Below are 288,358 nucleotides of genomic sequence, written 5' to 3' on the forward strand. Positions count from 1 at the left end.
TAGAGGACTGTGTAAATCACTACAGTAGAGTCTCACTTATCCAACGTTCTGGATTATCCAATGCATTTTTGTAGTCAATGTTTTGCAATACATCGTGATATTTTGGTGCTAAATTCGTAAATACAGTAATTACTACATAGCATTACTGCCTATTGAACTACTTTTTCTGTCAAATTTGTTGTATAACATGATGTTTTGGTGCTTAATTTGTAAAATCATAACCTAATTTGATGTTTAATAGGCTTTTCCTTAATCTCTCCTTATTATCCAACATATTCGCTTATCCAACATTCTGCCAGCCCGTTTATGTTGGATAAATGAGATTCTACTGTAATTGTAAACCCAAACCTATATGTCCAAGTTAGTAAATCCAATGTTTTAAACAATCCAAGGTTTGTCACCATCCACGACCGGTTTCGACTGTTTCGTCTTCCTCAGGTAGTTTATGAAGGTACGGAAAACCTAGAATAGTCAATTTTCCAATGTAGCATGTTCTTCGAGTAAATAAATTCAATGTATGAGTATCGACGATGGAGTGGACCGACAGGGAATACATATGAGTGGCTAGAAACACTTGTACTGGATAAAAATTACAAAGTATAGTAAAAACATTAAAGACAGGAGACATCAGGGAGGGTTTGGGTATCATATTCCACAATGTAGATGCATTCATAGAAAGTACCATATTTACTTGATTCTAATGCTCACCTTTTTTGGACTAAATTACCTTCCCCAAAATTAGGGTGTGCATTAGATCCATATAATATGGTAAATACTTTTAGGATTTCCAGGTCTTGGAAACTGAGGTGTGCATTAGATTTGATGACACATTAGACTCGAGTAAATACGGTAGTTGGTAGCAGATGTGTTCTGTTGACTTAAGTCTACGTCACCAGCAGTGCGCTAATTTCCGCTATCCACGGGAGGTCTTTTTCTTTAATAAGATACTCCCTGTAGCTTCCTGATTCTACCCAAGTAGTTGCTCTCAGTACTATGAGATGTAGCTTCGGTAGCCAGGTATGTTTAGCCAGGAGAAGGGAAACCTGAGAGGAGACATGGTAGCCAATGCAATGGTGAAATATTGGAAAGTATGTCATGTTGAGAAGGGAACAAGCTTGCTTTCTGCTGCTCCAGAGACTAGGACATGGAGCAATGGATTTGAACTATATGGAAGGAAATTCCCCTTAAACGTTAGAAAGAACAGCCTGCTGGTAAGTGCTGTTTGGTGTTGGAATCTGCTGCCTTGGAGTGCGATCGAGTTCTCCTTCTCTGGAAGCTTTAAAGCGGAGGCTGGATGGCCATCTGTCAAGAGAGATTAGATTCTGTCTCCCTGCCTGGCAGAAAAGGACTGGATGGCCTTTGGGGTCCCTTCCAACATTAGGACCCTATGCTTCTCTAAGAAAGGGATTGCATGTTGCAGATTCTATTTGGAGAGGCATTTCCAGCATTTGCACAAACGAATTTACAGCTAAGCTCTTAATCTCCTCAAACTTGTCGGCTCCCTGTTTGTCGCTGGCTACCTCCATGGCGAGCCGTTCCTTGATGCCATTTGGCTCCGCAACGGTGGGCAGCTGTGTCAGGTCCAAGGACCAATTTTCTGCTCTGTCCAAATAAAAAGGAGAAGTATGAAACTGGAAGGAGTTGACAGTCTTGCATTTTATTTGGAAAAAATATAGATGTGTTTTGATGCAGTGTTTCTCTGTCAGCGTGGGGGTCAGGGTGCGTGCTTGGTGGGTTTCTTTAAACTCCATCAATCATCTTCTCCAGCACCCTGATGAATTGGTTGCAATCGTCTGCCACACCAATTCCTCTGCTCAATGTCAGACTCAAACACATCCGTAGTCTGAAGTCCAAACATTTATTCAATATCTACAAACATATTCACAAAGCATAGCAAAAGCCATCGCTCTGAGCTGGCATTCTCTTTTGCCTCTTCGCACGGCAAGCACCAGCTCAACACACACAGAGATAAGAAAACACATTCCTCAGTCTGCAGGAAGTCCCCGACCTCCAAGGCCAGAAATCATGCTTGATAGGTCATAGCAGGCTGTCAGTCAAAACTAGCCTGCTGTTAACTGTTTCATTACTGAAACACACACCCTTGCGTAACAGCAGAAAACACTTTATTTACATTTCATACACATACAACCATAATCCAACATTCTCAACCTGGGGGTTGCAAGGAGGTGTCAGAGGGGTCCCCAAAGACCCCTCTGACAAATGACAAAAGCATCCCTTCCAACCCCACCAGTATTCAAGTTTGGGCATATCAGGTATTTGTGCCAAATTTGGTCCAGATCCATAGTCATTTGGGTTCACAGTGCTCTCTAGAGGTAGGTGAACTACATCTCCCCTAAATCACTGTCAGTTCCTCCCAAACCCTTCCAGTGTTTTCTGTTGGTCATGAAGGTTCTGTGTGGGAAGTTTGGCCCAATTCTATCATTGGTGGGTTCAATGTAAATCCAATGTAAATCCCAACAACTACAATTCCCACATGTCAGGGTCTATTTTCCCCAAACTCCACCAGTGTTCACATTTGGGCATATTGAGTATTCGTGCCAAGTTTGGTCCAGATCCATCATTGTTTGAGTCCATAGTGCTCTCTGGGTGTAGGTGAACTACAACTCTAAAACACAAGGTCAATGTCCACCAAACCCTTCCAGTATTTTCTGTTGGTCATGGGAGTTCTGTGTGACAAGTTTGGTTCAATTCCATCAGTGGTGGAGTTCAGAATGCTCTGATTGTAGGTTAACTATAAATCCCAGCATCTACAACTTCCAAAATCAATCCCCTCCAACCCCACTAATATTCAAATTTGGGCATATTGGGTATTGGTACCAAATGTGGTCTAGTGAATGAAAACACATCCTGCATATCAGATTTTAACATTATGATTCATAACAGAGAGAATCGCTGAGAATCGCTGCCAAACAAATGGCTGATTAGGTCTGCTTCCCTTGGGAAATTCTAAGGAGTCATGCATCTGGACAGAGTTGGGTTTCGCTTCTCGTTCTCTAGGGAAAGAGTTCTGTTGGCGGGAAAACGAGACCCAATATAGGTGTTTGGCGCGAGGGATTCTTTGCGGAGTCAATTGATCAGCTTGAGGAGAGAGATCGTGTGTGGACTTCGTAATCCCAGTTCCTTGCTTCGCGGATCAAGCTTCAAGCCTTGCCCTGTCTCACGGTTTTACCACGGACTCTGTTCATGCTTCATGTTCGTCTTGTCTCCAGTCACGGATCTAGCCAAGAATCAAGTTTATTTCCAGCCTTGTTGTCAAGCTTCATTGGACTCTAAGACTCTGTTATTTCCCCACACTATTGCTTGGCAAAGTGTGTGTTTCGATCAAGTGGATTAAAACTTTGAACTCTAATATCTTATATTGGACAATACATTTCTGGACTATATTTGACCTCATCTGAAAGGTCTACTTCTGAACTATATTCTTCACTTGTTTTTATTGATTTTATATATTTCTTTAATAAAGATATTAGATAGAGACCGGCCTCTGTGTAAGGTTATTGGTGCTCTGCAGCCAGGGTCCTGACACCTGGTATGGCAACATCAATGATCCAAACCTTTTTCTTTTCCACAACTGTGATGTCTGGTGTGTTGTGTTCCAGAACTTTGTCAGTCTGGATTCGGAAGTCCCACAGTATCTTTGCATGCTCATTTTCCAATATTTTTGCAGGTTTGTGATCCCACCAGTTCTTTGCTGCTGGGAGGTGGTACTTGAGGCATAAGTTCCAATGAATCATTTGGGCCACGTAGTTGTGCCTCTGTTTGTAGTCTGTCTGTGCGATTTTCTTACTTTATTGTTATTATTATTATTATTATTGTTATTATTGGGTTGGGAGGCCAATAGCTTGGTAAACAAGCCTCTTGGTTTCCCTATTAATATCCCGATACTCAAAAACTCTCCTGTTTCATTCAAAAAAATGCTGAACTCGCAGAGCTCAGGCAGTGTTGTATTTCAGCATCAATATCAACTTCTCTGGAGAGGTGGCTGCCAAGGTAGTTGAAATTGCTAACATTTTCTAGCATTACACCATTGAGCTGTATTTCTGGCATTGCAGAGGGATTGGCTGGTGCCTTTTGCTGAAACAGCACTTTGGTTTTCTCAATGTTGAGAAGTTAGAAGGAGGCCTTGAATTGGATGTTCCTGCATGGCAAGGGTTAGATTGGATGACCTTCGTTTATTTATTAATTTATTTATTTACAGCAGGGGTCCCCAAACTAAGGCCCGGGGGCTGGATGCGGCCCTCCAAGGTCATTTACCTGGCCCCCGCCCTGTTTTATAATATAATATTTTAATATCTTTTTAAATAATATAATATATTGTATATACATATAATATTGATAATAATATTATAATGTTATACAATATAATACTAATAATACCATATAATAATATTAATTATATGATATATATTACATATAATATTACAGTATAATGGTATAGTTCAATATAGTAATATATAATGCTAATATTGTGCTATGCTAATAATAAAATATATTGTATGTACATACAGCTGCTCTGAGTCCCCTTCGGCTTGAGAAGGGCGGGATATAAATGTAATAAATAAATGTAGTAAATGAATAAATAAATAATTTTAGACTTAGGCTCGCCAAAGTCAGAAATGACTTGAAGGCTCACAACAATAACAATCCTAATTAACTTGATTATCTCATTGGCCAGAAGCAGGCCCACACTTCCCATTGAAATCCTGATAGGTTTATGTTGGTTACAATTGTTTTCATTTTTAAAAAATGTATTGGTCTTTCATTGTTATTGTTGTTGTTTTGCACTACAAATAAGATATGTGCAGTGTGCATAGGAATTTGTTCGGGTTTTTTTTTTCAAATGATAATTCGGCCCCTCAACAGTCTGAAGGATTGTGGACTGACCCTCTGCTTTAAAAGTTTGAGGACCCCTGATTTACAGTATTTATATTCCGCCCTTCTCACCCCAAAGGGGACTCAGGGCGGATCACATTATATACATATAGGGTAAACATTCAATGCCCACATACACATCCAACCGAGACAGAGACAGACAGACGCAGATGCAATTTAACCTTCTCCTGAGGGGATGTTTGATTCTGGCCACAGGGGGGAGCAGCTGCTTCATCATCCACTCTGACGGCACTTCCTCATTCCAATGTCTTAAATTAGTTCAACTTGCCTCCCCACTTTTATAAGTGGTACCTTATTTCCTACTTGATAGACGCAACTATCTTTCGGGTTGCTAGGTCAGCAACGAGCAGGGGCTATATTTTATTTTTAATTGATGGGTGCTCACCCCGCCACGGGCTGGCCTCGAACTCATGACCTCATGGTCAGAGTGATTTATTGCAGCAGGCTGCTCACCAGCCTGCACCACAGCCCGGCCCCAATTGGAATTGGGGAAGGGACCCTTGTGATCCCTTCCAATTCTAAGATTCCATGCAGACAATTTCAGATCCTGCCAATGGAAGAGCAGCAAGGAGAGGGGCATTTTCGTCTTTCCATGTGCTTCTGTGCCTCCAAGTCACCATTCAGCTTATGAATTTCACAAGGTTTTCTTAGGCAAGGAGTTCTCAGAGGTGGTTTTCCCAAGTTCCTTCCTCTGAAACATAGCCTACAGCATCAGGGACTCCTTGGTGGTCCCCCATCCGAGTCCCAGCTAGGGCCGGACCCTCTTTAGCTTCCAAGATCAAATGAGATCTGGCACCTGTCGGTTATTCAGCCCTGCTTTGTTCCCAGTCATGTCAGGACCAGGTATTTGGCATCACTGCAAAATTCTGCAACTCAGCTGGGATCAGAGAGGCAGCTCTTGATGCTGGCAGCCTGCCGTTATCAACTGGGCAGAAATGCTCTTTTTAAAAGCCTCCTGTTGCTGCGGTAACAGGTAGTGCGCTAAGCCGGCAGCGTCTCGCGGGGAGAGACAAAACTGTGAAAAGCTGTCAGGTTCCGTAGTGTGAATCTGTGCGTGCGAGAGTGCGTCTGTTCCCACCTCAAGGCGTGATCCGCTAAGAGCTGCCTAAAGGGTTTTGAAATGATCCAGTGTTTGTTCCCTTATTAACAGAACTCAGTATCAGAATCCTAGAATTCGAAAGGACCCCCAGGGGCATCCAGAGCAATCCCATTCTGCCATGCAAGAATACACAACCCAAACCCTCCTGACAGATGGCCATCCAGCTTCTGTTTAAACCCTCCTGACAGATGACCATCCAGCCTCCACTGGACTCCATTATTAAACCATTTTCATGGCCAGAATCACTGCGTTGCTGTGAGTTTTTCGGGCTGTGTGGCTATGTCCCAGTAGCATTCTCTCCTGAAGTTTCACCTGCATGTGTGGTTGCCCCCCCCCCCCCCGGCTTTGGAACTCGCTCCCTAGAGAGATCAGGCAGTCCCCTACCCTCCTCTCCTTCCAAAAGGCTCTTCCAAAAGGCCTTTGATGATTAATTGTTGTGGGTTTGATTTATCTGTCCATTCTACAATAGCTCCATCGTTGATGCTTTGCCATTATTACATTGCACTTTATTGTCCATTTTAGCTGTAAAACTACCTCTCCCCATTTTGGAATATTCTGCACTTTGGCCTAGATCTGTGTATTAGTCTCTTGTTTTAAACATTTTATGCTGTATGTTGATTTTAATGACTGTTTTATTGATGCTGATGTTTTTATTGTTGGGATATTTGTTTTATTGTTTTGTTGTTGTTATTATATTGTTGTATCGGGCAAGGCCCTATGTAAGCCGCCCCGAGTCCCTTCGGGGAGATGGGGCGGGGTATAAAAATAAATTCATTATTATTATTATTATTATTATTATTATTATTATTATTATTATTATTGGCATCTTCAGAGGTTCTGTTGGCAATATTTTTCATTTTTGTTCATTTTCATGGTTTCCTCCTTTCTGTTGAAATTGTCCACATGCTTGTGGATTTCAGTGGCTTCTCTGTGTAGTTTGACATGGTGGTTATGAAAGTGATCTATAATTTCTGTATTGACCAGAATCAGAATCAAAAACATCAGAATCAAGACAGGAAATAATGAAATAATACTGAACTTCAGACAGCAAACAATTAAGGGCCAGTTAACACCTCCCAAAAAAGGATGCCTCCAAGCAACAAAGCCCAAGCCACCTCTTTGCAGAGAGACCCACACTGATTGACTTTGCAGCTTCCTGGCTACTCAGTGCTATTCAAGCTTGCCAATTGCAACACTCACAATTTCTTCAAACAGATAAGGGTCCTCTCTCCCACTATGGACATTCCATAGATAGATGGGTGGGTGGATAGATAGATAGATAGATAGATAGATAGATAGATAGATAGATAGATAGATAGACGCCACTTGCTTCATTGCCAACAGAACCTCTGAAGATGCCAGCCACAGATGCAGGCAAAACATCAGGAGAGGATGCTACTGGAACATGGCCATACAGCAAGAAAAACTCACAGCAACACCACTATCATGTTCCCTCTGTACCATCTCCTTAAGCTGCTCCTCGTAGTCTTGGCCTCCAAATCACCCTTCTCTGGACACCTTCTAGCTTAGAGTCAGTACATCCTTCTTTAATTGTGGTGCTCAGAATTATTACAGGTGATGTCTGATCAAAGCAGAATATATTCCTTAGTATTCCTTTTAGTATATATTTATTGTGGTACAGTACATGAAAAAAACATACTCTTAGGGAATCTGTTAAACTCAGAATAACCCTCAGTTGGGGTGATTCCAACATAATGTCATGTTTTGTCTTTCAAGAACTACCTTAAAACACTGTGGTAAGTAAATGAAAACTGCTTTACTTCAGCAAAACATAAAGTCCAGCACACTCGGTGGAATAATGCAAAAGGAAGCAAGGAAGTCATAGGGCAAGCACAGTTCTTAGTCTCTGATAAACTCCCAAATCAAATAGCAGTCTTACTTCAGACAAAGAAACAGCAATACATCCAGATGCAGACTCGGAGCAGGCACCAGGGGAGCAAAGGCATTAGAGTGAGTTTGTCACCAGCAAGAGCTGGCTGCACTTGCTTCTGCTTTATAGCCCTGAGTCCCCTCACAGCTGCTAGGGCAGTTCCCAATTATTCAGCTGCATTTCTGGCAGCTATTCTAGCTGAACGATGTCTCTGCTCTGTTTCCTTTTGTTGTAGATGAAGGGAGAGATAACAAGAGAGATCCTTCTGAGAGGCCAAAAACGTCCTATTTATTATATTCAGCTGAAGACTCTGGAAGTGGAATCTCTTCCGAAAGAAAAACCAGAGTACCCGATCAAGGCATTGACTTGCCTTATATACATTTTCAGACAAAGAGCATGCTTCTACATACATCTCATCATTAGTATGTCACTTCACATGCTTACATACATGGGCATAAATATGCACAATCAGCATTTTCCTATCTTAAGCACTCTAAAAGCTTGTAGCAAGTCACAGACACCAAAAGAGAGATCCATCAAGAGGCCACTCTTGACCTGTCAAAAGTCTGCTCTCCCTCTAAATGGAATGTATAGATAACTGCCCCCCCCCCCTTCTCCCAGCTTGTACATTTACACAGAGCCTTTGCACTTCCTGTGCCTGGTACAGAGAGAGCATGATTTTTCTACATTTCACTGCTTCTAATGTGCATACAATATATGTCTAAAAATCCATATTTTTCAGATCCTCATCAATTTCGCCTCTCCTGAAATGTGGGTACTTGCAAAGTCTCCTCCTCAGATTCCAAGTCACCCTCAGATTCATGAACACTTTCTTGCTCCCCTTGCTCTTCTGACGAAGAGGAAACCCTAACACATAAATACACCAGAGTACCAAAAGTAAACTTCATAACCAGCAGAAACATATGTGTGGTGAAACTAGGATAAGCTTCCATTTTGGGATAAGCTTCTAGGGATGAAACCCAACATGTACAATCTTCAAAGTTCAACAATCAAGATACAGTAGAGTCTCGCTTATCCAACGTAAACAGGCCGGCAGAACGTTGGATAAGCGAATATGTTGGATAATAAGGAGAGATTAAGGAAAAGCCTATTAAACATTAAATTAGGTTAAGATTTTACAAATTAAGCACCAAAACATCATGTTATACAACAAATTTGACAGAAAAAAGTAGTTCATTACACATTAATGCTATGTAGTAATTATTGCGCCAAAATGCTAATATGTATGTGTGTGTAAAAGAAATCCCTTGAAAGATTCTTGCAAAGAAAGAGCTCTGCAAAAAGGGAGCTGAATTTTGCAGAGGCAAGCCACGCCTCAAACAATGTATCGGTTTGCTGGCAGATGGCTTGGTTTGTCAGTTGGGAATCTGAGCTTGTAGAGAGAGCACAGAAAAGACAGGCTCTCTAGCTACGGTCAAGTAGCAGTTTTAAATATGCTATGCTGTGTATATTGAATGCTGATTGATTAGTTATTGATCCTATGCAACTACAAGGACATTGTACGATTGCTGAACTGTTTATTTAACTTCAACTCAACAAGTAAAGTTCCTTTGTTCTTTCAATTCCTCTGCCTGGTCTGAGTCTTTTGCACATGGTGTTAACTGGACGCTGCTGGTTCCGCTATATGCTATGTAGTAATTACTGTATTTACGAATTTAGCACCAAAATATCACAATGCATTGAAAACATTGACTACAAAAATGGCTTGGATAATCCAGAACGTTGGATAAGTGAGTACTGTATATGTATTATGTCTCCAGTCCGGCCACCTCCGTATTCCCACCTGTGAACCACCACCGGTGACGTCTGACACCACGCCAAATGGAACTAGTATTTAACAAAACTCCATCCTTATTATTCCATTAATAAATTCCTTGTACGGCTATTTCATAATTATTTTCGTCTTCATTTTCAAATACCCTAAGGCAAGTCTCCATTTTCTTACAAACTCTTCATTGTTTCCTTCCCTTAAGCGATTGGAGAGCTTGGCCATTTGGATATACTCAACGTATTTTCTCCTTCTAAGATTTTGCTATTGTAATTCTCACAGCCACTTCTCTCAATCTCAGGCTTGGGCAAACTTGGGCCCTCCAGGTGTTTTTGGACTTCAACTCCCACAATTCCTAACAGCCTACCGGCTGTTAGGAATTGTGGGAGTTGAAGTCCAAAAACACCTGGAGGGCCCAAGTTTGCCCATGCCTGCTACACTCACAATAAAACCTAGATTCACCAAAATTTGACTTGTAGCTGTCCCCATATGTCTCAGTTTCCATTAAGTATTGAGTTAAACTATCTTATTGCTGTCTTAGTAAAAGTTGGGGAATGCTCAGGAGTTTGCCTGAAATTCCAGAATATCTCTGCAAGTTTGGAACAATGTGGACATCAGGATTGGGTCCAATTTTTCCCCATCGACCGGACATTGATGCTCATCAGTGCAAAGAAAAGGGGACGGATCACGCCCACTGTTAGACCTCAGTAGGATATCAGCAGATTGATTTCTTCAAAAAGCACAGATACACAGTAAACATCTATTTTTGTTTGGCTCCTTCAAGCCTCGTGAGCATCATGCATGAGCATCAATCACTTCTGGGCCATGAACTGCTGCCTTCCGGGCATTTTAATTGTTGTCTGCCCAATAAAAATCATAAAAATATATTCTTTGCATGAGTACTGGCAAAGCTTTCAGTTACTCTTTGCTTATGAAAACCCTACAAAATTAATATGGTTGCCACAAGTGGACAAATGATTTAAAGGCTCATGCACAGACACAACGTCAAAGCAGCCTTTTTTAACCGGGTGCCAAAAATGGGCAGATGCAAAGCATGATGTTCCATTTTTGCCTCTATGAGAGGATCAAGCAATTAAGAAGCTCATCTTTTCTCGGTATATATTTTGCCAAAGGCACCGTGCTGCATTTGATTAGTTAACCTATTCTGTCTTGTAGTGGTTTCATTTGGAAAGCTCACGTTCGGGTGAAAGGTATGAGGGTTGAATGAAAAGTAATGCCTCCACCTTCGTAACTCCTCAACAGATGGCAGCCCTGGTCTGCGGCAGGTCCTGGCTTGTTCAGTAGACTCTCCTCTACAATTCCATTTGGTGGGAAGCCTTAGCATTGAACGGTTGTGTTGTTAAAGTGCGAAGTATGGAACCCTGCGCAGATGTCAGTCAATGCGACTTAAGCAACGTGCAGTCATGGAATTATTGACAGCAAAGGAGATTCATCAGAGAATGCAAGCTGTTTATGGGGATTGTGTTGATGTGAGTACTGTGCGTCGTTGGGTGAATAAGTTTAAAGATGTCGAGGTAGGAACATCTGACTTGCGTGACAAACAAAGAGTTGGACGTCCTGTGACAGCAACCCCCGAGTTTCACAAGCAAAAGGTGGACAGATTGATTCAGGACGATCATCGTATCACTCAGAGAGAAATTTCAAGCATAATTGACATTTCACAAGAATGTGCTTGGCATGGCTTTTGGAAGATCTTTGCACAATGGGTCCTGTGAAACGCTGGTTGCGGAAACAGAGTGTCGACTTCTTCTGTGACGGCTTCAGAAAACTTGTTCATCGTTGGCAGAAATGTATCCGATTGTCTGGTGATGATGTGGGAAAGTGAATAGTGTTAGTTAAAGAGCACATTCTAAGGATTATTTCTGCATTTGATTTATTAAAATATTCCCATCCAAACTCAGGTAACGAAGGTGGAGGCATTACTTTTCATTCAACCCTCGTAGTGGGAATTGGGGAGGAATGGGCTTTAGTTAAGGCACAACAACACTCGTGCATGCATCTCATCTGACAAATCAGGGGAGGCACGCTCCACTAAAATGCTTCCAAGAGAGCTCTTCCTTTATTGTTACACATGGCTTGCTTCCAGCTGTATACTTCGCTTTTTCAACACGTTGCTGGATTTCTCCAGATGTGAGCGCAGCAAGGCTAATATGATGACTATTCAGGATGGAAATTCCATCTGAACTGGGGGCTCAAGGTGTGCAAAAGTTTTTTTTTTATATAAGGAGCTATGTAAAAAAGTAATACAGCCTCGGAACTGGAAGAGACCCCCGTGGCCATCCAGTCCAACCTGCCACACAGGAATACACAATCCAAACCCTCCTTACAGATGGCCATCCAGCCTATACAGAGACAGAGATTCCACCAGACTCCCAGGCAGCATCTTTCACAGCTCTTACCATCTGAAGATTATTTCTAATAGTCACCTAGAATACTATATCCTGCTTTGGGCACCAAAATTCAGAAGGCCATGGATAAGCTGGAATATTTGGATGGGCAACCAAAATGATGCAAGGTCTGGACACCATGACTTCCTATGTGGAGCAGTTGATTATGATGATGATGATGATAATGCTTAATGTGTTGTCAGAGGTTTCTTGGATGGAATCACTGGGTTACTGTGAGTTTTCCGGGCTGTATGGCTATTTTCCAGCAGCATTCTTTCTTGATGTTTTGCCTGCTTTGACCTTGCAGCTGCAAGGCTTCTCAATACTACTCAAGCTACCTAATTGCAACATTCACACTTGCTTTAAACAGACAAGGGTTCTTTCTGCCATCCTGGACATTTTTCACTATATATATATATATATATATATATATATATATATATATATATATATATATGAGTGTGAGTATATATACTAGGCTTGATCGATCCATGAAAAATTTGATTCTAAACTCGTTTCAAAACTAGAGGGGGCAGTTTTTCGTTTTTGTTGCTAATAACGAATTTGGCCCCCAAAATTTTTCGAAATTAACGAAAATTCGTTATTTTCGAAATTAATTCGTTAATGGCGGACGCGCATGCGCGGTGGCCCGAAAACAGCCCGAAGGGGGGGGGGGACTTAGGGGGCTCTCCCGCCCTCATTTTTTGAGTGATCTTCTTCAAACTTGGTACAGTGGTAGAACACATTTAACACTGATAGCTCACCAAAATGTGGAACGTTTCCCTTATCCTCTGATTTTTGGCAAATTTTCATAGCTTTTATAATAAACCATTTTTTAATAATTGCAGAAATCTGTTCCTGGTTTGAAAGTCTTATTTCCTGTTAAATTGGGTTGTCTTTACTGTGAAAGTCATTGCTCTACTTTAGAAACTTTGTTTTTGTGGCTGAAACTTTGTTAAATTGGTGTAGTCCCTGCATATGTGTGTGTGTAAAGGTATCCCTTGACGTTAAGTTCAGTCATGTCTGACTCTGGGGGTTGTGCTCACCTCCATTTCTAAGCCCAAGAGCCAGTGTTGTCCATAGACACCTCCAAGGTCATGTGGTCGGCATGACTACATGGAGTGCCATTACCTTCCCGCCACAGCGGTACCTATTCATCTACTCACATTGGCATGTTTTCAAGCTGCTAGGTTGGCAGAAGCTGGAGCTAACAGCGGGCGCTCACTCTGCTCCCGGGATTTGAACCTGGGACCTTTCAGTCTGCAAGTTCAGCAGCTCAATGGTCTTTGCCTTGGCTGCCTTCCAGATCAGGCTTATAACCAGCCTATTATGGGCCACAAATTAAAGAAAATTCAATCCCATTTAAGCACAACATGAACAGTTTTGATGCCAAAACCATAAACTCTGTTTATTAAACTCTACGATCCAAACTTTAGATCAACTTGCAAACAATTGAAGGTTAGACCACAGTAATAATAACCAATTCTATTCCTTTCCAAAATTTAAACATAAAATAGTATCTTTCTTTCCAATAGCATATAAACTTTTCCTTTCTTTACAAAACAAAATTCTAGACAGTAGCCATTTAGAAGATATTTCTATATTTTCCCTGCAAAGGATAGGGCTGCATCCCTCTGGAGACACACATGATAACCCGGACATGATATAAGGCACTTATATACGTTAAATAAACATGATGTCATTGCATATATAAAAGAAGCATGATATTAGGCAATTATAGTTGCAAATAATATAATTAAACATGTAAAAATTATACATCCATACATAAAAGAAACATGTAAAGTAACTGCATATATAAAACACAATATAAAATATGATATAAGGCAATTACAGATGTCAAAGGAACGTGATATTACATATGTAAAAAACATGATTATATGTATAAAAAAGCATGATACAAGGTGTCAGGATCTAGGCTGCTGGGCACCAATAACCATACACTGAGGCCAGATTCTATCTAATATCTTTATTAAAGGAATATATAAAGTCAATAAAAACAAGTGTAGAATAAAGTTCAGAAGCAGACCTTTCAAATGAGGCCAAATATAGTCCAGCAGATTATTGTCCAATATGAAATATTAGAGTCCAAAGATTATAATCCAATAACCGCAACACACGCTTTGCCAAGCAAAGCGTTGGGAAAACAGAAAAAGTCTTGAATCCAATGAAGCTTGACACAAGGCTGAAAGTTACTTGGAACGTGGCTGGAGCTGTGGCTAAAGGCAAAGCAACTTGAAGCATGGAACAAGATCTGTGGTAAATCCGTGAGACGAGGACAAGGCTTGGAACTAGATTCAGGAGGCAAGGAACAGGATTCGAAGTCCACACACACATGACCTCTCTCCAGGAGCTGACGAATTGACTCCGCAATTTCCCTATATTGGGTCTCGTTTCCCCAAACAACAATCACTTTCCCTAGAGAACAGGGAGCGAAGGAAACCAGCTTGCAGGTGCAAGACTCCCCGTATTTTCTCAGGGGAAATACCTCTAATCAGTCGCATATTTGGCAGCAAGGCGAGCACTACTTCTAAATTTTTCTCTCGATCCTCTATCAGTCGTGTAAGCCTGTTTTCTCCCATAAGGGGGAGAGTTCCCACCAAGGTCAGGTTTAATTGGTTCTTGGACTAGAACTTCAGGCAGCTGCCAAGGCTCTGACTCCGACCGGAAATCTGGGGAAAACTCCATATTTTCCTCCTCATCTGCCACAATACTGTCAGGAATAGGACTGCAGGGCCCATGAGTCATCACACTAGGCAACTGACACATCTAAAAGAAACACAATATAATTAACCTAGGTACAACAAATGTGAAAGAAGGCAACAATATACATAAAAAAACATTTCTGGACTCACAAATGTAGTCTAAGAGAATTGGGCTTCCATTCTCCAAACCTGAAACAAAGTGGGAGGAAATGTAAAGAGTGTTAATGATGCTCGAAATCAAATGTTGTTCTTTTACAAAGTCAAACTAAAACTAAGAATAAATGCTTCGGTCTTCTCCTGATCTTCTTATCTCCTCACCTTGCGTCCAGCCGAGTTACGTCCGCACTTGCGATACAGCGACCTCTTCCCTTGGCTCAGTGGGCAGTATTTTAAAGTATGGGCCTTTTCGCCCGTGGCACCGCAGAGCGGACAGGTGTATTTGCGCAAGATGGGGCACTCCACGGTGCCGTCCATCCCCTTCAGCCGGTGGGACGAATAGACCTGCTTGGATTCCCCGTTGTGTTTGCAGAAATTGCAAATCTCCTTGTTTTGGGAAGCCTGGCCATTGGCACTACCTTTGGAGCTCTTGCTGCTGGAACTGCTTCCATTAACCCATTGTGATGCTGTTTCAAAGTTGTCCTCGTTGAGGACTAGCTGCATGTCGTACTCCATTGTGTCCCAACTCTGAGATGGAAATGGGACCTTCTTGCGTTCCGCGATGATCTCCGTAACCACTTTCGCAAGGCTCAGATAGCCCTTCCATCTGTCAAACTCCCTGAACATGGAAGGGCCATAATGTGGCACGTGCATGGCTGATCTGGAGAGCATGGTGCCAATTCTACCCTGGTGTGGACACACACTGAATGCCACATATTGGAGGCGGAGTCTTTGTTTTATATATAAGGGGAGGGGTTCCAAACCTTTCACATTGGACCCTCCCATCTATTTTTACCCTCCTTTGCCCTAGATTTAACCCCCACATGTCTAGACAATCACAGCTTTTCAAGGAAGAGTTTGGTTTTTCCAATTTTTTCACTTCGGAGGTAATGCCACAGTTTCTCCCTTGAGGCAGTGGTTCTCGACTTGTGGGTCCCCAGATGTTTTGGCCTTCAACTCCCAGAAATCCTAACAGCTGGTAAAATGGCTGGGATTTCTGGGACTTGTAGGTAAAAACACCTGGAGATCCACAGGTTGAGAAACACTGCCTTAAGGGAACGTTAGCAGTTGTGGTTCTGTTTGTCCATCCAAGAATGAGTTGAATTTCTGCCTTGGATGAAATAGCAACATTGCACATCCAACGTTTGCAAAAGTCCTGAAGGACGGATCCAGTAATGATGAAGCCTGCAAGAGTGTTATATTGCTTTTGCATGGTAGAATAGCATTGGACTGGATGGTCTCTTCTACCTTTATGTTTCTATGATGTTTGGCGCCATGACTCTATGATTCTATCATTTTAGGATTCTAGGACTTTTGGGATGATTCTGTTACTTGGTTCTTTGAGTCTATGACTTTAGGGACCATGTTTCTATTATTCCATGACTTCTGTGACCATATTTCTATGACTTTTGTGACCATTCATGGGCCATCTGGCTAGTATTCCGGGACGGTAAATGATATATCGGTTACAGCACCAGATATTTCTGGATACAGTAGAGTCTCGCTTATCCAACATTAACGGGCCAGCAGAACGTTGGATAAGCAAATATGTTGGATGATAAGGAGACATTAAGGAAAAGCCTTTTGAACAGCAAATTAGGTTATTTTACAAATTAAGCCCCAAAAAATCTTGTTTAACAGCAAATTAGACAGAAAAGGTAGTTCAATACGCAGTAATATTACGTAGTAATTACGAATTTAGCAACAAAATATCACAATATATTGAAAACATTGACTACAAAAATAAGTTGGATAATCCAGAACATTGGATAAGCGAGTGTTGGATGAGTGAGACTCTACTGTATATTGTTTTTGCATGGCAGAATGGCGTTGGACTGGATGGTCTCTTCTAGCTTTATGATTATATGATGTTTGGTGCCATGTTTCTATGATTCTATCATTATGTTGTCGAGCAATTTAGAACAGTATAGGATACCGCTAACTGTTTCTTTGAGTGGTGTTCTGTGGAAACACAACCCGCCCATCCTCCCCCGCTGATTTCATGAAAATAAAAGAAAAGAAAGAATAAGCCACATCCGGCAAGGCCCACACACTGAAATACTAGGCCGGCCATCGTTGGCCGGCAAGCTTCCCTGACTGGAAGAAATAGAGGCCGCCGCCCCAAAGAAGGGTTCTGTGCAAGATTGCACCAAGGGGTAAAGAACGACAGCCGCGAGAGAAGACAGAGGCGGTGCATCGTGGGAAACACGTCGACCACGTAGGACGACAAGGCCCACACGTTGAAATACTAGGCGTGCCACCGTTGGCCGGCACGCTTCCCTGTGAGGAAGAAAGAGGGGCCGCCGCCCCAAAGGAGGCTTCTGTGCAAAATCGCATAAAGGGGTAAAGAACGACAGCCGGCGAGAGAAGAGAGAGGCGGTACATCGGGGAAACTCGGCCACGTAGGCCGAGAGGCAGCAAAGACCAAAGAAAAGACAGAAAAAGCCACCGCCAAAAAGGCCCACACTATAAAATACTAGGCCGGCCACCGTTGGCCGGCACGATTCCCAGACAGGAAGAAAGAGGGGCCGTCGCCCCAAAGGAGGCTTCGGTGCAAACTCGCATAAAGGGGTAAAGAACGACAGCCGAGAGAGAAGAGAGAGGCGGTGCATCGGGGGAAACTCGGCCACGTAGGCCGAGAGGCAGCAAAGACCAAAGAAAAGACAGAAAAAGCCACCGCCAAAAAGGCCCACACTATAAAATACTAGGCCGGCCACCGTTGGCCGGCACGATTCCCAGACAGGAAGAAAGAGGGGCCGCCGGCCCAAAGGAGGCTTCGGTGCAAACTCGCACAAAGGGGTAAAGAACGACAGCCGAGAGAGAAGAGAGAGGCGGTGCATCTGGGGAAACTCGGCCACGTAGGCCGAGAGGCAGCAAAAAGAAAAGAAAAGAAAAGAAAAGAAAGAAAAAAGCCACAGGCGACAAGGCCCATACATTAAGCCGGGCCGGCCACTGTTTGCCGGCACGCATCCCTGAGAGAGAGAGAGAGAGAGAAAAAAAACCAGAGGACACCGCCCCAAAGGAGGCTTCTGTGCAAAATAGCATAAAGGGCTAAAGAACGACAGCCGGCGAGAGAAGAGAGAGGCGGTGCATCGGGGGAAACTCGGCCACGTAGGCCGAGAGGCAGCAAAGACCAAAGAAAAGACAGAAAAAGCCACCGCCAAAAAGGCCCACACTATAAAATACTAGGCCGGCCACCGTTGGCCGGCACGATTCCCAGACAGGAAGAAAGAGGGGCCGCCGGCCCAAAGGAGGCTTCGGTGCAAACTCGCACAAAGGGGTAAAGAACGACAGCCGAGAGAGAAGAGAGAGGCGGTGCATCTGGGGAAACTCGGCCACGTAGGCCGAGAGGCAGCAAAGACCAAAGAAAAGACAGAAAAAGCCACCGCCAAAAAGGCCCACACTTTAAAATACTAGGCCGGCCACCGTTGGCCGGCACCCTTCCCAGAGAAAGAGAGAGAAGACCAAAAAAAAGGAAATGTGGGCCCAAGCCCCTCAGACCCGGGGGGCCGGCCACCGTTGGCCGGCCCCACGCCCACACGCCGCAACCCACGGGGAAGGGCAGGCTTTCTTCACGTCTGCTTGCAAAATGTGGGCCCAAGCCCCTCAGACCCGGGGGGCCGGCCACCGTTGGCCGGCCCCACGCCCACACGCCGCAACCCACGGGGAAGGGCAGGCTTTCTTCACGTCTGCTTGCAAAATGTGGGCCCAAGCCCATCAGACCCGGGGGGCCGGCCACCGTTGGCCGGCCCCACGCCCACACGCCGCAACCCACGGGGAAGGGCAGGCTTTCTTCACGTCTGCTTGCAAAATGTGGGCCCAAGCCCATCAGACCCGGGGGGCCGGCCACCGTTGGCCGGCCCCACGCCCACACGCCGCAACCCACGGGGAAGGGCAGGCTTTCTTCACGTCTGATTGCAAAATGTGGGCCCAAGCCCCTCAGACCCGGGGGGCCGACCACCGTTGGCCGGCCCCACGCCCACACGCCGCAACCCACGGGGAAGGGCAGGCTTTCTTCACGTCTGATTGCAAAATGTGGGCCCAAGCCCCTCAGACCCGGGGGGCCGGCCACCGTTGGCCGGCCCCACGCCCACACCGCTGGACCCACAGGGGGAAGGGCATGCTTTCTTCACGTCTGCTTGCAAAATGTGGGCCCAAGCCCCTCAGACCCGGGGGGCCGGCCACCGTTGGCCGGCCCCACGCCCACACCGCTGAACCCAGAGGGGGAAGGGCATGCTTTCTTCACGTCTGCTTTCAAAACGTGGGCCCAAGCCCATCAGACCCGGGGGGCCGGCCACCGTTGGCCGGCCCCACGCCCACACCGCTGAACCCAGAGGGGGAAGGGCATGCTTTCTTCACGTCTGCTTTCAAAATGTGGGCCCAAGCCCATCAGACCCGGGGGGCCGGCCACCGTTGGCCGGCCCCACGCCCACACACCACAACCCATGACACAAAGATACACTCCATAACAGCAAACCGTCTAGCCTCTGGAAAAATCTAGCCATTTCTGTAGTCAATGATTCCATTATATTGTGATATTTTGAAGCTAAATTCATAAAGTAAGCAATAGCAACATATCATTTCAGCATATAGAACGACTTCTTATGTCTCCTTGGTTGTATAACATGCATTTATGGTGCTTTATTTGGATAATAATAACCTGATATGATGTGTTATATGCTTTTCTTCAACAAGTCCAATCCAAGAAATCTGCTTATTTCAGCAGTGGTAGGCCCGTTTGGCTTTGATCAGTGAGACTCTTCTGTGTTCATGTTGGGTCAATAAGACATAAGATATAACTGAAGTCACAGTCAGCATACAGCATTACCAGCTTAAAAAACAGTGGTGTAAAAACACGGCTCGAGTCCGAGGACTGAAGAGGAGGTAGTTTGACAGTTAAAAAACTATACAGTGCGAAATACTATTGGCCTGTCAAGCTATTCTTAAATAGGCTACAAACGACCACACAGACCTATAATGCTTTTTGGAGGGGGAAGGTTTTAAGGCTCTGATGTTAGGCACATGTTTCCATGCAGTTCCACTGCAGGTAAGACTAGTGTGTTCTTCAGGGGTTATTAAAGTTCTCCTGCAGATGACCTGGATAGAGGGAAATGACTTCAGTTGGTTGGTATACATACAGTTTAAGTAAACTTGAGGAAGTACAATTATGAAAGATATAGTGTGTAATGTAGTAGAAAGTAATTCAAAGTAGAAACAAAGCAGAAATGTGGATTCCAAAGGAAACATGAAGGCATTATTAAGTAATTGTTTTTAATAGCATAAGAGATTCTGAGTGGATTGATTCTCTACTTCTTACTCTGCGTAAGATTATCATCACATGCTCTCGACTACACCCGCACAAGGCAATGGTACAGTAAAAGAAGACAATTTTGAGAAGTGGTAAAGGCCAAGGTGTCCCACTTCTTTCAGTGATTCCGCGTGCGCGGCCAGAGGGCGAGGGGAACAGCAAGAAACAGTTTCCACGAGACGGAACTTGCGCCCACTCCTTGAAAGCAGCCGCAAAGGCACACGCCCTGACGGGCAATCGGCAACGTCCGTGTGCGCGGACAGTGGGCAAGGGGAACCAAAGGCGGCCGTTCTGCCGCCACATCGTTGAGTACACTTCCTTTTAAGGTGAATGGGACACTGTCCCACAGTCTGTGATCACTCCACCCTCGTTATTACCAACAGACCAGCAAGAAACAGTTTCCACGAGACGGAACTTGCGCCCACTCCTTGAAAGCAGCCGCAAAGGCACACGCCCTGACGGGCAATCGGCAACGTCCGTGTGCGCGGACAGTGGGCAAGGGGAACCAAAGGCGGCCTTTCCGCAGCAACAGCGTCAATCACAACCTCTCAGGGTGATGGGAGACTGTAACACTGTCTTTGATCATTCCACCCTCTTCTATTGTTTTACCCACAGGCCAGCAAAAAACATTTACCACTCGGCGAAACGTTCTGCCAACACCTTGAAAGCAGCCGCAAAGGCACACGCCCTGACGGGCAATCGGCAACGTCCGTGTGCGCGGACAGTGGGCAAGGGGAACCAAAGGCGGCCGTTCCGCAGCAATAGCGTCAATCACAGCCTCTCAGGGTGATGGGAGACTGTAACACTGTCTTTGATCATTCCACCCTCTTCTATCGTTTTACCCAAAGGCCAGCAAAAGGCAGTTCCCATTCTGGGTAACCTGCGCCCACACATTGCAAGCAGCCGCAAAGGAACACGCCCTGAAGGGGGAATTGCATATACCTCTAGAGTCTGGCGTCACGTAGTCCGAGAGGCAGCAAAAAGAAAAGAAAAGTAAGGGAAAAAAACAAAGGGCAGCAAAGACCCCACCCTGTGCCAGCCGGCCACAGTTGGCCGGCATGCATCCCGGAGAATTCGGCAAGGCCCTCCCACAAAGTTTTTTTTTTTCCGACTTAAGCCTCTACCCACAGCAACACTCCACCACCCCAGGGGAAGGCCGTGTACCTCTTCTATCGTCCTGCCAACAAGCCAGCAAAAGGCAGTTCCCACTCTGGGTAACCTGCGCCCACACATTGCAAGCAGCCGCAAAGGAACACGCCCTGAAGGGGGAAGGGCATATACCTCTAGAGTCTGGCGTCACGTAGTCCGAGAGGCAGCAAAAATAAAAGAAAAGTAAGGGAAAAAAACAAAGGGCAGCAAAGACCCCACCCTGAGCCAGCCGGCCACAGTTGACCGGCATGCATCCCGGAGAATTCGGCACGGCCCTCCCACAAAGTTTTTTGTTTTTGTGACTTAAACCTCTACCCACAGCAACACTCCACCACCCCAGGGGAAGGCCGTGTACCTCTTCTATCGTCCTGCCAACAAGCCAGCAAAAGGCAGTTCCCACTCTGGGTAACCTGCGCCCACACATTGCAAGCAGCCGCAAAGGAACACGCCCTGAAGGGGGAAGGGCATATACCTCTAGAGTCTGGCGTCACGTAGTCCGAGAGGCAGCAAAAATAAAAGAAAAGTAAGGGAAAAAAACAAAGGGCAGCAAAGACCCCACCCTGAGCCAGCCGGCCACAGTTGACCGGCATGCATCCCGGAGAATTCGGCACGGCCCTCCCACAAAGTTTTTTGTTTTTGTGACTTAAACCTCTACCCACAGCAACACTCCACCACCCCAGGGGAAGGCCGTGTACCTCTTCTATCGTCCTGCCAACAAGCCAGCAAAAGGCAGTTCCCACTCTGGGTAACCTGCGCCCACACATTGCAAGCAGCCGCAAAGGAACACGCCCTGAAGGGGGAAGGGCATATACCTCTAGAGTCTGGCGTCACGTAGTCCGAGAGGCAGCAAAAAGAAAAGAAAAGTAAGGGGAAAAAACAAAGGGCAGCAAAGACCCCACCCTGAGCCAGCCGGCCACAGTTGGCCGGCATGCATCCCGGAGAATTCGGCACGGCCCTCCCACAAAGTTTTTTGTTTTTGCGATTTAAGCCTCTACCCACAGCAACACTCCACCACCCCAGGGGAAGGCCGTGTACCTCTTCTATCGTCCTGCCAACAAGCCAGCAAAAGGCTGTTCCCACTCTGGGTAACCTGCGCCCACACATTGCAAGCAGCCGCAAAGGAACACGCCCTGAAGGGGGAAGGGCATATACCTCTAGAGTCTGGCGTCACGTAGTCCGAGAGGCAGCAAAAAGAAAAGAAAAGTAAGGGGAAAAAACAAAGGGCAGCAAAGACCCCACCCTGAGCCAGCCGGCCACAGTTGGCCGGCATGCATCCCGGAGAATTCGGCACGGCCCTCCCACAAAGTTTTTTGTTTTTGCGATTTAAGCCTCTACCCACAGCAACACCCCACCACCCAAGGGGAAGGCCGTGTACCTCTTCTATCGTTTTCCCAACAAGCCAGCAAAAGGCAATTCCCACTCGGCGTAACCTGCGCCCAAACTTCTAAAGCAGCCGCAAGGCACACGTCCTGAAGGGGGAACGGCACCCTCTGCGTGCCAGGTCAAAGGGGGAGGGGACCCAAAAGCGGCCGTTTAACGACCACAGCGTAGACCACGGCATATAAAGGAGAAGGGACACTAGACAACCATTTGGAGAAATGCTGGCAAAGGCGGAGGAGTACCACTGTCTTTGATGATTCCCCCCTCCGAGTTATAAAGGCACCCTCCGCGTAAGCGGGCAGAGGGCTAGGGGACCCAAAGGCGGCCGTCCCATGACCACTGCGGCAACCACACCCGCTCTAGACAATGGGACACTGAAAGATGACAATTTAGAGAAGTTCTGTCCCAAGTCGAGGTGTATTAATTCCAGTGGATAAAGACATCCTCAAAGGTTCAGATGGACAGATAGTATACCTCTGTAAAGTGAGAGTCTGGCGTATTCCTACACCTGAAATGATTATCTGAAGTATCCACATCAAATATAACAGTGCTCTTTCTGTACAGGAGCTGCGAGGATCTGTAGAAGACCAAACAGTCATGGCTCGTGATGGTAATATTTCCCCCCCCCCCCCCAAATAAAAAGGGAATTGAATGAAATCCGAACAGAACACAAAGAGGAAGCATTATCTACCTTGGCTTTTATGGTCTAATTTTCCACAGAATATCCTTCAACCTCTACAGAGCCAGTATTACATGAGAGAAAACGTTTTGTAACTTCCGAATACAGAGATGGGCCAAAAGTATATTAAGTTCAACAGGGACAAATGAAAGATAGTACTTCTCTCCGCGATGGTTGTTCGGGAGTGGAACTGTCTCCCCCGGACTGTGTTGTAGGCCCCTTCTTTTGAAGCTTTTAAGCATAGGCTCGATGGCCATCTGTCGGGGATGCTTTGAATGATACTTCCTGCGTCTTTCTTGGGGGAGAACTCGATGGCCCATGAGTTCTATTCCAACTCTACTTTTCTATGATTCCATGATTACATGATTCGTGAAACGGCCCCTTGAGATGGATGAACCCAAAAACGTCAGTGGGGCAACGTCGAGTGATGAAAAAGAGGAGAAAGGAAGGGAAAAGAGAGAGGAAAGCATTGTAGGATAGAGGAGAGAGTTGTTGGACAGAGTCCAAAGGGGCCACCCCCCCGCCCGGACGCCCAAAAAAATTGGCCAAAGTTACTCTGAAGCAGAGTTGGTTAAAGGACGAGAACTGTTGCTCTAGGAGCAGTCGGTCTCAAAATCCAAATCTGGGAAATTCAACACAGGAAGGTTGGCCTTCAGGAAAACAAGTTTCTCAACTGTTTGAGGGTCCAGCAAGCTGCGGTGGGGCGTGACTACATCTCCCGCTATGCTGAAGACCCTTTCGCTCTGGACGCTGGTGGGAGGACAGCTGAGGAACTGGCGGGCTACGTGCGACAGATCCGGCCACATGTGTTCGCGTGAAGCCCAATAGGACAATGGATCACAAGAAATTATCTCCGGAGGCTCCTCAAAGTACCTGTTGACCGAGCATTCGGCCGAGTCTACCTTTTGAGCAGAAGCCAGCAAAGAGGATTCTTCAGAGCAGGCAAGTATGGCCACCGTCTCTGCAAAGAAAACGTTTCCTGTTCGCGGCTGGAGATCCGTATCCCTACGGCAACCCCCTACCGGCTCCGCGGGACTTTCCGTCTCGCCACTAGCGCTAGTGCTTGGGGTGACAGGCAGTTCTGGAAGAGGGGCCGCTGTGCCCGTTTCCTCCACCCTGGCAGCAAAGACCTCCCTCACAAGGTCAACAAGTTGGGCCTTCCACATGGTAAAGTCTTTTGGGCAGACGTTGTACTTTAGCCGTGGATCACACAAGGCCGCCAGCATATGGACCTTGCTGGAAAGAAGTGGCTCTAGCCGTTTCCGTACAGCAAAGGACAACCTCCTCACCACCTCCAGGACCGGCGGTGTCAGCGGTCCAGCCAGGGAGTCAATTGTTCGACCGGCACCAAGCCTTTCTAGGTGCCTCCTTAGCCTCAAGACCATGGGCACTGCCTGGCTCAGAAGAGCTTTTGATTCCGAAAGTGTCTCAGTGGCATGTTTGAATGGCTTTAGTACGTCTACTAGCTGGGAGATGGTGTCCCACTCTTGCTTAGTTGGAACAAGCTTGCTAACAGGCGCAACCAAAGTGAGGGAGATGCCGTGTACCGCCTTCTGCTGCTCGACCATGCGTTCGAGCATTTTTAAGGTTGAATTCCACCGAGTCGAGACGTCCTGGAGCAGCTTGTGCTGCGGGAGGCCTTCAAGGCTCTGCCTGTCTCTCAGCTGCCGGGCTGCCTTGATGCTCCGGTGGAAGTAGCCCGCGATCTTTCTACAGCGCTCGATCAGCAGGGAGATGTTTGTGTTGCTGCCCGACTGCTCTTCCTGGCTCTTTAAACCTTCCTTGACGGTATTGTGAAGCAAGTGGGCCATGCAGGACACATTCTGAAACCCGGCACTTTCAACCGCTTTGATCATATTTTTCCCTGCGTCCGTCACCATAAAGCCCCTCCTCATTTCTTCCGGCCTACACTGCATCCATTCCCCCATCATGTTTTCCAGATAGTTGCAGATGGTCTCTGCCTTGTGATCACGATCAACTACCTCCAATGCGAGGAGTGCCCAACGATGGGATGTATCCATAGTGCCTTCCTTCTCCCACCAATGTGCCGTGAGAGAGAGGTAGGAGTGGCCTCCTCCCAAGCTTGACCAAATATCAGAGGTAAAATGGATGTGTCCTCCCATGGCGCTACGCAACATCTGGATAATGCGTTCCTTACAGCCCTCGTACAAGCCGGGAATTACTTTTCTGGAAAAGGTGTGACGGGAGGGGATTTTGTAGCGGGGGCACAGTCGTTTCATAAGGCGTACAAAGCCTTCTTGTTCTACCAGGCGGAAGGGATGGTGATCTAGGGCAATCATCTCTCCCACAGTTTGGGTTATCTGCTGGGGTGTGAGCAATGTTTCCCCCGTTTTCTTTCTGGGTAATGGAATGGCCCAATCCTCCATGGTGGACTGTGTCCGCCTTCCACTATCTTCACCTGGTGAACTTTGCGTGCTAAGGCTGCCACTGGAAGGGCTTGCAGTTCCCCCTCCCAGCGAAATGGAGGGATGGTGTCGCTTCATGTGAGAGCTCAACCCCGAGGTCGCAAGATGTCTCGTGTCTCTGCCTCTGCTGATATTTGCCCCACAGTGTCTACAAACTGCCAAAGTAGAACTCTGAGAGTGGACATGGAAATGGTCCCAAATAAATGACCTTGGCCTCCCCACAGCCACTGTGGCGACGCCCTCAGAGATGGGAGTCGTGGGCACCCTTTCAGCAGCATGAGGAAGTCTACGTTTTGATGGTAGTACCTCCTCTACCTCCTCCTCACTGTCAGTAGCGGGTGGAGGGGTGGGGTTATCTATATCCTCACTATCCACCACCTGTAGTTCCAGGACGGCAACACCTGTATGTTCCAATGATCGTCCAGTTGTCTCAGCTCCATGCGACAGCCGGCTCCGGGTGGATGCCTGTGAACTGTCTGCATTAGAACAGCCTGGTTCTTCATCAAGTCCACCCACTCCCATAGTTCGTCGTTCCAGACGTATGGGACCCACCTTAACTTTTTTGGCCCCCCACAGTGTCCTGGCCGTGGCTTGACCACTACTAGGACTTGCTCCCCCAGACCCGCGTACAGCTGAGCGCTTCATGTCAAGGGGAGTGTTTTAAGGTAACAGAAGGGATGATGGTTAGGTGTTGTGTTACTGGTGGGAAATATTTGTTGAATCTTGATTGGCAACGTGTTATATTCTGGCCAATGTACTGTTGCAAAAGCGTAGTCTATAACATTTAGTTAGTTTTATTTATTTACAAGGGGATACCTGTACTTTCCAGTTCTACAGGAAAGTATGGGATATGCAACTCTTTCCCAAAGTTGTCTTGGGAAAATCAGGAAGCGTCCCTGGCAGACACACACACAAGGCAAGGCAGAAAGGCAAGGTTTTCTTTCCCCAAAAGGAGTTGTATTTTGAACTGGATGGGATATGCAACTCTTTTTCAAAGCGTCCCTGCAGACACACACACAAGGCAAGGCAGAAAGGCAGGCTTTCCTTTCCCCAAAAGGAGTTGTATTTTGAACTGGATGGGATATGCAACTCTTTCCCAGAGCGTCCCTGCAGACACACACACAAGGCAAGGCAGAAAGGCAGGCTTTCCTTTCCCCAAAAGGAGTTGTATTTTGAACTGGATGGGATATGCAACTCTTTTTCAAAGCGTCCCTGCAGACACACACACAAGGCAAGCCACAAAGGCAGGCTTTCCTTTCCCCAAAAGGAGTTGTATTTTGAACAGGATGGGATATGCAACTCTTTTTCAAAGCGTCCCTGCAGACACACACACAAGGCAAGGCAGAAAGGCAGGCTTTCCTTTCCCCAAAAGGAGTTGTATTTTGAACTGGATGGGATATGCAACTCTTTTTCAAAGCGTCCCTGCAGACACACACACAAGGCAAGGCAGAAAGGCAGGCTTTCCTTTCCCCAAAAGGAGTTGTATTTTGAACTGGATGGGATATGCAACTCTTTTTCAAAGCGTCCCTGCAGACACACACACAAGGCAAGGCAGAAAGGCAGGCTTTCCTTTCCCCAAAAGGAGTTGTATTTTGAACTGGATGGGATATGCAACTCTTTTTCAAAGCGTCCCTGCAGACACACACACAAGGCAAGGCAGAAAGGCAGGCTTTCCTTTCCCCAAAAGGAGTTGTATTTTGAACAGGATGGGATATGCAACTCTTTTTCAAAGCGTCCCTGCAGACACACACACAAGGCAAGGCAGAAAGGCAGGCTTTCCTTTCCCCAAAAGGAGTTGTATTTTGAACAGGATGGGATATGCAACTCTTTTTCAAAGCGTCCCTGCAGACACACACACAAGGCAAGGCAGAAAGGCAGGCTTTCCTTTCCCCAAAAGGAGTTGTATTTTGAACTGGATGGGATATGCAACTCTTTTTCAAAGCGTCCCTGCAGACACACACACAAGGCAAGGCAGAAAGGCAGGCTTTCCTTTCCCCAAAAGGAGTTGTATTTTGAACAGGATGGGATATGCAACTCTTTTTCAAAGCGTCCCTGCAGACACACACACAAGGCAAGCCACAAAGGCAGGCTTTCCTTTCCCCAAAAGGAGTTGTATTTTGAACAGGATGGGATATGCAACTCTTTTTCAAAGCGTCCCTGCAGACACACACACAAGGCAAGGCAGAAAGGCAGGCTTTCCTTTCCCCAAAAGGAGTTGTATTTTGAACTGGATGGGATATGCAACTCTTTTTCAAAGCGTCCCTGCAGACACACACACAAGGCAAGGCAGAAAGGCAGGCTTTCCTTTCCCCAAAAGGAGTTGTATTTTGAACTGGATGGGATATGCAACTCTTTTTCAAAGCGTCCCTGCAGACACACACACAAGGCAAGGCAGAAAGGCAGGCTTTCCTTTCCCCAAAAGGAGTTGTATTTTGAACTGGATGGGATATGCAACTCTTTTTCAAAGCGTCCCTGCAGACACACACACAAGGCAAGGCAGAAAGGCAGGCTTTCCTTTCCCCAAAAGGAGTTGTATTTTGAACTGGATGGGATATGCAACTCTTTTTCAAAGCGTCCCTGCAGACACACACACAAGGCAAGGCAGAAAGGCAGGCTTTCCTTTCCCCAAAAGGAGTTGTATTTTGAACTGGATGGGATATGCAACTCTTTTTCAAAGCGTCCCTGCAGACACACACACAAGGCAAGGCAGAAAGGCAGGCTTTCCTTTCCCCAAAAGGAGTTGTATTTTGAACTGGATGGGATATGCAACTCTTTTTCAAAGCGTCCCTGCAGACACACACACAAGGCAAGGCAGAAAGGCAGGCTTTCCTTTCCCCAAAAGGAGTTGTATTTTGAACAGGATGGGATATGCAACTCTTTTTCAAAGCGTCCCTGCAGACACACACACAAGGCAAGGCAGAAAGGCAGGCTTTCCTTTCCCCAAAAGGAGTTGTATTTTGAACTGGATGGGATATGCAACTCTTTTTCAAAGCGTCCCTGCAGACACACACACAAGGCAAGGCAGAAAGGCAGGCTTTCCTTTCCCCAAAAGGAGTTGTATTTTGAACTGGATGGGATATGCAACTCTTTTTCAAAGCGTCCCTGCAGACACACACACAAGGCAAGGCAGAAAGGCAGGCTTTCCTTTCCCCAAAAGGAGTTGTATTTTGAACTGGATGGGATATGCAACTCTTTTTCAAAGCGTCCCTGCAGACACACACACAAGGCAAGGCAGAAAGGCAGGCTTTCCTTTCCCCAAAAGGAGTTGTATTTTGAACTGGATGGGATATGCAACTCTTTCCCAGAGCGTCCCTGCAGACACACACACAAGGCAAGGCAGAAAGGCAGGCTTTCCTTTCCCCAAAAGGAGTTGTATTTTGAACAGGATGGGATATGCAACTCTTTTTCAAAGCGTCCCTGCAGACACACACACAAGGCAAGGCAGAAAGGCAGGCTTTCCTTTCCCCAAAAGGAGTTGTATTTTGAACTGGATGGGATATGCAACTCTTTTTCAAAGCGTCCCTGCAGACACACACACAAGGCAAGGCAGAAAGGCAGGCTTTCCTTTCCCCAAAAGGAGTTGTATTTTGAACTGGATGGGATATGCAACTCTTTTTCAAAGCGTCCCTGCAGACACACACACAAGGCAAGGCAGAAAGGCAGGCTTTCCTTTCCCCAAAAGGAGTTGTATTTTGAACTGGATGGGATATGCAACTCTTTTTCAAAGCGTCCCTGCAGACACACACACAAGGCAAGGCAGAAAGGCAGGCTTTCCTTTCCCCAAAAGGAGTTGTATTTTGAACTGGATGGGATATGCAACTCTTTTTCAAAGCGTCCCTGCAGACACACACACAAGGCAAGGCAGAAAGGCAGGCTTTCCTTTCCCCAAAAGGAGTTGTATTTTGAACAGGATGGGATATGCAACTCTTTTTCAAAGCGTCCCTGCAGACACACACACAAGGCAAGGCAGAAAGGCAGGCTTTCCTTTCCCCAAAAGGAGTTGTATTTTGAACTGGATGGGATATGCAACTCTTTTTCAAAGCGTCCCTGCAGACACACACACAAGGCAAGGCAGAAAGGCAGGCTTTCCTTTCCCCAAAAGGAGTTGTATTTTGAACTGGATGGGATATGCAACTCTTTCCCAGAGCGTCCCTGCAGACACACACACAAGGCAAGGCAGAAAGGCAGGCTTTCCTTTCCCCAAAAGGAGTTGTATTTTGAACAGGATGGGATATGCAACTCTTTTTCAAAGCGTCCCTGCAGACACACACACAAGGCAAGGCAGAAAGGCAGGCTTTCCTTTCCCCAAAAGGAGTTGTATTTTGAACTGGATGGGATATGCAACTCTTTTTCAAAGCGTCCCTGCAGACACACACACAAGGCAAGGCAGAAAGGCAGGCTTTCCTTTCCCCAAAAGGAGTTGTATTTTGAACTGGATGGGATATGCAACTCTTTCCCAGAGCGTCCCTGCAGACACACACACAAGGCAAGCCACAAAGGCAGGCTTTCCTTTCCCCAAAAGGAGTTGTATTTTGAACAGGATGGGATATGCAACTCTTTTTCAAAGCGTCCCTGCAGACACACACACAAGGCAAGGCAGAAAGGCAGGCTTTCCTTTCCCCAAAAGGAGTTGTATTTTGAACTGGATGGGATATGCAACTCTTTCCCAGAGCGTCCCTGCAGACACACACACAAGGCAAGGCAGAAAGGCAGGCTTTCCTTTCCCCAAAAGGAGTTGTATTTTGAACAGGATGGGATATGCAACTCTTTTTCAAAGCGTCCCTGCAGACACACACACAAGGCAAGGCAGAAAGGCAGGCTTTTCTTTCACCAAAAGGAGTTGTATTTTGAACTGGATGGGATATGCAACTCTTTCCCAGAGCGTCCCTGCAGACACACACACAAGGCAAGGCAGAAAGGCAGGCTTTCCTTTCCCCAAAAGGAGTTGTATTTTGAACAGGATGGGATATGCAACTCTTTTTCAAAGCGTCCCTGCAGACACACACACAAGGCAAGGCAGAAAGGCAGGCTTTCCTTTCCCCAAAAGGAGTTGTATTTTGAACTGGATGGGATATGCAACTCTTTTTCAAAGCGTCCCTGCAGACACACACACAAGGCAAGGCAGAAAGGCAGGCTTTTCTTTCCCCAAAAGGAGTTGTATTTTGAACAGGATGGGATATGCAACTCTTTTTCAAAGCGTCCCTGGCAGACACACACACAAAGAAGGCAAGGCACAAAGGCAAGCTTTTCTTTCCCCAAAAGGAGTTGTATTTTGAACAGGAAAAACACCCACAGGACAGCCCTTTGCAAGTTTGCAACAACAAAAGAAATAGAAAGACCTAAGACCCACACCACCAAACTCAGCCACAGACCACCCCACCTTTTCTCCTGTCCTGGTCTTCACACAGCCATGCTGTGACGCAGCAATGTTTCCTGCCTGCCTACACCAATGAATCTCTACCCTTCCACCCTCTCCAAAAGTCCCAGTGCGACTGAGCCACGAGGCGTGTGCACGCTGTTTTCATTAAGCACGTCCTACCAGCCCCTCCCCCTGGTTAAACGTGCTCTCTGATTGGCTACAAGGGGCAAACAACACACTAGATTGCCCCAGTGGACTTAAAAAAGTTTGGATGATTTGACAAAGCATTTTTTAAAAACGAAAAAAAAGGCGCCATTACGGAAAACGGCCAATCGCGGTTCGAAACCGCGATATCCAGGCGTGTGGACAGCCAAGATTCAATATTGCTTCAAAAAATCCGAAAAAAACGAATCAATAACGGTAAACGGGGAAAACGAATTATTTGAGCAAGCCTAATATATACACACACTCACACTCCACTTGCCTCATTTCCAACAGACCTCTAAGGATGCCCAGTAGCCACAGATGCAGGTGAAACATTAGGAGAGAATGCTTCTGAAACATAGCCATGCAGCCTGAAAAACTCACAGCAATCCAATGATAATGTTTGTTTATACCCCACTTTTCTCTCTCTACAACAGACTCAAAGCAACTTACAATAAAATCAATGCATTACAATTAACAACTTTAAAATACACAAACATTAACATTTGTGGAGTGTCCAGGGAGGGAGAAAGAACTTTTGTCTGTTGGAGGCAAGTCAATGCTGCAGTTTGCCAGCTTGATTAGCATTGAATAACCTTGCAGCTTCAAAGCCTGGCTGCTTCCTGCCTGGGGGAATCCTTTGTTGGGAGGTGTTAGCTGGAATTCTCCTGTTTGCTCAAGAGAGAATGCTTCTGGAACATGGCCATACAGCCTGGAAAACTCACAGCAACCCATAGATTAGGTTGCTGAGTATGTTTCTCTTGGAGAAGAGAAGGTTGAAAGAGGACATAAGAGCCATGTTTGAAGGAATGTCATGTTCAAGAGGGGGCAAGCTTGTTTTCTGCTGCTCTGGAAACTGGGATACAAAGGAGCAATGGATTCAAATTGCTGTTGCAGTGGAGTCCAGTGGAGTCTCCTTCTCTGGAGGATTTTAAGCAGAGGCTGGGTGGCCATCTTTTTGTAGTGCTGTCCAGTTTTGTCTTTCAAGAACAGCCTTAACACACTGTGGTAAGTAAATGAAAACTGCTTTACTTCACAAAGCATAGCACATTCAATGGAATAATGCAAAAAGAAACAAGGAAGTCATAGGGAAAACACAGTCTCTTGGTGAACTCCCAAATCAAACAGTAGTCTTACTTCAAACAAAGAAACAGCAATAAATCCAGATGCAGACTTGAAGCAGGCACAAGGGGAGCGAAGGCTTAGGCATTAGAGTCAGTTTGTTACCAGCAAAAGCTGACTGCACCTGCTTCTGATTTATAGCCTGAGTTCCCCCACAACTGTTAGGGTGGTTCCTAATTACTCAGCTGCATTTCTGCCAGCTATTCTAGCTGAAAGACGTCCCTGCTCTGTTTTCTTTCACCTCTCCTGAAATGTGGGTACTTGCAAAGTCTCCTCCTCAGATTCCAACTCACCCTCTGATTCATGAACACTTTCCTGTTCCCCTTCCTCTTCTAAAGAAGAGGAATCCCTGACAAGTGCTTTGATTGTGTTTTCCTTCGTGGCAGAAGAGGGCTGGACCAAATGCCCGTGGGGGTCTCTTCTCCCTCTGTGGTTCTATGAGTCTATATTTGCATCACGCACCTTGGTCCTCCAGAGGTCTAAGAGGATGATCTAATTGTTACGAGTCTGTGCATTGGGAATATACTTTATTACTTTGCCAGTCTTTCCCTGCAGTTGTTCCAACATGATTATTAAGGGGCTACAAAGATGCATGGAAAATATAATTATGAGAGCAAGGGTTGCCAAATTGATGCAACTGATGTGTGTATGTGTGTGTATCTCCATCTACTATCAGTGATAATACGACTCTAGTGGGATAATGAGTTCATTTGATAAACAAACCTAAAGTTGGAATCACATTTTCAGATTCATATGTGACTAACAGAATGCCACGTCTTAGGGTGTTTCTGTGCCGTATATCCAGTGCACACGAGAAGTCATTACGTACCTTGCACGGAATGGAAGTCAGTGGGCGTTACGGTGGCATACCTAACACTGTGCCCATATGGCTGTGAAAAGATGGAAGATTCATGTCACGCTTTTTTTTTTCCTGGAATGCTATTAGTATTTAGATTTAAAATTGAAATACCTTAACCCTTTACTGTTCATATTGGAGTTGCTAGCCTTTTAAGAAATCAGCAGGAATGTAATTACCGTATATATTCGAGTATAAGCCGACCCGAATATAAGCTGAGGCACCTAATTTTACCACAAAAAACTGGGATAACTTATTGACCCGAGTATAAGCTGAGGGTGGAAAATAAAGCAGCTACTGGTAAATTTCAAAATAAAAATAGATACCAATAAAATTACATTAATTGAGGAATCAGTAGGTTAAATAATGTATATATATATGGATACAGATGTACAGGTACATGGATCTATATGTATATAGGACTTACTTACTTAGGCGATCCCTCGTAATTCGAGGATGATGGTCCTCCATTTCTGTTATCTTGGGGATGGATCCGTAGATGGCTGAAGAGACCTATTCTTGATCTGCATGTTCTCCCGCAGTGAGGACATCGGTTTCCAGACGGAAGGCGGTCTCGGTCAGGATTGGCTTGACGAGCCTTCCTCTTGGCACGTTTCTTCCTTAAGCCCTCCATTCGTGCCTCTACAAACTCCGCAGCACTGCTGGTCACAGCTGACCTCCAATTAGAGCGCTCAAGGGAAAGGGCTTCCCAGTTCTCAGTGTCTATGCCACAGTTTTGAATATTGGCTTTAAGCCCATCTTTAAATCTCTTTTTCTGCCCACCAACATTATGTTTCCCGTTCTTGAGTTCGGAGTAGAGCAACTGCTTTGGGAGACGGTGATCGGGCATTCGGACAACGTGGCCAGTCCAGCGGAGTTGATGGCGTAGGAGCATCACTTCAATGCTGGTGGTCTTTGCTTCCTCAAGCATGCTGACATTTGTCCGCCTGTCTTCCCAAGAGATTTGCAGGATCTTCCTGAGGCAACGCTGATGGAAATGCTCCAGGAGTTGAGTGTGACGTCTGTACACAGCCCACGTTTCGCAGGCGTAGAGCAGGGTTGGGAGGGGAATGGCTTTGTAAACAAGCACCTTGGTATCTCTCCGCATGTCCTGGTCATCAAACACTCTCTGCTTCATTCGGAAAAATGCTGCACTCGCAGAGCTCAGGTGGTGTTGTATTTCAGTGTCGATGTTGACTTTTGTGGAGAGGTGGCTGCCAAGGGAGCGGAAATGGTCAACGTTTTCTAATGTTACACCATTAAGCTGTATTCTTGGCATTGCAGAGGGATTAGCTGGTGCCTGTTGGAAGAGCACTTTGGTTTTCTTGATGTTCAGTGAGAGGCCGAGCTTTTAGTATGCTTCTATGAAGGTGTTTAGAGTGGCTTGTCGGTCTTCTTCTGAATGCGCACAGACTACGTTGTCATCGGCATATTGGAGTTCTATAACAGATGTTGTGGTGACCTTGGTTTTGGCTTTCAGTCTGCTGAGGTTAAATAGCTTGCCATCTGTCCGATAGATGATTTCCACTCCGGTGGGAAGCTTCCTATCAACAAGGTGAAGTATCATAGCGATGAAGATGGAAAATAAGGTGGGGGCAATAACACATCCCTGCTTGACTCCCGATTCCACCTTAAATGGGTCAGTTTGGGAGCCGTTGCTGTCCAAGACTGTTGCCATCATGTCATCATGGAGGAGCCGCAGGATGTTCACAAATTTGTCAGGGCACCCGATTGTTTGGAGGATGGTCCAGAGAGCGTTGCGATTCACTGTGTCGAATGCCTTTGCAAGGTCAATGAATGCCATGAACAGAGGTTGGTTTTATTTATTTATTTACAGTATTTATATTCCGCCCTTCTCACCCCGAAGGGGACTCAGGGCGGATCACATTATACACACATAGGGCAAACATTCAATGCCCATAAACATATCAAACAGAGACCGAGACAGACAGACGCAGAGGCAATTTAACCTTCTGAGGGGATGTTCGATTCTGGCCACAGGGGGGAGCAGCTGCTTCATCATCGACTTTGACGGCACTTCCTCATTCCAGGTCGTAAATTAGTTAACCTTGCCTCCCCACTTTTTTATAAGTGGTACCTTATTTCCTACTTGATAGATGCAACTATCTTTCGGGTTGCAAGGTCAGCAACAAGCAGGGGCTATTTTTTATTTTTTAATTGACGGGTGCTCACCCTGCCACGGGCTGGCCTCGAACTCATGACCTCATGGTCAGAGTGATTTATTGCAGCTGCTCAACCCGTTTTGGTCAGACATGTGTCCAAGCAATTCAAGAAGGATGTTGACAGGCAGGAAGGTGCCCAGAGGATTTTGGTCCCTGCATTTTTCTTGGAGCTGTCATGCAGTGAAGATCATGTCCACTGTTCCTCTGGAGGGACGGAAGCCATTCTGGGATTCTGGAAGGGTGTCTTCTGAGACAGGGAGAAGGCAGTTAGGACTTGCAAAGACCTGCAAACATATGAGGAGAAAATTCATATATAAAATTATGTAGATAGATAAATAGATAGATAGATAGATAGAAGTACATAGGAATTGCAAATGCTTGCAGGGGGTTAATGCCTATATATCTGTAGGAGAGTTTAACAAATATTTCGGGGGGAAATGCTTCTATAAGATTAATGGATATATATATATTTCATCTTCCTGACTTGCAAAGGTGTCTTTCCCTTTTCAAAACATTCCCTTGGTTAAGAGCGAGGGAAGCTTTGGAAAACACACTGATAAGGGAGGGTAAGAGAGGAATATATCATATATTGCAAGCCATGGCCTCCAGGTTCTGTTGCCCAGCCTTCAATTCCAACAGGTTTAGCTTTGGGTTGCTGCACTGGCAAGGCTTTGGTCTAGATGACCTCTAGAGTCCCTTCCCAGTCCAGGATTTCATGGTTTGCTCTGATTCCAATTCAGTTGGTTTCCCTCCCAGATCTGCTTGGTCTTTCCCTTCCTTTGGCAAAAATTGCTCCATCTCCAGACGCTGCTTCCCGTCCTGTATTGACGTTTTTATTTTTAGTCGGCACCAAACAAAGGCAAAGCCGTTGGGATTTGTCCCCGTGATGATGTCAGCGATGACAAAAGAGTTGGCCGGGAATCGAGGTCCCCTGAGCACCAGGCCCCTCGGACTGCCTTAATTAGGTATCCGTCCAGGAGATGAATTAAGTTAATTAGCAAACAGCACCTGGGGCACCGTATTCGCAAGGGCCCCGTGCAGAACTTCAAATACAGCAAACGGGGCACACAGCTTGTCACAAGTCCCTCACATAACACACACACACACACTGCAGTGTCTTCCACGTCTCTCTGGATTTTAGTGTGAACTGGAAAGGTTTTTTGGGAGGACAGGGATCAGTATTTGGACAGCAGCCGTAAAGATCTGACGAAAACACATAGCTTTTCTCTATCACAGGCATGGGCAAACTTGGCCCCTCCAGGTGTTTTGGACTTCAACTCCCACAATTCCTAACCGCCTACCGGCGACCGACAACACAACAAAACTACAAGCCCCCCAACCTCGAAATTTGACAACACAACCCATCATCCACGCCTCTAGGTTGATACAACAAAAAGAAAAAGAAAATAAAGTCCTAATTAGAGGGAAAGGAATAATTGTTTTTATCCAATTGCTGCCATTTAGAAGGCTAAGCTCTGCCCACTTGGTCTCCTAGCAACCTACTCAGCCCAGGGGAGAGGCACAGTTAGGCCTCTTCCACACTACCTATAAAATACAGATTATCAGATTTTATTATATGGCAGTGTAGACTCAAAGCCCTTCCACAGAGCTATATAACCCATTTATAATCTTATATTATCTACTTTGAACTGGATTATATTGACTCCACACTGCCATATAATCCACTTCAGTGTGCATTTTATCCAGCTGGGTAGAAGGAGCCTAATATAATTCAGTTCTAAGCAGATAATATAAGATTATAAATATACAGTACAGTCTCACTTATCCAACATAAACAGGCTGGCAGAATATTGGATAAGTGAATATGTTGGATAATAAGAAGGGATTCAGGAAAAGCCGATTAAACATCAAATTAGGTAATCAAGACCTCTTGGTCAGAGTGATTTGTTACAGCTGGCTGCAGCTGGCTGCTCAACAGCCAGCACCACAGCCCGGGCCAAACAGCTCTTACTGTCAAGAAGTTCCTTCTAATGTTCAATCTTTCACCAGAAACTTTGTCAGAACTTTTTCTTCTTAAAACACTCCGAGAAGTCTCTTCTAATTCTGTGCCTGTATGGGGTGCATGGCCCACATAATGTCAATTAAATGGAATCAAATTATACTTCTGTTGCCTCTGGCTCTTCGTTATTCTAAAAACTGAAACTATCTCCAAAAAAAAGGAGAGGAAATGACATACATCCAGGTCATGCTTGTAGCTTCTCCACCTGGGCCCGTTGAGATTCAATTAAAAGGAAGCGGGGAAGGGAAGTCTTGCTGAAGCCGAACCTCAAACGGGGACAGGAAGAAGCACAAGTTGGGAAGCACAGATCCGGATCCAGGCCACAATGGAAACCGCCCCAGCCTTCTCTGTCAAAGGCCCCATCTACACTGCCATTTAATCCAGTTTCTGAATCCATATTATCTTCTTTGAACTGGATTATATGGTAGTATAGATCCAGCCAAAGAGTGGTGGAGCTTCACCATGCCACCCTCATGATTCCATCTCGTTGAGCCATGGCAGTAAAGGTGGGGTAAAACTGCATTAATTCTACAGTGTAGATCAGGGGTCCTCAAACTTCTTAAGCCAAGGGCCGGTCCACAATCCTTCAGACTGTTGAGGGGCCGGATTATCATTTGAAAAAAAAATACAAACAAATTCCGATGCACACTGCACATGTCTTATTTGTAGTGCAAAAACAACAAGAAGAAGAACAATGAAAGAACAATACAATATTTAAAAATAAAAATTTTAACCAACATACATTTATCAGGATTTCAATGGGAAATGTAGTCCTGCTTCTCGCCAATGAGATAGTCAAGTTAATTAGGGTTGTTGTTGTTGTTGTTGTGTGCCTTCAAGTCATTTCAGACTTTGGGCGAGCCTAAGTCTAAAATTTATTTATTTATTATTTATTTATTTACTGCTTTTATTTACTACATTTGTATCACACCCTTTTCACCCCAAATTGGACTCAGAGTGGCTTACAAATTATATGTACATACAATATATATATTATATTATTAGCATAGCACAATATTAGCATTATATATTACTATATTGAACTATACCACTATACTGTAATATTATTAGTAATATTATATGTAATATAGAATATATAATTAATATTATTATATGGTATTATTATGCTAGCCTTGTCTTTCTGATAACACAGTTGGGTTCTTTGCAGCTTAATGAGGGAGCTGCTGTTCTTCAAACAGGTTCTTCTGCACCGAATACAAAGGAGAAGCAGAAGGAAACAACAGGGAGAGACAGGCATCCATCTGTTCACGGGATGTCTTTGAAAGTTTAGAGCCTCAGTTTCACTCCAGCAGCTGTGGGTGGATGCTGGGTGTTTATCCTGCTACATACATTTGTGGTTTTCATTTTTGCAATTTGATTATTCCCAGATTTGGTTTAAAATGTTGTTTCTAAGAATCTCAAGGCCTTCCAGTCTAACTCTGGGTGGATCTACACTGTCAAATTAATGCAGTTTGGCACCACTTGGGAATTGTGGTTTTAATAATAATAATAATAATAATAATAATAATAATAATAATAGCCATCAGAACAAATGCAATTAAGGCCAAGATCAAAAAATCAACTGATGACCCAAAATGCAGACTGTGCAAGGAAACCGACGAAACCATTGATCATCTCCTCAGCTGCTGTAAGAAAATTGCACAGACAGACTACAAACAGAGGCACAACTACGTGGCCCAAATGATTCATTGGAACTTATGCCTCAAGTACCACCTCCCAGAAGCAAAGAACTGGTGGGATCACAAACCTGCAAAAGTATTGAAAAATGAACACGCAAAGATACTGTGGGACTTCCGAATCCAGACTGACAAAGTTCTGGAACACAACACACCAGACATCACAGTTGTGGAAAAGAACAAGGTTTGGATAATTGATGTTGCCATCCCAGGTGACAGTCGCATTGATGAAAAACAACAGGAAAAACTCAGCCGCTATCAGGACCTCAAGATTGAACTTCAAAGACTCTGGCAGAAACCAGTGCAGGTGGTCCCAGTGGTGATGGGCACACTGGGTGCCGTGCCAAAAGATCTCAGCCGGCATTTGGAAACAATAGACATTGACAAAATTACGATCTGCCAACTGCAAAAGGCCACCCTACTGGGATCTGCACGCATCATCCGAAAATACATCACACAGTCCTAGATACTTGGGAAGTGTTCGACTTGTGATTTTGTGATACGAAATCCAGCATATCTATCTTGTTTGCTGTGTCAGACTATGTCTTTGTGTCAATAATAATAATAATAATAATAATAATAATAATAATAATAATAAATACCCCACCACCATCTCCCCACGGGGACTCGGGGTGGCTTACATGGGGCAAAAGCCCGAACAACATAATAGAACAAAATAAATAACATAAACACAATTCACAGTATAATAGAACATAGAAATGGTAATTCAATGTAAAACGAGAATATTATAACAGTTAATAATATCAGTCAACACCAGGCAGTTATATCATCTCCATAGATGGAGAAACTGAAGTAGCAATGTAAGAATAAAATGGTGAATTAAAGTGCATAGATGAGAAGGACCTAATAAAATTCAGGATAGATTATAATACCCTCTGGGGCTGATTATCTAATGATAATGATAATGATCTAGGTTTTACAAGGTCTTTAGCTTTCTCTGCCAAGGATTGCTGGGGTCTTGTCCAACTACAACTCCCAAAATTCCATAGCGCTGAGCCATGGCATTTATACTGGTATCAAACTGAATTAATTCTACAATGTTGATGCACCTCTTAAAGGCAGATGTGAACCATTGTGTTCTTTCTTGCTATTTTCTTCCCCTTTCTTGCTTTGCAGGGGCATCTCTTAAGACTGGTAGCCAAATAGCGTCAAATCTAGCCATGCCTTAAAAGGCTCCTTTAAAGTATTTTTTGGAAGCTTCCTGCCGCACCCAAAAAAGCCATTTTTCTCTTGCCGTCTGTAACGTAGCTGCATTACATGCTCCTCAATACCTTGGTCTTCGAAGTTACGCTGCAATCAAGTAATAAACATGGGAAATAATAATCATCATCATCATCATCATCTGCCTAGAAGATCTGGTGGCAGAGGACTCTTACAAGTCAAACAAGCAGTCAAAGAAGAAGAACATGCTCTGGCAGAAGATGTAAAGCAAAGTGAAGAACATGCTTTGATTGAAGTCGAAAATCAGAAACTCCTCAAAGCACAGCAGACAAAAAACCAGTACAAGAAAACCGCACTACAAACTAGAGCTGACAGCTGGCACAACAAAACATTGCATGGAAAGTTCCTTGACAAAATTGAAGGAAAAGCTGATAAGGAGAAGATCTGGCTATGTGTACATCACACAGTCCTGTGTGTACATCACACAGTCCTAAATGCTTGGGAAGTGTACGACTTATGATTTTGTGATACGAAATCCAGCATATCTATCTTGTTTGCTGTGTCATAATAAAATAATAATAATAATCTGCCTAGAAGATCTGGTGGCAGAGGACTCTTACAAGTAAAACAAGCAGTCAAAGAAGAAGAATATTCCCTGGCAGAATATGTAAAGCAAAGTGAAGGACCTGCTTTGATTGAAGTCGAAAATCAGAAACTCCTCAAAGCACAGCAGACAAAAAACCAGTACAAGAACAACGCACTACAAACTAGAGCTGACAGCTGGCACAACAAAACATTGCATGGAAAGTTCCTTGACAAAATTGAAGGAAAAGCTGATAAGGAGAAGATCTGGCTATGTGTACATCACACAGTCCTAAATGCTTGGGAAGTGTTCGACTTATGATTTTGTGATACGAAATCCAGCATATCTATCTTGTTTGCTGTGTCAGACTATGTCTTTGTGTCAATAATAATAATAATAATAATAATAATAATAATAATAATAATAATAATAATAATAATAATGCCAATCTGGTGCTCTCCAGATTCCATGAACTACAACTCTAGTGCGATGTAGTAGTTTGAGTGTTGGGCTATATCCCTGGAGTCCTGGCTTCAAATCCCATTCCCAATCATTTCCCTGTTTCTGGGCATGCATTATTCCTGGCACAATATCTTTGTTGGCACTGCCATTCCCAACCAAACGCCGCACGGCTGTTGCAAACTGTTGTGCCTGTCGAATCCCCACTCCTTGCTAACATTGAAGGGAGAAGTCTGCAAATGCCAGAAAATACACGTAAATGTCATCTGCCTGCGTCCCAGAACGGGGGCATCTTGCTTGCTATCCATGAGCCAGGCGCCCAGATCTTGTTTAACTAGAAGCTGGTTGCCATCCGTTGCAAAATTATGTCGTGCCAAGCTGTGCCAGCTCCACAATCCAGAAACCTTTTCCAAACTTTCCAGTATTTCAATAAACATTCCATTCTTTTCAAAACGATTCACTCCCCTACATTGCACACACACACACACACACAAACATTACTATTTTTAAAAAGTAGGAAATCAGTGTTTCTGGGCTAGGAAGTAATTCATAATAAGATGGAATTTTATCTAGAATATGCTATGTTTTAATTATACCCGTGGCATGACAATTGAATTCTAATTGTAAAGCTTGGAATCTAAGCAGGATCAGTCCTGGTTTGTATTTGGATGGGAGGTCACCAACAAATAGCACAAACAAGAAGCAATAATTCCAGGGGAACGAACTTGCAAAAGCACCTCTGAGGATTCCTTGCCTAAGAAAATAGAAAAGGAAAACTTGATGAAATGTATACAGTCACCATAGTTGACAGGTGTTTTGAAAGCATCTTGACATTAATGTATGGTGAGTTATAAAAGGTCATGTTTAATTTTTATTTCAAAAATGTTTTTTTCATGGATTCTGAGTCCACTTTCTTTTCCTTAGGGCAGAAGTATATAAATGTATTATTGTTATATGCCTTTCACTTGACTAATGGAGCCGCAGAGTGCAATGGGTTAAACCCTTGTGCCACCTGGACTGCTGACCTGAAGGTTGGGTTGCTGACCTGAAGGTTGCTGGATCAAATCCGCAAGACGGGGTGAGCTCCCATCTGTCAGCTCTATCTTGCAGGGACATGAGAAAAGCTTCCCACAAGATCCGGACGTCCCCTGGGCAACGTCTCTCTAGATGGCCAATTCTCTCACACCAGAAGCAACTTGCAGCATGTTCTCAAGTTGCTTCTGACATGATAAAAAAAACTTGACTCATGGCAACCCTTTCATTTACTTTTCTTGGCAAGATGTGTTCAGAGGAGGTTTGCCTTTGCCTTCCTCTGAGGCTGAGATGGTGAGACTTGCCCAGTTGGTCTCCATAGCCAAACAGGGATTCAACTACTGGTTTCCTAGTCATATGCACAGGCCAACATGCCAGTTTCCCAAGGTTTTCCTGGCAAAATTCCTTCATAGGAGGTTTGTCATTGCCCTTTTCTCAGGCGGAAAGAGAGCAACTTGCCCATTTAGTGGGTTTCCATATTGTTATATGCCTTCTGTCTGACTTGATGTAGCTCTGTCCTAACAACTTTCTAGACAAGGTTTATTCAGAGGTGTGTCATTGGTGAATCATGGCTGGCTAAGGATTTGAACTCAAGTCTTCCAAAGACTTAGGCAATGGAACCAACTGTTTGGAGAAGATGGATCTCTTCTCTGGATCTCTTCATAAAGAAGCTAGCAAATCCCCTGCTTGGGATGTTTTGCTGGAAAGTCTGCATTGATCAGAAGGTTGGACTAGATGCCTCATGAGCTTCCCTCTGAGCCTATGAATCATCATACTATCCAGGCTGGTTCTCCCTTTTTCTCTTCCATTCCCTATATGCATATACATAAAAAATAATATGTAGGTAACATTATGACCTTCTCACATTTAACACATTTCCAGATTTCAAAGTTAACAAATGACGTCAAATGAGTTCTTAACCCATGAGCCCTGGAACGTTTCCAGAGCTTGGTCCCTGCACTATTGTTCAATAGCTGTTTTCGCTTATGGCATTTGCAGAATGAGTAATTAATTCATTAAAAGCTGCCATTGTAACTTTCTGTGCACTATATAGGTACAGCAAGTGTGGTGCGCCATTATGATGGCAAGTCTAACAAAAACTCTGAGCACCTTATAGTTGGCCACCTCAGCGTTGAGCCCTGGCCACAATAGCTTGGTTCGTTGATGGAGTTTTTTGTCATTGGTTTTAAGTCCTTGTTAACTGATTGTATTGGGTGGCCTTTTGCAGTTGGCAGATCGTAATTTTGTCAATGTCTATTGTTTCCAAATGCCGGCTGAGATCTTTTGGCACGGCACCCAATGAGCCCATCACCACCGGGACCACCTGCACTGGTTTCTGCCAGAGTCTTTGAAGTTCAATCTTGAGGTCCTGATAGCGGCTGAGTTTTCCTGTTGTTTTTTGTCAATGCGACTGTCACCTGGGATGGCAACATCAATGATCCAAACCTTTTTCTTTTCCACAACTGTGATGTCTGGTGTGTTGTGATCCAGAACTTTGTCAGTCTCGATTTGGAAGTCCCACAGTATCTTTGCGTGCTCATTTTCCAATACTTTTGCAGGTTTGTGATCCCACCAGTTCTTTACTGCTGGAAGGTGGTACTTGAGACATAAATTCCAATGAATCATTTGGGCCACATAGTTGTGCCTCTGTTTGTAGTCTGTCTGTGCGATTTTCTTACAGCAGCTGAGGATATGATCAATGGTTTCGTCGGTTTCCTTGCACAGTCTGCATTTTGGGTCATCAGCTGATTTTTCGATCTTGGCCTGAATGGCCTTTGTCCTGATGGCTTGCTCCTGGGCTGCAAGGATCAGGCCTTCTGTCTCCTTCTTCAGTGTCCCATTTGTGAGCCAGAGCCAGGTCTTCTCCTTATCAGCTTTTCCTTCAATTTTGTCAAGGAACTTTCCATGCAATGTTTTGTTGTTCCAGCTGTCAGCTCTAGTTTGTAGTGCGGTTTTCTTGTACTGGTTTTTTGTCTGCTGTGCTTTGAGGAGTTTCTGATTTTTGACTTCAATCAAAGCAGGTTCTTCACTTTGCTTTACATCTTCTGCCAGGGCATGTTCTTCTTCTTTGACTGCTTGTTTGACTTGTAAGAGTCCTCTGCCACCAGATCTTCTAGGCAGATATATCCAGTCAACATCACTGCGGGGGTGCAGAGAATGATGAATGGTCATGAGTTTTCTTGTTTTTTTGTCCAAATTGTCCAGTTCTGCCTGTGTCCAGTTTATAATACCAGCAATATATCTTATGACAGGTATGGCCCAGGTGTTTATGGCCTTGATGGTGTTGCCTCCGTTGAGCTTGCTTTTGAGAATTTTTCTGACCCTTTGTGTGTATTCTTTACTGACCACAGTCTTCACATGTTCATGCTTGATGTTGTCCAGCTGTAATATGCCCAGATATTTATAGGCCTCTGGCTGGTGACACTTTATTGTTTGGCCATTGGGCATATTTATGCCCTCACTTTCAATTATTTTTCCCTTCTTCAATGCCACTGTTGAACATTTGTCCAAACAAATATTATTATTATTATTATTATCATTATCATTATCATTATCATCATTATTATTATTATTATTATTATGAAAGATGGCCATCTGTCAAGAGGGCTTTGATGGTATGTTTCTGCATAGCAAATTGGGGCTGGGCTGAGTGATTCTTGGAGCATCGTCCAGTCCTACAATTCTGTGATTCATCTCTTTTTGAGCAAGGATATGAAAACGTCAATCTCTGGAACGAAGATCTGGGGTTTCTCTTAGAAGCAAGTGGATTTGCAGCAAGAAGTAGATTTCTCTCTCTGTCTCCAAACAAATGCCATCTTCTAGGGGGTGGGGTGGCCTGACCGATGATGTGCGGCTGAGATTTTGAAAAGCCAGCGAGGCCGGGTGCTGCAAGCGAGTGGTAATGAGCCAGTTTCCATGGAGATGGTTTCATTAGCATCCCATGACGTTGGGCTCGGCATCATCATCAGCAGAGATGGCAAGTGGGCACAGAGACCCTCCTATGGCTCCCCCTTTCTTTCTGGCACCAATGAGGAAGGGGTTGCAAGGGCTGGTCCTGGCAGACAAGGCTCACGACATTGTAGAACCACAACTCCCTGGGGCATTTTGACAGTTTCCAGGCTTGGGAAGGGATGGAGAAAGGGAGGAAAGGCCCAAAGAGAGAGATGGAGGGAGAGAGAAAGAGAAAGGCAATGAAGACATGGAGAAAGAGGGGCTCCTTTGGAGCTCACCAGCAGGAAGGTCTGAGAGAGTGTGTGCAGAAGCATCACTATTATTATTATTATTATTATTATTATTATTATTATTATTATTATTATTTTATTGTATGACACAGCAAACAAGATAGACATGCTGGATTTCGTATCACAAAACCACAAGTCGAACACTTCCCAAGTGTCTAGGACTGTGTGATGTATTTTCGGATGATGCGCGCAGATCCCAGCAGAGTGGCCTTTTGCAGTTGGCAGATCATGATTTTGTCAATGTCTGTTGTTTCCAAATGCCGGCTGAGATCTTTTGGCACGGCTCCCAATGTGCCGATCACCACCGGGACCACCTGCACTGGTTTCTGCCAGAGTCTTTGAAGTTCAGTCTTGAGGTCCTGATAGCAGCTGAGTTTTTCCTGTTGTTTTTCGTCAATGCGACTGTCACCTGGGATGGCGACATCAATGATCCAAACCTTTTTCTTTTCCGCAACTGTGATGTCTGGTGTGTTGTGTTCCAGAACTTTGTCAGTCTGGATTCGGAAGTCCCACAGTATCTTTGTGTGCTCATTTTCCAATACTTTTGCAGGTTTGTGATCCCACCAGTTCTTTGCTGCTGGGAGGTGGTACTTGAGGCATAAGTTCCAATGAATCATTTGGGCCACATAGTTGTGCCTCTGTTTGTAGTCTGTCTGTGCGATATTCTTACAGCAGCTGAGGATATGATCAATGGTTTCGTTGGTTTCCTTGCACAGTCTGCATTTTGGGTCATCAGCTGATTTTTCGATCTTGGCCTTGATTACATTTGTTCTGATGGCTTGCTCCTGGGTTGCAAGGATCAGGCCTTCTGTCTCCTTCTTCAGGGTCCCATTCGTGAGCCAGAGCCAGGTCTTCTCCTTATCAGCTTTTCCTTCAATTTTGTCAAGGAACTTTCCATGCAATGTTTTGTTGTGCCAGCTGTCAGCTCTAGTTTGTAGTGTGGCTGCTGTGCTTTGAGGAGTTTCTGATTTTTGACTTCAATCAAAGCAGGTTCTTCACTTTGCTTTACATATTCTGCCAGGTCATGTTCTTTGACTGCTTGTTTTACTTGTTTATTATTATTATTAAGCACTCTATATCCATATCCATATGCACATCCACATATCCCACCATTCATGGGTGGAGAAAGGAAGGAATGGCTAAAAGAGAGACTTGGAGAGCGAGATAGAGAGAGAAAGGCAATGATGAAATAGAGGGAAAGATGCTCCTTTAGATATCGTCTGCAGGAAGGTCTGAGTGCATGCAGACAGCGTCATCACAATGTGTTGTTGTTACTGTTGTTGTTATTTTCTGCATCCATGGCTCCTGCATTCATGGATTGCACCATCCAGGATTTGAAAGTATTTTTTAAATGGCATGGCACCAAAAAGGAAACCTTAGTGTTGCCATTTTATATAAGGAGCACCATGAGACTTGAGCATCGTCAGATTTGAGGATCTAGGGCAATATTTCTCAACCTGGGGGTTAGGACCCCTGAGGGGGTCACAAAGGGGGTCCTGAAGGGGGTCAGAGGGGTCGCCAAAGACCAGTATTTTCTGTTGGTCACAGGGGTTCTTTGTGGGAAGTTTGGCACAATTCTATCAGTGGGGTTCAATTGGTTCTTTGATTGTAGGTGAACTACAAATCCCAACTACAACTCCGAAATGTCAGGGTCTATTTTCTCCAAACTCCACCAGTGTTCACATTTGGGCATATTGAGTATTCGTGCCAAGTCTGGTCCAGATCCATCATTGTTTGAGTCCACAGTGCTTTCTGGATGTAGGTGAACTACAACTCCAAAACTCAAGATCAATGCTCACCAAACCCTTCCAGTATTTCCTTTTGGTCATGGGAGTTCTGTCTGCCAAGTTTGGTTCAGTTCCATCGTTGGTGGGGTTCAGAATGCTCTCTGATTGTAGATGAATCCCAGCAACTACAACTCCCAAATGACAAAATAATCCCCCCCCCCCCAATAAACCTCACCAGTATTCTATTTTGGGCATATTGGATATTTGAGCCAAATTTGGTATAGTGAATGAAAATACATCCTGCATATCCGATCATTACATTACAATTCATACCGCAACAGTAGCAAAATTACAGTTATGAAGTAGCAATGAAAATAATTTTATGGTTGGGGGGTCAGCACCACATGAGGAACTAGATTAAGGGGTTTCGGCATTAGGAAGGTTGAGAATCACTGATCTATGAGGTACCACAGGCCCACTGTATAGTTGTTGTTGCTCCTGGTGCTGGTGCTGCTGCTGTGATGATGATGATGATGGTGGTGGTGGTGGTGGTGGTGAGATCTGGGGGAAGCAAACATTGTGCTGGATTTTACAGTCTTCCCTGCTATCAACAAGGACTTAGTGTTAGCTTTTTGTAGGTTGCTTTTTCTGCTTTCACCATTTCTTAATATCATCTAGAGTTCGGTTTACTGGTATCATATCGTGTGACCAGCACTGAGAGACCCCTTTTCTAGAAACAGAAAATGGGCTATACGATTCCTTAAACAACTATTTAAAAAATCCCTTAAGTCAAAATTACGAGGGTTGAATGAAAAGTAATGCCTCCACCTTCGTAACTCCTCAACAGATTGCAGTCCTGGTCTGTGGCAAGTACTGGCTTGTTCAGAAGACTCTCCTCTACCGTTCCATTTGGCGGGAAGCCTTAGCATTGAACGGTTGTGTTGTTAAAGCGCAAAGTATGGAACCCTGCGCAGACGGTCGGTCAAGGCGACTTAAGCAACGTGCAGTCACTGAATTCTTGACAGCAGAAGATGTCACCCCAAAGGAGATTCATCAGAGAATGCAAGCTGTTTATGGGGATTGTGTTGATGTGAGTCCTGTGCATTGTTCAGGAGTAAGTTTAAAGATGTTGATGTGGGAACATCTGACTTGTGTGACAAATAAAAGAGTTGGACGTCCCGTGACAGCAATCGCCGGGTTTTGCAAGCAAAAGGTTGACAGATTGATTCAGGACGATCGTCGTATCACTCAGAGAGAAATTTCAAGCATTATCGGCATTTCACAAGAACGTGTGGGTCACATTATTGCTTTGCTTGGCTATCGGAAGATCTGTGCACGATGGGTATTGTGAGATGCTGGTTGCGGAAACAGAGTGTTGACTTCTTCCGTGACGGCTTTTTTGGCAGAAATGTATCCAATTGTCTGGTGATGATGTGGAAAAGTGAATAGTGGTAGTTAAAGAGCACATTCTAAGGATTATTTCTGCGTTTGATTTATTAAAATATTCCCATCCAAACCCAAGTAACGAAGGTGGAGGCATTACTTTTCATTCAACCCTCGTACTTTGCCATCATTGTTATGTGCCTTCAAGTCCTTTCCAACAGATGCTGACCTCAAGGCAAACCAATCACAAGGTCTTCTTTGCAGCATTTTGCCTTTGCCTTCCTCTGAGGCTGAGAGAGTGTGACTTGCCCAGAGCTGCACAGTGGGTTCCCAAAGCTGAGCAGGAATTCAAACCCTGGTCTCCAAAGCCATCGTCCAACGTTCAAATTGCTATGCCATAGGACCTTGATGTGCCACTCAAGTTTCCTGTGTGGGAGATCCAAAGTGATCCTACCTTGACAGTATAAGTGTGCTATTTTGGGAGATGGGGAGAATGTTATTCACCTTATATAGCAGGATTTAAAAAGATAATAAATTTGCCATTAGTAGAAAGCTTATTGAAAGCAGCAATGTCGTGATGGCTCATCATGCCTGTCCTAAGTTTGAATTGCTGTGGCTCCATACTGTGGGATCCTGGGATGTGTAGTTCGCTGTTAGGAATGGTGGGAGTTGGAGTCCAAAACACCCGGAGGGCCGAGGTTTGCTCATGCCTGGTGTAGATGCATCCATAGAAATTACCGTAAATCAGAGTCGATATGAAAGGCAACAACAATCTAGATATAGTTCTCCAGGGTACCTTGGGCTCTTCTAGTTTACTCGCAGCAGAGTCCACGTGAAAGGTGATACCGTATATACTCGAGTATAAGCCGAGTTTTTCAGCCCTTTTTTAGGACTGAAAAAGCCCCCCCTCCCCTCGGCGTATACTCGGGTGAGGGTCCTGGTTGGCATATATTCGGGTCGACTTATACTCGAGTATATATGGTACATTTATTATTTTTCTCTATTATTATTGGTATTATTACATTTATCATTTTAGTCTATTATTTCTGTATTTATTATTTTTATTATTAATAATAATATTTTATTATTTATATACTCGAGTATAAGCCGACCCGAATATAAGCTGAGGCACCTAATTTTACCACAAAAAAACTGGGAAAACATTGACTCCAGTATAAGCCGAAAGTGGTAAATTTCAGAAATAAAAACAGATACCAATAAAATTACATTAATTGAGGCATCAGAAGGGTAAATGTTTTTGAATATTTACATAAAGCTCAAATTTAAGATAAGATTGTCCAACTCTGATTAAATCATTATTCTCATGTTCTTCAATGTAAATGTGCTTATGTATTCTTTTAATAATAATAGAGTAAAATAATACATGTAATAATAATAATAATAACAACAATAAATACAGGAAAATAATACATGTAGTAAAAATAGAGTAAAATAATAAATATAATAAGATCAGAGTGAAATAATAAATGTACTACTACTACTAATAATAAAAATAGAGTAAAATATATGTAATAGTAGCAATAATAATAGAGAAAAATAATAAATGTAATAATACCAATAATAATAGAGAAAAATAATAAATGTACCATAAATTCTCGAGTATAAGCTGACCCAAATATAAGCCAACCAGGACCCTCACCCAAATATAAGCCGAGGGGGGCTTTTTCAGTCTTAAAAAAAGGGCTGAAAAACTAGGCTTATATACAGTATTTCACTCTGATATTATTGTTGTTATTACAACTATTATTTTGTTCTATATATTATGACATTTATTGTTTTACTTTATTTATTATGAAATTGTTATTTTACTCTATTTGTTATTAGTATTATTACATTTATTATATAACTCTATTTATTATTAGTATTATGGCATTTTTTATTTTACTCCATTACTATTAAAAGGATACATAAGCACATTTACATTGTAGAAGATGAGAACAATGATTCAATCAGAGTTGGGCAGTCTTCTCTTAAATTACAGTTTTATGCAAATATTCAAAAGCATTGAATCTACCGATGCCTCAATTAATGTAATCTTATTGGTATTTATTTTTATTTCTGAAATTTACTGCTCTTGGCTTATACTTGAGTCAATGTTTTCCCAGTTTTTTGTGGTAAAATTAGGTTCCTCGGCTTATATTTGGGTCGGCTGATACTAGAATATATACAGTACTTTGTCTTTGTTATTCTCATGGGAAGATTTAACAACATCCTTTGCATTTCTCTATTTGTGAAACTGAAAGGCTGCCTTTGGGAGGCAGGCTGTTTATGGGACCTGCACGAATTTAATTAAGACTCCAGGTAGAATGGGTGCATCATATTTTCTTTTATTTTGCAGGTTTATCTTGGAGTGAACAACCCCTGAGTGTCGACTCTGTGCTCAAGATCCAACCACTGACTTTGAGATCTGCAATAGGTGAGTTCTTTGCAAACAGGTAAAAGCACATAATATTATCCTTCAGGTCTACATCATAGAATGAATGCAGTTGGACACTTTAACTACCATGGCTCCTAGCTATGGAATCCAGGAGTTGTAGTTTTACAAGGACTTGACGTGCTGGTGCTTCACCAAATTATAACTTGCCAAATTATAGCAAACTATAACTTGCCAAGATTGAAAACTATAACTTGCCAAGTGATGCTGCTGCTTCACCAAACTATAACTCCCAGGATGAGGATGATGATGATAATAATAATAACTCCCAGGATTCCCTAGTATTGAGCCATGCCAGTTCAAGTGGTATCAAACTGCATTCATTCTACAGTCTAGATGCGCCCTAAGAGAGTTCCATGTTGATGCATTGTACACTTGTCATCTTTTCTGTTTCGTTTTTAGAGCAAAGACATTAATGAAACAGATTTCCAAAATCCAGTGGTGTGGCAGAAGTGTTAAAACATAACCCAGAGCTGTGTTGTCGAAGGCTTTCATGGCTGGAATCACAGGGTTGTTGTGTGTTTTTCGGGCTGTATATATACCTCACAACCTCTGAGGATGCCTGCCATAGATGTGGGCGAAACGTCAGGAGAGAATACAGCCAGGAAAACACACAATAACCCAGGGCTTTTTGCTTATGTGGATTTTGGTGCGGTCAGTCCCACATGCAAAGTATGGGAAGCTGCCCATTTTATACAGCTGAGTCAGAAATAATCTTCCCTAACTCAGTAGGAAAGCAGCATAAACAGACGTGGGTTTGTGCAATCATGGAAGAACTCACATCTCATGTTCAGCCTTCTTTCCCGTCTGGTTTCCTCTTCATCAACACTGTGGTTACATACATCATCTCTCCACATGTGCATCTGATAAAGGAGACTTCTTTCCGCGAAAGGGGCTGCTCCCAACTTAGAAGTAATAGAGCTTCATTGGCTTTTTTTGGTCACTCCACTCTTGATTCGTTTTAGCTTGGGTCTTATGTTGTTCATCAAACGTTATTTTAAAAGCAAAAGAGGAGACATGCTTGTGGTTAACTACCAACAAGTCCTATGAACTGAGAGACCTTCAAGTTCCCCTATCTTCAACTGCTCAGGTCTTGCACACACAGAGCAACCATGGCTTCCTTATTGAGTATGTCCAAATCATAATCATCACCATAACCCTAGGTAACAAAATTTGAAAAAGGTTCTGTTCCTGTTTTGAAAGTGTTATTTCCTGCTTAATTGTGCGGCACCTACTTTGAAAATAGTTGCTGTACTCCAGAAACTTCGTTTTTGTGGCACAAACTATGTTTGAATTGGTTGAGACTCGATGATGAGATACTCACTGAAAAAAAAGAGCAACATGTGCTGCAGGATGTCCCTCCCACACAAAGGGACTTTTTCCATGTTTTTATGATAGAACCAATTTGGAAATTACATTTATAACGCAGGAACAAAACTCATGTTACTGTACATAGTGTAATCATAATCATGATAATTTTATTTCTTACCCGCCTCTCCTTGTGGCTCAAGGAAGGTTACAACATAGTTAAAACACATTGTAATCATTGTAAACATTTTATAAAATACACATATTAAAACATTTTTATACAACCTTCTATAAGTCCTGGAAGAGTTATTATCATGGGCTGAAGCTTTCTCTCCAGTCCTTATTTCCACAACAAGCCACAAAATCCAATAATCATAGGAACAGAATGTGAGATGAAATCTTCTGAACAAGGGCACATGAAGTTACATTTAACAAATACAGTAGAGTCTCACTTATCCAACATAACTGGGCCAGCAGAATGTTGGATAAGCGAATACATTGGATAATAAGGAGGGATTAAGGAAAAGCCTATGAAACATTGAATTAGGTTATGATTTTACAAATTAAACACCAAAACATCATGTTATACAACAAATTTGACAGGAAAAGTAGTTCAATACGCAGTAATGCTATGTAGTAATTATTGTATTTACGAATTTAGCACCAAAATATCACGATGTATTGAAAACATTGACTACAAAAATGCGTTGGATAATCCAGAACGTTGGATAAGTGAGTGATGGATAAGTGAGACTCTACTGTATACTTGTTCCGTCAATAAAGGTTTTTCCCTGACGTTAAGTCTAGTCGTGTCCAACTCTGAGGGTTGGTGCTCATCTCCATTTCTAAGCCGAAGAGCCCACATTGTCCGTAGACACCTCCTAGGTCATGTGGCCACTGGCATGACTGCTTGGAGCACCGTTACCTTCCCGCTGGAGCAGTACCTAATGATCTACTCACATTTGCACATTTTTGAACTGCTAGGTTGGCAGAAGCTGGGTCTAATGGTGGGGAGCTCTCCCCACTCCCCGGATTTGAACCACCGCACTGACCTTTCGGTCAGCAAGCTCAGCGGTTTAACCCGCTGTGCCACTGGGGGCTCCTACCTGTTCCGACTTACATACAAATGCATCTTAAGAACAAATCTACAGAACCTCTCTTGTTCGTAACTTGTGGACTGCCTATATAGGCTAGTCATCTATAAAGCACAGATTTTCATCTCAAATTCTTCGGTGTGCTCCTTTAGCCAATGTATGTTTTCAATATGAACCCTAGTGACTCTTCCTTTCTTGAACCCATCTTGGACATCTAGCCCTTCTGACTCCTTTTCTGGTAAAAGTCTTTACTGTAGAATTTTGAACATCATTTTGCTTGCATGGGAATATAAGGAATACTCATTTATTAGGTAAAGGTTTCCCCTGACGTTAAGTCCAGTCATGTCTGACTCTGGGGGTTGGTGCTCATCTCCATTTCTAAGCCGAAGAGCCGGCGTTGTCCGTAGACACCTCCAAGGTCATGTGGCCGGCATGATTGCATGGAGCGCCATTACCTTCCCGCCGGAGCAGTACCTATTGATCTACTCACGTTGGCATGTTTTCAAACTGCTAGGTTGGCAGAAGCTGGGGCTAACAGCAGGCGCTAACTCCGCTCCCAGGATTTGAACCTGGGACCTTTTGGTCTGCAAGTTCAGCAGCTCAGCGCTTTAACACACCGAGCCACTGGAGGCTCCACTCATTTATTAGATTTTCTTTAAAATGTCTGGACCAATTGAGACACTGCTGGAAAAAAAAATAGTCATCCACTAAGAGATTTTTCCTTTTGCAGGAGCAAAACACCAAACACTTCTTAAAAATTGCTGTGGCTGACAAAATGGATTGTGTACAACCCCCAATATTATAAAAAAAATCTTTACAATTTTTGCGACAATCTTTCCAAAATGAGAAAATAAAAACCACACAAAGACTTGTTTATGGGGCAAAAAACACAGGGTTTTGGTTGTTTTTTTTTTGCATGGAACATACCAAAATATATATCCTTGTTCTGCACTATCTAAGATGTCTTTTTTAAAAGAACATGAGAAGTTAGTCTTGGGATGGCATTGCCAGTAAAATCAAACCAGAGTTGTTTTTAGCATGATTAGTAATCACTATTTCCTTAATTAGGTTCCACATCCCCATAGATTGGTTTGCAAGCCTGGCAGTTTATTGGTTCCCTGATGGCTTGCCTTCATTCAGTCTCTTGTCTTTCACAGAGCATTTGAAGAAGAAGAAGAAAAAGAAGAAAAAGAAGCAAGTGCATAGAGACGAAGACGGCTCCGATGGCCAGCAACAACACCACCAGCATAGCCCAAGCCAGGAAACTGGTAGAACAGCTCAAAATGGAGGCCAACATCGACAGAATAAAGGTAAAACCCAACTGGGTCATTCTTCGCTCATGCCATCCGTGGCAACTGGGCCAGGTTCTGAGCTAAGCCTCAGAGTTCATTCTGAAGCACACGAAGGGTTCCTTCATGAGAAGATCCATACTGAATGAAACCTCAAGTTCTCAGTCTTTTTGGTTAGTCCTAACTAGAGTAGGCCCATTGAATGAATAACTGGTGAAGTCAACACATAGCCAAATCTCCTTAATGCATGGACACATCAGCTGAATCCTCAATCTACAATAGAGTGCCCATAATTAACACCCGTGATTTCACTTGCTTGTGTCCAAAAAGACATAGCAGGGCACTTGATGAACCAACCTGGACACTGTGTATTATTTGAGAACACAGAAATGCTTGACCACTCCAACAACTATCATGTCAGACTACACAGAGAAGCCATTGAAATCCACAAGCATGTGGACAACTTCAACAGAAGGAGGAAACCATGAAAATGAACAAAATCTGGCTACCAGTACAGTAGAGTCTCACTTATCCAACATAAACGGGCCGGCAGAATGTTGGATAAGTGAATATGTTGGATAATAAGGAGAGATTAAGAAAAAGCCTATTAAACATCAAAATAGGTTATGATTTTACAAATTAAGCACCAAAACATCATGTTATACAACAAATTTGACAGAAAAAGTAGTTCATTACACATTAATGCTATGTAGTAATTACTGTATTTACGAATTTAGCACCAAAATATCATGATATATTGAAAACATTGACTACAAAAATGTGTTGGATAATCCAGAACGTTGGATAAGTGAGTGTTGGATAAGTGAGACTCTACTGTATTTAAAAACTCAGGACAGTAAATAAAGAACAACACTTTGAAAACAAGAGAATTCCAGACAGGAAACAATCAGGGCCAGCAAACACCTCCCAACAAAGGATTCCTCCAGGCAGGCTTTGAAGCTGTAAGGCCATTCAGTGCTAATCAAGGTGGCCAATTGGCACATTCACACTTGCCTCAGGCAGACAGAAGTTCTTTCTCCCACCCTGGACATCCTCCGCAGATAGGAGCCCCAGGTGGCGCAGTGGGTTAAAGCCTTGTGACTTGAAGGTTGGGTTGCTGACTTGAAGGCTGCCAGGTTCGAATCTAATCTGGGGAGAGCACAGATGAGCTCCCTCTATCAGCTTCAGCTCCATGTGGGGATATGAGAGAAGCCTCCCACAAGGATGGTGAAAACATCAAAACATCCGGACGTCCCCTTGGCAACGTCCTTGCAGATGGCCAATTCTCTCACACCAGAAGCAACTTCCAGTTTCTCAAGTCACTTCTGACTCAAAAAAAAAATTCCAGATATATAAACCTCACTTGCCTAGTTTCCAACAGACCTCACAACCTCTGAGGATGCCTGACGTAGATGTGGGCGAAACATCAGGAGAGAATGCTTCTGGAACATGGCTGTGCAGCCCGGAAAACTCACAGCAACCCAGCTTGGTGATTGTTAGGAATTGTGAGAGTTAGTCCTAAACACCTGGAGGAGGTCCACAGTTTGCCCATGCCTGATCTAGATAGTAAACTTCTATTGATGCAGCCAAGAAATTGACCTTAAAGTCACTCTGGAGGAACTAGAGCAGGGGTCCCCAAACTAAGGCCCGGGGGCCGGATGCGGCCCTCCAAGGTCATTTACCTGGCCCCTGCCCTCAGTTTTATAATATATTTTATATCAGTTTTAATAATACAATATTGTATATAATATAATATTGATATAAATATTCTAATGTAATACAATGTACAGTAGAGTCTCACTTATCCAAGCTAAACGGGCCAGAAGAAGCTTGGATAAGTGAATATCTTGGATAATAAGGAGGGATGAAGGAAAAGCCTATTAAACATCAAATTAGGTTATGATTTTACAAATTAAGCACCAAAACATCATGTTTTACAACAAATTTGGCAGAAAAAGCAGTTCAATCCGCTATAATGTTATGTTGTAATTACTGTATTTACGAATTTAGCACCAAAATATCATGATATATTGAAAACATTGACTACAAAAATGGCTTGGATAATCCAGAAACTTGGATAAGCGAGGCTTGGATAAGTGAGACTCTACTGTAATACTAATAATAATACCATATAATAATATTAATTATATATTATATATTACATGTAATATTACTAATAATATTATAATATAGTGGTATAATTCAATATAGTAATATATAATGCTAATATTGTTCTATGTTAATAATATAATATATTGTATATAGATATAAATTGTAAGCCGCTCTGAGTCCCCTTCGGGGTGAGAAGTACAGGATATAAATGTAGTAAATAAATAAATAAATAATAAATAAATTTTTGACTTAGGCTCGCCCAAAATCTGAAATGACTTGAAGTCACACAACAACAACAATCCTAATTCACTTGACTATCTTGTTGACCAGAAGCAGGTCCACACTTCCCATTGAAATCCTGATCGGTTTGAGTTGGTTAAAATTGTTTTTATTTTTAAATATTGTATTTTTCTTTCATTGTTATTGTTGTTTTTGCACTACAAATAAGACATATGCAGTGTGCATAGGAATTTGTTCATTTTTTTCTTCAAATGATAATTCGGCCCCTCAACAGCCTGAAGGATTGTGGACCGGCCCTCTGCTTTAAAAGTTTGAGGACCCCTGAACTAGAGAGTACATTTTTATCAAATCCGCCAATCTGGATGGCCATGTATGATTTCCTTGTGATGGCATTCCTCTTCTTGCCTTCCTCCTTGCAGGTGTCCAAAGCAGCCGCAGACTTGATGGCCTACTGCGAAGCCCATGCCAAGGAGGACCCGTTATTGACTCCGGTCCCGGCTTCAGAAAACCCGTTTAGAGAGAAGAAGTTCTTCTGCGCCATCCTGTAAGCCTCATGGAGGCCTGGCTCCCACTTGGGCTACCCTGGACACTGATGTAGAGATTTTTCAGCACTGTGGACGTGTTTCCAGAGTCCACTCAATTGAAAACAAAACAAAAAAACAAAAAAGTAATCCAACAGCCTGGAAGTTTACAGGGAAAGTTAGTGCATGATCCAAAAGCGAATTGTCTGCCTTCTTTGGAGAAGGCGTTGATGATGATGATGATGATGTTGACCGACGTCATCGCGAGGCGAAAGATCTTGACATCTTGCAGAGTTGCCTGGAGCGGGAGGGGGAAAATGTGTAACACAGTCGGTTTCATGTCCCCTTTGCTCTTGCCAAACCAACCCTTTATGTCTCCCTCTTTTTTTTTCCAAAAAGAAAGTATTAAAATAAAAAAAATTAAAAAGAGGGGGCGCAGAGCAAAGCTGCAAATGATGCAAACGTGAGTGTGTGTGTGTGTGTGTTTGTAGCCGTATGAATTTTCTACCCTCTTGCTTTTCCCTACATGTCACTTTTATTTATGTTGAATTGTAAAATAATCATTGCAATGGGTTAGATTTATTAAGGCGTTTCTTAATGTGGGGGTCTTCTCTGTGTATTTAGCATTTTAGAGGGCAGGGAGTGTGGGGTGGGGTGGGGGGAATCTGCAGCCACGGCAGCCTCATAAGCAACCCTTTGGGAGGGCAGATTTAGCTGAGAATGCGCCCTAACTTTGAACGGCCCTGGGGAGGCCAACTTGTACGTTCCTAGTATACTTCGTACCTCTGTTTTCTAACATTTGTATTCAGTAACTTTTGTTCTGCAAGTAAACTGTGCGTTGTGATGGGTATCGTGACTCGTTTTCTTTATTGCCTCATTCTTCAGGATTTGGGACTCTAAGGTGGTACTTCTCAGGGTGGCGGTCCATAATCCAATGACCATCCCATTGGCTGTCCACCTTCGAAAAGAACAAATGGTCAGATACAAGCACTCTTCAGGTGTATCTCCACTGTAGAATTAATGCAGTTTGAACCCACTTTAACTGCCATGGCTCAGTACTATGGAATTCTGGCAGCTGTAGTTTGACAGAGCACCATTATTCTTCGGCAGAGAAAGCTGAAAATCTTGCAGAATGAAGAAAGTTTGTTTATACCCCACTCCATCTCCCAAAGGACTCGGGGCAGCTTATACTGGGACAAGCCCAAAACAGTATTACATCAATAAAAACAGCAACACAATAAAATCACAATATAATAACACATCTTGCAAAAGTTAACATAACTTAAAACATAGACAGTAATCCCAATCTGTGGTCAGGCACCATAGGCCATGGACCATTTTAAGGGGAATGGAAATCTGAAACTGCATATTCTTCAGTGACTAGGGGTGGGAATGACTAAAGGTAATAAATTGCATGGAATGGCCAAGGCCTAGGTAAAGCACATGGACAATCAATTATCAGTTATGAGAAAGCACCTGTGAACATCCAAGTTTTCAGATTCTTCCGGAAGGTTTATATAACTATAAAGTAACTTTGACAATTGTGGGAGCTGTAGTTTTGCAAGATCTTTAACCTTCTCTGCTAGAGAGTACTGGTACCTGGGGCCGGGCTGTGGCGCAGCCTGCTGCAATAAATCACTCTGAGTTCGAGGTCAGCCCTTGGCGGGGTGAGCACCCGTCAATTAAAAATAAAAAATAGCCCCTGCTCGTTGCTGACCTAGCAACCCGAAAGATAGTTGCATCTATCAAGTAGCAAATAAGGTACCACTTATAAAAGTGGGGAGCAAGTTTAACTAATTTATGACATTGGAATGAGGAAGTGCCGTCAGAGTGGATGATGAAGCAGCTGCTCCCCCCTGTGGCCAGAATCGAACATCCCCTCAGGAAAAGGTTAAATTGCCTCTGCGTCTGTCTGTCTGTCTGTCTGTCTGTCTGTCTCGGTTCGATGTGTTTATGGGCATTGAATGTTTGCCCTATATGTATATAATGGGATCCGCCCTGAGTCCCCTTCGGGGTGAGAAGGGCGGAATATAAATGCTGTAAATAAATAAAAATAATAATACCTTATCAAACTACAAATCCCACAATTCTATAGCCTCACTAAACTACAGCAAGTGCCTCACCAAACTACAACCTCCAAGATTCCATAGCATGGCAGTTAAAGTGGGGTCAAACTGTTGTGGTTAGACTCAATTTAACCCTCTGTGGAGGACATTCCACCAAAAATGTAGCAGAGTAGCAAAAATAAACTTTCAAATGCAGCAGTTACTTAGACACGGTGAGCAAAGAGAAGCCTTTGTCTATTTAGGATGGCAATGGAGTGCAGAGTCTCAGTAAAAGTTCAAAAAGCATTTATTCAGGTAAAAAGAATTCCATTTGTAGATAGAAAGGTTTGGAGCTGTCTAGTCTACTCTAGACTGGTTTTTAAGGAAAAATAAGAAAGGAAAAATAACAAACATCTAAATAGTTACATCTTGCCTGGAGGAGCAGCAAGGTGTTGTTGTTAGCTAGAAGAACAAAGGGAGAAGAGAGAACCAAAATGGTTCCAACCTCATGGTCCAGTTTATTGGGGCCATAAAAGACATTCTGACCAATGAGAAGTTAGTGTCCCAGAAGATTCATATTCCTGCTAACTTAAGTAAGAGATGTGACGTAAATAGGATTGAGGGAAACACAGTAAAGCTTATCTAGGCATGCTTTGAAACAGGGAAAGGATTCCCTCAATCTAATTCTATCATCTATCTGACTATATTTAGACTTGAGTAGTCCAGGGTGATTCCCAACACAAACTGCATTCATTCTACAGTGTAGACACAGCCAATATTTCTCTGCCAGATTCAAGAGCTGCCTTTGTGAAACTTTCCCTACAATTATTAAAACAATGATAAGCTATAAACCGACTGATTAGAAAACAAATTATGCCAAACCTATAGAATCAACAGGCCTCAAAATTAACCAGTACGATTCAACAAATCGATGAATGTATTTATTTTGGTTGGCCAAATTAGAAATTACTAGAAATGTCAGAAATTACTAGATTTTACTTCTAATCTGCCCCCTGAAAAGGAGCAAAAGGAACGAGGGTTTTCCATTAATAAAAAAACCACCATTTTCGGAACATCTGGAGATGTGTCCTTACACTATATGATTATTGCAGTTTAATACCTCTTCAACTGACCAATTACCTCTTTAATATATCTACTAAACACAGTAACATTTTCTATACGAGTTGAGAATGTCAAGAGACCAGCAATCCCACCTAATTTCTGGAAGAAGAAAAAGAAGAATGCTTTGAAGATATCAAAGCAAAAGCACCTTATATAAATGATACCTGGGCATGATGGGAGCTGCAGTCCAGCAGGAGATCAGGTAAGGGAAGCCTTATTCCCTTTACATTTCAGTCTTATCCAGCTTAAATCACTGGAAAAAGGAGGTCATTGGCCTTCTGAACAGCCCACAGAAATAACCGTAACTTAATCTTCATCCCTTTCCGGTCCAGCTGTACAAACTTTGGCTGCTTCTCCATCCATTCCCAACAAGATCTGATCCAGTTTTAAGGTTTGGCACACTGTGCTCCGCAACACAGAGAAACTATTGTCCGCAAGGGGCAAAGATGCAAATTCCTGGATTAGAGAGTGGATTTGGAGTGGCAGCTAGGCTTTTTTTATGTTTTGTTTCAGCATTTGGACAGCCTCCAGCCAACCCCGGCAGGTTATCAGGGTGGCTTAGGGTTAGAATAAAATGTCCAAAATGCAAAAGGATAAGGAATGGATGAATTCTACAACATCCGGGGAGTGGCGTGGGTACATGTTAGTTACCTTCCAGAAGCGGTTGGGCATTCTTATTTGATGCAGAAACTCTTTCACTAGAATCATGTATCTCGTGGTTGTTGACTCATTCATTTCTATAGAATTTGAAATCACTAATGTATCATGTATTGGGAATCATCCTGGACTACTCAAGTCTAAATGTAGTCAGATAGATGATAGAGTTAGATTGAGGGAATCCTTTCCCTGTTTCCAAAGCATGCCTAGACAGGCTTTACTGTGTTTCACTCTATCCTGTGTACGTCACATCCCTTACTTTGAAGTTAGTGGAAATGTGAATCTTTAGGGACACTAACTTCTCATTGGTCAGAATGTCTTTTATGGCCCCAATAAACTGGACCATGCAGTTGGAACCTTTTTTTGGTTTTCTCTTCTCCCTTTGTTCTAGCTAACAAGAAGCATCTTGCTGTCTCTCCTGGCAAGATGTAACTATTTAGATGTTTGTTATTTTTCCTTTCTTATTTTTCCTTAGAAACCAGTCTAGAGTAGACTAGACAGCTCCCAAGGCTTTCTATCTACAATGGAGTTCTTTTTACCTGAATAAATACTTTTTGAACTTTTACTGAGTCTCTGCAGTCCATTGCAATCCTAAATGGTCAAAGGCTTCTCTTGCTCGCCCCGTGTAAGTAACTGCTGCATTTGAAAGCTTTGCTTTTGCTACTCTGCTGATTTTTGGTGGAATCTCCCCCAGAGATTACCACAACATCATGTACAGTATGGACCCTATACCCACGGAAGATAGGTTTCCAGACTTTGCAAACTGCATTGAAATGATGGACTTCAAGTTCAAGAATGTCACAGACTTGTATTGGAGGACATAGAAAATACTTGCAGAGGGCATATTTTGTCAGACATGGACAAATTAAACTGTAGATACCAGATCTGTAGGTAAGGGGGTCATACTGTAACTCCATAGGAAATTCCATACATTCTCTATCCTTGATACCATCCATGCTAAGTTTTGGAGATGATTCAGCCAGGAGGAGAAAACTTTGCTTCGGTTGCTTTCTCTTGAGTTGCAGATATTTCCAAATTCTTTCCCCTGTTGTCCCATAATCCTCATAATAATAATAATAATAATAAAACTTTATTTATACCCCGCCACCATCTCCCCAAGCTCCATCAAGATTCTAGTTGCCCCAGTTTGCCAATTGATGGTCCCGTGATTATACTTCCACATATATTTAGGCAGAATCTCTTTTCCTGTAGTTTGAATTGATTGTTCAATTGTGCCCTGGTCTCCGGGACAGCAGGAAAAAAGTTTGCTACCTCCTCAATGGGACCTCCTTTTGAATATTTCAACATGGCTCTCATGTCTACTTCTCAACCTTCTCTTCTCCAAGCTAAACATCCCCAAATCTCTAAGCCAGCGGTCAGAGGGATTCATAGTTTCCAGACCTTGGACCATTTCGGTCTCCCTTCTCTGGACACATTCAAGTTTGTCCATTTTCTTGAATTGTGAGGCCCAGAACTGGGCACCATATTATTCCAGGTGAGTCTGCTGAAGACTCCGATGAATCTTTGAAAGTTTGCATGATATAGTTTGTGCATTTTTGTTTACCAATAAAGGCATTTTGCTTTAGTGTATTTAGTTGCACTACTACATTGCTAACAGGATGCCAACCACACTGGGCAATAAAAGGGCACAATGTGGGCAGGTCCTGGACCAGCAGAACCTCAGAAGGAAAAGTCAATGAGATCCTTTAGCATGGAGTCCAAATCATGGAGCAAAATGTGGTTTTCAGATTTTAAAACAAGCAACTATCATTTTGCATTTAGCAAAAGAAGGGTGCCAAGGGCCTGAAGAAGGCAAAATCTCATAAACAATGATGATGAAGAAGATGAGAACCAAGAATCGAGCTTACAATAGGTTTACAATGTTAATTGCATTTATATCCCACTAGTATGGGATCCAAGGGGAGAACCTCATGCATGCTAGACACATCTTTCCTATAAGGTGAAAACACGTGGAAAGAAAACAAAAGGAACAAAGGGAATGGCTAGGCATAGCGGAGCTGTTTCATTTGTTTCAAATCTCTTTGCAACTGAGACATGCATCTCCCACAAAGTCGATGCTTCTTTCCCAGCATCAGGAATGCCCAAATGGAATGGATCCCGTTGAATAACTATCCTCACTACTTGATTCAAGTTCCTCTGTAATTATGGAAGGATCTTATTTGCACCAGTGGCTGATTTCAGTTGCATTTGCCGATCCGTGCTCCCTGGGTGGCATCGGCTTCTGTGCTGACCCACAAGGGCAGAGCATGCTCCATTTGACCCCGCTGACTGTCCCATGCGATTTGTGTCATTGCTGCCTGTCCTTCATGCTCCACTGCACAAGGCACATCTCAAGCCTGGTAAGTCTCTCCAAAGAAAAACACACACACCATAGAAATGATGCTACATTGCCCTTTCCTTTCGAAACTGGTCATGTGGAATTTCTTTTCCTGCCATTTGAATCCATTGCTCCGTGCCCTAGTCTTCAGAGCAGCAGAAAACAAGCTTGCTCTCTCCTAATATGACATCCTTTCAAATATGTAAACATGGCTCTTATGTCCCCTTCTCTCAGCCTTCTTTTCTCTGAGCTAAACATCCCCAGCGCCCTGAGCCGTTACTCACTGGGATTTATGGTTTCCAAATGCGTGATGATTTCCGTTGCCCTTCTCTGGACACGTTCCAGCTTGTCAATATCCTCCTTCAATTCTGGTGCCCAGAACTGGACGCAGGATTATTTCTGGTCAGATCCAACCAAAACAAAATAGAGTGGTACTATGACTTCCCTCGACTGAGACATTAGGAATTCATGCAGCCAAGGATCACATTGGCCTTTTCAGCTGTTACGTGACACTATCAACTCACTGGTGTCTTCATCAGGCAAAGGTGTGGAGCGGGAAGGAAATAGACAAGGTTACAGTTAATGGGCTTAGAAGGTTATTTTCAGCCTTTTATCGCCATTTGTTTCTCGGCCCCATACAGCCAAAAAGGAAAGTGGTTGCACTGAAATCTCCCCAGTCCATCTTAAGTGACAGCCAAAAAAAGATAAAACATAGGCCTTGTTTTTGGCTGATTATAAAGCTGCTGGAGAACCAAAAGCTTCCATGATGAATGGTGTGCTTTTCAATTGTCATTTTTTCTATGTGGCCAAAACTGTGTACATCTACACTATAGAATTAATGCAGTTTGTGTTGGGAATCATCCTGGACTACTCAAGTCTAGATGTAGTTAGATAGATGATAGAGTTAGATTGAGGGAATCCTTTCCCTGTTTCCAAAGCATGCCTAGACAGGCTTTACTGTGTTTCACTCTATACTGTTCACGTCACGTCCCTTACTTTGAAGTTAGTAGAAATGTGAATCTCCAGGGACACTAACTTTTCATTGGTCAGAATGTCTTTTATGGCCCCAATAAACTGGACCATGAGGTTGGAACCATTTTGGTTCTCTCTTCTCCCCTTGTTCTTCAAGCTAACAACACGTCCTGCCATCTCTCCTGGCAAGATGTAACTATTTAGATGTTTGTTATTTTTCCTTTCTTATTTTTCCTTAGAAACCAGTCTAGAGTAGACTAGACTGCTCCCAAGCCTTTCTATCTACAATGGAGTTCTTTTTACCTGAATAAATACTTTTGAACTTTTATTGAGACTCTGCAGTCCATTGCAATCCTAAATAGTCAAAGGCTTCTCTTCGCTCGCCCCGTGTAAGTAACTGTTGCATTTGAAAGCTTTTGCTTTTGCTACTCTGCTGATTTTTGGTGGAATCTCCCCCACAGAGGGTTAAATTGAGTCTAACAGCTCAGAGATTACCACAACAGTTTGACATCACTTTAACTGTTATGGCTCAAAGCTATGGACATATGGGAGCTGTAGATTTACAAGGTTTTAAGCCTTCTCTCCAAAGTAGTCTGATGGCTCACCAAACTCTCAGGATTCCATAACATGGAACCATGGCAGTTCAAGTGGTGTCAAACTGCATTAATTCTATAGGATAGATCAGGCATGGTCAAACTTGGGCCCTCCAGGTGTTTTGGACTTCCACAATTCTTAACAGCCTACCGGCTGTTACGGACATAAGAGAAACCACAGGCCTTCATGACGTGAAAATGATTTCAGCCAATTTGGGGAAATTGATGCCTTTCACTTGTGACTCAGCCCCAGTTGGGTCACTGGTGCATCATGTGCTGAATTAAGCACATGCTGTCACCAAGCGCCTCTTGCTTCCTCTTCGAAAGATGGCTGCAGTCTGCCTCCTCGCTCTACTAACGCTTTGCAGTGATCCTCTTATCGTGCATTTGCTCCTACAATTGGCCGGATGTTTTGCCTAATTAAGAGAAACTTGCCAGGGATAGCCAGAGGGTCATCATGCCTTCGTCCAATTAGAGCAAAGTCAGACCAGCAATAAAGGAGTGAAGACATCATGGTGCCATTATGTTGTCGAAGGCTTTCATGGCCAGGATCACAGGATTGTGTGTTTTCAAGGCTGTATGACCATGTTCCAGAAGTATTCTCTCCTGACGTTTCCCCCACACCTATGGCAGGCATCCTCAGAGGTTGTGAGGTGTGGAGAAACTAAGCAAGGAAGGTTTATATATCTGTGGAAGTTCTTGGGTGGGGGGAAGAACTCTTGTCTGTTGGAGGCCAGTGTGAATGTTGTCATTAATCACCTTTGTTAGCATTAAATGGCCTTCCCAGCCTCACATCCTGGCCTGGGGGAATCTTTTGTTCAGAGTCATTAGCTGCCCCAGGTTGAATTGTTGTATCATGCCTGGTTTTGCCTTTATGCTGTAAATGTAGTTGGATTGATTGGTTATTTATAGCTGTCAATCAGTGTTGTTTGCACCAGTTATATTGCTCCCTCAGCTCAATTGTTTGACTCCACCCTTTCCTGGAGTGGGTCAGTGTTTCCTTTTTCATTCCACCATCAAGCTTTCTATCAGATGGACGTGAGAGACTTGGCTCTAAAAGCCCTTGATTAAGCTACCTCTCAGCACCAATTCTGAGGTTCTTACCCTTGAGACTTATGCTTCATGTTCAGACCAACCTGGACGTTAAGGAGTCTCAAGCGCCTTCAAATCAGTTCTTTGGCACCAGAGGAAGGCAGTGTCTTCAAACATAGGCCATTTGGACTGAGGCTAAGGATTGCTCCGGCATTCACAGCCATTGAGAAAGAGGGACCTGGAAAAGCTTCTCAGCTGCAGAGCTCCTTGGACTCAAGACAACCGATGACTGTAATGTATATTTTCCTTTACCCCTTTGAAACTTCCAGCTTATTGCCTTAAAGGGATAACCCTTTGAAACAATAAAACCAGTTTTGAGTTATCTACAGTGTTTTGATCCTTGGGAGTTCCAGCTTCCCTAAAGGAGGGCAAGAAGCAATCCCCTGGGGAAAGATGTCACGTCCATGCCTCTTGCTAAGAGTTATAGCCACAGGCGCGACGGCACACACCTGGAAGGCCAAAGTTGGTCCATGCCTGATCTACCTTATAGAATTAATGCAGTTTGACACCAGTTGAACTGTCATGATGGCTCCATGTTATGGAATCTTGAATCTAATTAAAAACTTCAGTCTGCCTCCATAAAGTATAACAACTTCCAGTTTTCATAGAACTATAAAGCTGAAAGAGACCCCAAGGACCATCTAGTCCAACTCATCAAGCCATGCAGGAAAATACATTCAAAGCCCTCCTGACGGATGGCCATACAGCCTCTGCTTCAAAACCTCCAGAGAAGGAGATGTCAGGGGTTCTTATGCAGTCATAAAATTCCTATTCTTGTGGAACTGACTCTGTTAGTTCCAGCTAATGAACCAAGTAATGAACCAGCTAATGAACCAAGACAATTGCCGTCTCCTCGAACAACAAAACACACATAGACATTTGTTCTTTCCCAAATAAGCAGAAAGGCTTTTCTTTCTCATTTGTTGCAGCAGTATACAAAGTACAGAAGAGTCTCACTTATCCAACGTTCGCTTATCCAACATTCTGGATTATCCAACGCATTTTTGTAGTCAATGTTTTCAATACATTGTGATATTTTGGTGCTAAATTCGTAAATACAGTAATTATTACATAGCATTACTGCGTATTGAACTACTTTTTCTGTCAAATTTGTTGTATAACATGATGTTTTGGTGCTTAATTTGTAAAATTATAACCTAATTTAATGTTTAATAGATTTTTCCTTAATCTCTCCTTATTATCCAACATATTCGCTTATCCAACATTCTGCCGGCCCGTTTATGTTGGATAAGTGAGACTCTACTGTATATACAAAATATACAGACTTTACAGGTTCTTCTTCCTCACTACTCATAGCAGCAGTTCTCCAACACACTCTCCAAACCATCATCCATCCCTCAACGACTTTCATCAAACTTAGTAGAACTACAACCTATATACTACTCCCATTGCATTCACCACCACACCCTAATTACAGTGGCCTAACTTTTTTTACAGGTGGTTAATCCACAGGTATAGAATAGAATAACTTTGTCATTATACAACAAAATTAAATATCTTCCCAGCACACACCACAAAACAACACCCCATTCGTCCACATTCCCAGCACCACCGCACAGCCCCCAATGCCACATCAGTGTGAATACTACTACTACTACTAATACTAATAATAATCATAATCATAATCATAATAAAATAGAGTCTCACTTATCCAAGCCTTGCTTATCCAAGCTTCTGGATTATCCAAGCCATTTTTGTGGTCAATGTTTGCAATATATTGTGATATTTGGGTGCTAAATTCATAAATATAGTAATTACAACATAACATTACTGCGTATTGAACTACTTTTTCTGTCAAATTTGTTGTATAACATGATGTTTTGGTGCTTAATTTGTAAAATTATAACCTAATTTAATGTTTAATAGATTTTTCCTTAATCTCTCCTTATTATCCAACATATTTGCTTATCCAACGTTCTGCCGGCCCGTTTATGTTAGATAAGTGAGACTCTACTGTATATACAAAATAGGATAAACAAATTAAAAAAACAACAACTACAGTATACATTCCAGTTCATGAGGCATCATATCCAGACATATATTTCACTCTACTCCAGGCCATCATATATGATATTCCTGTCATTCCTGATTAATTTTCTCAATGCCTGTATAAACAGGAAGGTTTTGAGTTGGTTCTTGAAAAAACATACAGTTCCATACAGTTGCAAATCTAGGACAGGAGCTGTCTAGGTCTGTTTGTCCTTGTCTTTGTCACCCTGTACCGCCTGCCAGATGATAATAATTCACCAAAAAAAATATTCTGAGAGAGATGGATCCCCAAGAATGGCCTGAACTTTCTTAAGGTAAGGCTGTGGGAATTATAAAGTTCTTCCAAAGAGGGGAGAAAGTAGTAAATAAATGTAGTAAATAAATAAAATAAATCAAGTCACCCAGTTGTTGGTCCCTTAGAAGTCTCAGACAGTCTAGTCTCTGTGCTTACTCTGTACCCAGTCTCTTGTTTTAATTTCTGTATTGGTTTCTATGGAAACCCTTAACTTCCGCCCAGGAAAAAGGGGGGAAACTTCTGAGAAACAGCCCATCCTCCCATTTCAATTCGCCATTCTATCTGTCAGTCAACCACTCCGGACCGCCTCCCTCTTTTCCTCCCGGGTTTAAGCTCCGCCCATGATATCCAATTCGAGCGCCCATTGGTCGCTTCACTTGACATTCTCCCACGCTCCCCCGCAACGTCCCGCCTCCTTCGCGCTTCCAACCTAAAACCTGCCTCGCCGAGTTCCTATTATGGGCTCCTATTCGACTCTGGGCCTGTCTATCATTCCGGCGTCCCACCTACTGCTCTCTTTCTAGTCTTCCAAACGTGAGCGCCCATTGGTTACGAAAACTGACACTCTCGACACGACGCCCCGCCTTCTTCGTCTCCCATCCAACCGAAGCGCCTATGAGTTCTCAACTCGAGCGCCTATTGGATGCGGCCCTTGGCAATCTCATATGGGTGTCCCGCCTTCCAGGCTGCGTTGCGCGTGCGTGTCTTGCCCCGCGCCGTCTCTTTCGTGGCTGAGGCGCGGCGGCGGCGTCGATCAGGCCGAGCGGAGCGCCCTGCGGAGTACGGCCCCGCCACCGCCGTCATGTTCCGACGGAAGCTGTCGGCGCTGGACTACCACAATCCGGCTGGGTTTAACTGTCGAGGTGAGGCCTAGAAGAGCGGGCAGTGCGTTTAGGCCATGGCCTGACTGTTGGTTCAGCATTGCGCATGCGCCAACTCTTAGCCATGCCCCCGGCTCATTCCCTCCTCCCCCTAACTATCAGAAGGAAAGTGTTACAGATTTTGTGCGTTGTGAAGGCTTTCATTACCAGAATCAGTGAGTTGCTGTAAGTTTTCCGGGCTGCCTGGCCACGTTCCAGAAGCATTCTCTCCTGACGTTTCGCCTACATCTATGGCAGGCATCCCCAGAGGTTGTGAGGTCTGTTGGAAACTAGGCAAGTGCGGTTTATGCATGGAAAGTCCAGGGTGGAAGAAAGAACTCTTGTCTGCTTGAGTCAGGCGCGAATTTTGCAGTTAGCCAGCTTGATTAGCATTGAATATCCTTACAACTTCAAAGCTTGGCTGCTTCCTGCCTGGGGGAATCCTTTGTTGGAAGGTGTTAGCTGGCCCTGATTGTTTCCTGTCTGAAATTCCCGGGGTTTTTTCAATGTTCTTTATTTACTGATTCTATAGTTGTTTAATGCTGGGGGGCAGATTTTGTTCATTTTCACAATTTCCTCCTTTCTGTTGAAATTGTCCACATTCTCGTGGATCAACCAGGGAAGTCAGCCATAGCAGAGCACCTGATGAACCAACCTGGACACAGCATATTATATGAAAACACAGAAATGTTTTCCAACAACCACCATGTCAGACTACACAGAGAAGCCATTGAAATCCACAAATTTCCATCAGAATACAACTCAAACAGCATTTCAAGAGACATAAGGGTTATTCTGTCATTTCACTCACAGTTTCGTTGATGCAGTGTTACTGTGCAAAGAAAACAGAGAGTTTCCTTTCACTAAACCCGTTGAAATGTGTGCAATCACCTTTCAATGTTGGATATGTTCATTATTACAATCAATTACAATCCACTGTTTCTTGTATTATTAAAAAAATAAGATAAAGGAGAAAAAAGAAAGACTTTTTGTAAACAAACTAACTTTAAAAAAAGGTCACAATGTGTAAAAACCAGAGAGAACCGACCCAGATGTAAATCAATTATAGTTGGCCCTCTGTATCCACAGATTCTCTGTATGTGGATTCAACTGCCCTTTAAAGGTTATAAACCTGATGAGTTCGATAGCCCTGCATTAAGGTTAGCTATTATCCATTCAAAATCCAGAAACATCTTCTGTGAATCAGGGGTCTTACTGTAATTTGATATTGTGAATAATAGGGTTGTTGTTTTGTGTGTGTGTGTGTGTGTTGTTTTTTTTTTTTTTTGCATGATTCAGGAGAATGTTTATTAGTGGGTTGATTTTACTTAGCTGTCCCATAACCTTAGATTTATTTAATAGACTTTGACAGCTTCTTTGTGACATTTATTCTTTTTCCTCCTTTTCTTTACAGATGAAACAGAATTCCGGAATTTTATTGTGTGGCTTGAAGATCAGAAAATCCGACACTACAAAATCGAAGACAGAGGGAATTTAAGAAACATTCACAATGCCACAGAATGGACAAAATCTTTTGAAAAGGTAGCATTATTTGAAACCTAATGTACTCCTAGCAGGATGATGTCAAAATTTTTCAAATTATCAGTGTTGTATAACTGAGGAAAACTGTATTTCGATTATGATACTCTATTTGTTAGATTCTAAGATTCTGAGACAATGCATGGTTGAAGGCTTTCAGGACTGGAATCACTGGGTTTCTGTGAGTTTTCTGGTCTGTATGTCCATGTTCCAGAAGCATTCTCTCCTAACGTTTCACCCATATCTATGACAGACTTCGTCAGAGGTTGTGAGGTCTGTTAGAAAACCTACCAACAAAGGATTCCTCCAGGCAGGAAACAGCCAGGCTTTGAAGCTGCAAGGCCATTCAGTGCTAATCAAGGTGGTCAACCACAACATTCACACTTGCCTCAAACAGACAAGAGTTCTCTCTCTCACTCTGGATATTCCACAGAAACTCCACTTGCCTAGTTTCCAACAGGCCTCACAGCCTCTGAGGATGCCTGACATAGATATGGGTGAAATGTCAGGAGAGAATGGATCTGGAAAATGGTCAAACAGCCCAGAAAACTCACAGCAACCCAAATCCTGAGACACATTCCATTTTTAGAGATGTTTATATGAAGAAAAAGGAGCATCCTAAGCCCCTCCTACACTGAGATATAAAACACAAATTATCTGCTTTGAACTGGATTATATGGCAGTGTAGATTCATATAATCCAGTTCAAAACAGATAATGCAGATTATCTGATCTGATAATCTGGATTATAGGGCAGTGTAGAAGGGGCCTTAGAATCAAACAAATACAGCATTGTTTTGTGTGTGTGTCAAATGCTGCTATTGCCTGCTTGCACTCATTCGATTCAGGGCATCAGTGACAAATATTTCATTTACTGCAATATTTCATTCAGGTGAGAATCATAGAGTTGGAAGAAATCCCAAGAGACATTCAGTCCAACCCCATCCTGTTAGGCAGGAGAACAATCAAAGCCCCCCAATTGTTGTCCACTCAGCCTCTATTAGAAAACCTCCAGAGAATGGTACTCCAGTGGATTCTCAGGCTGCCAAACAGCTCTTACTGTAAGGATGTTTTCCTAATATTTGGGCGTGGCATCTCTTTTCCTATAATTTTAATCTATTACTCCATGACTTTGTTTCTTGAAAAGCAGAAAAAAATCTTGCACCCTGGTCAATACGACATCACATCAATGCAAAAGGAACTCGCCCGTGCACATTTTGTGGTTTTTACATGCCTCATAATGTACTGAATCTCACAGGATAATGAACATTAACCCCAATGTTTAATGATTAAGGTGTGCTTGCCATGAAAAGCATTGGACCAGATATGACAACAGTCAGTTTGATTTCTGTTTCTTCTTGAGCCCAGATTTCGAAAATTTTCTAGTGCTAGTCTACACATCAAATGCCATTTGCTTTCTCTTATGCAAAATCTCTACCCTATGCTAATTTCATATTTGTCCTTCCATATTCTTGATTTATTTTTAACAGTACCTTAAAGATGTGAATTGTCCCTTTACTGTACAAGAACGGCAGGAAACCATTGATTGGCTTCTGGGATTAGCGGTCCGGCTTGAGTATGGAGACAATGGTAGGTTTTCCCTACTCTCTCATCTTAAAAGGAGATTGATTGCTTCATTAGATCTAAGTTTTATTTTCAAACTGAAATAAAAACTAGTCATAATGCAATCGTTAACATTATATTTTAATTTAATTATTCTATTATCATTATTGTATCCCACTTTTCTTCCAAAATTGGGGCTTGAGGAGGCTTACAATTTAAAAATGTGTACACATAGCCAGACTTTTAGTGCAGCCTCACAGTTTTTGCAACGGCCACGTAGAATGTAAAAAACATGTATTTTGAATTAAAACACATGATGCAGTTATTTATTTTCCAGACAGTTTCAGTAATATCAGGGATGGGATCTTGATCAGGCTGATTAGTAAGCCAGTCACTGAAGGAAGTGAGTTTTAGGGATTTTAATTCAAGGTTTTACCCACAAATTGCTGCAAACTGGCCTAGCACTCAGTCATTATTTGAACTACTTAGGCATCCAGATCTGGGAACCGACTATAGTGTCAGCTGCTATTTCAGCCTAATTATTATTATTAGTGATTCACAAGCATCCACAATGAAGTCTCTGGACAATTTGGGCAGCTGCTTCAGTTTTGTGTGTGTACACACTGTTCCCATGGATGAGGATAATGGCTTGGTGCTTGTTCCCTTTGTCGCCCTGTAGCTTTCTTTCATTTTCAGTCCATTCTTTATTCTCTGGCCTGTTCTGTTCATAGACTGAAATGGTTTTTGTTTCAACAGCTGACAAATATAAGGACTCCACGCCTGAAGGGAATAAAAATGCAGACAATGCAGCCAAGAATGCAGAACCTCTGATAAACCTGGATGGTGAGTAATGACCTGGGTTTCTTTTTTCTCGCTCTAGAGCAGAGGTTGGGAGCCTTGGGCCCACTGTGAATGTTTTGGAGTACAACTCCAGCAATATGTCATTGTCTGCCACATTGTCTGGACCTCCTGGGAACTGATGCCTCAAACACCGTAGAAGGCCAGGTGTTGTCCAGTCATTCTATGAAACGGAGGCATCTGGTTTAAGTGAGCATGATGAGAAGTTCAGGCTGCTCCCCTTGGAATCAATGTGCTGATGTTCTTTTTTGCAGTGAACAACCCTGACTTTAAAGCAGGCGTCATGGCTCTGGCGAACCTCCTTCAGATCCAGCGTCATGATGACTATTTGGTGATGCTCAAGGTGAGCTTATTATTGACCATTCTACTTTCTTTAAAAAATGCTTGCTGTGCTAATTTTAAAAAGCTTTTTTTAGGAAGCATGGAACTAGACTTCTGAAAGCTAGCTTTCAATTGTGGAAGTTCAAAACACCTGGAGGGCCAAGGTTTGCCTATGCCAGATCTACACTGTCGAATGAATGCAAGTTGACACTACTTTACTGCTGTGACTCAATGCTATGTCTAACTGGAATCTGTAGTTTGGAGAGGCACCAGCACATTTTGTCAGAGAAGGCTAAAGAACTTTAAAACTGCAGCTCCCATGGTTCCATATCTTTGAGGCACAGCAGTTAAAGTGGAATCAAACTGCATTAATTTTACAGTATAGAGGCATCCCTAGGTTTTTATAAAGTCATTGACTTCCCATCATCCTGTGTTGCTACTAGTACAGTACTTGTACGTTCCTTCATGTATTTAGAAGTTCATCATGTTCGAACACTTCCTTAATTTTTGGCGATCTTTCCATGCATTGCACTGAACCATACCATTGAATGCAAGATTGGTGTTATTCCACCGCTATACTGTGTTTGCCGTTTATACTCACGTATTAGTTGACTTCATATATGAGTTGAGGGCAAGTTTTGAGGCCAAAAGGATAGATTTTGATATGACCTGTGGCTAAGTTGAAGATTGTTCTACTGAAAGGAAAAAGCACCAGTGCCATTTTCCCAAATAGGCATTCAAAAAGAGCTTTCACCATTCTACTCAGAGAAGTGGGTGGCTCCTTTTTATATAAAAGATAACTAACAATACTGGTTGTCTCCAGGTTATGAACAAGATAGGTTCTGTGGGGGTTTTTTTCTTGAGTTGAATTTGTATGCAAGTCAGAACAGGTATATTTTTAAGTGTAATTCCAGCCAAAAATATGTGGGTTTTTAAAGCTTTGGGTGGCATAAGGAAAGGTTCACACCCCTGTGGTATTTGTTTTGTTGTCCGTGACCCTGTTCAGAAGATTTCACCTCACTTTCTGTCCATGAGATAATTGGATATTGGAAAATTTGGCTTGTTGTGGAAACAAGGATTAGTGATAAAGCTTCAGTGGAGACCCTTTTCCCCATGATAATAACTCGTTCAGGAATAAATTTCTCTTCCTAGAGGTAGATTTCTCTCATTTCCTGTTGTCTCGCCCCCTTTTGTAACTATGAGTCGTGTGTAAGTCAGATGTTTGTCACTTGGGGGATGCCTGTATTCTTATGAAAAAAATGGAATAATTCCTTTTTCTGAGTAGCGAAAGACAAGAGTCTAGTCTGTTTTGGACTTTAACTCCCACAATTCCTAACAGCTGGTAGGAATTGTATGAATTGAAGTCAAAACACCTGGGGGGCCCAAGTTTGCCCAAGTTTTGGTCAGAGTTTATTTGGAATAACCCTGTCTTGAGTTCCTGGCAAAACAATTCAAGAATGAGTTGGACAAGATGGACTGTGCCCTGAGAAGGGCCACCAAAATGATCAAAAGTTTGGAAGCCAAGACTTATGAGAAACTGCAGAATATTATCTTGGAGAAAAGACAGCTGAGTGGGGATATGATAGCCAGGCTTAAATATTTGAAAGGGTGTCCCATTTAAGAAGGAAGCCAGCTTGTTTTCTGCTGCTCTGGAGAATAGGATACAATCATGCAATCAATCCAAGTGGTAGGGAAAAAAGATTTCACCTAAACTTTAGGAAGAACGTCTTGACAATAAGAGCTTCTTTGACAGTGGGATAATCCTGCCGAAGATTTTTCAGTAGAGGCTCTTTGGCCATCTATCAGAGGGCTTTGATTGTGTCTTCCTGCATGGCAGGGAATTGGGTTGGATAGCCCTTATGGTCTCTTTCAACGCTATGATTCTGTGATTCTAGTAACTGTTCTATGGTCATGAAAGGTGGAGCTGTGTCTAGCAAAGAACTTTTCAAACAGAGCCAAGCCTCTGAGTTCTGGAAATTGGGGCCAGCTTCTGAGCTGTGGCTCAGACATGCACATCAAGGATGTGCCCAGACTTCTTTTGATTATCTCTCCCATTATTATGATGCCTTGTGTTGATATCACAAGATAGCCCAAGGAAGTACAGCACACAAACTGTGTGTCTTTTCAGTTCTAATAACTGGCAGAAAACATCTGAGAGAGATATTGCAGCTGGCACATCATCTTTTCTTTCCTGCTGCTTTTTTCTCATCTTGAATTCTACAAGCCAGAGCCGGATGCCTATGGGAAAAAATAAGGTGAGAAAGGGGCAGAACATTCCAGGGCTTTATCACTCAATAACCCATTTTTACCTTTCCATGAATGAATCCGCCACTGGGATTTAAAAACAGGGATTTGTTGGCAGCATCTTATTTGGCCTTGAGAGAAACTTGTAGCTCTGTAGTGAGGATTTAAACCTTGAACATTAGCAGTTTGATTCCTCTTTCACAATTGAAATTGAAAAAGGAGTACTGGCAAACTTGTGCAGAAGTACATAAGATGACGCCTTGAAGTTGACTGGCGAATGAAATCTGTTTCTCAGAAGGAAAAAAGTAATCTGTGTTCAAGTACTGGGTTGGCTGCAATAAAGCAAAAGTGGTCACTGCTCAGAAAGTTAGAGTCTTGTTAGATATAATGGAAACCAAAGTCAGTTACATCCCTAACCTTGAATCCCCACATTTTTGTTGTGTATCCATGGTGCTTTCTCTATGTAGTAGGCTTTATCTTTTGGGGGTTTTGGCTTTTGTCATTTCCATGGCTTCTCTTACAAGTGTCTTGATGCTACAAGACAAAAGATTCTTGATGCAAGTCTGAAGTTAGCATAGACTTAATGTCTAAATACAGACCAGTCCAAATTGTGGAATTTGTATCATGGACATTAGATTGTTGACAGACAATCTGCCTCTTTTTCCTATACAGTACATCTGCTGGCAACACTGCCTAATTTGTCACTGAATGTCGCACCAGTTCCTGAAAGGGTTTGTGTCTTGTTTCACCCAAAATAAGCTGTCATTTCTTTTTCCTTCCTAGGCAATTCGTATTTTGGTTCAAGAGCGCCTGAGTCAGGATGCTGTTGCAAAGGCAAATCAGTCCAAAGAGGTAGGTGAATGGTTTATTCCCTTGGATAAAACCTTTGGCTTTCATGTTATATGGTTAAGTTATAACCATATAACAAATAAGAGCCTTATTTTATATTTATTGGTTTGTATTTTGACTACGATGTGGTGTATGTTGAATGGCATCAATTGGCTGCTGTATGTTAGCCGCTCTTGAATCCCTCAACGAGGGAGAGGGCGGGATATAAAACGAAGTAAATAAATAAGTTGTTTAAATAGACATTTGTCTGCAGGAATGACACCAGAAGTTAAAATCAGCAGCAAAGATGGAATCATAGGGTCGGAAGGGACCACAGGGACCATCCAGTCCAACCCCCTTCTGCCAGTCCAAGCCCTCCCAACAGATGCCCATCCAACCTCTCCTTTAAACAGTCCAGAGAAGAAGAGAAAGTTGAGCGTGAAGTGCTGTTGTGCATAGAATAATAAAGGGAACCCAAAGGCTATCCAGTCCAACCCCTCTTCTGCTATGCAGGAAGTCACAGTAAAAGCTCTCGTAATAGATGGCCATCCAGCCTCTGTTTAAAATCCTCCAGAAATGGCAGCTTCACTGGACTCCCAGGCAGCAGCATATTCCTCTGTCAAACAATTCTTTCTTTCAGCAAGTTCTTCCTCATGTGTATGTGGAATCTTTATTTTCCAGTTGTTTGAATCCAGTACTCCATTGTGTCCTAGTGTGCATCTACACTGTTTAATGCCATTTGTAATTTGTTGAGGCGCCAGCATTATATGACAGAGAAGGCTAAAGACCATGGGGAAACTACAAATCCCATGATTCCATAGCATTGAACCGTGGCAGTTCAAGTGGTGTCAAACTGCAATCATTCTATAGTATAGATGCACCCCTAGTTTCTGGAGCAGAAGAAGACAAGCCTGCTCCATCATCAATATGACATCCTTTCAAATACATAAACATGGCTCTCATGCCCCCTTCTTTAAGCCTAAACATAGCCAGCTCTCTAGGGTACAAAACAAAAGTCTTCTTTCAGATGCAGTGACAGTTGTGAACAGTTGATGTGAATGTGAAGAGACCAGAAGTATCCTTAGCTTTGGAGGAAACAGTGTCAATCTGTTTCCTGACGTGCTCCACAAATCTGATTGTTTACAGTTATTTCAGTGAGCATATGAATCACATAACCTCCTGTATCCTTGGAAAATAGTAAAGCAGAAGGAGCAGCTTTGTGCATTCAGTGGAAGACAAGAATATCCCCAAGCATAGAATCATGTAGTCGGAAGAGATCGCAAAGGCCATTCAGCCCAGTCCCTTCTGCCACACATATAAATGCATTTAATACAATCTAAACAGATAGCCATCCAGCCTCTGCTTAAAAGCCTCCATCATGAGGCTCCATCACGATCCAAGGCAGCATATTCCACTGCAAAACAACACGTACCCCATGAAGTTCTGCCTATTGTTGAGGTGGTATCTCTTTCCCTGCAATTGGAATCAGTTGCTTAGTGGGCAATCCAAAGTGGGTCACATGCAGAAAGCATGTTCTGTTTCTTTAACATCTTGTACTCCTGGTATTGTAATTTTCTCTCCGGCACCTTCGAGGCAAAAAAGAGTAGAGAGAGCTGAGCAGCTGCTATGCCTTGAGTTCACGTTGCCCATTAATCCTTCTTGTCGGTTTCCCTTGTGGCAGCTTGTATACTGTGCAAGAATAGCTACCAAGCACCACTCTTGTCATCTGCTTGAACCCAGTAGGCGGATGAGCTGGTGTATCAGCCCACAAAACCTTCCAACTTTAACCAGTAGTGGGGAATTATGTGAATGAAAGGCACTTTGACGCACTTTCGTCTGCAAATAAGGATGACCTTTCTAACAGCAGATAGATCTCCGATCCTGTTTGCCTGCTCAATGGGGGAAAGTGTTCTTCCTCTCACAAGAGACTGACAGCAGCCAGTGACAGGTTCCTCTTAGTTTGCTCTGTTTTGATAACACTGAAACATAATAGAGTTTGCTTCACTGGAGTTTTTAAAATAGAGGCTGAATGGCCGTCTATCAAGAGTATTGGGGACTGGATATCCTTGGGAGTCTCTTTTAACTCTGATCTATATATAAAAGAGTGATGACATCAGGGCAGCGGATAAAACAACAAAACTACAGGCCGCCCAACCTCGAAATTTGACAACACAACCCATCATTCACGGCTCTAGGTTGATACAACAAAAAGGAAAAGAAAAATAAAGTCCTAATTACAGGGAGAGGAATAATAGTTTTTATCCAATTGCTGCCAGTTTGAAGGCTAAGCTCCACCCACTTGGTCTCCTAGCAACCTACTCAGCCCAGGGGACAGGCACAGTTAGGCCTCACTTAGGCCTCTTCCACAGATTATCAGATTTTAACTGGATTATATGGCAATGTAGACTCAAGGCCCTTCCACACAGCTATATAACCTATTTAGAATCTTATATTATCTGCTTTGAACTGGATTATCTTGACTCCACACTGCCATATAATCCACTTCAGTGTGCATACTAAACATGAAGACAACCATACAACAGACATTCAATACCACCACTACCTCAACAATTTCTCACCAACACCACCAGACAACGCCACAGCAACGTGTGGCCGGGCACAGCTAGTATTATATATATTCTCTGACTTTCTGTCTCTGCCTTCATAAAAGCGAAGCAACCCTCCCATCTTTGTGCTAGAGGCATTGAAAAAACTCAAGATTTCCAGAAGTGAGAAAAGGGACAGAAAGAGTAGCAGAAAAGCCTTCAGTTTTGCCCATCTCCAAATCATAGAGTTGAAAGCAATCACAAAGACTATCCAATCCAACCCCCTTCTCCTAGACAGGAACACACAATCAAACCACTCCCAACAGTTTGCCATCCAGCCTAAAATCATTTAAAGAAGGAAACTCCCAACAGACTCCCAGGCAACAGCATATTCCACTGCCAAACAGCTCTTACGATCAGGACGTTCTTCCTAAGGCTGAGGTAGAGTCTCTTTTTCTGCAGCTTGAGTCCATTGTTCTGTGTCCTAGTCCCCAGAACAGCAGAAAACAAGTTTCCTTCTTTCTCAGTGTGACATACTTTCAGATATTTAAACATGGCTCTTATCTCATGGAATCATAGAATTGGAAGGCCACATGGGGCATCAACCCCTGCCATACAGGAAAAGCACAATCTGAGTAATATAATAATAAAAACTTTATTTATGCCCCACCCTATCTTCCCCTGGCGACTCAACAGATGGCAATCCAGCCTGTTTAAATGATTCCAAGGAGGAAGCTTCCACCAGACTCCCGAGTCAGAGAGTTTCAGTGTTGAACAGTTCTTCTTACAATCGGGAAGTTCTTCCTAATGTTCAGATGGAATCTCCTTTCCTGGGATTTGAACCCATGACTCCATTGGGTCCTAGTCTCCAGGGCAGCAGAAAACATGCTCCCTCTTCCTTATGACATCCTTTCAGATCTTTATACATGGCTATCATGTCTCCTCTCAACCTTCTCTTCTGCAACTAAGCATCCCCAGCTCCTTCATAGGGTGGCCCTTCTCTGGACACATTCTAGCTTGTCAGTATCCTCCTTGAATGGTAGTGCCCAGAACTGGACACACATGTTTTCAACCTGTGGGTCAGCAGATGTTTTGGCCTTCAAGTCCCAGAAATCCTAACAGCTGGTAAACTGGCTGGGATTTCTGGGAGCTGTAGGCCAAAACACCAGGCTGAGAACCATTGTTCTAGAAGAAATCTAACCAAAGCAGAATAGAGTGGGACTCATGAGTTCCCTCAGGCTAGACACTATATTCCTATTGATATGGCCTAGAATCACATTGGCTTTGTAAGCTGCTGCATCACACTGTTGACTCATGTTCAGCTTGTGGACTCCTAGATCCCTTTCAGGTGGGCTGTTTTCAAGCCAGAGGTCACCCATCCTAACCGATCTGCGAGTCTTTGGCAGTGAAGGGAGGCATCCACATTCCCATGGAAATCTGGACCTTCTATCAGGCCCTACTATTTGGGTGCCTTTGCCTCCCACATAACCTTTGTCGGATGGCAAATGCCCAAGAAGAGATTAGATTAAATGCCCAACTGCTGTAGGACAAAGGAAGGCACTTCATTTCCATGTGGGCAGCCTGCAAAGTTCTGCCAAGGATAACTATCAACCATTGCAGAAAATGATCACATAATGAGCCAATTATTGTTGTTCCTTTTCCTGGAGGATTTGCAGAACTGGCAGAGGCTCCTCATGAGTTATAGGGAGCTTTGGACATCTGGCGAACATCTTGCCAGCTTTTCCTGGTCTCCTGCAGAACAGAAAAGTCCTTCCAGCTCTCTCAACATCACCATTGCCCTAAAACAGCTCTAGTAACCTCCTCAAAGAGATCTCACCGGTTTTTTTCCTTGCACCAAGATTCGCTTACATAAGAAAAGAAACAGCAGGCGTTTCTCTTTCTGCTTCATGTCTTAGCCTCCTTTTGCGTCAACAAGGATCTGTCACTCTCCCTAGCTGTGTGTGCTCCCCAAGGGCTTGGAAGAGAGGGCGAGTCCTTTTCACTCTGACAATATTTTGAGCAAGGTACTTTTAAAAAAACAAGAGAGTGACTGCTTTCGATTCCTTTACACCACAATGCAAAATAAAGACAGCCCAGCCTTGCCAGTAAAGTGAGAGAATTGGGGTGAAGACAAGCCAAGTCGGTCAAGTGGATATTCAATCCCAAAATTCATATAAAATCCTACTTATATTTTGTTTAAGTGCAAGTTTTTACAGACTGAGGATGTAGCCGAGTGATCAGTGGCATATTTTTGAACTCCCAGGTTCAATCATCATTGTCTTTAATTACCTGTAATAAGACCAGTTCCTAAATTTTTACAAAACCACTTTTTTTTTCAATCCATTCTCAGGGGCATAGTCTGAAGTCTGAAGATTTGCTCAGGCTCAGCTTTGCTGGGAATCTATTTGGGAGCAAAGTCTCTATAGTACTAGATGAGGATGTGAACAGGCATTTAGGGAAGGAAAGGGCTTTGGGAAGGTTCAGTGGTATTGGGGGAATATGAGATTTAAAGGCCATTTAATTGTATTTATTGTATTTTAATTCTGTTTTTACCACATTGCTACTATTTAATTGTTTTTTAACTTTTGTATTGCACCTTATAACTTACCTAATGTGGAGTGTTAGCTGCCTTGAATGTAAATATATGATGATGATGATGATAATGATGTGTATTCAGTAACATTTTTGCTCCCTATTTATTCATGATATTTATGTGCAGCTGAATAAATAGGTTTCAATGTACATAGACATGGTATATAATATTTCTTTTTAAAATACAAAATTACAATTAAAAATAAATGTAAGTCAGTAAATTCAAAAGAGACTGTTCCTTAACAGTGACTTTGCGATGATGTGATGCATCTCCTTGCTTTTAGGGCTTGCCGGTCTCTTTAGACAAGCACATTCTTGGCTTTGACACAGGAGGTAAGAATCTCCCCTGCTTTATTGCACGCTCAGTGTGTCTTGTAAATTCTTCCTCCTTTGTGTACAATCCCCTCAACTTTCTTACAAGGTTGTGATGTGTATTAAGAGAAGTTGGGGCTTGTGTGGCTGGGGGAAACCCTGCAAATTTGGCTGGGAGAATGCCATGCTAACTTTAAATAAGGTGTTCTTCTGTTCCTGTGTATGGCTTCTCACAGTGAAGTCCCTGTCAGTGGTATTTGTAGCAGGCCTTCTTCTGCCATGAGTACCTGTGGATGGGATCTGTCTTCTTTCCCTTCCCCTTCCCAGAATATAATCCCGGGCTGTGGCGCAAGCTGGAGAGCAGCCAGCTGAGACCAATCACTCTGACCAAGAGGTCATGAGTTCGAGGACAGCTCAGAGCCTGCATTTGTCTTGTCTTTGTTCTATGTCAAGGCATTGAATGTTTGCCTTATATGTGTAATGTGATCTGCCCTGAGTCCCCTTCGGGGTGAGAAGGGTGGAATATAAATGCTGTAAATAAATAAATAAATTGCTTCAAGCCAGCATAGCCTGTAGCTTTCTCAGCATTCTTTATCATTCGCTGTGCAGTCCAATAACACTTGTGTTACTGGTTTAAAATTAATACTGGTTAATGCTCCAAAAATAACCTTAGAGGTGGCTGAGAGAGCAACGTTTTGTTTCTGATAGTTCAGTGTACACAAACTTTTATTTGTGAACAAAATTCTTAAAGAATGCTACATAAAATTACTTTCAGGCTATGTGTATATGGTGTATATGAAACATAAATTTATGTTGTGGTTAGACTTGCATCCCATCTCCAAGATAACTAAATGCAAATGCAGGTATTCCAAAATATCAGTCTTGAATTCAAAACATGTATGGTCCCAAACGTTTTGGATAAGGGGTACCCAACCTGTAGCTCTATATCAGGCACAGGCAAACTTCAGCCCCTCCAAATGGAGGGCCTAAGTTTGCCCATACCTCTATAGTGTTTTGAGCTGGAAGGTGGTAGAAGATAAACCCAAAAAAGATTCTGCTGGTGATGAAAGGTAGAAAGGCCAGTGTAGCCTTTCTTCCACCTTCTCAAACTTTGATTTAATTTCATGTGGTGCTTTGCTTGAGCTTGATATAGGGAAATAGCTAAACTCACTGGTGTATAAAAGCTTTCCAGATAAGCTGGGTTTCTCCAAAAACACCGAGCTTAGTCGCTTACCACAGAAATCTGCCCTATTCTTCACATAGAGTTGTGAATTAAATTTGAACTTGGTTTCTTCTCCTCTCCCAAACTTCTTCCTGCCAAGACGCTGTCCTCAACGAAGCTGCTCAGATCCTTCGCCTGCTGCATATAGAGGAGCTCCGCGAGCTGCAGACGAAGATCAACGAGGCCATTGTGGCAGTTCAGGCCATTATTGCCGACCCAAAAACTGATCACAGACTGGGCAAAGTTGGCAGATGAAGGAGGAAAGGCGCATTCCGGCTCTTCCGTTGCTGGCACGCAACGTGGGGACTCCTCTCCGAACCTAGCATGCGATTCAGAAAAGTGGCAGCTCCCATGTTTGGAAAGAAAACAAGGGCAGCTCCCGGCACATCCACTGAATATCATTTCCCTTTGCATAAATAAAGCTCGGATTAAGCAGATCCAAACTGTTGTTCTTTCAGCCAGAGGTTGCCAAGTATAATAGCAGTTCTCCATTCTGAGTCCATGTGTTCAAAGAGCTTCTTGTAAATCTATAAAAGCAGAGATTCCTGATGTTTTCCTAATGCAAACTTCCCTCCCCCAGGTTTACCTTAACCTCATCCATTTCGGATTTTAGGCCTAGAAACATCTCCGGTGGGCTGGCAAAAACAAAGCTCAAAGCAGCCTAACAAAAAACAAGTCCAATTTGTGTTTATTTAATTCATGAAATAGCTTAGAAAATAGGAAATGATACAGGTGGGTATTGACAGTTGCGCTCTCTTAATGCAATCCCTGAAGGCCAAGGCAAGGGGATAAATTTGAACCAATTTGTTCCAGCATATTTTTATATATATAAATACTAAAAAAAGGCAGAAGCAACAGGAGGCGGGTACAGCATTGAGTTTCCAAAAATAATCCTTCATAACTTTGCGTGGCTCCTAACACAAAGTATTTTAAATACTCATGTATAATACTAGACATTTTAGTTGGAAAATAGATGACAAAAACAAGAGTAATCTTATTTGTGGGTCAAAGTAAGTATTGTACCATAGCTCTTATCAAAAAAGGGTCCATTCGCTTCTCTAAGGAAAGTGGCAAAAGGCAAGAGCTGAGTCCTTCGAGGGAGAACCCAAAAGAAGCACCAATCTCCCTCTATCTACTCTTAACATCACTTCTGGCCTTTTTTGAATGCCACCACTTTTCCCTCTCCACAGAATGGCCTTCGGCTTATCCACAGATTGCATCTAAATCCATAAATTGAGCCCCAAAACCTGCCCTTGACTTATACATGAGTACATATGGCACATCCTTCTACAGCCACAGTGTTTACGCTGATCAGTTAAGGCACTGCTGCAAGAAGCCCGTCCTAAAAGGCATCCTTATTGACTTAAGGCAGGTTCCTCCTTCCTTCCTCCATTTCAAAGTGTATCGTGTCTCTTTCCAATAAAATAACCCTGGAGTAAGACTATGCTTATATGGTCATATATTTTTTCCTTAAATTGCTCCTGTCATCCATAGCACCATTTCTTCTTGGCAAATAGATTTTTAAAAAGTTCTTTTTTGTAAAAAATAAAAATACAGTAGTACAGATCTGAGGTATAACTTTACAAAAAAAAAATACTGGATAATTTGGCTTTAAGCTTAAACGACTTAATTCCCTTTGGTAACAGATGGCTGTTGGTCTGGACGCAGTTGTGAAGAGTCTCTTCCGTTATGTACAAGAGTATCAGGAGGAGGGAATCTTCTGCCAGCCGTCCTAGTGGAGGAATTTGAACCCTCTGCTCCTCTGCCAGGTACCAGGGAGTTTACTTTCTTGCTGCAAAGAGAGAGAAAAAGATGTTTATTTTGGAAGGTTGTCGTTCTTGGGCTGTGAGACAGATTTTTCCCCCTTTTCTATTTCAGTTTTCAATGACTCCTCTTCATCATGGAAAGAAGTAACTAAAAAGTGCTACAGGATTTTATTTTTAGCCCAGGGCTATTCAGCACCTTTACCAATGATGTGGATTATTGGAATAGAGGGCATGCTGATCAAGTTTGTAGATGACTCCAAATTGGGAGGGATAGTTAGAGGAAAAGTCAGAATCCAAAATGACTTCAACAGATTACAGAGTTAAGCCAAAGCTAACACAATGAATTTGAAATGTACGGTACTACACCTTGGCAATAAAAATTAAATGCACAGATATAAGATGGGGATAACTGGCTCAAAGCTAGCCCATGTGAAATGGTAGACCATAAGTTGAACACAAGTAAACACTGATGCAGGAATCAAAAAAGCCAATGCGATTCTAGGCTACATCCTTAGGAGTATAGCATTTAGATTGAGATAATCATCGTACTTACACGAGTATAATGCACCATCAACTCTGATGTATGCCTCAATTTTCAAAACACCGAAGACAAAAAAAAAAGTATTTGCTGATGAATGTCATGCACACAGTTTCCTCTTATTGCCTTATTGCACTGCTCCAAAGGCTTGGTACCACAGCCAGGTCGCTTAAGTAAGTAAGTCATAGAGGGAGATGTGTTCGGACAGGTAAACTGGGCCGGGGCCGTTTAGGGCTTTATAGGCCAAAGCCAGCACTTTGAATTGTGCTTGGTGGCTAACTGGCAGCCAATGGAGCTGATGCAACATGGGAGTTGTGGGCTCCCTGTACGCCACCCCAGTTGTTAATCTGGCTGCCTCTCGGACTATTTGACGCCTCTGAACAGTCTTCAAAGGCAACCTCACGTAGAGTGCACTGCAGTAGTCTATCCTAGATGTAATGAGAGCGTGGACTACCATGGCCAAGTCTGACTTCCCAAGGTACGGCAATCAAATGCACAGCCTCATTTCTGCAAGGTGATTTAGCCCAAAAATGTGATGAGCATTAGATTAAATAGGTAATTATACTATATATAATTTGTCAGAGTGTTGGATAAACACACATAAGAGGCTGAAGCCTGTTTGGATTTCTACAAAAGATTTACTAACAAACAGAAAACTCTCAAGACGATATATACAGACAGAGTGCAGATCGACAGAATGCAGAGGGCAGAGGGAAGAACAGATAACACAGGGAGCTATTTATAACCACCTCTGCTGTCTGATGCAATACACAGTTAACTCTTCACACACTCGCATAGTGGACAGCAGACAGTGCATGATGCAATCTCCAGCTCACATTACATCACTATAACTCAATTACATTTAAACAACTCTATATACAATCATTCCCACTTCAACATAATTCATACGTGGAATAATTCTGGGCCAGGTTCTGGACATCACAATTCAAGAAGAATATTAAACCAGTTGAAATGTATCTGGAATCCAAGCCCTGTGGGGAAAGGCTTAGGAAGCTGTGTATGTTTAGATTGGAGAAAATAAGGTGGACATGAGAGGCATGTTTAAATATCTGAAGGGATGTCACACTGAGGAAAGGCCAAAATTGTTTTCTGCTGCTCTGGAGACCAGGGCACAATGAAGCAATTTATTCAAATAGCAGGAAAAAAGATTCAACCTAAACATTAGAAGAAATTTCTTGACAGTAAGTGGTTCAAGCCTTGTGACTTGAAGGTTGGGCTGCTGACCTGAAAGCTGCCAGGTTCGAATCCCACCCAGGGAAAGCGCGGATGAGCTCCCTCTTTCAGCTCCAGCTCCATGCGGGGACATGAGAGAAGCCTCCCACAAGGATGGTAAACACATCAAAACATCTGGGCATGCCCTGGGCAACATCCTTGCAGATGGCCAATTCTCTTACTCCAGAAGCAACTCCGGTTGCTCCTGACACGAAAAAAAATTTGAGAAAATGCTGTCCAGTTCTTCTACAGAGGTTTTTAAGCAGAGGTTAGCTAGCCATCTGTCAAGAGTGCTCGGATTGTGTCTTCTTGGACGGCAGACAAGGGTTAGATTGGATGGCCCTTGGGGTCCCTTCCAATTCTGTGATTCTAGCTTCAACAGCTCCTGCTTACCTTGGCACAGTGGGGCACACTTTGTCTTTGAACCCTGGCACCCACCCATGTGCAAATAGCTTGAGGAAAATCACACCTGTGCCCAAAATAGAAGGGCTTCTTTTTGCAGGAAGTGCAAGTGTTTCTGCTCGAGGTTGCCCCTTCTTTCACCCACCGCCTCTTTTCTTACCTCCTGGGCAGTAGGGATGGACGGCGGTGATTCCGTAGAGGTGCGTCCGTTGCTCTGGAAGGTACTCGTCTGTAAAAGCGCCGCTGTCTTTGTTCACGGCTATTACCCCATCCCTGTGCCGAAAATTAAATGGAAAAGGGCATTTGTTCAGCCTACTCAACAACTCTCCTTTTAGAACTGTCCCAGGGGATAAGAGAGGGAGAAAAGCCAACTCCAATATGGTTTGCTAACTGGTTTTTTAAATTCAGAAATAATTTAAAAAAAACTATTACAAAATCCTAAAGCAAAAGTATTGATAAATCTATTCGACATATCTAACTAGCCACTACAACATACTACAAAGCTAAATCAAAAGCAAACACACTAACAAAACATGTACACACATTAGCATGCACTATACTAATCTATAAACACTCCAGTATGGTTTGGTCTCTTACTTGGCTTAAGTTGTTCGGAGAAACAGAAGAACAGCTGTTGGCTGGTGGATGTTATCAGAACTGCGATGGATAAAATCGAAAGGCTTACCACCCCAACAATAGGTGTGTCTGCACTGTAGAAGGAATGCGGTTTGACACCACTTTAGCTACTCTGGTTCAGAGCTAGGGAATCCTGGGAGCTGCAGCTTGCACTCTTGCCAAAGGCCTTACACAACTACAACTCCCCATATTCCATAGCACTGAAACATTGTAGTTTAACTATTATGGTTCATTGTGTTGGCGTCCTGGGAGTTGTAGTTTACAAAGTCTTCAGCTTTGGAGTCTCACCAAACTTCCCCTTCCCAGGATCCCATAGCATTGAGTAACAGTGACGTCAAACTGCATTCAGTTCTACAACATACCCAAGGACAAGCAGGCTTTCTCTGCTCTTTCGTAGTGTGGAAAGGGGTGTGATTTTGTTTGACAATTGACAAAGCACCTAGAACACAGAAAAATAGACATTTTTCCCAAATAAACTAGGCCAGGGCTTCTTAAAACTTTTCCACTCAGGACCTTTTTCAACCAGAGAAATGTTAAGGTATATGGGTATATAAAACGGGTATACAAATGAAATATTTACTGACAACAAGCCAGTACAGTAGAGTCTCACTTATCCAAGACTCGCTTATCCAAGGTTCTGGATTATCCAATGCATTTTTGTAGTCAATGTTTTCAATATATCAGGATATTTTGGTGCCAAATTTCGTAAATACAGAAATTACAACATAACATGACTGCGTATTGAACTACAAATTTGTTGTATAATATGATGTTTCGGTGCTTAATTTGTAAAATCATAACCTAATTTGATGTTTAATGGGCTTTTCTTTAATCCCTCCTTATTATCCAAAATATGCGCTTATCCAAGGTTCTGCTGGCCCGTTTAGCTTGGATAAGTGAGACTCTACTGTATTTGCAAGGCTTGCTAAACAGCCTGATTTTCCTTTTAATGAAGGACACCTGAAGCATCTTTTTCAGAGTCCACTGTAAACGTGGCACAATAGATTTGTGTAAATGTCTCAAAAAGGCCCCTAAGTTATGCCAAATGTTTCAGGACCCCAACACTGAACTACGGGGTCCCCATTTGGGGTTGGGACCCACAGTTAATCAACACTGAGCTAGGTGACTGCGATCTTGGAAAAAATATGGGAGTCCACCCCACTGTAGTTTCATGTGCCATGAACTCAATGCATTTTATAAAATTTTATGTAATTTTATAAAATGGGAAAATTTCCAACAGATGTTATTTACTAATGGTTGTAGTCAGATCTTGGAAAACCAGGCACACCATGGCTTCGTAGACGGAATCAATTTACCTGGAGTGCAATTTCCTCTTCCAGTTTGCCCAGCAAACATCTGTCATTCCCAATCAGATGTCATCCCGATATGTCCACTTTCCTCACTTTTGGCTCCCCAAAGCCCCACCTCCAAACCAAATAGGTGGCTATGACAAAACGTGGTTCCTTTGAGGCCATGTGTCACTCCAAAAGGCCACATTTTGCTCCTATAAGCTGCTTCTAAACTCTCTTCATGAACAAGGGAGAATGAGAATTTGCATCCCAAATGGTGCTGCAAAAGGGCCACCTTCGTTATCCGCTGAGGTTGGCTAGCTGTTTGGACAAAACGGGCTTTTTGAAACCAGTCTTTGGCCTCAAGCTTCTGGGCTCGGAGGGACAGGCCTACCTTCTCCAGTCTGTGTGGAAGAAGTAATTGGCGTAGCTGACGATGCTGAAGGGGTAGTTGAGGTTATTCTGGATGACCCGCCTTCCCCTTCCATCAGGTAAGGCGCACTCCAGCCTTTTGGTTCCTATAGGAAACAAAAGAGAGTTAAACCTGGAAATGACATCAGTTGCTCTCTTTCTGGCTTTTGTACACAACACTGTGGAGCCCTCGCTGTCGCAGCAGATTAAACCACAGAGCTGCTGAACTTGCTATTATTTATTATTATTTATTTACTACATTTATATCCTGCCCTTCTCACCCCGAAGGAGACTCAGAGCGGCTTACAAATAATATTTACACACAGTGTATTATATCAGTAACACAGCACAACACTAGCACTATATACCAGTATATTGCACCACACCACTATACTGTAATATTACCAGTAATATTACATGTAATAAATAATATATAATTAATATTATTATATTGTATTATTATTAGTATTACAGTAGAGTCTCGCTTATCCAACGTAAATGGGCCGGCAGAATGTTGGATAAGCGAATATGTTGGATAATAAGGAGAGATGAAGGAGAAGCCTATTAAATATCAAATTAGGTTATGATTTTACAAATTAAGCACCAAAACATCATGTTATACAACAAATTTGGCAGAAAAAGTAGTTCAATACGCAGTAAGGTTATGTTGTAATTACTGTATTTACGAATTTAGCACCAAAATATCACAATGTATTGAAAACATTGACTACAAAAATGCGTTGGATAATCCAGAATGTTGGATAAGCAAGTGTTGGATAAGTGAGACTCTACTGTATATTGCATTACATTATAATATTATTATCAATATTACATGAATATACTAATCCAGGAAGCGTGTGTGTGTAACACAATTCTAAACAATTTCTGTTCCTGGTTTGGAAGTGTTATTTCCTGTTTAATTGTGCGGGTCTCACTTTGAAAGTACAGTAGAGTCTCACTTATCCAACATAAACGGGCCGGCAGAACGTTGGATAAGCAAATATGTTGGATAATAAGGAGATATTAAGGAAAAGCCTATTAAACATCAAATTAGGTTATGATTTTACAAATTAAGCACCAAAACTTATACAACAAATTTGACGGAAAAAGTAGTTCAATACGCAGTAATGTTATGTTGTAATTACTGTATTTATGAATTTAGCACCAAAATATCACGATATATTGAAAACATTCACTACAAAAATGCGTTGGATAATCCAGAACGTTGGATAAGCGAGTGTTGGATAAGTGAGGCTTTACTGTAGTTGTTCTACTCCAGAAACTTTGTTTTTGTGGCCACCACAAACCAGGCTGAATGGGTTGAGACTCTATGAGATATTCATTGAAAAACTAGAAGAAAATGTGCTATAGCAGAATGCCCCACAGAAACAAAGTTTTGAAAGTTTAATAAATTTTTCTCATGTTTTTATGATAGAAACTATTAGGAAATGGTTTTTATAACCAAGGAACAAATGTTACATAGTGCAATGGTAAAGATATTATCCAGACCATACTATTATGTTTTGCACAGTGAGCATTTTATATTCTGAAGGAAAATATAGAGTTGATCCTACGCATTGCAGGTTTCACATTTGTGGATGATATTATTATTATTATTATTATTATTATTATTATTATTATTATTATTATTATTTATTTTTATTTTTTATTGTATGACACAGCAAACAAGATAGACATGCTGGATTTCGTATCACAAAATCACAAGTCGAACACTTCCCAAGTGTTTAGGACTGTGTGATGATGTGCGCAGATCCCAGTAGGGTGGCCTTTTGCAACTGACAGATCGTAATTTTGTCAATGTCTATTGTTTCCAAATGCCGGCTGAGATCTTTTGGCATGGCACCCAGTGTGCCTATCACCACCGGGACCACCTGCACTGGTTTCTGCCAGAGTCTTTGAAGTTCAATCTTGAGGTCCTGATAGTGGCTGAGTTTTTCCTGTTGATTTTCGTCAATGCGACTGTCACCTGGGATGGCGACATCAATGATCCAAACCTTTTTCTATTATTATTATTATTATTATTATTATTCACAGATTTAATTAATATGTTTTCTCTGGGAATCTCCAAGTCCTTCAGCATGACCCCACGATCAACTTACCCCTTAGAGTTGTCCCAGAGGACCTAAAAATTCCTAAAGAATCTATAGGCATTTGTAGGTCCTCCAATAAGATTATATGATCATATTCTGGCAATTTAACATAAAGTTATACTAGAGAACCTACAGCTTCTTAGACAACTATTCCTTCAAGTTGAAAAACAGTGTGTTTTCCCACTTCTGCTGAACTTTTACTCAGCGAATGTGGAGAGCTGACTGTATTTACTTTTGACAGCATATTGAATCCAAGATCCTATACGTTTATACACGTAGTTACACTGCACCCTCACAGTTTCACAACAAATGGCAAGTCCTAGAGCTTATCCCAGGGATGCAGTTATGGGGAGAGAAGGGACGAAGCCTTTGCCCTCCACAAATGACTTTTTCTTTAATCCCCAAATGTCTAGCACTGCAGGAAACGAGACAGTAAAAACCATTCACAACAGGAACTTTTTATATTGTCCATAGTTGCATTCCTTGGATTACTTTGCCTGCCCTTTTTCTATTTTCTGAACACTCGCCTGAAGTTTGAAATTACTGTAATGCTAGAAACATGAGAAAAGTCCAGAGTGAAGCCTGTAATTTACCCCTAAATTTGAAATCTGGTCAACGGTTGCCAACCATTTTCACTTTCCAAATCTTGGAGAAAAGCAACTAGTTTTGCACAAATAGCTGCTCTTTTGTAAACACAAACAATGTATAGGCTGAGCATCCTTTACCCAGGATTCCAAATTCTGAAGTGTTGTAAAATCTGAAATGGGTTGAAACACCTTTGCTTTCTTAAGGTTCAGTTGTTTCATGTACAAAATTATGTATGGAAAATAATGTGTATAAAATTGCCTCCAAGCTACTTGTATAAGTTGCATGTAAAGGTAAAGTTAAAGGTTTCCTCTGATGTTAACTCCAGTCGTGTCCAACTCTGGGGGTTGGTGCTCATCTCCATTTCTAAGCCGAAGAGCCGGCGTTGTCCATAGACACCTCCAAGGTCATATGGCCAGTGGCATTACTGCATGGAGCGTCGTTACCCTCCCGCTGGAGCAGTACCTATTGATCTACTCACATTTACATGTTTTTGAACTGCTAGGTTGGCAGAAGCTGGAGCTAACAGCGGGCGCTCACTTTGCTCCCCGGATTTGAACCTGGGACCTTTCGGTCTACAAGTTCAGTAACTCAGCACTTTAACACACTGTGACACCAGAAGATGTAAAACACTAGTCAATTCTGGGTACAGACTTGGCTCCCATCTCCAAGATATTATCTGAATGTACTTATACTTAGCCCTCCACATTTCCAGATTCAACTTTTGTGGCTTTGAAGATTCATGGATTTGATAAAAAATTTATTTCCAGAAATCTCTAGACATCCAGCAAGATTATATAACCAATTTCCTCTGGACATTGACACACTGGATGACCTAGATATTCCTACCAAGGTCTTCTCTCAGGCCTGACTGCAAATCTAGATATTTCAAAATTCCCTAAATGTCCAAAATGCAAAACAGTCCTGGTCCCAAGTACTTCAGATAAGGGATATTCAACTTGAATAGTTCCTTTTCTACAAAACCCACGTCACCTGCATCCGCCCAGCAAATCAGTTTGGAAAAAGGATCAAAGGTTAAGCCGTTGGGCAGCCCAATGTCTTGGTTGACCAGAATCCGCCTGTTTTCTCCCGTCACGGTGGACGTCTCGATTTTGGGGGCTTCACGGTTCCAATCTGTCCAGTAAAGATTCCTGGAGGGGAAAGAGGGTTGGCCATACAGTTAAAATGGCCATATTTATTTTATTTATTTATTTACAGCATTTATATTCCGCCCTTCTCACCCCGAAGGGGACTCAGGGCGGATCACATTACACATATAGGCAAACATTCAATGCCTTTTAACATAGAACAAAGACAAACAAACATAGGCTCCAAGCGGGGCTCAAACTCATGACCTCCTGGTCAGAGTGATTCGTTGCAGTTAATTGCACTGGCTTGCTCTCCCGCCTGCGCCACAGCCCGGGCCCATATTTGGTGGTCATGTAAAATTATACAAAATTATACAAAAGTTTTGGGAAATGATATTTAAAGAAATAGCAATGATAAAAACAGAGATAGTGAATACACCTAAATCAGCATTATTACTTATGCATGACAATATCCTCTCGCAAGAGGAGAAAGAATTGGTTTCTAATTTGATAACTGCAGCAAAATTGCTAATAGCAAAAAACTGGAAAGAAAAAAAAGGAAATCCAATTAGAAGAATGGTACAGGGAAATTTGGAACATAGCAATTAATGATAAGCTGACTGCAATATTAAAATTAAAAAGGGAATATCGAAACAAACAGATTTTTGGAAAATATGGAGAAAATTTATTGAGTATATTTTTAATGAGGGAAAGGGGTATAAGCCAGCCACAGAGAAATGAAATTTTGGACTTGTGAAACAGTATGAGTTGGTTGGTCCTGGTGAAGGTGGCAAAAATAAGGGGAAAGGAAGAGGGGGGAAAGGTATAACAATAATAACAATAACAATAATAAATAAAATATGTATAAGTAGATAAAAAGGTGTAGTAGAGAGATGTGTGATAAAGTTGTAATGGAAAAGTCTAAAACTGATAAGAAATATGTTTAAAGATGTTTTGATTTTTTTTACTGTCGGATTGTATACAACATGATATGTTTAAGATATTGTAAAATGAGGAAAATGTAAACGTATACATTTTGATTGATAAATTAATTTAATTTTTTTTTAAAAAAATGGTTAGGAAGACCAGAAGACAACTCCAGAGACATGAAAGGGTGGTCAGATATGCCTGCAACTCTTCCTTTCAGGAAGAAAACAAACCTAAGCTGCTGGCACTCACAATGCTTGCTTTCCTTCTACTTTCCCACAGTCAAATAAGGCAAGGGAAGAGACAAAGCCATGTTCCTCGACTCCTGCTTCAAAGAGGACATGGAACAATGGCTTCAAACTACAGGAAAGAAGATTCCACCTGAATATTAGGAAGAACATCCTCACTGTGAGAGGTGGAACTCTCTGCCACAGAGTGTGGTGGAGGCTTTTAAACAGAGGCTGGATGGCCATCTGTCGGGGGTGCTTTGAATGCGATTTTCTGCTTCTTGGCAGGGGGTTGGATTGGATGGCCCATGAGGTCTCTTCCAACTCCTTGATTCTATAGTTACCCATTATTCAGTTCTCCTCTACCTTTCTATTTATTTATTTATTTATTTACAGTATTTATATTCCTCCCTTCTTTCTCACCCCGAAGGGGACTCAGGGCGGATCACATTATGTACATATAGGGCAAATATTCAATGCCCATAAACACATCGAACCAAGACAGAGACAGACAGACAGACAGATACAGAGGCAATTTAACCTTCTCCTGAGGGGATGTTTGATTCTGGCCACAGGGGGGAGCAGCTGCTTCATCATCCACTCTGACGGCACTTCCTCACTTCCTCATTCCAACGTCGTAAATTAGTTAAACTTGCCTCCCCACTTTTATAAGTGGTACCTTATTTCCTACTTGATAGATGCAACTATCTTTCGTGTTGCTAGGTCAACAACGAGCAGGGGCTATATTTTATTTTTAATTGACGGGTGGTCACCCTGCCACGGGCTGGCCTCGAACTCATGACCTCATGGTCAGAGTGATTTATTGCAGCAGCTGTTTACCAGCCTGCGCCACAGCCCGGCCCCTCTACAGATGTCCTCAACTCTTCTACAATTGCTTCTACCTTGATATAGTCTCCCAAACCCTTCTATAGTTGCCACTAATCCTTCCCCAGTTGCCCCAACCCTCCTACAGTTGCCCCTACCAATCTGTAGTCATCCCCTACCTTTCTACAGTTGCCCTCTACTCTTCCTGTTCTCCACAACCCTTCTCTAGATGCTTCAGTCTTCTCCAGTTGCCCCGACATTTCTGCATTTGCCCTCGATCCTTCTCCATTTGTCTCTATTACAATTGCCCCCAATCATTCATAAACTGTCTCATACCCTTTTACAGTTGCTCCAACAATTACACCATTGCCCACTACCCTTCTACAATTGTCCAGACCATTCTACAATTGACTATACAATACAACTATAAGACTTTGCTTGGTTTTTATTTCTATTTGACATAATTGGCACTTAAACTATAAATAGGAATAGTTTTTCCATATTACCTTTGCAAGTGTTGCCAAGTGTATTCCTTTATGTTAAGAACTATACTAATGTAGTGAATGAGAATACGAATAGTGGATACCTTGAGTAAAGTATTCATTGCAATTTATACTACTAGTAAACGTAAGAGATTCCATAGGGACGGGGCTATGATCTACCACTGTTTCTAGCCAAATTCAGTTTAGATTGAGGTTAAATACAACACCATAATCCCCTTCTTTTGCAGCTTGTATAACAAGTGCCACTAAAAGTTGTTTATATAGAAGATAATATAACAGTACTTACATACTATATACTATACTTTCCTTTTTTACGTTTCATTCTACAATTGACCCTATCTTTCTACACTTGCACTCAGCTATTCTAGTTTTGGGTTGCTGTAAGTCTTTTGGGCTGTATGGCCAATGTTCCAGAAGCTTTCTCTCCTGACGTTTCACCCACATCTATGACCGGCATCCTCAGAGGTTGAGGGGTCTGTTGGAAACTAAACAAGTGGGGTTTATATATCTGTGGAAGGTCCAGGCTGGGAGAAAGAACTCTTGTCTGTTGGAGGCAAGTGTGACTGTTGCAATTGGCCACCTTGATTAGCATTTAATGGCCTTGCAGCTTCAAAGCCTGGCTGTTTCCTGCCCGGGGGAATCCTTTGTTGGGAAGTGTTGATTTTAGTTTTTCCCTACCCATCAGCAGTTGCCCTTACCCTCCTGCAATTGCACAACCCCAGATTTATATGCTATCCTCATGGCTTTATTGTATCCTAATTTCTCCAGGTTCGTGCCCTGCTTCCTCATTTTGGCAACAAAACAGATTGCTTCTAGGAGTGGCAATTTACCCTTTCAAGTATGTAACAAAGAAATGTTCCCATTGCTCCTCTGGTTAAAAAATAATAAAAGGTGCCTGGGGTCAAAGTAGTGTCAACCACTCACCCACGGATGGGATCCACGGCTATTGCGCGAGGGTTGACCAGGTCTGTGGCAAAAAGGACTCGCCGTTCTGTGCCATCCAGCCTCGCGCTCTCGATTTTGTCCAAGCCGCTGTCCGTCCAAAACATGGTGCTTCGGAGGTGGTCGATGGCAAGGCCTTCAGGACTAATCAGCCCTAAGAGAGCAGAAGCCAAGGAAGGAAATACAAGACAAGACCTCCTTTACATACTTCCAATATAAAATAGTTACATCGGAAATCAGGAAGGGAGTGGACAGCAGAAAGGGGCTCTTCTATCAATGGTTCTTTGATTCAAGGGATGGATCATGTAGGGAGGTAGCTATAAAATGTCAGTAAAAGTAACTCTTGGTTATGTGACCCTGAGCCTATAAAATAATCACAGCCATTGGATGACATAACATGGATGTATTCTGTAATGTGCTTTGTTCGTTTAAATTGGGAAAGGTGCTTTACGCATTGGATTACAACAGACCTATGAAGAATTTATCTACATGTTGATTCACCATTCAACAGCTGATCCAATGTGTCAACTCTAGTTGGAACAAACTATGTTATATAGTGAAATTATGTACTAACTACTTTTGTAAATGGAATGGCTTCCATCAACCCAAAAGGGAAGGAGATGAGCCATTTCCCTGTATCCCATGTCTTCAAATATATCCTTTGGGGTCATTAGACCTTTTAGAGAAGATCTGAGGATGTGTCACAAGGAGGAGAGGGGAATATTATTTCACAGACCCAGTGTTAGTTGAGGCAGTTTAGGTGGACTGGTCCTACATGAATAAGGAGTCAAACTTCAAAGGAGCTGTCTTGGGTGCTGAATCTTGGCGCCAATGAAATTTCAGCACCTTGGAGAGCTCTGTCACGCAAAAGCCAGCCCTCTGATAAGCCAGCCCTTTGTCCAGCGGATGCGAGTCGCCTACCTGAGCTGATGACAACCTCCGGCTCTGCCCCCGGCTCCAGGCTCGCCCGGCTGATGGTCCGTCCCGCCACATCTGTCCAGTACATCATTTTTCCCCGGCAGTCATAGCCGATCCCCACCACAATGGATCCCTGCAGCGATGTTGTGAGAAGTAGAAGACACATCCAAATGGTTAGAAAGAACTCTGTGCTTGGTCTGTGGGTAACAAGGGTCCAAGTAGATCCCCAGAGTGAAGTTTGGACCCCGCCTATCTCCATGATTGCAGCTCCCCTATGAACTGGCGTGGACTCTTAGATCTACCGAGGAGGCCCTCCTCTCGCTCCCACCACCGTCTTTTAATTTTAAATGTGTATGATGATCTTAATAGTAATATGTTTATGTTTTTATTACGGTTATGTTGAATGTTTCTGTGTTCGTAATTGAATGCTGTGTTCGTAATTGAATGAGCCCCTTCAGTGAGATAGAGCGTTATAGAAATGTATATTTATTTATTTATTACAATACTTATATCCCGCCCTTCTCATAGGGGACTCAGGGTGGCTTACAATAAAACACAATATAAAAATATTACAACAATTCAATCAATAAATAAATTGATAAAAATATACATACAAATATATAATTGGCGCATTTTGAGTCTGATAGCTGGTCTGTCATTGAGTTCTAGGATGGTAATAATTGTTGCTGCTGTTATTGGTGAAATAAAGTTTTATTATTATTATTATTTAACTGATAAAAAGTCATATCCCTCTCTATGTCCTCTTGGGGCTACTTTACCATATTTTTAGAAGTTGTTTAAGGCTCAGAAGAGACATTTATTTTCAATCATGAAATAAGCCATTAGCCAAATAAACTGTAGTTTGTGTATTGTAAAGGAGTGGGGATCCTGTGGATGTTGAGAGGGCCTTTAAAAAGCATACAGGAACAGTCTTTACCCCAGCTTTGCAATATTGGCTTGGAACTCATTATTGCAATTATGCACGAGTAATGTAGGGTTTGTGTACACTGCACAATTAATGCAGTTTGATACCACGTTAACTACTATGGCTATGGAATCCTGGGAGCTGTAGTTCAGAGAGGCACTACCACTGTTTGGCAGAGAAAGTGAAAGACCCTATCAAACTACAAATCCCAAAGTTTGCAAGTCTGTGTGCCATGGTATCATTTCTTATTCTCTGCCTTGAAAATCAGTTCACTGAACAATACGGAATAAATCTATAGAATAATGAATAACATGGGACTACTTTCCAGGTTTGGCAACAAAACTGTGTTGAAGTCTTTGGGAATCCTTCAAAAAGTGCCATGTGCCACTAGCTTGTTAATGTGGGATTTGTGTGTTGGTAGTGTTTAAATGAAATTTGTGTCTTGCTTGTATTGCATACTGATTGCATCATCCAGAGTGTACTATAGTCTGGAAAGAGTTGATTGCTGAGAAGCTGTGATGACCTTGATGTGTGGCTGGAACCAGGGAGTGTCCAGACACAAGTGTGTGCATTGCTGATTGCATCGGTTCAGTTGTGCGTTGAGTGGAGTGCTGTCTGCCTAGAGTGAGAATCAAGTCCTGTGTTTGTCTATTGTCTGCAAGTCTGTTTGTCTTGATTATTACTGAAGACAGTAAAACTTGTATATAGTTTTACCATCGTCTCTGATGTCTCTTTGTTCTGCGTTCCACTGACTCCATCCAACTACTGCTGCGCTGCAAATACTCTGACATAGCTGAACCCAAAGTTGCCTGTGACTTTAGGTCTATTTCCTTTTTGAATCTTCTCATGCGCACGCACTCTAGTCATGGTTATTGTTATTATCCAATTGCAATGACTCTTCGAATAACACAGGGATGTCTGCATGAACTACAAGCATAATTGCTGCTGGCTTTATAAAGGTTTGACTAAGCCCTCTGGTATTTCAGCCACAACAAAATACCTATGACCGACACATGTTTCTGACCTTCTGCTTTGCTCCATGAAAGTGAGAGAAGCGGTCAAATGGGGCCACAGCTTTCTCTACTTGGTTCCCTGCAGAACCTTTGGACATCGTGTTCAATGTCTGTTTCAAATGAGGAAATCAACACAATCTGTCCTGACATATACACAAGTGTGTGTGGGTTTGGTAAGGCTTCATCTCTCCCCCAGAGGTGGTCTGAAGAACATCTGCCTTCTCCCTTAAACACATCGTTCCCAGACTGATTCTTGGAAGCATTGTCTGCAAACATTTCTTGGCCTGGAACTCCCAAAATTTGGGAGGTTATTCAGGGTACTGATTCAAAAAATTGCTTAGGATAGACCACAGTAGAATGAAAAAACTGTATACAAACTGTAACAAAAAAATTTTTTCCAACTTGTATAGGAAAGGGATTGTGGTGATGTACCTACTTAGGTCTGAACTGGATTTAAAGGTAGTCGGTGATAAATCCTAACCCCATCCCTGTTGTATATCTATCTAACAACTAATAGTAATGTATTTGCAGTATCTGTTCCACAAAAGCAACGTATATTCTTGTTAAGGTATCCAATAACTATATAATTATTCAATTAGATTTGCTTAGTTCTTAACATAAATACGTTTAATTTGGCAATACTTCACCTAAGTGTTCCTGTAAAACTGTTGCAGTCTCAGGTTTAAACTCTCAGTCTTAACAAATAAAGTAAGTGAAAACCAAACAAAGTCTTACCAACATCTTAATGATGTTCTCAAGTGCTGCTAAAGTTAAGAGCTGTACAAATCCAGTTGTATACTGTATATTAAAGATTATATTACTATAGAAATATAGAACTCATAGATTAATTACTTTAAACTATATTATATACCATACTTTTCCTTTTTTCATTCTACTTTTGATTATAGACATCTGTGCGTTTTGCTTAGGATAGATCACACCAGCTCTAGTTTCGTAAATGTAATTACAGTAGAGTCTCACTTATCCAACATAAACGGGCCGGCAGAACGTTGGATAAGAGAATATGTTGGATAATGAGGCATTAAGGAAAAGCCTATTAAACATCAAATTAGGTTATGATTTTACAAATGAAGCACCAAAACATCATGTTAGACAACAAATTTGGCAGGAAAAGTAGTTCAATACGCAGTAATGCTATGTAGTAATTACTGTATTTATGAATTTAGCACCAAAATATCACGATATATTGAAAACATTGACTACAAAAATGCATTGGATAATCCAGAACGTTGGATAAGCAAGTGTTGGATAAGTGAGACTCTACTGTACTCTGATTTTCTGTATGTGAGTCGATGGTGACTGATATATGGTATATGTTCTGTATCTCAAAAACTAGAGCTGATTGGGAAAAACTGGTGCCATTTTTGGAATCTGCGGATCAAATATACCCAGTAACAGGGCTAACAACTGAAACACCAAAATGTGAAAATGTGTGTTAGCTGGTGCATAAACTGTCCACTCAAGGAATCTCTAGGTCCTCCAGTGCAATTCTGTGGTCAGCTTTCACATCCTTTAGCAAGGAGTTTCAATGGTTTGCTGTGAGTTTTTCGTGTTGTAAGGCCATGTTCTAGCAGCATTTTCGCCTGCATCTGTGGCCGGCATCTTCAGAGGTTCTGTTGGCAATGAGGCAGGTGGATTGTATATATCCCTGTGGAATAATGTCCAGGGAGGGAGAAAGAAATCTTGTCTGTTAAAGCAAGTATGAATGTTGTAATTAGCAAGCTTGAATAGCATGAGTAGCCATGAAGCTGCAAAGTCAATCAGTGAGGTTCTCTGCATAGAGTTAGCCTGGCCTCTGTTGCCTGGAGACATCCTCTGTTTTAGGAGCTGTTAACTTGCACTTGATTGTTTGCTGTCTGGAGATACCGGGTTTCTGAGTGGTGTTCCTTATTTACTGTCTTTATTCTGGTGTGTTTTTTTAAAAAATACTGGAACGAGATGTTGTTCATTTTCATGGCTTCCTCCTTTCTGTTGAAATTGTCCACCTGTTTGTGGATTCCAGTGACTTCTCTGTGGCATAATGGTTGTCAAAGTGGTCCAGAATTTCTGTGTGCTCAAATAATATTCTATGTCCAGGCTGGTTCATCAAGTGCTCTGCTATGGCTGACTTCTCTGGTTGAATTAGTCTGTAGTGCCTTTCATGTTCATGGCACCTACCCTGTCCACCTTTTGCAAAGACCTAAAGAAGTGGATTTTCCGGTGCGCTTTTGAGTAAGCAGTCCCACCAGATAGTCAGCCCACTTACATCTCATTATCAGTTATTATACTTTATCACTGTTCCTTGCCCTTTATAGTTTTAGTGTTTACTGAGATGGCTCCTCCACCCATTATATCTCCTAGGAGCCCTATCCAGAGTTCTACACAGTTTTACCCTCTGAATGTTTAGCTGTTATTATTGTCCTGGTTTTAATTCTGTTGATGTGTTATATTGCTTTATGTAGTTATAATGTTTTTAATTGATTGTTCTGTGTTTTAACTTGTGTTGTTGGGCTTGTCCACATGTGAGCCGCTCTGAGTCCCTTTGAGAAGATGGAGGTGGGAAAAAAAGATATTATTATTATTATTATTATTATTATTATTATTATTATTATTATTATTATTATATTATGACACAGCAAACAAGATAGACATGCTGGACCTCGTATCACAAAATCACAAGTCGAACCATTCCCAAATGTCTAGGACTGTGTGATGTATTTTCGGATGATGCGCGCAGATCCCAGCAGGGTGGCCTTTTGCATTTGGCAGATCGTAATTTTGTCAATGTCTATTGTTTCCAAATGCCGGCTGAGATCTTTTGGAACGGCACCCAATGTGTCAATCACCACCGGGACCACCTGCACTGGTTTCTGCCAGAGTCTTTGAAGTTCAATCTTGAGGTCCCGATAGCGGCTGAGTTTTTCCTGTTGTTTTTCGTCAATGCGACTGTCAACTGGGATGGCGACATCAATGATCCAAACCTTTTTCTTTTCCACAACTGTGGTGTGTTGTGTTCTAGAACTTTGTCAGTCTGGATTCGGAAGTCCCACAGTATCTTTGTGTGCTCATTTTCCAATACTTTTGCAGGTTTGTGATCCCACCAGTTCTTTGCTGCTCGGAGGTGGTACTTGAGGCATAAGTTCCAATGAATCCTTTGGGCCACATGGTTGTGCCTCTGTAATCTGTCTGTGCGATTTTCTTACAGCAGCTGAGGATATGATCAATGGTTTCGTCGGTTTCCTTGCACAGTCTGCATTTTGGGTTAACAGCTGATTTTTCGATCTTGGCCTTAATTGCATTTGTCCTGATGGCTTGCTCCTGGGCTGCAAGGATCAGGCCTTCTGTCTCCTTCTTCAGGGTCCCATTCGTGAGCCAGAGCCAGGTCTTCTCCTTATCAGCTTTTCCTTCAATTTTGTCAAGGAACTTTCCATGCAATGTTTTGTTGTGCAAGCTGTCAGCTCTAGTTTGTAGTGCGGTTTTCTTGTACTGGTTTTTTGTCTGCTGTGCTTTGAGGAGTTTCTGATTTTTGACTTCAATCAAAGCAGGTTCTTCACTTTGCTTTACATATTCTGCCAGGGCATGTTCTTCTTCTTTGACTGCTTGTTTTACTTGTAAGAGTCCTCTGCCCCCTGATCTTCGAGGCAGATATAGCCGGTCAACATCACTGCGGGGGTGCAGTGAATGATGAATGGTCATGAGTTCTACGGGAACATGGCCATACAGCCCAAAAAACTCACAGCAACCCAGTGCTTCCGTCCATGTAACCCTTCGACAACACAAGGAATTTGAAGTTCACCCTCCTTGGATAGAACTTGGGACCATCTTTACAGAAGGAGATGAACTTGCCTTATGCTGAGCCAGAGTCCATTTAGGCTAGTAGGATTGATAGTGACTGGCAGAAGCTTCAGAGTGATAGGGAAGAATCTTTCCCAGTCCAACGGGGAAGACGTTGGCAACTGAACCCAAGACCCTCTGCACATAAATCATGCCCCAGGGATGATCGTTTCCATCCCACTGTAGCCCTCTTTGCTCCGCACCCTGATCCCCACTGGGCAGGAGAATACCTTACATGCAAGGAGAGCAGGGTCCTGGCAGCCTCCTTCTTCAGCCGGGTGCCGTTCAAGGGCAAAGCGCCAATTTGCTGGCCCTGAGCGTAAAGGAGGAAGGTCCCCGCAGAAGGTGGAATGACATCGGGGCGAGGAGAAGGGCGAACCGTCGGAGGAGCAACACTGGGCAGGCCTAGGACAAATAGAAAACAATGGAAAAGCATGAGATACAGGGTTATCAATCAACCCTTCTGATCCCCTCTACTTGGCACACCTTATTGCCCAACCGCTGCATTCTTACATGGTGGAGGGACACCAGGCTCCGACCGCGTGCCTTGGACCTCGCGGCCGTGTTCGTCCACACACCAGCAGTAGCCGCTGTTCCCGTGGCATTGCAAGGGGTTGAAGTGGCCCTGAGAGTCGCACTGGGGCACATACTGGTCGTCCTGTGGGTTGCCCCCATAATGCTCCAGGAGGCTCTGTCTCCAGCGCTCACACATCGTCTGCGGCCTCCGGGTCGGCTCTACAACACAGTATAAGGCAAGATTTAAAAGATGAAAAGGAGAAATATTAAAGTGGGATAAAATAAAAGACAAATGTGGTCAAGGGAACTGGATAGCATGGTTAGGGCTATCCAGTAAAGCTCAGGCCATGAAAAGAAGAGAAGTAGCTGAAACCCCACTGGATAGAATAACTAAAAGGAAAATAGAAATAGATAAAGGAATGGCTGGGCTATTGTATGATGAACTAATCACCTTAACTTACCTTTTATATATATAATGTTTATTTATTTTCATTCATTCAAATATACATACATTGCAGGTGTTTGTTGCATACAATGCAATACTTTCATCTATTAGTCTTTCATAATCATTTCTCAGACAATATATTTTCATTAAGGGGTCACAGGCTTCTATTTGTATAGTACATATAAAAATATTATACGTTCCAAATTTATATCCGTTTCCTCCTTGCCTTCAGTCTATTAGCTTCCTCTATGTACATTTTTAGATTTTTACATTGAAATGTTGGATCATTGGTTGCCATTCATTAACAAAGTTCTCTAAAGGTTCTCCTCTTAAGTGCATTGTTATTTTGTCCATCATCAGCAACTCTATAATACATTTTTCCAGTTCTGCTAAGGGAGGTACCTCTGAGGTTTTCCAATATCTAGCGTATACTATCTGAGCTGCCACTGTCACGTAAAACAAAATTCTTCCATATTTCCTTTCCAATTCTTCTTCGGGCATGTTCAAAAGGTACATTTGTGGTGTCATTTTAAAATTTGTATTTAATATCTTTTCTAGATGTACATGAATCTGTTTCCAATAGCTGTTTACTTTGTTGCATGACCAAATCACCTTAACTTACAATACAAAAATAACCCTTATAGATAACTGGAAACAGGGGGGAAAAACTTTACTGAGAAATTAATTGGGTCTTGGATTGACAATATTCATAAAATTAAACATATAAGGATTAAGGAAACCCAAAGGAAAATAATATCCAAATGGTACAGAACCCCACTCCAAGTAGCACACGTAATGGGAAATACTTCAAATAAGTGCTGGCACAACTGTGGGGAAATAGGTACATTTTCCCACATGTGGTGGGACTGTAGAAAAATTCAGAACTTTTATAGAAAAATATGAAAAATAATGGAAGAAATAATAGGGAAAGAATTAATATGGGACAAAGCTAGATACATGTCTCTCACAGTAAAGGTAAAGGAAGATAACAATAATTGGACAGAGATCCTAAAATACATGACAGCCGCAATACAAGCCACAATAGCCCGAGGATGGAGGGACGATACAAAATGGGATGTAGAAACCTGGTGGGCTTATATATCAGAATATATAATTAACGACTTCATAATTCAAAAGAAAAAATATATATACAAATAGCCTAAAAGATCAAGACTGGTGTGATGTCTCAGGCACCTTTGCCCCCTGACCCCGCAGCCATTGCTGATCAAACTGAAGAGGACTTGGGGTTTTTCCCAAGTGAGCAAGATTCAATTCCTTTCCAGATGCCTTCTGTTGACATTTCCGTGCCAGAGCCAATTAAGGATGCCCTTGAGATGGTGCCGGCGCTTCCCGGATCTCCGGAGGGTTTACGTTTTGATAGAAGGGTTTTCTTGAAAACAGATCGCTCCCAAAGGCAAAGTTTAAGACGAAGTGTCAGATTAGCAGAGCGAGGCGATTATGGCTAAACCCAGTTCTCTTGGTAAGAATTAGGGAGGCAGGCACCTGGCATGAGATTTTGGCGGCTCAGTTCTCTTGGGAAGTTTTGGGGAGTCAAACACCTGTTTGGGGGAGCTATGAACTTCGTTAAAAGTCTTGCGCAGAGAATCTTCTGTGCGGTGTCAACTTAACTTCTGATTGAAGAGTTCATCGTCTCTCGCTCCTGAATTCCAACCGGCCTGCTGGAGCGCTTACCTTTGAGTAGACTGGGCGTCGAGTCTCATCCCTTGCCAAGTTTGGACTGCGTTTCAGATCCATCATGAACAGCCATAGCCTTGCCTTGAAACCTTGTTCTGGACTTTTACTTCAAGTACTTTCCTGAGGAACTTTGCTCCTTTCCCCACTCAAACTTCCATTACTTTTGAGTGTGTTTCGGTTATTGGACTTTGGACTTTGGACACTAATAATGGACATAAGACTTTCATTTATTGGACTAATTTTGCTCTTTCCTGAAAGATCAACTGCTTGACTATCTATTCTGCTTATTTTTGTTTGAAACTTTAATTGTTTTAATAAAGATATTAGATTGTTTATTGGCCTCCGTGTTGGTTCCCAGTGTTCGCGCTGCTTAGGAGTGTTACAACTGGTTAAGGAAATGGACTGTACTAATCGACAAAATAGACAGAGACGAAAGATACAGCACCCTGAACCAGGTGTTCCACATAATTAAACTGATGTATTGACAATATTTTGAATGGCTGTTCCAGGGGGGTGGAGGGTGATACATTTCTAAGGACTGTTTAAAATGTCATTTAAGGAATAGTTAGTTACCTTTGGAACAATGTATACTGAAATAAGTTATGTATGGCAAAAATAGTTAATTGTTGTGATGTACCAAAAAGAATAAAATATTTATTTTTAAAAAATGCAGAGATATAGGATAGGTGACGCCTGGCTTGGCAATACAGATGAAAGGGAACTAAGAGTCTTAGTTGACCACAAGCTGAATATGAGTCAACTGTGTGTTGCGGCAACTAAAAAAGCCAATGCAGTTCTAGGCGGCATTAATAGGAGTGCAGTGTCCAGATCAAAGGAAGTCCTAGCCCTGCTCTTTTCTGCTTTGCTCAGATCTCACCTGGAGAAACACTGGATCCAGTTCTGGACAAAGCAATTCAAGAAGGATATCAACAAACTGGAATGTGCCCAGAGCAGAGCGCCCAAAATGATCAAAGATCTGGAAACATAGGAATGTAGAGAACTTTTGCAGTTGACAGATCGTAATTTTGATGTTGTTGTTTATTGTGTGTTCCTGCATGGCAGGATGGGGTTGGACTGGGTGACCCCTGGGCTCTCTTCCAGCTCTAAGAGTCTATGCTGAGAGCAGAAAAGGTGAGCTAGGAAGGAAGGCATCACTAACCTGGAGCCCTGCAAAGCGGTGGAGGAGCGCCAGGAGGCACCTGCGTCCCGGGGACCTCATTGCCATCCCTGTCCACACACCAACACATCCCGGTGCTGCCGTGGCATTGCAGTGGCCGGTAGTTCCCCTGATCGTCACACTCGGGTACGTGGGGTCCCCCCGGGAGGGACGGCCCCCTCTGGCTTGCATACAACCGCTGGTGTTGGCAGCGGGTCCTGGCTGGAGGCAAGGTCTCTGCAGGGCAGAAGAGGAGAGAAGGGGTGTTTGGTTCAACCTTTTGCAGCAACTGTTCAAAAATAAAAACTCAACATCTGTGAAATGGCATCGTGCAAGGAAGAACCACAAATCCAAAAGTTTATTTGCAGAGGGAAATTCTACCTGAACATCAGAAAGAATTTCTTCCAATTTCCAGGCTCGTGCATAAACTATTGTCATCAAGGTGAAGAGTTTATCGTGTGACTTCAGTAGTGATCTGTCTGTTATTCCTAGTAGGAATATTTCTGGGTGCATGGTTATTTTTTGCTTTAATACTGGAAATTGGAGGAAACACCAGAAATGGAGGAATGGATCGTGAAAGTGACGGAGGTGGCTGAGATGGACATTCTGACAGGACATCTCCAGTCAAAAGACCCCTCCGAGTTTAGGAAAGACTGGGAGCCCTTAATAATAATATTATAATAATAACTTTATTTTTATACCCCGCCCCATCTCCCCGAAGGGACTCGGGGCGGCTTACATGGGGCCTAGCCCGATAAAACAAACAAATAACAGTAACAGAGCAATAAAACAATTATCCCTGTAAAAACATCAGCATCAGTAAAAAAAACAATAATTAAAATCAGCAAGCAGCATACAGTGTTAAAAGGTTCTTAGAAGGAAAGACTATTTCAACGTGGGGGTTTCAAATTAGACTATTATAAAATTTTATTTTCATCACTCTGTTTAACTTCTTTCTGAAAAGAAGTCATGATGAAGAATCTTTTGAAACTATTTGATGCAACTTTCTTTGTGATATGTAAACATGATGTGTTTGGACATGTTTTGAGGTTCTCTTGATCATGGGGATGTATTCCCTGCCTTGCAAGGAGTTTCTTTTTTAAAAAAAAATACATTAGGATTTCTGCATATGATGTGGAGGGGGGGGGGGAGAAGTGGCTGGTGGTTTTGCTTTGAAAATGTTTTGGAGTTGAGGGATGGTAGAGTATGTTATACTTATTTATTCGGTACAGGTTGCCATTTGAGTACGGATCTGGACACGTTCCATTGCTTTTGAATGTATATTTTCTTATTGTATATTGGATTGTTTGTGTCAATTAATAAAAAAAAATTTTTTAAAAAGAAGACTTTCTTGAGGGTCAGAACTGTTCGACAGAAGCATAAGCTTTCTGGGGATCCAGTGAATGTTGGGCTGGCTGGATTGTTTCCCTTTCAACTCTAGGATTTGAACATTTCAAGCACAATGGCATACCTTCAATTATCTTTCTATTCTCTCTCCTCCTTTGAAGGTGTTAAATGGAAGCTGGATGGCCATCTGTGAAATTATCTGTCCCACCTCTGTTTGCTAGTTCCTTCCACTGAAATAAAGCCTAAAGTCTTTGCTATTTGTTAGCAGTCCCTATCCTAGAAAAAGCCAGAGATGACCCTGCTTAATGTTTAACATAGGTCAGGAATCCAGTGCCTACGACATATTAACACCCAAAAGACTATAAAAGGAAGGATTCGCTGAAAAACTCTGCAAGCCATTGTCCAAAAGAGAAACGTTTCCAAGCAGTGATAAAGTGAAATTGGCCAACCTCTGAAAGTTGAGTATCCTTTATCTGAAATAGCTGTGGCCAGAAGTATTTGGAGTGTCGGAATTATTTTCCTGATTTTGGGATGATTTTATATACATAATGAGATATCTTGGACATGGGACCCAAGACTAATATGCAAAATTCATTTAGGTTCCATATACATCAGGCTTGAGCAAACTTGGGCCCTCCAGGTGTTTTGGACTTCAACTCCCACAATTCCTAACAGCCGATAGGCTGTTAGGAATTGTGGGAGTTGAAGTCCAAAACACCTGGAGGGCCCAAGTTTGCCCATGCCTGGTCCAAACCATAGAAACATGCTTTATTTTATACTTTTAATGATTTTCTGCAGGAAACAAAGACTGACATATATTAAAGCAAAGCAAAGAGGTTACTAGGTTGCTGCGAATCTTTCGGGCTGTATGGCCATGTTCCAGAAGCTTTCTCTCCTAATGTTTCACCCACATCTATGGCAGGCATCTCAGAGATTGTGAAGTCTGTTGGAAACTAGGCAAGGGAGGTTTATATATCTGTAGAAAGTCCAGGTTGGAAGAAAGAACTCTTGTCTGTTGGAGGCAGCTGTGGATGTTGTAATTAATCACCTTCATTATCTACATAAAAACTCCAACCATCACCCAAGTCAAAAAGAAGCACAATTAAGACCATGGCAGACGGTGCAAAAAAAAATCTGCAAACTCCACCTCCTCCAAAGTGAACTAAACCACCTCCTAAACTGGACTCTACAGGTCAATGGAGACCACCATTGGCATCAAAAGAACTGCAAAGCAAAGAACAAGCCATGAGAGGAAAGACAAAGATCCACACAGAGGAAAAGGGTTATTACCAGACATCAAGGGAACCACTGACCGCAGAGGGAAGCTGGCGAAGAAACACAACCTACAAACTATCTACAGACCGCTTTATGCGGGAGGCTAATTTAACTAATTTACAACATCATAAAACTGCCAGCAAAACACGAGGAAAGGAATGAGGAAGAACAGCCACTAGTGGACAGTGAAGCAACAGCTCCCAATGTGGCCGGAATCGCGAAGCTGGAAAAAAATGTTAAATGCCTCTGTGTCTGTCTATATATGTTGTTTGTCTGTTGGCATTTAATGTTTGCCATATATGTGTTCATTGTAATCCGTCCTGAGTTCCCTTCGGGGTGAGAAGGGCGGAATATAAATGCTATAAATAAATAAATAAATTATATATCATATACTAAATGTAATATTACTAATAATATTACCATATAGTGGTATAGTACAATATAGTGATATATATTCTTGAGGTGTTGCCAATGCTATATTGCACTTTGTCCATTTTAACTGTGAAATTACCTTTCCCATTTCGGCACATGTTGCACGTTGCCTGGGTTCTATGAATTAGTCTCCAGTGTTAATATTGTATGTTTTATGTTGATTTTAACTATTGTTTTTACTGCAATTGATGTTTTTATTGGATAACTGTTTTATTGCTGTGTTTGATATTTGATTGTTTTATTGGGCAAGGCCCCATGTAAGCCGCCCCGAGTCCCTTCGGGGAGATGGGGCGGGGTATAAAAATAAAGTTATTATTATTATTATTATTATTATTATTATTATTATTATTATTATTATATAATGCTAATATTGTGCTATGCTAATAATATAATACATTGTATGTACATGTTATTTGTAAGGCGCTCTGAGTCCCCTTCAGGGCGAGAAAGGCGGGATATAAATGCAGTAAGTAAATAAACCACCGTGTCAGACTACACAGAGAAGCCATTGAAATCCTCAAGCATGTGGACAATTTCAACAGAAAGGAGGAAACCATGAAATGAACACAATCTGGCTACCTCTAAAATCAGAACAATAAACAAAGAACAATACTCAGAAGATAGGGGAATTCGAGACAAGAAACCAACAGATCCAGTTAACACCTCCCAACAAAGGATTCTCCCAGGCAGGAAGCAGTCAGGCTTTGAAGGCAGAAGGCTTTTCAATGGTAATCAAGTTGGCCAATTGCAACATCCACACTTGCGTCCAACAGACAAGAGTTCTTTCTCCCATCCTGGACGTTATTCCACAGATATATAAAACCCCACTTGTCTTGTTTTCAACAGACCTCACAACCTCTGAGGATGCCTGCCATAGATGTGGGCGAAACGTCAGAGGGAATGATTCTGGAACATGGCCATACAGCCTGAAAGACTCACAGCAACCCAGTGATTCCAGTAATCAAGAGGTTACTGTCTCAGCCACTCAGAAAGATAATCCCAGATGTGAAGAATTTTGAAATCCTGGATAACCTGTATCCCATACCTGGTGAGCAGTGGAAACCATTGCCTTCGTAGCCATCCCGGCAGCGACAAGAGAAGGACCCAGGAGAATTGTGGCAGGTGGCTGCTTGGTGGCATTGCCCTTCTGCACATTCATCCACATCTGTGGAGAAATAAGAAATCTATTGCATTGAACCATGGCAGGTAAAGAGAGTTCAAACTGTATTAATTCTACAGGGTAGATGCATGAATGGATAGTCTTGATTTTGTACAAGTTTGTCTCCAAATCAAAAGACAATATATCTTTGACCCACATTCTTGGCCAACACTCAGTGCAAGTGATGGACTCAAATCACAAGAAAGGGTGTATCTATACTGTAGAATTAATGCAGTTTGATACTATATTCAATGCTATAGAATCCTGGGACTTGTAGTTTAGTAAGGCACCAGAACATTGGTAGAAGAGGCAAATGAGTTAAACTACAACTCCCAGGACTCCATAGCATTGAACCAAAGCATTTAAAATGTCAAACTGCACTAATTGTGCAGTGTAGATGCATCTAGAGTTGTGGAGTCAGATTCACACACACACAGATTTCTAGATAGATATAAACATAAATATATAGGGCTTGCAAATATTGCAGGAGGGAAATGCACATATATAGAGAGAGGATTTGCAAACGTTTCAGGGGAAAATGCATATGTGAAATTAGTATATATAATTATAGATCTATATCTAACTCTGTATTGTTTATGTAGGCATTGAATGTTTGCCTGTTACTATGTTGGAAGCTGGCCTGAGTCCCCATGAAATTTCTATTATTATTATTATTATTATTATTATTATTATTATTATTATTATTATTTTATGACACAGCAAACAAGATAGAAATGCTGGATTTCGTATCACAAAATCACAAGTCGAACACTTCCCAAGTGTCTAGGACTATGTGATGTATTTTCGGATGATGCGTGCAGATCCCAGTAGGGTGGCCTTTTGCAGTTGGCAGATCGTAATTTTGTCAATGTCTATTGTTTCCAAATGCCGGCTGAGATCTTTTGGCACAGCACCCAATGAGCCGATCACCACCGGGACCACCTGCACTGGTTTCTGCCAGAGTCTTTGAAGTTCAATCTTGAGGTCCTGATAGCGGCTGAGTTTTTCTTGTTGTTTTTCGTCAATGCGACTGTCACCTGGGATGGCAACATCAATGATCCAAAACTATTTCTTTTCTACAACTGTGATGTCTTGTGTGTTGTGTTCCAGAACTTTGTCAGTCTGGATTCGGAAGTCCCACAGTATCTTTCCGTGCTCATTTTCCAATACTTTTGCAGATTTTTGATCCCACCAGTTCTTTACTGCTGGGAGATGGTATTTGAGGCATAAGTTCCAATGAATCATTTGGGCCACAGAGTTGTACCTCTGTTTGTAGTCTGTCTGTGCGATTTTCTTACAGCAGCTGAGGATATGATCAATAGTTTCATCATCTATTATTATTATTATTATTAATATTATTATTATATTATTGTTAATAACATATTGTTTTTGTTGAGCTTACTTTTCCACTTACAGAGCTAGTTTACTGTTTTTCTTTGAAATACAGTGAATATTGAGAAACCTTTAACCTACTGATGCCTCAATATAATTTCATTGGGATCTATTTTCATTTTGAAATTTACCAGTAACTGCTGCATTTTCCACCCTCGGCTTATACTCGAGTCAATCGGTTTCCCCAGGTTTTTTTGTGGTAAAATTAGGTGCCTCGGCTTATATTAGGGTTGGCTTATACTTGAGTATATACGGTACTTTAACTGCCATGGTTCAATGCTTTGGAATCAAGGAAGGTGTCGTTTTGCAAGGTCTTTAACCTTCTCTGCCAAAGAGTGCTGTTGCTTCACCATACTGCAAATCCCAGGATGCCATAGCACTGAGCCACAACAGTTCAAGTGGTGCCAAACTGCATTAATTCTACAAAGTAGATGCTCCCTTAGACCTTCCAAACACTAGGTTACCTCTTTGCATCTCTCTACATTTATTTATTTATTTATTTACAGTATTTATATTCCGCCCTTCTTTCTCACCCCGAAGGGGACTCAGAGCGGATTACAATGAACACATATATGGCAAACATTCAATGCCAACAGACAAACAACATACAGTATAGACAGACACAGAGACATTTAACATTTTTTTCCAGCTTCACGATTCCGGCCACAATGGGAGCTGTTGCTTCACCGTCCACTAGTGGCTGTACTTCCTCATTCCTTTCTTCGTGTTTTGCTGGTAGTTTTATGGTGTTGTAAATTAGTTAAATTAGCCTCCCCGCATAAAGCGTACCCAAATTTCCCTACTTGACAGATGCAACTGTCTTTCGGGGCTGCATAGGTCAACAGCAAGCCAGGCTATTTAATGGTCGGGGGCTTAACCCGACCCGGGCTTCGAACTCATGACCTCTCGGTCAGTAGTGATTTATTGCAGCTGGTTACTAGCCAGCTGTGCCACAGCCCAGCATAGCATTACTTTGGAAGGACAAGACCAAGCCATCCCATAATGGCTTTTGCTTCCACTTACCTGTGCAGTTGTGCCCATTGCCAGCAAAACCAGGAAGGCACACACAGGAGAATGCACCACGTTCATGGGCCACACATCGCGCCCGATCTGCTGTGGCACAGTTATGGGTGCCATCTTCGCACGGATTGGATGGTGGGACAACCACTAGAGAAAGTGAACAGGGAGCAACAAACAAGATGAGAGCAAAATTACACTGTAAAAAAAATGGGGGGAAAAATGATGTTCCTGGTTTGAAAGTGTTATTTCCTATTTAATTGTGTGATCCTTATTTTCAAAATAGTTGTTTTACTCCAGAATCTTCGTTTCTGTGGCACAAACTCTGTTGAATTGGTTGAGACTCTAGGAGATATTCATTGAAAAACTATGGCAAAATGTGCTGTGGGATGTCCCTCCCGCAACAACAAGGCTTTTGCAGTTTAATAAACTTCTCCCATGTTTTTGTGACAGCACCAATTAGCAAATGCCATTTATAAACCAGGTGCAAAAACTGTGTTAAATAATGTTACAGTAGAGTCTCACTTATCCAATGTTCTGGATTATCCAACACATTTTTGTAGTCAACATTTTCAATATATCATGATATTTTGGTTCTAAATTCATAAATACAGTAATTACTACATAGCATTACTGTGTATTGAACTACTTTTTCTGTCAAATTTGTTGTATCACATGATGTTTTGGTGCTTAATTTGTAAAATCATAACCTAATTTAATGTTTAATAGGCTCTTCCTTAATCTCTCCTTATTATCCAACATATTCGCCTATCCAACGTTCTGCCGGCCCGTTTATGTTGGATAAGTGAGACTCTACTGTATTGGAGAAGTTTGTAAAACTTTGCTCATTTCATCCTCATGGACTAAAAGGAACTACAGTAGAGTCACACTTATCCAACACTCACTTATCCAACATTCTGGATTATCCAACACATTTTTGTAGTCAATGTTTTCAATATATCAGGATATTTTGGTTCTAAATTCATAAATACAGTAATTACTACATAGCATTACTGTGTATTGAACTACTTTTTCTGTCAAATTTGTTGTATAACATGATGTTTTGGTGCTTAATTTGTAAAATCATAACCTAATTTAATGTTTAATAGGCTTTTCCTTAATCTCTCCTTATTATCCAACATATTCGCTTATCCAACGTTCTACCGGCCCGTTTACGTTCGATAAGCGAGACTCTACTGTATTGGAGAAGTTTGTAAAACTTTGCTCATTTCATCCTCATGGACTAAAAGGAACTATTCTGGTTTTAGCTTTGGATGTTTTTAATCCGTTGTTATGGATTTTAACTCCGGGTTTTTTAATACCATTGATAATTAATTCTGTTTTAATGTTTGTATATTTGTGGATTTGAATTGTATTGAGATGCTTTTAATGTAAGCTGCATTGAGTCTCCTTTGTGAACAGAAAAAGTGGGGTATAACTAAACACATTATGACTGGATGTTTATTCTGTTTATTTGCTTTGTTTAATTAAGTTTATTATTTCATGTTGTAAGTTGCCCTGAGTCCCCATGAGGAGATGGGGTGGGATATAATTAAAGTTTGATTGATTGATTGATCGATATTAACAACAACAACAACAACAACAACAAATAAACATAACAACAACAACAACTGTCATGGTTCAATGTTATAGAAACATGGCAATTGTAGTTCAGTGAGGCACCAGCACTGTTTGCCAGAATCCACTAAAGACTTTGTAAAACTACAGCTCCCACATTTCCATACCATTGAGCCATGGCAGCCAAAAGTGGGGCCAAACTGTATTCATGATATAGTGTAGAGGCACCCACATGTGTCAGTATTTGGCACCAGAATATGCTGAGGCCTCGAATGATGCTCAGTTCTGGCATGGATGACATGTGCACAGACATATCCATGCTCCCCAAAAAGCTCCACAAACCAACCACTCCTCCTCCAAGATTTGGCCATTTTTTAATCAAAGCACCCACTTAAGTTTGATCAGACTTAGAATCATGCAGTCTTAAACTTTTCTACAGATGGCCACCCAACCTCTGTTGAAAATTCTTCAGTATTTTGGCGTCCCAAGTTTCGAAGGATAACCAAAAGAGGAAGTTTCCCAAAGACCATTTTCGTTTGTGGAACTTAACAGCAATTGGGAGTGATTTAAAGTAAGGATATATGCATATTGCATATATTCTGCAATACAGGGAATTGGAACTTCCAATACTTGCTTTGTTTTTCAAGGGAGATTTCTAGTCCTTAAGACTAAACTAATCATTGAAATCACAGGAAATGGATCATCCAACCTAAGTGATCTCAAATTTTGTTTCTGGGTCTTATCAGTGCAACTGCAAATGGAGAGTTAATGAATAACATGCTGGGGAAAAATATCTCAATGCCAAGCCTTGATGCAATTTCGGGGAAACCAGAGAGCTTCTCACTGATATCAGCCAAAATCTGGGAAAAAGAGAACTGCCAGAAATTGCAGTGTTTCTTTTAGTGCTGTCAAAGCTCCGATTCCCAAATTGTCTCTTCTTTTCCTTCATGTGGGGACAAGTCTACTTTTACAACCTCTCCGTTTTAATCCATGTTTTTATTCATTCTTGTCATTTGTTTTTATTGGCTAATGTTTAAATTTTTATAATTGTGCATGTCTCTTGTCTATTGTTGTGTTTTATATTGCTACTAGCTTTGCCTGGCTACGCGTTGCTGTGGCTTATGCTTTCAGAGTGTTGCTCTTTATTTACTGTCCTGATTTTAGAGATTATATTGTTCTGTATTATTATTATTCGCTTTGAATGCAATTTCCTGCTTCTTGGCAGAATGGGGTTGGACTGGATGGCCCATGAGGTCTCTTCCAACTCTACTATTCTATGATTCTATGATTCTATATCACAGTAATTATTACATATTATATTTATAATCTTATATTATCTGCTTAGAACTGGATTATATGAGGCCCCTTCTTCACAGCTGTATAAAATGCACACTGAAGTGGATTATATGGCAGTGTGGAGTCCAGATAATCCAGTGCAAAGCAGATAATATAAGATTATAAATGGGTTATATAGCTGTGTGGAAGGGCCTTGAGTCTACACTGTCATATAATCCAGTGCAAATTAGATAATCTGTGGAACAGGCTGAGGCCTAAGTCTGCCTGTCTCCTGGGCTGAGTTGGTTACTAGGAGACCAAGTGGGCAGAGATTAGTCCTCTAACTGGCAGCAATTGGATAAAAACAATTATTCCTCTCCCTCTAATTAGGACTTTATTTTTCTTTTCTTTTTGTTGTATGAACGTAGAGGCATGGATGAGGGGTTGTGTTGCCAAGTTTAGTGTTTCTGGGATGTGTAGTTTTGTTGTTTTGTCCTAGAGCGAAATTTCATTACCTTTTTATATATATAGCTTGTTTTTATTCGGGCTTGGCCCCATGTAAGCCGCCCTGAGTCCCCTTTGAGGAGATAGAGGCGGGGTATAAAAATAGTTTTTGTTGTTGTTGTTGTTGTTATTATTATTATTATTTGAATGGCTTGAAGGCACACAACAACAGCAACAATGTAGAGAGGGCACAAGTCTACAAAAGCACAGAAATCCAACTCCATTAAGCAAAAAAGCCCAAAGATCATGGGGCTGGGCCTAATAATAGCCATTAAATGCCTTGAGTAATTGGCTGCTGAAACTAAAGAAACGAGATGAGGCCAAACTGTAAAACTTTATGGTGTGAGATGGGACTTCAACGCAACGAGTAACTCGTGGCCCATTGCTATCACCGGGCACACACAAAAACCCTTGAATATGTAAACAGAGGGAACAGAATAAGAGTAAGGTAAATTAAGGAAAAATATTCAACTGCAGTTTTCTAGTTCCATTACAATGGCAAAGGACACACATGCATGCATACAAACACAAGGCATGCCAACAATGCATGAAATAGATACTGATGAAAATACAGTCATGAAGACAAAGGGGACTGCCATACCAGCAACATATATAGCAGGCATGGGCAAACTTCGGCCCTCCAGGTGTTTTGGACTTCAACTCGCACAATTCCTAATAGCCGGTAGGCAAGTTGAAGTCCAAAACACCTGGAGGGCTGACGTTTGCCCAAGCCTGCTAGATAGGATGCTGGCTATCTCCTATCATTCTTCTTAAATTAGTTCCAATTTGCCAATATAGTTTTGTGACAGCGAGAATTACAATAGCAAAATCTTGGAAGGGGGAAAAAGAACTACTTATTAAGAGTTGGAGAAGAAAATTACTGTATATACTCGAGTATAAGCCTAGTTTTTCAGCCCTTTTTTTAAGACTGAAAAAGCCCCCCGCGGCTTATACTCAGGTGAGGGTCCTGGTTGGCTTATATTTGGGTCATCTTATACTCGAGAATATATGATACGTTTATTATTTTTCTCTATTATTGTTGATATTATTACATTTATTATTTTTCTCTATTATTATTGGTATTATTGATTTTAGGAAGCTGTTTCTTGATTTAAGTCAGGGTTTTTTTTTCTGTGTCAGGAGCAACCGGAGTTGCTTCTGAAGTGAGAGAATTGACCGTCTGCAAGGACGTTGCCCAGGGGACGCCTGGATATTTTGATGTTTTACCATCCTTGTGGGAGGCTTCTCTCATGTCCCCACATGGAGCTGGAGCTAAAAGAGGGAGCTCATCCGCGCTCTCCCCTGGCAGCTTTCAGGTCAGCAACCCAACCTTCAAGTCACGAGGTTTTTATCCCCTAGGCCATCAGAGGCTCCATATTTAAGTCGTTGGCATGCTAGCTGAGGATGGACTGTGCCGGGGCTGTGGCGCAGACGGGAGAGCAAACCAGTTGCAATTAACTGCAATGAATCACTGACCAGGAGGTCATAAGTTCGAGGCCCGCTCGGAGCTATGTTTTTCTTGTCTTTGTTGTATGTTAAAAAGGCATTGAATGTTTGCCTATATGTGTAATGTGATCCACCCTGAGTCCCCTTCGGGGTGAGAAGGGCGGAATATAAATGCTGTAAATAAATAAAATAAATAAATTATTACATTTATTATTTTTCTCTATTATTGTTGCTACTATTACATTTATTTTACTCTATTTTTTCTTATTATTAATACATTTATTATTTCACTCTGATATTATTATTATACTTATTATTTTACTCTATTTATTATTTTCCTGTATTTATTATTATTATTATTATTATTATTATTATTACATGTATTATTTTACTCTATTATTATTAAAAGGATACATAAGCACATTGACATTGAAGAAGATGAGAATAATGATTTGATCAGAGTTGGACAATCTTATCTTAAATTTGAGCTTTATGTAAATATTCAAAAACATTTAACCTACTGATGCCTCAATTAATGTAATTTTATTGGTATCTATTTTTATTTCTGAAATTTAACACTCTCAACTTATACTGGAGTCAATGTTTTCCCAGTTTTTTATGGTAAAATTAGGTGGTAAAATCAGATCAAATTTACCAAATAGTCACTGTTGAATGTTTTTAGGTTGAATGTTTTTATGTTGAATGTTTTTATGTTGAATGTTTTTTATTTTGTGGAATGATATTTTAAATTGTAAGTCGCTCAGAGCACTCTGGTGGAGAGCGACTAATTAAGAAATAAAGTGAAGTGAAGTGAAGTGAAGTGAAAGTGCCTCGGCTTATATTCGGGTCAGCTTATACTCGAGTATATACGGTAGTCGAGTATATTTCAATAGCCAAGATCTCCAATGGCATAAGGGGAGGAAATAAAGAAGGGTTTGCTAGAAAACGGAGACTGGCCTTTGGATACTGAAAAAAGAAGACAAAAAATAGATTTTGAAATAGATTTTGGTAGTTACTAGTTCCATACTGAGTGGTGTCGGAAGTCATGGGTTGTGGTTCACGGGTGGGAATGGGGAAGTGACAGGACTGGGGAAATAATACTTGTATTTTGATCGTTGCATTTCGTAGATTGCATACTTTTTCCATATATCACAGTAAGCATTTACTTTAATGCAACAAACTGATTTTGCAGATGAAGGAGAAACCTTTGATCAACTTTCAATGAAGATTGGGGCTTGTTCCACGTCTTACCTAGGCAAGTGGCCCGGTCTGCTGCAAGCTCGTACCCAGGAGGACACTCACACCGGTAACTGCCCACCGTGTTGACACAGACCGACTCGGGGCTGCAGCGGCTGATGCCCGCGGCACATTCGTTGATATCTGAAGAGAAGGGACAGCAAGAGGAAATGAACCACGTCTGGCAGCAGTGTGCATTCCTATCCCGGTGTGATCCAGGACATGTTTCCATGAGGATCTGGTCAGCCGTCGGTCTCCCCTGGTTCGCCTCCATCGCCCCCCATATTATCTCAGTTCATTCTGGGCAGCCGTTCAGCCCTCTTGCGGTTAGAAAAACACAACCGGTGCCAAATGGTTCCAGATGTTTTTCCAAGTTCCAAAGCTTAACCTCTTAAATGTGATGAGAGAGCACAAGTTCAGCTTCGAATAACACTAACGGCGGGGGACGGAATTTCCATCTGAGTTACACAAAAAAGACAAAGCTTCGATTCCTATGTACACTCAAACTATCAAATATTAGAAAACCCAGGAGACTCTTGCACACAAGACTTATGGGCATTTCCTTTCCATGCATGGCTTTCTTCCGTCTTCAGATTCTGGCTGAGAGAGTTCTCTGATTTCTATCTGCCTTCCCTTTAAATAACGCAGATCTGGTAAGTTCAGCAGATGCAAATTCAACGGGGCCCATCCAATCCTCAAAAGTGTGTTTGTGTTTGCTCATGCAAGAAAGAGATTATTATTATTATTATTATTATTATTATTCAGAAACTCCTCAAAACAGCAGACAAAAATCAGTACAAGAAAACTGCACTACAAACTAGAGCTGACAGCTGGCACAACAAAACACTGCATGGAAAGTTCCTTGGCAAAATTGAAAAACTGACAAGGAGAAGACCTGGCTATGGCTCACGAATGGGACCCTGAAGAAGGAGACAGAAGGCCTGATCCTTGCAGCCCAGGAGCAAGCCATCAGAACACATGCAATTCAGGCCAAGATCGAAAAAATCAGCTGATGACCCAAAATGCAGACTGTGCAAAGAAACCGACGAAACCATTGATCATATCCTCAGCTGCTGTAAGAAAATCACACAGACAGACTACAAACAGAGACACAACTATGAGGCCCAAATGATTCATTGGAACTTATGCCTCAAGTACCACCTCCCAGCAGTAAAGAACTGGTGGGATCACAAACCAGCAAAAGTATTGGAAAATGAGCACGCAAAGATACTGGGGGCCTTCCAAAGCCAGACTGACAAAGTTCTGGAACACAACACACCAGACATCACAGTTGTGGAAAAGAAAAAGGTTTGGATCATTGATGTCGCCATCCCAGGTGACAGTCGCATTGACGAAAAACAACAGGAAAAACTCAGCCGCTATTAGGACCTCAAGACTGAACTTCAAAGACTCTGGCAGAAGCCAGTGCAGGTGGTCCCGGTGGTGATGGGCACATTGGGTGCTGTGCCAAAAGATCTCAGCCGGCATTTGGAAACAATAGACATTGACAGAATTATGATCTGCCAACTGCAAAAGGCCACCTTACTGGGATCTGCACACATCATCCGAAAATACATCACACAGTCCTAGACACTTGGGAAGTGTTCGACTTATGATTTTGTGATACAAAATCCAGCATATCTATCTTGTTTGCTGTGTCATAATAAAATAATAATAATAATTTATTTATAACCTGCCCTATCTCTCTGAGGGGACACCGAGAAGAGGGAGAAAGAAAGGGACGGGCACAACAAATAGCAATCCCCTCTTAGCCATTGCAGTAAACTGAGTCCCCATCTACACTGGCTGTTTAATGCAGTTCGAAGCTAGCCAAGCCATGAACTCCCACAGAAGCGCACAAAAGAAATCCCTTCTTGTGCACCAGTGCTTTCTGGTTCCCAATTTGGGTCTCAAGCTGGTTCCAGGACTTCTTATGTGATCAACTGCACAGCAAAATCACTTTCTTCAATATCTTTAAAAAGTAACTTTTCTAAGCTCTGGTCCTGAGCCCACAAGAACTGCCAGGGGAATTGCTACAGTAAGGTGGTTTTCAACTTTGAATATGTTTTATTGGATTTTAACTGTGAATCTTTAAATACTGTTTTTATTTAATTCTGTTTTAATGTTTGCTTATTTGGTATATTTTAAATTGTATGCTAATGCTCCTTTGGGAGAGATAAAGATATCTATTAATTAAGACATCTGCTAAACTAAGGACCTAACTATTTAATGCCGACACTAGCACTTTAATGGTTGAATTGGGCTGCGGCTGAGAGCAGTACTGTTCATTTAACTGGTAATTAGCACTGTGCTTTTATTGATTTTTAAATTGGGTCATGTGTTATTTTTATCTCAACTGATGTTGTAATTTCTAACATGTAGATGTAATTTATCTTTATTTATGTGTTGTGGCACTTGTATGTGCTTCTGTAAGACGCCCTGAGTCTTTCTGGGAGATGGTGACGGGATATAAATAAAGTTGTTGTTATCATTATTATTATTATTATTTTATTATGACACAGCAAACAAGACAGATGTGCTGGATTTCATATCCCAGTAGGGTGGCCTTTTGCAGTTGGCAGATCGTAATTTGGTCAATGTCTATTGTTTCCAAATGCCGGCTGAGATCTTTTGGCATGGCACCCAGTGTGCCCATCACCACTGGGACCACCTGCACTGGTTTCTGCCAGAGTCTTTGAAGTTCAACCTTGAGGTCCTGATAGCGGCTGAGTTTTTCATGTTGTTTTTCATCAATGCGACTGTCACCTGGGATGGCAACATCAATGATCCAAACCTTTTTCTTTTCCACAACTGTGATGTCTGGTGTGTTGTGTTCCAGAACTTTGTCAGTCCAGATTATTATTATTATTATTATTATTATTATTATTATTATTATTATTATTATTATTATTATATGAGGTATAAATAAATATAATGGTGAGGAGTAGGTGGTGGTGGTGGTAAAGAGAAAATATTGGAATGACTCCATGTAGACTTGGAGGCTTTTCAACAATACTTTAACAATTGCTGTGGCTCAATACTCTGGAATCGCGGAAATTGTATTTTGGACACCACCATTCTTCGGCAGAGAAAGTTAATCCTTAATGAAGTGGTGTTGTGCCATTTACTATACAATGTAGATGCACCCTAGAACAAGACAGACAAGAACAAGGTCTGAGTTGGGCTCACCTGTGCATTCTTTCCCATCCCCATAGTAGCCAGCTGTGCACTCGCAGGTGTAATCCAAACCAGAGCCAGGCTGGCACCGTGCCGTTGTGTCGCACGAGTGGGTCCCGTCGTAGCATGGGTTCAGAGCGACCATCCCAGAATCATCTACACCAGCAAAAAAGAAGGAGATGGGTTAGAACAAAACATAGACTTCAAGGCGTGGCAGGGCAGGAGATGCGGGTCTTGGTTTCTTCTCACGTTCAGACCCTGTCAAATCATTGACCTGGAGAAACCAAAGGGCATCCAGTCCAACTTACTTCTGACATGCAGGAAAGAAAGCCCTCCTAACAGATGGCCATCCAGCCTTGGTTTTAAAACCACCAGAGAAGGAGGAGAAGGAGGAGAAGAAGGAGAAGAGGAATCATAATAATAATAAACTGGACACAGGTGGAACTGGACAATTTGGACAGAAAAACAAGAAAACTCATGACCATTCATCATTCACTGCACCCTCGCAGTGATGTTGACTGGCTCTATCTGCCTAGAAGATCAGGGGGCAGAGGACTCTTACAAGTAAGCAGTCAAAGAAGAAGAACATGCCCTGGCAGAATATGTAAAGCAAAGTGAATAACTGCTTTGATTGAAGTCAAAAATCAGAAACTCCTCAAAGCACAGCAGACAAAGAATCAGTACAAGAAAACCGCACTACAAACTAGAGCTGACAGCTGGCACAACAAAACATTGCATGGAAAGTTCCTTGACAAAATTGAAGGAAAAGCTGATAAGGAGAAGACCTGGCTATGGCTCACGAATGGGACCCTGAAGAAGGAGACAGAAGGCCTGATCCTTGCAGCCCAGGAGCAAGACATCAGGACAAAGGCAATTCAGGCCAAGATCGAAAAATCAGCTGATGACCCAAAATGCAGACTGTGCAAGGAAACCGACGAAACCATTGATCATATCCTCAGCTGCTGTAAGAAAATCGCACAGACAGACTACAAACAGAGGCACAACTATGTGGCCCAAATGATTCATTGGAACTTATGCCTCAAGTACCACCTCCCAGCAGTAAAGAACTGGTGGGATCACAAACCTGCAAAGGTCGTGGAAAATGAACACACAGAGATACTGTGGGACTTCCGAATCCAGACTGACAAAGTTCTGGAACACAACACACCAGACATCACAGTTGTGGAAAAGAAAAAGGTTTGGATCATTGATGTCGCCATCCCAGGTGACAGTCGCATTGACGAAAAACAACAGGAAAAACTCAGCCGCTATCAGGACCTCAAGATTGAACTTCAAAGACTCTGGCAGAAACCAGTGCAAGTGGTCCCGGTGGTGATGGGCACATTGGGTGTCGTGCCAAAAGATCTCAGCCGGCATTTGAAAACAATAGACATTGACAAAATCACGATCTGCCAACTGCAAAAGGCCACCCTACTGGGATCTGCATGCACGAAAATACATCACACAGTCCTAGACACTTGGGAAGTGTTGACTTGTGATTTTGTGATATGAAATCCAGCATGTCTATCTTGTTTGCTGTGTCATACAATAAAATAATAATAATAATAATAATAATAATAATAATAATAATAATAATAATAATAACAACAACAACGGTGTCCAGGCTGCATATTGAACTGCTAAACAGCTCTGACTGTCAGGAAGCTCTTCCCATAGTTAAGGTGGAATCTCTTTTTTTCCTGCAATTTAAATCCATTGCTCCATTCTATCCTAGTTTCTGGAGCAACAGAAAACAAGTTTGCTCCCTTTTCAAAATCAAACAATTTCAAGTATTTAAACATGACTTTCATGACCCCTTCTCTGAACCTTCTCTTCTCCAAGCTAAACATATTTATTTATTTATTTACAGCATTTATATTCCGCCCTTCTCACCCCGAAGGGGACTCAGGGCAGATCACATTACACATATAGGCAAACATTCAGTGCCTTTTAACATAGAACAAAGACAAGACAAACATAGGCTCCGAGCGGGCCTCGAACTTATGACCTCCTGGTCAGAGTGATTCATTGCAGTGATTCATTGCAGCTGCTCTCCAGCCTGCGCCACAGCCCGAGCTGGTCCTTAAGTCTCTCTGCACAGAGATTCTTGGTTTCCAAACCCTTGACCATTTTGTTTGCCCTTCTCTGGATACATTGCACTTTGTCCATGTCTATTTTGAATGATGGTGTCCAGAACTGGATGCAGCCTTAGTCCAGGTGAGGTTGGGCAATGCAAATCCTGCAATATCATGGCGCACTGCACATTTCACATTGGAACTACGCCATGGGTTGTCAGCCATGTGCCTTAACCACTGAGCCACCTGTTTCATGCTACTTTGGAACTCATTAAGGCTCAGTGTAGATATTTATTCTACACCAGGTATGGGCCAACTTGGACCCTCCAGGTGTTTTGGACTTCAACTCCCACAATTCCTAACAGCCGGCAGGCTGTTAGGAATTGTGGGAGTTGAAGTCCAAAACACCTGGAGGGTCCAAGTTGGCCCATGCTTGCTCTACACTGTAGGATACTAAGCCATGGGTGCGATTCCATATTTTATTTATTTACTTTGCTTGTATCTTTCCTTTTTTCTAGTATAGAGACTCACGGAGGCGATAACCCCACTCCCATTTGCTTTGATGTTGATCTCTTTATGTTGTCTCCATGCGATCTGCGATTGTTCAAGGAGTTCTTTCCTTCTTTGGCTTTAAACTGGATTCTCATTTCTTTTATCTGAGCTCTGGAAGTCATTTACTTGGCTAAGGGGAAGGCAAACAACGAACTGCATGTTTTTCAGCTGGAAAAAAACCATAGCTACAGTAGACCACCCTGTCTGTTTTGGTGGATCCTCCTACTCCGCAGGAAGAAATCTTTGTTAGATCTCCTAGATTGCTAAATTACAGAGTGATCTGCAGAAGTTACCCATTTTTTGCAGACCTGGGAGGTGAAGAAGAAGGTGGCAAAGCCTACAATGATGAGCCCTCGGGAGCAACAGATTTATGGCTCCATTTCCCATCATGACTTTTTCCACTTGATTATGTAAAATACTGAGGCAGCAAAGAGGTCTTAAGATAAGAAAGTAGTGGGATACTTTCATTGTATGTCTTTAAAGCAAGAGTTGGGAAGTCCATTTAAACTTATTATTGTTTATAGATGGGGAGGATAGGGGAATTACCGTATATACTCGAGTATAAGCCGAGTTTTTCAGCCGTCATTTAAGAGCCGCCCTCAGCTTATACTCAAGTCAAAGTTATTTATTATTTTACTCTGTTATTATTATTATTTTTATTTCATTTACTGTATATACTCGAGTATAAGCCTAGTTTTTCAGCCCTTTTTTTAAGACTGAAAAAGCCCCCCTCGGCTTATACTCGGGTGAGGGTTCTGGTTGGCTTATATTTGGTATTGAGTAAACACAGATGTCTATTCTAAACAATGTAACACAATAGTGGTTCCACACATAAGTAGTACACAATATGTATATTAGAGCATCATATACATATAACATGCACAGAAATAATACTCAGTCCTAAGGTATATAACTCAAAAGTATCTAACTCAGTATTATAAATCAAACAAAATGATATAAGTCTCTGCAGTCCTAAAAGGTTTGGATTGGCTAAAAGGCAAACTGATTCAGAGTCTCTGCAGTTCTGGAGGGATTCCTCAGGACTCCACAGGTTTTGGATCAATAGTGAAGCCAAGTAGACAGAGTCAATGCTGATGTAACTCCTGAGTAGGTGGTAATATATCCGTTCACACCGTTTGCATGCCGTTTACAACTGGTTCCCGGGTTTTATTCCAGTTTCGGTAACCCTTCTTCTGGTAAGCGGCAAAAGCTTTATTATAGTTCATTACATGGCTTATATTTGGGTCAGCTTATACTCGAGAATATATGGTACATTTATTATTTTTCTCTAATTATTATTGGTATTATTACATTTATTATTTTTCTCTATTATTGTTGCTACTATTACATTTATTTTACTCTATTATTATTATTACATTTATTATTTCACTCTGATATTATTATTATTATTGCATTTATTATTTTACTCTATTTATTATTACTTGTATTATTTTCCTGTATTTATTATTATTATTACATGTATTATTTTACTCTATTTATTATTACTTGTATTATTTTCCTGTATTTATTATTATTATTTCATGTATTATTTTACTCTATTATTATTAAAAGGATACATAAGCACATTTACATTGAAGAAGATGAGAATAATGATTTAATCAGAGTTGGACAGTCTTATCTTAAATTTGAGCTTTATGTAAATATTCAAAAACATCTAACCTACTGATGCCTCAATTAATGTAATTTTATTGGTATTTATTTTTATTTCTGAAATTTACCACCCTCGGCCTATACTGGAGTCAATATTTCTGAGTTTTTTTTTTGTGGTAAAATTAGGTGCCTCGACTTATATTCGGGTCGGCTTATACTCGAGTATATACGGTATTATTTTACTCTAATTATTATTATTATTACATTTCCATTATTTTACTCTATTATTATGATTACATTTTTTATTTTACTCTATTATTACTGTTATTATTACATTTCCATTATTTTACTCTATTATTGTTATTGTTATTACATTTATTATTTTACTCTCTTTAGTGTTATTGGAAGGATACGTAAGCACATTTACATTGAAGAAGGTTAGAATAATGGTTTAATCAGAGTTGGACAGTCTTATTTTAAATTACAGTTTTACAGTATGTAAATATTCAAAAACTTTTAACCTACTGATGCCTCAATTAATGTAATTTTATGGGTATCGATTTTTATTTTGAAATTTACCAGCAGCTCCTGCGTTTCCCACCCTTAGCTTATACTCAAGTCAATACTTTTTACTAGTTTTTTGTGGTAAAATTAGGTGCCTTGGCTTATATTCAGGTGGGCTTATACTCAAGTATATACATTAGTTTTATTAGGTGTATTGGAAAATTATTGTCTTTACAAATGGTGTAAGGAGAAAATTACTGCAGAAAAAGTAATACATATATAAACTGAAAGAAAGAGGTTTAAAAATTAACTGGAAGTGTGGTTTGAGAGATGGAGCCAGGGCTGAGCGTGTGGCAACAACAGAATTGAAGCCACAGTAAACAAAACAATGAGATACAGTGGACATTGTATAAATATCTGTTGGGCCTTGTCTCCAGGATCCCTCTGTGGATACCAAAATCTGTTGAAATGCTCCGGCACTGTAAATCAGAGTTGACATAAATGTACATGACAACAATCTTAGTAGGCCATAAGTTGAACATGAGTCAACAGTGTGATGCAGCAGCTTAAAAAGCCAATGCAATTCTAGGCTGCATCTATAGAAGGATGGTGTCTACATCAAGGGAAGTCCTAGTCCTCTTCTATTCTGCTTTGGCCAGACCTCACCTGGAACGACTCTGTGTCCAGCTCTGGTCAAAGCAAATCAAGATATGGACAAGATGGGACATGTGCAAAGAAGGATGACCAAAATAATCAAAGTCTGGAAGCCAAGTTCTATGAAGAGAGAAGCTTAGGGAGCTGGGTAGGTTTAGCTTGGAGAAGAGAACGTTGAGCAGGGACATATTAGTCATGTTTAAAGAGATGTCATATTGAGAAGAAGACTGGGACAAAATGGTACTGAAAGTTTTCCGAAGATTTTAAAGACCAAACCAAGAGATAGAGATGAGCACTAGATCATCTGCATACACCAGGATGCAGATCTTTCTGTTCCATAAGACACAATGGAGCAAAGGATTCAAACTCCAGGAACAGAGATTCTATCTAAAATCTTAGGAAGACCTTCATGACTCTTGGAGCAGTTTGATAACGGAATATGATATCTGGGAGTTTGGGGGAATTCCCTTTTAGGTGGGTTTTTAAGTAGAGGCTGGATAGCCATTGTTTACTGGAGTCATTACTGGAGTCAATGTTTCCTAGTTTTTTTGTGGTAAAATTAGGTGCCTCAGCTTATATTTGGGTTGGCTTATACTCGAGTATATATGGTATTATTTTACTCTATTTATTATTATTATAAAAGGCATTGAATGTTTGCCTATATGTGTAATGTGATCCGCCCTGAGTCCCCTTCGGGGTGAGAAGGGCGGAATATAAATGCTGTAAATAAAATAAATAATAGGAGACAAGCTTGTTTTGTTCTGCTCTAGAGACTGGGACACAATGGTCCTGAAAGCTGTCAGAAGATTTTTAAGACCCAACCGATTGGAAGAATGGTATAAGGAGATTTGGGATATTGTGATAAATGATAAATTGACATGTAATATTAAAATTAAAAGGGGGTTATTAAAAAAGGATGATTTTGGGAAGATATGGGGAAAATTATAGAGTTTGTATACGTAGAAGAAAAGGGGGGGGGGGGAAACCTGTAAAAGAAACAATGGAATTTTGGAAATAAATATTGTAATTGGCTGGTCTGGGGTGAAGGGATAGCACTAAGTGAGGGGTAACAAAAGGTAAATAATATGAGTATGTAATATAGTTAGAGAGTGAAAATACCATAGGAGCTATGATATACATAACTCTGTATTGCAAATTTGTTAAAGAATGTATAAGGTTTAAGTACTGAATATGTAAAATTCAATTTTTTTAATAATTTAAATAAAAAACTGAAAAAAAAGACCCAATCGAGAGCAGGAGATGAGCACTAGATCATCTGCATACATCAGGATGCAGATCTTTCTGTTCTATAGGACACAATAGAGCAATGGGTTCAAACTCCAGGAAAAGATATTCTATCTATAATCTTGGGAAGACCTTCATGACTCTTGGAGCAGTTTGATAAAGGAATATGATATCTGGGAGTTTGGGGGAATTCCCTTTTAGGTGGGTTTTTAAGTAGAGGGTGGATGGCCATTTGTCGGAAGGGCTTGGATTATTGACATGGATAAAAGGGATTGGAATGGATGTGTTAGAGAGTGTTTATAGCGGAACCAGCAGCGTCCAGTTAACACCATGTGCAAAAGACTCAGACCAGGCAGAGGAATTGAAAGAACAAAGGAACTTTACTTGTTGAGTTGAAGTTAAGTAAACAGTTCAGTTGAACAATCGTACAATGTCCTTGTAGTTGCATAGGATCAATAACTAATCAATCAGCATTCAATATATCCAGCATAGCATATTTAAAATGCTACTTGACCGTAGCTAGAGAGCCTGTCTTTTCTGTGCTCTCCCTGCAAGCTCAGATTCCCAACTGACAAAAGCCAGCCATCTGCCAGCAAACTGATACATTGTTTAAGGCGTGGCTTGCCTCTGCAAAAGCTCAGCTGCCTTTTTGCAGAGATCTTTTGCAAGCAACTTTGCAAGGATTTCTTTACACACACACACATAGCAATTTGGTGCAATAGGGTGGCCCTTGGGGTCTCTTTCAACTCTACGATTCCACAGAAACCAATGTTAGGATTGGAGCATGAACTCTATGAGAACCAAGCCCAAACTCACCTCCAAGGGGCCCAATCTGGTTGGTGACAGCATAACGGAGCACTTGTTCCTCCTCGTTGTACAAAGCGAATATCCTGTCCACAGTAAGCTGCTGTGTGGACGGAGTCCTGAGGTGGTGCCTTGCGTGGGGACAGCTGTGGTAGGTGAGATTCTGGCGCAGACGGTAGGACAAGGTTTGGTTGAGGCTCCCAGAGGTAAACAAGGAATATTCCCGGTAAGACGTCGATACCACCGCTGCAAAACAGAGCACATAAGAATCAGGGTTAGAACAGCTACCCTGTTTCCCCTAAAATAAGACATCCCCAGAAAATAAGACCTAGTAGAGGTTTTGCTGAATTGCTAAATATAAGGCCTCCCCCGAAAGTAAGACCTAGGAAAGTTTTTGTTTGGAAGCATGCCCAACGAACAGAACACCAGAGCAGATTGGAAAATGTACATATCATAGTGTGTTGTAAATGGAAATATTGGTAGTAATAAGAAATTCTTGATAGGATTCAGCATTTGTCTGGTTATGCTGGTAAGTGATGACAACTACTGCACAGTATATAATAAATGTTCATTTTTTGTTCAACAATAAATGTAATTTTTTCTTCATGGAAAAATAAGACATCCCCTGAAAATAAGATCTAGTGCATCTTTGGGAGCAAAAATTAATATAAGACACTGTCCTATTTTCGGGGAAACGTGGTACTAGGCCCAGAATCAGCCATTGCTTTCTCCCAGATCTAAGCCTGAAATAGGACAACGGATACAATGGTGCATCTACACTAGATTTTGACACTACTTGAACTGCCATGGCTCAGTGCCACAAAATTCTGGAAGTTCCAGTTTTTTAAGATCTTATAGCTTTCTCTGCCAAATAATACTGGTGTCTCCCCAAACTACAACTCCCAAAACTGAGGCATGGCAGTTCAAGTGGTGTCAAACTGCATTAACTCCACGGTGTAGATGCACCCAATGACACTTGGGCTTTTTGACATTAAATTTCAATCATTTTTAAGAAATCTTAGTCAGAAAACAGAAAAGGAAGGAAAAAATACCGCCCTCCACATGTGCTGAGATTAGGGGAACAAAAATCCCCACCAAAGTGGGAAAACTACAAATGAGCTAACAAGGAAGTCATCAGTTGCTTTAGAGCTCCTTTTCATTGCAAACAATGATCTGAAATTTAAGATACTTGGGAATCAGAGCCGGTCCAACAATGAGGCGAATTAAGCAGTCGTTTCGGGCGCAAAACATACGGGGGTGCAGTCGAGACTGGTTTTTTTGTTGATTTGTTGTAAAACGTGATGTTTTGGTGCTTAATTTGTAAAATCTTAATGTAATTTCATGTTTAATATGCTTTTCCTTAATCCCTCCTTATTATCCAACATTTTTGCTTACCCAACGCTTTTATTTTTCAGTGATTGGTTTTTTGGGGAGGGCGCCAAAATTCTGTTTGCCTACACTTGAAAAATACCTAGGGCTGGCTCTGCTGGTAATACAATGCATATATTATCTCCAGTTTAAGAAGACTATGGAGTCATGCTGGAAGACCTAGAGAATACCCAGAGAAGACTTGTTTTGTTGGATATGAATAAACGAAACCATTGATAACTGTCCTGATTTGTCCCTCAAGAACAGCCTTAATGCAACATTGTAAGTCAATGAAAAATACTTTACTTCAGCAAAACATAAAAGAATGGCACACGCAGTTGTATAGCGCAAAAGAAAGCAAAGAAGTCTCAGTGCAGACATAGTACTCAAGTCTCTGATAAAGTCCCAAATAAGAAAATGGGTTCCCTGGAACTACAAAGACAAGTATCCACTATTACAGTAATACAGAAATCATTAAACCTAAATTTAGTTCAATACATCAATATGAAAACAGATACAAAAGGCGTTGTTAAACAATCAAACAAAGGACTGTGTCACGACCCAGGCTGCAGAGCACCAATAACCATACACAGAGGCCAGAATCTATCTAATATCTTTATTAAGGAAATATATAAAGTCAATAAAAATAAGTGTAGAATGTAGTTCAGAAGAAGACCTTTCAGGAAAGGTCAATTATAGTCCAGAAAAACAATGTCCAATATAAAATATTAAGGTCCAAAGTTGTAATCCAATAACCGAAACTCTCACTTTGCCAAGCAAAGTGAGGGGAGATAACAAGGTTCTTAGTCCAAGGAACTTGAGGCAAAGGCTAGGAAGTAAACTTGATTCTTGGAACACAAGGCTTGATACAAGGCAGCAAGGAACGAGGAACAGGGACAAAATCCGTGGTAAAATACTTGACAAGGTCCTGGAAGACAAGGCTGAGTCCTAGGAAGCAAGGCAAGGTCCGTGGAGGTAAACAAGGCTGGAAACGGGAACGAAGGCTTGGAAACAGGAACGAAGGCTTGGAAGCGGAGTAGCGCTGTCCACACACAACCTACTCCAGTTGCTGACGAATTGACTCCGCAAAATTCCTTCAGGGCAAAGAACCTAAATAGGGTCTCGTTTCCCCACCAAAGAACACTTCTCTGGGGAACCAGAACCGAAAGTCAATCTCTGTGTGCAGATGCATGACTCCCTAAAATTTCTCATGAAAGCAGTCTTAATCAGCTGAATGCCTGGCTGCGATTCTCAGGCTTCTGCGATTAGCCTGCTGAACTCCTTTCTGTTGTTGATAATAATTACGGCGAGAAAATGGGGGAGATTTTGACTCAGGGCTTGTTTGGCAGCTTTCTGGAAGACAAACCTCCTGCAGGTGCAAGGGCTCCAATTCTGGCTGGGAAAATTCCAATTCTGGCTGAAACGGTGGAAAACCCAAGTTTTCCTCTTCATCTGTCACCACAGCGCTAGGAACGGGACTACATGGCCCATGAGTCATCACAGACTGTTACATTCACAGTAAACACAATATTTTTCTCTTGAAGGATGAATTTACTCCTCATAAACAATAAATGTTCTTTAGTTCTTTGATTGTTCCACATACACAAATTGAGTCCTCTTCTTATATATGATTGTTCTCGTTTCTTTATTATGGATAGTAGACTGCAAAACCACAACCGGTTTCAACGCAAAAGAGTCTTCATCAGGTGGATTGTAGTCCTTTTTTTTAGGTTTTTTTAAAGGTTTTTTTAGTGTTTTTGAGAACATCCGAAGGAGTTAAACAATACCAACTCTTATGATTGTTTCTTGTAAAGATTGATAGTCTTCCTTTAAATGTGACTCTGGAGTAACAGCAATTACATTACTTTACAACCACCTGACCATTGTGCTTGCCATTTAAGAGTGAAATTAGTTACTCAGCTTCATACTCCCATTGGAATCAAATTGTTTGCAGAGTATGCATGTTTAAAACTTAGATCTTTCTGTGAGTATGACTTTTACATTATCTTTGTTGTGTATCGTGTATTTCTCATGTAACTATATGTATTGTAAATAACTGGTAGCCACTATATATGTTCCCTATAAGATCCACATTTGAGAGGAAGCTAATAGACTGAAGGCAAGGAGGAAATGGATATAAATTTGGAACTTATAATATTTTTATATGTACTATACAAATAGAAGCTTGTGACCCCTTATTGAAAATATATTGTCTGAGAAATGATTATGAAAGTCTAATAGATGAAAGTATTGCACTGTATGCAACAAACACTTGCAATGTATGTATATTTGAATGAATGAAAATAAATAAACATTATATATATAAGATCCACATTTGAAATAAAACTAAAAAAAAACAACTTAAAAAAAAGGACTACAATCCATCTGATGAAGACTCTTTTGAGTTGAAACCGGTTGTGGTTTTCAAGTCTACTATCCATAATAAAGAAATGAGAACAATCATTATATATAAGAAAAGGACTCAATTTGTGTATGTGGAACAATCAAAGAACTAAAGAACATATGTTGTCGAAGGCTTTCTTGGCCGGGATTACAGGGTTGTTGTATGTCTTTCGGGCTGTGTGGCCATGTTCCAGAAGTATTCTCTCCTGACATTTCGCCCACATCTATGGCAGTCATCCGAAATACATACAACAACTAAAGAACATTTATTGTTTATGAGAAGAGGAGTAAATTCATCCTTCAAGAGAAAAATATTGTGTTTACTGTGAATGTAACAGTCCTTTGTTTGATTGTTTAACAACGCCTTTTGTATCTGTTTTCATATTGATGTATTGAACTAAATTTTGGTTTAATAATTTCTGTATTACTGTAATAGTGGATACTTGTCTTTGTAGTCCCAAATAAAGCAGAAGTCTCACTTCAGACAAAGAAACAACATGCATTAACAATAAATCCTTAGGATCAGTTTCCCAAACGCAGACTCGAAGCAGGTACAAATGGAAGTGAAGGCTTAAGCATCAGAGTCGTTTGTTACCAGCAAAAGCTGACTACTCCTGATTTATAGCCCTGAGTTCCCCCACGCGGTTCCCAATTACTTTAGCATTTCTCGCAGCTATTCTAGCTGAACAGCAACTCTGATCTGTTTCCTTTCGCCTTTCCTGAAATGTGGGCACTTGCAAGACCTCCTCTTCTGATTCCAACCCCCCCTCAAATTCCTGAACACTTTCCTGCTCCCCTTCCTCTTCTGAAGATGAGGAATCCCTAACAATAACAATCCTCCGGATACAAGGGTCGGACTGCACTACCAAATCAAAATTATTCCCTCAGACAAATAAGCTCATGCAAGAAATAAAATTAGAAGCTCTTCCAAAATACCTGAATCCATGTACTGGTAGATCTCCTTGTAAGGTGCGATGTGGACAGTAAAATTCTCCGGAATATAAGGCACCTGCCCTTGAATTTCAGTCCGAATGCTGAGATAATTTTCGGCATCCAATCCATCAGCGGTTTGCTTGACGGAAACAGTTTCTCCTCCAGGATAGAAAGTGGCTTCAAGGCTGTGAGTGAATTTAGCACCTATTTTCAGAGGGAGAGAATAAAGGAGTATAGCGTCACGATCAGGTCTGGGCAAACTTGGGCCCTCCAGGTGTTTTGGACTTCAACTCCCACAATTCCTAACAGCCTACCGGCTGTTAGGAATTGTGAGAGTTGAAGTCCAAAACACCTGGAGGGCCCAAGTTTGCCCATGCCTGACCTAGATGGAAGGAAATCATAATCCTGCTCTCTTTTCCTTTGGTCAGATCTCACCTGCAATACTGTGTCCATTCCTGAGCACTACAATTCAACAAGGATATTCACAAGCTAGAACGTGTCCAGAGAAGGACACCCAAAATGATGAAAGGTTTGGAAACTGAGTCCTATGAAGAATTGCTTAGAGAACTGGGGGTGTTTAGCTTGGAGAAAAGAAAACTGAGAGAAAGTGACATAACATCCATGTTCCAATATGTGAAAGGATGTCACACATAAGTGTGTTTTCTGCTGGCTTTGGAGACTAGGACACCATGGGATAAATGGATTGAAATTGCAGGAAAAGAGATTCCAGTTAAGCATTAGGAAAAACTGTTTAATGTAGGAATACACGACCTGGTGGAGTCACCTTCTGGGAAGCTTTTTAAGCAAAGGTTGGGTGGCCATCTGTTGGGAAGGCTTTGATTGTGTTTTCATGCATGGCAGAGGCTTGGATTGTATGGCCGTTGTGGGCTCTTTCAAATCTATGATTCTATGATTTACCTTGGTGGTGACTAAGGAATTTATGCTTGACTTGCTGTGAGTTTTCCAGACTGTCTGGCCATGTTCCAGAAGCATTCTCTCCTGATTTTTCACCCACATCTATGGCAGGCATCCTCAGAGGTTGTGAGGTCTGTTGGAAACTAGGCAAGTGATATTTATATATCTGTGGAATGATGTCCAGGGTGGGAGAAAAAACTCTTGTCTGTTTGAGGCAAGTGTGAATGTTGCAAATGGCTAACTAACACCTCCCAATAAAAGATTTCGCCAGGCAGGAAGCAGCCAGGCTTTGAAGCTGAAAGGCCATTCAATGTTGATCAAGTTGGCCAATTGCACCATTCACACTTGCCTCAAACAGACAAGTTCCTTCTCCCACCCTGGACATTATTCCACAGATATATAAACTCCACTTGCCTAGTTTCCAACAGACCTCACAACCTCTGAAGATGCCTGTCATAGATACAGGCAAAATGTCAGGAGAGAATGCTTCTGGAACATGGTCAAACAGTCAGGAAAACTCACAGCAACCCAGTGATTCCTGCCATGAAAGCCTTCAACAACACAACAAATTTATATTTGAATGGATAGAATGGGGGGAACCACAGGGACCAAGCCAGAAAATTGTGGCCATTATAACCACATCAGAATTTTTATGGATACAGAAGCATTATTATTATTATTATTATTATTATTATTATTATTATTATTATTATTATTATTATTATATTGTATGACACAGCAAACAAGATAGATATGCTGGATTTCGTTTCACAAAATCACAAGTCGAACACTTCCCAAGTATCTAGGACTGTGTGATGTATTTTATTGTGCCAGCTGTCAGCTCTAGTTTGTAGTGCAGTTTTCTTGTACTGGTTTTTTGTCTGCTGTGCTTTGAGGAGTTTCTGATTTTTGACTTCAATCAAAGCAGGTTCTTCACTTTGCTTTACATATTGTGCCAGGGCATATTCTTCTACTTTGACTGCTTGTTTTACTTATTATTATTATTATTATTATTATTATTATTATTGACACAACGACGTTGTATGACACAGCAAACAAGATAGACATGCTGGATTTCGTTTCACAAAACCACAAGTCGAACACTTCCCAAGTGTCTAGGACTGTGTGATGTATTTTCGGATGATGCGTGCAGATCCCAGTAGGGTGGCCTTTTGCAGTTGGCAGATCGTGATTTTTGTCAATGTCTATTGTTTCCAAATGCCGGCTGAGATCTTTTGGCACGGCACCCAGTGTGCCCATCACCACCGGGACCACCTGCACTGGTTTCTGCCAGAGTCTTTGAAGTTCAATCTTGAGGTCCTGATAGCGGCTGAGTTTTTCCTGTTGTTTTTCATCAATGCAACTGTCACCTGGGATGGCGACATCAATGATCCAAACCTTTTTCTTTTCCACAACTGTGTTGTCTGGTGTGTTGTGTTCCAGAACTTTGTCAGTCTGGATTCGGAAGTCCCACAGTATCTTTGCGTGTTCATTTTCCACAACCTTTGCAGGTTTGTGATCCCCCCCGCAGGTGCCACCTTGACGTGGTGGGGGGGCTTAGCTGCTCCAATGATGACTGAGGGCTGTGCTGGCGGTAGTGTAACTACCGGCAGGTCCAACCAAGCCAGAGAGGCCTCAGCTGAGGAGCAGAACCAAGTGCACCTAACCCATTAGCATTATGGAGAATCAAACCCAAACGAAGTCTATACTGGCTCGGTCGTCGCCCAGGATAAAAAGGTCCGCGGTGGATGCTGCTGATTCTGGACATCCATTGACAAGTGGGCTATGGAATCATCAAAACCCAAATGAACAGTCACAGAAGCGGCAGAAATACACAATGCCAGAAAACCGCACTATTATTATTATTATTATTATTATTATTATTATTATTATTATTATTATTATTATTATTATTATGAAGGGGTCACTGAACCAGAGTGACTCCATTTTAGAATGCCTGTCTGCTTGAAACCAGAGATCAGTCTCTCTTCTAGGAATAAAGATAAAAATTGCAACTTGCTGTCTTGTGACAAGATAGCATGTGTCCTGTATGTTTAGCAAGAATCAGTTGTGGTTAGCCGATTCTGAGAAATGTATGAAATACATGTACCCTTGCCTAACCTGTTGAAATGTTCTATAGTTTGTGGTGAGCTACATCCTGAAGTTGTTTACAGGTCAGGATGTGCCTGCCCACCACAAACCGGGCTGGTGGTTTTTCCAGTAAACCCAGTCCAGAATGAGGAACTAGAAATGTGATAAACAAGTAGGGTATAAAAGGCCCCGAGCAGATTCGTTCGGGGCAGACAATTTTTGCCAGCTTCACTGCCGTGTCGCTGTTGTCTGTCGGTAGCTACCTAAAATAAAGGTGTTTGTCCTCAACTTTATTGGTCTCCGAGTGGTGCTCATAGCGACTTGGCAAACCCGGGGTTTCATGTGATTGGGGTACTCCCAAATCACCCCTTTCAATTATATTATTTATACCCTGCTTTATCTCCCCAAAGGGCACTCAAAGCAGCTAATGTGATCGTGAGCATCACTGCTCAGGTGGAGACCCTGCACCTCTTCCACTCACCAGCAATACTGAAGCCGTTTTCGTAGCCAGGTTTCTCCAGTGCAAAAAGCCAGCCAAAGAAGCCCCCGATGGGAGCCAGTGGCATGAGAGAGCGAGCGGCCGGCTGAGGAATGTGGCTGATGGCCGTATACGCTCGCCCATCATTGCCAACGATATAGGCATGCAAGTCAACGTCCCCGAAGCGCACAGGCGTCCGTCCCACAAGCAGGACTCCACTGACTTTGCCGTTCAGGCGATGAGCAGCACCTGGAATGACAAGATCCACTCGTTATCTGAGTTCTAGGTTCTTCCTAAAAAAATGCCGATTTTTCGAGAGATTTCACCAAATGGAAATTGTACAGTCAATCTTTGATATCTACAGGTTTCACTTTGGTCAATTTGATTACACTATGTCCTGGTCTGAAAGTGTTATTTCCTGTTTAATTGTGCAGTACTGACTTTGAAAGTAGTTATTCTAATCCAGAAATTTTGTTTCTGTGGCGGCCACAAACTGTTGTGGGCTTGTACCTGTTGTAAGCCGCCCCGATTCCCTTCGGGGAGATGGTGGCAGGATATAAGAATAAAGTTTATTATTATTATTATTATTGACACAATGACGTTGTATGACACAGCAAACAAGATAGATATGCTGGGTTTCGTTTCACAAAATCACAAGTCGAACACTTCCCAAGTGTCTAGGACTGTGTGATGTATTTTCGGATGATGCGTGCAGATCCCAGCAGGGTGGCTTTTTGCAGTTGGCAGATCGTAATTTTGTCAATGCCTATTGTTTCCAAATGCCGGCTGAGATCTTTCGGCACGGCACCCAGTGTGCCCATCACCACCGGGACCACCTGCACTGGTTTCTGCCAGAGTCTTTGCAGTTCAATCTTGAGGTCCTGATAGCGGCTGAGTTTTTCCTGTTATTTTTCGTCAATGCGACTGTCACCTGGGATGGCAACATCAATGAGCCAAACCTTTTTCTTTTATTATTATTATTATATTGAATTGGTTGAAACACTACAGCAAAATGTGCTGCAGGATGTCCCACAGAGACAAAGTTTTTTGCAGTTTAATAAACCTCTCCCATGTTTTTGTTGTGACTCAGTCTTTGTGTGACTCTGGGGATTCTGGGGTACAGTTTCAAAAGGATGGGATTCAGGTTCAGGATGAGTTTCAAGATGACTCTGATGGGAATTATGGGATTCAGGTGCAGAATGTCCCTGCTGCGGGAGATGAGGAGCAGGGAGGCTTTCCCACTGGAAGAAATGATGTTGTTACTGATGATGGTTTTCAGGTGCAAGAAGCAGAAAGGGAGAGTAGCTCCCAGTCTTATAACACTAATGAGCCCTGCGGCCTTGAAAGCGATGATGAGGACGCGTCTCTAGATCAGGCTAGTCGTTTGGGATTTCGGGGGTTGCACAGAAGCCTCAGAATAGCAAATAAGAGGGAGGATCAAAGGGCAAAGAAATGCCTTCATGGTATGCTATTAAAACAGTTTGCTGAGAGGGAAATCTTCATCAAAGCAATTCCTCGCTTGAATCAAGAACTAAGCCTGCTTTCCTGCATTATCTTATAGCCTGGATGTATCCTTGTTTCTGGGACTTTGGTTTCATTTTAAGGACCTTGCTTCATGCCTAATGTTTCCATGGATTTGTTCTTACAGCTTTGTTTTTGCAACTATCTTTTGAAACTGAATTTTTATCTTTTATGAACTATCTTTTCCCTATTTCCTAATAAACTACAAAAGACTACAATTTGTGTGCTGCCTGGTGCTTTTAGCAAGGTGAAGCTAACCTGAGGTGCGAGAGTTTTTATGATAGAGCCAATTAGGAAATGACATTTATAACCCAGGAACAAAAATGGTGTTACATAGTATGGAGAGACTACAGAGACCTCATCAACTCTAGTTTCTTAGATAGGGTTATCATGTTGTCCTATGGGTGAACAGATGAAGTATAATGCATATGTTCTATATCTCAAAAAACTAGAGGTGATAGGAGGAAACTGGTGCCATTTTTTGGGAATCAGCAGGTCAAATGCAAGGAAATGACATTTATAATCCAGGAACAAAAATCGTGTTGCATAGTGTTATTGGTTAAGATGATCTCTCTGTAGAAATCTCTAGGGACACCGGTGTGACCCTAAGATCAACTTCTGTTGGAAGGTGTAATCCACTTGTAATACAATGCTCAAACACTTGGAGTAACACTATGTCCAGTTCTGGGCACCACCCTGTGAGGAGGACATGGACAAGATGGAAGGTGTCCAAAGAAAGGTGACCAAAATGGTCAAAGGTCTGAACTCCTTGAAACCCTATGAGAAACTCTGGACTCAGGGAACTGGGTTTGTTTAGCTTGGATACAAGAAAGGGTTTGATGTACCACAACCCAAAAATTGGCTAAGTGTTATAACAATGTAAAAGAAGAGTGTTGGAAATGTAAGTCACATGCGGGATCCTTTTACCACATACTGTATGTGGTGGACATGTAAGACAGCTACAAATTATTGGAGAATGATTCAACAAAAAATAGAGGCCACCTTATCTACTAAAATACAAATGAAACCGGAATTCTACTTATTAGGTATGATAGACTTTGAAACAGAAAGGAACAAAGATATTTTAGGCCTCCGATGGCCTAGGGCAAACTAAGGCCCGGGGGCCGGATGCGGCCCTCCGAGGTCATTTACCTGGCCCCCGCCCTCAGTTTTATAATATAATATATTGTATATACATATAATATTGATAATAATATTATAATGTAATACAATATAACACTAATAATAATACCATATAATAATATTAATTATATATTCTATATTACATATAATATTACTAATAATATTACAGTATAGTGGTATACTTCAATATAGTAATATATAATACTAATATTGTGCTATGCTAATAATATAATATATTGTATGTACATATAATTTGTAAGCCACTCTGAGTCCCCTTTGGGGTGAGAAGGGTGTGATACAAATGTAGTAAATAAATGCAGTAAATAAATAAATAATAAATAAATACATTTTAGACTTAGGCTCGCCCAAAGTCTGAAATGACTTAAAGGCACACAACAACAACAACAACAACAACAACCCTAATTAACTTGACTATCTCATTGGCCAGAAGCAGGAGCACACTTCCCATTGAAATCCTGATAAATGTATGTTGGTTAAAATTATTTTTATTGTTAAATATTGTATTGTTCTTTCATTGTTCTTCTTGTTGTTGTTGTTTTTGCACTAAATAAGACATGTGCAGTGTGCATCGGAATTTGTTTGTATTTTTTTTTTCAAATGATAATCCGGCCCCTCAACAGTCTGAAGGATTGTGGACCGGCCCTCGGCTTAAAAAGTTTGCGGACCCCTGGCCTAGGGGATGAAAACCTTGTGACTTGAAGGTTGGGTTGCTGACCTGAAAGCTGCCGGGTTCGAATCCCACCCGGGGAGAGCGTGGATGAGCTCCCTCTATCAGCTCCAGCTCCATGCGGGGACATGAGAGAAGCATCCCACAAGGATGGTAAAACATCAAAAAATCCGGGCATCCCCTGGGCAACGTCCTTGCAGACGGCCAATTCTCTCACTCCAGAAGCAACTCCGGTTGCTCCTGACACGAAAAAAAAAATATTTGGTGACAGCGGTGAGGATAACCTATGCAAGGAAATGGAAGAATAAGGAAACCCCAACAACAGAGGACTGGATGGTGAAGGTACTGGATATTATGAATATGGATAGACTAGCCTACTATTCAAAGAACACACAGAAAATTCAAAAAAAAAAAAACTAACAGATTGGATATCAGTAAAAGAATTTATGAAAAAAGGAAAAATGAACATTATTATATAATAGTTACAAAAACGCACCTGTAAGGAACTATATGTGTGGAAAGGACGAATGGTCTCTTGCAACTCTATTTGGTTACAACCCTGATATCTCATAGTAAAAGGGTGAGATTAAAGATATAGATAGCTTGTTTGGAGTTCAGTCTAAAACCCAGAACGGATTCTCCACTCTTCCTCAACCTGATGGAAAATAGTAGATGCTACTATTGGTGGGCATACCTTCCGGTAAGCAGTGCTGGCCGTTTCCGTAAAACTTGGACTGGCAATGGCAACAGAAACCGGTGCTGTAGTCTGTGCAGAAGGCATGCGGGGAGCACTGGCTGTGGTGAGTCTCGCAGGTTTCAACATTGGGAGCGCTGTACGTGAACCCTGCAACAACAAAACACAACAGCATGACATCCAAACAGGTTACGTCTTTATTTATTTCACTTTCATGCATCTAGACCAGGGGTCCCCAAACTTTTTAAACAGGGGGCCAGTTCACAATCCTTCGGACCATTGGAGGGCCGGACTATAGTTGGCTACCGAGCAATAATAATAATAATAATAATAACAACAACAACAACAACAACAACAACAACAACAGCAGCAGCAGCAATAATAATAATAAAAAAGAGGGTTGGAAGAGACCCTTTGGGCCATTGAGTCTAATCCCCTTCTTTCTTTGTGCACCAAAAGCATAAGCAAAGCATCCCTGACAAATGGCCACCCAGCCACAATGTTAATAATAATAATAACAACAACAACAGCAGCAGCAGCAATATTAATAAAAAAAGAGGGTTGGAAGAGACCCTTTGGGCCATTGAATCCAATCCCCTTCTGCCTATGTGCACCAAAAGCACAAGCAAAGCACCCCTGACAGATGGCCACCCAGCCTCAATGTTAATAATAATAAATAATAATAATTATAATAAAGAGGGTTGGAAGAGACCCCTTGGGCCATTTAGTCCAACCCCCTTCTGCCTCTGTGGACCAAAAGCACAAGCAAAGCACCCCTGACAGATGGCAACCCAGCCTTAATAATAATAATAATAATCCAGCATAACTATCTTGTTTGCTGTGTCATACAACGTCGTTGTGTCAATAATAATAATAATAATGGTTGTAAGAGAAGAAGAGACCCCTTGGGTCATTTAGCCCAACCCCCTTCAGCCCTTGTGCCATGGGGGCCGGATAAATGGCTTCGGTGGGCCGCATCTGGCCCCCGGGCCTTACTTTGGGGACCCCTGATCTAGACTGTAGAATTAATGCAGTTCGACACCACTTGAGCAGCTCTGTCTCAACGCTACAGAGATTTTCCAAAGTCTTTAGCCTTCTCTGCCAAAGAATGCTGGTGCCTCACCAAACTACAGATCCCAAGATTCCATAGCATTGAGCCATGGCCAGGCAAGTCATGTCAAACTGAATCCATCCTATAGTGTAGGTCTCAAAACACCTCTCAAACTGCAAATCCCAATATTCCATATTATGTCTGGCAAACGGTTGAACTGGATAGCCCTTATAGTTTCGCCCAGCTCTAAGTTATCTGTCCTGCACGTTGTTGCATGTAAAATCAAGCAACATTGTCGAAGGCTTTTGTGGTCGGAATCACTGGGTTGCTGTGAGTTTTCTAAGTTGTCTGGCTATGTTCCAGAAGCATTCTCTCCTGACGTTTCACCCACATCTATAGCAGGCATCCTCGGAGGTTGTCAGGTCTGTTGGAAACTAGGCAAGTGGGGGTTTATATATCTGTGGAAGGTCCAGGGTGGCAGAAAGAACTCTTGTCTGTTTGAGGCAAGTGTGAGTGTTGCAATTAGCCATCTTGATTAGCGCTTGAGTAGCCTTGCAGCTGCAAAGCCTGGCTGTTGCTACCTGGGGATATCCTTTGTTTGGGCGGTGTTAACTGGCACTTGATTGTTGGCAGTCTGGAATTCCCTTACTTCTGAGCCATGAAGTAGCCATGAAGTTTGCAAATTCAATCAGTGAGGGTATCTGCATAGAGGTAGCCTGGGTGCTGTTGCCTGGAGGCATCCTCTGTTTGGGATGTGTTGAATGGCCCTTGATTGTTTGTTTGCTGTCTGTAGTTCTCCTCTTTCTGAGTCGTGTTCATTATTTACTGCCACTACCTCTATGCAGATACCCTCACTGATTGACTTTGCAGCTTCATGGCTACCTAAATGCTATCCAAACTTGAGAATTGCAACATTCACACTCACGTCAAATAGACAAGGGTTCTTTCTCCCACCCTGGACATTATTTCACAGGTATATATACACTCCTCTTGCTTCACTCCCAACAGAACCTCTCAAGATGCCTGCCACAGATGTAGGCGAAACATGACTGTGGACATGTGGAACATGACCATACAGCAAGGAAAACTCAATGCAACCCAATGGTTTTGACATGGTTTTAACAATGGTTTTTAGTATATACATACATAGGTGCACACACATAGAAACCAACTGTACTAGTGATATTCAGTGCTTCTCAAACTATCCTCCCAGAAGCCAAGAGAGATGAAGTCCCAAATATCTGGAGGAATATAGTCTGTCAAGCTGAAGTCAGGCTAAGGATGAGGTTTTGTTGTTTTGTCCGCTGCCCTGATGCCATCACTCTTTTATATATATAGATATCAATAACATAAATGAAAGATTTTCAAAAGCCGCCCCGAGTCCCTTTGGGAAGATGGTGGCAGGATACAAAAATATAATCTATATATATAAAAGAGTGATGGCATCACGGCAACTCACAAAACAACAAAAGTACAGGCCCCCCAACCTCAAAATTTGACAACACAACCCATCATCCACGCCTCAAGGTTGATACAACAAAAAGAACAGAAAAATAAAGTCCTAATTAGAGGGAGAGCAATATTTTTTTTTATCCAATTGCTGCCAGTTTAGAGGGCTAATCTCTGCCCACTTGGTTGCCTAGCAACCAAGGGACAGCCAGGTTTCAGTTAGGGGACAGGCAGATTTAGGCCTCACTTAGACTTCTTCCACAGATTATCTAATTTGCACTGGATTATATGGCAGTGTAGACTCAAGGCCCTTCCACACAGCTATATAACCCAGAATCTTAGAATCTTATATTATCTGCTTTGCACTGGATTATCTTGACTCCACACTGCCATATAATCCACTTCAGTGTGCATTTTATACAGCTGTGAAGAAGGAGCCTCATATAATCCAGTTCTGAGCAGATAATATAAGATTAGAAATATACAGTAGAGTCTCACTTATCCAACGTAAACAGGCCGGCAGGATAAGTGAATATGTTGGATAATAAGAAGGGATTCAGGAAAAGCCAATTAAACATCAAATTAGGTAATCGTTATACAAATTAAGCACCAAAACATCATATTATACAACAAATTTGACGGAAAAAGTAGTTCCATGCGCAGTAATGCTATGTAGTATTTACAGTAGAGTCTCACTTATCCAACACTCGCTTATCCAACGTTCTGGATTATCCAACGCATTTTTGTAGTCAATGCTTTCAATATATCATGATATTTTGGTGCTAAATTCATAAATACAGTAATTACTATATAGCATTACTGTGTACTGAACTACTTTTTCTGACAAATTTGTTGTCTAACATGATGTTTTGGTGCTTAATTTGTAAAATCATAACTTAATTTGATGTTTAATAGGGTTATCCTTAATTCCTCATTATCCAACATATTCGCTTATCCAATGTTCTGCCGGCCCGTTTATGTTGGATAAGTGAGACTCTACTGTACTGTATTTACAAATTTACCACTAAAATATCACAATGAATTTAAAACACTGACTACAAAAACATTGATTATGAAAAGGCAGACTGCGTTGGATAATCCAGAACATTGTATAAGCGAATGTTGGATAAGTGAGATTCTTCTTTAAAATGAAATAATTACTGGGATAGAATAATGCAGAACAATATAATCTCTAAAACCAGGACAGTAAATAAACAGGGGAATTCCACACAGGAAACAATCAGGGCCAGCTAACACCTCCCAACAAAGTATTCCCATCATCAAAGTCTGGCAAATCCTGTTTTCTCAGGGCCACAGACAGTAGAAGCACATAAAATATCGCAAACAACACCACTCTGAAAACAAGGGAATTCCAGACAGGAAACAATCAGGGCCAGCTAACACCTCCCAACAAAAAATTCACTCAGGGAGGAAACAGCCAGGCTTTAAAGCTGCAAGGCCATTACATCCTAATCATTTTTCCTAATTGCAGCATTCATACTTGCCTCCAACGAACAAAAAAAACCAATCAGAAATATTGTATATTCACAACCTTTAGGAAATAATATCCCCTGATGGCGCAGCATGTTAAAGCGCTGAGCTGCTGAACTTCTGGACCGAAAGGCCACAGGTTTGAATTGGGGGAGCGGAGAGAGCCCCCACTGTTAGCCCCAGCTTCTGTCAACCCAGAAATTCGAAAACATGCAAATGTGAGTGGATCAATAGGTACTGCTCCGGCGGGAAGGTAACGCCGCTCCATGTAGTCATCTCACATGACCTTGGAGGAGTCTACGGACAACGCCGGCTCTTCGGCTTAGAAATGGAGATGAGCACCAACCTCCAGAGTCAGACACGACTGGACTTAATGTCTGGGGAAAACCTTTACCCTTGACCTTAACTACCACCAATTCCTCAATACTTTATTTCCTATACCACCAGACTTGGCCACAGCAACGCGTGGCCGGGCACAGCTAGTTATTATTATATTATTATTAAGACATGTGTCCCCATACAATTCATTATCCCAAGTCATGTATGTATCCATATTTCTTATAAGGAGTTGGTTCAACCTCCTTTTTTGCTAATAAAACTGAATTACTGTGTCATAAAATGATGCATGACTAAAGAGGGTGTCACCAGCGTGAAATGCCTGGAAAGCTCTGCTCCAGTGAGTCCCGATGCCTTGCTGTAAACTATTACGGCAGCTTGCTTTTGTGAGTCTTCCAGCTCCTCTCTCCCATCCCAGTCACGCCATCCGATCCAAACCAATTCTCCTTAGAAGGGCCAGCTTTGGCACGCAAACCCTGCCCATGCAAAGCTCCCCCAGCTGTTGGGCATCTTGTTCCATGCTGGCTGGTGGGATTCCTTCCTCTCCCCACATTTGTGGTCCCCTAATCTTTTCTCTAGGTCTTCTGGACAAGTTTTCTAAAAACCCATAAGGTGCTTTGGCGGAAAGCCCAGAAAGCCGCTGGTGTTGCCAGCTGTTGCAAAGGGAGAGCAGAGACTGACAAAAACCCCTGGGTTGGCCAACAGCCATCGCTTACACAAACCTTGCCTAATAACCATGATGGGTATCATTTGCAACCACTTGTTTACTTTTCTCAATATAAATGCACCAACAACCTATGAGTCTGAGTGTCTTGGAAAGGTTTGACAAACTTGGCTCTTTGGCTCAGCGGGCACGGCCTATTCTGTACGGAATTTTAAACCTTCCAACTCATCAATATCCTCCTTGAATTGCCATGCCCAGAACTGAAAAAAAAAATATTTTATTTGAGATCGAACCAAAGTAGAATAGAATGGTACTGTGACTAGTTCTCTAGACACTGTTTCCTATTGATGGAACCTAGAATCACATTGGCTTTTTTGGCTGTCCTCTCTACAATTTGGTGTCACTTACAAATCTCATAGGCCTGCCTTCCATCCCATTACGCAAGCCACTGATAAAGATGTTGAACAGCCTGGTCCAGGACAGAATCCTTCTGTGGCATCTCCAGGATGAATGCAAGCCATTGGATAGAAGCATTCTTTGGCTTCAGTTGGTTTTTGGATGTAGCACAAAGGCAAGTAAATGGCCTATAGTACCCTGCCCCAAAAGAAACACCAGCACTATTTTGCAAAAAAAGGCTAAAAACCTTGTGAAACTCCAATTCCCATGATTCTGTAGCAGGCATGAGCAAACTTGGGCCCTCCAGGTGTTTTGGACTTCAACTCTCACAATTCGCCCAGACCAAAACACCTATATTTTATATATGTATTTTATAATTCCAGATAAGAGACTCAACAAGAACAATAATAATAATGGTATAATTATGATTATGATGATTGTGATGATGCACCTGCACATAGTGCATGCACTGTATTTTGTAATTTCAGAGAAGGGATGATAATAAAAACAATAATAGCAATAATAAGTATTCTGCTATCCCAGATGAGGGATCTAGTAATAATAATAATGATAATAATAATAATATTGTGAAGATGATGCCCTGGCACATGGTAGATGCACTGTATTCGGCAAGCAGTCGCATTGACGAAAAACAACATGAAAAACTCAGCCGCTATCAGGACCTCAAGATTGAACTGCAAAGACTCTGCCAGAAACCAGTGCAGGTGGTCCCGGTGGTGATGGGCACATTGGGTGCCGTGCCAAAAGATCTCAGCCGGCATTTGGAAACAATAGACATTGACAAAGTTACGATATGCCAACTGCAAAAGGCCACCCTGCTGGGATCTGCGCGCATCATCCGAAAATACATCACACAGTCCTAGACACTTGGGAAGTGTTCGACTTGTGATTCTGTGATACAAAATCCAGCATATCTATCTTGTTTGCTGTGTCATACAATAATAATAATAATAATAATATGATTGTGATGATGCACCAGCACATGGTGCATGAACTGTATTTTGCAATTGCAGAGAAGGGATGATAATAAAAAATAATAGCAATAATAAGTATTCTGCAATCCCAGATGTGGGATCTAGTAATAATAATAATAATAATAATAATAATAATAATAATAATAATAATAATGATAACAATAATAATATGGTGAGGATGATGTCTCGGCACATGGTAGATGCACTTTATTCTGCAACCCCAGATAAGGGATTAAATAAGAGTAGTAGTAGTAATAATAATAATAATAATAATAATAATAATAATGTGATGATGATGCCCCGACACATGGTATGCACTGTATTTTGCAATTGCAGAGAAGGAATGATTATAATAATGATGATAATAATGTATTTTATAATCCCAGTTAAAGCTTACATGATATGAGGATTTAAAGATCAAACTGCAAAGATTCTGGCACAAGCCCATCAAGGTGGTCCCAGTGGTGATCGACACACTGGGCGCAGTGCCTAAAGAACTTGGCCTGCACTTAAACACAATCGGCACCAACAAAATAAGCATCTTGTCAGCTGCAAAAGGCCACCCTACTCGGATCTGCAAACATTATTCGCTGATACATCACACAGTCCTAAACACTTGGGAAGTGTCCAACGTGTGATAGAATACAAAAGCCACCATAGTGATGTTGTTTGCTGTGTACTAATCTTGTGTATCAAATAATATACAACAATGTGATAAAGTATTTTGGAATCCTAAAACACCTGAAGGCCCAAGTTTGCCCATGCCTGTTCTATAGCATTCAGCCTTGACAGTAAATTAGTTGTTAATGTGGGATTTGTGTGTTGATAGTGTTTTAATGAAATTTGTGTCTTGTCTGTATTGCTTACTGATTGCATCATCCAGGGTGTACTATAGTCTGGAAAAAGTTAATTGCTAAGAAGCAGTGATGTCCTTGATGTGTGGCTGGAACTGGGGAGTGTCCAGACACAAGTGTGTGTGCATTACAGATTGCATCAGTTCAGTTCAGTTCTGAGTTGTGTTCAGTTCTGTCTGCCTAGGTGTTGAGTCAAGTCCTGTGTTTGTCTATTGTCTGCAAGTCTTTTTGTCTTGATTACTGCTTATAGTAAAACTTGTATATAGTTTTACTAACGTCTCTGGGTGTCACTTCGTTCTGCGTTCCACTGACTCCATCCAACTACTGCTGCATTGCAAATTACTCTGACAGTAGTGTCAAACTGCATTAATGCAGATGCACCCCTGGCTCAAAGCTCAAGCCACTCTGCCACACTGGTTGACCCTTCAATGCTTACCATCTGGGTTAAAAGTAATGTCTTCATCGACCCCAACGACCCGTCTCCGGGGGCTGAAGGGTGGGGCGTTATCGGGGAAGCTTTCGAGAATAACCTCCCCCTCAGGGTAGACAGGATAGTTCTCCGCCTCCGCAGGGGGTCCGCTGTCTTCCTCTCCCAGCACAACCGCCGTCACCGCCTCAAACGGCCTCTCGTAAACCCACGGCACGGAGGGACTGGCGGAGTCATCTTCTGATACAGAAGGTGCTGCGGTTGGTAATTGCTCGCCAAGGGCTTGCAGGACGGCATCCAGGTCCGGGTACGAAGGAAGGGGGCTGGCGGCCGGGTTATACACCGTGGACTCGGGTTCCAACTCCAGCGTTGCCCCTCCGGAATGCCTTGGCTCAGAGGAATCGAGGCGGTCATCGAGGCTGAAGGAAGAGTCGGGCGGCCACGTCTCCAAATCGGACGCCGGGAGTTCTGTCGTCGTGACAGACAAATATTCTTCTTCGCCTTCTTCGTAGAAGACATCAGCATAATCGACTATCGAACTCGGGAAGGTGGGCTCCAGGAAGTCATAATCCACAGCCGACCTCTCTAGATGTTCTGGCAAAGGGCTTTTCCCAACTGAAGCTGGGATCACATTCTCCAAATGGGAAGAGCTGCCAATATGGAAGACCCAGACCCCAGGGATCCCGGCATTGCTGGACCTGAAGTAAGAAAGAATGCAAAAGATATCCCAGAGTTATTCACGGGCAAGTAATGATTAGCCTGCAGAAGAGAAAGTAGAGAGGAGACATGATAGCCGTGTGAACGGATATGGGAAAGGATGCCATAAGGAAGAGGGAGCAGGCTTGTTTTCTGCTGCCCTTGCAACTACCCTGTTTCCCCTAAAATAAGACTTCCCCAGAAAATAAGACCTAGTAGAGGTTGTGATTAATTGCTAAATATAAGGCCTCCCCGAAAATAAGACCTAGCAAAGTTTTTGTTTGGAAGCATGCCCGCCAAACACAACACCAGAGCATGCAGAATGGGTAAATGTATGTACCATAGATAGTTGTACATGGAAATAGTAGTAACAAGAAATTCATAGAATCATAGAATAGTAGAGTTGGAAGAGACCTCATGGGCCATCCAGTCCAACCCCCTGCCAAGAAGCAGGAAATCGCATTCAAAGCACCCCCGACAGATGGCCATCCAGCCTCTGCTTAAATTCTTGATAGGACTCACAGTTTGTCTGGTTATGCTGGTTTGTGATGACAATTACTGTACAGCATATAATAAATGTTCATTTTTTTGTTCAACAATAAATGTGAATTCTTCTTCATGGAAAAATAAGACATCTCCTGAAAATAAGACCTAGAGCATCTTTGGGAGCAAAAATTAATATAAGACACTGTCTTATTTTCGGGGAAACACGGTAGTATAACTGCTGGGAACAACCAGAGTTGTTGTCCAAGACATCTGGAATGAGCATCAAGTTGGGATAAGACAAGCTGGGTTAATTTGACATTCAAACAGCACCTCGACTAGAAGGCAATGAAAACCCTGAAACACATGCTAGCAATCCCATAAAACATGATACACGAGGGAAAGGAGAACAGAGGTAGTGTGAGAAATATATAAATACTTTTATTCCTTGGGGACTGGATTGTCTTAAGGAATGCCTGCTCTGGTATATTATTGGCCTGGCATGAGAGCAGCCCCAAACACACACATACTGCTCCTTTGTGGATTGGGTCACAAAGGAGCAGCATGTGTGTATATCTGGGGCTGTTATCCAGGACAAACATAGATATTTCTATCCAATTGATAGCCTAGAATATGATGGTCTTCTAAAGTATACCTTATTTGGCAGGGACAGTCCTGATTCCTCCTCTGTCTTCCCACTGTTTTGGCTGTCTTTAGAACAGACCTGTCCAATTTGGCACCAGTAAGAGGCCAACGTTTGAAAAGGCTAGACTTCTTTGCCCATGGAGCCCTTGGCTCTCTTATTGCAGCACTGAGTGCAAGTTTTAAGTTCCTGGATGCTATTGTTAAGAAGGACCTGACCTGGGACAGTGTTCTTCATACTGCGGCATTGGTTAAGAGAGCTCACCATTACCTTCCCACCGGAGCGGTACATATTGATCTACTCACATTTGCATGTTTTCGAACTGCTAGGTTGGCAGAAGCTGGGGCTAACAGTGGGAGCTCATCCCACTCCCTGGATTACAGCCACCGACCTTTCAGTCAGCAAGTTCAGCAGCTCAGTGGTTTAACCAACTGCACCACTGGGGACTCCTTCCTGGCAGACGGTATAGGATGATAATAACAAGGACAAATAAGCTGTTATACCCCAGCCACCTTTGGTTCTGAACCTGGTTCAGAAATGAACTTTGACCAGGATGAAGCTTATTCTGACTTTTTACCCAGTTCTCCTCCGAGCTCCTTCCAATTACAGACCCCAGCGGTGGATAGCTCCGATGCTTCCTTAATTGGGAGAGATACTGAAAACATTACTCCCGTGGTAGAACCAGATGTCCCGAGTTCCCCAGGGAATGTATCCTTTAACAGAAGGGAGTTTTTGCATCAACAGAGATCTCAGAAACAGCAGTTTCGAAGGAGTCAACATTTGGCATCTAGAGGGGATACTGGATAGCAGATTGCCTTGGGAACCTTTGGGGAGTTGGTTTCCCTTTGCTGTGATTAGATCTAAGTTCCATAAAAGTGTCTTGCAATGTGAACAATTCGTGGTGTCAACGTAGCGACTTCTGAGAACACTTCGCCATTTCCAGTTCCCTGATTTCACCAAGCCAAATCTCCTGTTCCTGGCGGCCAAGCCGAGCCGCGACTCCCGATTTAATCCGGAGTAAATTCACGTCCTTGCCTTGTTCCTGAATCCGGATTGCTTTTAGCTTCGTCTTTTGCCTGCCTTGATATCCAAGACTTCCTAGTGACTTTGGACCTTGTTATTCACTCCTGCTTTCTTGTCGTTTCCCCGCTCAAGAACTTCCCAACTGTTTTGAGCATGTTTCGGTTTCTGGACTTTGGACAATAATATTGGACATATCTCTTCAACTCTTTGGACTAATTCATACCATTTCTTAAAGGACTATTGCTCACTCATCCTTTCCACTTATTCTTTCCTGAATTTATTATTGTTTTAATAAAGATATTATATGATTATTGGTCTCTGTTTGGTTTCCAGTGCTCACGCTGCCTTGGGGTGCAACATAGGCTGAGATAGATTTTATCCCAGAGCTGTGACTATATTGAACTCTATGGTTTCACACCGAGGTGGCATTAGGGGTTCTGCAAGAGTGATTAGAATGTGGAAGGATGGGTGTTTTGTTTTTGTAAGTTTGCATATATAATGCGTATTGGGGATGGCATTCAAATTCATTGTTCATGATGGTGAGTGCTCTTGGGTAGTGGAATATACTACCTTGGATTCTATTTCTCTGGAGGTTTTTAAACCGAGAGTGGAAGGCCATCTGTCGGGGGTGCTTTGATTGTACTTTCCCTGTTTAGCAGGGAGTTGGACTGGATGGTGTTTGGGTATTTTCTAACTATGATTCTATCTATTCTGCAATGTGGAGGTATCCTTAGAGTGGTTCAGGGTTGAATCAATCAGGGAAGAATAATTCCGAGAAGTGGACTAGAACTCTTTAGGAGGAACTCACTAAACCAGGCATGGGCAAACTTAGGCCCTCCAGGTGTTTTGGACTTCAATTCCCACAATTCCTAAACACCTGGAGGACCCAGGTTTGCCCATGCCTGCACTAAACTGTAAATCTCAGCAGAGATACCTCTGAGTCACCGCATAACTGACCAAATGTTTTAGTTGCAGGTTCTTAGCCTATCTAAACAAAAACCGGATATCTTTTAAATACTTGTTTAAACAACCCTCTTGTTCATCTCTCTGGGTTTTTTTAAGTACACATTCTTCTCTCCTTTTCTCATGTCAACCAGCTGCAAGTCAGAAAAAGCTGGCATTGGAGGAGAGCGCGAAATTCCATAGGACAGCTGTTCTTCCAAAAGCTCGGCTCATTGGGCTGATCAAGTTTCGGGGAAATGCCTAAATCTCACCATGTCCCTTGGCCTTTTAATGCCAGTGAAGTTTCACTGCTGGAATAATTTCTTGGGTTGCTTAATACACAATGACCCCCATAGCGCTTCCCGAAATTACCATGAGATCAGGAAACCGTGGATAATAGCAAATCTTATTGAAATGAACAACTATTTCTCAAGAGGGGTTGGATTTCCATATTTTCCTGAATGGAAGAAGCAGGTTGGACTAGATGGCCTTTGGGTTCCCTTCTAAGTGAAATAGCACCACATGCAGTATGACATTCTTTTTCTTTCTCCACCTTTGAAAGATTTTACACAGGGGTTGTATGACCATCTGTCAAGAGTGTTTGGGTTTTGTCTTTCTGCAGAGGTGAACTACATAACCCTTGGGATCCCTTCCAACTTTCTGATTCAGCAATTCTAAGGGAAGAGCTCCTACTCGGCTTGGTTTGGTCTCTTTTCCTTCTTGGGTTGCATCTACATTGTAAAATGAATGCAATTTAACCCCACCTTAAACTCTATGGAGTCCTATAAGGTCTTTGGCCTTCTCTGGCAATGTGTGTTGATGCCTCTCCAAACTACAACTCCCATGATTCCATGGCATTGACTTACAGCTGTTAAAGTGGTGCCAAACTGCATTAATTCTACAGTGTAGATGCACCTCTACTCTCCAAGCCAGCCTGGAGTTCCCATTTCTAACTCTTTGGAGTAATACTGCGCCCAGGATCAAGTGCAGGAAACTATCCGTCAACACAATGACATTCGCAGGTATTTCCTTGTAACCATTTGCAACAACAAGGCCACCCCACAAATCCTCATCCTCTTCCACAAGTTTCCTTTCTAGAACGTTAGCCTCTGTTTGAACCCATTTTCAAAACAAAAAAACTCACTTTTTCCCAGCACAAATAAAATTATCTAATGAAACAGCTGCCTTGTGCAAACAAAGTTGGAATCGTTATCTGACGCAACATCCACGCGGCTTTCCAGCTTCTGATAGCACAGGCACAAAATATTTGTCTCACCTTACGCCTACGAGTGGAAAATACTATTATCAGGGTTGGTTATGTAGGCTTTGCAAAAATATTGCTGCAGAATCCAGAAAAGCTCAATCTGTTTATTGAGGTTTTTCTGGATTCTGCAGCCGATAGTGAGTTAAGCAAAGGCACACGGGTTTTTTGGTTTTCCACAATTTAATTGATGTGCTGGATGGTGGGGATTTATTCTGGGAACATTAAGATATTTAGAGTGTTGGATTCAGTGCCCAATGACAATTTCTGGGTTGGCATGCTGCCAAATTGTGGGTGGCACTAAGAACATCTATATATATAAAAGGGTAATGAAATTTCGGCCTAGGACAAAACAACAAAACTACACATCCCAGAAACACTAAACTTGGCAGCACAACCCCTCATCCATGCCTCTACATTCATACAACAAAAAACTCCAGCTACTCCAGAAAACGGCCAGGCTTTGAGAATGCAAGGCTATTCACTGCTATTCCACCTAGCCAACAAAGGATTCCCATAAGCCACAGCAACGCGTGGCCGGTCAAAGCTAGTATTTATATAAAATATCTTGTTTTGACCCAGTAAAATTTAAAGGTTTCCCATTTGATAAAGGAGGTAAATTATTTGTTGTAAACTTCTAGTTCGCTCTTTTGAAGGACAGCACTAAAGCTCTCCACCAGAGGATTCTAAGTATTTCTCCAAACTACAGATCCCTCAGGACTGAGTCATGGCAGCAAAACGATATCAAAACACTATAATTCTGTAGTGCTGAATTTCTACAATAGTGGAAAATCAATACAGGCTATGATACGCTCCATCACAGGTAAGGAGTCAACATAAATAAATATAAAGTAGTTCATGGGCAATGCTTTCAGCAGAGGCTGGATGGCTATCTGTCAGGAGTGCTTGGATTGTGTTCCTGCATATGGTAGAAAAGGGTTGGATAGGATGGCTTTGGGGTATTATTTAATTCTATGTTTCCATTCATTCACTCATTTTAAATCCATCTGAATTTGCAATCTGTGCATTTTAAAGAGTGGAAGTGCAAGGTTATATTGAAAGGAGGGTGGATAAGTTCATGAAAGAGGAAGCTATTCAATACTAGTCAGGATAGTTATATACATTCTTCAATATCAGAGGCAGTAAGACTTTATAAATGAATTGCAGGGGATGCAAGACAAAAGGCAAACCATGTCCATCTAAGCAGGCTTTCCAGAAGTAACTGTTTGGCCACAGTGCAAAAACCAATAGAATATTGAAATAGCTTAAAGGTGAATCTACATCAGTGGCTCCCAGTTTGTAGACTGGGGCCCACTGGTGGGCCACAAGACCTAAAATAAGGTCTACAAAACATGCAAGGAAAATCAACTCTAGATTATTAAATATGTTTACAGAGTAACAGAGATAACAAAGATAAGTCTGAGCAACAAGGAGTAAGAAGCAGCACAAGCAACACAAGCAATGCGAGCAAACGGCCAGAATTTCTAAAATAATGTTGCTCACTGCTCAAGCTGGAGAAAACTGAAACAGAATGGAGCAAAATGGGAGTAAAATAATATTAAAATATTAAAAGATAAAAGTAAGGAAAACAATGATACCAGAGCTCAGTTAAACGCTTCTTAACTCGCCGGCATCCGCACTGGTAGTTTGGTTTTTTGTGGGCGAGCAGATGGCAACTACTGGATGGCATATGTTGTTGAAGTGGGAATGATTGTATATAGAGTTGTTTAAATGTAATTGAGTCATGATTGTGCAATGTGTACTGAAGATTGCATCATACACTATGTGCTGCTTGCTATACCAGTGTGTAAAGGGTTAAACTTGGATTGCATCAGACAGCAGAGACAGAGATAAATAGCCCTCTACTTCCTATCTTTTTCTCTCTGTCCCTTCCCGTGTGTGCCTGCGTGAGAGCTGTGTATCGTCTTGTGGAATTCCGTTCGTAAGTAAACTTTTGATAGACAACTGAAGACTGCAGCGTTGTTATTTATCCAGAGCTTCCTCGTCAGCGACTTCTGCTGCGTGTGTGTCTAGGAAACCGCTCTGATATATGTTCTGTATCATTACAGAGCTGACATGGTCTCTCCAATGCAATTTTCTGAATCAGCACCCCAAATAACCAAACCAAATCTAAAGTTGACCAAAAACTGATTTGTAACCCTTTTGGCACTAATGTTAGAGAGCGGTCCCTGGTCAAAGTGGTCCCTGGTCAAAAAAAGGTTGGGAACCACTGGTCTACATGGACAAGAAAACCCAGATTCACTCTGAATTGACTCTTGGCTGTGCTCATGAAAATCACAGTACTTCTGGTGAAGATCATAGGTTTTCCTGTTTTAAACTGGCTTTGTCCAGCCTGTGATTCCAAGACAGTGTGGACAGCTAGACTGGCTTCAGTGCAGGGAAAAGGGAATGCATTGCACCATTTCTGTTGGCCATGGATTTACCAGCCAGTGCAGGCTCATGGAAAGAGACTTTGACCAGATACAGAAAGGCTCTTACATTCTTACCCTGCAATGCTTCTCAGCCCTGGCCAAGATAGCCAGATGGTTCCTGCAGTCCCACAACATTGGGAGGACCACAAATTGACCACTCAGGATGGAAAGGAAAGCATGCTGATCACTGTTAAGAACTGGGATGTTGAACTACATCAGCTTTTGATCTGATCTAGCCACTTCTTTTGAACTTTCCAAACTTCGAAGGGTTCTTTCCACATTGGTTCCACGAAGGAGCAAGGTACCATTGGCACCAAATTGGCGTTATTTTCAGTGCCAAGTCTTTTTTAGGTACCATTGGCACCAAATTGGTTTTATTTTCAGTGCCAAGTCTATTTGAATGTTCTTTTAAAACATCAAACTTAATTTACTTTTGACGGACTGCTTTTTTGTCATTTGCAAGTTGAACAACTAGCAAACCCCCGTGACCACAGGGAATACATTCCCAGTCAAAACACAGTTAAATAAAACTATGGATATGCTTCCAGTCTCGAAATACCACAGAGCTACTTTGGAAGACCTAGAGATCCCTAGAAAGGGATCCTCTTTGGGAATGTTCTAGTCTTCCAAGACAATTCTATTGAAACTTCCCAAGGGAATTATGCCATAGACTTGCCTGGAGGACTTTGCAAATTCCCAAAGAGACCATTTCTCATGAGTAAGTGAGCACACATTTTTGTGCCTCACATATCAGCCCTGTTTCTGGATGTATTTGACCTGCTGATTCCAGAAAGAACACAAGTTTTTCCCGATGAGCTTTAGTTTTTTGGAATGCACAGCATATGCCATCTACCAATAGCCATATATCAGAAAAACCTATCAATGAAACTAGAGCAGATGCGGTCTATCCCATGCAATTTTCTGAAGCAGTGCTCCAAAGGACCCCAGGAACAGGCCTAAAAACCAAGAGAAATATTCTTTTTTGTTGGGCTGTGCATAAGTTCTGAGTTTACAGGACTATACTGTACTAACTCTAGTTGCTCTTATTGGATGGAAACATGGCAATGACTTACTGGTAGAGGTTTTTGACTGACTTCTCGCTGGTGGTGACGCTGTAGAAGGGTCCTTCCCGGCGCTGATATTCCCCTCGGCTGAAGCCCACCCGGGCCGGGAGCTCCAAGTGGACGTTGTAGGATTCCTTGGGGCGTGTTCCATAAAACTGGATCCCATCATCGGGATAAAGGAAAAGAGCATAAGTGTCCAAAGCATTATAGGCTAGGACAGCCTGGAAGGTATTGCGCTGGAGAACAGAAGCCAAAGAAGACAACGTTAGGAAGGTTATCTTTGGACAAGAGGACATGAACATTGAGAAACACAATGGTATGGGTGGTATGGTAATATGGATAATATATTTGCCATTGAACAATGTAACACCATTTTTGTTCCTGGCTTATAAATGCCATTTCCGAACTGGTTCTATCATAAAAACATGGGGAAAGTTGGGTTGCTGTGAGTTTTCCAGGATGTATGGCCATGTTCCAGGAGCATTCTCTCCTGACATTTCACACACATCTAACATCTCCCAACAAAGGATTCCCCCAGGCAGGAAACAGCCAGGCTTTGAAGCTGCAAGGCCATTCAATGCTAATCAAGCTGGTCAATTGCAACATTTACACTTCCATCAAACAGACCAGAGTTCTTTCTCCCACTCTGGACATCATTCCACGGATATATAAACCTCACTTGCCTAGTTTCCAACACTTCTCAGCCTCTGAGGATGCCTGCCATAGATGTGGGTGAAATGTCAGGAGATAATGCTTCTGGAACATGGCCATACAGCTTGGAAATTCACAGCAACTCAGTGATTTGAGCCATGAAAGCCTTTGACAATTGGCTTAAACTACCAAAACTTTGAGTTGTTCTTGTTGTTGTTTTTTTAGCAGGAAGAACATCCTGTTGTAGCACATTTTGCTATAGATTTTCAATGAATATCTCGTAGAGTTTCAACCAATGCAACAAACTATGTGGCAAAACTTTGTGACAAAAACAAAGTTTCTGGAATAAAACAGCTACATTAAAAGTGTAATGTAATGTAAACTTTTATTACGGTCAATGACCAGCTCATATCAAGGGCACCCAGTCCCGTACATCCATACGAAATCCGAGAGGTTATATACTTCACAATTAATAAAACTCCTATAAAACTAAATCATTGACAAAATTTAAAATCTAGGCTAAAAACTTCAATATTAATAAAAAAAACCCTTATAAAATTGAATCATTGACAAAATTTAAAATCTAGGCTAAAAATTTCAACATTAATAAAAACCATTATAAAATTGAATCCTTGACAAAATTTAAAATCTAGGCTGAAGATCATATACCACACAACTAAACAGGAAATAACACTTTCAAACCAGGAACAGAAAATGTTTTGAATTTTGCTACATCAAATTTACAAATATCCAACCTGCAAATGTGGATGGGTGGCCGAATGCTCTTTCCTGCTTAGCTTCTGGCAAAACATTTGGTGCAGGATAAATACTGAAAATAAATCTCAGAAAAGTGGATTCTGTTTATCTCTTACTTCTTGAATCCCTCTTGCACAAGAATCTGTAAAACTTCCCAATTTGCTATCCTTAATCTCCTATTTTATCTCCTTGGCTTTGTGGCATGGCTTGATTCATTTAATCTTACTACAAAAGAGGAAATAAAGAATCCCCCCCCCCCTCCCATTCCTTTTGCTGATTCTTCTTGCCTGCAACCGCATTTGGTCAGCGGAAGAGAGATTGCAATTTTTGCTGTGGCCTCATCCCAAGCCAAAAGAGTCTCAAGATATGCATTGGAATTTTCCCCCAAAAAGGGAGAAGTTGAAGATTCCCACTTTATCAGAAAGCCGTTTCAGAAATTCCAGAGATCTCAGCTGAGATGCCAGGATGCAAAGGAAATGGCACTGAGGCACAGCCTCCCTTATTATTCCTCCTCCTGAAATCTTATCTTTGCATTCTCACATTTTTAACAAAATCAGAATTGACACAGAACCATTGAGACAGAATGACAGAACAATTGATAAAGACTCTTAGGGCCACCCAGCCCAACTCATTCTGTCCTGCAGGAACACATACTGTATATACTCGAGTATAAGCCTAGTTTTTCAGCCCTTTTTTTAAGACTGAAAAAGCCCCCCTCGGCTTATATTCGAGTAAGGGTCCTGGTTGGCTTATATTTGGGTCAGCTTATACTCGAGAATATATGGTACATTTATTATTTTTCTCTATTATTATTGGTATTATTACATTTATTATTTTTCTCTGTTATTGTTGATACTATTACATTTATTTTACTCTATTCTTATTATTATTAATAATACATTTATTATTTCATTCTGATATTATTATTATTGCATTTATTATTTTACTCCATTTATTATCTATATATATAAAAGAGTGATGGAATCCTGGCGACCAACAAAACAAAAAAACTAAACACCCCACAGCCTCGAAAATTGACAGCACAACCCATCATCCACGCCTCTAGGTTGATACAACAAAAAGAAAAGAAAAATAAAGTCCTAATTAGAGGGAGAGGAATAATTGTTTTTATCCAATTGCTGCCAGTTAGAAGGCTAAGCTCCTCCCACTTGGTCTCCTAGCAACCCACTCACCCAGGGGACAGGCAGGGTTAGGCCCCACTTAGGCCTCTTCCACACTGCCTATAAAATACAAATTATCAGATTTTAACTGGATTAGATGGCAGTGTAGACTCAAGGCCCTTCCACACAGCTATATAACCCATTTATAATCTTATATTATCTGCTTTAACTGGATTGTCTGGACTTCACACCTTTACCCTTTACCTTAACTACCACCAATTCCTCAATACTTTATTTCCCATACCACCATACTTCGCCACAGCAACGCGTGGCTGGGCACAGCTAGTTACATATATTATTTTCCTGTATTTATTAATATTATTATTATTACATGTATTATTTTACTCTATTATTATTTAAAGGATACATAAGCACATTTACATTGAAGAAGATGAGAATAATGATTAGATCAGCGTTCGACCGTCTTATCTTAAATTTGAGCTTAATGTAAATATTCAAAAACATTTAACCTGCTGATGCCTCAATTAATGTAATTTTGTTGGTATCTATTTTTATTTCTGAAATTTACCACCCTCGGCTTATACTGGAGTCAATGTTTTCTCAGTTTTTTTGTGGTAAAATTAGGTGCCTCGGCTTATATTTGGGTCGGCTTATAATCCAAGGAACTGTGTTATTCCAGGTGAAGTCTGACACTAAGCTCCTATGGATGCAACCCAAAATCCACTGGCTTTTTTAGTTGATGAATCACACTGTTGTGCAGTGAGCTGCTGAACTTGCAGAGCGGAAGGTCGCAGATTCGAATCCGGGGAGCGGAGTGAGCGCCCGCTGTTAGCTCCAGCTTCTGCCAACCTAGCAGTTTGAAAACATGCCAATGTGAGTAGATCAATAGGTACCGCTCTGGCGGGAAGGTAATGGCGCTCCATGCAGTCATGCCGACCACATGACCTTGGAGGTGTCTACGGACAACTCCGGCTCTTCGGCTTAGAAATGGAGATGAGCACCAACCCCCAGTGTCGGACACAACTGGACCTAATGCCAGGGGAAAACCTTTACCTAACCTATCACACTGTTGACTTGTGTTTAGCTGGATATCTAATAAGTTGAAATCACTTTCCTTGATCAAGAGACCACATATGTCAAGCGTGAGGCCCATGGTGTTTGGATAAGGGATCCCCAGCCTGTATTAAAAAAAACTTTGAGCTCCTGCCATTTCTGGGCAGAGAACTGTACCCATATAAGGACGTGCGCGTGTTCAAAGAAATTGCCGTGAAATGCAGTTGCTGCGGATGTCACGATCCCTTTCCCTCCCCGCATAGCCTCCTTTATTTTTCCGATGCTGGAATAGTTAACGTTTGGTTCTGGCTCCAGTTAACATTACGGTGATTCCAGCGTATCAGCCTTTGTGATATGACCAGCATATCAGTTCTTATTTGCATTTAATTTGTTTGTTTTCACACTTCCTAAGGAGTGCTTTATGGTTGGAAGGGAGATGAGGAGGAGGAACCCAAAGGTCTTGGGATGTCCAAATTCTGCATTCTTGGGGATTCTCCAGACACATATTCTGATATATGGCCCAGCTGCCTCCTGTAACTCTTTCCTAGGCTTCGTGATAAAGTTGACATCTCTCCCCTGAGTACTGAAGCAAGAAACGAGTATAGTTCCCAGCAGATGAGGGGTAAACATCCTATATGTTTGGGTCGCTCCTCTCACTTGCTCCTATAAACAGGAAATTAGAATCAAAGTGCGGGAAGACCATTCCCAAAGGCCAGACTTGTTTCCTGCCTACCACGTTCCTGCAAGCTTGACCCAGCTCATCAGCCTTGTCCTTACTATTTTCCTTTCCTGATTCTGGAGTTTCATACGAGGGTTGAATGAAAAGTAATGCCTCCACCTTCGTAACTTCTCAACAGATGGCAGTCCTTGTTCAGTAGACTCTCCTCTACAGTTCCATTTGGTGGGAAGCCTTATCATTGAGCGGTTGTGTTGTTAAAGTACGAAGTATGGAACTCTGCGCATACAGGGAAGCCTTAGCATTGAACGGTTGTGTTGTTAAAGTGCGAAGTATGGAACTCTGCGCATACAGGGAAGCCTTAGCATTGAACGGTTGTGTTGTTAAAGTGCGAAGTATGGAACCCTGTGCACATGGAGAAGCCTTAGCATCGAATGGTTGTGTTGTTACAGTGCGAAGTATGGAACCCTGTGCAAACAGGGAAGCCTTAGCATTGAACGGTTGTGTTGTTAAAGTGCAAAGTATGGAACCCTGCACAGACGGGGAAGCCTTAGCATTGAGTGGTTGTGTTGTTAAGTGTCAAGTATGGAACCCTGTGCAAACAGGGAAGCCTTAGCATTGAATGGTTGTGTTGTTAAGTGTCAAGTATGGAACCCTGTGCAAACAGGGAAGCCTTAGCATTGAGTGGTTGTGTTGTTAAGTGTCAAGTATGGAACCCTGTGCAAACAGGGAAGCCTTAGCATTGAATGGTTGTGTTGTTAAAGTGCAAAGAATGGAACCCTGCACACATGGAGAAGCCTTAGCATCGAATGGTTGTGTTGTTAAAGTGTCAAGTATGGAACCCTGTGCAAACAGGGAAGCCTTAGCATTGAACGGTTGTGTTGTTAAAGTGCAAAGTATGGAACCCTGCGCAGACGGTCAGTCAATGTGACTGAAGCAACGTGCAGTCACTGAATTCTTGACAGCAGAAGGTGTCACCCCAAAGGAGATTCACCAGAGAATGCAAGCTGTTTATGGTGCTTGTGTTGATGTGAGTACTGTGCATCGTTGGGCGAGTAAGTTCAAAGATGTTGAGGTGGGAACATCTGACTTGCGTGACAAACAAAAAGTTCGATGTCCTGTGACAGCAACCAGCGAGTTTCACAAGCAAAAGGTTGACAGATTGATTCAGAACGATCGTCGTATCACTCAGAGAGAAATTTCAAGCATAATCGGCATTTCACAAGAATGTGTGGGTCACATTATTGCTTTGCTTGACTATCGGAAGATCTGTGCATGATGGGTCCTGTGAGACGCCGGTTACAGAAACAGAGTGTTGACTTCTTCCGTGACAGCTTCAGAAAAGTTGTTCATTGTTGGCAGAAATGTATCCAATTGTCTGGTGATTGTGTGGAAAAGTGAATAGCGGTAGTTAAAGAGCACATTCTAAGGATTATTTCTGCGTTTGATTTATTAAAATATTCCTATCCAAACCGAAGTAACAAAGGTGGAAGAATTACTTTTCATTCAACCCTCGTAGAATCAGAATCCTAGATTTGGAAGGGACCCCAAGGGCCATCCAGTCCAACCTTTTTCTGCCGTGTAGGAACACACAACTAAAGCACTCCCGACAGATGGCCATCCACCCTCTTCTTAAAACGTCTGGAGAAAGAGACTCCGCAGACTCCCAGGCAGGAGCAGATTCCATTGCCAAACAGAAAGATGTTTCCTAGGGAAGTGTTTCTAGAAATGTCAAAGCCCTTCAACATGACGTGAGGAAGGTGACCACACTAGAGGACCCAGAAATTCGTAAAGTGTACCTTTGTCATCAAATCCCTGAATAAGTCAAATCCACAGAAAATCAAAACAGCAAATGTTGAGGAATGAGTTTGGAAACTTTAGTGCAGTTCTATGGAGTTGGTATACCAAACCTTTGACTCTTAAATCCTCCAGATGTCAGATTGCAACTCCTGTCTTCCTCATACCATTGGGTCATGGCAGTTGAAGTGGTATGAAACTGCATCAACTCTACAGTGCAGATGCACATCTTATCTCCTGCCTGGAGATGACTCATGGAAACAAAAGCCCTGAGATCTGGCCAATCTAGGCAGCACATTATTTCCAATATAATGACATTTTTAATGCTATACAGCCCATTCCACTTGGAAAAAAGGACAGGAATTGAATTCTATCCGAGGCCCCAGTGTGGTCAATGGAAATTGTTGACCTAGGAAAGCTGAGGCTTGAACCTAGATCCTTACTGCATGCTACATGGATGATTCTGCACAGAGCCGAGACTCCTCCTAGGAAACTACGAGTACAGAACTCAATTCATGTCCTTTTTTGAGCGGAACGGGATATTTAAAGTCACGGAAAGAGGGCCTCAGGCAATGGCCGTTTGGTCTCAGCAGCAAGCGGCGCCAGGCGGGATTCCAGGTTTAGCAGTTTCCGAGCGTTTTTTCGGGCGGACAGGAGGCGCTTGTCATTCTTGCCGGATACAAAGGCAAGGTTGTTGTCAAACACCACGCGGGCAGATGGAGAGCGCGACGGGTCCCCGGACCAAGCCCCAGGGACGGCAGCTGAGCTGTGTAAACAGAGCTAATTTGGATCAGGGAAGGAAGCAGAGCAAGTGGGGGTGGGCAAGAGAAAGAGGCTTTTGGCACGCAGGGGTTTCTTTTTATGGCCAAACCCAATGGCGATGAATGAGAAGCTGAACAATAGCTCAATAGCGCACACAGACCTAGAAGATTCCGAAGGTTCTTACTTGCGTGACCCAGGCAGATGGGTTTTAGAGTCCGTGTTATAAGCCTATAAGGAAGGCTTCAGCCAACTCACAAGGAAAAAGATTTCGGCACAAAATCTGATTGAAATGAATGAGGAGTTACATATGAGGACCGTTCCTGCTAGGAACTCACATTCATATCAACAGAAATAGCGCAATAGCACAATAATGCCATAGTACAATAATGCAATCACAGGGATGTTGTGTGGTTTCTAAGTTGTATGGCAAATGTGTTTGATTGCTTACTGAGCGACAAATCTGGGTAGAATTAGGGGCCCAATTCTATCATGGGATGCAAGGAAATGCATCCATTGCCCCATTAACCATGAATAAAGCTTATACAATATTAAGGGCCAGGCTGTGGCACAGGCTGGTTAGCAGCCAGCTGCAACAAATCACTCTGACCAAGAGGTCATGAGTTCGAGGCCAGCTCAGAGCCTGCGTTTGTCTCTGTCTCTGTTCTATGTTAAGGCACTGAATGTTTGCCTTATATGTGTGCAATGTGATCCACCCTGAGTGCCCTTCGGGGTGAGAAGGGCAGAATATAAATACAGCAGAGTCTCACTTATCCAACACTAGCTTATCCAACGTTCTGGATTATCCAACGCATTTTTGTAGTCAATGTTTTCAATACATCATGATATTTTGGTGATAAATTCATAAATACAGTAATTGCCACATAGCATTACTGCGTATTGAACTACTTTTTCTGTCAAACCTGTTGTACAACATGATGTTTTGGTGCTTAATTTGTAAAATCATAACATAATTTGATGTTTAACAGGCTTTTACTTAATACCTCCTTATTATCTAAAATATAGGCCTGGGCTGTGGCACAGGCTGGTGAGCAGCCAGCTGCAACCAGCTGCAACAAATCACTCTGACCAGGAGGTCATGAGTTCGAGGCCAGCTCAGAGCCTGCGTTTGTCTTCGTCTTTGTTCTATGTTAAGGCATTGAATGTTTCCCTTATATGTGTAATGAGTCCCTGAGTCCCCTTCGGGGTGAGAAGGGCAGAATATAAATACAGTAGAGTCTCACTTATCCAACACTCGCTTAAATAATAAATAAATAAATATATTCACTTATCCAACGTTCTGCCGGCCCATTTATGTTGGATAAGTGAGATTCTACTGTACTGTAAATAAATTAAGCTCTTAAGTGTGCCACTGTCTAGGACCTAAAGGACCCTTGGAGAGATCTGGAACCTCATCAGGTGCATCTACATTGTAGAATTAATGCAGTTTTGCACCCCTTTGTGATATGAGATTAGACCCTGGTGGCAAGGTGTGTTAAAGCGTTGAGCTGCTGAGCTTGCAGACTGAAAGGTCCCAGGTTCGAATCTGGGGAGCGGAGTGAGAGCCTGCTGTTAGCTCCAGCTTCTGCCATCCTAGCAGTTCAAAAACATGCAAATGTGAGTAGATGAATAGGTACTGCTCCAGCGGGAAGGTAACGGCGCTCCATGCAGTCATGCCGGCCACAGGACCTTGGAGGTGTCTGCGGACAATGCCGGCTCTTCGGCTTAGAAATGGAGATGAGCACCAACGTTAGAGTCAGACATGACTGGACTTAACATCAGGGGAAACCTTTACCTTTAGTTACGAATGCAGTGCCCAAAGCTACATTCGAAACAGCTACAATATTGAAAGTTTGATTTATTTTTCACTATTTGAAATTGAAGGGCATTTTAATCCGATAACATACAACTTTTTATGATCAGGTTTTTCCCCGCCTGTTAGGAATTGTGGGAGTTGAAGTCCAAAACACCTGGAGGGCCCAAGTTTGCACAGGCCTGCATTGGAATTAATAATTGAAGTCAGATCCAGTTTTGAAAGTTTGGACTGAAACCCAAAGCGGATGATCACCCCAAAGATATGAGAATTCAAACCTTTTTTAAAAAATGACTCTCTCCCAGTGTTAGATTTTGCAGACAAAAGAGCGCACAGGGGACAGGCTAGCTTTTTCCTGAGCAAGCCGAATTGGAAACAAAACAAAACAACCCCTGGGATAGGAATTTTTCATTAGTGAGCTTTTCCATACACTGCGGAAAATCTGAAAGATCCCATTCCCTGCTGAGTTGTGAATGAAGGGTCCGGAAGAAAATCCCATCCGCCCTCTTTGCTCCCAGAAAAAGGTAGAAGGCCAAACAGAACAAAATAGTTTCAAAAGCAGCCAAGGTTTTGTTTATTTAGAATAAATATCTACTGCCTGCGAAATGAAGTTAGTTCACACTGCGCAATTTTAGCATTTTGCATCACTCAGCTCCACCTTAGGGAATGCTGGGCTTTGTAGTTTGGAGTCCCCTGCACTCCCTTGAACTAGAGCTTTCTGGCAGAGAAGCCAAGATACCTCCCCAAACTACAAATCCCAAGACTGTGTAGGAAACAGCCATGGCAGTTAAAGTGGTATCAAACTGCAACAAATGTGCAATGTGGCTACATCTTTAATGCTAGCTGAAGTCTGTGTGGTTTAAGTACCTTTCACCTATGGGAAGTGTGGAGAAGTCATAATTATTGTTTAAATTTTGACTGTTGGAGTATGTATTTGTGTTGTTTGATACAGTGGCTGGGGCAGAAGCCATTTTGTTTCAATCCACAGTAGTGCTGTTACCAAGGAAACAAAGCTGGCTAGCTCATCAGAGGGAGAAGTGGGCGGAGCCAAGAAAAGGAAAAAAAGGCAGTTTTAAAAAGAGAAGCCAGAGAGTGAGAGTGTGTGAGTGCGTGGCTGGAGGTTTTTCAGTCAAGAAGGGCTGAGGAGACAGGCCTGGCCAAAAATCTTTAGTCAAGGCAGACTAAAGGGAGCCTAGTTAAGCTCTCTAGTTGGGAAAAAACTAGTGATCAGGAATTTGATCGGTAGTAGATCAAATTGAAAGATTTTATTGTAGTTGGAACATTGTTCACTAAGGAACTCAGCTGAGGTTAGAGTTCGCTACAATTTATATCATCAGTAGGAGAGTGAGATAGAATTTACACCAGAGACTACTGTTGGGTGGTTATAAGGGTTATTAAACCACTTGTTTATCTAAAGTTCCATAAGTAAACAAATCAACCTGCAACCATAAGCTTTGTACGCAATAAACTTGTTATTCTTTGTTAACAACTGACTCATTTCATCTTATCTGCGTCTGTGGAGCCAAATTTCATCGGTAATAATTCAAAAGCCTCACATTGGTGGCAGTTACCTTAATAAGGGAACCACAACACAGAAATCCCTAACTACAGAGACAGAGGCTGGGATCTGGAAATAAAGATCACCCCCTGTAATCCTTCCCCTCATATAAAGGTGATAGATATATAATCTGGTGGGATCGACAAGGATCCTCCCTGTCATCATCATCATCATCATTATATATTTACAGAAGGAAATAGAAAATAGTCCAAACTACTACAGGGTGAGTGTAATGAAGTCCGAATTTTGGTTTACAGATGTTATGTTTAATTGTGTGTTTATGTTTTAAAAGGGTAAGTATTACAGTTATTGCATCTCAGCATTCAGAAGCTGGTTGCCATGGAGAAGTAGGCGGAGCCAACTGCCGTTCAGTTGAAGAAGTGCAGAGTTTAAAAAAGAAAGTCAGTCTGTGCTCTGATGAGGCACAGGGAAGATTAATTCCAGGTTGATGGGATCAAGGAGACTCAATTGTTCATTTTGAGTCGGTTTTAAATAAGTTGATGACTTATTTAATGTAGTCTGTGTCCTGGAAAGGCACAGAGGATCTGTGACAGTATATCACAGGGGTGACTGTGGTTTGAAGTCACTGGATAGTCCCAGACTTTGGGAACCAATCCCAGCTGGACTCACAGAGATCCATTGAAGTAACGGTTTAAAAGTGGCAGAGGAAGAAGTTTTAACTACTTTAAGTAAAAGAAGTGATACTTTAGAGAGTTGATTCATCTCATTCTAGTATTGTAACTGTTAATAAGAATACCTCTAAGTGAAAAACAGCATTGTAACCACTAAGCTCTGTGCCTGAATAAACTTGTTATTGTTCTTCCAACATCTAAGCCTCTGTCACATATATTCTGAACCAAGTTATGCTACCCTTTAAAGTAAAAGGTCTCCTCCCTGAGTCTTTGGTGGTTTGCATCTTTCCAAATTGGTGTTAGTCGTTCATAGTCCTTACAAATTGGTGGCAGTTGTTATAAATACTTTACAAATTGGTGGCAGCGGTGGGATAAAAAGATTCCCCCCTGCCTGAAAGACCTTAGACGTTCGTAGACTCTTTACAGTGAGGTTCAAGAAATGCTATTCATATTGGTGGCACATTGTTGAATTAATGCAGTTTGACACCACTTGAACTGCCCTGACTCAATGCTGTGGGATCCTGAGATTTTTAGACTAACAAGGAACGAGCACAGTTTGGCAGAGAAGGCCAAAGACTTTGTAAAACAACTCCATCGTTGTTAAAATGGCATCAAACTGCATTAATACTACAATGAAAGATGCACCCTGACATCGACTCATTCCCTTTTCTTGCTTCTGAGATTCCATTGAGGACTTCACACTTCCAAGGCCACATTTTCCAAAGAAAGTAGCCATGTTTGTTGCCATTATCAACATATCTGATAAGCCCAGAAAAGCCTTATTGCTTTACATTCCCATAAGTTCTGTTGGAGGACTTAGAGATTCATAGAAAGATTAAAAAAGTGGAAGACAACCACTCTCATTTGGTCCACTTTATGGAGATCCTGTGCCCTTGAGCCAAACAAATGTGAAGGGTGGGCTAAACAGCTAGATCCTACATTGAAAGATCAGAGAATAACATTATATGTATGCACAGAGTTAAGCAGCGGTTGATCCAAGAAACTGTTCAGATTCAAACCAGAAATCACCTTCATAGGGTCCCTTCCACACAGCTGTATAAAGTCCACATTGAACTGGATTATATGAAAGTGTGGACTCAGATACCCAGTTCGAAGCAGATATTGTGGATTGCCTGCCTTAACACTACAGTATGTATTAACAACAGCAACAATCCTATATGCTCAATGATGGGAAAAGACAAAATATCAACTATAGATGTGATGTCACCCAAACAATATGCCTCTGCAATACATAGTGCGCTTCCATGCATAAACAGATGTGCTTCCATGCACAAGGGCACTGCATGCTCAACTTCCCAACCTTGACATCAACGTTGCTGTTCCCCATCCATAGGGGAATTTACATGTGACTGAGACACCAACAACACTGCAGGCATGTTTCGGTACTTTTTCCATGGGATGATTTGTAATAGAGGCACCATGATGTGGTGAGTTAACTGGAAAGGGCATGTGTCGACGGCTGATTGGCTGAGCCAGTCAGGAGCCAGAATTCTGATTGGCTGCTGTCTCTAGCTTGGTGCTGAGACAAATGGTTTTAACTCGGAGAGGGAAGAGAACTGCTGACTGAAAATGGTCAAGAAAGAAAAGGCTACCATACTTTTTCCATGGGATTCTCCAAATCCTCTCCTTACCTGCTTGGAGGGTTCTGCGTTCCGGGCGACTTCTTCGTAGGCTCCGACATTGTCCCAAGTAGCAATGAAGGCGTACTGAGGGTCGAAGTTGGAAGCAGCAGGAAATCCAGCCCGAATCAGCCGCACAGCTTGATCCAACACCGCTTTGGATTCATCCAGGCGGTAATAAATCCGGCCCTTCCCGTCGCTGGTGTCAATGTCGGCTAAGAAGGGAGCGACGGCAGGGAAATCCGTGGGGAAGTCGTCGTCCACATACTGTGTCTCTCTGGGGAAGTCTTGGGTGGAGATGATCCCGTTGGTCCCAACCTGTCCGGAAACCAAGATCTTAGTGTGAAACTTGTCCTATTGATAGGATGGTTGCATTTTGTTTTAATTTACATTGCAATGTGCATTTGAACCCATTTTGGGGGGAAAGGTCCCACCCTATCAGGCATCAAAGAACAAAGCAAACCAAGAATGATAGCCATAGTGATACAGAGCAAATCTGGTTTGAACATAACTAATTGGAGCCCCAAGTAGCGCAGTGTGTTAATGCGCTGAGTTGCTGAACTTGCAGACCGAAAGGTCCCAGGTTCGAATCCGGGGAGCGGAGTGAGCGCCTGCTGTTAGCTCCAGCTTCTGCCAACCTAGTAGTTCGAAAGCATGCAAATGTGAGTAGATCAATAGGTACCGCTCCGGCGGGAAGGTAACGGCACTCCATGCAGTCATGCCAGTAGCCACATGACCTTGGAGGTGTCTATGGACAACGCTGGCTCTTCGGCTTAGAAATGGAGATGAGCACCAACCCGCAGAGTTGGACACGACGGGACTTAACGTCAGAGGAAACCTTTACCTTACCTAACTAATTGACAGATTATCTTGAATTTTTAGATTCCTTAGGTAATAATTAGATTAGGAAACTACCTGATAAGAATAACTGAGATGAACTTTTACAGAAGAAAGAACCATATGAGATAACAAGATATTAAGAAGACACAACCATCAGGTTTAAAACTAACTAATAATATCACTCACCTCTTTGTTATAGAGGATATAATGAACTTTTAATACTCGTGAAAATAAGTGCAATGGAAATGGAAAATTAGACGTAATAATCAGAACTATGTACATTGTTTATTCTCCTGTCTCTAAACACACGTGCGCGTGCACATATCGAAACTTTAGATATCGGTAAAGACTTAAATTACTTTAGATATCATTAGATACCAGTAAAAGCTTGAGCTCTGAATATGTTTTAGATGGATTTTAACTGAATTTTTTAGTGCTGTTTGCACAGCAGGTCAAACTGCCAGCTATGCTGACTAGAAGGTGGACAGTTCAAGCCATAGGTCATGGCAAGCTCCCACTATCAGCCTAGTTTCTGCCTACCTAGGTAAAGGTTTTTCCCCTGACATGAAGTCTAGTTGTGTCCAACTCTCGGGGTTGGTTCTCATCTCCATTTCTAAGTTGAAGAGCCGATGTTGTCCATAGACACCTCCTAGGCCATATGGCCAGCATGACTGCATGGAGCACTGTTACCTTCCCGCTGGAGCGGTAACTATTGATCTGCCTACCTAGCAGTTCAAAAACAGCAATGTGAGTAGATAAATAGGTACTGCTTTCGCGGGGAGGTAAAGCACCTTTGAAAAACAAGCCGGTGGTTCGATCGACAGGTTCCTCAACGTGGAAAAATGGAGCAATAGATGCCAGAAATGAAAGAGGGAGGCCTTGCTTCTGTTTATGTATTGTCTTTGTCAATTGTATAATAGCATTGAACGTTTGCCATATAGTTACCTGTATTCCGCTCTGAGTCCCCTTGGAGAAACAGAGCAGAATATAAATAAAGTATGTTATTATTATTTAAGTCTGTTTAAATGTTTGTATATTTTAAATTGGATACTAATGCTTTTATGTCAAACCGCTTTGAGTCCCCTTTGGGGAGATAAAGTGGGATATAAATAAATATAATAAATATAATAAATAAATAAATAATAAACAACAGGAAAAACTCAGCCGCTATCAGGACCTCAAGACTGAACTTCAAAGACTCTGGCAGAAACCAGTGCAGGTGGTCCCGGTGGTGATGGGCACATTGGGTGCCGTGCCAAAAGATCTCAGCCGGCATTTGGAAACAATAGACATTGACAAAATTACAATCTGCCAGCTGCAAAAGGCCACCTTACTGGGATCTGCACGCATCATCCGAAAATACATCACACAGTCCTAGACAACTGGGAAGTGTTCGACTTGTGATTTTGTGATATGAAATCCAGCATATAGATCTTGTTTGCTGTGTCATACAATACAATATCCTCAGCTGCTGTAAGAAAATCGCACAGACAGACTACAAACAGAGCACAACTATGTGGCCCAAATGATTCATTGGAACTTATGCCTCAAGTACCACCTCCCAGGAGCAAAGAACTGGTGGGATCACAAACCTGCAAAAGTATTGGAAAATGAGCACGCAAAAATACTGTGGGATTTCCGAATCCAGACTGACAAAGTTCTGGAACACAACACGTATCTTCCGCAAATACATCACACAGTCCTAGACACTTGGGAAGTGTTCGACTTGTGATTTTGTGATATGAAACCCAGCATATCTATCTTGTTTGCTGTGTCATAATAAAATAATAATAAATAATTACTAACAATAACTCCAATACCCCCATTTCTCTTTTTCTTTCCTACCAGACTTTTATACCTTTCCCCCTTGTATGTGTGTGAAAAAATAGAAATGTCCAAGAGAAAGAGAGATAACAAAGTGAGCCAAAAAGGGTCATCACAAAACACAGTTATCTTAAAGCAAGACGACTGACTTGATAAACTTGCTTCCACTGTTATGGTGGCTGCATTTTATTTTAATTTATACTAGCTGTGCCCTGTCACGCGTTGCTGTGGCCCATTAGAATTGCACTGAATAGCTCCGGTTTTTGGGTTTTTTAAGGCCCTGTGGAGGTTCGTGACGTGATATTTTGTGGTTTCAACCTCGAGGTGTGGATGATGGATTGTGTTGTGAAATTTCGAGGTTGGGGGGTGTTTAGTTTTGTTGTTTTGCTCAGTGCCAGGATTCCATCATTCTTTTATATATATATATAGATTGCAAAGTGCCTTAGGGCTCATTTGGAAAAATGGTTCTTAACTTATCAGAGAACCAATACAATGACCCGAAGAGGTTCATCTGGAAAGGAAGCAGGAAAAAGGAAAACGGCACTGTGTAGATGAAGAGGCTCAACGAAGGAAGCCGGGGCTGTTAGGAATTGCGGGAGCTGAAGTCCAAAACACCTGGAGGGAGTGCCAAAGTTTGCCCGTGCCTGCCATATGTCATGAAGACTTGGCAGCCTTGTAAGGTATGCCTGCGCTTCCTCCACACATAAATATGAAGCTCATCTTGACAGAGTAGCTGCCTGGCCATTTCAGGGAAATTTGTATTGGAAAAGCAGCACGCAGATCAAACAAATGAACCGCCAACCACAGCTAAGGTCCCACCCTCCGACATGTCCGCCTCTGGCAGAATTTAAACTGGGACGGCTTGAAACGTCAGAAAACTCCCTGATTTAAGCCTTAAGTCCTCATCCATAAATGGGAGCAAAGCGCAACAAATCTTCCCAGAGATTCAAAGCTGCTTTGCATCTTGCTCAATAGAATAGAAAATAATAGAATAGTTTTATTGTTGTTGTTCTATTGCACAATGAAATTAAATGCCTTCCCCACCACACACCACAAAACAACACACCTCTCCCTCCACACCCCAACCACCACTGTACAGATCCCAATGCCACATCAATGTGAAACCATGGAGTTCAACATAGCCACAGCTCTAGGATAAAAGTTAGAGAAAATACATTAGTAGTAGTAGTAGTAGTAGTAGCAGTAGGTGAAGAAGAAGACAGCCCATGGCCACATTATCAAGCACAAAGTTGCAAACCTTTCTTAAAAGTTTCTCTTGCAATTCTCTACTATTGGAATCTTGTAAAGTAGAGTCTCACTTATCCAACCTTCGCTCATTCAACGTTCTGCATTATCCAACTCAGTCTGCCTTTTAGTAGTCAATGTTATTGTAGTCAATGTTTTCAATACATTGCAATGTTTTGGTGCTAAATTTGTAAATATAGTAATTACTACATAACGTCACCATGTATTGAACTGCTTTTTCTGTCGATTTGTTGTAAAACATGATGTGTTGGTGCTTAATTTGTAAAATTGTAATGATTAATAGGCTTTTCCATAATTCCTCTTTATTATCCAACATTTTCGCTTATCCAACATTCTGCCGGCCTGTTTATGTTGGATAAGCGAGACTTTACTGCATATGTTTTTGGAGGAAAGAAGTTGCAAAAGCAAACGTTCCGGAATTATAAAGTGTTACATTACACGATGTAACACAATTTTTGTTCCTGGCTTACAAATGTCATTTCCCAATTGGTTCCACCATAACAACATGGGGAAGGTTTATGAAACTGCAATAACTTTGTTTTTGAGGGACAATCTGCAGCATATTTGGCTCTAGTTTTTCAATGGATATCTCTTTTGAGTCTCAACCAATTCAAGCTAGTTTGTGGCAGCCACACAAACAAAGTTTCTGGAGTGTTGTTGAAGGCTTTCATGACTGGATCCCAGGGGTGTTGTGTGTTTTCCGGGCTGTATGGCCATGTTCCAGAAGCATTCTCTCCTGACGTTTCACCCACATCTATGGCAGGCATCCTCAGAGGTGTGAGGTATCTGGAGAAACTAAGAAAGGAAGGTTTATATATCTGTGGAAGGACCTGGGTGGGGAAAGAACTCTTGTCTGTGTGAATGTTGTAATGAATCACCTTGATTAGCATTAAATGGCCTTCCAAGCTTCACGTCCTTGCCTGGGGAAATCCTTTGTTGAGAGTCGTTAGCTGCTCCTGATTGACTCGTGTCTGAATTCTTCTTTTTTCAGAGTGTTGCTCCTTATTTACTGTTCTGATTTTTGAGTTTTTTAATACTGGTAGCCAGGTTTTGTTCATTTTCATGGTTTCCTCCTTTCTGTTGAAATTGTCCAGACATGAGTCAATCAGGGGCAGCTAACTACTCTCAACAAAGGATTTCCCCAGGCCAGGACGTGAAGCTTGGAAGGTCATTTAATGCTAATAAAGGTGATTAATTACAACATTCACAATGGCCTCCCAACAGACAAGAGTTCTTCCCCCCACCCAGGAACTTCCACAGATATATAAACCTCTATTGCTTAGTTTTCCAATATACCTCACAACCTCTGAGAATGCCTGCCATAGATGTGGGCGAAACGTCAGGAGAGAATACTTCTGGAACATGGCCATACCGCCCGGAAAACATACAACAACATGGGGAAGGTTTATGAAACTGCAATAGGTTGTCGAAGGCTTTCATGGCTGGGGGGATCACAAGGTTGCTGTATGTTTTCCGGGCTGTCTGGCCATGTTCCAGAAGTATTCTCTCCTGACGTTTCGCCCACATCTATGGCAGGCATCCTCAGAGGTTGTGAGGCATGGAGAAACTAAGCAAGGAAGGTTTATATATATCTGTGGAAAGTCCAGGGTGAGAGAAGAACTCTTTGTCAGTTGGAGGCCAGTGTGAATGTTGTAGTTAATCACCTAAATTAGCATTGAATAGCTTCATCTCCTGGCTTCTTCCTGCCTGGGGGCATCCTTTGTTCAGAGCCGTTAGCTGCCCCTAGTTCCCATGTCTCAGAGTGTTGCTTCTTATTTACTGTTCTGATTTTAGAGTTTTTTTTAATCCTGGTAGCCAGATTTTGTTCATTTTCATGGTTTCCTCCTTTCTGTTGATGTTGTCCACATGCTTGTGAATTTCAGTGGCTTCTCTGTGTAGTCTGACATGATAGTTGTTGGAGTGGTCAAGCATTTCTGTGTTCTCAGATAATATGCTGTGTCCAGGTTGGTTCATCAGGTGCTCTGCTATGGTTGATTTCTCCATACCTGACAACCTTTGAGGGTGCCTGCCATAGATGTGAGCGAAACGTCAGGAGAGAATGCTTCTGGAACATGGCCACAGACCGGAAAACACACAACAATCCAACATTGTGCTGTCGTGTCTGGGCATGGCCCCATGTAAGCCGCCCCGAGTCCCTCCGGGGAGATGGGGCGGGATATAACAATAAAATTATTATTATTACAGTAGAGTCTCACTTATCCAACATAAACGGGCCGGCAGAATGTTGGATAAGCGAATATGTTGGATAATAAGGACACATTAAGGAAAAGCCTATTAAACATCAAATCACTTTATGATTTTACAAATGAAGCACCAAAACATCATGTTAGACAACAAATTTGGCAAAAAAAGTAGTTCAATACGCAGTAATACTATGTAGTAATTACTGTATTTATGAATTTTGCACCAAAATATCACGATATATTGAAAACATTGACTACAAAAATGCGTTGGATAATCCAGAACGTTGGATAAGCGAGTGTTGGATAAGTGAGACTCTACTGTATTATTATTATTATTATTATTATTATTATTATTATTATTATTATTATGGGAAAGGTTTATGAAACTGCAATAAGTTGTCAACCTCGTTTGTGGCAGCCACAAAAACAAAGCTTCTGGAGTAGAACAACTACTTTCAAAATAAGTACTGCACAATTGAACGGGGATAACACTTTCAAATTAGGAACAGAACATTTTGCAGATTTTGTTACATAGTGTGACGGGTGTACAGTACTATATCCCTCTTTCTTTCTGGGACGTGCTGTGTCGGAAGGAGACAAGAAGCGCCCTGTGTGATGCCCAGGAATGCCTTGGGCAAACAGCGGCTGCCCAGTCGAAGGGAGGAGAGAAAAAGAGAGAGAAAAGAGAGAGAAAAAAGAGAGAAAAAGAGAGAGAGTTGGCATCCCTGTGGCTTGGCTCAGCAAGGGGTGCCACCCTCCCACTCCCGCCTGGGACTCTCTTGGGTTACAAGCAGCTCTTTCTCTATATGGTTGTCTTAGCTTGGGAGAAAGTACAGAACTTTGCTATTTCACCCTTTCCTCCCCAGAAGGAAGCAATTGGTGGAAATGCAAGAGCGTGAAACAGGGCGAAAGAGGGTACAAAGGGGTGGAAGGATGCAAAAGGGTGTGAGAGGAAGAGGAAGGGGCTGCAAAAGGCTGGAGAAGTGTGGGAAAACACAACAAAGTGCAAGAGAGCGGAGAGGAATGCAATAAAGTGCAAAAGGGGACTAAGGAGTATGGGAAAGTGTAAAAAGGTAGAAGGAAGTGCAAGAGGTGGAAAGGAGTGAGAATGCAAGGGGGTGTAAGAATCATACCCTGTTTCCCCTAAAATAAGACATCCCCAGAAAATAAGACCTAGTAGATGTTTTGCCAAATTACTAAATATAAGGCCTCCCCCAAAAGTAAGACCTAACAAAGTTGTTGTTTGGAAGCATGCCCAATGAACAGAACACCAGAGCATGTAGGATCGGTAAATATACGTACCATAGAGTGTTATACATGGAAATAGTGGTACAGTAGAGTCTCACTTATCCAACGTTCTGGATTATCCAACGCATTTTTGTAGTTGATGTTTTCAATACATCATGATATTTTGGTGCTAAATTCGTAAATACAGTAATTACTACATAGCATTACTGTGTATTGAACTACTTTTTCTGTCAAATTTTTTGTATAACATGATGTTGTGGTGCTTAATTTGTAAAATCATAACCTAATTTAATGTTTAATAGGCTTTTCCTTAATCTCTCCTTATTATCCAACATATTCGCTTATCCAATGTTCTGCCGGCCCGTTTACGTTGGATAAGTGAGACTCTACTGTAGTAACAAGAAATTCTTGATAGGACTCACAGTTTGTCTGGTTATGCTGGTCTGTGATGACAACTACTGTACAGTATATAATAAATGTTCTTTTCTTTTTTTTTGTTCAACAATAAATGCAAATTCTTCTTCATGGAAAACTAAGACATCCCCTGAAAATAAGACCTAGCGCATCTTTGGGAGCAAAAATTAATATAAGACACTGTCTTGTTTTCGAGGAAACACAGTAGAATCGTAGAGTCGGAAGAAACTTCATGGGCCATCCAGCCCTGCCAAGAAGCAGGAAATCTCATTCAAAGCACCCCTGACAGATGGCCATCCAGCCTCTGCTTAAAAACCTCCAAAGAAGGAGCCTCCACTACACTCTGGGGCAGAGAGTTCCACTGCTGAACAGCTCTTTCTCACAGTGAGGAAGTTCTTCCTGATGTTCAGGTGGAATCTCCTTTCTTTCCTGTAGTTTGAAGCCATTGTTCCATTGTGTCCTAGTCTGCAGGGCAGCAGAAAACAAGCTTGCTCCCTCCTCCCTATGACTTCCCTTCACGTATTTGTACATGGCTATCATGTCTCCTCTCAGCCTTCTCTTCTGCAGGCTAAACATGTCCAGCTCTTTAAACCGCTCCTCATAGGGCATGTTCTCCAGACCCTGATTCAACTCAAAGGATCAAGGGTTTGAAGAACAGGCCCTATGAGGAGCGGCTGAAAGAGCTGAGCATGTTTAGCCTGCAGAAGAGAAGGCTGAGAGGAGACATGATCAGGGCCATGGATCAAGATGCGAGGGGAACTCATAGGGAGGAGGGAGCAGGCTTGAAGAGAAGGCTGAGAGGAGACATGAGAGCCATGTACAAATACGTGAAGGGAAGTCATAGGGAGGAGGGAGCAAGCTTGTTTTCTGCTGCCCTGCAGACTAGGACACAAGGGAACAATGGCTTCAAACTACAGGAAAGGAGATTCCACCTGAACATCAGGAAGAACTTCCTCGCCATGAGCCAGACTTTAACACACTGAGCTACAGGGGCTCCTTTACATAGGGACCACCAAACGCAGCATTGTCCAAATACGAATCTAGGAACATGAAAGGCACTGCAGACTCACTCAACCAGAGAAATCAGCCATAGCAGAGCACTTGATGAACCATCCTGGATACAGTATATTATTTGAGAACACAGAAATGCTTGACCATTCCAACAACTATCATGTCAGACTACACAGAGAAGCCATTGAAATCCACAAGCATGTGGACAACTTCAACAGAAAGGAGGAAACCATGAAAATGAACAAAATCTGGCTACCACTATTAAAAAACTCCAAAATCAGAACAGTAAATAAGAAGCAACACTCTAAGACATGGGAACTAGGGGCAGTTAACAAAGAAGGCCCCCAGGCAGAAAGTAGCCAGTAGATGAAGCCATTCAATACAAATTGGGGTGATTAACTGGAACATTTACGCTTGCAAGAGTTCTTCCCTCACCCTGGACTTCCCACAGATATATATAAACATTCCTTGCCTTCTTTCTCCATACCTCACAACCTCTGAGGATGCCTGCCATAGATGTGGGCGAAACGTCAGGAGAGAATACTTCTAGAACATGGCCACACAGTCCGGAAAACATACAACAACCCAATGGCTTTAAACTACAGGAAAGGAGATTCCACCTGAACATGAGAAAGAACTTCCTCGCCGTGAGAGCTGTTCAGCAGTGGAACTCTCTGCCCCAGACTGTGGTGGAGGCTCCTTCTTTGGAGGCTTTTAAGCAGAGGCTGGATGGCCATCTGTCGGGGGGGTGCTTTGAATGAGATTTTCCTGCTTCTTGGCAGAATGGGGTTGGACTGGATGGCCCATGAGGTCTCTTCCAACTCTGTTATTCTATGATTCTAAGAGGGTGGCGAAGTGTGTTAAAGCACTGAGCTGCTGAACTTGCAGGTTCAAATCCCGTGACCGGGCTGGGCTGTGGCGCAGGCTGGAGAGCAGCCAGTTGCAACCAGCTGCAATGAATCACTCTGACCAGGAGGTCATGAGTTCGACGCTCACTTGGAGCCTATGTTTGTCTTGTCTTTGTTCTATTTTAAAGGCATTGAAAGTTTGCCTATGTGTGTATAATGTGATCCGCCCTGAGTCCCCTTCGGGGTGAGAAGGGCGGAATATAAAATGCTGTAAATAAATAAATTAAATTAAATAAATAAATCCCGGGAGTGGAGTGAGCGCCCGCTGTTAGCCCCAGCTTCTCCCAACCTAGCAGTTCGAAAACATGCCAATGTGAGTAGATCAATAGGTACCGCTCCGGTGGGAAGGTAACGGCGTTCCATGCAGTCATGCCCTTGGAGGTGTCTATGGACAACGCCGGCTCTTTGGCTTAGAAATGGAGATGAGCACCGACCCCCGAGTCAGACACGACTGGACTTAACGTCAGGGGAAAACCTTTACCTTTACTAAATAAAATAAATAAGGATGTGTGTGTAAGAAGGTAGAAAGGCTGGGAGCACCGAGGGGTGCAAAGCCATGATCTCTTTTTTCGATAGAGTTACGAGTTGGGTCGATACAGGGAATGCTGTGGATGTAGCGTACCTGGATTTCTGAAAGGCCTTCGACAAAGTCCCCCACGACCTTCTGGCAAACAAACTAGTAAAATGTGGGCTAGACAAAACTACGGTTAGGTGGATCTGTAATTGGCTAAGCGAACGAACCCAAAGGGTGCTCACCAATGCGTCGTCTTCATCCTGGAAAGAAGTGACAAGTGGAGTGCCGCAGGGCTCCGTCCTGGGCCCGGTTCTGTTCAACATCTTTATTAACGACTTAGACGAAGGGTTAGAAGGCACGATCATCAAGTTTGCAGACGACACAAAACTGGGAGGGATAGCTAACACTCCAGAAGACAGGAGCAGAATTCAAAACGATCTTGACAGACTAGAGAGATGGGCCGAAACTAACAAAATGAAGTTCAACAGGGACAAATGCAAGATACTTCACTTCGGCAGAAAAAATGGAAATCAAAGATACAGAATGGGGGACGATGCCTGGCTTGACAGCAGTGTGTGCGAAAAAGACCTTGGAGTCCTTGTGGACAACAAGTTAAATATGAGCCAACAATATGATGCGGCAGCGAAAAAAGCCAATGGGATTCTGGCCTGCATCAATAGGGGAATAGCGTCTAGATCCAGGGAAGTCATGCTCCCCCTCTATTCTGCCTTGGTCAGACCACACCTGGAATCACACTGTGTCCAATTTTGGGCACCGCAGTTGAAGGGAGATGTTGACAAGCTGGAAAGCGTCCAGAGGAGGGCGACTAAAATGATTAAGGGTCTGGAGAACAAGCCCTATGAGGAGAGGCTTAAAGAGCTGGGCATGTTTAGCCTGCAGAAGAGAAGGCTGAGAGGAGACATGATAGCCATGTACAAATACGTGAAGGGAAGTCCTAGGGAGGAGGGAGCAAGCTTGTTTTCTGCTGCCCTGCAGACTAGGACACGGAACAATGGCTTCAAACTACAGGAAAGGAGATTCCACCTGAACATCAGGAAGAACTTCCTCACTGTGAGAAAGGCTGTTCAGCAGTGGAACTCTCTGCCCCAGACTGTGGTGGAGGCTCTTTCTTTGGAGGCTTTTAAGCAGAGGCTGGATGGCCATCTGTCGGGGGTGCTTTGAATGCGATTTCCTGCTTCTTAGCAGGGGGTTGGACTGGATGGCCCATGGGGTCTCTTCCAACTCTACTATTCTATGATTCTATGCAAGACGAGGGTGGGCAGAAAGAGGTGGGAGGGCAAAGCATTGCAAGGGGGTGGGAGGGCGCTGGGGGCGAGGAGGGGGCGAGGGGGTGGAAGGGGGTGCAAAAAGTTCGGATAGGGGTGGAAGAAGACGGGAAGAGGCTGGAAGCGGAGCAAGGACAAACTTGCGGTGGGACTTACGTAGAGGTGGTGGAAGCGCGCCTGGAAGAAGGGCATGTCCGGGGCGGGGGCGGGGGCGGTCTCGTCGTCTCCGGAGGGCACCTCCCGGTCTCCGAAGGGGTCCCCGAAGGGCAGGAGGGCGGACCGGGGCAGCGGGTTTCCCCCGGGGAGCAGCGCCAGGAGGGCGAGCGGGAGCAGCCCGGGGAGAGGCATGCTCGGCCGGGACGCAGCGCAGGAGGCTTCGGGCGGGCCGCTCGCTCCCTTCCCTCCCTCCTTCCTCCTCGGGGGAGGGAAGGGCCGGCCCATTGGACCCCATTGGGCAGCCAGGGAGGCCCAGGGACCAATCCCGACGCGCTCTTTCCCCCCTTCGTCCCCTCCCCGCCTGGAACATCTGGATCTCATCCTGGCTGCAGCTGCTGCTCCCCAGTGGCGCATCTCTCCTCCCAGAATGAATGGAGTTTCCCATGGCTCAGTGCTATCTATGGGGTCCTAGGGGGGGGGGGGAGGGGTTGTACTTTCACAAGGCCTTTCTCTACCAAAGAGGGATGGGGCCTCACCAGACTGCAACTCCCAATATCCCCTGGCACTGAGCCATGCAAGTCCAAGTTTCAGTACCATAAATTATTATTATTATTATTATTACTAGCTGTGCCCGGCCACGAGTTGCTGTGGCAAAGTGGTGGTGGTATAGGTTAAAATTGTTGTGTAATTTTTATTTGACTTTATTTGCATTTTTTGTTAATTTTATTGTATGTTATATTTTTATTTATTATATTTTATCATTTTCTTGTATTATTTTTAGTTATTTTCTGTTATTATAGTATTTTATTGTATTAATTTTTTAGTGTTTTTTTATTATTTTTTATTGGGTTGCTAGGAGACCAAGTTGGAGGAGCTTAGCCTTCTAACTGGCAGCAATTGGATAAAAGCAATTATTCCTCTCCCTCTAATTAGGACTTTATTTTTCTTTTCTTTTTGTTGTATCAACCTAGAGGCATGGATGATGGGTTGTGTCGTCAAATTTTGAGGTTGGGGGGCCTGTAGTTTTGTTGTTTTGTGGGTCGCCGTGATGCCATCACTCTTTTATATATATTATTATTATTGACGAAAAAGTCGCATTGATGAAAAACAACAGGAAAAACTCAGCCGCTATCAGGACCTCAAGACTGAACTTCAAAGACTCTGGCAGAAACCAGTGCAGGTGGTCCTGGTGGTGATGGGCACACTGGGTGCCGTGCCAAAAGATCTCAGCCGGCATTTGGAAACAATAGGCATTGACAAAATCACGATCTGCCAACTGCAAAAGGCCACCCTGCTGGGATCTGCACACATCATCCGAAAATACATCACACAGTCCTAGACACTTGGGAAGTGTTCGACTTGTGATTTTGTGATACAAAATCCAGCATGTCTATCTTGTTTGCTGTGAAATAATAAAATAATAATAATAATAATAATACAAAATCCAGCATATCTATCTTGTTTGCTGTGTCATACAATAAAATAATAATAAAACCATATTTATACCCCGCCACCATCTCCCCGCGGGGACTCGGGGCAGCTCACAATGTTACAAAAGTAACAACACAGATACATAGCACAATACACAGGTTAAAACGCAATAAGGTAATAAAACAAAAATTGAAACAAAAGTTAGGTAAAGGTTTCCCCTGACGTTAAGTCCAGTCGTGTCTGACTCTGGGGGTTGGTGCTCATCTCCATTTCTAAGCCGAAGAGCTGGCATTGTCCGTAGACACCTCCAAGGTCATGTGGCCAGCATGACTGCATGGAGCGCCAGAACAGTACCTATTGGCATGTTTTCAAACTGCTAGGTTGGCAGAAGCTGGGGCTAACAGCGGGCGCTCACTCCGCTCCCGGGATTTGAACCTGCGACCTTTCGGTCTGCAAGTTCAGCAGCTCAGTGCTTTAACACACTTCGCCACAGGGGCTCCACAAAGTTAATACAACAGTAATAATATCAAACAACCACCAATAGAGTTCAGTCAACTTCATACGTGAGGGGACTAGAGCAGCAATATAAAGATAGAATCATTAGATTAAAATACCCAGATAAGAGGGACCTAGTAAAATTCAGAACAGAATTATAATGAGGCTGGCAATCAGAGGGTTGTTGTGTGTTTTCTGGACTGTATGGTCATGTTCCAGAAGTATTCTCTCCTGAAGTTTCGCCCACATCTATGGCAGGCATCCTCAGAGGTTGTGAGGCATGGAGAGACTAGGCAAGGAAGGTGAATATATATCTGTGGAGAGTCCAGGGTGTGACAAGAGTCCTTTGTCAGTTGGAAGCCAGTTAATGTTGCAGTTAATCACCTTAATTAGCATTGGAAAGGTTTGTCTCTTGCCTGGGGTGCATCCTTTGTTCAGAGTCATTAGCCGTCCCTGGAGCTCCTCTGCCCTCAGAGTGTTGCTTCCAATCTACTCTTCTGATTTTGGAGTTTTTTAATCCTGGTAGCCAGATTTTGTTCATTTTCATGGTTTCCTCCTTTCTGTTGAAATTGTCCACATGCTTCTTGTGGATTTCAATGGCTTCCCTGTGTCATCTGACATGGTGGTTGTAAGAGAGATCCAGCATTTCTGTGTTCTCAAATAATATGCTGTGTCCAGGTTGGTTCATGAAGTGCTCTGCTATGGCTGACTTCTCTGGTTGAGCTAGTCTGCAGTGCCTTGCTGCCATCACAAGCCAAAATCCCATTCTCACATGGACAGAAATTGTGGTGAAATCCTCTGAACAGGGGCACAGGCAGCAAAACAAACACGACAGGGGTGTGAACCCTTCCTTATGCTATCCAAAGGTTGTGTGTGTGTGTAGCTGGAGTTACACTTTAAAAATGTACTTGTTCCAACTTATATACAAATTGAACTTAAGAACAAACCTACAGAACCTCTCTCGTTCGTAACTTGGGAGCTGTCTCTATAGAATAAAGCAGGGGTCTCCAAACTAAGGCCCGGGGGCCGGATGCGGCCCATCGAAGCTATTTATCCGGCCCCCACAGCACAAGGGCAGAAGGGGGTTGGGCTAAATGGCCCAAGGGGTCTCTTCTTCTCTTAAAGCCATTATTATTATTATTATTATTATTATTATTATTATTATTATTATTATTATTTGAAACATAACAAGCTGAGTCCACAGCAGACACTCTGCTAGTGGTTGTATTGGATCATACGTCGGACACTTCCCAAGTGTCTAGGACTGTGTGATGTATCGGCGAATAACGTGTGCAGATCCCAGTAAGGTGGCCTTCTGTAGCTGGCAGATGGTAATTTTGTTAGCGCCGATTGTGTTTAAGTGCAGGCCAAGGTCTTTAGGCACTGCACCCAGTGTGCTGATCATCACTGGGACCACCTTGACTGGCTTGTGCCAGAGTCTTTGTAATTCGATCTTTAAATCCTCATATCATGTCAGCTTTTCCAATTGTTTCTCCTCAATCCTTCTGTCACCTGGGATTGCAACATCGACAATACATACTTTGTTTTTTAACACAATTGAGGTCAGGAGTATTGTGTTCCAAAACCCTGTATTATTATTATTATTATTATTATTATTATTATTATTATTATTATTATTATTATCAACACAACGAGGTTGTATGGCATAGCAAACAAGATAGATATGCTGGATTTCGTTTCGCAAAACCACAAGTCGAACACTTCCCAAGTGTCTAGGATTGTGTGATGTATTTTCTGATGATGTGTGCAGTAGGGTGGCCTTTTGCAGTTGGCAGATGGTGATTTTGTCAATGTCTATTGTTTCCAAATGCCGGCTGAGATCTTTTGGCACGGCACCCAGTGTGCCCATCACCACCGGGACCACCTGTACTGGTTTCTGCCAGAGTCTTTGAAGTTCAATCTTGAGGTCCTGATAGCGATTATTATTATTATTATTATTATTATTATCATCATCATCATCATCATCATCATCATTGAGGCTGGGTGGCCATCTGTCAGGGGTGCTTGTGCTTTCGGTGCATAAAGGCAGAAGGGGGTTGGACTAAATGGCCCAAGGGGTCTCTTCCAACCCTCTTTATTATTATTGTTGTTGTTGTTGTTGTTATTATTATTTATTATTATTATTGCTCGGTGGCCAACTATAGTCCGGCCCTCCAATGGTCCGAAGGATCGTGAACTGGCCCCCTGTTTAAAAAGTTTGGGGACCCCTGGAATAAAGGAACACACCAACACATTTCAGAAGAAAATCACCCTGTGCCTTATTATATTTATTGATTGACAGTATTTCTATTCTGCCCTTCCCACCCCGAAGGAGACTCAGGGCAGATTACAATGCACACATATACTTGGCAAATATTCAGTGCCATTAGACATAGGACATATAGACAGACACAGAGGCAATTTAACATTTTCCAGCTCCATGAGGTCCAAAGAAGCTTGATTCCGGCCACAGGGGGAGCTGTCACTTCAACATCCACTTGTGACGCTGAGTCCTTGATGGTAGTACTGTTGGATTATGGTTGTATGTATATGAAATGTAAATCAAGTGTTTTCTGCTGTTTTTGCAAGAGTGTGTGTTTCAGCAATGAAACAGTTAACAGCAGGCTAGTTTTGACTGACAGCCTGTTGTGATTGCTATGACCTATCAGGCATGGTTTCCGACTTTGGAGGTCGGCAACTTCCTTCGGACTGAGGAATGTGCTTTCTTATCTCTGTGTGTGTTGAGCTGGTGCTTGCCGAGGCAAGAGGCTATAGAAGAATGCCAGCTCAGAGCGATGGCTTTTGCTGTGCTTTGTGAATATGTATTATAGATATTGAAATAAATGTTTGGACTTCAGACTACAGATGTGTTTGAGTCTGACATTGAACAGAGGAATTGGTGTGACAGATGATTGCAACCAATTCATCAGGGTGCTGGAGAAGATGATTGATGGAGCTTGAAGAAACCCACCCGGCACGCACCCTGGCCCCTGGCCCTCCACGCTGACAAATACTTCCTCATTCCTTTCCACACATTGCTAGCAGTTTTATGGTGTTGTAAATTAGTTAAATTAGCCTCCCCGCATAAAGCAGTACCTAAATTTTCTTCTCAACAGATGCAACTGTCTTTTGAGCTGCTTAGGTCAACAGCAAGCTAGGCTATTGATGGTTGGGTGCTCAATCCGACCCGGGCTGGCTTCGAACTCATGACCTCTCAGTCAGTAGTGATTTATTGCAGCTGGCTACTAACCAGCTGCGCCACAGCCCGGCCCATATATTATAGAATATACCGACATCCTTAACACTGTGGACCATGGGGAAAACTCAAAGGACTTAAGAGACAGGAACTGCCACTGCTAACTGTCAAGGACAGAACGCCACAAGATTCAAGATAACAGAGTTTATTGGATTACAGAACTCAAAAATGCCCGTAAAATACAAGGGCCAGGCAGTATTAGCCTTTAGGAGCAAAAAGGGACAAGGAAAAACGTTCAAAAGATAAACCGGATTAAACCGGAGTTTAATCCGGGTAAAAACAAACTGCTTGCTTCAGCCTGGGGATAAACAAAACAAAAGCCGAGGAACAAAAGATACAAAAGAATGCAACTAATTGGCAGCAGATTCCTCTCTGCTGCCAACACTGTGCTTAGAGTAACTTGCGTCGCTCCCACACACACAGCAGACAGGATTTCCAACACGAACAGATCAGCCAAGGATTGTAGCAGTAGAGTAGACCCAGTTCCTTTCCGTAGATCAAAGCCAGAAGCAGACGTTTGTAGTTTCCAAGTCCAAGAAGGGGGAAGTCAAGCCGTGGTCAGTTCAGTCCGAATTTCAAAGCAGGAGATGGCGTCCGTCAAGAAGACGACGGAAGGTCAAGCTAATAAGAGTAAGCACAGGTTTGCACAAACAAATGCCCACACAATTCCTCCCGCCGTCTGACCCTGAATTCCAAAACAACTTACGTATCAGCACACGAAAACACACCAGTCTTCAGGAAAGCGTCCCACACAGATCCCAAGCGTTCGTCCAGATTACCTTGCCCAACGCAATTTGCAATTGCTCCCAAGCCCCATTTTATGCCAGTTACAAATCCTCATCACTGTCAGCTGTCCTCCTTAACCTGGGCGTTTCCTCATCACTTTCCTCATCAGAGCTGGAACACCTCTGACTACGCCCCACAGCATCTCCAGCTGTGGATCCCGTCCCATCCCTCCAGCTATACCATGGGTCTAATCCTGAAGGTCCCCATTCATCTTCTATCCCATCATGGCCAGTGGCACCCAATTCCTCCCTCACCCGAGTCCAATCCATCTCATCTTCCTCCGAGCTAACCAGCCCCTCCTCCATTCTCTCCGTAAACCCCTCAAAAGACTCTTCGTCAGATGGTGCTGCAAAAATGTCTCGCAGTCTTTTTCTTTCTCGCTCCTCGAGAGTATCTGACTCTCGAGGAGTCTTACGCCCACGTTTGTCAGTAACAGAGCCATGAGGCTCAATCATAACACTAACCCTCAGAATATGCTGCTTCAGGTAAAGGTGATACCTTTCAATGCTGTGTACAGAAGTATCTGTACAGAAGTATTTGTGTGAAATGCAGAGGGGTTTGATCCTGGCATAGTGGGCACCCGGTTGCAGCCTTTTTCCTTCCTGACATTGGTGCTTTTCTGGCCAACCGGCCAGACCTTGCAACCCAGACTATCCCCAGCTGTTTCCCAGTATCACAAAGAACATCCTTTTGTAATTACTTTTTAAAAAATGAAGGAACCAGTTGTTCTGCCCTCCTCCGTCCATCTCAAATGCCCTGGGGAGAACTGGCACATTTCCTGTCTTTGATTTTAGTGCAACTTCTAATTAATTCTTTCTTTTTTTGGGTGCAAAGGCCAAGGGAACAGACAGAGTGGAGGGGGGAAGGATATACACAGAGGCTTGCCTTGACTACATCTGAGTGCAAGGAATCTCATGTCTGTTTTGAAAGAAAAACTGCAATCGTGTCAAAGAAGGAACTGGCATTGGTCTTTCTGAAATATACAGTTTTCGGTTTCATTGGTGTCCATCCAGCGGGTCGGGCTCATGGTGCATCTACACTATGAAATTGATGCAGTTTGACCCCACTTGAACTGACTTGGATCAATGCTATGGAATTGTGGGAGTTGTAGTTTTACAAGGTTTTTACATTTCTCTGCCAAAGAGTGCCAGTGCATTGCCAAACTACAACTTCCAATATTCCATAATGAAGGGGAATAAGTTTTGAACTGCAACTTCCATCATCCCCTCACATTGCTCATTCCGTCTCGGGCGCCTTTCAGCCTAGACATGTTGCATTGCGCACAGCCAGAAACCTCAATTACGCACTGACATTGTTATTGCTGTTTTCTTTTGTTCAGGCGTTTCAAATTTGTTATTCCCAAAAAGACATCTTGACAATATTGGACTCCATAAGACAACATGATATGCTGCCAGAAACCAGATGTGTCCCTGCGTGACACGAGGAAAGGAGGCATGTGCAAATGAAGTCACCCCTTTTGTGGTTGTTGTTGTGCTGGACTCTTATCTCCCTTTTGCATTTGCAGGAGGAGGTGAGAAACCACGAGGCCCAGTTGTAGGAAAAGACGAGAAACAGGAAAATATGCCCCCCCCCCAAAAAAAAATCTGGCTTATTTTTCTTCTTATTTTTGTTTCTAGGAATGGAACTTTTTTTTTTCTGTGTCAGGAGCAACTTGAGAAACTTGAGAATTGGCTGTCTGCAAGGACATTGCCCAGGGTACGCCCGGATGTTTTGATGTTTTTAACCATCACTGTGGGAAGCTTCTCTCATGTCCACACATGGAGCTGGAGCTGATAGAGGGAGCTCATCCGCGCTCTCCCTGGGTTGGATTCGAACTGGCAACCTTCAGGTCAGCAACCCAGCCTTCAAGTCAGCAGTCCTGCTGGCACAAGGATTTAGCCCACTGCACCACTGGAGGTTCGAGGAATGGAACTGAAGCACATTAAACTTACCTATTTGCGTCCCCGAGATTATGTTATGTTATTAGCAAGGTAGCAAATTCATTCCAGGTTCTAGTCCAAACTGTCCAAAGGGCTAAATCTGTTGAGACCTCAGTCTTTTGGATTGATCTTTTCACATCCAGACCAAAAAAACAGAATAGCGCCATAAAAGTCTATCTCTTTTTTTTGATAGAGATAGAAGCTTGGTAGATGCAGGGAATGCTCTGGATGTAGTGTATCATGATTTCAGAAAGGACTTTGACAAGGTCCCCAACGACATTCTCAAAAAAGAAGAGAGTAATGTACTGTATTAGACTGAAGAGAGCATTAGTTCACATGAAACCAATAAGCAGTGTACCTGTATGCTAAATACATGTAAGTAAATCAACTATGTTAACTTTTAACAAAGACTACTTATTTTTGGTCTCTTGAGAACTAATCAATAAAACATATGTACACTCTTGAGAGCGTGATCTAAAAGCAATATATTTTATGGGAGAGTAGATGTTTTCTTTTGGGCAACTGAAATAACACTTCTGAAGATCTTCTCTATATTTTATGCATTGGCACATCTTTGTTTCTAACAGTTCAGAGAGCTCACCAGGTATATCAGTCTAACAACTGAGAAACCTAAATTACCTTGCATAAATACAAGTGGATATTTACCACTAAGGGTTTTTAACTCTTCTTCGGAAGATCATACTTTACAAAAAGGTTATGATTATTCCAAATAGTGTGAATGCCAATTGATCTCCAAAAAGACCCAAAAAATTGCTTTGGAGATGCTGGTATTCCAAAAGGTTACGATTTCGAGCAAGGTCATGGCTTTCCAAAACCCTCTGAGGAGCAGCTTAGGGGTCTGGGTATGTTTAGTCCGGAGAAGAAACGACTGAGAGAAGGGGACATGAGAGCCAGGTTCAAATGTTTGAAAGGACAACACATTGAGGAAGGGTTAAGCTTGTTTTCTGATACTCCGAAACCTAAGATTACATAGAAATGGACTCAAATTCCAGAATGAGATTCCACCTCCATATTAGGTGTCTTCTTGCATGGCACCCTGACTGACCACACTCCAATGTTACAGTTTTCACCTGCAAAATATAGACTAAATCTACACTGCCCTATATCCCAGGATCTGATCCCAGATTATCTACCTATGCCAGTGTAGATTCATATAAACCAGTTCAAAGCAGATAATCTGGGATCAGATCATGGAATATAGGGCAGTGTAGATCCAGATGTACAAGCTGGGTTTCGAAAAAGCAGAGGAACGAGAGACCAAATTGCCAATATCTGCTGGATAATGGAGGAAAGTAAGGAGTTGTAGAAAAAACGTCTATTTCTGTTTTATTGACTATCCTAAAGCCGTTAACTGTGTAGATCATAATAAATTGTGGCAAGTTTTTGCTGGTCTGGGGATACCAAGTCACCTTGTCTGTCTCCTGAGGAATCTGTATAAAGACCAAGTAGCCACAGTAAGAACAGATCACGGAACAGAAGACGGGTTCAAGATTGGGAAAGGAGTGTGGCAGGGCTGTATACTCTCACCCTCCCTATTCAACTTGTACGCAGAACACATCATGCGACGTGCGGGGCTTGAGGAATCCAAGGACGGAGTTAAAATTGCTGGAAGAAACATTAACAAGCTCAGATATGCAGATGATACCACTCTGATGGCTGAAAGTGAGGAAGAACTGAGGAGCCTTATCACCAGGGTGAAAGAAAGAAGAAAGTGCAAAAGCTGGGTTGCAGTTAAACATCAAGAAAACCAAGATCTTGGCACCAAACTGATTGATAACTGGCAAATAGATGGAGAAAACATGGAGGCAGTGACAGACTTTGTATTTCTAGGCATGAAGATCACTGCAGATGCAGACTGCAGCCAGGAAATCAGAAGATGTTTCCTTCTTGGGAGGAGAGCTATGACTAATCTTGACAAAATAGTGAATATGCTGGTAAGGCTGTACCAGAAGCTTCAACTTTATTTTCTTTCTGCTAATGTTTGCAGTCATAGGGCAGGCCGCCTGTCCATCATCATTAAGTTTGGTTCCGCCCCTTGTTCAGGGCTCTGGGAGGGAAGGAGCCATTTTTAAGTCAGTATCACTTAAGGAAGCTAAGCTATAGGACATAGACCAGCTCGTCCCGTAGAAAAGCTTCATATCTCAAGAACATCAGGGGATATAGAACATCCGAGGAATCAGAAACAGAAATTCCAGGGGAAAGGTCCCAAAGGTTCTGGCTATGAGCTCACAGCCCAATAGCCTCACAGCTCCTGAGGGAAACAGCCCTAAAGTTTCCAAAGAAACCTCGGAGAGGGAACATCACCACAGATCCACGGAACCCCAGCTGAAACATCTGCAAGCCTTGGTTGGTAGGTCCACTCGATACCCAGATCGAGGTCCACTCGATACCCAGACGCATTTGGAATCGGTAGTGGGTCCCACATCAGCTAGACCCATATAATAGACAGCCTGGGAGAGGTTAAAAGAGGGTTTTCTTCTTATAGAGAAAGCACAGTTATCCAAAGCCAATTGTCTGTCCCCTGGGGACAAGACTGAAAAGGCCAACAGTTTATTAAGGAAACCTTGAAGTGTTATTTGACTCCTTGAAGATTTATTATTTGTTCAATAATAAAGACTTTGTTATCTCATTAAAGACTCAAAGGACTATCCTTTTCAGGAAAATCTTCAAGAACCTCTCTTTGAGGCGCCCTGGCTTTCCGCTGGGCATAAAGTATACGTCCTATACAAAGACAATAGCTATAGGCCCAGCACGTGACAGAACAGTGAAGAATAGAGACATCTCACTGGCAACGAAGGTCCACATAATTGAAGCGATCGTATTCCCCATAGTAACCTGTGGATGTGAGAGCTGGACCATAAAGAAGGCTGAGCGAAGGAAGAGAGACACTTCTGAACTTTGGTGCTGGTGGAAAGTCCTGAGAGTGCCTTGGACCACAAGAAGATCCAACGAGTCCATCCTCCAGGAAATAATGCTGCTCCCTGGAGGGAAGGATAGTAGAGGCAAAGATGAAGTATTTTGGCCACATCATGAGAAGACAGGAAAGCTTGGAGAAAATCATGATGCTGGGGAAAATGGAAGGAAAAAGGAAGAGAGGCCGACCAAGGGCAGGATGGATGGACGATATTCTTGAAGTGACTGGCTTGACCTTGAAGGAACTGGGGGTGGTGACAGCCCACAGGGAGCTCTGGCGTGGACTGGTCCATAAGGTCTTGAAGAGTTGGAAGCAACTGAATGAATAAACAACAACAAGATCCAGCCATAAATTGCAATGATTCAACGTGACTCTCTCTGCATGCAGAGAATGACCCATGAAGCCTAGCTGTAACTCCTCTCCTCATGGCTGGGAAAAAGTCATATCTTAGAGAAGGGGTCCTCAAACTTTTTAAGTGGAGGGTCGGTTCACTGTCCTTCAGACGGTTCCGGGTCCAGACTATGATGAAATAGTCCAAAATTAGGATTGTTGTTGTTGTGTGCTTTCAAGTCGTTTCAGACTTAGGTCAACCCTAAGTCTAAAGTTTTGGACAGAGGTCAGGTAAATGACCTTGGAGGGCTTTAGTTTGAGGACCCCTGATCTAGTTGACCTCATAAGCCCATAGGTAAGCAAAGAGACCCCCAAAGACCATCTAGATGGTCTCATAAGACCATCGGTAAGGAAAGGGACCTTCAAGGGCCATCTAGATGATCTCATCAGGCCATCAGAAGACCATAGATAAGTTTAGGGACCTCAAAGACCATCATTACCTGTGGTCTTATGACAAGACCATGGTTTCATAAGACCACAGGTAAGGAAGGGGCCCCCCAAAGGTCATCTAGACAATCTCCTAAAACCGTAGGTAAGGAAAGGGACCCTCAAAGGCCATGTAGATGACCTCATAGGTACCATAGGACCATAGGTAAGGAAAGTGACCTCCAAAAGCCATCTAGATGGTCTCATAAGGCCGTAAAGAGACCTTCAAAGAGCATCTAGATGATCTCATAAGACCATAGGTAAGCAAAGAGACCTCCAAAAACCAGGTAGACTTAGGTCAACCCTAAGTCCAAAGTTTAGGACAGGGGCCAGGTAATGGACCTTGTCCTGGGCCACATCTAGCCCACGGGCCTTAGTTTGGGGACCCCTGTCTTAGAGAGTAAAGAGCACCTGTCTTGCCCATGTCTTCCCAATCCAGTGTCTAATAGCATGGTGGACTAGAATTCCCATCATCCCAAATTTAAAATCCTCCTACCTCCCTCAGCAGCACAAAGCAAAATCAGGGCTGAAACTTCCAGGTGCTGAAGCAAAGTTTTGGGGAAAATGGTCACAAATCCCCTCTACATCTGACTCTTTCTCCCTCTCATTTTCTCTCTCCGAGTCCTGAAATAAAGAGGGAAGAACACTATTGTATGGGCTCCCTCTGATATCTTTCTTTCACTTCCCTTAAAGGGCATTTCTGCACATGCGGACCATAGCCAAACAGGGCATTGAAATTAGAAGCTGAGCTTTGCACAGCTACTCTTAAAGAAGTCATGTCATGTCATTCAAAGGCAAAAAAATAAAATAAAATTTTTTAAAATGCAACTCCATTTTTTTCTGCCAAAATCTGGCTCAGTTAAAGGCAGAAAAAGATGGGAACGCAGAGCAAACTTGTTCCGATGAGTACAAGGTGTGCATGAGGAGAGGAGAAGGGAAAGCCCTTTGTTTCCATTTCCTAGCCATGAGAACCGAAAAGGAGTTCCAGATCTCTCCTGCCCACGTGAAAGGATTTGCTCATGCCCAGCGGATGGGAAAAAAGTAAGGGTAAACAATGGGAGAAGAAGCCCCGGATTCCAGTTCTCATGGCCGTGGCCACCACAGCATGGAAAATGAGTAGGATGGAGACGGTGCCGTTCCCATACACAGAAACACAGTCAGCCCTCCAGATGTGTGGCTTTGGCTTTTGTGGTCCTGATTGTTTGCAGATTTGTTTAAATGGTCTCTTTAGCACAACTTCATGGTCAACTTCCACTAGATGTTGGTCCAGGCCAACTTGTAGAAACTCTAAACATTTAAAGGAGCTTCCGGTGGCGTAGCAGGTTAAACTGCTGAGCTGCTGAACTTGCTGACTGAAAGGTAGGCAATTCGAATCCGGGAAGCAGGGTGAGCTCCCGCTGTTAGCCCCAGCTTCTGCCAACCTAGCAGTTCAAAAACATGCAAATGTGAGTAGATCAATAGGTACCGCTCAGCCAGGAAGGCACTCCATGCAGTCATGCCAGCCACATGACCTTGGAGGTGTCTACGAACAACGCCGGCTCTTTGGCTCAGAAATGGAGATGAGCACCAACCTCCAGAATCAGGCACGACTAGACTTAATGTCAGAGGAAAACTTTTACCTTTACCTTGAGCATTTAAAAGATCTCAGTGCCCCTTGCAATTGAACTAATTCAAAATATAAAAATAAAAATACAAATTGCATCCATAAAATACAACTGCACTTAAAAGGTACAGTAAAAAGGAAAATAATATTTATTTATATTTGAAAAGTTCTGTTCTACCTTTTTCAAACTCTTTAATTGCGGGATCGCCTTCTCATAGGATCTAATTCAGCTACAGTTTTGCACCAGATGATCTATAGTAAATTTGGCAATGGAAAAAAATCTGTTGTGCCTCCCTTCATTGATAATAATAATAATAATAATAATAATAATAATAATAATAATAATAATAATAATAATCAGGACCTCAAGATTGAACTTCAAAGACTCTGGCAGAAACCAGTATAGGTGGTCCCGGTGGTGATCGGGATCGGCACATTGGGTGCCGTGCCAAAAGATCTCAGCCGGCATTTGGAAACAGTAGACAGTGACAAAATTACGATCTGCCAACTGCAAAAGGCCACCCGACTGGGATCTGCACGCATCATCCGAAAATACATCACGCAGTCCTAGACACTTGGGAAGTGTTCGACTTGTGATTTTGTGATATGAAATCCAGCATATCTATTTTGTTTGCTGTGTCATACAATAAAATAACAATAACAATAACAACAACAATAACAACAACAACAACAATAACAATAATAATAATAATAATAATAATAATAATAATAATAATAATAGTAATAACTTTATTTTTCTATCCCGCCTCCATCTCCCCGAAGGGACTCGGGGCAGCTAACATGGGGCCAAGCCCAAAAACAAAATATGAACAGAGTTAAAACATAAATAAACACTATCAACAAAACAGATAAAATAAAATAAAACAGATTAAAACACAGTAATACAATACAATACAATGCAATAATAACAAAATAAAATGGTAAAATGATAAAAGAAACATCACCGCTATTGGATAGAAAGAGGGACAGTCAAGTCAAAAATGCAAAAGTATATATCTATATATATAAAAGAGTGATGGCATCACGGCAATTCACAAAACAACAAAAGTACAGGCCCCCCAACCTCGAAATTTGACAACACAACCCATCATCCACGCCTCTAGGTTGATACAACAAAAAGAAAAGAAAAATAAAGTCCTAATTAGAGGGAGAGGAATAATTGCTTTTATCCAATTGCTGCCAGTTAGAAGGCTAAGCTCCTCCAACTTGGTCTCCTAGCAACCCAATAAAAAATAATAAAAAACACTAAAAATTAATACAATAAAATACTATAATAACAGAAAATAACTAAAATTAATACAGGAAAATAATAAAATATAATAAATAAAAATATAACTTACAATAAAATTAATAAAAAAATGCAAATAAAGTCAAATAAAAATTACACAACAATTTTTAACCAATACCACCACCACTTTGCCACAGCAACGCGTGGCCGGGCACAGCTAGTATTATATATAGTTACATTGATGCCCAAAATACTGTCTTATTTGACTGAATGGCTAATCCAGTCTTTTATTGAATCCTAGAATTATAGAGATGAAAGAGACCACATTGAGGCCACATTGAAAGAAACCACATCTAGTCCAACCCCATATGGCCATGCAGGAAACCACAGAGGCCCCTTCTAAACTGCCATATAATCCAGATTATCAGAGTAGATCGTCCACATTATCTGCTTTGCACTGGATTATATGAGTCTACACCAGGCATGGGCCAACTTGGGCCCTCCAGGTGTTTTGGACTACAACTCACACAATTCCTAACAGCCGGGAGGCTGTTAGGAATTGTGTGAGTTGTAGTCCAAAACACCTGGAGGGCCCAGGTTTGCCCATGCCTGGTCTACACTGCCATATAACCTAGTTCAAAGCAGATAATCTGGATTTTATATGGCCATGTAGAAGGATCCCCAGTTTAAAAACATACAGCCTTTTCCTATTTGCATTTTCTTCACTTCCAACGGCATCAGGCTCTTGCTGAAAAGCAGCTGAAGTGCCTTTGCTTTGAGACTTGAAAGAATGATTAAGATGCAGGGAAGATAAACAAGAGGTCTTTGGTTCTGGACACAGTGTGCCCATCACCACCAGTGCAGGTGGTCCCGGTGGTGATGGGCACACTGGGTGCCATGCCAAAAGATCTCAGCCGGCATTTGGAAACAATAGACATTGACAAAATTACGATCTGCCAACTGCAAAAGGCCACCCTGCTGGGATCTGCGCGCATCATCCGAAAATACATCACACAGTCCTAGACATTTGGGAAGTGTTTGACTTGTGATTTTGTGATACGAAATCCAGCATGTCTATCTTTTTTGCTGTGTCATAATAAAATAATAATAAGAATAATAAGAATAATAACAACAACTTTATTTTTATACCCCGTCCCATCTCCCCGAATTGACTCGGGGCGGCTTACATGGGGCCTTGCCTGATACAACAATATAATAACAATAACAAAACAATAACACAATTATCCCAACATCACATGAGAGAGGTAGTTTCATGGCTAAAATAATCAATAAAGTGCAAGTAATTATGGCCAGGCATCCTATTGTTGAGTGGGCAGATGAATCAACCTACAATCACCATGGTGACTATGTACTGTTGAAGGCTTTCATGGCCGGAATCACAGGGTTGTTGTATGTTTTCCGGGCTGTATGGCTGTGATCGAGATGACCACCCTCCCCCCCCCCCAGGACTTTGTAAAAGATAGTTCAAAAGTCAAGACTTTATGTTCTATATTCCATATATTTATAGTAGAAGGTGATTGAGACTTTTTACTGGAGTTTACTGTGGATTATCCCTGCACTCTGAGGCAAGAGATAACAACTTCATGAATTGTGAAATCATGCTGCTAGAACTCCACTTCTATGACTTTCCATATTGGGTTCCCCAGATGTTGTGAACCTCGTCCTTATCAAATGTTTTCAATTGTTTATATCATCCATGATTCCCCTTTATGCAATGTAACCCACCTCTATGGATTCTCCCTTACTTCCTTGGAATCTATCTATCTGCCTATATGTATTTGTACTCTTTGGGATCCCCGGAAAATATGTGTTTTTCCCAGCTGGGTTTATGTTCCAACTTTATTTTATTTTTCATTTTATTTCATATAATTGTCAAATCATGAAATCAAATGGGAAATATTTTGACCCCAACATGAACCCCAGCTCCTATGACCCAGGTTTCCCTTCCCAAAAACAAAAGGATAATCTGCCACAGCTTAACCCAATCTAATTCAGATTGCATGGACAATATAAGGCTTGAGTCGCCGAATTAAAGGTGATTCGCCCCCAAGGCAAACATTGTTATATCTCATCCTAAGGAAATTCTAGGACACCTCAGGAAGGCGCCCTGTGGAGCCTGTAAATATGGCTCATTACCACCCATCCTTACTTCCACCTCTGACACCCCAAGGCATATCTAAAATCTGTATACTGACAGGAACCCTTGATTGCTGTCATTAATCCCTTTAAAAATCGGTCTAGCAGGAATTAATATGATATTTCCTGCCCTGTCACTCCATTGTTTCAATAACTCCCGCCTTCTCCTTCCTGATTGGCTCGAGTGGGGACAAAAAGCAGCTCCCTATTGGGCCAGCAGAGCAAGGCGGGAAACGAAAGCCCGCCTCGTTCAACCTTCTAGCCTATCCGCGATCAGATGGGCGGGGGAGCGGGGCGGGAAATTCAAGGGGCTGTCAGACTGAAACATTGTATAAATATGGCTTTATTTTGGATATATGGTACCCTAGTAGACTGAATGATCACTACTAGAGTCCTTTTCAGCTGAATCGCTCAATAAAGACTCCTTGGCGGATTTTCCTTCAACTTTGGCGGACCTTCTTCATTTCGGCTCCAGGTTGTATTGCGGCTCATATTCTCCTATTGGCTCCGCCAAGGTCCGTTCTCTCAGGACCGGATCGGCTCTCTCCTTAAGGGGCCCGATCCCCTAGAAACGCGGTCGACAACATGGCCATGTTCCAGAAGCATTCTCTTCTGACGTTTCGCCCACATCTATGGCAGGCATCTTCAGAGGTTGTGAGGTATGGAGAAATCAATACAAAGAAATGCACAGGCAAGAGACCACTATAGCTAGAAATGTAATCCAGTAACATGAACTATAAAATAGTAATTAAACCAAAATATAATCCATGTGTTATCAACACACATACATACATAGAAAGTAAAAGTCTATATTCAGGTTATATTCCAAGGTTAGTCACCATCCATGACCGGTTTGGACTATGTAGTCTTCCTAAGGAATCAAACCAGTAGCAGAGCACCTCTGTAGGAGAGTTTATATCCACTCCGTCATTGATAATGACACATTGAAATTAAATACTTGAAGAACGGAATTGACTACTTTAGGTTCTCCATACCTGCATAACCACCACCTGAGGAAGACTACATAGTCAAAATCGGTCGTGGATGGTGATTAACCTTGGACTTGTTTAAAACATTGGATTCACTTACTTGGACGTTTAAATTTGGACTCACAATTAGTGACTCATACAGTCCTCCATGTGGAACATGAACTCTGGTGGGCATTGGACTCACAAACTCTGAATATAGAGTTTTACTTTCTATGTATGTATGTGTGTTGGTAACACATGGATTATATTTTGGTTTAATTACTGTTTTATAGTTCATATCATTGGATTACATTTCTAGCTATAGTGGCCTCTTGCCTGTGTATGGAGAAATCAGCCATAGCAGACCACAAAGAACATGAAAGGCACTGCAAACTAACTCAGCCAGAGAAGTCAGCCATAGCAGAGCACCTGATGAACCAACCTGGACACAGCATATTATCTGAGAACACAGAAATGCTTGACCACTCCAACAACTATCATGTCACACCACACAGAGAAGCCATTGGAATCCACAAGTATGTGGACAACTTCAACAGAAAGGAGGAAACCATGAAAATGAACAAAATCTGGCTACCGGTATTAAAAAAACCTCCGAAATCAGAACAGTAAATAAGGAGCAGCACTCTGAAAACAGAAGAATTCCAGACAGAACTCAATCAGGGGCAGCTAACGACTCTGAACAAAAGATTCCCCCAGGTCGGGATGCGAGGCTGGGAAGGCCACTTAATGCTAACAAAGGTGATTAATTACAACATTCACACTGGTCTCCAACAGACAAAAGTTCTTCCCCCCACCCAGGAACTTCTACAGATCTATAACCTTCCTTGCTTAGGGTTGTTGTATGTCTTTCGGGCTGTGTGGCCATGTTCCAGAAGTATTCTCTCCTGACGTTTCGCCCACATCTATGTCAGGCATCCTCAGAGGTTGTGAGGTATGGATAAACTAGGCAAGGAAGGTAAATATATATCTGTGGAGAGTCCAGGGTGTGACAAGAGTCCTTTGTCAGTTGGAAGTCAGCGTTAATGTTGCAGTTAATCACCCTAATTAGCATTGGAAAGGTTTGTATCTTGCCTGGGGGGGGGGGCATCCTTTGTTCGGAGTCATTAGCCATCCCTGGGGCTCCTCTGCCCCCAGAATGTTGCTTCCCATCTACTGTTCTGATTTTTGAGTTTTTTAATACTGGTAGCCAGATTTTGTTCATTCTGTTGAAGTTGTCCACATGCTTGTGGTTTTCAATGGCTTCTCTGTGTAGTCTGACATGATAGTTGTTGCTTAGTTTCTCCATAACTCACAACCTCTGAGGATACCTGCCATAGATGTGGGTGAAACGTCAGGAGAGAATGCTTCTGGAACATGGCCACACAGCCCGGAAAACATACAACAACCATGTTGACTCTCTTCAGGTAGGAGGCGAGGGTGCAAACGCTCCAGGTTTGGGCAAGAAGGCAGGTAAGCATGAATGTATTGCTGTGTTCTAATCCTAACCCCATTTTGCCATGCAAGAACACACAGTTACAATATTCGTGCAAAATGCCCAGCTGATCTGTGTTTATAGAACTCCAAAGAAAGAATGAGTGCATTTACACTGTAGAGTTAATGGTGTTTGACACCACTTGACCTGCCATGGCTCATGGACTCACAGGATTTGTTGTTCGGTGAGGCACCAACACTCTTTGCAAGAGAAGGCTAAAGAACATGTGAAACTACAAATCTTATGATTCCATAGTGTAAAACCAAGGCAGTTATTATTACTATAGGTGATTCCTGGTGGACAGGGCCACAGTGGTGCAAGGGGTAGAATCCTTGTGCCGGCTGAACTGCTGACTTGAAGGTTGGGTTGCTGACCTGAAAGTTGCTGGTTTGTATCAGCAAGACAGGGTGAGCTCCCATCTGCCAGTTCTAGCTTGTGCTCCTGCTTCTGAAGACAGCCAAGCTTCCCTATCATCAGCAGTATCCATGGGCCCCGATTCGTCCCCAAGCATCTCCGGTGCCCGTGCCCAATTCCTCCGTTAACACCTGTTCCCCAGCATCCATTTCCACCTCAAGATCCCCACATGAATCCTCCTCGGAAGACTCCCCATCAGTCTCCCTGACCCTTTTCCTAAACAAATCCTCCAACGAGCCTTCCTCGCGAGGGTTTTTCCTTCCTCTCCTGATCCCACCACTATCATTCACAGTCTCCGAAGGCGCATTCACAACATAAACGCAGAGCTCAGATGGTGTTGTATTATCAAACTGTATCAGTTCCACAGTGTAGGTGAACCCGCTTCTTCTTTGAAGGTCTGTAAAAAGGTCGGATGAGCATATTTCATAAATGTTGGTATTCCCACACAGCACATGGGGTTAGACTAGATGTACCTTGTGGCCCCTTCTGTTGTCGACCGCGTTTTTAGGGGATCGGGCCCCTTAAGGAGAGAGCCGATCCGGTCCTGAGAGAACGGACCTTGGCGGAGCCAATAGGAGAATATGAGCCGCAATACAACCTGGAGCCGAAATGAAGAAGGTCCGCCAAAGTTGAAGGAAAATCCGCCAAGGAGTCTTTATTGAGCGATTCAGCTGAAAAGGACTCTAGTAGCGATCATTCAGTCTACTAGCGTACCATATAATCAAAATAAAGCCATATTTATACAAAGTTTCAGTCTGACAGCCCTTTGAATTTCCCGCCCCGCTCCCCCGCCCATCTGATCGCTGATAGGCTAGAAAGTTGAACGAGGCGGGCTTTCGTTTCCCGCCTTGCTCTGTTGGCCCAATAGGGAGCTGCTTTTTGTCTCTACTCGAGCCAATCAGGAAGGAGAAGGCGGGAGTTATTGAAACAATGAAGTGACAGGGCAGGAAAGATCAGATTAATTCCTGCCAGACAGATTTCTAAAGGGATTAATGGCAGCAATCAAGGATGTCCAGGTTTCTGTCACATATACAGATTTTAGATATGCCTTGGGGTGTCAGGGGGGGAAGTGGTGATGGGTGTTGATGAGCCAAAATTGACAGGCTCCACAGGGAGCCTTCCTGAGGTGTCCTGGAATTTCCTTAGGATGAGATATGACAATGTTTGCCTTGAGGGCGAATCACCTTTAGGACAACACTCCGAATTTGGTGACTCAAGCCTTATATTGTCCATGCAATCTGAATTAGATTGGGTTAAGCTGTGGCAGATTATCCTTTTGTTTTTGGGAAGGGAAGCCTGGGTCATAGGATCTGGGGTTCATGTTGAGTTCAAAATATTTCCTATTTGATTTCATGATTTGACAATTATATGAAATAAAATGAAAAATAAAATAAAGTTGAAATATAAACCCTGCTGGGAAAAATACATATTTTCCAGGGATCCCAAGAGTACAAATACATATAGGCAGACAGATAGATTTCATGGAAATATGGAAGAATCCATAAAGGTGGGTTACATTGCATAAAGGGGAATCATGAATGATATAAACAATTGAAAACATTTGATAAGAACGAAGTTCACAACATCTGGGGAACCCAATATGGAAATTCATAAAAGTGGAGTTTTAGCAGCATGATTTTACAATTCATGAAGTTGTTATCTCTTGCCTCAGAGTGCAGGGATAATCCACAGTAAACTCCAGTAAAAAGTCTCTATCACCTTCTACTATAAATATATGGAATATAGAACATAAAGTCTTGACTTTTGAACTATCTTTTACAAAGTCCTGGGGGGGAGGGTGGTCACCTCGATCACACTTCCACCTCTGTGATCATAATGTGATGGCGAAGGCTGGCCCCAAAGGCTCTGACTCATAGAGGGTCATGAAGCATCATTGCCTTGGAATGTCTTTCCATTCCTCCATTTCCCTCCTCTTCCTCCTGCCTGCCGTCACCATAGACGGTGCCTTGGGAAGAGCGGCGTGGGCGAAAGGCATTTCCAGCTCCTCTTGCTCCCATCCCTTGTCACCACAGCGATAAGGAAAGTATTGCTGCCTGCAGGAGAATGTATTGCTGCATCCATGAAAACCTAGAGCCTGAGCAATATCAGCCAGACAAGCAATAAGAGGGCCAAAGTTTATTCTGTTCTGTTTTGATCAGACCTCACTTGGAATATAATACCCAGAACTAGACAGTACTCCACGTGAGCTCTGATGCTGCCAAGAATCATATTGGCCTTTTTAGCTGCAGCATGACACTGTTGATTCATGTTCAGCTTGTGCTCTACTAAGACTCCTAGGTCCCTTGATTATATTGGTTTAGGTTACTGATGTTAAACTCAATTAACTGATATTAGATTTAATTTGATGTTAGGTTTTTTAACACTGTATTCCTATGTGGGGTCTTGTTGGGATTTTATGCCAATATTTATCTGTTTTTTGAAGGCATTGAATGTATGTCTTTGTTTGTTGGAATCCGCCCTGAGTCCCTTCAGAGAGATAGGGTGGATTAAAATAAAATATTATTATTGGGTTGTATGTCTTTCGGGCTGTATGGCCATGTTCCAAAAGTATTCTCTCCTGACATTTCACCCACATCTATGGCAGGCATCCTCAGAGGTGTGAGGCATAGATAAACTTGGCAAGGAAAGGAAAAAATATATATCTGTGGAGAGTCCAGGGTGTGGCAACAGTCCTTTGTCATTATTATCATTATTATTGACACAAAGACATAGTGTGACACAGCAATTGAGATCTATATGTTGGATTTCGTATCACAAAATCACAAGTTGAACACTTCCCAAGCGTTAAGGACTGTGAGATGTATTTTCAGATGATGCGCGCAGATCCCAGTAGGGTAGCCTTTTGCAGTTGACAAATCGTAATCTTGTCAATGTTGATTGTTTCCAAATGCTGGCTGAGATCTTTTGGCATGGCACCCAGTGCACCGATTTTATTATGACACAGCAAACAAGATAGATATGCTGGATTTCATATCACAAAATCACAAGTCGAATACTTCCCAAGTGTCTAGGACTGTGTGATGTATTTTCGGATGATGCGCGCAGATCCCAGCAGGGTGGCCTTTTGCAGTTGGCAGATCGTAATTTTGTCAATGTCTATTGTTTCCAAATGCCGGCTGAGATCTTTGGCATGGCACCCAATGTGCCGATCACCACTGGGACCACCTGCACTGGTTTCTGCCAGAGTCTTTGAAGTTCAATCTTGAGGTCCCGATAGCGGCTGAGTTTTTCCTGTTGTTTTTCGTCAATGCGACTGTCACCTGGGATGGCAACATCAATGATCCAAACCTTGTTCTTTTCCACAACTGTGATGTCTGGTGTGTTGTGTTCCAGAACTTTGTCAGTCTGGATTCGGAAGTCCCACAGTATCTTTGCGTGTTCATTTTCCACGACCTTTGCTGGTTTGTGATCCCATCAGTTCTTTGCTGCTGGGAGGTGGTACTTGAGGCATAAGTTCCACTGGATCATTTGGGCCACACAGTTGTGCCTCTGTTTGTAGTCTGTCTGTGCAATTTTCTTACAGCAGCTGAGGATATGATCAACGGTTTCGTCAGCTTCCTTGCACAGTCTGCATTTTGGGTCATCAGCTGATTTTTCAATCTTGGCCTTAATTGCATTTGTTCTGATGGCTTGCTCCTGGGCTGCAATATTATTATTATTATTATTATTATTATTATTATTATTATTATTATTATATCTTTCTGCACTTTGGCCCAGATCTGTTTTAGCCTCCCGTTTTTAATATTTTATGCAGTATATTGATTTTTATGGCTGTTTTACTGATGTTGATGTCTTATCGATGTGAAAAATTGTTTTTATTATTTTATCGCTGTTATTGTATTTTTATGTCAGGCATGGCCCCATGTAAGCCGCTCCGAGTCCCTCCGGGGAGATGGGGCGGGGTATAAAAATAAAGTTATTATTATTATTATTATTATTATTATTATTATTATTATTATTATGGTGTTTCAGTGTGAGGCTTGAATGACTATGAGTATTAATTTTATGGTAATGGTCACAGACCATTAAAACGTCAATCCCAGGACTCAAAGCGATTCTTTTACACTAAATCATGGAAGAGAAGAGCGATTAGAACGATTATGGGTTTTCTAGTCACCCGTCATCCCATTAAGCAAAGGAGGCCATTGAGGTTGGAAAGGCTTGCGTCTCAAATGTGGCGTGACGGCACAGACCAGATTGTTCTCCTCTGGAAAACAGGCTTTAATTCATTCTCATTGCCACTGGCCTCATATTTGACCTGGACCTTTTGGCCCCTCGTGAATTAGCTGGGACTTTTTTGCATTTTTATGCAGATATTGCACAATGCCATAGTATTGAGACATGGCAGTTGGCTTCTGGTGCATCTACACCAGGCATGGGCAAACTTGGGCCCTCCAGGTGTTTTGGACTACAACTCCCACCATTCCTAACAGCCGGTAGGCTGTTAGGAATGGTGGGAGTTGTAGTCCAAAACACCTGGAGGGTCCAAGTTTGCCCATGCCTGGTCCACACTATCAAATTAACGCAGCTTCATATCGTTTTAACTGCCATGATATGGGATATAACTGATATAACTGATATGGGATCCTGGGAGTTGTAGCACCCTTTGGCAGAGAAAACTAAAGGCCTCGTAAAACTACAACTCCCATGATTCCAGTGCATTCAGCCATGGCAGTTGATGTGGTGTCAAACTGCATTAATGCTACATTGTAAAATGTGCATTCAACCCATCCACACTGCAAAAATATTACACTTCAACCCCACTTTATGCAATCCTAGGATTTGTAGTTTGCTGTGGCACCCAAGCTCTCTATCAGAAAAGGGTAAATAACTCACCGAACTACAAATCCCAGGATTCCATAGCATTGAGACATGGCAGATGGTGTGGTGTCGAACTGCTATAGGCCAACAGTGTAAATAGTTATTGTTATTTAAAAAAATTAAAATAGTTATTGTTCTCTTCTTAAGGACTAGAAACTTTGCTCCAAAAATCCACACAGCACACACAGCGCATTGCCATATCGACTGGATCTACACTGACCATATAATGCAGTTTGAAATTACATTATATGGCCAGTATAGATTCATATAATGCAATTAAAAATGCATATGTATGTACATACACTGAGCATATAATGCAGTTTCAAATTCTGAAACTGCATTATAGAAATTGTTTCTGACTCTTTGCTGCCATCTTGTGGCCAAAGCAGAGACCTCCCTTTGTGCAATGCAATTCATCTGAACTTTTCTGTAGTTCTTTAAATGCATAAAAAGGAGGAAAGAAATAGAAGAAAAAGAATATGATATCACGTCTAAGTCTAAATTAGTTTTACTTTTCCATGGCCTATCATTCATATAAGCCCATATTTTGAGATGAAGTTCAAAGTGATAATAATAGAATATTACTAATAATATAGTGTATGTACATATAATATTGATAATATTATAATGTAATGCAATATAATAATAATTCACTATTATAATTGTATATTTATATTATATGTAATATTACTAATAATTCATATAAGCCCATCTTTTGAAATGAAGTTCAAAGTGATAATAATATAATATTATTACTAATATTATAGTGTATGTACATATAATATTGATAATATTATAATGTAATACAATATAATAATAATACTCTATTATAATTGTATATTTATATTACATGTAATATTGCTAATAATATTGAAATATAGTGGTATAGTACAATATAGTAATATATAATGCTTATATTGTGCTATGCTAATAATATCATATATTGTATGTACAGTAGAGTCTCACTTATCCAACACTCACTTATCCAACGTTCTGGATTATCCAATGCATTTTTGTAGTCAATGTTTTCAATATATCGTGCTATTTTGGAGCTAAATTTGTAAATACAGTAATTACTACATAGCATTACTGCGTATTGAACTACTTTTTCTGCCAAATTTGTTGTATAACATAATGTTTTCGTGCTTAATTTGTAAAATCATAACCTAATTTGATGTTTAATAGATTTTTCCTTAATCTTATTATCCAACATATTTGCTTATCCAACGTTCTGTGGCCCGTTTACATTGGATAAGCGAGACTCTACTGTAAGTTCTTTAAATGCATAAAAAGGAGGAAAGAAGTTGGAGAAAAAGAATATAATATCACGTCTAAGTCTAAATTAGTTTTATTTTTCTATGGCCTATCATTCATATAAGCCCACATTTTGAGATGAAGTTCAAAGTGATAATACTAGAATATTACTAATAATATAGCGTATGTACATATAATATTGATAATAATATTATAATGTAATGCAATATAATAATAATAATACACTATTATAATTATATATTTATATTACATGTAATATTACTATAGTGGTATGGTACAATATAGTAATATATAATGCTTATATTGTGCTATGCTGATAATATAATATATTGTATGTACATATAACTTGTAAGCCGCCCTGAGTCCCCTTCAGGGTGAGAAGGGCAGGATATAAATGTTGCAAATAAATAAAATAAATAATAATAAATAATAAATGCTCAGCACATAAAGTGTAATTTCTTTATTTAAGCACTTATTATTTACTTTATTCCATTTTTTACAGTTGGAATATGATTACCTGCCTTTTGTAGCTCTTTGTCCCATGAATACCATCAAGATTAATACAGTTTGATCATATTGACAGCTGTGTGTCAATGCTATGAGGTCGTGGGAGTTGTAGTTTTGCAAGGTCCTTGTCCTTCTCCATGAAAGAGTGCTGGTGCCTCACCAAACTACAATTCCCAGGGTACCAAGAAGACTTGGAAGTTCAAGTGGAGTCATTCTATGTGTTGTCGAAGGCTTTCATGGCCGGGATCACAGGGTTGTTGTATGTCTTTCGGGCTGTGTGGCCATGTTCCAGAAGCATTCTCTCCTGACGTTTCGCCCACATCTATGGCAGTCATCCTCAGAGGTTGTGAGGTATGGAGAAAACTAAGCAAAGAGGTTAATATATATCTGTGGAAAGTCTAGGGTGAGAGAGGTCAGTGTGAATGTTGTGTAGTTAATCACTTTAATTAGCATTGAAAAGCTTATCTGCTGTCTTCTTCCTGCCTCTGGGGCATCCTTTGTTTAGAGTCGTTAACTGCCCTTGGTTGATTCATGTCTGGAAATCCTCTGTTTTCAGAGTATTGCTTTTTATTTACTGTTCTGATTTTTGAGTTTTTTAATACTGGTAGCCAGATTTTGTTCATTTTCATGGTTTCTTCCTTTCTGTTGAAGTTGTCCACATGCTTGTGGATTTCAATGGCTTCTCTGTGTAGTCTGACATGATAGTTGTTAGAATGGTCCAGCATTTTTGTGTTCTCAAATAGTATTCTGTGTCCAGGCTGGTTCATCAAATGCTCTGCTATGGCTGATTTCTCTGGTTGAATTAGTCTGCAGTGCCTTTCATGTTCTTTGACTCTTGTTTGGGCAATGCTGCGTTTGGTGGTCCCTATGTAGACTTGTCCACAGCTGCATGGTATCCGGTAGACTCCTGCAGAAGAGAGAGGATCCCTCTTGTCCTTCGCTGACCGTAGCATTTGTTGGACCCACGAAGAAAATCCAACAAATGCTACAGTCAGCGAAGGACAAGAGGGATCCTCTCTCCTCTGCAGGAGTCTACCGTACACCATACAGCTGTGGACAAGTCTACAGAAAGACCACCAAACGCAGCATTGCCCGAACACGAGTCAAAGAACATGAAATGAGAACACAAAAATGCTGGACCATTCTAACAACTATCATGTCAGACTACACAGAGAAGCCATTGAAATCCACAAGCATGTGGACAACTTCAACAGAAAGGAAGAAACCATGAAAATGAACAAAATCTGGCTACCAGTATTAAAAAACTCAAAAATCAGAACAGTAAATAAAAAGCAATACTCTGAAAACAGAGGATTTCCAGACATGAATCAACCAAGGGCAGTTAACGACTCTAAACAAAGGATGCCCCAGAGGCAGGAAGAAGACAGCAGATAAGCTTTTCAATGCTAATTAAAGTGATTAACTACACAACATTCACACTGACCTCTCTCACCCTAGACTTTCCACAGATATATATTAACCTCTTTGCTTAGTTTTCTCCATACCTCACAACCTCTGAGGATGCCTGCCATAGATGTGGGTGAAACGTCAGGAGAGAATGCTTCTGGAACATGGCCACACAGCCCGAAAGACATACAACAACCCCGGAGTCATTCTAGTATGCACATTTTCAATAAAAAGGGGAAATAAATGTTGTCATTCAATTCTTGCCCAGTAGATGGCGGTATGTTCCTTGAATTGCTCCACCATTTCTTTCCTTGGGATGCTCAACTGTCAGTCAAGAGTACCATATGCCAATCATATTCAAAACAATCATATAGCAGCCAAGCTTTCTCTGCTTTCTATTGTGAGATGGCAATGGGAGTGAATCTGGAGTGACCAAGTTTTCCCTTGCTTTCCGTTCTTCTGCCTTTAGCAACAACTTGAGCAACAAATATTACAGAAATACTTTCTGGGAGTGAATCTACATTGTAGAATGAATGTAGTTTGACACCACATGCCTCCCATGGCTAAATATTATGGTATCATGGGAGTCGTAGTTTTACAAGGTCTTCTCTGCCAAAGAGGGCTGATGCTTCACCAAACTACAAAGCCCCGGATCCCACAGCTTGGCAGTTCAAGTGGTGCCAAACTACATTTGTTCTACAGTGTAGATGCACTCTTAAGTCCCCTTCCACACAGCTGTATAAAATCCACACTGAACTGGCAGTGAGGACTTAGATAATCCAGTTCAAAACAGATATTGTGGATTATCTGCCTTGATATTCTGGGTTATATGGCTGTGTGGAAGGGCCCTGGGTCATACTATTGTTTCAGAGCTATTAGCTCTGACCGGCAGCAGCAACTCTTTGCAATTGGACTTGTGCCCCTAATTCCAGAAAATGTGTAGGACTGATTATACTGTGTCTAGGGTCCAAAACATTACCGTATATACTCAAGTATAAGCCCGCTGACCAGAATATAAACCAAGACACCTAATTATACCACAAAATAACTGGGAAAAATTGACTTAAGTATAATCCGAGGGTGGGAAAAGCAGCAGCTACTGGTAAATTTCAAAAATAAAAATAGATACTAATAAAATGACATTAATTGAGACATCAGTAGGTTAAATGTTTTTGAATATTAGTTCTAAAGTGTAAATAGTATGACATAGGTCTGCATAATGCTAATTAACTAACTATTCTTCCAACTTCAGGATTTGGTGATTCTGTAATTCTATGATTTAGAGCTGCCCAAATATTCTGAAACCTGCTTCCTATAGAGGTGCCTAGTAAGGTAAAGACTGTTGTTGTTGTTGTTGTTGTTGTTGTTGTTACAGCAAGCCATTGAAGGCTGGTTGCTAAGAGAGAAAGGACCTGTCATAATGTGCTATAACGTCTATAAAGGACCTCAGCAGACCGTGTTTCCCCGAAAATAAGACAGTGTCTTATATTAATTTTTGCTCCCAAAGATGCACTAGGTCTTATTTTCAGGGGATGTCTTATTTTTCCATGAAGAAGAATTCACATTTATCGTTCAACAAAAAATGAACATTTATTATATACTGGCCAGTAGTTGTCATCACAAACCAGCATAACCAGACAAACTGAATCCTATCAAGAATTTCTTATTAAAGTAGAGACTCACTTATCCAACATAAACGGGCCGGCAGAATATTGGATAAGCGAATATGTTGGATAATAAGGAGAGATTAAGGAGAAGCCTATTAAACATCAAATTAGGTTATGATTTTACAAATTAAGCACCAAAACATCATGTTATACAACAAATTTGACAGAAAAAGTAGTTCAATATGCAGTGATGCTACGTAGTAATTACTGTATTTACTAATTTAGCACCAAGATATCACGATGTATTGAAAACATTGACTACAAAAATGCGTTGGATAATCCAGAACTTTGGATAAGCGAATGTTGGATAAGTGAGACTCTACTGTACTACTATTATTTCCATGTATATGGTACATACATTTACCAATCCTGCATGCTCTGGTGTTCTTTTAGGCGGGTATTCTTCCAAACAAAAACTTTGCTAGGTCTTACTTTCAGGGGAGGCCTTATATTTAGCAATTCAGCAAAACCTCTACTAGGTCTTATTTTATGGGGATGTCTTATTTTTGGGAAAACAGGGTAGTAACTAATTATTTTTAAAGTAACTTCTCCTGGCTTTATTACTTCATAGTAAAGCTAGGATCGACAATCACACACTGTCAGATATGATACTGTAAATCATCGTCTTCTTCTAAGAAAGAAGTATAATATCACAAAGGACTACCACCTCATCCAGGAACTTTTTTGTTGAGTTCCAGGGTCAGGAAAACAAATGGTGAGAAAAGAAGAATGGCCTTCCTCAGGGGAGTGTGCTTGCTCCATCCATGTTTAACATCTACACAAATGACCAGCCACTGCCAGAAGGAACAGAGAGTTTCATCTATGCTGATGATCATGCCATCACTGCCCAAGCAGGGAGCTTTGAAATGGTTGAACAGAAGCTCTCTGAAGCTTTAGGCGCTCTTACTGACTATTACAGAGAAAACTAGCTGATTCCTAATCCATCTAAAACACAGATGTGTGCTTTTCACCTTAAGAACAGACAAGCATCTCGAGCTCTGAGGATGACCTGGGAAGGAATCGCACTGGAGCATTGCAGCAGACCCAAATACCTGGGAGTCACTCTAGACTGGGCTCTGACTTACAAAAAGCACTGCTTGAATATTAAGCAAAAGTGAGTGCTAGAAATAATATGCGAAAGCTGACTGGCACAACCTGGGGATCACAACCAGAGACAGTGAAGACATCTGCCCTTATGCTTGGCTACTCTGCTGCTGAATACGCATGCCCACTGTGGAATACATCTCACCACGTTAAAACAGTGGATGTGGCTCTTCATGAGACATGCCACATTATCACAGGATGCCTACGCCTTACATTGCTGGAGAAATTATACTGTTTAGCCAGTATTGCACTACTATTGTAGCAGCCAACAATGAATGGACCAAGGCATTGACATCTCTGGTCCATCCCCTGTTCTGATATCAGCCAGCACGCCAACGCCTTAAATCAAGAAATAGCTTTCTAAGATCTATTGAGATACTCACAGGAACACCTCAGCAAGCAAGAGTCCAAAAGTGGCAGGCTAAAACCCGGAACCTCAATTAATGACTGATAGCGGATGATAAACTCCCTCCTGGGCACACAGAAGATGGGGCGATTTGGAAAGCACTGAACAGACTGCAGTCTGGCACCATGAGATGCAGAGCCAATTTTAAGGAATGGGGCCACAAAGTGGAGCCTGTGACATATGAATGTGGAAAAAAGCAACCCACAGACCACTGACTACAATGCAGCCTGAGCCCTGCCATATGCACAATGGAGGACCTTCTTACAGCAACATCAGAGGAATTCAAAGTGGCCAGCTTCTGGTCAAAGGAAATCTAGTATAATGCCAAGTTTTTAACTTTCTTTGTGTTTCTTGAAAAATACATTATAACTGTACCCTCAATTTGCTTCTGACACAATAAATAACTAAAATCACACACTGCCAGCTCAGAGGTCACCAGCATTTGTGAACAATTAGGATTTTTTTTTTCTCATTTCCACTGAACTGCTCTTGCTTTTTGAAGGCCCATTCTTGATGTTTGCAAATCCAAAGCCTTGTGATTATAAAAGTATATTGCATTGCAGTCATAGTTCTGTTGTTGTGCGCCTCCAAGTAGTCTCTGACGCCTGGCAGTTCAAGTGGTGTCAAACTGTGTTAATTCTACAGAATCACAGGTTTTTCTTGGCAAGATTTGTTCAGAGGTTGGTTGGTCCTCGCCTTTTCCTGAGGCTGAGAGAATGTGACAACGTGTAAATATTTACGGGCGATCCTTACTGATAACAGCAATAAAAAAGATACAGCCAACAATGGGACACTATGTCTCTTTGGGTAAAAATAGCTTCTGGTTCCTGGAGAGAGGTTTTCGTCAAATTCCAATGTGACTTGTTAATGGGGCACTAAAACCAGAATCTCACAAAAAGAATTTTTCGCCCTCGGAGGCTGAAAGGAAGCTATTTTTGCATGAACTCCAAACAATTCACACCTAAATGGGCAGCGATTGGCATCCAGTAGTGACAGAGGCTGAGATCCAATTATTATACACTGCATAATTAATGCAGTTTGAGACCACATTAACTACCATGGTTCAATGTTATGGAATGCCAGAAGTTGTAGCTTGGTGAGGCACCAGCATTTTTGGCAGAATCATAGATTGACAGAATCATAGAGTTGGAGAAGGCGAAAGACCTTGTAAAACTACAACTCACGTGATTCATATGTCGCCATGGGGCTCAAAATAAACAAACAAACACCCGCTGGGTAGGTACGTGACATTTTTATCTCCTTTCCACAACCTCCTGGAGTTGTACATGAGACTAAATGTCTCTCAAGGTAAGCAGTTAACTCAAACCAAAACACTGCAGAGTCCTTATCCTTATCCCTTAACCCAACGGTTAGCAGAGATTTATAGCTCTGACCTTGTTTGCCGCTAGCTCACTGCAATAATACATTTGAGCTCTGGCTTTCATACAAACACCTTTGGAGGCTTTTATTCTTCCCTTGTTGCTATATGTACAACTATTTACATCAGGTCTTCTATCAGTATATACACAAATATACTCACACCATCACAACACGAACCGTGGCAAGGGATCATGGCGACAGATCCACTTAGCAAATGAGCATCATAGCAAGAGAACCACACGGCAAGAAGACATCATGGTAAGATCATCATGGAAAGAGGATCAGCACATGTCTGCCACTTCATTATATACCCACACGGACTCCAGGAAATGATGTAATTTTTGTCATGCCTCTCACATGGTAATGACTCAAGAAATGAGGGGCAGGTAAGAAATAAAATTATGTTGATGATGTTGTTGATGACTCAGCTGTCTACTTCTCCACTTGGTTAATCCTTCAGTGGAGTGTCCTGTAATCACATGTCCATTAGAACTGTATTTTTGCACACAATGGAGTTACATACAATGCGTTTCTAACTAACACGGAATTATCTACCTGACATCACGGGGCCTCCATTCCCTGAAGAGCACCAGGACTTCAGAACTGCCATCATCCCAGCAAGATAATTCTGGTAGCTGAACTCCTTAGATAGTTCTTTTCAACTTCGGACTACAATCCAGAGAAGAGAAACTGAAATGGAAGCTGCCACAAATGACTGCATTTCAAAATCCATTGGTTCGTCTCCTATTCTTTAGAGGTGCCAATGCTTTGACCGGGGGTGCTTCCATGATGTCTTGAGCTTGCTAATCCCTCTACAAAGCCAGGAATACAGCTTAACGGTATAACATTAGAAAACGTTGACCATTTCCGCTACCTTGGCAGCCGCCTCTCCACAAAAGTCAACATCGACACTGAAATACAACACCGCCTGAGCTCTGCGAGTGCAGCATTTTTCCGTATGAAGCAGAGAGTGTTTGATGACTGGGACATCCGTAGAGATACCAAGGTGCTTGTTTACAAAGCCATTGTCCTCCCAACCCTGCTCTACGCCTGCAAAACGTGGACTGTCTACAGACATCACACCAAATTCCTGGAGCGTTTCCATCAGCGTTGCCTCAGAAAAATCCTGGAAATCTCTTGGGAAGACAGGCGGACAAATGTCAGCGTGCTGAAAGAAGCAAAGACCACCAGCATTGAAGCGATGCTCCTACGCCATCAACTCCGCTGGACTGGCCACGTTGTCCGAATGCCCAAAGATCACCGTCTCCCAAAGCAGTTGCTCTATTCTGAACTCTAGAATGGGAAACGTAATGTTGGTGGGCAGGAAAAGAGATTGAAAGATGGGCTTAAAGCCAACCTTAAAAACTGTGGCATAGACACTAAGAACTGGGAAGCCCTGGCCCTCGAGCGCTCTAATTGGAGGTCAGCTGTGACCAACAGTGCTACGGAGTTCGAAGAGGCACGAACGGAGGGCTTAAGGGAGAAACGTGCCAAGTGGAAGGAGCGTCAAGCTAACCCCGACTGGGACCGCCTTCCACCTGGAAACCGATGTCCTCACTGCGGGAGAATATGCAGATCAAGAATAGGTCTCTTCAGCCACCTAAGAACCCACCCCCAAGACACCAGGGATGGAAGACAATCGTCCTCGAGCTACGAGGGATCGCCTAAGTAAGTAAGTAAGTAATTAAGTATTCTTTAGAGCAGCTGAAAGTAAACCTATTCCATTTTCTCTCTGGCATTCCTTTACAAAATTTAAACCTCACAGTATCGCTTGATCTCTCCATCTTCACATCTCCAGATGCTCCCTCAGCTGGATGAGGGCCAACAAATTGGCCCTCCTTGTAGGAGACTCAAAATGGCTTAACAAAAAAGCATCAGCATACAATTTGAAATATACAAATATGCAAACATTAAAACAGGATTGAATATAAACAGTATCTAAAAACTCCCAGTTAATGAACATACTGTATATACTCGAGTATAAGCCTAGTTTTTCAGTCCTTTTTTTAAGACTGAAAAAGTCCCCCTCGGCTTATACTCGGGTGAGGGTCCTGGTTGGCTTATATTTGGGTCAGCTTATATTTGAGAATATTGGTACATTTATTATTTTTCTCTATTATTATTGGTATTATTACATTTATTATTTTTCTCTATTATTGCTGCTACTATTACATTTATTTTACTCTATTTTTATTATTATTAATACTTTTATTATCTCACTTTGATCTTATTATTATTATTATTGCATTTATTATTTTACTCTATTATTACTTGTATTATTTTCCTGCATTTATTATTATTATTATTATTATTATTATTATTATTATTATTATTATTATTATCATCATCATCATCAGAGGGCTTTGTTTCCAAACCTTTGACCATTTCAATCGCCCTTCTCTGGACATGTTCTTGCTTGTCAATCTTCTTGAACCATGATGCAATAACTGGACATTGCATTATTCCAGGTGAGGTCTGACCAAGGCAGAATGGGACTAGGACTTTCCTCAATCTAGGCCAGGCATGAGCAAACTTTGGGTCAGTAGACTGTTAGGAATTGTGGGAACTGAAATCCAAAACACCTACAGGGCACAAATTTTGTTAGTGTTTTTGTTGTTATAGTGTGAAATGTTCAATCAATTGTTGCTGTTGGAATGTTTGTATGTATTCTGGCAATCATTCCAGCAGTCCAGGAGTTAATTACATGCCAGCCCTGATTGATTTCCTGTGGGGCCAATGGGTCAAGACTTCCATTTCAACTACACCGATGGAACATTCGTCATGAACTGTGGAATGCAAGGAAGTGCTTGCTAGCTCTGATAACGGACTCGGCAAGCCATGTTTTGTCCGGGGATGATGGGTAGCAGAGTGGATTCCAAAAATTCATCCTGGTCTCACCTCCTTTTCCAGACTGTCTTCCCATGTGGATAAACAGCACTGGTCAAACACACTCCAGCAGACGAGGGTTCGGTTGAAAATCCAACGGCAATAAATCTTTATTTACATAACTATATACAAGTAGAACAAATCAGTCCTTTCTCCATGAGTGCTCACGCTGAAGCAACTCACACACACACTGAAGACACTCCTCTGCATTCCACAGGACAAGAAGAAAGTCCCGGTCAAAACAAACTTGACCCCATTGGTCCTGTGATACGTCAGTCATAGCAGGTTCTCATTAACTCCATAACTACTGGAATGCCTTACCGAAAACTAACACAGAAGGCATTTCTAACAACCCAGATTGATTTTAAAATTTCACAATACACAATACCCTGACAGTTTTGTCCTTGCCGCGGAAACATATGTCCAAAGAGTGACGGTATTTAGTGTTGTAAATAACTTGTAAATAAAGCCTTTAGAACCGTTGGGATCAGCAGATAATTAACAACTGAGGTTTGTCGGTGCCACTTTCACCACTGCCTAAGTGGTCTGGCTGATGAGCAGAAGGTGAGACCTGACTCATCAATCGGTCAGGGTGACGATTCCCTGACAAATTTGACCATGCCTGATCTACACTGTAGAAGTACAGTAGAGTCTCACTTATCCAACACTCGCTTATCCAACGTTCTGGATTAGCCAACGCATTTTTGTAGTCAATGTTTTCAATACATCATGATATTTTGGTGCTAAATTTGTAAATACACTAATTACTACATAGCATTACTGCGTATGGAAGTACTTTTTATGTCAAATTTGTTGTATAACATGATGTTTTGGTGCTTAATTTGTAAAATCATAACCTAATTTGATGTTTAATAGGCTTTTCCTTAATCTCTCCTTATTATCCAACATATTCACTTATCCAACATTCTGCCGGCCTGTTTATGTTGGATAAGTAAGACTCTACTGTAATGCTAATTTAACTGCAATGACGCAGTGCTACAGAATCCTGGAAGATGTAGTTTGGTAAGACATTGGCACTCTTTGGCAGAGAAGGCGAAAGACCTTGTAAAACTACATCTCCCAGGTTTCCATTATGTTGAGCCATGGCAGAGTGGTGTCCATCTGAATTAATTCTGTAGTGTAGATGCAGCTGCAGAGAATTTCAAGTTATAAAGAAAAAGGGTGGATGGAGGAGATACGTTGTGGGTTCACCTGCTGATCTGGGTAACTTTCACATCAGGAAGAGGGAGTGTGACCTCAGGCAGCCCAATGTCTTGGTCGTTTTTCTGGCCTGAGTTGAGTCGCCCACCTCTTGAACCAGATGAACTTCCCAAACAATCTCAGCTGGGCTCCCACGTTGCTGGGATCTTTGCACAAATTAAATCTGGAAGGCATTAGAGCAGGAATGATAACTTCCACCATCCCTTTTTCCTTCTGAGAATGAGCCAAAATCCATTGGAACAGGCAGTGGACGGGAATCTGTTGCAAAAGGGATCAGCCACCCAAGATGATGGAGGCAGGATTCCTGCAAACTAGTTTAAATCTGAGGTCAGAGAGTTTGGTCTTAATTGGCCATTGGCAGGAGAGAGAGAGCTAGCCGGACATTTCCCAAAATGTTTCCAGAAAACAGTTCCAGTGTATTGGGATCACAGGGTCCTTGTGGGCATGATGTCCACAGTATGTCAGTGGAAAAGGTTCCTTTATATCCTTGAAAGATGTACCGTATATACTCGAGTATAAGCCGACCTGAATATAAGTCAAGGCACCTAATTTTACTACAAAAAAACTGGGAAGACATTGACTCCAGTATAAGCAGAGGGTGGTTAATTTCAGAAATAAAAATAGATACCAATAAAATTACATTAATTGAGGCATCAGTAGGTTAGATGTTTTTGAATATTTACATAAAGCTCAAATTTAAGATAAGACTGTCCAACTCTGATTAAATCATTATTCTCATCTTCTTCAATGTAAATGTGCTTATGTATCCTTTTAATAATAATAGAGTAAAATAATACATGAAATAATAAGACTGTCCAACTCTGATCAAATCATTATTCTCATCTTCTTTAATGTAAAGGCCGGGCTGTGGCGCAGCTGGCTAGTAACCAGCTGCTATAAATCACTACTGACCGAGAGGTCATGAGTTCGAAGCCCAGGTCGGGTTAAGCCTCCGACCATTAATAGCCCCGGCTTGCTGTTGACCTATGCAGCCCCGAAAGACAGTTGCACCTGTCAATTAGGGAAATTTAGGGACGCTTTATGCGGGAGGCTAATTTACAACACCATAAAACTGCCAGCAAAACACGAGGAAAGGAATGAGGAAGTACAGCCACTTCTGGACGGTGAAGCAACAGCTCCCCCTGTGGCCGGAATCGTGAAGCTGGAAAAACGTTAAAAATGCCTCTGAGTCTGTCTAATGTATGTTGTTTGTCTGTTGGCATTGAATGTTTGCCATATATGTCTTCATTGTAATCCGCCCTGAGTCCCCTTCGGGGTGAGAAAGAAGGGCGGAATATAAATACTGTGAATAAATAAATAAATAAATGTGCTTATGTATCCTTTTAATAATAATAGAGCAAAATAATACATGCAATAATAATAATAAATACAGGAAAATAATACATGTAAATAGAGTAAAATAATAAATGCAATAATAATAAGAAGAAGAAGATCAGAGTGAAATAATAAATTTATTATTATTATTATTATTATTATTAATAATAGAGTAAAATAAATGAGATAGTAGCAACAATAATAGAAAAAAAAATAAGATATGTAATAATACCAATAATAATAGAGAAAAATAATAAATAATAAATGTACCATATATTCTCGAGTATAAGCTGACCCAAATATAAGCCAACCAGAACCCTCACCCGAGTATAAGCCAAGGGGGGCTTTTTCAGTCTTAAAAAGAGGGCTGAAAAACTAGGCTTAAACTCGAGTATATACAGTATTTGGGGATTTTGGAAAAAGCAACAAAGCCTGAGAATGGAAGGCTAGTCTCAATTTGTTTTGTTAGGAACCTCCTTGCACAATTCTTATTGGGAGGAAGAGCATGTGTCAAAGGATCCTATTTGAAATGAAACTTGAACTCTACCTACTTGGGATGTTAGATGATCAACTGGGTAGAAAATGTGGAAGGTTATTGCTATTCATGACAACGGCAACAAGAATGATCTCTGCTCAAAGACGGGAAGACTCAACAATTCCGACACAAGGCTATTTGCTTATGAAAATTGATAAACTTATTACATTGATCAAAAAGAAATATCTAACTAACTTTAAGAAAGATTGGGGCCCGTCCATTGTGTTCTTCCACAACTGTTTTTTGGGACTAGAAGTGTGTTATTATATGGAGAAAGGATTGCACAAAATGTAACATGATTTTTGTTCCTGGGCTATAAGTGTTATTTCCTAATTGGTTCAATCATAAAAACATGGAACAGGTTTATTAAACTGCACAAACTTTGTTTCTGCAGGAGGGACATCCTGCTATAGCACATCTTGCTCTAGTTTTTCAATAAATATCTCACCATCAAGTCTCAACCAATTCAACATAGTTTGTAGCAGCCAGAAAAACAAAGTTTCTGGAGTATAACAGCTACTTTCAAAGTAAGTGCATTTAAACAGGAAGTACTGTACCACTTTCAAACCAGGAACAGAATTTATTTCAGATTTTGTTACATAGTGTTATTAATGGTTCTTTGTCATTTAAAAGGTATAGAAAATTGAAAGGATATAACCATCAGACATAAAATATAAATCTCTTAAATTATGTAGTGTATGTAGTTAATGTTTTTTGATGTATAGAATGAAGTAGTAATATGTTTTCTTTTATTCTAGAAAAAATATTTTGACTTTGTTTTTGTTTGTTTGTACATTTGTATGTAGGTTTTGTAGTAATTTGTCTAAATTAATTTTACAATATGGAGGCAGTGTGCTTTAAAACTTAGAGTTGGAAGACACTCCCACTTTTAAAATGTGGATTTGGGCACTGTCTGCAAGCACCCTGAGTGGTTTGTTTTGATGGTCAAGTGGGATGGTGGAAGTCTTAATTCTTTGCAGGAAGAACAGGATATAAACACAGCAGATAAAACATAAGTTGCCTGTATTTCAACTGGAAATTTCAACTGGAAATCCAGTCCAGCCATGTTCTGATAGGCAGAAGTACACAAGTCAAGCATTCCTGAAAGATAGCCACCCAGTTCATCTGCAGATAAGGCAGCATAATCCACTCTCAAACAGCTCTTACAGTCATAATGTTTAGGTTGGATCTAGTTTTCCTGAAGTTTGACTCCATGGCTCCATTGTGTCTATCTCACTGAGAAATTTGCCAGTCATAGGACACTTCAGCCTCTTTTCAAGCATGGAGAGACATGGAGCTCATCACATGTTCCGGGGCTGAAAAGAGTAGAAATGTCCTGAAAGAAGGGAACTCTGAACATGGGACAGCAATCCTATTCAGAGCTCCTGTCTCTTATTTCACTTCACTCCCATCTTCTACAGCTGAAAAACAGGTGGGATGGGAACCATCAAAGTTTCCTGCCCTGTTTCATTGCCCAACCATCAGCAGCAGTCTCTTCTCTCCTCTGGGGTTTGATGTAGAGCCATGGGATCCCAGGGAAAGCAATAGTTTTAACCTGGATCACTGTGTCTTATGTCCTACGGGGCTTGTCTTGCCTTTGAAGAGATAGTCACTGGATAACTAGCTCCAATGGGACTGATAATCTATCCTGCACTTTATTTGGTTCCTACTTTTTCACGCACTTTAGTCGTCATCCTATTCTGTACTGCTGCTTTAGTCTACCCTCCCATGAAGACGATAAAAAATGTGCCTGGTTGCCGGTTAGTATTATTAATCACTGTTATAATATTGCATTGTTGATGTGATGGCACTGTGTTGCCAATTTGTAAGTCGCCCTGAGTCCCCCAGGGGAGAAGGGTGGGGTAAAAATACCGGAAATAAATAAATAATATTGTTGTTTTATACTGTACTAGCTGTGCCCGGCCACGCGTTGCTGTGGCAAAGTGGTGGTGGTATTGTTTAAAAATTGTTGTGTAATTTTTATTTGACTTTATTTGCATTTTTATTAATTTTATTGTAAGTTATATTTTTATTTATTATATTTTATTATTTTCTTGTATTATTTTTAGTTATTTTCTGTTATTATAGTATTTTATTGTATTAATTTTTTTAGTGTTTTTAATTATTTTTTATTGGGTTGCTAGGAGACCAAGTTGGAGGAGCTTAGCCTTCTAACTGGCAGCAATTGGATAAAAGCAGTTATTCCTCTCTCTCTAATTAGGACTTTATTTTTCTTTTCTTTTTGTTGTATCAACCTAGAGGCGTGGATGATGGGTTGTGTTGTCAAATTTCGAGGTTGGGGGGCCTGTAGTTTTGTTGTTTTGTGGGTTGCCGTGATGCCATCACTCTTTTATATATATAGATTATTGTTTTATTCTATTTTTATACTGTGAATTGTGTACTATGTATTTTTTTTGTTCATTTTATTTCAATTGTGTTGCAGGGCTTCGCCCCATGTGAGCCACCCCGAGTCCCCACGGGGAGATGGTGGTGGGATATAAAAATAAAGTTATTATTATCTGACACAGAAAACAAGATAGATATGCTGGATTTCATATCACAAGCTGAACACTTCCCAAGCATTTAGGACTGTGTGATGTATTTTCGGATGATGCGCGCAGATCCCAGCAGGGTGGCCTTTTGCAGTTGGCAGATCGTAATTTTGTCAATGTCTATTGTCATTATCATTATAAATTATCATTATCATTGTTATTGCCAGGTCTTAAGTTTCCACGTGTGAGTGTGATGGGGAGGCAAAACTCCAAATGGTGCAATTCTCTCTAGGACACAATGGAGCAAAGGATTCAAATTGCAGGGAAAGAGATTCCACCTAAAGATTCGGAAAAATGTCCTGACAGTTAGAGCCATTCAGCAGTGGAATGTATTCTCTGAAGGTTTTGAAACAGATGCTGGATGGCCATCTGTCGGGAAGGCTTGGATTGTGTCTTGCTGAATGGCAGAAAGGGATAGAAACAGATGATTCCAAGGATCTTCTCCAACGGTTTCGAAGCACTATGGCACCATATTTCCAACTTTCTTTTTTCCCTCTCCCTTTCTTTGGTTTCTGGATGGCCATCTTTCAGGAAGGCTTGGATTGTGTCTTCCTGCTTGACATAATGGGGTTGTACTGGATGGCTCTTTGGATTCCCATCCAACTCTAGGATTTATGCTTCACTGTCCCATTGACTTGGAAGTCATAAATGGCTACTGACTACGAATCCCAAAATGCCTGCCCCATAGCTCTATTCAAGAAGAAAGTAACTTTTAGATGTTACTTTGACCCATTCCTGTAAGGTCTTCTTGACATGGGGAAACGTTGGCTGCATAATCTTTTCTGACAACTTTCCCAAAAGTTTGGAAACTTTTTTCCCCTAAAAAATTAATAACGTTCCAAAGTCATTTCACATTTGGCAAACTTTGAGCATAAACAATGCATTAAGAACATCAGTATTTGAAATCTAATCACAACAACAATGATGATACTGAGGAACAATAAACCTGTAAAATGAGTGGTGAAATGTGTCAGAGCAGCAGGGAAAGCGGCCAACATGGTTGTGTCACAAATTAAAATAAAAACAATATTCAGTTCATATCTATCCAAGGGGATAATTACGCTGTAAAACTAATGCAGTTTGACACCACTTTAACAGCCATGGCTCAGAGTTATGGAACCCCAGGAGCTGTAGTTTTGCAAGGTATTTAGGACTTCTCTTTTGGAATGCAATGTCCAGAATCCCCTTCATCGTGCAACCTGGGGGGTGCTGGATTCGAATCCCAAAAAGAAATGTTTCCTAAGCTTTGCAGATTGATTGAGATAAATGCATCTCGAGAAGTGCTTGTACTAAAAGACTCCCACACAAGACTCTTGCCAGCGAGCCCCATCTGTTTCCAGCCAATCTGGACCAAAATATTTTCCTGCCTAAACTGAAATTAAGAAATAATGTTTCCTAACAAACCTCCTGTCCCTGTTCCAAATTCAGGAAGTGTCTACACTGTAGATTTAATGCAGTTTGGGTCAACTTTAACTGCCCAGGCACAAGGCTATGGAATCCTCGGAGATGGAATTTGGTGAGGCATCAGCATTATTCGGCAGAAAAGGCTAAAGACCTGGTGAAATTACAATTTCTAGGCTTCTATGACAGCAAGCCATTTATTTTAATGGTTCGCGGACTCAGAATATTATGGAAATTGGAATAAATGATATTGAACAGCTTTCCCTTTTGTCCTGTTCAGTCCTTGGGATGGAACGTAGAATCTGTCCTAGAACATCCTCATAAAATGCCAATCCTCTGATGTTTGTTTATCAGGAAAGCAGAACCCGGCTGGGATTGGAAAGTTGGGGAAACAGGCCAAAAATACGGACTCTCTGCTGGGAGAGATCATCCAGAGTTTTGGAGTTTAGTGCCATCGGTACGCAACTCTTCTACTCTTTTCTACCTGACGCCAAGAATGCCAGTCTGACCTTGAACTGGTGCCTGTCAGTCGTGATTTATTTATTTACAGTATTTATATTCCGCCCTTTCTTCACACCCCGAAGGGGACTCAGGGCGAATCACAATCTATATATATAAATGAGTGATGGCATCACGGCGACCCACAAAACAACAAAACTACAGGCCCCTCAACCACGAAATTTGACAACACAACCCATCATCCATGCCTCTAGGTTGATACAACAAAAAGAAAAGAAAAATAAAGTCCTACTTAGAGGGAGAGCAATAATTGTTTTTATCCAATTGCTGCCACTTAGAAGGCTAAGCTCCGCCCACTTGGTCTCCTAGCAACCCACTCAGCCCAGTGTTAATAAAAGAATAAAATAATACAATTAAAATAATTAAAAACACTAAAAAATTAATACAATAAAATACTATAACAAAATAACTAAAAATAATACAACAAAATAATAAAATATAATAAATAAAAAAAGATAAGTTACAATAAAATTAATTTAAAAAATACAAATAACGTCAAATAAAAATTCCAGAACAACTTTTAACCAATACCCCCACCACTTTGCCACAGCAACGCGTGGCTGGGCACAGCTAGTGTACATATACATGGCAAACATTCAATGCCATACAACATACAGAGACAGAGACACAGAGGCAATTTAACATTTCTAGCTTCCAGCTTCGTGAGGCTACGCTCGATCCTGGCCACAGGGGGAGCTGCTGCTTCATCATCCACGGTGACACCGAGTCCTTGATGGATTACTTCCTCATTCCTTTCTGCATGCTGCTGGACAATTTTATGGTGTTGTAAATTACTGTATATACTCGAGTATAAGCCTAGTTTTTCAGCCCTTTTTTTAAAACTGAAAAGGCCCCCCTCGGCTTATACTCGGGTGAGGGTCCTGGTTGGCTTATATTTGGGCCAGCTTATACTCGAGAATATATGGTACATTTATTATTTTTCTCTATTATTATTGGGAGCAGGATATAGAGAAAGAACTGCTCTGCTCCTGAAGCAGCTACACTGGCTTCCAGTTTGTTTCCGGGCGCAATTCAAAGGCCTACAAAGCCCTAAACGGTTCGGCCCCAGCCTACTTGAGGGACCGTATTTCCTTCTACCAACCCACTCGAGCCTTGAGATCCTCAGGAGAGACCCTTCTCTCAGTCCCACCATCATCACAGGCATTTTTGGTGGGAATGAGAGATATGGGGCCTTTTTGGTGCTGGCCCCACAGCACAATCGGCACAATCGGGGCCCTCCTTACAGGCCTTTCATTTGCAAATTAAAGCCTTTCTGTGGATCCAGGCCTTCCCAGACAAATGATAATAGGCACTGCCAGTCTGATAAATATTTTGATAATATTTGACAAATAACTTCAGTGGCCGGAGGTTATGGATATCTTTAAGCGGTGCTTGCTGTAAGTTTTTGAATTCTTTTATTTGATATGTTAAATTGGGCTTTTATATCAGGATATGATGTTTTAACTGATTATATATTGTGGTCGGATGTATTTGTATGAATTTTATGTGTTGTATGCCGTTTTGAATCCCACCCACGGGAGAAAAGTGGAATAGAAATGAATAATAATAATAATAATAATAATAATAATAATAATAATAATAATACATGAGGCATCTACACTGTCTTTATATTCCAGGATCTGATCTCAGGTTATCTGCTTTGAATTGGATGATATGTGTCTCCACTGCCTTATAATCTGGGATAAGCAAATAATCTGGGATCAGATCCTGGGCTGTAAGGACAGTGCTCCCAATTATTAATAGCCTAGCTCACTGTTGACCTAAGCAGCTCAAAAGACAGTTGCATCTGTCAAGTAGAAAATGTAGGTACGCTTTATGTGGGGAGGCTAATTTAACTAATTTACAACACCATAAAATTGCCAGCAGCATGCAGAAAGGAATGAGGAAGTACTACCGTCAAGGACTCAGTGTCACAAATGGCTGGTGAAGCGGCAGCTCCCCCTGTGGCTGGAATCGAGCATACCCTCATGAAACCAGAAGCTGGAAAATATTAAATTGCCTCTGTGTCTGTCTATATATGTCGTATGTCCAATGGCATCAAATGTTTGCCATGTATATGTGCATTGTGATCAGCCCTGAATCCCCTTCGGGGTGAGAAGAGAGGAATATAAATACTGCAATTAAATAAATCTATGCTATAGAATTAATAGTTTTATCCTGCTTAAACTAGCAAGGTGCTATGAAATCCTTGGAGCTGTAGTTTTACAAGGCCTTTCACCTTCTCTGCTAGAGCATCCCATGAATACAACTCATGGGATTCTATAACATGGAGCTATGGCAGTTCAAGTGGTGTGGAACTGCATTAATTCTGCAGTGCGGATGCAGCCGTTGTCTCATGCTCCATCCACTACGACCACGAGCTGGCTCTCTTAAGGCGTCTAAGGACAACCAATCCAGACTGAGGTCTCAGAAGTGGAGGAAAAAGCAATGTTTGGTTTAACACATCTTCCCATAATCCATCATGGAAGCAGCGGGGATGATCCAGAAGAGGAGGCCAGCCCAGGCGCTTTGCCACATTCCCTGTTTCATCTGCTCTTCTTCGAAAAAAAAGATGTTGACAATCCGTCCAGATGGCTTAATGGGTCCCCACTATTTAGTTTTCACTCACTCCATTGTTTTGCAGTTCTGTAACTCTGGGAGATAAAAGTTTTTTTTAACAAAAAAGCTGTGAAGGATCAGTGTTAATCCTGCGAAAAACCATGCAGGATTTTACCCTTAGATGGGAAAAGCAGCTGCATGTTTGGAAGGGGATGAAGAGGAAGCCGGGATGACTTCTGGGGCTGAATGGATGGGTTTTGGGGCTAAATAAATAAGCTGTTTCGATCTCCCGCAAACACCTCTAACCAGACCCAAGGCAAAGCAACTGGGTTTAGTTTAGTTAATCCAGGCTTATGCAAACTTTGGCCTTCCCTCCAGGTGTTTTGGACTTCAACTCCCATAATTCCTAACAGCCTACACTAGTTGTATATATACTTAGCGCCTTAGATTCTGGAATAAAGTGAATAAAGAGGGTAGCTAGATGATGCGCACCAAAAATGTGTGCTGGATTGCAAGATAGCATAAAAACACGTGATAAAAAGGTTTGCTTAAATTCTGAGATCTAGTAAAAATGCACTTTGATGGAGTACTATATATTCCTGCAGTCATTAACTTCTGGAAGACAGTGGGATAAATAAGAGGGTAGCTAGATGATGCGCACCAAAAATGTGTGCTGGATTGCAAGATGGCATAAAAACACGTGATAAAAAGGTTTGCTTAAATTCTGAGATCTAGTAAAAATGCACTTTGATGGAGTACTATATATTCCTGCAGTCATTAACTTCTGGAAGACAGTGGGATAAATAAGAGGGTAGCTAGATGATGTGCACCAAAAATGTGTGCTGGATTGCAAGATGGCATAAAAACACGTGATAAAAAGGTTTGCTTAAATTCTGAGATCTAGTAAAAATGCACTTTGATGGAGTACTATATATTCCTGCAGTCATTAACTTCTGGACGACAGTGGGATAAATAAGAGGGTTGCTAGATGATGTGCACCAAAAATGTGTGCTGGATTGCAAGATGGCATAAAAACACGTGATAAAAAGGTTTGCTTAAATTCTGAGATCTAGTAAAAATGCACTTTGATGGAGTACTATATATTCCTGCAGTCATTAACTTCTGGAAGACAGTGGGATAAATAAGAGGGTTGCTAGATGATGTGCACCAAAAATGTGTGCTGGATTGCAGGATGGCATAAAAACACGTGATAAAAAGGTTTGCTTAAATTCTGAGATCTAGTAAAAATGCACTTTGATGGAGTACTATATATTCCTGCAGTCATTAACTTCTGGAAGACAGTGGGATAAATAAGAGGGTTGCTAGATGATGTGCACCAAAAATGTGTGCTGGATTGCAAGATGGCATAAAAACACGTGATAAAAAGATTTGCTTACATTCCGAGATCAGGTGAAACATGTGCTTCAATGGAGTATTATATATTCCTGCAGTCATTAACTGTGGGATAAATAAGAGGGTAGCTAGATGATGACAGTGGGATAAAGACAGTGGGATAAATAAAAGGGTCGCTAGATGATGACAGTGGGATAAAGAAAGTGAGATAAATAAGAGGGTAGCTAGATGATGCGCATCAAAATGTGTGCTGAATTGCAAGATGGCATAAAAAACACGTGACAAAAAGGTTTGCTTACATTCCGAGATCTAGTAAAAAATGCACTTTGATGGAGTACTATATATCCCTGCAATAATTAACTTCTGGAAGACAGTGGGATAAATAAGAGGGTGGCGAGATGATGTGCACCAAAAATGTGTGCTGGATTGCAGGATGGCATAAAAAACATGTGATAAAAAGTTTTGCTTAAATTCCGAGATAGAGTGAAAAATACACTTTGATGGAGTACTATATATCCCTGCAGTCAGGAAAAACATGAGAGTTCCTTGCAACAGGCTGGTGTAGACTGCTCCAGTGCTTATCCTCATTTTATAATCCTGAAACTGCTGATGAGGGATGTAAACAGATGGAGCCAAATGGAAGCAAGAGAGGAAAGCAATCCCCAGGAGAACTCTCTCCAACCATTCATTTGTTCTCATGTTTCTGAAATTAAACAGAGCTTGTATTTTCGCAGTGGACACCAGCATGACAGGAAAGTGAGGCGAGGTTCAAGAGAGAAAACTGGTTCTGTTCCATTATCCAGGCATGTAGCCCCTGGCAAACCTTTGTGCCGGCAGGACTGCTGACTTGAAGGTTGGGTTGCTGACCTGAAGGTTGTCAGTTTGAATCTGGGGAGAGCGCGTTTGAGCTCCGTCTGTCAGCTCCAGCTCCCCATGAAGGGACATGAGAGAAGCCTCCCACAAGGATGGTAAAAACAACAAAACATCCGGGCATCCCCTGGGCAACGTCTTTGCAGACAGCCAATTTTCTCACACCAAAAGCGACTTGCAATTTCTCAAGTTGCTTCTGACATAAAAAATATTATCTAGGTGGCAGAAAATATGCTGGTGTGCACTTTGTTATATCCTTACTGGGCAGTGCTAAATGCAATAAGATGTGTTAAGGCAGATCATCATTGAATATGGTTGTTAATGCTTAGTTATGTTTTACTTTGATTTTTTTTATAATGTCTTATATTTGTGTATTTGATTGCTGTTGATTTTGCATTGTATTTTAACATGTTGGGAGCTGCTTTGGGTCTCTTCATGGGACAAAAGCGACATATATATAAAACCAGCTGTGCCCGGCCACGCGTTGCTGTGGCAAAGTCTGGTGGTATGGGAAATAAAGTATTGAGGAATTGGTGGTAGTTAAGGTAAAAGGTAAAGGTTTTCCCTTGACATTAAGTCCAGTCGCGTTCAACTCTGGGGGGTTGGTGCTCATCTCCATAGCTGTTTTTGGAGTTTGGGATTTTGAGGGACATGGACTTCGAATTGTGTTTTTGTTTTATCATCTAAACACAGCAGGGAGGACCATGTGTTTTGTTGCCAAGTTTCATGGTTCTGGGTTTTGTAGTTTCTCTGTTTTTATTAAGGTAGAAATGGACAGAACAGATTTAAATATATAGATTGTTGTTGTTGTTGTTATATCCATGCTTATGAGATGCAGCACATCTCAGCTCCCTTCCACACAGCTGGATAAAATCCTACACTATCTGCTTTGAACTGGGATATAGGGCAGTGTGGACTCTTCCAACTCTATGATTCTATGAAACCAGTTCAAAGCAGGGATTTTCTGCCTTGATATTCTGAGATATATGGCTGTGTAGAAGGGCCCTCAGAGCATCAATAGGAAAATAAAATAAAAACTTCCAGTGGATGTCCTATATCATTTGCAGTTCTCTTGAATCTGCATTATCCAAAGCTTTCTGGATGCCATGAGACCATTTCCCAAGATAGAAGGGGGTTGGACTGGATGGCCCTTATGGTCCCTTCTAGCATAAGGATACTGGTCTTGTCCATGACTAACTGGGACAACTGGAGGGTCTGCGTCACTGGGAGGGTGATTTCAGATTAAATCTAGCCATGCATCTGCCTGGTACATCTATGCGCACATAGGTTAGCGGAGGTTGTACTATGCCAACCTTCTGCTGAACATCAACACAGTGCAATGAACTGCGTATCTTCAGATATTTACACACCGTCCAAGAATGCGCAGCTGCATTTCCAACAGTGACGCTTGAGGAACTCCAGCAATGCAAATGGGAGCTGCCTAATATCGGGAAGACGTTAGGATCCTGTTTGATTTCAGAAGCTAAACACGTTCAGGCCTGTTTTGGAGGCTTTGATGGGTGTCGGGATCCCATGTTTACGTCTGAGATTATGATGTGTTCTTATGTTTTACTAATGCTATTCATTATAAGTAATAGTTCAGGCATGGGCCAACTTCGGCCCTCCCTCCAGGTGTTTTGGACTTCAACTCCCACAATTCCTAACAGCCGGTAGGCTGTTAGGAATTGTGAGAGTTGAAGTCCAAAACACCTGGAGGGAGGGCCGAAGTTGGCCCATGCCTGTAACAGATTCTACATATGATGGGAATTGGAGTCGGGTCAGATAACTACCAGCTGCAAGTAATTGTTAGTGTAGAGCTTATCACAGTAAGGAGGCACCTGGAAGGAAAAGGGAGTTTAGCTTTGGCTTGGGGAGAGGAATGTCTTGGGACCCAAGGCCGTTCTCATTGTATCAGGAGCACGGGGAACACGAAGTAACTGTCCCATTGAGTTAGGACCCCCTGAAAAGTATAATGGATAGGCTTTTCTGGAACAATGGGGCTGAGGTGCACTCAATGTTCACAAGCAAAGCCTGGTCGTAGCATCCCGTTCTGATAATGTTGGACATGTCGTAACCTGCGCTGTGCTTTCTAAATAAAGACGGCCTGCTTCCAAATTGGGCTTGTTTTGGAGACAGCCAAGGTCTGCAGGTGGGAGAGAGACAGGAAAAACCCAGGCAGGGTTCAGAGGAAGGCAACGGGAAACCTCCATTTAGGATCCATCTTCTACACTATCGTATAATGCAGTTTGAATTTACATTATATGGTCAGTGTAGACCAGGCATGGGCAAACTTGGGCCTTCCAGGTGTTTTGGACATCAACTCCCACACTTCATGATATGGGTCTACACTGCATTAAAGGGCAGTGTAGATGGGGCCTGGATAAATCCTGCAAATAAAACCCTCTGAGAAGGATAATAATAATAATAATAATAATAATAATAATAATAATAATAATAATACGGAAACTGAAATACAGTCTCTGACTAACACTGTCCGAATTTTTAGCACTGATATCAGCATGGAGTATAGTTTGGACAAATATTCGACAGTGGCATTGAAGAAGGGAAAAATCATTGAAAGTGAGGGCATAAATATGCCTAATGGCCAAACAATAAAGTGTCACCAGCCAGAGGCCTATAAATATCTGGGCATATTACAGCTGGACAACATCAAGCATGAACATGTGAAGACTGTGGTCAGCAAAGAATACACACAAAGGGTCAGAAAAATTCTCAAAAGCAAGCTCAACGGAGGCAACACCATCAAGGCCATAAACACCTGGGCCATACCTGTCATAAGATATACTGCTGGCATTATAAACTGGACACAGGTAGAACTGGACAATTTAGACAGAAAAACAAGAAAACTCATGACCATTCATCATTCACTGCACCCTCGCAGTAATGTTGACCGGCTATATCTGCCTAGAAGATCAGGGGGCAGAGGACTCCTACAAGTAAAACAAGCCGTCAAAGAAGAAGAACATGCCCTGGCAGAATATGTAAAGGAAAGTGAAGAACCTGCTTTGATTGAAGTCAAAAATCTGAAACTCCACAAAACACAGCAGACAAAGAATCAGTACAAGAAAACCACACTACAAACTAGAACTGACAGCTGGCACAACAAAACATTGCATGGAAAGTTCCTTGACAAAATTGAAGAAAAAGCTGTTAAGGAGAAGACCTGGCTCTGGCTCACAAATGGGACCCTGAAGAAGGAGACAGAAGGCCTGATCCTTGCAGCCCAGGAGCAAGACATCAGAACAAAGGCAATTGAGGCCAAGATCGAAAAATCAGCTGATGACCCAAAATGCAGACTGTGCAAGGAAGCTGATGAAACCATTGATCATATCCTCAGCTGCTGTAAGAAAATCGCACAAACAGACTACAAACTGAATACAGACATTTGTTGTTGCTGTGTGCCTTCAAGTCCCTTCCAGTTTATGGCAATCTTATGCCATCATTACCATGGGATTTTCTCAAATTGAATACTAGTATGTACCATATCGAAACAGTACTCTTTGCACTTCTAAAGAGCTGAGCTTTAGTAAGTCCAGATGGTAATTGGCTCCTTCTGGGACTCTGGTCAAGGTGTTGCCGGCACATCGTTTCAGCATGCTGTAAAATACTGGATTGATCATTATGCATGCATTGCACGCTCCCGTAACAATCTATGGCAAGATACGAGAGTTAAATGAAAAGTAATGCCTCCACCTTCATTACTTGGGTTTGGATGGGAATATTTTAATAAATCAAATACAGAAGTAATCCTCAGAATGTGCTCATTAACTACCACTATTCACTTTTCCACATAATCACCAGACAATTGGATACATTTCTGCCAACGATTAACAAGTTTTCTGAAGCCGTCTCAGAAGAAGTCGACACTGTTTCCGCAACCAGCGTCTCACAGTCCCCATCGTGCACAGATCTTCCGATGGCCAAGCAAAGCAATAATGTGACCCACATGTTATTGTGAAATGCCGATTATGCTTGAAATTTCTCTCTGAGTGATACAACTATCATCTTAAATAAATCTGTCCACCTTTTGCTTGTGAAACTCGGTGGTTGCTGTCACAGGACGTCCAACTCTTTGTCACGCAAGTCAGATGTTCACACCTCAACATCTTTAAACTTACTCACCCAACAATGCACAGGACTCGCTTCAACACAATCCCCATAAACAGCTTGCATTCTCTGATGAATCTCCTTTGGGGTGACACCTTCTGCTGTCAAGAATTCAGTGACTGCACGTTCTTAAGTTGCATTGACCGACCATCTGTTCAGGGTTCCATACTTTGCACTTCAACACCTCAACCGTTCAATACTAAGGCTTCTCGCCAAATGGAACTGTTGAGAAGTTACGAAGGTGGAGGCATTACTTTTCATTCAACCCTTATATATGGACCTTTGGTCCAGCCACACAGATCAGGCATGGGCAAACTTAGGCCCTCGAGATGTTTTGGACTTCAATTCCACAATTCCTAACAGCCTAACACCTGGAAAGACGAAGTTTGCCCATGCCTAGGCTGGAGACATAGCAAGACATCTTAAATAGTCTCTCCGTTTACCTGCTGAGTTGTTTTAGCAGGAGATCTTCTATTGAGCAGGAGGTTGGACTCCATGGCACACGAGGCCCCTTCCACCTCCAGGATTTTGTGATTCTGTGATGAATGGAGTCCCATTCCATATGGCTAAAGGTGTGTCTACACCGTAGAATTAATGCCGTTTGACGCCACTTGAAGTGCCATGGCCCAGTGCTATGAAATCATAGGATTTGTAGGTTGGAAAGGCATCTGTTAAAGACCTGGTAAACTACTCCTTCTATGATTCCATAGCATTGAGCCATGGTAATTAAACTGAAGTCCAACACACCTGGAGGGCCGAAGTTTGCCCATGCCTGACATTTTATTTACAGTATTTATATTCCGCCCTTCTCACCCCAAAGGGGACTCAGGGCGGATTACAATGAACACATATATGGCAAACATTCAATGCCAACAGAAAAACAACATACATTAGACAGACTCAGAGGTATTTTTAACCTTTTTCCAGCTTCACGATTCCGTCCACAGGGGGAGCTGTTGCTTCACCGTCCACTAGTGGCTGTACTTCCGCATTCCTTTCCTTGTGTTTTGCTGGGAGTTTTTTTATGGTGTTGTAAATTAGTTAAATTAGCCTCCTGCATAAAGCGTACCTAAATCTCCCTACTTGACAGATGCAACTGTCTTTCGGGGCTGCATAGGTCAACAGCAAGCCGGGGCTATTAATGGTCAGAGGGTTAACCTGACCTGGGCTTCGAACTCATGACCTCTCAGTCAGTAGTGATTTATAGCAGCTGGTTACTAACCAGCTGCGCCACAGCCCGGCCCTAGATGAACATCTATTGCACAACTGATGTGTGCAGTTATATTCTATTGTAAGTACTTTAATGTTACTGCTACCTTTGAAGGATGCTTAACGGGCTTGGTATTCAAGGTGTGGGGTTCACTATCCGCTTTCCAGATCTCACTATCTGCAACTGCCTTAAATTGCTCGATTTCAATTCTAGGAGTGAAATGTCTAGATTGAGGAAGCCATGGTCCCATTCTATTCTGCTTTGGCCAGACCTCACCTGGAATAATCAGTGTCCACTTCTGGGCAAAGCAATTCAAGAAGGAGATGGATGAGAAATAGAAGCCAAAAAGGCTCTCAGCAGCTTTGCAATATTAAAATAAACCCCAAGGAAGTTTCTGCCTTCTGACTCATACATGTAAACATATAACAACAAGGGCAAATGGTTTCGAAGAAAACGGGTGGCGAGTAATTATCGTTTTGATTACAGAAAACACTTGATCTTCTGGTATCTCCGCGGTTATATAATTCTAACCATCAAGAAATTATTATTAATATTTATTTATAGGAATATTCTTTCTTCCAGTTCAAATTCAATCCTCTGGAGCGGCATTAAACAAACTCACTGCATCCATTTAGGCCGGTTATTGCATGAGCCATGATGTTGCATGAAGAAAGGATAATGGATCCAAAAACATTTAAGAATACTAATAAATAATAATAATTTTATTTCTTAACCACCTCACTTCACAACTTGAGGCAGGTTACCACAGGGGCCGGGCTGTGGCGCAGGCTGGTGAGCAGCCTGCTGCAATAAATCACTCTGACCATGAGTTTGAGTCATGAGTTTGAGGCCAGCCCATGGTGGGGTGAGCACCCGTCAATTAAAAAAAAATAGCCCCTGATCGTTGCTGATCTAGCAATCCAAAAGATAGTTGCATCTATCTGTCACGCCCAGGCAGCGGAGCACTAAGAACCAAACACGGAGGCCAAACACAATCTAATATCTTTATTAAAGAAATATTATAGTAGAATAAAAACAAGTAGAAAATGTAGTCCAGCAATAGACCTTTCAGAGAAGGTCAAATATAGTCCAGAAATATTTTGTCCAATATATAATATTAGAGTTCAAAGTTGTAATCCCAAAACCGAAACACACTCTACTTCCAAGCAGTAGAGTGGGGAAACATCCAAAGTAATTCTAAAGTTCAAAGTAAGTCCAAAGCAAGAACTGGAGACAAGGCAAGGTACTTGAGACAAGATCCAAGGCTGGAAACACGACGAGATAGTTCATGAAACTTGACAAGGCAAGGCAAGGCAAGGAAACTGGAGTTGCAGACTTAAAACGCAGTCCACACTAGGCTGGAACCGAAGTTAATCCTGAAGCTGATCTGTTGACTCCGCACGGATTCCTCGGTGCGGGGAACTTTTAAGGAAGTTCCATCTTCCTGCAGAGCAGGTGTCCAGAGCTTCCTTTCCCAAGGGAAAGAGAAGCGAAACACATCTTCCTGCAGCTGCGATCCTCCTTGTAAATTCCCAAGAGAAACTTAGCTAATTAACGTTCTGCCTGGCTGCTAATCTGATGCTTTTCCTTGTTTGTTCTTTTTGACCCCGACTCGCAACATAGGACTCTTTTCTTGCAAAGGGAGGAGAGGCGCTGGGAAAAACTTGTTCAAGGTCCATTTTAATGGGTTCTTGGCAAGAATGGTCAACAACCGGCATCTGGAATGACTCCGTCTCCTGCTGAGACGGCAAAAAACCCATGTTGTCATCTTCATTATCCATGATGGCGCTAGGGTCAGAACTCTGAGGCCCATGAGACATCACACTATCAAGTAGGAAATAAGGTACCACTTATAAAGTGGGGAGGCAAATTTAACTAATTTACAACATTGGAATGAGGAAGTGCCGTCACAGTGGATGATGAAGCAGCTGCTCCCCCCTGTGGCCAGAATCGAACATCCCCTCAGGAGAAGGTTAAATTGCCTCTGCGTCTGTCTCTGTCTCGGTTCTATGTGTATATGGGCATTGAATGTTTGCCCTATATGTATATAATGTGATCCACCCTGAGTCCCCTTCGAGGTGAGAAGGGCGGAATATAAATACTCTAAATAAATAAATAAAACACATAATCTAAACACCTTCCCCAGATAGATAGATTCCATGATAAATATATGCTGCAGCAAAATGTATTTTCCTAGCCAGTGTGACCCATTCGTAGGTTCCCAGTACAGAAGTCTTCTTCATGCTTTCCAACACTTTTACTTATTTCACAAAGCTTGGGGGATATTCCAAAGCTGAACATGTTATTTATGGCTTGGCTTGTTTCAAAATTAAACCCTTTAATCAGATTAAATGCCCTGGACCATATCATGCTGCAGAACATGCCTGATCTAAGCTGAATATGAGTCAGCAGTGTGATGTAGCCACTAAAAAAGCCAATAAATAGTATTCTAAGGTGCATCATCAAGAACATAGTGTCTAGACCAGGCATGGGCAAACTTGGGCCCTCCAGGTGTTTTGGACTTCAACTCCCACCATTCCTAACAGCCGGTAGGCTGTTAGGAATTGTGGGAGTTGAAGTCCAAAACACCTGGAGGGCCCAAGTTTGCCCATGCCTCATCTACATCAAGGGAAGTCATGGTGCCCCGAAAAGTACCGTATATACTCGAGTATAAGCCGATCCGAATATAAGCCGAGGCACCTAATATGTGTAATGTGATCCGCCCTGAGTCCCCTTCGGGGTGAGAAGGGTGGAATATAAATGCTGTAAATAAATAAATAAACAAACAGTAGCAAATTTAACTAATTTACGACGTTGGAATGAGGAAGTGCCATCGCAGTGGATGATGAAGCAGCTGCTCCGCCCTGTGGCCAGAATCGAACATCCCCTCAGGAGAAGGTTAAATTGCCTCTGTGTCTGTCTCTGTCTCGGTTCTATGTGTATATGGGCATTGAATGTTTGCCCTATATGTATATAATGTGATCCGCCCTGAGTCCCCTTCGGGGTGAGAAAGAAGGGCGGAATATAAATACTGTAAATAAATAAATAAATAAATAAATAATAAAACGTTCCCTTGATTAAGAGCGAGGGAGGCTTTGCAAAAGAAAACACACTGATAAGGTAGAAGAAAGAAATAGATCACATATTGCAAGCAATATTTATTTATTTATTTATTTACAATATTTATATTCCGCTCTTCTCACCCCGAAGGGGACTCAGGGCGGATCACATTATAACACACATAGGGCAAACATTCAATGCTTATAAACACATCGAACCAAGACAGAGACAGACAGACGCAGAGGCAATTTAACCTTTTCCTGAGGGGATGTTCGATTCTGGCCACAGGGGGGAGCAGCTGCTTCATCATCCACTCTGACGCACTTTCTCATTCCAACATTGTAAATTAGTTAAACTTGCCTCCCCACTTTTATAAGTGGTACCTTATTTCCTACTTGATAGATGCAACTATCTTTCGGGTTTCGGGTTGCTAGGTCAGCAACGAGCAGGGGCTATTTTTTATTTTTAATTGACGGGTGCTCACCCCGCCACGGGCTGGCCTCGAACTCATGACCTCATGGTCAGAGTGATTTAAGGCAGCTGCTCAACAGCTGCGCCACAGCTCTGTTGCTGGCCTTGACCTTGACCCGAATATAAGCCGGGGGAGGCTTTTTCAGCTCATCAATAAGGGCTGAAAAACTCGGCTTATCTTCGAGTATATACGGTAAGTGCTTTTCGGCTGTGGAGTATGCTGCTCCTTGGAGTGTGGTGAAGCCTCCTTCTTTGGATGGCCATCTGTCAGGACGGCTTGGATTATGTATCCATGCATTTCAGAATTGGACTGACGTGATGACTCTGGGGGCCTCTTATGATGCTCCGGTTCCAGGTCTCAGGGACTAGCACCTTTGGAAAAATTCAGCCTCTGAGGCAAGGCAGAGGAGGTTGACTTGATCTTGCAAGCCTTTGCTGATGTCTTTTTGGCTTGGACGTTGTTAGCTTGAACATACTGCTCTTAGGAGCCTGCCCACTTTCTAAACATACCACTGTGATCTTCCCACCCTTCTTTCCCTCACTTTGTTTAATATCTAAAACTGTTCCCAGTGGCTCCTTCTTTGGAGGCTTTTAAGCAGAGGCTGGATGGCCATCTGTCGGGGGTGCTTTGAATGCGATTTCCTGCTTCTTGGCAGCGGGTTGGACTGGATGGCCCATAAGGTCTCTTCCAGTTCTACTATTCTATGATTCTATGATTCTTTTTTTTTTTTGGCAATTATTTTTTATTATGCAATTTATAAGCAACTTGTACATATCGTATTACAAACAAGGTCCAATAATCTTTTCCATCATGTAATAAAAAAACATATAGTAACTAATGCCCAACCAGAAACCAGTATGTCGCGAGAGAAAGAAAACACTTACCGTAACACAAGTCAAAACAAGAAAAAAAAGAAAGAAAAGAAAAGAAAAGAAAAACAATTTGGCATAGATTCACAGTTGCTATATTATCTCTGTAACTTCCAGAGGTCTAGATGTGGTCCTCTTAATTTTTTTCCCTTTATTCGTATTTTTTTAATTTTTTTTTTTTTGTTTAAAGTCCCAAGTCCTCCTTAGTCAAACTTTATGTGTATATTCATTTTTTCTTTTAATAAATACTATTTCATGGGTGTCCAATCCGTACTATTTTGGGGGGTTCTATCCTGCACCAGCCTTTCAGTCAATAAGTCCATATTCATCACGTCCATCACTTTGTTGATCCATTTCTCCAAACCAGGGGTCCTCAAACTTTTTAAGCCGAGGGCCGGTCCACAATCCTTCAGACTGTTGAGGGGCCGGATTATCATTTGAAAAAAAAAATACAAACAAATTCCAATGCACACTGCACATGTCTTATTTGTAGTGCAAAAACAACAACAACAACAACAACAACAACAACGAAAGAACAATACGATATTTAAAAATAAAAACAATTTTAACCAACATACATTTATCAGGATTTCAATGGTAAATGTGCTCCTGCTTCTGGCCAATGAGATAGTCAAGTTAATTAGGACTGTTGTTGTTGTTGTTGTTGTTGTTGTTGTTGTTGTTGTTGTGTGCCTTCAAGTCATTTCAGACTTTGGGCGAGCCTAAGTCTAAAATGTATTTATTTATTATTTATTTATTTACTGCATTTATTTACTACATTTGTATCACACCCTTCTCACCCCAAAGGGGACTCAGAGTGGCTTACAAATTATATGTACATACAATATATTATATTATTAGCATAGCACAATATTAGCATTATATATTACTAATAGCTGTGCCCGGCCACGCGTTGCTGTGGCAAAGTGGTGGTGGTATTGGTTAAAAATTGTTGTGTAATTTTTATTTGACATTATTTGCAATTTTTTATTAATTTTATTGTAAGTTATATTTTTATTTATTATATTTTATTATTTTCTTGTATTATTTTTAGTTATTTTCTGTTATTATAGTATTTTATTGTATTAATTTTTAGTGTTTATTATTATTTTTTATTGGGTTAATAGGAGACCAAGTTGGAGGAGCTTAGCCTTCTAACTGGCAGCAATTGGATGAAAGTAATTATTCCTCTCTCTCTAATTAGGACTTTATTTTTCTTTTCTTTTTGTTGTATCAACCTAGAGGCGTGGATGATGGGTTGTGTTGTCAAATTTCGAGGTTGGGGGGCCTGTAGTTTTGTTGTTTTGTGGGTCGCCGTGATGCCATCACTCTTTTATATATATAGATATTGAACTATACTGTAATATTATTAGTAATATTATATGTAATATAGAATATATAATTAATATTATCATATGGTATTATTATTAGTGTTATATTGTATTACATTATAATATTATTACCAATATTATATGTATATACAATATATTATATTATAAAACTGAGGGCGGGGGCCAGGTAAATGACCTCGGAGGGCCGCATCCGGCCCCCGGGCCTTAGTTTGGGGACCCCTGCTCCAAACTATGATTCTATGATTCAATGCATATGTCATATGTCCAACTGTCCCAAGAGATAATAGTGATGAGTCCTTTGCTATCCTAATTTTCATAAAATTTAATAATGTCCCAGTTTGTCCTCAGCTTGCTTCCATTGCAACCAATGCATGTGTAATGTTTTGCTTTCATGGCCAGAATCACTAGGTTGCTGTGAGTTTTTTTGGGGGGCTGTATGGCCATGTTGCAGTAGCATTCTCTCCTGATGTTTTGCCTGCATCTGTGGCTGGCATCCATAGAGGTCTTTTGGAATTAGGCAAGTGGAGTGCATATATATCTCTGTGGAATAATGTTCAGGGTGGGAGAAAGAACCCTTGCCTGTTTGAAGCAAGTGTGTATGTTGCAATGAGCAAGCTTGATTAGCATTGGCGAAGCTGCAAAGTCAATTAGTGAGGGTATCTGTATAGAAAGAAACATCAACAACCTTAGATATGCAGATGATACCACTCTGATGGCTGAAAGTGAGGAGAAGCTGAGGAGCCTTATCACCAAGGGAAAGAAAGAAGAAAGTGGGTTGCAGTTAGGCCTGGGATGGTCCCGGAGGTCACGAAGAGTCGGAAATGACTGAATGAATATACAACAACTATCTGCATACATTGTTGTTCCATCATGTCAGACTACACAAAAAAGTCACTGAAATCCGTAAGCACGTGAACAATTTCAACAAAAAAGAAAAAACCATGAAAATGGACAAAATCTGGTTACCAGTATTAAAAAAAACACCAAAATCATGACAGTAAATAAGGAACAGCACTCAGAAACAGGAGAAATCCAGACAGCAAACAATCAAGTGCCAGCTAACACCTTCCAAACAGAGGATGCCTCCAGGCAACAGAGGCCAGGCTACCTCTATGCAGATATTCACACTGGTTGGCTTTACAGCTTCGTGGCTACTCAATTCTATTCAATAATAATAATAATAATAATAATAATAATAATCCCCCCCGCAGGTGCCACCTTGACGTGGGACTTCCGAATCCAGACTGACAAAGTTCTGGAACACAACACACCAGACATCACAGTTGTGGAAAAGAAAAAGGTTTGGATCATTGATGTTGCCATCCCAGGTGACAGTCGCATTGAAGAAAAACAACAGGAAAAACTCAGCCGCTATCAGGACCTCAAGATTGAACTTCAAAGACTCTGGCAGAAACCAGTGCAGGTGGTCCCAGTGGTGATGGGCACACTGGGTGCCGTGCCAAAAGATCTCAGCCGGCATTTGGAAACAATAGACATTGACAAAATCACCATCTGCCAACTGCAAAAGGCCACCCTACTGGGATCTGCACACATCATCAGAAAATACATCACACAGTCCTAGACACTTGGGAAGTGTTCGACTTGTGGTTTTGCGAAACGAAATCCAGCATATCTATCTTGTTTGCTGTGCCATACAACGTCATTGTGTTGATGATAATAATAATAATTATAATAATAAAACTTTATTTATATCCCGCCACCATCTCCCCAACGGGGACTCGGGGCGGCTTACATGGGGCCATGCCCAAAACAATACAATGTAAACAACATATAAAAAAAACAGCACAGCACAGTACAATAAGCAGTACAGTAAATAATAGCCATTACAAAATAATTCAAGCTTGCTAACTGCAACATTCACACTTGCTTCAAACAGACAAGGCTTCAGGGTTGTTATGTGTTTTCCAGGCTGTATGGCCATGTGTCAGAAGTATTCTCTCCTGACGTTTCGCCCACATCTATGGCAGGCATCCTCAGAGGTTGTGAGGTATAGAGAAACTAAGCAGAGGTTGTGAGGTATGGAGAAACTTGCTTTGTTTCTCCATACCTCACAACCTCTGGGGATGCCTGCCATAGATGTGGGCGAAGCGTCAGGAGAGAATACTTCTGGAAAATGGCCATACAGCCATACAATAACCCTGTGATTCCAGCCATGAAAGCCTTTGACAATAGACAAACCTTCTTTCTCCCATCATGGACATTCCACAGATATACATGTACACTCCACTTGCCTCACTCCCAACAGATCTCTGAAGATGCCAGCCACACATGCAGGTGAAACATTAGAAGAGAATGCTGCTGGAACATGGCCACACAGCCTGAAAAACTCACAGCAACCCAATCTATATTTAACTTTCATCATGCATGTCTTTTTCTGCAGTGGCATAATGTGGGTATCCAACTGGAAGCTACAAAAGCTGAATGGAACTTGTGACGTCACTGCACATTATACATTTGTTTGGGCATTTAGCAGCTCTGTTGCAGTCCAAGAAGGCACAATTGTTGTGCAACATGTCGCGTGAGTGTCTAGCTGCATGCCATCTCCTTGATGTAGTGGTAAATCTTAGCTGCCATTTAAGAATGTCAAGTTTTACGGCAAACCGTGTGGGCAAAACACCACGATTGTTATTTTCAGTTTTATGACTGCATCCTGTTTGGGATTTCAAGCATTCCATTAGCTGCCGACATCGGCACACAAAGGGATTGTTTTTAATGGGCACCGTGTCTTTTGTTTTATGGAGCTGGGGAAAACATAAAAACATAAAACATAAAAACGGACACCTTGTCCCTGGCATAACAGGAAAGAGGCTGGGAAGGCTTGCAAGAAGAGGGACCTGGGGGACCGGTCAGCCTGTTGATGGCTTCCCCCAGCAATTAGCACAGAGCTCATTCAGTAGACAAGGCAACATTCTGAAAAGTGTAGTGGTGTTTGCTAGGATGGGATTGGTGAGCCCCAGCTTGGAAGCCATCCACATGGAAGGATTGCGCCTTCCGCAATTGTGTAGTTCGGGTATAGCTTGAGCCGCCCCTGCTCCCTACAAAGCCACCCCACATCCATTCCGTGTCTTCCCCCATTGTTTGCCATTTGGAGTCGGATAATACCCATGAGCTGCAGAAATGGAGTCCCATGGAGTCCCACTGGAAGTGCCCTTGTTGTAGATGAAGGGAGAGATAACGCAAAGAGAGATCCTTTTGAGAGGCCAAAAAGTCCGGTTTATTATTTCAGCTGAGTCCCTGGAAGTGGAATGTCTTCCAAAAGCTTTCCAGAGAGACGAGATCAAGGCGTTTACTTGCCTTTTATACATTTTCAGACAAAGAACATGCTTCTACATACATGTCACGCCCTGGCAGCTAGAGCACTGGGAACCAATACATGGAGGCCAATAACAGTCTAATATCTTTATTAAGGGATTAATATTTTAGAACAAAAATAAGCAGAGTAAATAGTTCAGTAATAGACCTTTCAGAGAAGGTCAAATATAGTCCAATAGAATATTGTCCAGTATATAATATTAGAGTTCAAAGTTATAATCCAAACCGAAACACACTCAAACTTCCAAGCAGTTTGAGTGGGGAAAAACGTCCAAGATTTTTCTAGAGTCAAAGTAAGTCCAAGGCAAAGGATTGAAGACAAGACTGGATACTTGACACGAAGATGCAAGGCTGGAAACACAGTGAAACAGGACAAGGAACACAGCAAGGCAAGACACGATGAGACTGGAAGTTAGCGGACCTAATGCAGTCCACATTTGGCTGGAACCAAAGTTAATCCTTCGAACTGACTTGTTGACTCTGCACGGATTAGTCAGTGCGGGGAACTTTTAAAGAACTTCAATTCTTCCTACAAAGCAGGTGTCCAAAGCTCCTTTTCCCAAGGGAAAGAACTGAAACAACATCTTCGTCCAGATGCGATCCTCCCTGAGAATTCTCAGGGGAAACGAGCTAATTAACCCCCTCTCTGACCGCTAATCTGGCGCTTCTTCGTGTTTGTGATTTTTCTAAACGGCCAGCTTCCAATAACTCCCTTCTCGCAAAGGGGGGAGAGGTGCTGGGAATAAGTGTCTGTTCAAGGTCCTGTTTAATGAGCTCCGAGCTAGAATTGTCAACAAAAGGCATCTGGACAGGAACAATTTCTTGCTGAATCGGCAGAAATCCCATGTCTTCATCGCTGTGATCCATAATGGCGCCAGGGTCAGGACCCAGAGGGCCATGGGACATCACAATACATCTCGTCATTAGTATGTCACTTCACATGCTTACATACATGGACATAAATATGCACAATCAGCATTTTCCTATCTAAGCACTCTAAAAGCATGTAGTAAGTCACAAACACCATGGCTCAGCTTTTGTAGATTAATCATGGCCCCTTGTCAAAAGGGAGGGGGAGAAGTCAGCTCTCCTTCCATTAAGCTGTGCTAGGAACCAATTCACACTGGAATGTATAGAAAACTGGCCCCTCTTCTCCCAGCTTGTCCTGTCAGCTTGTGCATCCCTAAAATCTAACACAGAGAGAGTCTGATTTTTCTACATTTCACTGCTTCTAATGTGCATACAATATATGTCTAAAAATCCATATTTTTCAGTCCTCATCACCCTTACGTCATGTAATGGCCTCTGTGGGACTCCGTTTCCAAGGCACATGGAAACAGAGCCCATAAATGTATGGGATGAGGTCCTTAATAGACCGCAAGCTAAACATAGGTCAACAGTGTAGTTTTAAAAGTTTTTGATTCTTCTTGAATGAGATTTCCTGCTTCTTGGCAGAACGGGGTTGGACTGGATGGCCCATGAGGTCTCTTCCAACTCTACTATTCTTTTTTTTTTAATGATCTTTATTAAAGATTTTTTTCCTTTATATAAAATCAGAGGGAAGGGGCAGGTGGGAAGAGATTGTGCTGGAAGGGTGGGGAGGGGGTAGGGAGAATTGTGGGTAAAAAGGGAGGGGAGTAGAGCAGGGAGGGGTGGTGGGGATGGGGTTGTTCAAAGGGGAAATTAAAAATGGGGTAGTTTGACTTCCACTTCAGTTCCAGAGGGGAAAGTTTCCCATAGTCCTTTTCTTCATTCGTTTCTTCAGATTTCTTATTCTTTCTTCTTATCACAAACGCGAGTGTTGGGGTTTCCATTCTTAAAATTTTACTTTACTTTTTATTTAGTAATCTTTCTAGTATTTAGATATCTCTCTACTTGTTGACAATACGAGGAATTAATTAAAAAACAGGGAACGGACTATACACTCAAATCACAACAGGAAATTAAGGAAGAATTTATAAACATTTCATGGTTACAATACGGCCAACTTAAAGAATATTATAAGAAAGATAAGATAGTGGGATTTATGGACAAGAATAATGTATGGGATATAATATTATTTACAGAAGAAAGAACCATTTCAAGGATATATAAAATGTTATTAGAATGGAATACGGAAATGGAGTTGGTTAAAAACTGCATGATCAAATGGTCTAATGATATAGGCAGACCAATTATAATGGAGGAATGGGAAGCCTGCTGGGGTAGGAAACTTAAATTTACATATGCTTATCAATTAAAAGAAAATGGGATGAAAATGTTTCATAGGTGGCATATCACTCCTAAAAAATTAGCAATTATAAACAAAAGCAATAATTATAAATGTTGGAAATGTGGAGAAGAAGAGGGCACCCACCTCCACATATGGTGGGGGTGCAAAAAGGCAAAATAATTTTGGTCAATAATTCATGAATGTGTTCAGACAATTATAGATATTAAATTTATTTTAAAAAACCGAAACCTATCTACTGGGAATTTTTAAACCCCACCTAAATCTAAATGAAGAAAAATTAATGACCTACTTGACAACAGGATTACCTACGCTAGATATTGGAGGCAAAAAGAAATCCCTACCAAGGAATCAAAATACTAGAAATAATAAATATGGATAGGCTAACCTATCTAGTAGCAAAGAATCAGGGAAAACCAACTCTACTATTCTATGATTCTATGATTCTCTGCCAAAGAGTGCCTCCCCAAACTACAAGTCCCAGGAATCTATAGTATTGAGCCATGGCCGGTAAAGTGGTGTCAAAGTGCATTAATTCCACAGTGTAGATGTATCTATAATCCAGCATTCCAACTACTAGGAGTGCGTCTACACCAGGCGTGGGCCAACGTGGGCCCTCCAGGTCTTTTGGACTCCAGGTGTTGAAGCCCAAAACACCTGGAGGGCAGGAGTTTGCCCATGCCTGTTGTACACAATAGAATGAATGGAGTTGTTGAAGGCTTTCATGGCCGGGATCACAGGGTTGTTGTATGTCTTTCGGGCTGTGTGGCCATGTTCCAGAAGTATTCTCTCCTGACGTTTCGCCCACATCTATGGCAGGCATCCTCAGAGGTTGTGAGGTATGGCTAAACTAGGCAAGGAAAGGAAAGAATATATATCTGTGTAGAGTCCAGGGTGTGGGAAGCCAGCATTAATGTTTCAGTTAATCACCCTAATTAGCATTGGAAAGGTTTTTGTCTCTTGCCTGGGGGCATCCTTTGTTAGTCATTAGCTGTTCTCTGCCCTCAGAGTGTTGGTTCCCATCTACTGTTTTGATTTTAGAGTTTTTTAATACTGGTAGCCAGATTTTGTTCATTTTCATGGTTTCTCCCTTTCTGTTGAAGTTGTCCACATGCTTGCGGATTTCAATGGCTTCTCTGTGTAGTCTGACATGATAGTTGTTGGAGTGGTCAAGCATTTCTGTGTTCTCAAATAATATACTGTGTCCAGGCTGGTTCATCAAGTGCTCTGCTATGGCTGATTTCTCTGGTTGAATTAGTCTGCAGTGCCTTTCATGTTCTTTGATTCATGTTTGGGCGCTGTGTTTGGTGGTCTCTATGTATACTTGTCCACAGCTGCATGGTATCCGGTAGACTCCTGCAGAAGAGAGAGGATCCCTCTTGTCCTTCGCTGATCGTAGCATTTGTTGGAGTTTCTTTGTGGGTCTGTAGATAGTTTGTAGGTTGTGCTTCTTCATCAGTTTGCCTATGCGGTCAGTGGTTCCCTTGATGTCTGGTAAGAACACCTTTCCTCCGGAGCCTCCGGTGGCCTAGGGGATAAAAGCCTTGTGACTTGAAGGTTGGGTTGCTGACCTGAAGGCTGCCAGGTTCGAATCTCACCCCGGGGAGAGTGCGGATGAGCTCCCTCTATCAGCTCCAGCTCCTTGCGGGGACATGAGAGAAGCCTCCCACAGGATGGTAAAACTTCAAAACATCCGGGCATCCCCTGGGCAACGTCCTTGCAGACGGCCAATTCTCTCACTCCAGAAGCAACTCCGGTTGCTCCTGACACACACACACACAAAAGCCCTTTCCTCTGGGTGGATCTTTGTCTTGACTCTCTAAAAACTCTAAAATCAAAACAGTGGATGGGAACCAACACTCTGAGGGCAGAGCACAGCTTATGACTAACAAAGGATGCCCCCAGGCAAGAGACAGAAACCTTTCCAATGCTAATTAGGGTGATTAACTGAAACTTTAATGCTGGCTTCCCAGTGACAAAGGACTCTACACAGATATATATTCTTCCCTTTCTTTACTTAGTTTATCCATACCTCACAACCTCTGAGGATGCCTGCCATAGATGTGGGCGAAACGTCAGGAGAGAATACTTCTGGAACATGGCCACACAGCCCGAAAGACATACAGCAACCCAGAATGAATGGAGTTTGACACCACGAACTGCCGTGGCTCAACACTATGGAATCCTGACAAGCTTCAACTCCACGTGCAGCCCAAGAGCCAGACTACCAGTGGGAGATTTCCTACAAAGAGCAAACCCAGACCTATTTCCATCACAGACGAATGCCTTCTTTCACCCACACAGCTCTCTCTCAATCCCTCTCATCCGGGTGCAAGAATGAAGCATGAGTCACCTCCATCCATCACCTGAGCATGCTTGGGCCTTCCACGCTGCCGTTGCCAAATAAACAAGCACCACCAGGATGTTATGGCTATGGGCTGCTTTGGGTCCAGCTTTCTGAGGTCTTATCTCATCGTACCCCCATAAATCTGAACAGCCGTCAGGAACAACAGATGTTGCGGCTTTTAGGCCGGTTGACTCTTTGCCTTAGGTGAGACCTAGGGTGCATCTACTCTGTAGAATGAATGCAACTGGATTCCACTTGAATGGCCATGGCTCAATGCTTTGGAATGCTGGGAATTGTAGTTTCACAAGGCCTTGAGCCTTCGCTCTTTAATTGATATGCTTATGTTTATTTTAAGATGTTCTAAATAATTGTTGCATTATCATCATTCTGTAATTTATTTTATGTTTATGTTTTAATTGTACATCAAACTGATGTTTTTAGGGCTCGTCCCCATGTGAGCTGCCTCGAGTCCCTTCGGGGAGATGGGCTCGGGCTGTGGCGCAGGCTGGAGAGCAGCTGCAATGAATCACTGCAATGAATCACTCTGACCAGGAGGTCATGAGTTCGAGGCCCACTTGGAGCCTATGTTTGTCTTGTCTTTGTTCTATGTTAAAAGGCATTGAATGTTTGCCTATATGTGTAATGTGATCCGCCCTGAGTCCCCTTCGGGGTGAGAAGGGCGGAATATAAATGCTGTAAATAAATAAATAAGAAATAAAGAAATAAATTATTATTATTGTTATTGATACAACAACATTGTATGACACAGCAAACAAGATAGATATGCTGGATTTCGTATCACTAAATCACAAGTCGAACACTTCCCAAGTGTTTAGGACTGTGTGATGTATTTTCGGATGATGCGCACAGATCCCATCATTATTATTATTATTATTATTATTATTATTATTATTATTATTATGACACAGCAAACAAGATGGACATGCTGATTTCATATCACAAAAATCACAAGTCGAACACTTCCCAAGCGTCTAGGACTCTGTGATGTATTTTCGGATGATGCGCACAGATCTCATTATTATTATTATTATTATTATTATTATTATTATTATTATTATTATTATTATTATTGTATGACACAGCAAACAAGATAGATATGCTGGATTTTGTATCACAAAATCACAAGTCGATCACTTCCCAAGTGTCTAGGACTGTGTGATGTATTTTCGGATGATGCGTGCCGATCCCAGTAGGGTGGCCTTTTGCAGTTGGCAGATCGTAATTTTGTCAATGTCTATTGTTTCCAAATGCCAGCTGAGATCTTTTGGCACGGCACCCAGTGTGCCCATCACCACCGGGACCACCTGCACTGGTTTCTGCCAGAGTCTTTGAAGTTCAGTCTTGAGGTCCTGATAGCGGCTCAGTTTTTCCTGTTGTTTTTCGTCAATGCGACTGTCACCTGGGATGGCAACATCAATGATCCAAACCTTTTTCCTTTCCACAACTGTGATGTCTGGTGTATTGTGTTCCAGAACTTTGTCAGTCTGAATTCGGAAGTCCCACAGTATCTTTGTGTGCTCATTTTCCAATACTTTTGCAGGTTTGTGATCCCACCAGTTCTTTACGGCTGGGAGGTGGTACTTGAGGCATAAGTTCCAATGAATCATTTGGGCCACAAAGTTGTGCCTCTGTTTGTAGTCTCTCTGTGCTATTTTCTTACAGCAGCTGAGGATATGATCAATGGTTTCCTTTGTTGTTGTTGTTGTTATTATTATTATTATTATTATTATTATTATTATTATTATTATATCAGAGACATCCAGTACCCCCGCAAACTATAACTCCCAGGATATCATAGCATTGAGCCATGACAGATAAAGTGGAGTCAAAAGATGCATTCAGTCATATTGACAACTATATAAACATTCAGGTGAGCATCCCCATTGTAGAGTTAAGGCAGTTTTACACCACCATCAATTATTAGTTATTATTATTACAATATTTATATCCCACCCTTCTCACCCAATAGGGGACTCAGGGCAGCTTACAATAAAATACATATATAAATTGTACAATACAATTGTAAATCAATTAAAAAGTTATTAAATTACATCAGACATTCATAAAAACACTTAAATGCCATCAAATTCTGGGATTTGTAGCTTCACAAGGTGGCACCTGTGGCACAGTATGTTAAAGCACTGAGTTGCTGAACTTGCGGACCGAAAGGTCCCAGGTTCAAATCCCGGGAGCGGAATGAGCACCCGCTGTTAGCCCCAGCTTCTGCCAACCTAGCAGTTCCAAAATATGCCAATGTGAGTAGATCAATAGGTACTGCTCCGGTGGGAAGGTAACGGCGCTCCATGCAGTCATGCCGGCCACATGACCTTGGAGGTGTCTATGGACAACGCCGGCTCTTCAGCTTAGAAATGGAGATGAGCACCAACCCGCAGAATCGAACACGGCTGGACTTAACGTCAGGGGGAAACCTTTACCTTTTACCTTTAAGGTGCCTCTCCTAACTACAAATCCCATGATTCCATAGCCTTGAGCATTCGCAGTTAAAGTGGTGTCAAACTGTATTAATTTTACAGTGTAGATGCACCTTTGGAAGGCCAATCCCTTTTTCTTAAGCTGTACCAACGTGCAAATAAATATCCATATTGACCGTAAGACAAGTTGAAGCAAGGTTGTGTTTTCATAGGGGAGGAACATTTAGAAACTCAAAGTCTCTTTTTCGGCTTGCATTGCTTTTGATGTCCCCGCTTTGCTCAGAGCCACAGAAAAGGGTCACTGATAAACCTCCTTTGATAAGGGGCTCAAGCCCTCCTTTCATCCTATCTCGGGACGGCATGCACAGACCCCGTTCCTCTAATATCAGCGTCTCCCCCCTTTCTCTTCTTGTTTTCTTCTTTTCTTTTGCCAGATGCAGAAATGTGTGTGTTTCCAATGCTTGCAGATAATTCTGTGCCTTTTTTTGGAAGGGCTTATTAAAAGAGTAGCATGATATGGATGTTGAAATTCTATATTTTCTTTAAAAAAAAAAAACAGAGAGCTATTTAGTTCCAAGATAGCATCAACCTCATCTGCATTTCCCAACAACCAGACCATCACGCTTGCAGTTTTAACTTTTGCAGAAGTTACAGTATTTGGATTGTGAAATCTCCTTCTCCGGAAGTCTTTAAACTTTAAACTGGAGGGACATCTGTCAAGAGAGCTTGAACTGTGTCTTCTTTCATGGCAGGGGGTCAGACTGGATGGGCCTGGAGGTCTCTTCCAACTCAATTATTCTATGATTCCCTCATCCTTACCTTGGTCATCTCTACGTTCCTATGTTTTACGAGGATCCTCATGAGCTGTTCTGGTAAGCTCTGACTTCTTCCAGCCTGGAATACAGGAAACCGTCTTACGTTGAGTCAGACCATTGTGTTTTCCAGGACTGTTTTTGTCTCCGGCACGTAAACAGCTCTCTGGAGTTTTAGAGCAGGACTGACCTTCCCTGCTCTTCCTGTGGATACTGGGGACTGGACTCCGAACCATTTGCATGCAAAGCACAGGCACTTCCTCTAAGCTATTAATATTCTTATTTCAAATTGGTGGGGAAAGGACAGAGCCTTTTACCCCTCTGGCTACAAAATTGCAGAACTTGGCCAAATTCCTGTAACATTTCAGCAAGAGTTACATTTTGCAACTCGTGTCCAAGTACCGTACAGTCGGCCCACCACATTTGCAGATTTGAACATTTTACATTTGCACTTTTTTCACTCTCGCAGAGGTCTTGTGCCCCTAACCACAGTGAATGTGCAACTCCCAACTAGTTTTTGCAAGAAGTTGCAGCCTCAGCTAAAGTAGAACCATTACAGCAATGGGATTTACTTAAGTGTTGGCTCACCATTCTGAAACTGGTTGTGGCTCAACTCTGGTTGGAAGAGCAGCTGGATTTAGCACAAAATGGGAGCAGAGCAACCATCTGGATCTTGCAGGACTACAAGTATCATTGAACATCGAGAAAACCAAAGTGCTCTTTCAACAGGCACCAGCTAATCCCTCTGCAATGCCAAGAATACATCTTAATGGTGTAACACTAGAAAACGTTGACCACTTCCACTCCCTTGGCAGCCACCTCTCCACAAAAGTCAACATTGACACTGAAATACAACACCGCCTGAGCTCTGCGAGTGCAGCATTTTTCCGAGTGAAGCAGAGAGTGTTTGATGACTGGAACATCCGTAGAGATACCAAGGTGCTTGTTTATAAAGCCATTGCCCTCCCAACCCTGCTCTACGCCTGCAAAACGTGGATGGTCTACAGATGTCACACTCAACTCCTGGAATGTTTCCATCAGCGTTGCTACAGAAAGATCCTGCAAATCTCTTGGAATGACAGGCGGACAAATGTCAGCGTGCTGGAAGAAGCAAAGACCACCAGCAATGAAGCAATGCTCCTATGCCATCAACTCCGCTGGACTGGCCACGTTGTCCGAATGCTCGATCACCATCTCCCAAAGCAACTACTCTACTCCGAACTCAAGAACGGGAAACGGGATGTTGGTGGGCAGGAAAAGAGATTTAAAGATGGGCTTAAAGCCAACCTTAAAAAATGTGGCATAGACACCGAGAACTGGGAAGCCCTGGCCTTTGAGCGCTCCAGTTGGAGGTCAGCTGTGACCAGCAGTGCTGCGGAGTTCGAAGAGGCACGAACGGAGGGCTTAAGGGAGAAACGTGCCAAGAGGAAGGAGCATCAAGCCAACCCTGACCGGGACCACCTTCCACCTGGAAACCGATGTCCTCACTGTGGGAGAACATGCGGATCAAGAATAGCCACCTAAGAACCCACCCACAGGACCCCACGGCTGGAAGACCATCGTCCTCGAACTATGAGGGATTGCCTAAGTAAGTAAGTAAGTAAGTACAAGTCCCAGTCAATGGGAAAGTCTTCTGGGAACTGAAACACAACATCTGGAAGGCCTCAGACTCAATTAAGACTCTTTTGAGTTGTGTCGTCAAAGGCTTTCATGGCCAGAATCACTGGGTTGCTGTGAGCTTTTCAGGCTGTAAGACCATGTTCCAGCAGAATCCTCTCCTGACATTTGCTTGCATCTCTGGCTGGCATGTTTAGAGGTCTTTTGGAAGTGAGACAAGTGGAGTGTGAGTGTATATATATCTGTGTGTGTATATATCTATGTATGCATATGTATATGTGTGTACATATAAATACAGTAGAGTCTCACTTATCCAACACAAACGGGCCGGCAGAACATTGGATAAGCGAATATGTTGGATAATAAGGAGGCATTAAGGAAAAGCCTATTAAACATCAAATTAGGTTATGATTTTACAAATTAAGTACCAAGACATCATGTTATACAACAAATTTGAAAGAAAAAGTAGTTCAATACGCAGTAATGTTATGTTGTAATTACTGTATTTACAAATTTAGCACCAAAATATCATGATATATTGAAAACATTGACTACAAAAATGCGTTGGATAATCCAGAACATTGGATAAGTGAGACTCTACTGTATATCTATGTGTGTGTATATATCTATGTATGTATATGTATATGTGTGTACATATAAATATATAGATATCTGTGGAATAATGTCCACAGATATCTAATATCTGTGGAAAAAAACGCTTGTGTGTTCTACTTTAAAGCAAGTATGAATGTTGCAGTTAGCAAGCTTGAATAGCATTGAGTAGCCATGAAGCTGCAAAGTCAATCACTGAGGGTATCTGCACAGAGGTAGCCTGGCCTTTGTTGTCTGGAGGGATCATCTGCTTGTGAGGTGTTAGCTGCCACTTGATTGCTGTTTCCAGAAACAGGAGAACAATCAAGTGCCAGTTAACACCTTCCAAACAGAGGATGCCTCCAGGCAACAAATGCCAGGCTACCGCTATGCAGATACCCTCACTGATTGACTGAAGCTGCAAGGCTACTCAATGCTATTCAACCTTGCTAATTGCAACATTCATACTTGCTTTAAAGAGACAAGATTTGTGTTGTCGAAGGCTTTCATAGCCGGGATCACAGGGTTGTTGTATGTCTTTCGGGCTGTGTGTGTGGCCATGTTCCAGAAGTATTTGCAGACAACAAGAGTTGTCTGCAAAGCTTACTAATTGCAACATCCACACTTCCTTTAAATGGGCAAGGGTTCTTCCTCCCACAAGTATATATACACTCCACTTGCTTCACTGCCAACAGAACCTCTGAAGATGCCATTAGCCACAGATGCAGGTGAAACGTCAGGAGAGAATGCTACTGGAACATGGCCATACAACACAATTAAAAACTCACAGCAATCCACTCATGGGAGTTGCTTCTAAGAGCGCACCTACACCAGAGCATTTTGTGAGCTCTAGGAAGACGAAATGAAAAACATAAGGCATCCAAGGCACTTCAAATGGGGTCAAACTGCATTAATTCTACAATGTAGACGCACCGTAAGACGCCACTTAGAAAAGAGAGGCCTCCAAATCTGCCTCCAACGGAATGTAAACACTGCAAGAAGGTCACTTTTCTTGGCCCAAAGAAAACCTTCCTTCGGGCCATCTGAAAGGTCAGAAAGGTCCGGGCTTTGAGCTATTTGTCAGTCAACAAAGCCTGCGTGCAGATATGCACATAAGTGAGTGGACGAGGAAGCAAGATGTTGATAGTTAAGCTATGGACTAAGTTTGTTTGCTGCAGCTTCAGAAGGCAGGACCTGAGAAAAGGGCATAGGCAAAGTTTGGCCCTGCAAGTGTTTTGGACTGCAACTCCCACCATTCCTAACAGCCTCAGGCTCTTTCCTTTTCCCCCTCCGCCGCTTAAGCGGCGGAGGGGGAAAAGGAAAGAGCCTGAGGCTGTTAGGAATGGTGGGAGTTGCAGTCCAAAACACCTGCAGGGCCAAACTTTGCCCATACCTGTTTTAGATGCATCCTTCGTGGTGGCTTGTGCCATGAAAACCCACTTGGTTGAGTTGCACACTAAATCCAAAAAGACTTGAATGTCCACAGCCCTTAAAAGAAGAGTTTGTTGCAGACTAATTTTATCCTACAAAGCTTCCAGATGCCCTTGCATGTTCCGCTTAGCAAATCCAACATTTTCGACAGCTCAACAAAGGCTTGGCACGGATAAACAATTGCAAAAAAGCATGTTATGATTTACAGGCAGCGAGAGAGGAATGGCAGCAACTCACAAAGAGATTTGGCATCGCTTTTGCATACCATGTTAAAGAAGTCAGTTTTGGACCGGTTTCGGAAGCACGTTTCCAAACAATTTTGGGCCCACTGGAGTGTTGTCAGGCCAGGATACTGAACCACCCTGGGTGAATCTACACTGTAGAGTTAATGCAGTTTGACACCACTTGAACTCCCATGGCACAATGCTATGGAGTCCTGGGAATTGTAGTTTGGTTTAGTTTGTCAATTAAGACCCATGCTCTGCACTTTATCCATTCCCTGGCCCTATGATACTCTGGTGCACAAATTTTACCTATCCCTTATAATTGATAATTTCTATGTTGATGTCCTGTTTACTGGTATTTAAATCCTTGATGGGGTATATTGATTTGGATTTGTAATTTTATGTCTGTTTTTAATATAATTGTTTTGGTTCTGTCTTATGATGTTGTTTATTATGTTTACTATATTTAACTTTGTTGTATGGTGTTTTTTGAGAATTGAATGTTTTTTATGTTCGGATCAGAAACCGTCCTAAGTCCTCCCAAGGAGATAAAGAGGTATATAAATAAAGATTATTATTATTACGTTTATTATTGTATGACACAACAGACAAGATAGATATGCTGGATTTCGTTTCACAAAATCACAAGCCGAACACTTCCCAAGTGTCTAGGACTGTATCATTATTATTACTATTATTATTATTATTATGACACAGCAAACGAAATGTATATGGTGGATTTCATATCAAAAATCAGAAGTCGAACACTTCCCAAGTGTTTTGGACTGTATGATGTATTATTATTATTATTATTATTATTATTATTATTATTATTATTATTATTATTATGACACAGCAAACAAGATAGATATGCTGGATTTCATATCACAAAATCACAAGTCGAACACTCCCCAAGTGTTGAGGACTGTGTGATGTATTATTATTATTATTATTATTATTATTGTTGTTGTTGTTGTTGTTGTTAGTATTATTATTATTATTATTGTATGATACAGCAAACAAGATAGATATGATGGATTTCGTATCACAAAATCACAAGTCGAACACTTCCCAAGTGTCTAGGACTGTGTGATGTATTTTCGGATGATGTGCGCAGATCCCAGTAGGGTGGCCTTTTGCAGTTGGCAGATCGTAATTTTGTCAATGTCTATTGTTTCCAAATGCCGGCTGAAATCTTTTGGCACTGCACCCAGTGTGCCCATCACCATCAGGACCACCTGCACTGGTTTCTGCCAGAGTCTTTGAAGTTCAGTCTTAAGGTCCTGATAGCGGCTGAGTTTTTCCTGTTGTTTTTCGTCAATGCGACTGTCACCTGGGATGGCAACATCAATGATCCAAACCTTTTCTTTTCCACAACTGTGATGTCTGGTGTGTTGTGCTCCAGAACTTTGTCAGTCTGGATTCAGAAGTCCCACTATCTTTGCGTGTTTATTTTCCATTACCTTTGCAGGTTTGTGATCCCACCACTTATTTGTTTATTTATTATTTATTTACAGTATTTATATTCCGCCCTTCTCACCCCGAAGGGGACTCAGGGCAGATCACATTACACATATAAGGCAAACATAGGCTCCGAGCGGGCCTCGAACTCATGACCTCTTGGTCAGAGTAATTTGTTGCAGCTGGCTGCAGCTGGCTGGCTGCTCACCAGCCTGTGCCACAGCCCAGGCCTTTACTGCTGGGAGGTAGTATTTGAGGCACAAGTTCCAATGAATCATTTGGGCCACATATTTGTGCCTCTGTTTGTAGTCTGTCTGTGCGATTTTTTTTACAGCAACTGAGGATATGATCAATGGTTTTGTCGGCTTCCTTGCACAGTCTGCATTTTGGGTCATCAACTGATTTTTCGATCTTGGCCTTGATTGCCTTTGTCCTGATGTCTTGCTCCTGGGCTGCAAGGATCAGGCCTTCTGTCTCCTTCTTCAGGGTCCCATTCGTGAGCCAGAGCCAGGTCTTCTCCTTGTCATCTTTTCCTTCAGTTTTGTCAAGGAACTTTCCATGCAATGTTTTGTTGTGCCAGCTGTCAGCTCTAGTTTGTAGTGTGGCTTTCTTGTACTGGTTTTTTGTCTGCTGTGCTTTGAGGAGTTTCTGATTTTTGACTTCAATCAAAGCAGGTTCTTCACTTTGCTTGACATATTCTGTCAGGGCATGTTCTTCTTCTTTGACTGCTTGTTTTACTTGTAAGAGTCCTCTGACACCAGATCTTCTAGGCAGATATAGCCAGTCAACATCACTGCGAGGGTGCAGTGAATGATGATGATGATGATGATGATGATGATGATGATTTGTTAGAGAAGGCTAAAGGCTCCCATGATTGTATACCATTGAGCCACGGCATTTACTTTGGTGTCAAATTACATTAATTCTGTAGTGTAGATGAATTTCAGTCTTGTAGAGACGCACCCTAAATCAAAACCCCATTTGAGATCATTATAAGTGCTCTTATTTCCCACATCACAGCATCAGTACCATGGATAACTCATTTAATGCTTGGAGTAAAGCCTAAGGTGCAACTGTAAATGCTCCTCGAGTTTTAATTTGCCACCCATTTAATTTCCCTGCATTAGAAAGTTAGAAAGAAATGCCAAGAATGCAAACAAGCATGAGAACTCAGCACTAATTAATGCAAAATTAATGCAGCTTGATACCACTTTAACTGCCCTGGTTTCATGCAATGCAATCCTGGAGCTATAGTTTGGCTTTTTCCACCAAGGATTGCAGGTGCTTCGCATAACCACAACAATTGTAATTCTATAGCAGTGAGCTATGACACTTCAAGTGGTGTCAAACTGTGTTAATTTTACAATGTAGATGCATCCCATGCCAGCGAGGTGGTGAATTCCCCATTCTGGAGTTTTTATCCAAACTTTAAAGGAACCAATTAAGGTACCAAACCCTATCTTTCCTCTTGTGGAGACCTTTTAAAGTTTGGACTAAAACCCAAAACAGATTCTTCCTTCCCAAAACACTCCATTATCCATTTCTACTCTATTGCTCAGGGTGATACTGACATGGAGACCCCCGAAACTAAACATCTCTGTCAATATTTGTAATTCTTGGCTCAATCCTTCTGCTTGTTGATCCCATCTTGCCCAAATCTCTCAAGGACTGTCAAATGCTTTCTCTGGAATCCACAGTGTATTTACTTATTGGGTCCCTGAAGAGGTCAGCGCCGATTTTTTCCACCCAAAAGCATGCATTTTCTTCCCTAAAGAGATCTTATTGGCTTTGGTTCTTGCTCCTCTGGTCCTGTCCTGCCAACCAATAATGTATCACTGGCACAAGCGGCACTTCAAACCACTTTTGGCACGGGTTCCTTGGAGTCAACACATTTTTGGAACGCGGTCCCGTAACTAATTATGAACGTTAACAAAGCGAAATGCAAAGTGGCGGAGAGCCTCAATCTTCTTATCTGTCTTGCGGAGTGAAAAACACGAGAGTCAATATCCTTTCAGCTCTTGGCGGCACGCAGGGCAGGAGGCCAACAACGGAAGGCACTAAATTACTGTCACAGGTGGTCTTGCTCTGATGGAGTTGGGACAATTGTGCCGGCCGAGAAACACAACCACACTTTCAGGCAAGCCAAGGGACAAGTTATAAGCATGCTAGGACTGGCTCTAAGGCAGTGATGGCCAACCTATGACACGCGTGTCAGCACTGACACGCCTAGCCATTTTTGCTGACACGCTGCTGCATGCAGATTGATTGGATGACTATGTCTTTTGTGGCCAAATTCGGTGTGATGTGGTCCAGTGGTTTTGTTGTTTACTCCAGGGGAATTATGCACATTACATTATCATTCTATTATTATTATATTATTATTGTAGTATATTATCGTATTATTACTATTATATTATTATTATATTATTCATTATTCATGATTACATTGAAACTAGAATAGAGAGAAATCAGCATGGAAACTGCAAGAGGTACCATAGATTGTTGTACATGGAAATAATGGTAGTAAATAGTTTTTAATTTATTAAATACAGTTATATATTACAATTATACATTTTTGTTATTTAAACTATACATACTGAGAAATTATGGTTTTTTTCTCGAAGTGACACCCCACCCAAGTCATGCTAGGGTTTTTTGGGGTTTTTTTTTTTTGTGAATTTTGACACACCAAGCGCAAAAGGTTGCCCATCATTGCTCTAAGGTAAAGGTAAGGGTTTTCCCCCGACATTAAGTCCAGTTGTGTCCAACTCCGGGGGTCCATTTCTAAGCTGAAGAGCTGGCGTTGTCCATAGACACCTCCAAGGTCATGTGGTCGGCATGACTATATGGAGTGCTGTTACCTTCCTGCCAGAGCAGTACCTATTGATCTACTCACATTGGCATATTTTCGTACTGCTAGGTTGGCAGAAGCTGGGGCTAACAGCGGGCACTCACTCCTCTCCTTGGATTCGAACCTGCAACCTTTTGGTCCACAAGTTCAGCAGCTCAGCGCTTTAACACGCTGCGCCATCAGGGGCCCCCATAGGACTGGCTCTACACTGTTGAATTAATGCAGTTTGACACCCCATTAACTGTCATGCCTCAATGGTCAGGAATTTTGGGATGTGCAGTTTGTGGAGCCATCAGCGGTCGTTGGCAGAGAAGGTTAAAACCTTGTACAACTACATGATTCCAAAGTATTCACCATTTTTTTTCATGTCAGGAGTGACTTGAGAAACTGCAAGTCGCTTTTGGTGTGAGAAAATTGGCTGTCTGCAAGGACGTTGCCCAGGGAATGCCATTCCTGTGGGAGACTTCTCCTATGTTCCTGCATGAGGAGCTACAGCTGACAGTGGGAGCTCATTCGTGATCTCCCTGGATTCGAACCAGCAACCTTCAAGTCAGCAACCCAACCTTCAGGTCAGCAGTCCTGCCAGCACAAGGGTTTAACCCACTGCACCACTGAGGGCCTCATTCAGCGATGATAAATAAAAAGTGATGTCAAATTGCATTGCTTCTATATTGCTTGGTAAAGTAGAAAGCAGGAGGAAAGGAAGAAGACTGCATTCCTGAGTTTGCAAGAATTAAGCAGGGCTGTTGAGGACAGGGAGACTACTTTTGTCAGAAATAAGGATTATTGCCAATGTACACAATATACAGGGTTAGCATTCAAACATCACACCCTTTCCATTTCCTTTGGCCCTTGAGCCCTTTCTGTTACGTGTTTTGCCGGTCATTGGTCCATTGAACCAAACATTAAATCTGCCCAAACAGCCCTTCATATGGGAATGGCCTTGGATCCCAGCACATTCTTTACTCCCTTTTCTTCCAGGTGTTTAACTATCCAGATAAACGGTGCCCATTTCCCACTAATTACAATGTGCAGTGTCCTGTTCTGATTCCCATCCGTAACAGGCTGCAAGCTTTACGATACAATGCCCCAATGCCTTCAATAACAAGGCTTAACTTTATCTAATGAAGACACATGCTTCTCAAAACCTATACAATGGCAGATCCAAGAAAAAGCATCCTGACATTGCTACCCTCCATTTTGAGGTTTTGGAGAAACCCTAAATGTACGAGGAACATTCAGTGCTCCACTATAGTGTCATATGCTCAAGTAACGTTGTGTTTCTTTGGCTGGATCTACACTCCTGTAATGCAGTTTGAAACTGCATTATATTATCAGTATAGACCACGCATGGGCAAATGTGGGCCCTCCAGGTGTTCTGGACTTCAGCTCCCACCATTCCTAACAGCCGGTAGGAATTGTAAACCAAAAGAAAACCTTAATGAAATAAAAAAAAATGAAACAAAAAGATAGATACAGTCACCCTTCCAAATATGCAGATTTGATTATTTAATTTTTTGATTAATATGATATTTATAGAAATTGATGCATCCTCCAGCACACATCTATGGTCAACCTTTGTTAGGATTTCATCATAAATTCATCGAGGAAAACCTAGATATACCTAGAGAAGTGTTCTCTTGGATTAAAAAAATATATTTTTTTAAACATTGATGTTAATAATAATAATAATAATAATGAGACAGAAGGAGACAGAAGGCCTGATCCTTGGCAATTAAGGCCAAGATCGAAAAATCAGCTGATGCCCCAAAATGCAGACTCTGCAAGGAAACCGATAAAACCATTGATCATCTCCTCAGCTGCTGTAAGAAAATCACACAGACTACAAACAGAGGCACAACTACGAGGCCCAAATGATTCATTGGAACTTATGCCTCAAGTACCACCTCCCAGCAGTAAAGAACTGGTGGGATCACAAACCTGCAAAAGTATTGGAAAATGAGCACGCAAAGATACTGTGGGACTTCCGAATCCAGACTGACAAAGTTCTGGAACACAACACACCAGACATCACAGTTGTGGAAAAGAAAAAGGTTTGGATCATTGATGTTGCCATCCCAGGTGACAGTCACATTGACGAAAAACAACAGGAAAAACTCAGCCGCTATCAGGACCTCAAGATCGAACTTCAAAGACTCTGGCAGAAACCAGTGCAGGTGGTCCCAGTGGTGATCGGCGCATTGGGTGCCATGCCAAAATATCTCAGCCAGCATTTGGAAACAATAGACATTGACAAAATCACGATCTGCCAACTGCAAAAGGCCACCCTACTGGGATCTGCACGCATCATCCAAAAATACATCACACAGTCCTAGACACTTGGGAAGTGTTCGACTTGTGATTTTGTGATACGAAATCCAGCATATCTATCTTGTTTGCTGCGTCATAATAATAAAATAATAATAATAATCCAGCATATCTATCTTGTTTTCTGTGTCATACAATAAAATAACAACAACAACAACAACAACACACTTTATTTATATTTCACTCTATCTCCCTGAAGGGACTCAAAGCGAATTACAGAACACATATGAGGCAAATCCTCAATGTCTTTTACTCAGCAACATATAATACACAGAGATAAAGGTTTTCCCCCTTTTTCATCTCCGGCATCTGGAGGCGATGCTCAGCTTCTGGCTCTTGTTTCATTTTTCCATGCCTAGAAGCCTGTTATCCATAGATATCTGTTGCCAGCATGTTTTACATTCTGCATGGGGCATCCTTTTATCTTCCTACCAAATCGGTACCTATTGATCTACTCGCAATGCTTTCGAACTGCTAGGTTGGAAGAAGCTAGGGCTTACAGTCAGGAGCTCATCCTGACTTGCAGCAGGAAACCCTCTGGTTTCCTGCAGCTAATGGTTTAATCCACTGCACTACCGTGGTCCCAATATGACTTCTACTTTTGGGGAGAACCTGTGTCCACACCGGAGTGAATGTGGACGCTTCACTGTTATTGGAAGAACATTTGTGGGTGAAAACGGCAGGACTGGATTTAACTGAAAAACTGAATCAGAGCAAAAGCTTATCCGGTCCAGTGCTTTCCCATATTACACAGTAACTATGATTATTGTAAGCTGCTCCAAGTCCCTTCGGGGAGAGGGGGCATGAATAAAGCTTATGATTATTTGATACACAATACACAGCAAACAAGATGACTATGCTGGCTGTTGTACTGGATCACACGTTGGACACACGTTGGACACGTTGAATAATGCATGCAGATCTAAGTAGGGTGGCCTTCTGCAGCTGACCGATGGCAATTTTGTCAGCAACGATTGTGTTAAGTGCAGGTCAAGGTCTTTAGGCACTGCACCCAGTGTGCCAATCACCACTGGGACCACCTTGACTGCCTTGTGCCAAAGTCTTTGCAGTTCGATCTTTAAATCCTCATATCATGTCAGCATTTCCATTTGTTTCTCCTTAATCCTGCTGTCACCTGGGATTGCGAAATCCATAATCCATACTTTGTTTTTTAACACGATTGTGAGGTCAGGAGTCTTGTGCTCCAAAACTCTGTCTGTCTGAATTCGGAAGTCCCAGAGTAGTTTGACGTATTCATTTTCTGTAACCTTTTCAGACTTGTGATCCTACCAGTTCTTTGTCGCAGGCAGATGGTATTTGTGGCACAAGTTCCAGTTGATCATCTGAGCAATGATGTTATGCCTTTGCTTATAGTCTGTCTGTGCAATCTTCTTGCAGCAGCTGAGGATGTGATCCATTGTTTCATCTGCCTCCTTGCACAGTCTACACTTACTAAGATGATTATGATGATGATGATTATTATTATTATTGACACAACGACGTTGTATGACATAGCAAACAAGATAGACATGCTGGATTTCATATTACAAAATCACAAGTCGAACACTTCCCAAGTGTCTAGGACTGTGTGATGTATTTTCGGATGATGCGCACAGATCCCAGTAGGGTGGCCTTTTGCAGTTGGCAGATCGTAACTTTGTCAATGTCTACTGTTTCCAAATGCCGGCTGAGATCTTTTAGGAGGGCACCCAATGTACCGATCACCACTGGGACCACCTGTACTGGTTTCTACCAGAGTCTTTGAAGTTCAATCTTGAGGTCCTGATAGCGGCTGAGTTTTTCCTGTTGTTTTTCATCAATGCGACTGTCACCTGGGATGGCGACATCAATGATCCAAACCTTTTTCTTTTCCACAACTGTGATGTCTGCTGTGTTGTGTTCCAGAACTTTGTCAGTCTGGATTCGGAAGTCACACAGTATCTTTGCGTGTTCATTTTCCATTGCCTTTGCAGGTTTGTGATCCCACCAGTTCTTTGCTGCTGGGAGGTAATACTTGAGGCATAAGTTCCAATGAATCATTTGGGCCACATAGTTGTGCCTCTATTTGTAGTCAGTCTGTGTGATTTTCTTACAGCAGCTGAGGATATATAATGATTATGATTATGATTATGCTTTTAACTGCCAGCATTCCATCCTATGGAATATTACAATTTGCCATTTCCAGAGGTACATTGAGGATTCTGAGTCACAGTGTTCCAGTGTTTCCTCAAACTACAAATCCCAGGATTCCAAAAGAACTGTTGCCAGGGCTGTTATAGTGGTGTCAACAAAGTGCTGTGGTGTGAAAGGAAGCAGAAATCTCTGTGTTGTCCCGAAGTAGTCAAGCAGATTCCCCAAAAGAACCCATAAACAGGATGCATTCTTTCCAGACATTTGCTACTGAATTTCCACAATCCGGAAACTTGTTTGGCAAAGCAGCAAAATGTGGCCACGCAGAAGGCAGAAATATCTGGTTTTTCTTTACCCCATAACAATGACAAAAAGTAATATTTGTGGAAATACTTGTGCAAAAAGACTAAGGAGTTCGGTTGTTACAAATATTTTGTTGATATGTTACCTTCAAATAGACTTTGACTCACAAAGAATCCATCACACGGTTTTCTCGGGAAGATTTCTTGGGAATGATGACCTATTAAAATGACTTCAGCAAAAGTTCAATATTTCCTTAAAGCTACAAAACTACAAATGCATTTTTATCAGCCCAGCTCACATGTACTGTAGCAATATACCTACAGGGCTAAAGTCCTATAGTAATTTATGTTCTCATGTGCCTAAGCTCCGGTAAAAGCAGTCCTAATTACTCAATTTCAAGGATGCTTTGAGTCATGCGGTTTCGTCTCCATGAAATACAAGCATGTGCTGTTGCTGGTCATTGCTGAGTTTTTATAGTCAATGGTTTCTGGTATTTTAGCTGCATGAATGAGGTAGAGTCTGATACAGGAGAAGACCATTGAGTTGTTAATGAGAAATCAGATTCCCCCCCCCCCCAAACACAATATGAATTATGGTATATCTATATATATAAAAGGGTAATGAAATTTCGGCCTAGGACAAAACAACAAAACTACACATCCCAGAAACACCAAACTTGGCAGCACAACCCCTCATCCATGCCTCTACGTTCATACAACAAAAAGAAAAGAAAAATAAAGTCCTAATTAGAGGAAGAGGAATAATTGTTTTTATCCAATTGCTGCCAGTTAGAAGGCTAAGCTCCACCCACTTGGTCTCCTAGCAACCCACTTAGCCCAGGGGACAGGCAGAGTTAGGCCTCACTTAGGCCTCTTCCACACTGCCTATAAGATACAGATTATCTGATTTTAACTGGATTATATGGCAGTGTAGACTCAAGGCCCTTCCACACAGCTATATAACCCATTTATAATCTTATATAATCTGCTTTGAACTGGATTATCTTGAGCACACTGCCATATAATCCACTTCACTTTGCATTTTATACAGCTGTGTAGAAGGGGCCTCATATAATCCAGTTCTAAGCAGATAATAATAATAATAATAATAATAATAATAATAATAATAATAATAATAATAATATAATAAACACCCCGGCAGAATGTTGGATAGGTGAGTATGTTGGATAATAAGAAGGGATTCAGGAAAAGCCTATTAAACATCAAATTAGGTGACGATTTTACAAATTAAGCACTAAAACATCATGTGATACAACAAATTTGACAGAAAAGGTAGTTCAATGCGCAGTAATGCTATGTAGTAATTATACCACCATACTTTACCACAGCAACGCGTGGCCGGGCACAGCTAGTAAAATATATTAATTTGGTGTCCTAAAAAGTAACCTTGCTATTAAATTCCATAGAAATTCCCCCAGAAAGTGAACTCACTTCACCCTTGTCTCACCCTGAGAAGACTGCCATACTCCCCACATAATGAATTAGGAAAAATGGGAGAGGGACATGCTCATACAATGAATTTGAATCAGAGCATTTGGGGTTTCCTTTATCTGTCTGGCATGATATGATCTAGGCTAGTCATGGGAACATTGCTTCATCTATGGCCCCTATCTAGACCCTTCTATGAACCCTCCATTGTATGCAACGGCACATTAAACACCGTTAATCCATCAGTTGGCGCTGGATCATCAAGACCCATTAGCCACCCATCAAAACATAGTCCACCCAAACTCACCCAGTTTCTGGGAAAGACTCACAAGAGACACGAGACTTCAAATCCACGAGTGACAGTTTATTAAATTCCCCTCCTCACCTCTGATTGGCACAAAGGCAGGAGCAGACTCGTGCCTCTTCGAATGGAGAGACGGATGCTAGATGGAAAGAAAGTGAAAACATCGTTGTGAGACAAAGCCTTTGAACAGCAACACAGTGCAATAAGTGAAGATGGAATATGTGCAATTATTACTAGAACAGCTTCTGGATTATGATTTTGGGTTGTGTGGCTTTTAATAATTGGTATTAATGTTTATATGTTTTTAATTTTATGTTGTTATGTATATGTGGGAGCCCCCAGTGGTGCAGCAGGTTAAACTGCGGAGCTGCTGAACTTGCTGACCGAAAGGTCGCAGGTGTGAATCCACATTGTAGAATTAATGCAGGTTCGCACCCTGTTGTGATATGAGATTAGCCCCTGGTGGCGCAGTGTGTTAAAGCGCTGAGCTGCTGAACTTGCAGAACTGAAAGGTCACAGGTTCGAATCTGGGAAGCAGAGTTGAGCTCCCACTGTTAGCCCCAGCTTCTGCCAACCTAGCAGTTCGAAAACATGCAAATGTGAGTAGATCAATAGATACTACTCTGGCGGGAAGGTAACGGCACTCCATGCAGTCATGCTGGCCATATGGTGTTGGAGGCGTCTACGAACAACACCTGCTCTTCGGCTTAGAAATGGAGATGAGCACCAACCCTGAATCGGACACGACTAGACTTAATGTCAGGGAAAATCTTTTACCTTCCTTTATTTTTAATGTACAGTAGAGTCTCACTTATCCAACGTAAACAGGCCGGCTGAACGTTGGATAAGCGAATATGTTGGATAATAAGGAGAGATTAAGGAAAAGCCTATTAAACATCAAATTAGGTTATGATTTTACAAATTAAGCACCAGAACATCATGTTAGACAACAAATTTGGCAGAAAAAGTAGTTCAATATGCAGTAATGCTATGTAGTAATTACTGTATTTACGAATTTAGCACCAAAATATCATGATATATTGAAAACATTGACTACAAAAATGCGTTGGATAATCCAGAACGTTGGATAAGCGAGTGTTGGATAAGTGAGACTCTACTGTATTTTATTATGTCTGTTTCATGTGACATTAAATTATGATAAATACAGTAAATAATAAATAAACAATAAATACAGTAAATAATAAATAAGCAATAATAATTATCCTCCGGTAACAATGGGAAACAATAGAATACTGTTCCATACTGCTCCTCCTTTCTGTCAAGTGTACTATAAATAAACTCATGTGTTCACAGTTAGTGGAATGTCAATATTTGTGAGTACAGACTCTGCTGACATCCTTTCTGTGCAGGAAGAATAAAAACCTCCGCTTTTGCCTTCGAACCCATCTGTGTCCTGGCCTTCCAGATTAGCTAGACATGCCAATCCAAACCCGTGATTTGAGCTGAGCTGAAATCCCACAACAGAGTTGCTGCCCTGAGTCCAGAGGCGGTCCAACCATAAGGCGAAATAGGCATTTGCCTGTGGCGCCATCGTCCCGGGGGCACCATCGTCCTGGGAGGAGGGCACCACTCTCCACCTCCTTCTCTTTCGGGCCTTCCGGCCAGCGCAGACCCACCTTCGCACCACGCAAGCCCACCTTTGGGGCCTTCAGAGATTGTGAGGTCTGTAGGAACTTGGAAGCTAGGTATGTGGGGTTTATATATCTGTAGAAGGTCCAGGGTGGGAGAAAGAACTTTTCTTTGAAGCAGGTGTGAATGTTGTAATTAATCACCTTGATTAGCATTTAATGGCCCCGTGGCTTCAAGGCCTGGCTTCTTCTTGCCTGGGAGAATCTTTTTTTGGGAGGAGTTAGCTGTCCCTGATTGTTTACTGTCTGGATTTCTTCTGTTTTCAGAGTGTTGTTCTTTATTTATTGTCCTGATTTTAGAGGGTTTTTTTTTAATACTGAGGGCTATCTGGGTTATCTAAGTCCACACTGCCCTATATCCCTGTTCAATGTTTAGTGCTAAATTTGCAAATATAGTAATTCCTACATAACATTACCATGTATTGAACTGCGTTTTTTATTGATTTGTTGTAAAACATGATGTTTTGGTGCTTAATTTTTAAAATCATAATGTAATTTGATGTTTTATAGGCTTTTCCTTTATATTTATTTATTTATTTATTTACATCATTTATATTCCGCCCTTCTCACCCCGAAGGGGACTCAGGGCGGATCACACTACACATATTAGGCAAACATTCAATGCCTTTTTAACACAGGACAAAGACAAACAAACATAGCTCCGAGCGGGCCTCGAACTTATGACCTCCTGGTCAGTGACTCATTGCTCTCCCTTCTGCGCCACAGCCCCGGGCTAAATATACTTCCTTATTATCCAACATTTTCGCTTATCCAACACTTTTATTTTTCAGTGATTGGTTTGGGGGGGGGCACCAAAATTCTGTTCGCCTACACTTGAAAAATACCTAGGGCCGGCTCTGCCTGAGTGACAACAACCCTAATGACTCTATCACCCTGAGCAGGATTCAAACAGTGCAGCACTATATGTGAAAGGGCTCTAGGAAGATTAGTAGAACACATACTGAACACAAGTCAACAGTGTGATGCAGTAGCTTAAAAAGCCAATGTGATTCTAGAATGATGATTGCAATTTGATCCCCTTTAAACTCCCATGGCTCAAGACTTTGGAATCCCAGGAGTTGTAGTTTCACAAGGTCTTTAGCCTTCTCTGCCAAAGAGTGCTAGCATGTCCTTAAACTATAATTCCCATGAGACATGACAACTGCATTCGTCTTACAGTATAAATCAGTCATTGGCAAACTTCTGCCCTCCAGATGTTTTGGACTCCAACTCCCACAGTTTCTAACAGCCAGTAAGTTGTTAGGAATTGTGGGAGTTGAAGTCCAAAATTTCTGGAGGGCCAAAATTTGCTGATGCATGGTATAAATGTATTCCCAGTCTTCTTTTGATTTGTCTCCAGTTCTTTGGCTTGCCTTAAATTGTGGATGCAAACTACAACTCCCAGAATTTCATAGTACTGAGTTGTCGCATTATAGCAATGATGGGCAACCTTTTGCACTTAATGTGTCAAAATTCACCAAAAAACCTAGCACAACTTGGGTGGTGTGTCACTTTGAGAAAAAATCCATAATTTCACAATATATATAGTTTAAATAACAAAAATATATAATTGTAATATATGACTGTATTTAATAAATCAAAAACTATTTATTATCATTATTTCCATGTACAACAATCTATGGTACCTCTTGCAGTTTCCACGCTGATTTCTCTCTATTGTAGTTTCAATATAGTCATTAATAATGAATAATATAATAATAATAATATAATAGTAATAATATAATAATATACTGCAATAATAATAGAATAATAATAGATTGATTATATATGCAATGTGCATAATTCCCATGGAGTAAACAACAAAACCACTGGACCAAATCACACCAAATTTGGCCATAAAAGACATAGTCATCCAATCAATCTGCATGCAGCAGCGTGTCAGCAAAAATGGCTAGGCGTGTCAGTGCTGACACGCGTGTCATAGGTTGGCCATCACTGCATTATAGTGAAATCAGCACCCAAACTGCGTGAATCCTACAATGCAAATGCACCACAAGTGTGCTCAGATTTTCCTGCACTTTCCAGGAGAAAATTATAAAATCCTATTTTTTGTTGGAGAATATGTGTGTGTGCATGAAATGTGTGCCTGTGTGTACTACCACCCTTCCCAGATCCCTTATCTCTGATTCCCTTCTTGGTTCTTGGATCTACTAAACACAACAAAAGCAATTGACTGGGAGAAGATAAATATTATGCTCTGGCTTGACAGCAAGAGGAGAAGACAGCCTTGCTTTGGGGCAGAGAATGAAAGAAAGGATAACTCCTTCCAGCTGCAAGTGGTGTGATAGATTTTTCCATTAATTTCCCTGTGTGTGTTTGTGTATGGTTCAACCACAGAATATGCTGCCTCTGAGTCTGGTGGGGTCTCCTTCTCTAGAGCTTTTGAGATGGATGGCCATCTCTCGGGAGGGCTTGGTTTGTATTTTCCTGCCTAGCAGAGCAGAATGGGATGAGATGGCCCTCAGGGTCTCTTCCAACAGATTCCATGAACACCAAAGTGAGGATTGCCCATGCCTTCACATTTCTTCTGTCTATGTATGGAGCTCCCGGTGGCACAGCAGGTTACACCACTGAGCTGCTGAACTTGCCGACCAAAAGGTCAGCAGTTTGAATTCGGGGAGCGAGGTGAGCTCCCACTGGATTGTTGTATGTCTTTCGGGCTGTGTGGCCGTGTTCCAGAAGCATTCTCTCCTGACGTTTTGCCCATATCTATGGCAGGCATCCTCAGAGGTTGTGAGGTATGGATACCTCACAACCATACCTCACAACCTCTGAGGATTGTATCCATACCTCACAACCTCTGAGGATGCCTGCCATAGATGTGGGCAAAACGTCAGGAGAGAATGTTTCTGGAACATGGCCACACAGCCCGAAAGACATACAATAACCCTGTGATCCTGGCCATGAAAGCCTTTGACAACACATTGAGCTCCCACTGTTAGCCCCAGCTTCTGCCAACCTAGCAGTTTGAAAATACGTAAATATGAGTAGATCAATAGATAATGCTCTTCTCCCAATAAAGGATTCCCCCAGACAGGAATCTGCCAGGCTTTGGAGCTGCAAAGCTACTAAATGCTAATCAAGGTAGCCAATTGCAACATACGGCCCCTGGTGGCAAAATGTGTTAAAGCGCTGAGCTGCTGAACTTGCGGACCAAAAGGTCCCAGGTTCAAATCTCGTGAGTGGAATGAGCGCCTGCTGTTAGCTCCATCTCCTGCCAACCTAGCAGTTTGAAAACATGCAAATGTGAGTAGATTAATAGGTACCGCTCCGGTGGGAAGGTAACGGCACTCCATGCAGTCATGTCGGCCACATGACCTTGGAGGTGTCTATGGACAACGGCGGCTCTTCGGCTTAGAACCCCCAGAGTTGTACACAACTGAACTTAACGTCAGGAGAAAACCTTTACCTTTACCTAATTGCAGCTTTCCCACTTGCCTCCAACAGACAAGAGTTCTTTCTCCCACCCTGGACATCATTCCACAGATACATGAACCCCACTTGCCTAGTTTCCAACAAGACCTCACAAACTCTAAGGATTTTGTGTGTGTGTGTGTGTCAGGAGCAACCGGAGTTGCTTCTGGAGTGAGAGAATTGGCAGTCTGCAAGGACGTTGCCCAGGGGACACCCGGATGTTTTGATGTTTTACCATCCTTGTGGGGGGCTTCTCTCATGTCCCCGCATGGAGCTGGAGCTGGTAGAGGGAGCTCATCCATGCTCTCCCCGGGTGGGATTCGAACCTGGCAGCCTTCAGGTCAGCAACCCAGCCTTCAAGTCACGAGGCTTTTATCCCCTAGGCCACCGGAGGCTCCTAAGAAGTATGGTAAATGGGTTGTTGTATGTTTTCCGGGCTGTATGGCCATGCTCCAGAAGTATTATCTCCTGACGTTCCGCCCACATCTATGGCAGGCATCCTCAGAGGTTGTGAGGATGCCTGCTGTAGATGCCATAGAGGTCCTCACAACCTCTGAGGATGCCTGCCATAGATGTGGGCGAAATGTCAGGAGAGAATACTTCTGGAACATGGCCACACTGCCTGGAAAACAGACAACAACCCAGTGATTGTGGCCATGAAAGCCTTCGAGAAAACATTGTATGTGTGTGTATATGTATATGCACATGAACACGCCCAAATAGTGAGATAGAATCATAGAATCATAGAATAGTAGAGTTGGAAGAGACCTCATGGGCCATCCAGTCCAACCCCCTGCCAAGAAGCAGGAAATCACATTCAAAGCACTCCCGACAGATGGCCATCCAGCCTCTGCTTAAAAGCCTCCAAAGAAGGAGCCTCCACTACACTCTGCGACAGAGAGTTCCACTGCTGAACAGTTCTTACAGTGAGGAAGTTCTTCCTGATGTTCAGGTGGAATCTCCTTTCCTGTTGTTTGAAGCCATTGTTCCATTGCGTCCTAGTCTGCAGGGCAGCAGAAAACAAGCTTGCTCCCTCCTCCCTATGACTTGCCCTCACATATTTGTACATGGCTATCATGTCTCCTCTCAGCCTTCTCTTCTGCAGGCTAAACATGCCCAGCTCTTTAAGCCGCTCCTCATAGGGCTTGTTCTCCAGACCCTTGATCATTTTAGTTGCCCTGCTCTGGACGCTTTCCAGCTTGTCAACATCTCCCTTCAATTGTAGTGCCCAGAATTAGACACAGTGTGATTCCAGGTGTGGTCTGACCAAGGCAGAATAGAGCATGGGGAGCATGACTTCCTTGGATCTAGATGCTATACCCCTATTGATGCAGGCCAGAATCCCGTTGGCTTTTTTCATCGAAACATTGCATTGTAGGCTCATGTTTAACTTGTTCCCCACGAGGACTCCAAGATCATTTTCACAGGTACTGCTGTCGAGCTAGGCATCGTCCCCCATTCTGTCTCTTTGCATTTCATTTTTTTCTGCCGAAGTGGAGTATCTTGCATTTGTCCCTGCTGAACTTCATTTTGTTAGTTTCGACCCATCTCTCTAGTCCAGGGGTCCTCAAACTTTTTAAGCCGAGGGCCAGTCCACAATCCTTCAGACTGTTGAGGGGCCGGATTATCATTTGAAAAAAATACAAACAAATTCCGATGCACACTACATATGTCAACACAACAACAACAACAACAACAACGAAAGAACAATACAATATTTAAAAATAAAAACAATTTTAACCAACATACATTTATCAGGATGTCAATGGGAAGTATGGTCCTGCTTCTGGCCAATGAGATAGTCAAGTTAATTAGGGTTGTTGTTGTTGTTGTTGTTGTTGTATGCCTTCAAGTCATTTCAGACTTTGGGTGAGCCTAAGTCTAGAATTTATTTATTTATTAATTATTTACTGCATTTATTTACTACATTTGTATCACACCCTTCTCACCCCAAAGGGGACTCAGTGTAGCTTACAAATTATATGAACATACAATATATTATATTATTAGCATAGCACAATATTAGCATTATATATTACTATATTGAACTATACCACTATACTGTAATATTATTAGTCATATTATATGCAATGTAGAATATATAATTAATATTATTATATGGTATTATTATTAGTGTTATATTGTATTACATTATAATATTATTATCAATATTATATGTATATACAATATATTATATTATAAAACTGAGGGCGGGGGCCAGGTAAACGACCTCGGAGGGCCGCATCCGGCCCCCAGGCCTTAGTTTGGGGACCCCTGCTCTAGTCTGTCAAGATCGTTTTGGATTCTGCTCCTGTCTTCTGGAGTGTTGGAAATAGAGAGCCACTTGAGGTGCTATTTTGGGAGACAAGAGGGCTATAAATCTAACCTGTGCACCAAAAGCACAAGCAAAGCACCCCTGAGAGATGGCCACCCATCCTAAATATTATTAATAATAATAATAATAATAATAAGGGTTGTAAGAGAAGAAGAGACCCCTTGGGCCATTTAGCCCAACCTCCTTCTGTCCTTGTGCTGTGGGGGCCGGATAAATGGCTTCGATGGGCCGCATCCGGCCCCCGGGCTTTAGTTTGGGGACTCCTGCTCTAGTCTATCAAGATCGTTTTGGATTCTGCTCCTGTCTTCTGGAGTGTTGGAAATAGAGAGCCACTTGAGGTGCTATTTTGGGAGACAAGAGGGCTATAAATCTAACCTGTGCACCAAAAGCACAAGCAAAGCACCCCTGAGAGATGGCCACCCATCCTTAATATTATTATTATTAATAATAATAATAATAATAATAATAATAATAATAAGGGTTGTAAGAGAAGAAGAGACCCCTTGGGCCATTTAGCCCAACCTCCTTCTGCCCTTGTGCTGTGGGGGCCGGATAAATGGCTTCGATGGGCCGCATCCGGCCCCCGGGCTTTAGTTTGGGGACTCCTGCTCTAGTCTGTCAAGATCGTTTTGGATTCTGCTCCTGTCTTCTGGAGTGTTGGAAATAGAGAGCCACTTGAGGTGCTATTTTGGGAGACAAGAGGGCTATAAATCTAACCTGTGCACCAAAAGCACAAGCAAAGCACCCCTGAGAGATGGCCACCCATCCTTAATATTATTAATAATAATAATAATAATAAGGGTTGTAAGAGAAGAAGAGACCCCTTGGGCCATTTAGCCCAACCTCCTGTTGGAAATAGAGAGTGTTGGAAATAGAGAGCCACTTGAGGTGCTATTTTGGGAGACAAGAGGGCTATAAATCTAACCTGTGCACCAAAAGCACAAGCAAAGCACCCCTGAGAGATGGCCACCCATCCTTAATATTATTATTAATAATAATAATAATAATAATAATAATAATAATAATAATAATAATAATAAGGGTTGTAAGAGAAGAAGAGACCCCTTGGGCCATTTAGCCCAACCTCCTTCTGCCCTTGTGCTGTGGGGGCCGGATAAATGGCTTCGATGGGCCGCATCCGGCCCCCGGGCTTTAGTTTGGGGACTCCTGCTCTAGTCTGTCAAGATCGTTTTGGATTCTGCTCCTGTCTTCTGGAGTGTTGGAAATAGAGAGCCACTTGAGGTGCTATTTTGGGAGACAAGGGGGCTATAAATCTAACCTGTCAAGAAGTACGGTCAATGTGTGACAGGAGAGGCTTCTCTCCCCCCCCCCCCCCGCCCGCCCCGCTCTCTCTCTCTCTCTCTCTCTCTCTCTCCTCCCCTTGCCTGGCTTGCCCTGGGCCGTCGGAGCGCCCACCCGGCAGCCCCACCTCCCTCCTGGGCTCCCTCCTCCTCCTCCTCCTCCTTCTCTCCTTCTCTGGAGCGTCCCTTCGAGGAGGCGGACAAGGCTCTCGTGTTGCTCTCCGTGTCGGGCGAGATGGAGGCTTCCTCGGCGGCGGCGGCGGCGGCGTCGTGGGGGTTCCGCTGCCTGGGGGCGCGGGCGCTGGAGGCGGGGGGCTCGGCGGTGCCGGGCTCGCTGCTCTTCGGCCTGGGCGTGGCGGGCAACGGGCTGGCCCTGGCCCTGCTCTGGAGGCACCGCCGCGCCGCCCGCCGCCGCCGCCAGTGCGCCCCGCCCGCCCCGCAGCGCCCGCGCGCCTCCGCCTTCTACCTGCTGGCCAGCGCCCTGGTGGCCACCGACCTGCTGGGCAAGTGCCTGCTCAGCCCCATGGTGCTCGCCGCCTACGCCAAGAACCGCAGCCTCAGCGCGCTCTGGCCCGGGGACCACGGCGGGGAGGCCCCGGGAGGGTCCCCGGGGAGCCTGTGCCAGCTCTTCGCCTTCCTGATGGCCTTCTTCGGCCTGGCGCCCACCGCGCTCCTCCTGGGCATGGCGCTGGAGTGCTACCTCTCCCTGGCGCAGCCCTACTTCTACGAGCGGCACACGAGCCGGCGTCGGGGCGCGCTCCTGGCCGGGCTGGCCGGCGCCCTCTGCGCCCTGCTCTGCGCGCTCCCGCTGCTGGGCTTCGGCGCCTGGGCCCAGTACTGCCCGGGCACCTGGTGCTTCGTCCGCCTCCGCGGCGACGGGCGCGCCTTCGCCCTGCTCTACGCCTCGCTCCTCGGCGCCCTCGGACTGGCCCTGGCCGCCGCCAACCTGGGCACCATGCGCTGCCTCTACCGCATGGCGCTGCGCCAGCCCCCCCGGCACCCCTGGGCCAGGAAGGGGAGGAGGAGGAGGAAGGCCTTCCCGGGCACCGGGGCCACCGAGGAGCTCGCCCAGCTCGCCCTCCTCGCCCTCATGACCGCCCTCTTCGCCGTCTGCTCCCTCCCCGTCGTCGTAAGTCTTGCGAAGGGAAGGGAAGGGGGGGGGATGCCTGTTTCTTATCATAATAATAATTCCACACTTGTTGTATTTTGTGAACCGTCCCGAGGCCCTCTGGGAGAAGGTGGCGGGAACTAAATAAAGTTATTATTGGGTTGTTGTATGTCTTTCGGGCTGTATGGCCATGTGCCAGAAGTATTCTCTCCTGACGTTTCACCCACATCTATGGCAGGCATCCTCAGAGGCTGTGTGGCATGATTTATATATATAAACCTATCTAACCTAGTTTCCAACAGACCTCACAACGTGTTGTCGAAGGCTTTCATGGCCGGGATCACAGGGTTGTTGTATGTCTTTCAGGCTGTGTGGCCATGTTCCAGAAGCATTCTCTCCTGACGTTTCGCCCACATCTATGGCAGGCATCCTCAGAGGTTGTGAGGTACCTCACAACCTCTGAGGATGCCTGCCATAGATGTGGGCGAAACGTCAGGAGAGAATGCTTCTGGAACATGGCCACACAGCCCGAAAGACATACAACAACCCCAGACCTCACAACCTCTGAGGATACCTGCCCAGATGTGGGCGAAACGTCAGGAGAGAATACTTCTGGAACATGGCCATACAGCCCGAAAGACATACAACAACCCTGTGATCCCGGCCATGAAAGCCTTCGACAACACAAAGTTACAGTAGAGTCTCACTTATCCAACATAAACGGGTCGGAAGAATGTTGGATAAGCGAATATGTTGGATAATAAGGAGAGATTAAGAAAAAGCCTATTAAACATCAAAATAGGTTATGATTTTACAAATTAAGCACCAAAACATCATGTTAGACAACAAATTTGGTAGAAAAAGTAGTTCAATACGCAGTAATGCTATGTAGTAATTACTGTATTTATGGATTTGGCACCAAAATATCACGATATATTGAAAACGTTGACTCCAAAAATGCGTTGGATAATCCAGAACGTTGGATAAGCGAGTGTTGGATAAGTGAGACTCTACTGTATGTCTTTCGGGCTGTGTGGCCATGTGCCAGAAGTATTCTCTCCTGACGTTTCACCCACATCTATGGCAGGCATCCTCAGAGGCTGTGTGGCATGATTTATATATATAAACCTATCTAACCTAGTTTCCAACAGACCTCACAACCTCTGAGGATACCTGCCCAGATGTGGGCGAAACGTCAGGAGAGAATACTTCTGGAACATGGCCATACAGCCCGAAAGACATACAACAACCCTGTGATCCCGGCCATGAAAGCCTTCGACAACACAAAGTTACAGTAGAGTCTCACTTATCCAACATAAACGGGCCGGCAGAACGTTGGATAAGCGAATATGTTGGATAATAAGGAGGCATTAAGGAAAAGCCTATTAAACATCAAATTAGGTTATGATTTTACAAATGAAGCACCAAAACATCATGTTAGACAACAAATTTGGCAGAAAAAGTAGTTCAATGCGCATTAATGCTATGTAGTAATTACTATATTTATGAATTTAGCACCAAAATATCACGATATATTGAAAGCATTGACTCCAAAAATGCGTTGGATAATCCAGAACGTTGGAAAAGCAAGTGTTGGATAAGTGAGACTCTACTGTAATAATAATAAACTTTATTTATACCCCGCCACCATCTCCCCAATGGGGACTCGGGGCGGCTTACATGGGGCCATGCCCAGAACAATACAATATAACGGAATATAAAAAGAACAACAAATCGTAACATATTGAACAAAACAATAAATGATCATATACATTACAACGCAAAATCAGAAGAACAATAAAAACAAGGGCGGGCCACATGAACACTAAGTTAAAACTCGGGGCGAGAAAAGAAATAAGCATAAAACCCACAAAGAACAGGGTCATAAAATAGTGGTACAATCTGGAGGAAAGATATTGGAGGAGAGCAACAGAGAGGATGTATGTAGTAATTACTCTCCAAAAGCACAACGGAAGAGCCATGTTTTCAGGTACTATCATGTTAGATCAGGGGTCCCCAAACTAAGGCCCGGGGGCCGGATGCGACCCATCGAAGCCATTTATCCGGCCCCCACGGCACAAGGGCAGAAGGGGGTTGGGCTAAATGACCCAAGGGATCTCTTCTTCTCTTACAACCATTATTATTATTATTATTATTATTATTATTATTATTATTATTATTATTAACATTGAGGCTAGGTGGCCATCTGTCAGGGATGCTTTGCTTGTGCTTATGGTGCAGAGGCAGAAGGGGGTTGGACTCAATGGCCCAAGGGGTCTCTTCCAACCCTCATTATTATTATTATTATTATTATTATTATTATTATCTGGGATTAGGTCTTGGGATATAGGGCAGTGTAGATTCTGGGTGGCCATCTGTCAGGGGTGCTTTGCTTGTGCTTTCGGTGCACAAAGGCAAAGGGGGATTGGATTCAATGGCCCAAAGGGTCTCTTCCAACCCTCTTATTTGTTGTTATTGTTGTTGTTGTTATTATTATTTATTGCTCGGTGGCCAACTATAGTCCAGCCCTCCAATGGTCCAAAGGATCGTGAACTGGCCCCCTGTTTTAAAAGTTTGGGGACCCCTGTGTTAGATACTATCACCGAAGTTTGGTCCAGATCTGTCCATGGCTGGGTTCAGTGCTCTCTTGATAAGGGAGAACTACAACTCGCAGATTCCCAGGGCAAGCACACCCAAACCCTGACAATATTCGCCGTTGACTATGTTGGGTCTGTGTGGGTTATTGGATTGTGACCTGTTAGGATCATATGGGGTAGCAGGGTTTCAGGAGTGTTCCTTTAGTTTATTGGGTAAAGAAGGATCACTGGGCATGTACTTGATGCTTTCAGCAGACAAAGATTCAAGTAGACTTCTTTAAAATAACGTGTTTGTTTTACTCATAACTTCGTGTATTTAAATATACAGGTACATTTCCTGTCAGGTTAATCTTTAAAACGTTTCAGTTTGTATCTTTAACTTATAATCATTAACATTCTCTTCAAAACTATATAGCTCTCTTTAATAACAGTCTGCTTCCAAGGAAATGCAAGCCTCACCTGACTTCTAGCTTCTAGCACTGGCTTCTGTGCTTAAACAGACTCAAGCCTCAACTGTCATTTCTAACTGACATCCTTTTAAACATTCTAAACCAGGGGTCCCCAAACTAAGGCCCGGGGGCCACATGCGGCCCATCGATGCCATTTATCCGGCCCCCAATGCGGCGGCGCTCCCTCCTCCTCCGCCGAGGAAGGCACATGTAGCCTGGTGCGCGCTTTCCAAAGCTGTGCTTATTTATAATGGTATTTTCATTATTATTTAATTCATTATTAATTATTAAGGGGTGCTTTGCTAGTGCTTTTGGTGCACAAAGGCAGAAGGGGGTTGGACTAAATGGCCCAAGGGGTCTCTTCGAACCCTCTTTGCTATTATTATTATTATTATTATTATTATTGACAGAAGGACACAGTATAACACAGCTCGGGCTGTGGCGCAGGCTGGAGAGCAGCTGCAATCAATCACTGCAATGAATCACTCTGACCAGAAGGTCATGAGTTCGAGGCCGGGCTCGGAGCCTATGTTTGTTTGTCTTTGTCCTGTGTTAAAAAGGCATTGAATGTTTGCCTATATGTGTAATGTGATCCGCCCTGAGTCCCCTTCGGGGTGAGAAGGGCGGAATATAAATGCAGTAAATAAATAAACGAGATATATATGCTGGATTTTGTATCACAAAATCACAAGTCGAACACTTCCCGAGCATTTAGGACTGTGTGATATATTACAACAACAACAACAACATTGAGGCTGGGAGGCCATCTGCCAGGGGTGCTTTGCTTGTGCTTTTGGTGCACAAAGGTAAAAGGGGGGTTGGACTAAATGGCCCAAGGGGTATCTTCCAACCCTCTTTATTATTTTTATTATGATTATGATTAATATTAAGGCTGTATTTGTTCCCCTTTTGTTTTTTTTACTTCAAAATAAGATATGTGCCGTGTGCATGGGAATTTGTTCATAGTTTTTTAAAACAACTATAGTCTGGCCCTCCAATGGTCTGAGGGACTGTGAACTGGCCCCCTGTTTAAAAAGTTTGGGGACCCCTGTTCTAAACAGTCACATGGTCTTCAGCTCCTCCCACTGCTTTAAATACATAGAGCTAAGATAACTGCAAACCAGAGAAGACATACACTTAATACAAGACATACAAGTAAACTGACAAAATATAAAACAGACAAACATCAAATAGAAGAGGCTTGAAAAGGTTGCTATCTCCAACACAATTAAACAGGAAATAACACTTGCAGACTAGGAACATATTTTCTTTATTATTATTATTATGTTGGGTCTGTGTGGTTAAATTTGGTCCAGATCCGTTGTCAGTTGTGTTCAGGGCTTTCTGGATAATGGTGAACTACAACTCCCATATCCAAGGTCAATCACCCCCAAACCAGTTGGCCATGCTGGGTCTGTGTGCCAAGTTTGGTCCAGATCTGACATCACCTGGATTCAGTGCTTTCTAGATGTAGGTGAACTAAAAAGGTAAAGGTTTCCCCTGGCGTTAAGTCCAGTCGTGACCGACTCTGGGGGTTGGTGCTCATCTCCATTTCTAAGCCGAAGAGCCGGCGTTGTCCGTAGACACCTCCAAGGTCATGTGGCCGGCATGACTGCATGGAGTGCCATTACCTTCCCACCGGAGTAGTACCTATTAATCTACTCACATTTGCATGTTTTCGAACTGTTAGGTTGGCAGAAGCTGGAGCTAACAGTGGGCGCTCATTCCACTCTCAGGATTTGAACTTGGGACCTTTTGGTCCGCAAGTTCAGCAGCTCAGTGCTTTAACACACTTTGCCACCAGGGCCCCATCAAGATGCTCGGAAACATAATATTTAAAACAATTACAATTCGAAACAATGAAACATTAATTAAAACATCAATTTTTAAAAAGTGCAGTTCAAGTCATGATCCACGTCTTATCCATTAACCGTCATAAAATCATTTTTACAATTAATGCTGCGTCTCCTGTGCAAATGCCTGGTCCCACAACCAAGTTTTAAGGGTTTTTTTTTTTATGAAAGGACAGGAGGGAGAGAGCCAACCTGATTTCATTATGTTTTCAGTTCCACTGAGAAGGCCCTGTCCCTTGTCTCCACCAACCAGGCTGGGCCGGGCTGTGGCGCAGCTGGCTAGTAACCAGCTGCTATAAATCACTACTGACCGAGAGGTCATGAGTTCGAAGCCCGGGTCGGGTTAAGCCTCCGACCATTAATAGCCCCGGCTTGCTGTTGACCTATGCAGCCCTGAAAGACAGTTGCATCTGTCAAGTAGGGAGATTTAGGTACGCTTTATGCGGGAGGCTAATTTACAACACCATAAAACTGCCAGCAAAACATGAGGAAGGGAATGAGGAAGCACAGCCATTTCTGGACGGTGAAGCAGCAGCTCCCCCTGTGGCCGGAATCGTGAAGCTGGAAAAATTTTAAAAATGCCTCTGAGTCTGTCTAATGTATGTTGTTTGTCTGTTGGCATTGAATGTTTTCCATATATGTGTTCATTGTAATCCGCCCTGAGTCCCCTTCGGGGTGAGAAAGAAGGGCGGAATATAAATACTGCAAATAAATAAATAAATAAATAAACCACACTTTCGAGGGTGGTGGGATCGAGAGCAGGGCCTCCCCCGACAATCTTAAACTGCGAGGAGGATCATAACGGGAGATACATTCGGACAAGTAAGTTGGGCTGGAACTGTTTAGGGCTTTCTAGGCTAAAGCCAGCACTTTGAATTGTACTCTGTAGCAGATGAGCAGCCAGTGGAGCTGACGTAACAGAGGAGCGGTGTGCTCCTTGTACGCCACTCTGGTGAGCAATCTAGCTGCTGCCTGTTGGACTAGTTGAAGCTTCGGAACAGTCTTCAAAGGCAGCCCCACGTAGAGCACGTTGCAGTAATCTATCCGGGATGTAACCAGAGCGTTGACTACCGTGGCCAAGACAGACTTTTCATGGTATGGGTGCAGCTGGCACACAAACTTTAGTTGTGCAAAAGCTCCCCTGGTCACTGCTGAAACATGGGTTATTAATGAGTCCAGGATCACTCCCAGTCTGCGAACCTGTGTCTTCAAGAAAAGTGTAACCCCATCCAACACAGGTTGTAAACCCTACACCCTGTTCAGCCTTGCAACTGACCAGGAGGACCTCTGTCTTGTCTGAATTTCAATTTGTTCGCTCTCATCCAGACTATCACAGCGGCCAAACACTGTTTCAAGACCTAAACTGCCTCCTTAGCAGCAGGTGGAAAGGAGTGATCAAGTTGGACGTCATCTGCGTAGAGATGACACCACGCTTACATCCCGCTTTTTCTCTCCATAAGGAAGTGTCCTGATGGAGAGAGAATGCAGCTAACATGAAAGTAGAATAGAATAGAGTAGAATAGAATAGAATAGAATAGAATAGAATAGAATAGAATAGAATAGAAGATGCAGCATATGATTTGAGGACACAGAAAGGCTGGACCACTCTCGCAACCATTATGTCAGGCTACGCAGAGAAGCCATTGAAATCCACACGAAGCAGGTGGACAATTTCAACAGAAAAGAGGAAACCATGAAAATGAACACAATCTAGCTCCTAATATTTAAAAAAACTCTAAAATCAGGGCAGTGAATAAAGAACAACACTCAGAAAACGGGGAATTCCAGACAGGAAACAATCAGGGCCAGCTGTTTATTTATCATGTCAGAAGTGAACCAAGGGTATTTTATTTATTTTTATTTTATTTACAGTATTTATATTCCGCCCTTCTCACCCCGAAGGGGACTCAGGGCGGATTACAATGAACACATATATGGCAAACGTTCAATGCCAACAGACAAACAACATACCTTAGACAGACTCAGAGGCATTTTTAACATTTTTCCAGCTTCACGATTCCGGCCACAGGGGGAGCTGTTGCTTCACCGTCCAGTAGTGGCTGTACTTCCTCATTCCTTTCCTCGTGTTTTGCTGGCAGTTTTATGGTGTTGTAAATTAGCCTCCCCGCATAAAGTGTCCCTAAATTTCCCTAATTGACAGGTGCAACTGTCTTTCGGGGCTGCATAGGTCAACAGCAAGCCGGGCTATTAATGGTGGAGGCTTAACCCGACCCGGGCTTCGAACTCATGACCTCTCGGTCAGTAGTGATTTATAGCAGCTGGTTACTAGCCAGCTGCGCCACAGCCCGGCCCCTGGGCCAGGTACAGTTGTAATGTATTTAAAAACACAAAAGTTAAAAACTAAATGTCCTTTGACTAGTAGCTGGACGTTTGGAGTGCCTCTGGTGTTTCTGTAAGAAGGTTCTCCATTGTGCATGTGGCAGGGTCAGAATGCATTGCAGTCAGTGGTCTGTGGTCTCTTCTCCACACTTGCATGTTGTGGACTCAACTTCGTAGCCCCATTTCTTAAGGTTGGCTCTACATCTACATGGTGCCTTCCAAGTTGCCCAGTCTTCTTCTGTGAGCCCAGGAGGGAGTCTCTCATCCGGCGTCAGCCACTGATTGAGGTTCCGGGTTTTAGCCTGCCACTTTTGGACTCTCGCTTGCTGAGGTGTTCCTGTGGGTATCTCTGTAGATCTTAGAAATCTATTTCTTGAGGCATTGGCATGCTGCCTGATATGCGAACAGGGGATGGGCCAGAGATGTCAATGCCTTAGTCTCACGAAGGAGACATAAAAGCATCCGCAAATAATTTAAAATATACAAATATGCAAACATTGGTTTTTGGACTTCAACTTCCACAATTCATAATACCCGGTAGGCTGTTAGGAATTGTGGGAACAAAGTCCAAAACACCCAACTTTGTCCATGCCTGATCTTCTGCTAGGCAGGAAAAATTCAGAGTGTCCAGCACACTCCGAAGTGGAGAGTTCCACTGCTGAACAGCTCTTACAGTCGGGAAGTTCTTCCTAATGGGATGCTGTGTGGTTTCTGGGCTGTATGGATGCCAGCCACAGATGCAGGTGAAGTGTCAGGAGAAAATGCTGCCAGGACAAGGCCATACAGCCCAGAAACCACACAACACCCCAGTGATTCCGGTCGTGAAAGCTTTTGGCAATACATTCTTTCCTAACATTTAGTTAGAATCTCCTTTCCTGTAATTTCGTCCCATGACTCCATTGAGTCCTAGTAGTCTCCAAGGCAGCAGAAAACAAGCCTTGCTCCCTCTTCCTTCTAGAACAGCGTTTCTCAACCTGGGGGTCGGGAACCCTGGGGGTCGCGAAGGGAGTTTAGAGGGGTCACCAAAGACCAGTATTTTCTGTTGGTCAGGGTGGTTTTGTGGGAAGTTTGGCCCAATTGTATCATTGGTGGGGTTCAAGGGGCTCTTTGATTGTAGGTTAACTATAAATCCCAGCAACAACAACTCCCAAATGTCATGATCTATTTCCCCCCAAACTCCACCAGTGTTAACGTTTGGGCACATTGAGTATTTGTTCCAAGTTTGGTCCAGATCCATCATTGCTTGAGTCCACGGTGCTCTCTGGATGTAGGTGAACTACAAATCCCAAACTCAAGGTCAATGTCCACCAAACCCTTCCAGTATTTTCTGTTGGTCATGGGAGTTCTGTGTCCCAAGTTTGGTTCAATTCCATCGTTGGTGGAGTTCAGAATGTTCTTTGATTGTAGATGAACTATAAACCCCAGCAACCGGGCTGTGGCGCAGCTGGCTAGTAACCAGCTGCAATAAATCACTACTGACCGAAAGGTCATGAGTTCAAAGCCCGGGTCAGGTTAAGCCCCCGACCATTAAATAGCCCGGCTTGCTGTTGACCTATGCAGCCCCGAAAGACAGTTGCATCTGTCAAGTAGGGAGATTTAGGTTCGCTTTATGCGGGAGGCTAATTTAACTAATTTACAACACCATAAAAAAACTGCCAGCAAAACACAAGGAAAGGAATGAGGAAGTACAGCCACTAGTGGACAGTGAAGCAACAGCTCCCCCTTTGGCCGGAATAGTGAAGCTGGAAAAATGTTAAATGCCTCTGTGTCTGTCTATACTGTATGTTGCTTGTCTGTTGGCATTGAATGATTGCCATATATGTGTTCATTGTAATCCGCCCTGAGTCCCCTTCGGGGTGAGAAGGGCGGAATATAAATACTGTAAATAAATAAATAAACTACAATTCACAAATGACAAAATTAATCCAACCCCACCAGTATTCAAATTTGGGCGTATCGGATATTTGTGCCAAGTTTGGTCCAATGAATGAAAATACATCCTGCATATCAGATATTTACATTACGATTCATAACAGTAGCAAAATTAAAGTTATGAAGTAGCAATGGAGACAATTTTATGGTTGGGGGTCACCACAACATGAGGAACCGTATTAAGGCGTCGTGTCATTAGGAAGATTGAGAACCATTGCTTTAGACCAGGGGTCCCCAAACTAAGGCCCGGGGGCCACATGCGGCCCATCGAAGCCATTTATCCGGCCCCCATGGCACAAAAGAAGGGGGTTGGGCTAAATGACCCAAGGGTTCTCTTCTTCTCTTCCAATTATTATTATTATTATTATTATTATTATTATTATTATTTTATTATGACACAGCAAACAAGATAGATATGCTGGATTTCGTTTCACAAAATCACAAGTTGAACACTTCCCAAGTGTCTAGGACTGTGTGATGTATTTTCGGATGATGCCCGCAGATCCCAGTAGGGTGGCCTTTTGCAGTTTTATTGCACTTTATTATTATTATTATTATTATTATTATTATTATTATTATTATTGACACAACGACGTTGTATGACACAGCAAACAAGATAGATATGCTGGATTTCGTTTCACAAAATCACAAGTCGAACACTTCCCAAGTGTCTAGGACTGTGTGATGTATTTTCGGATGGTGCGTGCAGATCCCAGTAAGGTGGCCTTTTGCAGTTGGCAGATCATAATTTTGTCAATGTCTATTGTCTCCAAATGCCGGCTGAGATCTTTTGGCACGGCACCCACTGTGCCCATCACCACTGGGACCACCTGCACTGGTTTCTGCCAGAGTCTTTGAAGTTCAATCTTGAGGTCCTGATAGCGGCTGAGTTTTTCCTGTTGTTTTTCTTCAATGCGACTGTCACCTGGGATGGCAACATCAATGATCCAAACCTTGTTCTTTTCCACAACTGTGATGTCTGGTGTGTTGTGTTCCAGAACTTTGTCAGTCTGGATTCGGAAGTCCCACAGTATCTTTGCGTGCTCATTTTCCAATACTTTTGCAGGTTTGTGATCCCACCAGTTCTTTACGGCTGGGAGGTGGTACTTGAGGCATAAGTTCCAATGAATCATTTGGGCCACATAGTTGTGCCTCTGTTTGTAGTCTGTCTGTGCAATTTTCTTACAGC

General features: G+C 42.2%; 5 protein-coding genes across 8 annotated transcripts; 3 read left to right on the top strand and 2 right to left on the bottom strand.

The window, feature by feature from the left end:
- Nucleotides 1-31,771: 31,771 nt before the first annotated feature.
- On the bottom strand, nt 31,772-69,435 carry LOC134294934 (uncharacterized). Of its 3 annotated transcripts, none has more exons than XM_062966833.1 (3): nt 69,221-69,435; nt 58,774-58,948; nt 31,772-35,930 (listed from the first exon to the last, which is right to left on the bottom strand). In XM_062966833.1, the coding sequence occupies exon 3, from the start codon at nt 34,740-34,742 to the stop codon at nt 33,891-33,893; it is 852 nt and encodes a 283-aa protein (XP_062822903.1). In that variant the 5' UTR covers nt 34,743-35,930; nt 58,774-58,948; nt 69,221-69,435; the 3' UTR covers nt 31,772-33,890. The 3 variants fall into 3 exon arrangements, 2 of the variants coding, with proteins under 2 accessions (XP_062822903.1, XP_062822904.1); XR_010001542.1 differs by lacking the exon at nt 31,772-35,930 and adding an exon at nt 64,437-64,682 and having other exon boundaries at nt 58,072-58,948; XM_062966834.1 differs by lacking the exon at nt 58,774-58,948.
- On the top strand, nt 51,272-58,838 carry gng2 (G protein subunit gamma 2). Its single transcript, XM_003230103.4, has 3 exons — nt 51,272-51,408; nt 54,986-55,138; nt 57,889-58,838. The coding sequence occupies exons 2-3, from the start codon at nt 55,052-55,054 to the stop codon at nt 58,015-58,017; spliced, it is 216 nt and encodes a 71-aa protein (XP_003230151.2). The 5' UTR covers nt 51,272-51,408; nt 54,986-55,051; the 3' UTR covers nt 58,018-58,838.
- A 353-nt stretch (nt 69,436-69,788) lies between the features above and the next one.
- rtraf (RNA transcription, translation and transport factor) lies at nt 69,789-84,435 on the top strand. 2 transcript variants are annotated; one of them, XM_003227587.4, is made up of 8 exons: nt 69,789-69,977; nt 71,389-71,516; nt 73,003-73,102; nt 73,832-73,918; nt 74,188-74,276; nt 77,282-77,350; nt 82,749-82,797; nt 84,099-84,435. In XM_003227587.4, the coding sequence occupies exons 1-8, from the start codon at nt 69,917-69,919 to the stop codon at nt 84,251-84,253; spliced, it is 738 nt and encodes a 245-aa protein (XP_003227635.3). In that variant the 5' UTR covers nt 69,789-69,916; the 3' UTR covers nt 84,254-84,435. The 2 variants fall into 2 exon arrangements, with proteins under 2 accessions (XP_003227635.3, XP_062822902.1); XM_062966832.1 differs by lacking the exon at nt 69,789-69,977 and adding an exon at nt 70,156-70,268.
- A 234-nt stretch (nt 84,436-84,669) lies between these two features.
- On the bottom strand, nt 84,670-184,092 carry nid2 (nidogen 2). Its single transcript, XM_062966831.1, has 21 exons — nt 183,856-184,092; nt 172,197-172,502; nt 159,717-159,943; nt 151,173-151,861; nt 143,501-143,650; nt 139,458-139,703; nt 135,974-136,174; nt 131,279-131,512; nt 123,834-123,977; nt 120,660-120,788; nt 114,612-114,755; nt 112,083-112,202; nt 107,987-108,220; nt 104,685-104,906; nt 104,407-104,576; nt 98,403-98,532; nt 97,464-97,635; nt 93,963-94,120; nt 90,257-90,380; nt 88,098-88,210; nt 84,670-85,790 (listed from the first exon to the last, which is right to left on the bottom strand). Exons 1-21 carry the CDS (start codon nt 184,045-184,047, stop codon nt 85,780-85,782), a joined length of 4,116 nt encoding a protein of 1,371 aa, XP_062822901.1. The 5' UTR covers nt 184,048-184,092; the 3' UTR covers nt 84,670-85,779.
- A 93,000-nt stretch (nt 184,093-277,092) lies between these two features.
- LOC134294933 (prostaglandin D2 receptor-like) lies at nt 277,093-278,019 on the top strand (the record flags this gene model as incomplete). Its single annotated transcript, XM_062966830.1, has 1 exon — nt 277,093-278,019. A coding segment is annotated over exon 1 (894 nt), but the record flags the coding sequence as incomplete, so codon positions are not given.
- Nucleotides 278,020-288,358: the final 10,339 nt, after the last annotated feature.

This window comes from Anolis carolinensis, unplaced genomic scaffold (assembly GCF_035594765.1).
Source record: "Anolis carolinensis isolate JA03-04 unplaced genomic scaffold, rAnoCar3.1.pri scaffold_34, whole genome shotgun sequence".
Taxonomy (NCBI): domain Eukaryota; kingdom Metazoa; phylum Chordata; class Lepidosauria; order Squamata; family Dactyloidae; genus Anolis; species Anolis carolinensis.

Coding starts and splice junctions, on each gene's coding strand:
- LOC134294934 (XM_062966834.1), bottom strand. CDS start 34,742: ATGCCAAGAATACAGCTTAATGGTGTAACATTAGAAAACGTTGACCAT.
- gng2 (XM_003230103.4), top strand. CDS start 55,052: ATGGCCAGCAACAACACCACCAGCATAGCCCAAGCCAGGAAACTGGTA. Junction 55,139..57,888: donor CCAACATCGACAGAATAAAG/GTAAAACCCAAC, acceptor TCCTCCTTGCAG/GTGTCCAAAGCAGCCGCAGA.
- rtraf (XM_003227587.4), top strand. CDS start 69,917: ATGTTCCGACGGAAGCTGTCGGCGCTGGACTACCACAATCCGGCTGGG. Junction 71,517..73,002: donor GGACAAAATCTTTTGAAAAG/GTAGCATTATTT, acceptor TATTTTTAACAG/TACCTTAAAGATGTGAATTG. Junction 74,277..77,281: donor ACTATTTGGTGATGCTCAAG/GTGAGCTTATTA, acceptor TTTCCTTCCTAG/GCAATTCGTATTTTGGTTCA.
- nid2 (XM_062966831.1), bottom strand. CDS start 184,047: ATGCCTCTCCCCGGGCTGCTCCCGCTCGCCCTCCTGGCGCTGCTCCCC. Junction 131,513..135,973: donor CTACCAGTACATGGATTCAG/GTATTTTGGAAG, acceptor TCTGTTTTGCAG/CGGTGGTATCGACGTCTTAC. Junction 88,211..90,256: donor TTCCACACAGACTGGAGAAG/GTAGGCCTGTCC, acceptor TTTTCGGCACAG/GGATGGGGTAATAGCCGTGA.